Genomic DNA, 288,358 nt, shown 5'->3' with positions numbered 1-288,358 from the left:
GGGCCTCCCCAGTGTTCTCTGTGTGGGGCGGGGCCGGTGCTTGTCACCCTGAGGGGCTCCTGGGGCTACTCAGTGTTCTCTGTGTGGGGCGGGGCCGGTGCTTGTCACCCTGAGGGACTCCTGGGGCTCCCCAGTGTTCTCTGTGTGGGGCGGGGCCGGTGCTTGTCACCCTGAGGGGCTCCTGGGGCTCCCCAGTGTTCTCTGTGTGGGGCGGGGCTGGTGCTTGTCACCCTGAGGGACTCCTGGGCCTCCCCAGTGTTCTCTGTGTGGGGCGGGGCCGGTGCTTGTCACCCTGAGGGACTCCTGGGGCTCCCCAGTGTTCTCTGTGTGGGGCGGGGCTGGTGCTTGTCACCCTGAGGGACTCCTGGGCCTCCCCAGTGTTCTCTGTGTGGGGCGGGGCCGGTGCTTGTCACCCTGAGGGACTCCTGGGCCTCCCCAGTGTTCTCTGTGTGGGGCGGGGCCGGTGCTTGTCACCCTGAGGGACTCCTGGGGCTTCCCAGTGTTCTCTGTGTGGGGCGGGGCCGGTGCTTGTCACCCTGAGAGACTCCTGGGGCTCCCCAGTGTTCTCTGTGTGGGGCGGGGCTGGTGCTTGTCACCCTGAGGGGCTCCTGGGGCTCCCCAGTGTTCTCTGTGTGGGGCGGGGCTGGTGCTTGTCACCCTGAGGGACTCCTGGGCCTCCCCAGTGTTCTCTGTGTGGGGCGGGGCCGGTGCTTGTCACCCTGAGGGACTCCTGGGGCTCCCCAGTGTTCTCTGTGTGGGGCGGGGCTGGTGCTTGTCACCCTGAGGGACTCCTGGGGCTCCCCAGTGTTCTCTGTGTGGGGCGGGACCGGTGCTTGTCACCCTGAGGGACTCCTGGGCCTCCCCAGTGTTCTCTGTGTGGGGCGGGGCTGGTGCTTGTCACCCTGAGGGACTCCTGGGGCTCCCCAGTGTTCTCTGTGTGGGGCGGGGCTGGTGCTTGTCACCCTGAGGGACTCCTGGGGCTCCCCAGTGTTCTCTGTGTGGGGCGGGACCGGTGCTTGTCACCCTGAGGGACTCCTGGGGCTCCTCAATCATCTACCCATTTGCGTTTTTTTGCCACGAGGCATATTAGTTTCCAGTGATTGGTGTCACTCGTTTCGCGATTAGGCTTGGCGTTTCACTTTTACGGACTTCATGATTAACCCTTCACGGGTACGCCGGGGCGCATCCGATCCCACGATCGATGTCGCCTTTAAATCAATAACAACAACAACATCAACTCTTGTGGATGTTATAGGATGATGTGGTGGATTACACACAGAAATCACAATAGAGTGATGCATCTTATGAACAAATTCACAAGGGCCGTGACGAGGATTCGAACCTGCGTCTGAGAGCATCCCAGACGCTGCCTTTATCGACTGAGCTACGACATGGTATAATAATTGGAACCTGTCATTGCAACCACCATTAGTGCTCCGTTCAAGGAAACCTTAACGCCATAACAATGGCAGTTAGCTCTGCTTGCGTTGAAGAGGAATAGTTCTCAATACGCGCTTTTTCTTCATTTTTGCGTTGGAAAGTATTATCCTTAATTACCGTGTATGCTGCACCAGCCCTGCCATTAACAGGATTAGATGACCCATCGGTGTTGATTTGATCTAGTTCATCTCCGGCTTCTTTATAAATTTCCTCGAGATATTTGTGCCTTATTTCTTGTGGTTTCATGTTGGATTTTTTCGTGGCTATTTCATTGATGATAATCCTGCATGAGTCATCCTCCCAGTATAAATTTCATGATGATTGGTTTGTAGTCACTTCCAATGTGTACTTATACAATATATAATAATAATGATTACGTGTTATGCCAATATTATGAAAGTCTCTTATGTAAATAATACATAAATTTTCTTAGTTACAGAAAGTTATTTATAAATGTCTTCCCGATTAATAATTTAACCTTTATTTAAATAAAACTCTATTATCTTTCGTTTTCTTTAAGTTAGTTGCAGGAGACACAATCTTATAAGAGTAAACTATGTTAAATTTTTATCCATGAATTATAGCTAAAATTTATAGACAAGATATTAGTAATCCTTTAACTGTCTAAATAAGGCAATAAAAGAAGACAACGTTTGTGATAAATCTTTCTTGTATAAATTGACCTCAGTTTTAATTGTGAACTGTTCAGATCTAACACGTATTTACTCATATATTGAAATTAAAAATTATAGGTAAAATTTCAACACATTTTTAAACAAAATATACAAAACATTTAAAAAGACCTAAAAGAATTTAAGAATTTCTTAATAATTCTACTCAATAATTTTCTTTCAACCTAAAATTTTAAAATATTTACATAACATTTTACAACTCTAAAGATAATAAAGTTAAATTTTAATAATATATAAATTTGTAGTTATTATAACTATAGTTGGTGTTTTCTCGTTAAGTGTTATTTATTTTTGTAGTTTATCTACTAATTTATTTAGTCCCTTATATTTAGAAATATTTTGGTGATTTTATTATACACAGACATAAACGTTAATAAAATTCTGTGACGACAAGTTAAGTGTGTAAGGAGAGGTTATTGTGACACTGCACATTTAACATTTATTATTATTATTATTATTTTCTACCACAGACGTGGCCAGACATTTACAATGCTAACCAGCATATATACATTATCTTCTGTCCTCCATGGACAGGGTCAGAGATCTGTTAAACATATAGTTCAGGGATATATTGAACAATCAACTACAGGTGATTGTAGTGCTTTTAAAGTGCTAAGCTAACCTACAGACATAGATACACAAAGTTACGACTTCCCTACATTAAGTGGTCGATGTGTTCTTTACATAGTATCATTAATGTGCATTTACAAAGGTGAAATGTAATTCTAATCAGCTTCAGCTTCATTGCTGTATATACGAGAGAAGTTTGTTCAAATATATTACATGCACATCCGGTACATCGTCCACCTTCTTCTACAGAGCCGTCGGTATAGCACTGATACACATCGTTACCCATACCTTGAGTACTTTCAGTGATGCTTTTCAGTGTTAACTGTTTTAATAATGGAGAGTGCACACTATCTTTCTTGGGCGGATTTACAAAATCAACTGATAGATCTCACTTATCCCATGGAGTAATTGGTTAATTAATCACTAATTTAGTTGGTACATATTTAGTATTTTGATGGAGTTGGCTACCTTGTACAACCAAAATGCATAATCAGATTTCGCTCTTCTTTTATAGACCTCAGGTGAGTGTAGCATATTAGAAAGTTTAGTGTGAAACTTCATGTGTTGTCTAGATCTACTCAATGCCTTCACGCCGAAAACTGTGCTAATAGACAAAATTCACTCACTTATGGTGGGTAATTTTAACTCTGCTCTCATATTAACTATTCTCCTGGACTTTGGAGCCCCTAGGATGAGACGCATAGCTTCATTTTGCAAAGTTTCAAGAGACTTTAGCTCTTTGTCTGTATACAGTGTGAGATGTAGAGCATTGTAGTCAGTCACAGAACGTATACAAATAAATGATACATAAAACATTTTAGCAAGTCTCACGTTAATTCCATGATTGACACCAACAAGGACCCGCAAGGGCTTTAATCTCTCCCAAAGTCTCCTCTTGAGAGAATATAGGTACTTAGGGTCGTTAATAGGGACACCAAGGAATCTGTAAGACTCGCAGTTCTCAAGTGCTCGCCCATCTATATGATAATTGGGTGGTGGAATACCACACGGAATGAGGGCACGAGTTTTCTGTACAGAGATAAGGAGGCCACATTCCTCAGCTTTAGTAGCAAAAGCATCGAGCAGAACTTGCATTCTAGGCTCGGTGGCAGCCTGTAAACATTTATCATCAGCATAACAAATGACAGTGTCTATATTATTAGTTGGAAGATCTTTAATAAGTTTATGCATCAGAACGTTGAACAACAAGGGACTGAGGACCCCTCCTTGTGGAGTCCCCAGTTCAAAGTGTTTGCTCTCTGTGCTTTTAACACCATTAAACAAAACATATGCTGTCTCGATTAGACAAATAGCCCTTTAACCATTTCAGTAATTTTCCTTTTATTCTCAGCTCGGCAAGCTGTTCCAGTATGATTTCTCTGTTTGCTGTATCAAAAGCTGCTGCTAGGTCGATGAAGACTGTTTGAGGGGAAGCTTCAATATGAGCGAAGTACTCAGCAAAACAGTGTTGTGTACTGAGCCCAGGCATAAATCCAAACAGTTGGGGTGACAGGTGCCCCTGTATACGATACATGAGTCGGTTAAGAACAATACGTTCAAGCACTTTACAAACACACGATGTTAGAGATATGGGTCTATAATTATCTGAGTGTGGTTTGGGGATGGGAACAATGACACTCTTTGTCTAAGCATCAGGTAATACTCCTTCACGTAAACTCATTCTGTACAACACTAATAGTGGATTACCTGGTACGTGTGAGACTAATCTCAGTAGACTGTAAGTAATACCATCCTCTCCAGGAGCAGTTGATTTTCAAAACTTTATTGCATGATTTAATTCCCATTCAGTTACATCATTAAGGTCCGACACGTCGATAGCTGTACAGGCAAGATTGATGGTTCGTTGTCTGTTGGGGCGTGTGTCATCAAGTTTGTGCTGTATGTTAATTGGGAGTGAGTCATAGCTCGATGTTAGTGCCCATTGATCAAGGACGATGTTTGCTTGTTCTAGTGGGCTGTGGTGCAGCAGTTTGGTTGGGCTGCTTCTAGAGATTTTTCGTATCTTTTCCCAAACTTCAACAAGTGTTGTTTGCTCATTTATACTTTGTAGGAACTCTTCCCAATGTTTATTACGTATAACGTTGCTCATGTCTCTCACCTCTCTATTTGCAACTAGAAATGCATGTAAGTCACCTTGTGCTTTGGTTCGTTTGTACGTATCTCCAAGTTGCTTTACTCGTTCATGTTCTTTAACAAATACGGGGTCAAGGACCCACTTGGGTGGTGGTAGGTGTTGCCCACTTCTGCTAGGCTTACGACCTGTTCCCCAACACACCCATGTGTCGTAGTAGGTAGTAATCGTATCAACGAGATCTCTGTAGAAGGCTTGTACATTCGTTATTGTGCAATCGTGATACCATTTTGATATACAATTAATAAAGTGGTCATGCAAGCCATATGGAATATTCATTTTCCGTCTCTGATGTCTATTAGGTACATCACACTGTACCTCATAGGAAGCAGAAACTGCATAGTGATCACTAACCAAGTGGTTTACCAACGAACATTCTATCCTATCTTGCACAAGGTTTTTACCCATTACATAATCAAGTCTGCCTCCCAATAAATGAGTTTGGGTATCCGTAGTATACACGGTTAATCTGTTATCATAAACATATTTGATAAATTTGCATTCATTATCGTTGTTAGTACTGTCTCCCAGCGTAATAAGTCTAGCATTAAAATCTCCTATGTATATTGTCCCATGATTGTCAAGATCTGGGAGCAATGTTACATTGAGTTTCTGGCTTCTGGCATATACGTTGAGGAATGAAAAGTGGCCTGCTGTAGTTTGTACATGAAAGTGATGGTACTGTGTGTGTACATTGTGTGACGTGTGTTACCTATCGTTCGTTACGGCTCGTGACCCTACAGCAGCCAAGCTTTAATTACGTCTAGGGATACCACTGCTGCTCTCTAAAGCGGGTCACCAGTATAACCCCTTGATAAGTAATGAGCACATAATTAAAAATCTTCCTTTAGGACTGAAGAATAGATACAAAAACTTATATAGATATATTCAAGACAGTATAATATAAAAACACAGATGGTAAAGTTAACTTATACAACAACCAAAAAATATTGTCATCCCACTATAACATAATAAAATATGGCACAACATGAATGTTACAGACTTAACTCTAAAAAGGTGTGATCTCCCTTGGCCCATAGCAGCTACTGAACTCTCGCTCTGTCGCTACCCATAATCCTCTCCTCCTCTGCCTCATCCAGGATGAGGAATGGAAACTAAAGACTTTTTAATATTTAAAACTAATTGAACAACCACTTGTTCTCAAAACACATAAGAATGCAAATTACATATAATAGTTACTTGCAAAATAAATAAGTACAATGCCACCTGCTTAATTACAGAAAATAAATAATTATATAAACTAAATAAAAGTGACATCTGGAACTCCCAAAACTGAACAGGTCCAACTTCCCGAATCTAACAGGTATTAGATGTGTGCAAAGCAACCGCGCTCCTGTCTCCACTGACGCTGCCACACACGATAATTTACAAAAACACAATGTGTGTACATATACAGGCAATGATATAATGGAACAAAACAAGTTATTTTAAATTTATATACGTATTCAGCTAGGAGTACGTAACACTTCCACCTCCAAGAAAAAAAATGCAATAGATTGAAGATCAATGGCATTTTTTCAAAGTAAAATGTATGATACTTGAGATTTATGGTATTAATTACACCAAACATGTAAAAGTAATAAGAACACATTTCTGGACAAAAATGAAAACACTCCAAATATAGTCTTACAGGAAACTCAGAAATTTCAGTCTTATGACTATGTTCTACATATGTGTCACTGGAGTATGCAAATTTATCTCTCCAGGGTACTATCTCATTTATTTAACTTTGTTTCAGATCATATTTCACACTCCTATCTACATTATTATCATTAGCATAAATAGAATTGTCAATAAAGGTAGCTGCTTTCACACAGTTATCATGGCAATTTAGCTTTTCATTTGTTTCTACTATTTCTCTAAGATCAGTTCCGTATTTCCATGTGATCCCTTTTCCACACGGTGAAGTTTTCCAAGACAGACTCCATTTCCCATTACTCCCTTTTTCTGGAGCTGAACTGCTTAATTGAAGCTGACTGGATGTTGAGTAGATTTGGGACTTCTCCTGGGTATGCTCTGTCACAGACATCTGCTCTTCATCACTCTTGATCCTCTGTGGAACACATACTCTCGCCCAATGGATACTAAAATTAGAGAAATTAGCATTAAACCTCACAATTATGCATAAGACTTTCCCATTCATAGAACCTTCCGAAACACAACACAACAACTTAGCAAACCGTTGACCTTCAAGCCAAAAACTACAACCCAAGATAAGTGCAAAGACTACCTGATCGAACTGACTCAGATGAACCGTAAGGAACACAGAAATCAATTTCCTCATAACTCTGTCATAACGATCAGTGAAAGAAAACAGGCATATGCCTAGGCACCATATCTCAATCATAACTCTCAAGACAAGTTCACACCCCCTGATGGTGAACTTGAACACAACACACACTTTCATCAACCGTCTAGTCTGCCAAAATACTAAATAAAACATGCCGAAAACTTTACAACCCTCACCATCACTTCCCAAGTGATTTATGTCTGATGACAACCAATCAACCGAAAGGTTTAAGGGTCTTAACATCTTGAAGATGAACAGCAGATTACCTGGGAAACGCCCAAGGACAATCTGAAACCCTTCACAATGATTAACACTAGGAACGATAACCTTATCCCCCAACTTGAAATACACACCTGGAGCCTCAAACATCTGCTCCCCAGTATGATTTAATCCTTCACCCACAATATGACTCTGAAAATCAACTCCAATATGACTCTGAAAGTCAACACCACACTTGAGTGGAACATACACTTTCATCACTCGTGCATCAAAATTAACTGGATCTGAATATAGAGACACTGCTCTAGTATAACTCACCACTTCCTCAGAACTACTGGTTTCACAACCTACTTGAGTAAACTCTCTCTGCTCAACCACAAGGCTTGACAAAGATGTCCCACAGTCCATTACTTCACAAGAAAATGGCTCCTGCAGAATAAAAGTAGATTTCAACATCCTACACACACTCTGACTCAATGTACACAATGAGAAATACTTACTCCACATGGAATAAGAATCACAACTCCGCAACTTAGATCCAAATGCTACCTTACCACTCTCAATGATTTTACCAAAATTTCCTCCCATGACTTCTGGAGCTGCTTGGAGTACTGTCTGCTCACAATCAATAATATCACTACCAAGCTGGGTCACATCCTCACAGACAACTGAAGAGGGAGGCTCAATGGGTCTCCATCTACTCAACAGAAACTGATCCTCTGGCTGCTCTCCCACACTCTCCAAAACTGGATCTACAGTACAGACTGTCTCCGTGCTTCTCTCTGAAATCTTAGGGTCAGTTCTACTCAAAGCACTTAAATTAAGGGAATCTGAAACGAGCGGGCAAGTAACAGGTAGTTTGACCTCCTCCCCTATTATATCACCTTGACTAGGGTGAGGCGGGGCCTCTACAACAGACTTACTCTCGACAACTGATTCTAAACTTGGAGTGAGCGGGAATACTTCTGCCAACCCGACATCTTGTCCTAAACCATTCACTTGGCTGGAATACAATAGAGTCGTGGCTTTTAAGTTTCTCTCAACTCCTGGCACAACGTTCGTAGTGAGCGGGCAAGACAATGGTACATGGACATCCTTTCCCAATTTATTGGAATAAAGCAGAGTCATAGTATCAGGCTTACTCTCAACAACTAAATCGGCCACACAGGAATCTGGAACAACCACATCCCACTTCTCCACTGAAGGGGTACTGGTTACTGGAACAAATGCTTGAGTAACAACATCAGAACTGACAACTGGATTTATATTAGTACTGACATCAGCACAGGTAGAATGGACAAAACCATCTTCTACAACAGGTTGTTCATCCATGGAACTAATTTCAGCACAGGCAGAATAAACATGGTCTGCAACTGGCTGTTTACACAAACGGGGATCAATCTCACCCACAACATGATTTATGGCCACATCATTACCCAATATAACATCCACACCTGGGATGGGCAACTGTGTACTAACACCCACAGTGCATAAACTTGGTGTAATGGTGGATCTGAAATTAATGTCTATTAGAGGTACAGTTTTACATCCTGCAACACTCTGAAGAACAACAAACTTTCCTGTCTCTCTCTTTTTAACATCAGAAAGAATACTGGATGAAATTATGGTTTGGGAAGCACCTGTATCACGAAGAATAACCACTGGCTTCCACTTCCCATTAGTACACAAAACTTCACCTGAAGACATATATGGTGAATACTGTTTCACCCAATTGGGGTTTACAGTTACATGTTTATTAGTAAGTTTATTTTGCACACCTCTGCAATAAATGAGACCAGTTGGTCGTAACTCAGGGTGCAATATAAAACAGGAATTAATTCCATGGCATTTTCTCTTACAATGGGAACAAGACCTTACAGTGGACACACTGGTAGAACCAACTGTAGGTTTAGAAATAACCTTATTATTATTTGACATTCCTGACAATGAAGTAGCAGGATTAGGTTTTGTAAGAGAAGAGCTCATGGGAGTAACTGGAGCACTAGGACTGGATGGATTCTGATAAGGAGTTCGGTGAGCATTATAATTTACTCTACGACTAGACTTAGGTGAAGTGGCCGTAAACTGGGCCTTAGTCAACAACTCATGCTCATCCGCGAGCTTTGACAGCTCATAAATGTCTGTTACATTCTTTTGTTCTGCCATAAAAGTAGACAACTTGTCTGGGAGACATGACAATACTTCTTCCATTATAAGAAGATTCTTTAGAGCATCAAAGTCAGTGACTGAAAGTGACTTTAACCATCTGTTGCAAAAATTCGTCTTCTGACGAGTAAAATCTGCTATTGTCTGATCGCTTATCCTCCTTAGGTTCCTAAACTTTTGCCTGTGTGCCTCTGGATTTATTTGATATGCATTTAAGATGCTTTTCTTTACAAATTCGTAATCAAAACTATGAGCGTCAGGTAGGGATGTAAAAGCCTCCTGACTACGCCCCTTAAATTGAGACTGCATAATGGCTACCCACTGATCCCTTGGCCAGTTCATACTGATGGCAATTTTATTAAAATGTGCAAAGAAAACCTCAGGATCCTCCTCATTGAACTTGGGTAACTCTATATACTTATTCATCCTTATGGGATTATTATCACTATTTGTTGAAACATTACTAGTATTTCCATGCCCAGCTGCCATACGCTGTGTTTCAAGCCTGAAGTTAGTGTCAGCCATTTGTTGTTGAATCTCTAATTGCCTAGTTTGTTCCTCGGCTTGTTGCTTCTTTGTGGCTTCTAGTTGTGTTACGGACCCGGATTCAGCGTCCGAGCACGGAGCAGTGACGACCGCGCCATCTGTGGGTCAGCTCCCGAAACCCCCTCCAAACGGACGACGACACCTGGTGAGGACGACGTGTACTGGCTACGAAGGCCAGTTTCCAGTCCCGTTCAGCGCTCAACACCGCCGCCGCTGACCTCTGGTGAGGTGGTTCTCAGACACCAGCGCCATCTATGGAGTGGATATGTCGGGCGTTTGTGTCTGAGCCTGTAAGTGAGGTGTTTTAGTGTCCCTGTTATTGATGACGTGTCTGCTTACAGAGTCGACCTGGGACTGCTGTGATGGAAGTTGAGTCAGTCTACCCAAGGCAGCCGTCTCCATACCTTGTGCTTTGCTGCAGCAGCTGTGAAGTCGTCCCCCGGAAGAACACTGCGGTGTTACCCTGTCAGTGGAGTGGCAGTAGAAGGATTACCTGGGACTGACTGCTGGAGACGATTATCCACTGGGGTATTGAGGACAGGAGAGTGATTTGTGGTATCACACGAGGCTCCTGTCTAGGGCGTTACCCTAATATCGCCCGTGGAGTCGCCTGACCAGCCTTGCTGATCCGGAACCTGCCAGCAGACCTGCTGAACGTGTGGTTGACGGCCTCCACGGCGGTGCCCCCAGTGGACCTGTGTTTTGGCTGACCTGTGGCCAGGGTAGGCTCAGCATTCTCAGAGGATTCGTTGTGAGGCCACGAAAGCACCAAAGACTTAGCACCGAGAGCTTAATTCCAGAGTCTTCAGGAGAAGACGTTTGTGTACAGTGTTAATACCCCTCCCCCCGTGTAATCTTTTTATATATTATTTATTGGTGGTGGTCAATATATTATATTAAGTTTTTGCCTTTATTTCCCTTCCCCTTTAAGTTACTTGCGTCACGGATCACATCCCTTGAAAGCCACTACCGGCTTGGGGTCGGATACAACTTCCTCTAACAACATCAGAGTAAGAACCCCGTTGCGTCCCGAGAGGGCCGTAACAAGTTGCAACTGTGCCATAACCTCTAAACGTCTAGTCTCAAGCTCCCTTTGCTGAGCTTCAGCCTCTAATATTTGCTGTCTCTGTTGAGCTTCAATCTCTCTTTGACGAGCTTCAGCCTCTAATATTTTCTGTTCCTTTTGAGCTTCAAGCTCTAATTGGCGAGCTTCTAACTCAAGACGCTTTAACGTCATCTGATCACTCGACTCCTCTAGAACTTCTTCCTCTAACTCCCCATTCTCAACAAAATGTGTCACAATGACTTTCAATATTTGGGCTTTAACCATTCTATTGTTGGCGGTCAAATCCAACTGATTTGCCATGTGTATTAACTCAGTCTTTCTAAGGCTCTGAATCCCTTCAAAGTCTGGGTGAGCCACCAACGATGCAACTTTCTCCTCCATCGTTACTAACACTTGGCACTTGATTCACAACAATAATTAAACAATGGCACTGCACTACACTTCACTGTAAAATTGTCACCACACTGAAAATTCGCTTGGCCTCACTGCACAAACTATATATAGGATGACTTACCTCAAAATCGTGAAACGTTGTTACTTGACACACAGGAAGGCTTGCTTGGCACATGGAATAGTTCTTAAGAAAAACACAGACACTTAACACACTGGTACCTAGGAAGGCAAGGTTAGATTAGCACAGTTAAGTTTAAGTAGGAACAATATTTCCCGGCACAGGCCCCCATAACTCTATGTTACCTATCGTTCGTTACGGCTCGTGACCCTACAGCAGCCAAGCTTTAATTACGTCTAGGGATACCACTGCTGCTCTCTAAAGCGGGTCACCAGTATAACCCCTTGATAAGTAATGAGCACATAAATAAAAATCTTCCTTTAAGACTGAAGAATAGATACAAAAACTTATATAGATATATTCAAGACAGTATAATATAAAAACACAGATGGTAAAGTTAACTTATACAACAACCAAAAAATATTGTCATCCCACTATAACATAATAAAATATGGCACAACATGAATGTTACAGACTTAACTCTAAAAAGGTGTGATCTCCCTTGGCCCGTAGCAGCTACTGAACTCTCGCTCTGTCGCTACCCATAATCCTCTCCTCCTCTGCCTCATCCAGGATGAGGAATGGAAACTAAAGACTTTTTAATATTTAAAACTAATTGAACAACCACTTGTTCTCAAAACACATAAGAATGCAAATTACATATAATAGTTACTTGCAAAATAAATAAGTACAATGCCACCTGCTTAATTACAGAAAATAAATAATTATATAAACTAAATAAAAGTGACATCTGGAACTCCCAAAACTGAACAGGTCCAACTTCCCGAATCTAACAGGTATTAGATGTGTGCAAAGCAACCGCGCTCCTGTCTCCACTGACGCTGCCACACACGATAATTTACAAAAACACAATGTGTGTACATATACAGGCAATGATATAATGGAACAAAACAAGTTATTTTTAATTTATATACGTATTCAGCTAGGAGTACGTAACAACGTGCTCACAATAATGTGCGGTAAATCACTTCTGACGTATGTTAATAGGCCTGTGGCGTTACTGTTATTATAGGATGCATACCTTCTGATCTTTGGTGGGTTTTGTTTATCTTATTGGACGTGTAGGGCTCCTGTAAAGCAATTATATCTATGTTGTTACTGGTAACATATGCAATTAGGTCATTCAGTCTTTTGTTGATGCTACGAATGTTCCAACTGAGAAACCTAATGGTTCTTGTGTCAACAGCAGCCATCGTCTTGGTGTTGTTCCTCCCTGGGACTGGTGGTCCCATTGTTTTCCTCGTCCCACCTCCACAATGTGTCAATAAGTGACTCTACGACGTAAAGAGCCACACCAACCTGGCGTTTGGTATCGTCAGAAACATCTGGTGACATCATCAGTTTCTTGATCACTGAATAACTCGGGATGGTCCGCGAGTGAATGTTATCTGTAAGTCGTAGGGCATAATTACTGTCACTCAGAGTATTATATTTTTCATTCTCGTACCTGGCTTGAGCGAGTTCGTTTAGGTCAATAATCATTTTAAAATATGCTGATGCAGATCGACTTCCTTTTCCAGTTAATGTTTCTGTGTCACTATCACTGTTGTCATCCCTGAGTTGACTGACGACGTCGCTGCCACCGCCTCCGTTGTCGCTCTCATCTCTGCTGCCGCTGCCGCCGCCGGAGTCTTAGGGGGTGAGATGGTGGATGATAAAGTTCCACTTGGGGAGTGTTAAGGGGTGAGCTGGTGGATGATAATGTTCCACTTGGGGAGTGTTAGGGGGTTAAGTGGTGGATGGAAATTAATAAATTTCATAATGATTGGTTTGTGGTCACGGCTAATTACCATATATTCAATGTATAATTATAATGATTACGTGGTATGTCATTATTATGGATATCTCTTGTGTAAATAATACAGAAATCTTGTTTTTTAAACAAAGTGGTCACACTCCCCGTGGTGTAGTGGTTAAGACGCTCGCTTGGTGTTTCGCGAGCGTTCTGTTCAGGGTTCGTATCCTGGCGGGGGAGGGTTTACTGTGTGCAAATCCTAAACTGTAGCCTTTGTTTAACTCAACAGTAAAATGGGAACTTGGTTGTTAAACGATTCTTCGTGGGGGTCGTATTCGTGGGGGTCGTATTCCGGGGAACATAGGATTAAGGACTTGCCCTAAACGCTATGCATACTAGTGGCTGTGCAAGAATGTGTAACGGTTCTATTGTTACGTAAAGTATGGTGACAAATAAACACAGACACTAAGATACTATATATATATTTGGTCGAATATACAGAAGTACACAGGTGATACTTTGATGTGAGTTGAGCGCACTGAGCGTCGGTACAGTATCTCGCAAGTGTCTCCTCTAGACCACACTTGAAAGTAGACTAGTTAATGTTTGCTATTCTTGCTGCTTATATTGCTCGGGCAACACCTCACCATGTTGTCCGGGCAACGCCTCACCTCATTCATCTCCAAAGGTTGACAGGAATATTAACAATGCATTTGGAGCGAGTATATTATTGGGAGAATCTACTCGCTACAGAACTCCCCCTCCCAGGGGATGAAAGGAAAAATACTTGATCAAGGAACTTAGCTGGTCGGTGAATTGTACGCCCTGCTCGCGTTACATAACAATCAAAGTTAACTTCCTCCTCTTCGCTGATGTCATCTAACTGGGGTCGTAGGGTGGGAGGTCGCACAGGATCGTCCGTCGTCGTAGGATCAGGTTGTGGTGCAGCTGGTAACTGGGGTTGTAACATGGGAGGTCGTACAGGATCGTCCGTCGTCGTAGGATCAGGTTGTGGTGCAGCTGGTAACTGGGGTTGTAGGGTGGGAGGTCGTACAGGATCGTCCGTTGTCGTAGGTGGCGGTGCTGCTGGTAACTGTGGTCGAAAAGTGAACTGCGTAGTCGGCGGATGTGTCTCTGGATTTAGCAGTGTCGCAGACGTTGAGACGAAGCCTGGAGCAGAGCAGAGAGCTGAGTGAGGCCGGAGTCGTGGAGCTCTATGTGGGAGAGCGTGGCGGCTCGATTGAGAATTGTGAGTGTCTAAACTCGGGGAGCGAGAGCGCGGCGGCTCGATGCGGTCGTAGTCTGCTGTCTGCTCTGTGTCGAAGCTGTAGCGTCTTGGGTTGATTAGGACTGTACACGCCGAGTACTACATTGTTGACTGTGGAAATTGTAGTCTGGTACCAAAAGATGTAGGCAGTGTGTGGACAAGCTCGGTGTAGCAGGAGAGAAGAATGTGCATAATTGTTGCGTCCTTGGGTCGCTGGTGGAGCATTTAGATCCGGGGCGGATGGGCTCGGGCACCAGGACATTAGGAGGTAATGTAGGCACGTAGTTAGGACAACGAGGTAATCACTGCTAGAGCTGAATTGTCCTGGAGGCGACGAAGAGTCGGAAACGCAAGCTGTAAGTCCTGTACTGCGCAAAGTGTTTGAGTCGGCAGAGTATCAGAATGCAGTGAACGTGTAGATGAATCTGACGAAAGAGCAGCTTTCGTGGGCGCCCCTGTAGAACAAGCAGTGCCCTGGCAGCGACGGAGAGTCGGCAGGACAGGCTGTAGATCACACATTATGTAGTTACTGATGAAGCTGCCAGATGAGTGAGTAGTGATCGTGGAGCAGCAAGCCGTAGTAGATGAAAATGCAGAGACGATCGCGATGAAAATCATAGCTATGGCAAGGGTGTTGGCAACGTTCCATGACAGGTGGCTGCGGTCCACAGCAAGCAGCAGCAGTGGAGGTCCAGTGAGAGTCCATGTTGTATGCTGGAAACCTGGTAGATAAATCCATGACGAAGATCTAGTTTGTGACTAGGTGTTCTTTTTCACTCACTGGGTCACCAATGTAACGGTTCTGTACGGCCTCCCATGTTACAACCCCAGTTACCAGCTGCACCACAACCTGATCCTACGACGACGGACGATCCTGTGCGACCTCCCACCCTACGACCCCAGTTAGATGACATCAGCGAAGAGGAGGAAGTTAACTTTGATGGTTATGTAACGCGAGCAGGGCGTACAATTCACCTCATTCATCTCCAAAGGTTGACAGGAATATTAACACTATATTTGGAGCGAGTATATTATTGGGATAATCTACTCGCTACAAATGTAAGAACTCTTGTATAAAGAAAATAATATATAAACTTATTTATAAGTGTTCTACTATTTATGAATTTAACTTTTTTTAAAGAAAACAATTTTACATTTCGTTTTCTTTTCATGAGTTGTTGAGACAGTTTTAAAAGAGTAAACTACATTAAATTTCTATCCCGGAATTATATTTAAAATTTATAGATTATATATTATTAATTCTGTAACTGTCTAAATAAAAAATCAAAGACGACGCAAATTTTGTTGTAAATCTTTCTATTATAAATTGAACTGTATTTTAATTATGAACTGTTCAGATAGGACGAGAAATTACTATTATATATAAATTAAAAATATTAGGTAAATTTCCAATAAATTTTAAAAACAACAAAAAATATTTATAAAATTTAAAATGCATTAAAGTTTACTTTAGAATCTTTAAAATTATTTCCTATATTTGCAATTTTTTATAAACATATTTGCATAACAATTTGCTAGCCTAAAATTTTAAAAGAAAAATTTTAGTCAGTTTAAAGTTGGTAATCGACTTTCAGTTTTCGGGAGGAAAGAGTAAATTAGGTGTTTATATTTTTTGTAGTTAATCTACTAATTTGTGTCCATTAATTCTAGGATTTTTTCAGTAAATTCTATTGCAATTTATACAAAGAAAATAAACACATGAAACATTGTGAGGACAGGTTAAGTGTGCAGGAAGACTTTACATAAATTAAGGCACATTTATATATTATTATATTTATATATTCACAAGAAGGAACAATGGGTTATTGTCATTAAGTGGTACATGCTCACAGAGACACAAGCGTTGCCAGCGTGTTGGGATCGCTCCTCCGTCTGCAGCAAACCCCAGCAATTTTCTAGACAACAATTTAGGTCATATGTGCTTTAGTGTTCCCGAGAACAGCTTTACAGCAGGAAGCAGAGCATTGTATTGCCACCAGTCTGGCCTATTGTCAGGTGTGACCACACAATCATAACTGGGCCCCGATGTTCCTGCTTAGACAGTCTTCCTTGTGTGTACCTCCTACAGTATCCGGCGACACTCTAACATTTACGGACGGATTATGAATGTATCTCCCATTTTATTTAACATGTATATGTACATGTGTTAATGTTAGGGTGTTAATGTTCCACTTGGGGAGTGTTAGGGGGTGAGGTGGTGGATGTTAATGTTCCACTTGGGAGTGTTAGGGGGTGAGGTGGTGGATGTTAATGTTCCACTTGAGGAGTGTTAGGGGGTGAGGTGGTGGATGTTAATGTTCCACTTGGGGAGTGTTAGGGGGTGAGGTGGTGGATGTTAATGTTCCACTTGGGGAGTGTTAGGGGGTGAGGTGGTGGATGTTAATGTTCCACTTGGAGAGTGAGGACACGTGGTTCAACCTTGACGACGAGCGGACGTCTGGACACCTCCGCCTAGGAGCCGCCGGATCATGTTCTGTTTTCGCGTTTTGGATTTGCTACTGCCGTCTGGCATTCTTCTTCAACGGTCCGGTTGTATGAAGCCTGTCGCACATATCGCCTTGGGTCACAGGATGGTTAGTAAAAAATTTTTACGTGTTCTGGCTGGTTCTCCCGACGGGGTGACGGTGTTCGGCGCTGGCTTGGCCGAGAGGTGCCGAGGGTTGGTACAGGGTCTTGGTGGGCTCCTGGTGTGCTCTCAGTCGTGGTGGGCGGCCGGCTTCTGCTCTGCCGGGGGACACTGGATGACATTTGTGTTTTAGTTGGGGGCCGAGTTCTTGGTTTTGCTTCCCAGTGTTCTCTGTGTGGGGCGGGGCCGGTGCTTGTCACCCTGAGGGACTCCTGGGGCTCCCCAATCATCTGCCCGTTTGCGTTTCTTTGCCACGAGGCATATTAGTTTCCAGTGATTGGCGTCACTCGTTTCACGATTACGCTTGGAGTTTCACTTTTACGGACTTCATGATTAACCCTTCACGGGTACGCGGGGGCGCATCCGATCCCACGATCGATGTCGCCTTTAAATCAATAACAACAACAACATCAACTCTTGTGGATGTTATGGGGTGATGTGGTGGATTTGTAGCGAGTAGCAGGGCGTACAATTTACCGACCAGCTAAGTTCCTTGATCAAGTATTTTTCCTTTCATCCCCTGGGAGGGGGAGTTCTGTAGCGAGTAGATTATCCCAATAATATACTCGCTCCAAATGCATTGTTAATATTCCTGTCAACCTTTGGAGATGAATGAGGTGAGGCGTTGCCCGGGCAACACGGTGAGGTGTTGCCCGAGCATATAAGCAGCAGAATAGCAAACATTAACTAGTCTACTTTCAAGTGTGGTCTAGAGCAGACACTTGCGAGATACTGTACCGACGCTCAGTGCGCTCAACTCACACCAAAGTATCACCTGTGTACTTCTGTATATTCGACCAAATATATATATAGTATCTTAGTGTCTGTGTTTATTGTCACCATACTTTACGTAACAATAGAACCGTTACAGATTACACACAGAAATCACAATAGAGTGATGCATATTATGAACAAATCCACAATGGACGTGACGAGGATTCGAACCTGCGTCTGAGAGCATCCCAGACGCTGCCTTTATCGACTGAGCTACGACATGGTATAAGAATTGCAACCTGTCATTGCAACCACCATTAGTGCTCCGTTCAAGGAAACCTTAACGCCATAACAATGGCAGTTACTCTGCTTGTGTTGAAGAGGAATAGTTCTCAATACTCGCTTTTTCTTCATTTTTACGTTGGAAAGTATTATCCTTAATTACCGTGTATGCTGCACCAGCCCTGCCATTAACAGGATTAGATGACCCATCGGTGTAGATTTGATCTAGTTCATCTCCGGCTTCTTTATAAATTTCCTCGAGATATTTGTGCCTCATTTCTTGTGGTTTCATGTTGGATTTTTTCGTGGCTATTTCATTGATGATAATCCTGCATGAGTCATCCTCCCAGTATAAATTTCATGATGATTGGTTTGTGGTCACTACCAATGTGTACTTATACAATATATAATAATAATGATTACGTGTTATGCCAATATTATGAAAATCTCTTACGTAAATAATACATAAATTTTCTTTTTTACAGAAAGTTATTTATAAGTGTCCTCCCGTTTAATAATTTAACGTTTATTTAAAGAAAACTCTATTATCTTTCGTTTTCTATAAATTAGTTGTAGGAGACACAATTTTATATGAGTAAACTATGTTAAATTTTTATCCATGAATTATAGCTAAAACTTATAGACAAGATATTAGTAATCCTTTAACTGTCTAAATAAGGCAATAAAAGAAGACAACTTTTGTGATAAATCTTTCTTGTATAAATTGACCTCAGTTTTAATTGTGAACTGTTCAGATCTAACAAGTATTTACTCATATATAGAAATTAAAAATTATAGGTAAAATTTCGACACATTTTTAAACAAAATATACAATACATTTAAAAAGACCTAAAGAATTTAAGAACTTCTTAACAATTCTATTAAATGATTTTCTTTCCAACCTAAAGTTTTAAAAGATTTACATAAAATTTTACAACTCTAAAGATAATAAAGTAAAATTTTAAAAATATTTAAATTTGTAACAATTGTAACTCTATTTTGTTAATAATCTCGATAAGTGTTATTTATTTTTGTAGTTTATCTACTAATTTATTTAGTCCTTTATATTTAGAAATATTTTGGAAATTTTATTATACACAGACATAATCGTTAATAAAATTCTGTGACGACAAGTTAAGTGTGTAAGGAGAGGTTATTGTGACACTGCACATGAAACATTTATTATTATTATTATTATTATTATTTTCTACCACAGACGTGGCCAGACATTTACAATGCTAACCAGCATATATACATTTTCTTCTGTCCTCCATGGACAGGGTCAGAGATCTGTTAAACATATAGTACAGGGATATATTGAACAATCAACCACAGGTGATTGTAGTGCTTTTAAAGTGCTAAGCTAACCTACAGACATAGATACACAAAGTTACGACTTCCCTACATTAAGTGGTCGATGTGTTCTTTACATAGTATCATTAATGTGCATTTACAAAGGTGAAATGTAATTCTAATCAGCTTTAGCTTCATTGCTGTATATACGAGAGAAGGTTGTTCAAATATATTACATGCACATCCGGTACATCGTCCACCTTCTTCTACAGAGCCGTCGGTATAGCACTGATACACATCGTTACCCATACCTTGAGTACTTTCAGTGATGCTTTTCAGTGTTAACTGTTTTAATAATGTAGAGTGCACACTATCTTTCTTGGGCGGATTTACAAAATCAACTGATAGATCCCACTTATCCCATGGAGTAATTGGTTGATTAATCACTAATTTAGTTAGGTACATATATAATATTTTGATGGATTTGGCTACCTTATACAACCAAAATGCATAATCAGATTTCGCTCTTCTATATAACGGTTCTGGCTAAGGCCAGGGAACGTATGGTGGAGCTGAGGCAGACAGACTGTGAAACTTTTGTCCGTGGTCTCAATTCTCACACGCCACTAAGTCGGGCATGGAAGGATATCAACAAGATCAAAGGGAAAAATGCTGCAGAGATCTCGCACCCTAATCCTCTGCACAGAGCAAATGAGCTTGTTGATGCTTGGGCCACGACTTCCAGCTTTGAAAAATCTTCCTCTACCCTCACAGAATGAATTAAATAATAGATATACTGATAGAGCAAGGCTCCTTGACTTCATGCTTCATCAAGAGGATGACTGTGACATGCTTTTTACTGAATACGAACTAGACTCTGCTCTACATAAAGGCAAAGCTACATCACCCGGGGAGGATGGAGTTACTTACGGCATACTGCATATGTTTCTGCTAGTTCCAGGGAATCCCTTGCTTCAATTGTATAATATGAGCTATGTAACTGGGGAGCATCCTAAGTCATGGACCAACAGTGTTATTATTCCCATTCCTAAACCTCACCAGCAGAGTGCTTTTCGCCCAATCTCCCTCACTAGTTGTCTCTTTAAGTGTCTTGAGAGGATGGTTCTCAACCACCTCCTTTACAGCATTAGTAACATGTTGTCTCCCCAGATATATGGCTTTACGCATGGAAAGAGTGTACATCACTGTATTACCACATTCCTCACCCTGCATACTGATAGGTCATATACCACTTTCCTAAATCTTAAGTCAGCCGTTGACATTGCTAACCCACACGTCATTTTGAGCAAACTTGCTAAAATGAATGTTGGAGGATGGCTATTACGGTGGATAAGAGGCTATCTATCCAACAGGAAGTCATCTGTACTGTTCCAAGGGCATAGGAGTGTAACTAGAGATTTTGAACTTGGCACTCCACAGGGAGGTGTCCTCAGTCCTGCTCTGTTCAATGTGTTAATCAATGCATTTTTAAACTCAGTAACTAGGAGGCCCAGCGAACACATCATTAGCTATGCGGATGACATACTGATCCACATCAATGGGTATACCAACACCCAAAATGTTCTGAACTCTGTACTGCACACATGCCAGGAGCTAGGCTTGGTCATCTCAGTAGAGAAAACAAAGATCCTGAACCGACGCCCACCCAGACGGGGTGGGGCCGTTCGCAAAATGCAGTTGCATGATGGCTCTCTGCTCGACTATGTAACCAGATACAAATACCTTGGTCTTGAAGTTCCACTGTACCGCAATGTTGTAGCCAGACTGGGTCGCCAATGTAGCGAGAGGCTCCGTGCTCTCAAGGCTGTGGCAGGCTACCATCCAAGCTATGATGCAAATGTGAGAATTGTCAAAATGATGTATCTCTCATATATTAGGTCTCTGATTGATTATGCTGCACCCATGCTTGCTCTAGTGCCTGAGAGAATGCTTGGAGGGCTGGAAAAGATGCAAAACGAAGCCTTGAGGATAATCCTCGGATGCCCCCGAACAACTAAATTACTAAACATGAGGAAGGAACTGAATATTTCATGTGTAAGTGATCGTATCACTGACATTAATGCTTTAATTGGTATCAAGATGCTTAGGCTAACCCACCCTAACCCCTGTACTGAAGCCCTCCAACCCTTCTTCCTTGAAGGTCAGCATCCCTCCAAATGGGTTACCGTAACTGCCAATGTGCTCAGAATGTATAACTTTCATCACCCCTACCAAGAGAGACAACAACAACACTTTCCTGCCCCATGGGAGATCACTCCTTTCCAAATTACTGTCCCACCTTTCCCACCCAAGAAGCTGATTAAAGAACAGTCCTTGCTTCGACAAGAAGCAAAGTACAATGTCTTAAGCCAAATTGATGCTTTAGTCAGAGAGCGCTCACTTTCCCAGATTATTTAATTTGCCTATGTTTATTAATCAACTTTTTTCTTTGATTTCATTTATTACCTAGGTTGCCTAGCCTCGCCATACTCCCTTACTCCATTGTACCCCTGGCTTTGCCTGTGTCTCATTATGCAAATTATTACTTACAGTGTACCTGAGAGAACTTGTAAGCAATCTACCTCATTTTTCTTTTTTTGTTCAATTTGTTTTTGTTTTGTATAGTCCTGTTTATATATTTTTCCCCCTTTTATATCAAAATTTTATTTTGTAATTGCCATTCTTGCCTTGTTTTCCTACAACCAGCCTTCTTATGCAGACAAGTATAGACCCAGAACTAAACCTCTTATCCACTATCTATGACAATCATCACTTTAATGATCAAAATTGCAGATATTTTACAGCACATGATGTAAACAATGTATTAACAGATAATCACAATATCTCTGTAATCAACTTGAACGTTAGATCCCTAGGTAAACACTTCGATGATGTTAGTGCCTTGATTGAAACTATTGACAACAAATTCTCTTTTATTATACTTACAGAAACGTGGTTGAGAGAGGATACTACTCAACTCTTTAACATGCCTAACTACTCGGTAATTCACAACTGTCGTCAAATTCAGAGAGGTGGTGGCACTGCTCTTTACTACCACCAAGAACTAACATGCTTAAAAGTAATTAGAACTAGAGACTGCTGTGGGGAGTATATCTTAGCCAGTTTTAGAGTCAAGGGTGCTGAGTCTGTCCTGACTGTGGGTGCAGTCTATAGAATTCCTAACACTGATGTGTCCGAATTCAACTCAAACCTTAGAAATCTAATACTTGATAACAGACTGAACAAAAACCATCTAATTATCGCAGGGGACTTTAATATTGACCTCTGCGAGCCTGAACACCCTACTGCTGTTAGCTTCCTCAACTGTATGAATTCCTGCTTCCTCATACCCTTAATCACTAGACATAACATAAGAACATAAGAACAAAGGTAACTGCAGAAGGCCTATTGGCCCATACGAGGCAGCTCCTATTCTATAACCACCCAATCCCACTCATATACTTGTCCAACCCGTGCTTGAAACAATCGAGGGACCCCACCTCCACAATGTTACGCGGCAATTGGTTCCACAAATCAACAACCCTGTTACTGAACCAGTATTTACCCAAGTCTTTCCTAAATCTAAACTTATCCAATTTATATCCATTGTTTCGTGTTCTGTCCTGTGTTGATACTTTTAATACCCTATTAATATCCCCCCGGTTATGTCCATTCATCCACTTGTAAACCTCTATCATGTCACCCCTAACTCTTCGCCTTTCCAGTGAATGCAACTTAAGCTTTGTTAATCTTTCTTCATATGAAAGATTTCTAATTTGGGGAATTAACTTAGTCATCCTACGCTGGACACGTTCAAGTGAATTTATATCCATTCTATAATATGGCGACCAAAACTGAACTGCATAATCTAAATGGGGCCTAACTAGAGCAAGATATAGCTTGAGAACCACACCAGGTGTCTTGTTACTAACGCTGCGATTAATAAATCCAAGTGTCCGATTTGCCTTATTACGAACATTTATGCATTGATCCTTTTGTTTTAAATTCTTACTAATCATAACTCCCAGATCCCTTTCGCAATCCGACTTCGCAATCACAACACCATCTAGCTCGTATCTTGTAACTCTATCATCATTACCTAACCTCAGAACTTTACATTTATCAGCATTAAACTGCATCTGCCAATCCTTTGACCATTTCAAAACCCTATCTAGATCAACTTGAAGTGATAGTGAGTCCTCCTCCGAATTAATTTCCCTACCGATTTTCGTATCATCGGCAAATTTGCAAATGTTGCTACTCAAACCTGAATCTAAATCATTTATATATATTATAAACAACAGAGGTCCCAGGACAGAGCCTTGAGGCACTCCACTTACAACATTTTCCCACTCTGACTTGATTCCATTTATACTAACTCTCTGTTTCCTTTGGTATAGCCATGCCCTAATCCAGCTTAATATAGCACCCCCAATACCATGAGACTCTATTTTTTTAATCAGTCTTTCATGTGGCACTGTATCAAAAGCTTTGCTAAAGTCAAGGTATACAACATCGCAATCCTTACCACTATCAACTGCCTCAACAATGCTAGAATAAAAAGATAACAAATTTGTTAAACATGAACGGCCATTTATAAAACCATGTTGCGACTCAATTATTAATTTATGTTTTTCAAGATGAAGACGAATTTTATTTGCTATTATAGATTCGAGTAACTTTCCCACAATAGACGTTAGGCTAATTGGTCGATAGTTAGACGCAAGTGATCTATCTCCTTTCTTAAAAACTGGTATCATATTAGCAACTTTCCAAAACTCTGGCACTCTGCCTGACTCTATTGATTTATTAAATATGGTTGACAGTGGGTCACAAAGCTCCTCTTTGCATTCTTTAAGCACCCTAGCAAACACTTCATCCGGCCCTGGGGATTTGTTTGGTTTGAGTTTTACTATTTGTTTAAGAACATCCTCCCTGGTAACTGCTAAACTCGTCAACCTGTCCTCGTCCCCACCCACATAGACTTGTTCGGCTGAAGGCATATTGTTAAGTTCCTCTTTAGTAAATACAGATACAAAATATTTATTAAAAATACTACTCATCTCTTCATCACTATCTGTTATTTGACCTGTCTCAGTTTTTAATGGACCTATCCTTTCCCTAGTCTTAGTACGATATAACTGAAAAAACCCTTTAGGATTTGTCTTTGCTTGCCCTGCTATGCGAACTTCATAGTTTCTTTTTGCTTTCCTTATCTCTTTTTTAACATTTCTAACCAGTTGTACGAATTCCTGTTCTAAAGTGACCTCCCCATTTTTAATCCTTTTGTACCAAGCTCTCTTTTTACCTATAAGGTTCTTCAAATTCTTTGTTATCCACTTTGGGTCATTAGTATACGATCTATTCAATTTGTATGGTATACTACATTCCTGTGCTTTGTTTAGAATATTCTTAAATAAGTTATATATTGAATCCACATCGAAATCCCTAGACCTACTAGAATCACTGATAGCACTGCCAAAAAGGTAAGAACAGACGAACAAAAGCAACTGCAGAAGGCCTATTGGCCCATACGAGGCAGCTCCTATCTATAACCACCCAATCCCACTCATATACTTGTCCAACCCGCGCTTGAAACAATCGAGGGACACCACCTCCACCACGGTACGCGGCAATTGGTTCCACAAATCAACAACCCTGTTACTGAACCAGTATTTAACCAAGTCTTTCCTAAATCTAAACTTATCCAATTTATACCCATTGTTTCGTGTTCTGTCTTGTGTTGATATTTTTAATACCCTATTAATATCCCCCCTGTTATGTCCATTCAACCACTTGTAAACCTCTATCATGTCACCCCTAAGTCTTCGCCTTTCCAGTGAATGCAACTTAAGCTTTGTTAATCTTTCTTCATATGAAAGATTTCTAATTTGGGGAATTAACTTAGTCATCCTACGCTGGACACGTTCAAGTGAATTTATATCCATTCTATAGTACAGCGACCAAAACTGAACTGCATAATCTAAATGGGGCCTAACCAGAGCAAGATATAGCTTAAGAACCACACCAGGTGTCTTGTTACTAACGCTTCGATTAATAAATCCCAGTGTCCTATTCGCCTTATTACGAACATTCATGCATTGATCCTTTTGTTTTAAATTCTTACTAATCATAATGAGATAATCTTTTCCCTTAAAACCAAGATTAGTGCCCTTGAGGAGATACCAACTTTAATTTACAAAAAAGCCTCCAGATCTTTAGCCCCTGCTATTGCATTGCTCTTCAACAAGTCACTTGAACTCCAAGCCTTTCCAGATATCCTAAAAAAAAAGCGAGAGTAACCCCTGTCCACAAATGTGGTGATCTCACAGATGTTAACAATTACAGACCTATATCGATCCTGCCAAACTTGTCAAAAATATTTGAAAAACTAATCTGCAAGCACCTTTACTCTTATCTAGCCAAACACAATATACTTAGCTCTATATATATATACTATCTATAAAGACCCAAAAAAGCACTAACGATGCACTTATTAGTATGATTAACTTGATTCATGCAGCTCTTGATAAAAATGAGTTCCTTGTTGGGTTATTTGTGGACCTGCGTAAAGCTTTTGACACTATCAGGCACCAAAACCTTCTTCTTAAATTACATCATTATGGAATCAGAGGTCACTCCCTGCAATACCTCAAATCTTACCTTACTGACAGGCTCCAGTATGTTTCTGTGAATAATTCAATTTCTCCCACCCAACCCATCAACATTGGTGTTCCTCAGGGCAGCATACTTGGCCCTCTCCTCTTTCTCATCTACGTTAATGACCTTCCAAATGCCTTCCAACACCTCAAACCAATTCTATTTGCTGACGACACAACCTTCATTTACTCCAGTCCTGACCTCCTTGCTCTAAATGCCACAGTAAATACTGAGCTAAATAAAGTTCATCTTTGAACAAATCCACAAGGGCCGTGACGAGGATTCGAACCTGCATCTGGGATGCTCCCGGACGCAGGTTCGAATCCTCGTCACGGCCCTTGTGGATTTGTTCATTTGATGCATCACGTTATTGTGATCTCTATGTATGAAGTCCATCTTTGGATAACTGCCAACAAACTCACCCTTAACATAGACAAAACTTTCTATATTCTGTTTGGCAATAAATCCTCTAATCAAATAAATCTCAAAATAAACAATACCCAAATTTGTAACAAGTTAAATGGCAAATTCCTTGGCGTTCTCATTGACCACAAGCTGAATTTCCAGGGACACATTCTAAATATATCAAAAAAAGTTTCAAAAACTGTGGGCATTCTTTCTAAGATCAGATATTATGTACCCCGCCCTGACCTGGTGATGCTCTATTACTCCCTCATCTATCCATATCTCAACTATGGTATTTGTGCTTGGGGTTCTACTACCCAAAATCATTTACATCCTCTAATTACTCAACACAAAGCTGCTATTAGGACAATATCCAACTCTGGCCCCAGACATCACTCGGTACCCCCTACTCAAATCTCTGAATATGTTAGACATTAAGTCACTGCACATTCTCTCATGTGTATTATACATATATAAAACGCTGAACTGTAATGCCAATCCTGACCTCAAAAGCTTCATTGAAGGTTGTAACAGAACCCATGAGCACCACACCAGAAATAAATACAGTTTTGATATTCCAAGAGTACGACTTAATCAAACTAGAAATGCTCTACAAATCAAGTGTCCCAGAATGTGGAATGACCTTCCCAACCATGTTAAAGACTGTACCTCTCTCAACCAGTTTAAGATAAAAACTAAACACTACCTAATAAATTCCCTGTAACCTACCTTACCCCTCTATTGTCAACCCATATCTGTTATTTTTTTTTTAATCAACACTGTTTGTCAACCTATTGTATTAGTGCTGCTTTTTCAGCCATGTTCCCCCCTTTTTTATCTTTATTTTTATTTGTTCTCAACACATTTTATACTTTAAACTCAATTAGTATTAAGTTTTAGTCTTTAATGTTTTTCCTGCCCGAAACGCTTTGCGTAATAGTGGCTTTAGGCATTGTATGTACTAGCTCTATCTATAAATCCATCAACTTTGTATCTTACCTTGTATGTATGGACCTTACCTGAATAAAAATTTATTTATTTTATTTATTTATTTATTTATTTATTTATGTACAGAGTGTGTCACAGTAACCTCTCCCTGCACACTTAACCTGACCTCACAATGTTTCATGTGCAGTGTGTCACAATAACCTCTCCCTGCACACTTAACCTGTCCTCACAATGTTTCATGTGCAGTGTGTCACAGTAACCTATCTCTGCACACTTAACCTGTCCTCACAATGTTTCATGTGCAGTGTGTCACAATAACCTCTCCCTGCACACTTAACCTGTCCTCACAATGTTTCATGTACAGTGTGTGTCACAGTAACCTCTCCCTGCACACTTAACCAGTTCTTGCAATGTATCAATAACGTTTACTTTCTGTGTACTTATAACATTAATAATTACCGAAATAGCCTAATAGATAAAAATAATATTAGAAGGTTAACTTATTTTATTTTTAATTACTTAATGTATCTAGTTATAATGCTAATTCTTAAATTACTAGCTAGTGTAGTAAATGTTTTGTTTATTTTTTATCAAAATTTTAAATTTATTTTTTGTATTAAAATGATATATATAGTTTGGAAACTTTTTTACTAAATCAACTATAGTTTTTGATTTTTATTTAATTGTCGCTTCTCTTTTTCTTTACAGTTCGTAAATTAATTTAAATAGATAAATTTATACAAGAAAAATGGATCACAAAATTAGCGTCTTCTTTTATTGTCTTATTAAGACAGTTGCTGAATTAACAATATTTCGTCCATAAACTTTGGATATAATTCACAGATGAAAATTTAACATAGTTTTCTCTTATAAAATAGTGTCTCCTACAACTTAGCTAAAGAAAACGGAAGATACTATGGTTTTCTATAAATAACTTTAAAATATTAAACGGATAGACACTAATAATAAATAACTTTGTTTAAATAAGAAAATTAATGTATTATTTACATAAGCGATATTTATAATATTGGTATAACATGTAATCAATATAATTATTTACTGTATAAATGAACATTGGTAGTGACCACGAACCTCTCATTATGACATTTATAAATTTCAAAATTCAAATTCAAATGTTTGTAGCGAGTAGAGTATCTCAATAATATACTCGCTCCAACCGCATTAGCCTAACGAGAGAAGCAAAACTCTTCTTAGTACTAATTATGGAACTCAAACCTTTCCCGCCAACCTTTGAAGAACAGTGAGGTGTTGCCCAAGTTCAAGTATGTTTATTAAGATAAGAAAGAAATACATCTCAAAGGAATAGAGTAGTTTAGGCTATTTCTACCCCCCTTTACTTAAAGTCCCTCAAGGGGCGCACGAATTCAGTGAGTACAAATACACAAATCGCAATACAAGAATCCCATTTAGCATTGCATGTTAATATAAATAACCTATAAACATCGGTGTCCCACAGGGCAGCATACTTGGCCCTCTCCTCTTTCTCATCTACATTAATGACCTTCCAAATGCCTCTCATCACCTCAAACCAATCTTATTTGCTGATGACACAACTTTCATCTTCTCCAGTCTTGACCCTCTTGCTCTAAATGTCACTGTGAATACTGAACTAAATAAAGTCCATCTTTGGCTAACTGCCAACAAACTCACTCTTAACATTGACAAAACTTTCTATATTTTATTTGGTAATAAATCTTCAAATGAAATTAATTTAAGAATAAACAATATATAAATCTGTAGAAAAGTTGTTGGTAAATTCCTTGGTGTCCTCATCGATAACAAGTTGAATTTCCAGGGACACATTCTAAATACAGCAAAAAAAGTTTCTAAAACTGTTGGCGTTCTTTCTAAGATCAGATATTATGTACCCCACCATGCCCTGGTGACGCTCTATTACTCCCTCATCTATCCATATCTCAACTATGGTATTTGTGCTTGGGGTTCTACTACCCAAAATCATTTACGTCCTCTAATTACTCAACACAAAGCAGGCTTTTCGTCATAATGGCAAGTTCATTAAGTATTTCATAAGTTACTCCATCTTCCCCAGGGGCGGTAGATTTCCCAACTTTAATCGCCATTATTAGTTCTTCTCTGGTAATACCTGTGCAAGTGACATCACCACTGTTACCTGCTATAAGTATAAAATCCTTTCTTAGATCTTTCCAAGAATCTAATGACTCTCTCGTTACAGCGGGTAATGAACTAAGTTTGGCAGCTTCCGCCCATTTATTTACGAGCCCATTTGCAATTCCTTGCGGGTCTGGATGTGCAACAAAATTGTGCTTTTTACCCCTTATTTTATTTACGTCTTGCCAGATTTCCTTCAAGTTTCTGTTACTCCCAACTTTCTCTGCAAACTCCTGCCAATACTTGCTCCTAATTTCCTTTTTCTTCTCCCCACACAGCCTAGCAACTGCCAGTAAAGCATTCTTCCCTTCCTCAGTCCTACCATTCCTATTCCAATCCCTGTGAGCTCTCCTCATTGTTAATGTCCACCCCTTAAGCATCTTGTCATGTGTATAATTTTCTTTTCTGGGGGGATGCCTTTTTATACTAGATGGTTTCCGGTTCAATGTTGCATTAAATACATCTACCTCCTTAATTAAATCTTCATAAAATGCTTCTGCCGAAACCGGCTTATAAGTATCATACCAAGACTTAATATGGCCAACAAGACCCCTTAATTCTCCCTCATTAAACTCTAACCTTTCCCTCTGAAGGCAGTCATTTTTTTTATTTAGTTTAAGCTGTATTTGTAATGCAAAATGATCACTTAGCATTTCATCTACAGTAAGACAATTCCCCTCTATGCCCTCAGCATTTATCAAACAAGCATAATCTAATCTCCCTCCCCTCAAATGAGTAGGAGAGGGCTCGCCCAGCAGTTGAACATCTTCATATTCCTGCAAAAACTGGTACCATCTGCAACCATTCCTATTTGCTTTGCCCCTTGATCCTAAAGCTGGATGTCTGGCATTTGTGGCGGGAAAGTGTAGGAGTGTAGATGTTCGGCAGTCCTCCTAATGGCTGGTGTCAATGCCTGTCACATTTACAAAAAAAAAGAGACTGCTTGACTGTTGTCTGTGGTAGAGTAAGGGAAGACACACAAAACACATAGTATGAACAATGAAACTTTAATTAACTGGAAAGCAAATTTAAAAACAAAGACAATCCCTTGGTTATGTACAGTGCAAACAAACAAGTCATAAAAAATAAGAACAGGGATAAATTACTCTAGGAATAATAAAAAAGACAAAATGACATAAACAGGTGCTGAGAATATAGCGCTAGCTGGGAACCTCCACCAATAAACAGGACGTGTATCAGTTGGTTGTTCACAGCTTGAGAGCACAAGGATATTCTGACTTCAATGGCTGGTTCAAGCCCAGACATCGACTTAGGTAGAGGGCGCTGAGGTGCAGGTGTGCAGACGGCGGGTCACCAATCAGAAGCAGGCAGGCTGGAATGGTAGTTTGCTGGTTGACGACGGGCGAGCCGGCATGGAGGGAGTGAGAAATGGGGGTTTAGGGTACGTTTTGCCTCCTGGTCAAAACGTTTTGTGCTACTGGTAGACGTATCTTGAAGGTAGCATCTTATTCTTGTATATGTGTAAGTACCTTTATGTAGGGAAGAGCATGCTCAATCTCTCTTGAAAGAGATTATCGTCACACATTAAAATCCCCTACCACAAGTGTATCTTCAGAAAAGAAGGAATCTGGCAAGTATCTTAAATGAAGGGAGCTATCAGAGATGTATAGATTAATGAAATTTATCTCTCGGTCCTTTAATTGTATCCGCAAGCTAGTACTTTCAATACCTCTATATCTCTGAGGGATTCCAGTTATCTCAGCAGGTATGGTACTTTTGACATAACATGAGACCCCCCCCCCCCCCTAGTTCCTCCATCAGCATATAAGTGAAAGCCTCTATAGCCATTTAGCCTCAGAATGCTACCATCCCTATCCCCAGTTTCCTGGAGTGCTACTATGTCAATATCCTCTCTAAGAGTATAATAGTGTACATCCACCGCTCTAGTTTTTAATCCATTAATGTTCCAAGATAATATTCTCAATTTACTTTCATCCATGATTAATAATAAAACTACCTTTGCCCTGTCCGTCACATTCCATGAGATACGAGAGTACCTTAGAAACTTCCTTCCAACACCGTAACATTTTTTTCTTTCTCCTCACTTTCACAACTACTACTAACATCGAAGGTAATATTATTCATATCTATTTTCTTTGTTATTTCTGTATACCGTTTTACTTTAACCTTTGTTTCAACATTTGTCACAACAGGAGGTTGAACACCGCTAACACTACTAGAAAGTGTATTCTCCTGACTATCCTCTATCATCGTTATGTCATGCACATCATTACTTTCTTCTACGCACGTTTCACTTTCCATTTCACGTCCTGTTTTACTTTCAATTACACGTCCTGTTTCACCACCATCTTCCTCCTGTCTACCCTCCATAGCCAACTTTTCCAATGCCTCAATCCTCTTGTCTAGTTTTCTTAGATATTCCAAAATTTGATTACTAACCTCAGAGTTGACCATATTGTCCTGAACCTTGTCCCCCACAAGGTTTCAGTTTTTCCTCTGCATTACTTACTTTCCCTAGGCTCGCCTTAATTATCTCCGTTCCTTTCTCCCACACATTGTTCATAGGAGCTGTCGTTGGCTTCCAGCTGTTTCCTCCATGCTCCTGTTGCACGTTCTTTCCCCACTATATTCCCCCTTGGAAAGATGTGGAGGTGTCTCTGCATTATTCCCCATCAGTGTAAAACAAATGTATAACATTAGAAGCTATTGACAGTCATCTTCAAATTCTCAAACCGACTGAATCCTATGCCTTTACTGATGGCTCAGTGCAGTTAGGCACTGGTAGAACAGGTTGTGCATGTAATATATATAAAGGGGATGAAATGATCATGTCTACAACATCACGACGGGGGAGACATCTCCCGCCAACACCTCACAAGGCACAGTGTGGTCACAATGCGACCCAAACGTCTTAAGGTCAGAGCTACTCCACTTGACGGTCATGCTATCGGAAGAATCAATACTTTAAAGGTCCTGAATGACGTTTCTGGCCTCGAACCCGCTGATATTAGTCAGGAAGGTGAAGATATCGTGCTCTTCTTTTCATGTGAAGAGGAGCTAGAAAAACTCCTCACTAACGATGCCATTCTTCACAAAGAGCGCCACCTACATCCTCACTTCCCACGTCAGTTCCTGGCCGGAAGAACTGTCTTTACCAGCAAGACCAGCCAGTGGAGCGCTGAGCGACCTCAACATCATATCATAAACAATATCGAGGACGAAAATCCAAACCTGTCGGTATTCAACCTAGAGTTCTGCAACACCGACAAAACATCAATGAAGATTACGTTCACCACCATAGCTGCGGCCACCCAGGCTGCCACACAAGGATTCTACTGCTTCGGCCTAAAAATACAACCCCACCAAATAAAAAAGGAACGATACCATGAGATCCAGCAGTGCTTTAAGTGCTACGAGCTCTCCCACCCGACCAACAAGTGTCAGCACACTGTCCAGAGGTGCAGCCTGTGCGCACTGGACCATCACTACTCCATATGCAAGGCAACAGTCCATCGCTGCTTGCTCTGTGATGGCAATCACCCTGCAATTTCCTACCGCTGCCCCCGCAGACAGGAAAGCATCAAGGCCCAGGTTGAAGCCAAAAGAAACAACTCGTCTACCTCCTCGACCAGAGCCCCAAGCGTTCAACCCACCACCTTAGATCTCACTAGTCGACCAGAAAACTTTCCGGTCCTACCAACATGTGGCTCCTCCCAGCAGGCGACACAGCCTTCTCATTGGGGCCCCAAGGTCCCACAGACTCCTTCACAGCCCCCTGCATCACGTGCAGGCATCATCCCTGGTCTTATTAGACTTGCGGAAAGGCTTGCAGGACCAGACAACCAGCGCTTTGTCAGTGAACTAAACGCATTATACATAGACCATGGCCTGGCCCCCATCATAGCCACTAGCGTAAATCTCACTGCCTCCTCTACCACACCGGAGACTACCACCAGGACGACCATGCGGTCAACTTCAACACCGACTCCAGAACCGCCCATGACCCGGGCGACACAGAGGTAATTCCTTCTCCAGCTCCCAACACTCCTACCATCACTATCTCAGCAGCCGCGCTAGCAGACGTGCTGTCTACAGACGATAACAGCACCACCAGCGCTCCTGAAATACCTACAATCACCAATCAACGACACCTAAGCCTACCTAAGGCTGCGAGGCGAAAGACAAAAACGCCCACTACGGAGGTTACGGACTCCTCAGACGAGGAAATCATAGTAGGAGCTCAACCACCACATCACAAATACGACACCTACACGGTTCAAGACTTCCTCATGGAGGCCACGTCACCAAACTCCAACGACAGCACTGATCAGCCAAAGTCGCAGGCAAAGATAAAACGGAAAACCTAGAGGTCTACGCTAACCCCACCAGCTCCATAACTGGTATAGCCAGCCCTCCAGGCTGAAAACCATCATGAAGACCCCCATCCATCGCCAGATCTCAAGTATCAGCCACTGATACAGATAATGGCTCCAAAGAGCCTCCACTTACGGGCTCACCATAGCCCGTGCTACTGGAACTTATTGTTCTGAGTAGCGAATCTTAAACAACAACAACAACAGATCATGTCTAGTACACAGAGATTGGAACAACTGGGCAAGCACGACACAGACCGAGCTATTGGGCATTTATCTAGCCACTGAATACCTTAAGCTCAATGGTGGTAGAGTTATTTTCTGTGACTCTAAAAGTGCTCTGCAGTCCTTAAATAACCCATCACAATGTATGTCGGAAGTAGCTTGTAATATTAAATGGAATGTAATTTTTGCCAATGATAATAACTCTTGTATAAAATTTGTGTGGATCCCATCCCATGTTGGAGTTGGAAAACATGACTTTGTAGATCGATTGGCCAATGTGAAAGAAAACATTGATTATGACTTTGGACTATCTAATGCATTTATTAGAAACATACGAATTAAAGAAATTAATTCAGATTTAGAAGAACTAAGAAATGCCCAGAGACCTGAAATCTGCAGTATTAAAAGTTATGACAAGTTTTGTAATGATAGGTATTTGTATGGTCAGCACAGTAACCGGACCAGGCAATGTGATGTAGTCATTGCGCGAATTCGTCTTGGCTATAGACACATCTGGCAGGTTAGTGAGGCTGAGCCACTACCAGAATACTCAGATTGTAAAGTATGTGATAAACCTTCAATACATTCACTAGAACACTATATTGTTGAATGTGAAACCGTAAAGGACTTTAGACCTCCTGGCCTATTGTACCACCAACTGTGTAACTATTTTATTGACTCAGGTGTTCTGGATGACATCCTAACAATTTATCCAAAATTTGCTTGTCCATTTTAAAGAATGAAAAACAATTTTTATTTATATTACTTCTAAGCTGCATCAGTTATGAACCCATCTCTGCCCTTGTGTGGCAGTGCACAATAGAAAGTTGTTTTCACATATCCATATATTAAAACATTGATTGTAACCATGATATATATGTGCTTCAGCCTATAGTTTAGACCTATTGTCTTATGTATGACCCTCTGTCCTGCGTGACAGTGAATACCAGCATTATCCTCACTCTAATAAGACTTAATCGAAATCCTCAGATTAGGCAAAATTGTAATTAATTTTGTCAATAAAGTTGTTAATAATAATAATCTTTTCTTCCTTCGAGGATACATCTATCCTGCTTGTAGGACCCGTCCTAGTCTCTCTCAGATGAGGCTTCATGGGGCATAGAGAGGAACCAGCATTGTGGCTGCCTCGACAGTTGCAACAAAATGGGACGATTTTTTTCACTTTTTTCCATCTTGACTCTACACTCTCGCGAGTCGTGTTTCTTACCACAATACCGACACCTGGGGTCAAACTGGCATTTCCATGCCATATGTCCCCAACGTGAACACTTCATGCATAGTATGGGCTCCTCAATATATTTTGGAACTTTCCTGTAGCCTAATCCTTGCACAAAAATTCTTTCCGGCGCCTCACCCTTTACCAACGCAACAACCTGACTTTGTCACAACGAACACTGTTCCTCTTTGTCCATACAACATTATCATTGTTGATAAGAAGACAGTCACGATCCAAATAAGTTGGAAACCTAAAAACTATGATCCTTGTGTGGAACACAACCTGTCTTCTGGAGTAACCATTACAACATTCTCATAACAAACGGTCATGAGGCGTTCCGCTGCCTTATTTGTCCCAACTTTTATGTAGGGACAGAACTAATGGTTAATCTACTAACAAAAATTAGTAGATTAACTGCAAAAATAAACGTAATATACGAAAGATTGAATTATTTAGAAATATCTAAATTTTATCAACATAAAATTTTACTTTTAAATGTTTAACCTAATAGTTTGTTATGCAAATAATTTAAAAGTCTAAGCAGAATAGTTACGATATTTAAAAATTTGAAAGGAAATTAAAATTACGTTCAAGATCTTATATTAATTATATTTTTAGAAAGTATAGTAATTTAATTTATAACATTTAATTTACATAAATATAAGTGTAATTAGACGTCATATCTAAACAGTTCACAATTAATACACAGATCAATTTATACTAGAAAGATTTATCAGAAAAAATGGCATCTTCTTTAATTGTCTTATTTAAACAGTTTCAGAATTAACAATGTAATGTTTATAAGTTTTAGATATAATAAAGAGATAACAAATTTAACATAGTCAACTCTTATAAAATAGTTTATCAACAACTAAATTAAAGAAAACGGTTACTAATATGGTTTTCTTTAAAAAAGTAAATATATGAACGGGAGGACACTTTTAAATAACCTTTTTAAATGTAACAAAATTAATGTAATATTTAAAATGAGAACGTAGGGAGGTAAATGTAACAGCACAATTAAGTGTATATATGTACTATGCAGACAGTCAGTAAAGCACTTATTACATTTAGTATTAAAACGTACTGTCTATTCGGTGGAAGGGTTGCACGTTTCGGCCAGATCCTTAACCTAACATATAATTTTAAGAAGGTAATTTCAAGCAAAATTAAAAAAAAATGTTTACAGGTACATTATAAGTATAAAAATACATTGTAAGTTTAGTTTAGTTCATTTATTATGCACCCCACATCCGTCTTGTGGGTGGTAGTGGACAGGGTTACAGGGGCACATAATTTTAATCCCTCCCTTTCCACCCAAAAAGCAAATTAGAGATCAGTCCAAGCTTCGTCTTGAGGCAAAGCTCAACGCCTTAAGCCATATTGATGCTCTGTCCACAGAGCATTCCTTCTCTCTCAAATCATATACACTGATGGTTCCCTACACCGCACCACGGGTGCAGCTGAGTAGTGAATAAGGAGACAGATTGAGGTAAAAAAATTTCAGAAACGGTTGGGCACTTCCATGCCGACTTGACCCTGTCGGGCCAGATCGTCCATCCCTCTTGTTTTAGGTGGTTAGGTTAGGGCACAGTCAGCGCGCTCCTGGCTGGCTGGCGGTGGTGGGGTGGTAGTCCCCCCTGGGGTCCCGGGGGGACCACCACCCATGGTGTACCTGAGGAACTGGTGCCCTATCCTAACCTGTTTTTTTGCACGATTCGTCTCGAGCTTTTAAGATGAGTCTAGGGCCTCAAGGAGGGGGTCTCTACTTATGAGAGGTACCGATGATGAATGTTCAATAGTTGGAAACCAAAAAATACACTGGTGAAAGGCATATAAACGTTTTTGGAGTATTTTAATGGCATGAGCAAAAATGCACGATTTGTCCCGGGGGTGTTACGAGAGTACTACGGTATCAATTTGGGGGCCCTTACTTTTGAATGGATCAGAGGGTGAATGTTCAATAGATTCAAACCAAGAAACGCAGTTGAAAGCGAATATAGAAGTTTTTGGAGTACTTTAATGAGGCTATGACTGAATAGTATAGGGAGTCCTTGGGCACAGCTCCATTTTCTGTAATGGTCAGAGGTGGATAACCCCAGTGGGGGTCAAGCATACAAGGGGGGGTCAAGATTCCTTACAAAGACCATTTTGGATATATAGGTGTAGTAAGCCTTATCTTGAATTTGCATGATACTGTGGGGTACATTGACATGAAGGGCGAGTCATAGAACAGGATCTGCATGTGAGATGGGTCATATTGGGGTTTTAAAGAAGTTAAGATAGCTTTAAAGAGTCCTGTGTGCTTGATAGTGGGGAAATGTTCAGTCAATAATTCTCGTGTTTTGAATCTGAATGAGGGGTCCTAGTTTGCGTTCTAGTCGTAAAATGAGTTCCTTAGTATATTTGCTATGGAAAATGAGCTTTCAGTACTCTATATAATTTGAAATGAGGTCAAGAAAGACATGTTTATGTGCGGGAAGAGTCAGGTTGGAAACTGTTTATTTCAGTCGTCCCCCCTTGGCTTTGCTCCGTTTTCTGTAGCTAAAGTAAAGATTCCATTTTCTGTGGCATACAGTTGAATACTGGTGAAAAAGGCATACTTGAATTTGTATGGTTCTAACCTGTTTATAGATAAATTTTTCGGGCCTCAAATTAGATTTTAATATGAAAAATAGCATCAAATGTATGTCTATCTTCTGTAATAAACGTTACAAGCATTAACAATACCTGTGACATTTCATAGCATACGAAAAGAAGTTTAAATAGTGGGGCCTCAGCCATATTGTATATTTGCACTCACAAATCTATCACACCAACAGTGGAAAAAGCTTGAAGTTGCCCAAAACAATGCTATGAGAGCTGCACTGGGAGCCCCCATGTGGACCAGGCTTGAAACTCTTAGACTGGAGACGGGTTTGCCCTCTCTACAAGAAAGAATATCACAAAGGACAGCTACAATTATCAGTAAGATAATTATTTCTTCTGATCCAATCCCAGTACGACAGGCCTTGGTGGTTGGACTAGGCCAAAACAATGGAAACTCTTGGGTTGCAAGAGCAGGAAAAGTCCTAAACAGACTACATTTAAAAAACATGATTCTTGATAGAGAGGGTGATCATCCACACCCAAATTACACTTCTTCCGCGCCGTGGGAAGAGCCTACTTTCAAAATAGTAATAGAAAGTCTCCCAATGAAAAAGGCTGCCTATGATCCGACAATCCTAAGGCGCATAATAGAAGAGCAAATGTATAGCATAGCAGTAGCAGGAGCCACCCACATCTTCACAGACGGATCGGTGGACACAGAAAATGAGAGTGCTGGCGCTGCTCTTTGCACGACCAGCGTTCAGGCATATTGGAGACTGGGAGGACTAGTATCATCAACCCAAACTGAGCTGTTCGCCATACAACAGGCATTCGCATATGTGATTGCACAAAACACCCAAAATGCAATCATACACACAGACTCAAAAGCTGCACTTCAAATACTAGGACAAAAACAGTGGAAAGATAATGTGGAAATAATTACCACCATTTTGTATCAAGGAGCAGTCGCTAAAGGCAAAGGCCTCAACATAACTTTAAACTGGATCCCATCCCATATTGGAATCCCATTAAATGAAAAAGCTGATGAAATTGCTAAATTGGCAACTCGTCATCCAGTGATACATAAAACAATTCAACCCAGCCTAGAGAACATAAAAAACATCATCACCAAAAAACTCTCACATCTCAACAAAGCCTACCTACACCAGAGAATAGCTGAAGGTTCGCCATCTGCAACATGGTATCTTCAGGCAACCAAATTAGAAAGGTTAAATATCCCAAAAGGAATCCACAGGGAAATAGCAGTTAGGCTATATAGACTACGTCTAGGTTACAGATGCAACTGGGAGATTGGTGAACCCCGACAGAGAGAGTGCATCTTCTGCCAAACTGTCACAGAAAAGCCATTACTTCACTATCTTCTGGAATGTGAAGCAACCAATGACCTTAGAAGAGCTTTAAGAGTTCCTGAATCATGCAGTGGCCACCCTGAAGCCATCAACACAGCCACTCTCCTGGTCAACAAAGGTGTCCAGCAGCTGGACACCCTCATAAAGACTGTGAAGCAGTATCCTCCCCCACGATAACAGCTTGATGGTTAAATGCAACCTCAGAACACTGGGAAAAAAAAAAAAAAAAAAAAGAGAAAAAAAAAAAAATTAATAATTACGGGAGACATCTCCCGTCACGCAGGGTGCAGTTGCACCTCCACAAATCTCCAGTATCAGCTCTTGATACTGGTAATGGCTCAAAAGGGCCACCACTTACGGGCTATTCATGCCCGTGCCACCTTTTGGGTGGCTTAATCTTTATCAATCAATCAATCATTTAATACGTATTGGGGTATTCTGTATTAAATTTCATTTTTTAACATAATAGTTTTCAGCTATTGTGGTGGGGGCCCAATAACTTCGTATAGCGCAACGACTGGCGCTATCTGTACTTAGTCCCCCCTAAACTTAAAACAGTTGCACAATCTTACTTAAACACATTGCTAAACTCTTATACACACTACATTGCTAAACTCTTATACACAAACAAAAACTCAATTTTTTAACTTACACAAATAAACCCAGGGCTTTCACATTCGCGCAAAATACTTAGTCCCCCCTAAACTTAAAACAGTTGCACAATCTTACTTAAACACATTGCTAAACTCTTATACACAAACAAAAACTCATTTTTTTAACTTACACAAATAAACCCAGGGCTTTCACATTCGCGCAAAATACTTAGTCCCCCCTAAACTTAAAACAGTTGTACAATCTTACTTAAACACATTGCTAAACTCTTATACACAAACAAAAACTCAATTTTTAACTTACACAAATAAACCCAGGGCTTTCACATTCGCGCAAAATACTTAGTCCCCCCTAAACTTAAAACAGTTGCACAATCTTACTTAAACACATTGCTAAACTCTTATACACAAACAAAAACTAAATTTTTAACTTACACAAATAAACCCAGGGCTTTCACATTCGCGCAAAATACTTAGTCCCCCCTAAACTTGAACACTCACAATCTTACGGTGCTTTAATTTCCAAAGCCTTCCAAACCTGCACTGGGTCCTGCCCTGCTGACTGCGGCTGGATGGATTACAATTGAGCCAAAAACAGTTGGTCAGGGCGAGATACGGCCTCATTTTTAGAGACATTTACTATAGCAAAAGCTTGAACGTCGAGAACTGAATGCGGGCCTGCACGAGAGTTGTTCTTGGCACTCAAATGTTTAGAGATTAAAATACATAGAATCTGCAAGAGCCCACCCTAAGTCGCTCACGCGGCCAATAGACATGTTTTTCGCCCAAATGTATTTATTTAAAATAATACGTCAGATAGAAAGAGTTTCGCATTGCTATTATATTTACCTTATAAAGCCTCTTTATAAAAATGATATGCTACTGCGTATTATGATTGTTTGATAATAAATATTGCATAAATACTTACACGATTTCATAAATAAAAAAAACTTTTAATGAGCCATGGTTGGAAGGCTTTATCATTACCGTAATTACAAACTTTTAAAACTAACTAAAAATATATGTCTCATAGAGGAAGATTTATTCTTCAGGATATATATATTTATTAATTAAGAGTTTCATTCTGTATAAAAAATGAAAGTTGCCAATATTTTCAAAGCTCTGGCCACTAATTTTTTATAAAGGTTTTCCAAGGGAGTAAATCTTGCTTCCTCTCTTTCTCCCAAATGTTTCCTCATTTGCACAGGAGCAGAGCAACCTTCGTGCGGGCCCTGGTTCAGTTCCCCAACGTCCGAGCTAATGGACATTACAAATTTCACTAAATGATGCAGTATCTTAGCTGTCTCTCTAATTATAAAGGTGTTAATCTTTTTTTTTTAGCCTTTGAGTGCTAGGTCTCAAAAGGTTCTTTACCTCAGAAAGAGAGAGAGAGAGAGATTCTATTTTTGTCCATATTCGAGCGGAATGTTGAGCAACCTTCGTGCAGGACCCGGTTCAGTTCCCCAACGTCCGAGCTATTGCACATAGCAAATTTCTCTAAATGAGGCAGTATCTCGCCCCCACCCCCCGGATCAATGATTTTAGGGCAGTAAATAAGCAATTGCAATCTAATCCCCCCCCCCCCCCCCCCCCCAAAAAAAAAAAAATACTGTTCATGAAAATGTGAGCTTATTTATACTAATTTATGAATATAAAAAAACAACTCGACATTTGTACAATTTTTATTTACATAAATAAATTAGTCTCTATGCCTTTTTTGTCTTCTTAGGAAATAATCGGTCGAAGGACATGCGAAATGGTGCGTCTGCAAATGGGGCAGTTTCTCATAGATACAAGACAATTACTGCATGTTACCATATGTCTGCAGGGCAGCAGTACGACACTCAACGCATTGTTAAAGCACACCTTACACAAAATATCAGCAGCCCAAGACGTTGGCGTAGATGTGTTCATCACAGTTTCAACATGGGATGTCGCATCAAAGTCTGTGGCCTCTTCGCCAGTTTCAACATCCATTTCATTAGCGACTATAGTCGTCTCTTCCGCCTTTGTTTCAACAGGAGAAGGCAAAGCCCGCAAACCAAGATTAGTGCTCATGAACCCGCTCATTGATCCAACAACGTCGACATCCATTTCATTAGCTGTGGCGACTGTTTCCATGTCAGAGGGTGCGGATTGCCATTCCAGATTCGCAGGCTCTACCCTACCTTCCACATCCTCATGATGAATTCCCCTTAAACCCATTTCGGCTTTAGTGCTCTCTTGCATATACCACAACATTAATTCTATACATCTGGCCTCTGTAACAAACGGTAATAAATCTTTGGTGCTTTTGAGATATAGCCTTAAGGCAGGTCTCACACAGACATCAGGAAATCCAAAATGTTCAATTAATGCTGGGAAAAAACCCAAACCTTCCATCAGACCAGTTAAAAGATGTTCATCTATGGGTTTTATAGTTCGACGCTGCGAAGATTCTCTAGCATTCTTAATGAACTGTGCATCCTTTTTAATGTTGACAAAGGTGCACTCAGGATACCATTGCGCGTGCAGTGTCCAAGGGTCGTCAGCGGGTTCCCAATTACGAAAACCATTCCCACAGAAAAAGCAGCGCATGTGGTCACTTAGGCCTGTAAATTTAAGAAAAAAAATATTCCCATTCATTATTATTATTATAGCTCACATCCGGCAATGTTGTAATACAAACACACACACACGCGCACACACACACACACACACACACACACACACTTCCCGGGACCAAAGAGCCAGAGCTCCACCCCCGCAAGCACAATTGGGGGAGTAAACACACTTTTTTTTTCAGATATATACAAGAGTTGTTACATTCTTGTACGGCCTAGCATTTCGGGCAGGTCCCTAGAATACAATCCCCACCTCGAAGAATCGTTTTTTACAACCAAGTACCCATTTTACTGTTGAGTTAAACAGAGGCTACAGTTAAGGATTTGCGCCCAGTAAATCCTCCCCGGCCAGGAGGATACACACGCACACACTAAAAATAACAAAAACTCCAACAATATTTGTTTACCACAGAAGAAAAATCCTGATTCTGCCAATTCGTGAGATGTTTGCTTGACACAACCAGTCCAGCTGAGGTCGAATGTTTCCAAACGCTGTTTGTATGTTGCCAAGCCTGGATATCTAGGTTTAGCGTATGGAATTACCCCCAGAACCTGCAAATCATCTCCAGTCATTTTAGTTTCTTCCTCGCGGGGTGGGGTCTCTAAAAAAACAAAGATGCTCCATCACATATATGCATAAGACACAGGTTCTAAGTCAATTCTTTCAAAAACAAAAAAAAATAAAGAAAAATTATTTGAAAAGACTTACTGCGTTTATACTTATTTTTTTTTTTTTGTCCTCCCTCCACATCGCCAATACTAATTATTCACAGATAAACTAGTAAATTATATTTATACAATATACTCACGATCAGATGTTGCTATATTCTTTGGTTCGAATAGTGGTGAAAAGAAATCCAGCCCATATTCGAATGCCAGTTTGGTGATTTCCAAAGGAACGTTATTGTCCTTTTCGCCTCTTATGAAGGAACAATTTGGCGACACTTTCGCATGCCTACTACGGGGCGTATCGCCCTCAATCCAAGCATGCACAACTTTACAACAAAAGGCGCAGGAACAATGATCCGCAACTCTCAGATAATAAAATCCCTCATTCACCAGGTCTTGGGGGTTTAGCCACTCGACAGGCCAATTTATAAAGGTGTCTAAACGCATTTGGGCACATTTAAGACTGTCCCTGGAGTAAAACGTTTTAGTACGGGAAGGTTCCATTGTGTACTGGTGCGACACTGGCGAATGGAGGCAAGATCCTAGGCTATATATTGCCCGTCCTTTCCCTCCCCGAAATAAGTGTCAAAGATCGCTACATATGTGCTAGTTTCTTTTTTTTTTTTGGTTTGGCAATTCTAGCCACCGCTACTCTTTTTTTTATGGCATAATTATGAGGAAACAGGGAAAGGAAAAAATGACTCGCAAATGTGCTAAATCATGTTGCATAATGCAGTGAATTAAAAAAAAAAAGATGGCAGTTGGTAGTCTAGGAAAGGTGACCAAGTGCTTATTTTTTGTGATAATTATCGAGAAATGTCATTAACTACATAAGGTATCCCTAATGTCAATAAGTTATCACAAACCTTCCAATAATGATGTGGCCTCCATGACTTTATATATATTTCATTAAGGGAATATGGTCTGACTATGGTTTTTTCATGGGGGGGGGACATTAAAAAAAAAAAATTGTAACATGTCGCACTGTGTTTGACCTTTTCTGCTTCTGAAAAAAAAGGTTGCCAGTGTTTGGGTATTAAGCTGACGTATATTGATATTTTATGGCAAGATATTTTGAGATACATATTGCGCTATTTGAGGTGGTTTTTTTTATGCTAATTAAGTCAGTGAAAAAAAAATGTTCCTATGGGCTTCTTGTTGGTCGAGGCCCTTATAATAATAATATAAATATTTGCTCAGTACGTGGTAACTTTTACACGCACTAGCAGGGATGGAGATATAAGGGCGCAAAGCCCCCACGACGAATATTCGCAGGGTCGACACAGGGCGGTTGACTAGGCTTTATCCAAAACATAAGGGAAAGTAAAAAAAAAAAAGAAAAATGGAGACGTGGCTGGAAACGCACACCGGATATTTAACCGATGAAGAATTTTGCAATAATGAAACTTGCATTGTGTATCCTGTAAACTGCATATCTTGCGTCCCGTACGGGATGGCGAAGGACATATCAGTGAAATACAAACACGCAAGCGCCTATGGTGAACGCAGGCCTTTGTATAATCTCAAGAGATGTGTTCCCCATGATCGCCCAATTCCCGGTTCAATTCATGTCTCCAATCGTCGAGCTGAAAATCTCCCCTGCATTATTGCTGCTGCAGTGCAATATGGTATAGGGGCGCCTGTAGAGAACAATGAGATCGCCAAGTCGCATATAGAAAAATCCAAAGATCGTGATATGCTCGCCGGATTAAAAGAAGATACAACGCAAAATCGCCTCATCTATTTCAAAAAGGCTATAGAAGCCATAACGAGATTCATCAAGTCTTCTCCGGAAATCGCACGAGTTGTATTACCTGTGGGTATTGGTCGCACCTGTGTTCAAAGAGATGAAGTTTGGGAGGAAACATATCTTCCAATTATCGAAGATCTGTATAAAAACTTAAAACATTACGATGTTAATGTTATATTGGTGCGTAATGACCAGAGCTCCAAGGAAAAAAAAAATGTCCCTGGCAACTCTACGATGCGCAGTTGTCCCCCGCGCCGGCGTGAAAAGTGTATATAGACCCCCTTCCGAGTCACTACCTCACAAGCCAGCACTATGGAGCTCCCCTCCCTGATTGGCGACTTTGCCTCTTTGCCCATCTATAACAATCGTGATTGTCTGCTCTATGATTTGGATGCAACAAGCGTGCAGTTGAGCGAAATGGTGCACACTTTATGGGAACGATACCCCTATGCTCGATTGCATCGGAAAAACCTGCCGTACAAAAATCGTGCTGTTAGAACTGATAGAGATATCCCCGGCCTCATATTTGTTGGCGAAGCACCCGAATTCTGCAATAGGATGGATGACGACCCCTATGAAAGTTATGCTGTTTTACCGCACCTTATTGGATTAATCACCCAGTTTACCAACGGTCCAGCGACGCCATCTTCTTACAAAAAGCCCAGGTACGAAGCATGGAGTTTGGATGAGCATTTTTATGACGGCCTGAAAAATGATACCGAATACCAAAGATGGCGTTGGTTTGACAAAGCTCTGCGAAAAGCCATTGAACATATTCTTCAGAGAAGCCGAAGAGGACAAGTGGGAAGGATTATTTTCCCATATGGGTTGGGCAAGGCTTGCGGGCAGTATCTCACAAGTGGCGAACGCAACATATGGGAGACTAAATATTTCCCTGTGATGTGCAAATTAGCTCAGAAACTGCAAGAACGTGGTATAGACACTTTAATGATATGTCCTGTAAATAATGACACGCCAACTCGCTCTCCAACCCATGGCATCTTTAGACACAAGATTCCACGTATGGCCATTCCACCTGTTTCTACGAATGATAAAGACTCTGTTTCTACTGTCGGACCTGCCGCTGACGTGAGAGAAGACGGGTCAGCTGTCGTGGAAGATGATCCATCTACCGGCGCCATGTCTGTTACTGTGGGTGATGAAGTGCTCACTATTGTGGAAGACGACGACAATGAAGACAAAGAGAAAATGGAAATGGAAATGGAATATAATGAAGATGAGATTAGAAAAGCTGTAGAATCTATATTGTAATATTTCATACAAATTAAACCACAAAAAAAGAAATGTTAACCTGTATTTTTATTTACTTTACCTAATTTCTCTACACACACACACACACACACACACACACACACACACACACACACACACACACACACACACACACACACACACACACACACACACACACACACATTTATTTATTTATTGTTTCCTAATTTCTCTGTACAAAAAGAAAAACTATGAATTACATATTATAAAAGCCTCTAACAACTCTATGTGACAAGGTGTATATAAGACGAAGGTTATGTTAAAAAAACCTTTTTAATCGCTTCGAGATGTGTTCCAACTACATGCGAGCCAAATTACGGAGACTCAAAGATTCTATTATTGAAGTGGATTTCCCCAACGATGATATATTTAAACCCGGGGACTGTATTGTCTATGATCTTCCTGCCCTACACCAGTTTTCTAATGGTTACTCCCAACAGCTGTGGGAAAAATATCCTTATGGGGTGGTTGAAAAGAAAATATGTCCTGAAACGCTTTGTGCTGTAGTTACGGATCGTGACACTCCAGGAAATATAATCCTCTCCCCGCCACCAGAACCTAATGTGCAGCCTTATCTCTTAGCCCTCATATGTCAATATAGTGTAGGTGCGTCTATTGAAAATAATGACATTAACCAATTTCATATTAAGCACAGTAAAGATATTGATTTAGTAGCGGGATTGCGGAGAGATACAACTATCAACAGACGATGGTGTTTTAAAAAGGCCGTGAGTCGCATTATGAGCGAAGCCAAGAGTAATAATTCTATCAAACGGATAGTTATGCCATTTGGTATAGGCTGCAATTCTCGGGTGGGTTGGTCTAGAGCAGGTGAAGAAGAAGAAGAATGGCTGGCATCTTACTACCCTACACTGGCTCATTTGGCCCATGTAATGAAAAAATGCAAAAAAGAATTTGTGCTGGTGCATCCTAAACAAGATGGAGCAGGGAAAGGTCAAGTACCGCCACAAGTAGTGACAAGACCATCGAGTAAAGGGAGGAACCTTAGATCTTATTACACTAACGACAAATAATAAAAAAGTGCTTGTTTTTTTTTTGTATATGTACTCATAATAAAAATAAAAAATTGTATAAATGTCAAGTTTTTTTTTATCTGTTAAAGTAGTTTTTAAAAATAAGAGAGAGACCTCATCACTTATTCACCCCCATGACAAGTACTCTAGCAAATACTACCTGACATTTTTTTTTTTTAACATATTTCATCTTCAAGGGGAGTGTGCAATAATAATAATGATACATGATTTTTTTTTATTTAGGTAAAAAACACATATATATATATATATATATATATATATATATATATATATATATATATATATATATATATATATACAAACAAAATAATGTTCTGATTGAACAGAGTCTGGGTTGGGGGACAAAGTCTCGGGATTTGGGGATAACCCCCCCCCCCCCATCAGGCCACCTGCACATTGTTCCTGTAGTATGTCCCCTTTGCATCATTAGTTCCTAAGAGTTATCTTGTGGGTGGAGCTTTATCTAGATCTGCCTTAATGACGGGATGCAAATTTTCCCTCCAATAAACCTCATCCTCTGGCGCAATTTCCTCAGCTTCGGAGGTGGAACAATAATCCCCATAATCCCCAAAGAAAATTTCTCTAAATGCATTCTGCGCTCGAACTTTGTCATGATAAATAAACCAGTTTTCACGCTGTTTAAAATCAATCCCCGCAAACTGTTTTTCTATTTCACCTTGGGCTTGCACCCACTCGATAAAGTTGGGTATTCCATTATACGCCACATTAATCAAGCCTATTCCTATTTCGACAGGTAGTCTTATTTCTGTTTCGTCACAAAAACCGCCATATACGGTCTCAACGGCGTTAATTTTTTTTGTTTTCTGTCTTTGAACATGTGAGTCTTCTAAATCTGCGCCTTCATACTGCTTTTCAATTGCCGCCAAAGCCTTGACGCGTGCGATGAACTTGGGCAATTCCTCATACTCCACGACGCAATGACCTCGTGAAATAAATACCAGGGGCGATTCCCTGCATTGCATCTTCCTCTTTTCATCAACATCTACAGCCTGATGGCCGAGCTCTGATAAAAGATATAACAGAAAAAATTAATTGCATACGCCCATAGAGAGAGAGAAAAAAATCGTTGAACTTTATTGGATTTCTATAAGATTTAACTTTTAACTACTTGGAACGAATTATCAATGAGGCACAAACCATGACAAGTCCTGTAAAGTATTAGGGTTTATGCATACCATTTATAGTCTCCATCACAGCTTGGTCGTATGATCTCTCACTGAGAACCCCACACCCCCCAGCCAGATATAGGCCGAGACCTCCTGAACTTGCTGCCAGGGGTCGCCAGTTTATTTTTTTTTTGTTTTTTTATCTATAAGTTGGAATAAATAAGCTCGTATTTCCTTGAACGTTTTTTGACAAAATTCTTGATGTGGGAAACAAATACTCAAATGTGTGAGGGAATGAAAATGCGCGAAGAGGCCATAATGGTCCTAAGAACACACATTCTTTCCACAGTCACTGATAAGTCGCCGGCTGGATGGATTGCAATTGCTTATTTACTGCCCTAAAATCATTGATCCGGGGGGGTGGGGGCGAGATACTGCCTCATTTAGAGAAATTTGCTTTGTGCAATAGCTCGGACGTTGGGGAACTGAACCGGGTCCTGCACGAAGGTTGGTCAACATTCCGCTCGAATATGGACAAAAATAGAATCTCTCTCTCTCTCTCTCTCTCTCTCTTTCTTTCTGAGGTAAAGAACCTTTTTGAGACCTAGCACTCAAAGGTTAAAAAAAAAAGATTAACACCTTTATAATTAGAGAGACAGCTAAGATACTGCATCATTTAGTGAAATTTGTAATGTCCAATATCTCGGACGTTGGGGAACTGAACCAGGACCCGCACGAAGGTTGTTCAACATTCCGCTCGAATATGGACAAAAATAGAATCTCTCTCTCTCTTTCTTTCTGAGGTAAAGAACCTTTTTGAGACCTAGCACTCAAAGGTTAAAAAAAAAAGATTAACACCTTTATAATTAGAGAGACAGCTAAGATACTGCATCATTTAGTGAAATTTGTAATGTCCATTAGCTCGGACGTTGGGGAACTGAACCAGGGCCCGCACGAAGGTTGCTCTGCTCCTGTGCAAATGAGGAAACATTTGGGAGAAAGAGAGGAAGCAAGATTTACTCCCTTGAGGTAACAGAGGTAATTCCCTCTCCAGCTCCCAACACTCCTACCATCACTATCTCAGCAGCCGCGCTAGCAGACGTGCTGTCTACAGACGATAACAGCACCACCAGCGCTCCTGAAATACCTACAACCACCAATCAACGACACCTAAGCCTACCTAAGGCTGCGAGGGGAAAGACAAAAACGCCCACTACGGAGGTTACGGACTCCTCAGACGAGGAAATCATAGTAGGAGCTCCACCGCCGCGTCACAAATACGACACCTACACGGTTCAAGACTTCCTCATGGAGGCCACGTCACCAAACTCCAACGACAGCACTGCTCAGCCAAAGTCGCAGGCAAAGAAAAAACGGAAAACCTAGAGGTCTACACTAACCCCACCAGCTCCATAACTGGTATAGCCAGCCCTCCAGGCTGAAAACCATCATGAAGACCCATCCATCGCCAGATGTCTAGTATCAGCCACTGATACAGATAATGGCTCCAAAGAGCCTCCACTTACGGGCTCACCTTAGCCCGTGCTACTGGAACTTATTGTTCTGAGTAGCGAATCTTAAACAACAACAACAACAGATCATGTCTAGTACACAGAGATTGAACAACTGGGCAAGCACGACACTGACCGAGCAATTGGGCATTTATCTAGCAACTGAATACCTTAAGCTCAATGGTGGTAGAGTTATTTTCTGTGACTCTAAAAATGCTCTGCAGTCCTTAAATAACCCATCACAATGTATGTCGGAAGTAGCTTGTAATATTAAATGGAATGTAATTTTTGCCAATGATAATAACTCTTGTATAAAATTTGTGTGGATCCCATCCCATGTTGGAGTTGGAAAACATGACTTTGTAGATCGATTGGCCAATGTGAAAGAAAACATTGATTATGACTTTGGACTATCTAATGCATTTATTAGAAACATACGAATTAAAGAAATTAATTCATATTTAGAAGAACTAAGAAATGCCCAGAGACCTGAAATCTGCAGTATTAAAAGTTATGACAAGTTTTGTAATGATAGGTATTTGTATGGTCAGCACAGTAACCGGACCAGGCAATGTGATGTAGTCATTGCGCGAATTCGTCTTGGCTATAGACACATCTGGCAGGTTAGTGAGGCTGAGCCACTACCAGAATACTCAGATTGTAAAGTCTGTGATAAACCTTCAGTGCATTCACTAGAACACTATATTGTTGAATGTGAAACCGTAAAGGACTTTAGACCTCCTGGCCTATTGTACCACCAACTGTGTAACTATTTTATTGACTCGGGTGTTCTGGATGACATCCTAACAATTTATCCAAAATTTGCTTGTCCATTTTAAAGAATGAAAAACAATTTTTATTTATATTACTTCTAAGCTGCATCAGTTATGAACCCATCTCTGCCCTTGTGTGGCAGTGCACAATAGAAAGTTGTTTTCACATATCCATATATTAAAACATTGATTGTAACCATGATATATATGTGCTTCAGCCTATAGTTTAGACCTATTGACTTTTGTATGACCCTCTGTCCTGCGTGACAGTGAATACCAGCATTATCCTCACTCTAATAAGACTTAATCGAAATCCTCAGATTAGGCAAAATTGTAATTAATTTTGTCAATAAAGTTGTTAATAATAATAATCTTTTCTTCCTTCGAGGATACATCTATCCTGCTTGTAGGACCCGTCCTAGTCTCTCTCAGATGAGGCTTCATGGGGCATAGAGAGGAACCAACATTGTGGCTGCCTCGACAGTTGCAACAAAATGGGACGATTTTTTCACTTTTTTCCATCTTGACTCTACACTCTCGCGAGTCGTGTTTCTTACCACAATACCGACACCTGGGGTCAAACTGGCATTTCCATGCCATATGTCCCCAACGTGAACACTTCATGCATAGTATGGGCTCCTAAATATATTTTGCAACTTTCCTGTAGCCTAGTCCTTGCACAAAAATTCTTCCCGGCGCCTCACCCTTTACCAACGCAACAACCTGACTTAGTCACCACGAACACTGTTCCTCTTTGCCCATACAACATTATCATTGTTGAGAAGAAGACAGTCACGATCCAAATAAGTTGGAAACCTAAAAACTATGATCCTTGTGTGGAACACAACCTGTCTTCTGGAGTAACCATTACAACATTCTCTTAACAAACGGTCGTGAGGCGTTCCGCTGCCTTATTTGTCCCAACTTTTATGTAGGGACAGAACTAATGGTTAATCTACTAACTAAAATTAGTAGATTAACTGCAAAAATAAAAGAAATATAAGAAAGATTGAGTTATTTAGTAATGTCTAAATTTTATCAACATAAAATTTTACTTTTAAATGTTTAACCTAATAGTTTGTTATGCAAATATTTTAAAAGTCTAAGCAGAATAGTTACGATATTTAAAAATTTGAAAGGAAATTAAAATTACGTTCAAGATCTTATATTAATTATATTTTAGAAAGTATAGTAATTTAATTTATAACATTTAATTTACATAAATATAAGTGTAATTAGACGTCATATCTAAACAGTTCACAATTAATACACAGATCAATTTATACTAGAAAGATTTATCAGAAAAAATGGCATCTTCTTTAATTGTCTTATTTAAACAGTTTAAGAATTAACAATGTAATGTTTATAAGTTTTAGATATAATAAAGAGATAACAAATTTAACATAGTCAACTCTTATAAAATAGTTTATCAACAACTAAATTAAAGAAAACGGTTACTAATATGGTTTTCTTTAAAAAAGTAAATATATGAACGGGAGGACACTTTTAAATAACCTTTTTAAATGTAACAAAATTAATGTAATATTTAAAATGAGAACGTAGGGAGGTAAATGTAACAGCACAATTAAGTGTATATATGTACCATGCAGACAGTCAGTAAAGCACTTATTACATTTAGTATTAAAACGTACTGTCTATTCGGGGGAAGGGTTTGCACGTTTCGGCCAGATCCTTAGCCTAACATATAATTTTAAGAAGGTAATTTCAAGCAAAATTAAAAAAAAATGTTTACAGGTACATTATAAGTATAAAAATACATTGTAAGTTTAGTTTAGTTCATTTATTATGCACCCCACATCCGTCTTGTGGGCGGTAGTGGAAAGGGTTACAGAGGCACATAATTTTAATCCCTCCCTTTCCACCCAAAAAGCAAATTAGAGATCAGCCCAAGCTTCGTCTTGAGGCAAAGCTCAACGCCTTAAGCCATATTGATGCTCTGTCCACAGAGCATTCCTTCTCTCTCAAATCATATACACTGATGGTTCCCTACACCGCCCCACGGGTGCAGCTGGAAGTGCAATTGTCCTGACAATGGGCGATGGCTTGTACTTTGAGTGGGGAGTCCGTATAAACAATTGGGCCTCTACCCTTCAGACTGAACTATTTGCCTTGATCCTTGCACTGAAATGTGTACAAGTCTCCAAACTTGATACATTAATTGTAAGTGACTCTTTATCATCCTTAATTGTTCTCAACTCTTTAAGACGTAACTGTAACATGCTCGTGTCCGAAGCCGGACAAGTGGAACAACAATTGTTAATGATGGTGGCAGGGTCCATTTCGTGTGGACTCCGTCTCATGTTGGCCTCCGAATGCGTGATGGAGCTGATGAGTTGGCCAGGGAATCTGCCTTTAAGGGAGAAATTGGGTGTGGCCTTGGATTGTCAATGGGCAGTCTGAGAGCAGTAGTGCGCCGGGAGCTTCAACAAAATCTTGTAGATCTTAGACAAAGTGAAATCGACACAAGTAATGCCATCCATCATCATACTATCATGCAAGAGGAGCCAAACATCTATGGATCATCCAATACAATCAGCAGACTTCTAGATGTTACTACTGCTCGGCTTAGACTCGGTTACAAGTATCTCTGGGAATTCTCATTATCTGCCGATGTAGACCTGACCAAATGTAAACTGTGTCAACAAAATTATTCGCACACCCTCCGTCACTATGTGATGGAGTGTGAAAAGATACGTGAATTTAGAGACAATTCTATAACCAATGTTCCAACGATGTGTAAATATTTCATTCAAGATGATCTGCTACCAGAAATCTTAGCCAAATATCCCCAGTTTGCTAACTGTAGGTAGTAACTAAGTGATTGTAACCTATCCACCGCTGCCCACTGGATGGGGGGCGGTGTGCAGGACAAACATATCAATTGTGACACTATAGCTCTCCACATATGTCAGTTGCTTAATTTAGAAACTTTACTTGTGGTCGATCTCAAACCCATTGTTGATGTGATGACTTATACTGAATTTTGTAACTAGCTCATCAAGATTGTAAGTTGCTTAGTTAAATGAATTGTGGGGTTCAGTCCCTGAGCCCATTATGTGTCTCTGTAACCCTTTCCACTACCGCCCACAAGATGGGTATGATGTAACGGGGGGTGGGGGAAATAGCTCTATCTTGTCCATTATTCCACCCCCCAGTTAACTAACGAGGCCGGGGGAAACAGCTCTCTCTAGTCCGTTATCCCGTCCCCAGTTAGCTAACTATTCTAGAGCACTCCCAGAGGTCCTAAGGCGACCTCTCTCGTTCAACACCTTGTAACCTAGGTATTTGACTACCTAGGTGCTAAGACTACAAGGCGCCGTCACTTGATCAGTTACCCGAAACTCTAGAGAGAACTCTAGAATACAGAATCATTGCCACAAACGTATACGAGAAAACGAAAGGAAAGAAATGAATAGTGAAGTAATTAGTGAGGGTTTGGGGTGAGAGGCAGAGAGGTGGGAGGGGCGAGGATGGTCATTAGTTGAAAGTGAGAGTTGAGAGAGGGGTGGAGGGAGAGGTGTAGATAGGTAGAAGTAGAAGAGTAGATAGTAGAAGTAGAAGAGTAGATAGTAGAAGACGAAATGCTGCCACCATCCATTCATGATCATTACATACAAGACAAGGAATGGAACTTGCCTGTATCAAAATATTCTCAAAAGATGTTATTACCATGTATCAACTCCAAACATGTACTCATTAAATCATGAAACCAGTAATCACAGAGGCTTTCTCACCTCAACTCAAAACTCTAAGGAACACAGTGAAAGACCATTTAAATAATAAATTCAACAATTATATTTTTCATGATAAGTATCATAACTTAAGCAATCCAATTAAAATGTTAACGATTAATATTCAAAGTGAGTCATCATCCAAGAATTCGAGAACCCTACAACTTGACTGCCCCTGATCATCACACAACATATGTAAACACGACCAAGTCACCTTAATGTTCACTCACCGAGGACTGAGTCTAAGTTGAATAGAGAGGGGGGGGGGGTCTGTAGTTGACAGAGACTCCCGCCCTGCCGGCCGACAGCCTCCCTGGTAGGGCTGTCTTCTCTCTCTGCTGGCTCGTGTGCTGTTCTGTCTCGTTAATGCTTCATGCTCGATAGTTCTCCGAGTATTTATTGGGGAACCTAGTAGCTAACTCCGCCCACAAATAGATAGCCTCCGGCACTCTACCAAGCCACTCCTTAAACGTCGGCATGTTTGAAGGCTACCCGGCTCCAATTATACGCTTAGCGGAAGCAAGGTGAAATTCTCATGATCTGACCTCAGGTCACTTTGGGTCATTAACGCTTTGAGGTGTGAGATCTCAGGCAGACAACTGGCGCCTCTCAGATCCTTGTCTGTGACTCATGTACTCTATATATATTAAATAAACTAACCCAAACACTTTTACAGTGTTACAATGAGGTGCATAATAAATGAACTAAACTAACTAATATTTACATAAGCGATATTCATAATATTGGCGTAACAAGTAGTCACTATAATTATATACTGTATAAATGGAAATTGGTAGCAACCACAAACCTCTAATTATGAAATTTATACATTAACATCCACCACCTCTCCCTTAACACTCCCCAAGTGGAACATTAACATCCACCATCTCTCCCCTTAACACTCCCCAAGTGGAACATTAACATCCACCATCTCTCCCCTTAACACTCCCCAAGTGGAACATTAACATCCACCACCTCACCCCCTAACACTCCCCAAGTGGAACATTAACATCCACCACCTCACCCCCTAACACTCCCCAAGTGGAACATTAACATCCACCACCTCACCCCCTAACACTCCCCAAGTGGAACATTAACATCCACCACCTCACCCCCTAACACCCCCCAAGTGGAACATTAACCTCGACCATCTCTACCCCTAACTTCCTAAGTGGAACATTATTATCCACAAGCTCACCCCTCTAACACTCCTCCAAGTGGAACATTAACATCGACCATCTCTCCCCCTAACACTCCTCCAAGTGGAACATTAACATCCACCAGCTCACCCCCTAACATCCTGTAGCGAGTAAGCTTATACTCGCTCCATTATCTCTTCATCTTAATGGCATAACTAATTACACAAGCTATAATCTTATCCCTATTTACAGGTAACGGTTTTTCCACCCTCCAATCTTACTGTGAGGTGTAGTCACCGTATATAAGCCAGCGATTTGAGAATAGCAAACTCGGGAGACATCTCCCGTCACGCAGGGTGCAGTTGCACCTCCACAGATCTCCAGTATCAGCTCTTGATACTGATAATGACTCAAAAGGGCCACCACTTACGGGCTATTCATACCCGTGCCACCTTTTGAGTGGCTTAATCTTCATCAATCAATCGAATAGCAAACCACCAGTTCACCCAGTGAGCCAACTCCACGCTGACTTTGTCTCCAGTAGCACAGAGCATCACCTTCCCTCACCAGACCACTCCACAAGTGATCATTTGAATTTCATCATGGAATTCCAATTGAATCATAATCGATCCAGCAATGCTGCTCAGTGTAGGAAAAGACTATCGATACTAGATACAAGTTCTGAAAGTGACGGCGAGTGGCATCACGTGAATAAGGCAAACAGGACAAGCCACTCCCTGACGACCCATCGTCCATTAATCTCTCCAGCTTCTCCAGCTCTCCCAGCGCCTCAGACTAGATCTACACTGCCAATCTTCAAGGTGCAGCTCTCTGTGTTATTTGGACACGCGACAACAACAAACACAATCATTTGTGGAGATTTTAATGCCCATCATCGATTGGCACTGGGCTCGAACAAAACAAATGAAGCCGGCATACACATTACACATCTACTAGACCAGCTTCCAGAAATACAAATCCTAAACAAGAATCAGCTTACCCACATCCAAGGAGGCAGATTAGACCTAACCTTCGTTTCAGCCTCCCTAAGAGATGCAGCAACATGGTCAGTTGAGCCCACACTCACAAGCGACCACTATGGGGTCCAAATTGATCTTCAGTTAGACCTACCCACCCCACCTCCGCCTCCATCTGAAGCCTGGAACTTTGCTTTAGCAAACTGGGACCGATTTCAAAACCTCATTTCAGAGTGGCATAGAAACTATGATCTTCCCGAAGACATTAATCAGGCAGAACAAGAATTTGTCAAAGCGATTCAAAGTGCAGCCAACCACTCAATCCCACTGAAAAAACAGTCCACAGGACACCATAAAGACCATTGGTACTACTGCGAACGTGTCAAAGAACTCAACCATAGACTCAACAGAACAAGAAAGCTATACAAAAAGCAGCCAAGTGACCGCAACAGGATCTTACTTTGTGAGGTCAAGGAACATGTACATCGAGAGACCAGACAAATAAAAGAACAAAAGTGGCTGGAATGGTGTTCACACCTGAATGAACACACCTCTCTCGGAGAGATGTGGCAGCAAATTCACCGGGCCAAAGGGAATAAAACACCTAAAGCTCCACACCCCAAGGATCCTCAACAGGAAGCCGAAGTACTGGCAACCAGGTTTGCAGAGAGAGCAGCCAGCAATCAACTTCCACCAGATGTATTAGCAGTACAGACCGGACTAGAGGAAGAAAGGTGGCACAGAATCCTTACAGCATGTGAAGAAGTCTCTGACACTAATGCCCCCTTCACACTGGATGAGCTCAATCGGGCAAAGAAAAACTCCAAGGATACATCCCCTGGAGCCGACAAAATAACCTATAAAATGATTAGAAACCTCGGCCCAGAGGGAGACGCTGCATACCTAAGGTTAATTAATTTAGCCTGGACTTCTCAAACTAGACCTTCTGCTTGGAATAGAGCAGACATAGTGCCGATCCCAAAACCCAAAGATCCAGCTAATCCCAGGCCCATCTCTCTCCAAAGCTGTGCAGCCAAGACGGCTGACAGAATGGCACTCAACAGACTGGAGTGGAAAATGCCTAAACTGCACCATGATATGTATGCCTATAGAAGAGGGGTTGGCACAGTGGAATGTATTACAACTCTGTTAGCCCACTTGAATGACAGACCAGGAATGCTGATAATCCTGGACCTCGAAAAAGCCTTTGAACTGGCTAGCGCCCCAGCTATTCTCTGCTGCCTCATCGACAAAGAGGTCAGAGGCAACCTGCTCTCCTGGACCAAAAACTGTCTCATAAACAGAGAAGCAAGAGTAAAACTTCATGGCACAGTCTCTGAGTACAAAAGACATGAAAATGGTACACCGGAAGGAGGTATTCTCAGCCCTCTTCTCTTCAACTGTTTAATGGAAAGAATAATGAGGTTGAAACTCCCACATCACTGCAGCCTGCTAAACTACGCGGACGACTTTGTCATCATCATAAAAGGAAGGGATGCGGCGCGCCTTGCACCCAAATGCTTAGACTGCATCAGTAAAGAGGCAAAACAGATTGGGATCAAACTCAACCCCTCAAAGTCAAAGGCCATGCCCATAAAAATAGCGAAGCCCAACATCCAACTCACAGTACAGGGTCAACCAATTCAATGGGTGAACACCTATCAGTATCGAGGAATAATCCTGGACACACACATGAATTTTAATGCTGAGGTCACGTACTTGAGAGAGCGAACTGCGGCCCGGACGGCAATCCTCAGGTCGCTAACCTCCCTCTCTGGAGGAGCCAATCTGCAAGTCCTTCGCACATACTATGTACAGGCAGTCAGATCAGTGATCGACTATGTTGCACCTGCACTCACAAATCTATCACACCAACAGTGGAAAAAGCTTGAAGTTGCCCAAAACAATGCTATGAGAGCCACACTGGGAGCCCCCATGTGGACCAGGCTTGAAACTCTTAGACTGGAGACGGGTTTGCCCTCTCTATAAGAAAGAATATCACAAAGGACAGCTACAATTGTCAGTAAGATAATTATTTCTTCTGATCCAATCCCAGTACGGCAGGCCTTGGTGGTTGGACTAGGCCAAAACAATGGAAACTCTTGGGCTGCAAGAGCAGGAAAAGTCATAAACAGACTACATTTAAAAAGCATGATTCTTGATAGAGAGGGTGATCATCCACACCCAAATTACACTCCTTCCGCACCGTGGGAGGAGCCTACTTTCAAAATAGTAATAGAAAGTCTCCCAATGAAAAAGGCTGCCTATGATCCGACAATCCTAAGGCGCATAATAGAAGAGCAAATGTATAGCATAGCAGTAGCAGGAGCCACCCACATCTTCACAGACGGATCGGTGGACCCAGAAAATGAGAGTGTTGGCGCTGCTCTTTGCACGACCAGCGTACAGGCATATTGGAGACTGGGAGGACTAGTATCATCAACCCAAACTGAGCTGTTCGCCATACAACAGGCATTCGCATATGTGATTGCACAAAACATTCAAAATGCAATCATACACACTGACTCAAAAGCTGCACTTCAAATATTAGGACAAAAACAGTGGAAAGATAACGTGGAAATAATTACCACCATTTTGTATCTTGGAGCAGTCGCTAAAGGCAAAGGACTCAACATAACCTTAAACTGGATCCCATCCCATATTGGAATCCCATTAAATGAAAAAGCTGATGAAATTGCTAAATTGGCAACTCGTCATCCAGTGATACATAAAACAATTCAACCCAGCCTAGAGAACATAAAAAACATCATCACCAAAAAACTCTCACACCTCAACAAAGCCGACCTGCACCAGAGAATAGCTGAAGGTTCGCCATCTGCAACATGGTATCTTCAGGCAACCAAATTAGAAAGGTTAAATATCCCAAAAGGAATCCACAGGAAATAGCAGTTAGGTTATATAGACTACGTCTAGGTTACAGATGCAACTGGGAGATTGGTGAACCCCGACAGAGAGAGTGCATCTTCTGCCAAACTGTCACAGAAAAGCCATTACTTCACTATCTTCTGGAATGTGAAGCAACCAACGACCTTAGAAGAGCTTTAAGAGTTCCTGAATCATGCAGTGGCCACCCTGAAGCCATCAACACAGCCACTCTCCTGGTCAACAAAGGTGTCCAGCAGCTGGACACCCTCATAAAGACTGTGAAGCAGTATCCTCCCCCACGATAACAGCTTGATGGTTAAATACAACCTCAGAATACTGAAAAAAAATTGTACCACTTACGGGCTATTCATGCCCGTGCTACCTCTTGGGTGGCTTAATCTTTATCAATCAATCAATCAATAGAATAGCAAACCAGTACAATCTCCAGTCAACAATGTAGTACTCGGCGTAGGCAGTTCTAATCGACCCAAGGGGCTACAGCTTCGACACAGAGCAGACAGCAGACTAGGACCGCATCGAACCGCCACGTACGCTCTTGCTCCCCGAGTTCAGACACCCACAATTCCCAATTGAGCCGCCACGCTCTCCCACATAGAGCTCCGCGACTCCGGCCACACTCAGCTCGCTGCTCTGCTCCAAGCTCCGTCTCAGCGTCTACGACACTGCTGTACCCAGGACTACTAAATATATATGAAACACACTAAACACTGTGTATCTCCCTACACAGTATCACCTCACCCCCTAACACCCCCCAAGTGGAACATTAACATCCACCACCTCACCCCCTAACACCCCCCAAGTGGAACATTAACATCCACCACCTCACCCCCTAACACCCCCCAAGTGGAACATTAACATCCACCACCTCACCCCCTAACACCCCCCAAGTGGAACATTAACATCCACCAGCTCACCCCCTAACACTCCCCAAGTGGAACATTAACATCCACCACCTCACCCCCTAACACTCCCCAAGTGGAACATTAACATCCACCACCTCACCCCCTAACACCCCCCAAGTGGAACATTAACATCCACCACCTCACCCCCCTAACACTCCCCAAGTGGAACATTAACATCAACCACCTCACTCCCCTAACATTAGAAAACAGGATGAAACACAGGATAGCCGCCATAATAGGAAAACTTACTGGAACAACCGCCAGGCTGTCAATCAAAGACAGCATACAGAGATCCTTTCAGAAAAACCTACAGTATAGAACAAGCTCATGGATGGATAATGTGGTCAAGATTTTAGAGAAAATGGACCTGAAATGGACCATTAAAAACAAAGGGGAAGATAGACCATATCAACACTTTCGACAGCCTCCTCCATGGGAAAAATCGACTCTAAAGATAATCATTGAAAGATTACCAGTTAAAAACTCAGCATGTGACCCGCAGAGGCTCAAGGAAGTAATAGAGCAACAAATGGAAACTATCTCTAGACCTACAACGACTCACATCTTCACAGACGGATCAGTTGATCAAGAAAAAGGTTCTGCTGGGGCAGCAGTTTACACTACCAACCATGAAGCTTACTGGAGCATGAATAGTGGGTGCTCAACATTGCAAACAGAATTATATGCCCTGAAGGAGGCAATAAACTATACAATTGAGAATAATTTACATGATGTCATCATTCATACAGACTCTAAATCTTCGCTCCAGGCATTGTTATCCAGTCAGCACAGAGATAATATACAACTCCTCACAGAAATCCAACATATAGGACAAGAAGCCCATAATCGAGGGCTGTCAATCACCCTAAATTGGATACCATGTCACATTGGCATAGATGGTAATGAAAAGGCAGACTCACTAGCAAAACCTGCCACTGCTCTACCTGTTGTACAGGTTCAAATACCTCCAAGTTTCTCACAGATTAAGGAGCAAATCAAGAAGAAAATATTCTCAACTATCAAAAGTTGCCACAGAGCCAAAGTAGCGGAAGGAAGATCCACTGCGATATGGTACGAACAAGCCACTGGTTACTCCTCTTTCAAGCCTGGCAAAAAGATATCCAGAGACATTGCAGTAGCCATACACAGACTCGGACTCGGTTACAAGTGCTGCTGGGAGGTAATGAACCCAATAGTTAAAGAGTGTCACATCTGTGAAACTGAAGCAGAGGCGCCACTATTGCACTACTTACTGGAATGTGAAGCTACTGAAGCCCTGCGCGTCAAACTCAACATTAATCCAACGACAGCAGCTGCATTAGATGCACACAATTATTGGCTATGGTGAGCCCGTAATTGAGTTTGGTTATACATGATAACCTTGTTTGTGATATTTGGGTCTAAGTTTAAAATGGAGGAGAGGACTTCTCCTTTTTCCCTGCTTATTTATCGCTTCTGTTTTATTGCACTGGTTTTAATCTTGTTTTATTAACATTATCTTGGTGGCGGATGTAGATGCAGAATGTTCACTAGTGAGTCCCATTCTTCAACAGCTTTTCTAATCATTGTAGTCGCGGTGGAATGTGCATCTTATGCAGCTGCTGTCGTTGGATTAATGTTGAGTTTGATGCGCAGGGCTTCAGTAGCTTCACATTCCAGTAAGTAGTGCAATAGCGGCGCCTCTGCTTCTGTTCCACAGATGTGACACTCTTTAACTATTGGGTTCATTACCTCCCAGCAGCACTTGTAACCAAGTCTGAGTCTGTGAATGGCTACTGCAATGTCTCTGGATATCTGGGCTATTTGTCTAATCGAACAGCATATGTTTTGTTTAATGGTGTTAAAAGCAAAGAGCAAACACTTTGAACTGGGAACTCCACAAGGAGGGGTCCTCAGTCCCTTGTTCAACGTTCTGATGCATAAAGTTATTAAAGATCTTCCAACTAATAATGAAGACACTGTCATTTGTTATGCTGATGATATATGTTTACAGGCTGCCACCGAGCCTAGAATGCAAGTTCTGCTCGACGCTTTTGTTACTAGAGCTGAGGAATGTGGCCTCCTTATCTCTGTACAGAAAACTCGTGCCCTCATTCCATGTGGTATTCCACCAGCCAATTATCATATAGATGGGCGAGCACTTGAGAACTTACCTACCATAAGTGAGAGAATTTTGTCTATTAGCACAGTTTTCGGCGTGAAGGCATTGAGTAGATCTAGACAACACATGAAGTTTCACACTAAACTTTCTAATATGCTACACTCACCTGAGGTCTATAGAAGAAGAGCGAAATATAATTATGCATTTTGGTTGTACAAGGTAGCCAACTCCATCAAAATATTATATATGTACCTAACTAAATTAGTGATTAATCAACCAATTACTCCATGGGATAAGTGGGATCTATCAGTTGATTTTGTAAATGCGCCCAAGAAAGATAGTGTGCACTCTACATTATTAAAACAGTTAACACTGAAAAGCATCACTGAAAGTACTCAAGGTATGGGTAACGATGTGTATCAGTGCTATACCGACGGCTCTGTAGAAGAAGGTGGACGATGTACCGGATGTGCATGTAATATATTTGAACAAACTTCTCTCGTATATACAGCAATGAAGCTGAAGCTGATTAGAATTACATTTCACCTTTGTAAATGCACATAAATGATACTATGTAAAGAACACATCGACCACTTAATGTAGGGAAGTCGTAACTTTGTGTATCTATGTCTGTAGGTTAGCTTAGCACTTTAAAAGCACTACAATCACCTGTGGTTGATTGTTCAATATATCCCTGAACTATATGTTTAACAGATCTCTGACCCTGTCCATGGAGGACAGAAGATAATGTATATATGCTGGTTAGCATTGTAAATGTCTGGCCACGTCTGTGGTAGAAAATAATAATAATAATAATAAATGTTTCATGTGCAGTGTCACAATAACCTCTTCTTACACACTTAACTTGTCGTCACAGAATTTTATTAACGTTAATGTCTGTGTATAATAAAATTACCAAAATATTTCTAAATATAAATTACTAAATAACTTAGTAGATAAACTACAAAAATAAATAAAACTTCTTTCAACAGAAAGTTAGTCATTATTATGAAAGTTACAAATTTAAATATTATTAAAATTTAACTTTATTATCTTTAGAGTCGTAAAATGTTATGTAAATATTTTATAATTCTAGGTTTAAAAAAAATCATTTAATAGAATTCTTAAAAAGTTCTTAAATTCTTTTAGGCCTTTTTAAATGTTTTGTATATTTTGTTTGAAAATGTGTTGTTATTTTACCTATAATTTTTAATTTCTATATATATAAGTAAATACTTGTTAGATCTGAACAGTTCACAATTAAAACTGAGGTCAATTTATACAAGAAAGATTTATCACAAAAGTTGTCTTCTTTTATTGCCTTATTTAGACAGTTAAAGGATTACTAATATCTTGTCTATAAGTTTTAGCTATAATTCATGGTTAAAAATTTAACATAGTTTACTCTTATAAAATTGTGTCTCCTGCAACTAATTTAAAGAAAACGAAAGATAATAGAGTTTTATTTAAATAAAGGTTAAATTATTAAACGGGAAGACACTTATAAATAACTTTGTTTAAATAAGAAAATTTATGCATTATGTACATAAGAAGAAGACTTAAAAGATTTTCATAATATTGGCATAACACGTAATCATTATTATTATATATTGTATAAGTAGACATTGGAAGTGACTACAAACCAATCATCATGAAATTTATACTGGGAGGATGACTCATGCAGGATTATCATCAATGAAATAGCCACGAAAAAATCCAACATGAACCACAAGAAATGAGGCACAAATATCTCGAGGAAATTTATAAAGAAGCCGGAGATGAACTAGATCAAATCTACACTGATGGGTCATCTAATCCTGTTAATGGCAGGGCTGGTGCAGCATACACGGTAATTAAGGATAATACTTTCCAACGTAAAAATGAAGAAAAAGCGCGTATTGTGAACTATTCCTCTTCAACACAAGCAGAGCTAACTGCCATTGTTATGGCGTTAAGGTTTCCTTGAACGGAACACTAATGGTGGTTGCAATGACAGGTTGCAATTATTATACCATGTCGTAGCTCAGTCGATAAAGGCAGCGTCTGGGATGCTCTCAGACACAGGTTCGAATCCTCATCACAGCCCTTGTGGATTTGATCATAATATGCATCACTCTATTGTGATTTCTGTGTGTAATCCACCACATTACCCCATAACACCCACAAGAGTTGATGTGTTGTTGTTGTTGATTTAGAGGCGACATCGATCGTGGGATCGGATGCGCCCCGGCGTACCCGTGAAGGATTAATCACGAAGTTCGTAAAAGTGAAACTCCAAGCCTAATCGCGAAACGAGTGACACCAATCACTGGAAACTAATACGCCTCGTGGCAAAGAAACGCAAACGGGCAGATGATTGGGGAGCCCCAGGAGCCCCTCAGGGTGACAAGCACCGGCCCCGCCCCACACAGAGAACACTGGGGAGGCCCAGGAGTCCCTCAGGGTGACAAGCACCAGCCCCGCCCCACACAGAGAACACTGGGGAGCCCCAGGAGTCCCTCAGGGTGACAAGCACCGGCCCCGCCCCACACAGTGAACACTGGGGAGCCCCAGGAGTCCCTCAGGGTGACAAGCACCAGCCCCGCCCCACACAGTGAACACTGGGGAGGCCCAGGAGTCCCTCAGGGTGACAAGCACCGGCCCCGCCCCACACAGAGAACACTGGGGAGGCCCAGGAGTCCCTCAGGGTGACAAGCACCAGCCCCGCCCCACACAGAGAACACTGGGGAGCCCCAGGAGTCCCTCAGGGTGACAAGCACCGGCCCCGCCCCACACAGTGAACACTGGGGAGCCCCAGGAGTCCCTCAGGGTGACAAGCACCAGCCCCGCCCCACACAGAGAACACTGGGGAGGCCCAGGAGTCCCTCAGGGTGACAAGCACCGGCCCCGCCCCACACAGTGAACACTGGGGAGGCCCAGGAGTCCCTCAGGGTGACAAGCACCGGCCCCGCCCCACACAGAGAACACTGGGGAGCCCCAGGAGTCCCTCAGGGTGACAAGCACCGGCCCCGCCCCACACAGAGAACACTGGAGAGCCCCAGGAGTCCCTCAGGGTGACAAGCACTGGCCCCGCCCCACACAGAGAACACTGGGGAGCCCCAGGAGTCCCTCAGGGTGACAAGCACCGGCCCCGCCCCACACAGTGAACACTGGGAAGCCCCAGGAGTCCCTCAGGGTGACAAGCACCAGCCCCGCCCCACACAGAGAACACTGGGGAGCCCCAGGAGTCCCTCAGGGTGACAAGCACTGGCCCCGCCCCACACAGAGAACACTGGGGAGCCCCAGGAGTCCCTCAGGGTGACAAGCACCGGCCCCGCCCCACACAGAGAACACTGGGGAGCCCCAGGAGTCCCTCAGGGTGACAAGCACCGGCCCCGCCCCACACAGAGAACACTGGGGAGCCCCAGGAGTCCCTCAGGGTGACAAGCACCAGCCCCGCCCCACACAGAGAACACTGGGGAGGCCCAGGAGTCCCTCAGGGTGACAAGCACCGGCCCCGCCCAACACAGAGAACACTGGGGAGCCCCAGGAGTCCCTCAGGGTGACAAGCACCGGCCCCGCCCCACACAGAGAACACTGGGGAGGCCCAGGAGTCCCTCAGGGTGACAAGCACCGGCCCCGCCCCACACAGAGAACACTGGGGAGCCCCAGGAGTCCCTCAGAGTGACAAGCACCGGCCCCGCTCCACACAGAGAACACTGGGGAGGCCCAGGAGTCCCTCAGGGTGACAAGCACCGGCCCCGCCCCACACAGAGAACACTGGGGAGGCCCAGGAGTCCCTCAGGGTGACAAGCACCGGCCCCGCCCCACACAGAGAACACTGGGGAGGCCCAGGAGTCCCTCAGGGTGACAAGCACCGGCCCCGCCCCACACAGTGAACACTGGGGAGGCCCAGGAGTCCCTCAGGGTGACAAGCACCAGCCCCGCCCCACACAGAGAACACTGGGGAGCCCCAGGAGCCCCTCAGGGTGACAAGCACCGGCCCCGCCCCACACAGAGAACACTGGGGAGCCCCAGGAGTCCCTCAGGGTGACAAGCACCGGCCCCGCCCCACACAGAGAACACTGGGAAGCAAAACCAAAAACTCGGCCCCAAACTAAAACACAAATGTCATCCAGTGTCCCCCGGCAGAGCAGAAGCCGGCCGCCCACCACGACTGAGGGCACACCAGGAGCCCACCAAGACCCTGTACCAACCCTCGGCACCTCTCGACCAAGCCAGCCCCCGGACACCGTCACACCGTCGTGAGAGCCAGCCAGAACACGTAAAACAAAATCTACCAACAGTCCTGTGACCCAAGGCGATATGTGCCACAGGCTTCATACAACCGGACCGTTGAAGAAGAATGCCAGACGGCAGTAGCAAATCCAAAACGCGAAAACAGAACCTGATCCGGCGGCTCCCAGGCGGAGGAGGTGTCCAGACGTCCGCTCGTCGTCAAGGTTGAACCACGTGTCCTCACTCCCCAAGTGGAACATTAACACCCACCACCTCACCCCCTAACACTCCCCAAGTGGAACATTAACACCCACCACCTCACCCCCCTAACACTCCCCAAGTGGAACATTAACACCCACCACCTCACCCCCTAACACTCCCCAAGTGGAACATTAACATCCACCACCTCACCCCCTAACACTCCCCAAGTGGAACATTAACATCCACCACCTCACCCCCTAACACTCCCCAAGTGGAACATTAACATCCACCACCTCACCCCCTAACACCCCCCAAGTGGAACATTAACATCCACCACCTCACCCCCTAACACTCCCCAAGTGGAACATTAACATCCACCACCTCACCCCCTAACACCCCCCAAGTGGAACATTAACATCCACCACCTCACCCCCTAACACTCCCCAAGTGGAACATTAACATCCACCACCTCACCCCCCTAACACTCCCCAAGTGGAACATTAACATCCACCACCTCACCACATAACACCCCCCAAGTGGAACATTAACATCCACCACCTCACCCCCTAACACTCCCCAAGTGGAACATTAACATCCACCAGCTCACCCACTAACACTCCCCAAGTGGAACATTAACATCCACCACCTCACCCCCTAACACTCCCCAAGTGGAACATTAACATCCACCACCTCACCCCCTAACACCCCCCAAGTGGAACTTTAACATCCACCACCTCACCCCCTAACACTCCCCCAAGTGGATCATTAACATCCACCACCTCACCCCCTAACACTCCCCCAAGTGGAACATTAACATCCACCACCTCACCCCCTAACACTCCCCAAGTGGAACATTAACATCCACCACCTCACCCCCTAACACTCCCCCAAGTGGAACATTAACATCCACCACCTCACCCCCTAACACTCCCCAAGTGGAACATTAACACCCTAACATTAACACATGTACATATACATGTTAAATAAAATGGGAGATACATTCATAATCCGTCCCTAAATGTTAGAGTGTCGCCGGATACTGTAGGAGGTACACACAAGGAAGACTGTCTAAGCAGGAACATCGGGGCCCAGTTATGATTGTGTGGTCACACCTGACAATAGGCCAGACTGGTGGCAATACAATGCTCTGCTTCCTGCTGTAAAGCTGTTCTCGGGAACACTAAAGCACATATGACCTAAATTGTTGTCTAGAAAATTGCTGGGGTTTGCTGCAGACGGAGGAGCGATCCCAACACGCTGGCAACGCTTGTGTCTCAGTGAGCATGTACCACTTAATGCAATAACCCATTGTTCCTTCTTGTGAATATATAAATATATTATATATATATATATATATGTGCCTGAAATTATTAAGTCTCCCTGCACGCTCAACCTGTCCTCACAATGTTTCATGTGCAGTGTGTCACAATAACCTCTCCCTGCACACTTAACCTGTCCTCACAATGTTTCATGTGCAGAGTGTCACAATAATCTCTCTGTTACGGACTCGTCACCACCATCTGAGAGGAGCTTGGGAATTCCAGCGCCATCTACGAGTCTGTACCCAAACTCCCCGGGAATTGGACGCTACGTAGACAACGCCATCTATGGGTGGTGGCGTGACGGCTGCAAGTGGCTCAAGACTTCTGCCTTGGTCAACCAGAGAGGTCCTTCTAGGTGACCTCTGCTGAGGTGGCGACTCAAAACAAGCGCCATCTGTTGTGCTACGAAGCACAATGTCAACATCCCCAGTGCATAAGTGGTATGTCTTGATTTCACCAGTACCGTCTATACCTGATGACGTGTTTATCCACAGAGGCGACGTGGGGCAGCAGTGGTGCTGGAGACGGCAGTTGACCTTGATCAGCCTACGTTCTCCTGCCTTAGTTTAGTCAGCTGACTAAGTGATCCGCCGCCGATCTGCAGAAGAGTGTAGGAGGTACTGGGCCCTGCAGTCTGCTTGTGCAGTTGTATTGGAAGGGATCGGTGTATCCCGGGACTGGCTGAGGGGAGAAACTAATCTCTCTCATCTCATTTTTTTCTTGCAATGTGTTTGTTATCATTTTATTAATTCTGATAGAATTTACCTACTTAAAATTATCTGTTAGATTAAGGACCTGCCCGAAACGCTGCGCGTGCTAGTGGCTTTACAAGATTGTAAATACTATGCTATGTATTCTCACAAACCCAATGTACCTTCTTGTATATAAATAAATAAATAATTTTAAGTAGGTAAATTCTAGCAGAATTAATAAAATGATAAATACATTGCAAGAAAAAAATGAGATGAGAGATTAGTAAGTATATTAAAGCTCTGATTGATTACATTGGCAGCTTGATTGGTAATTTAAACAAGATTAATAGACACCATACAGCAGATTGACAGCACATATAAGACAGCAATGATCACAATGGTAAAGATGTTCGGATTGGGTACATAAAGATTGGGAGATTGGGTAGCAATAGATACAGTGCAATTTTAAAGCAAAAGGTAAACAAGTATGAAGATGAAATTAGGTACTTTTTAGTATTGTTTTTGAATGATGTAAAAGTTGGACAGCTTTTCAATTCAATAGGGAGTGAGTTCCATAAACTGGGTCCCTTTATTTGCATAAAGTGTTTACACAGATTAAGTTTGACTCTGGGGATATCAAAGACATATTTATTTCTGGTGTGGTGATAATGGGTCCTATTACATCTGTCCAGGGAGAGTTTCAGAGCAGGATTTGCATTTAAGAACAGGGTTTTGTAAATGTAGTTGACACAAGAGAATTTGTGGAGTGAGATTATGTTTAGCATGTTTAGGGAGTTAAACAAGGGGGCTGTGTGTTGTCTGAAAGCAGAATTAAAGAAAGCTCTAGAAAGAGAAAAACGAAAAAACTAGAGAAAGAAAAGAGAAAACTGTTAAATTTTTATCATTAAAATATATCCAAAGTTTATAAACGATATATTGTTAATTCTGTAACTGTCGAAATAAGAAAATCGAAAAGGACGCTAATTTTGTGATTAATCTTTCTAGTATACATTGATCTGTATTAATTATGAACTCTTTTTCTGGGCGCAATTCCTTAACTATAGCCTCTGTTTAACTCAACAGTAAAATGTGTACTTGGTTGTAACAAGGATTCTTCGCGGCAGGGGATCGTATTCCAGGGACTTGCCCGAAACGCTACGCGTACTAGTGGCTCTACAAGAATGTAACAACTCTTGTATATATCTCAAAAAAAAACTGTTCATAGCTTACTGGTTATTACTATCATGAATAAAATAAATTTTATAAGTAGAAATAACAACTTTTTAAATTCAATTTGTCTTTATTATACACCCCATACCCATCCCGTGGGCGGTGGTGTAAAGGATTAGAGGCACATAATCGGTTCAGGAACTGAACCCTCTAGTTCGTTTAGCTAAGCAAATAACAATTTTTGACGCTAGTTACAAAATTATCAATGCTATATATACATGTACACATTCTCATACATACATGTACATATATACGTATACATATATACATACACATACATATTTAATCACCTACACAAGTACACATATCAATAATCTTTTGTGTCACAAGTGATTCAACAAGAGGCTCACAACAGTCACTATACAAGGCACTTTACATCTATGGTGAGTCACAGTTACTAGTCTTGCTCCACACCCACCCAACTGGGCGGCAGCTTTACAGCCATGTGCTCTACACCCACCCAACTGGGCGGCAGCTTTACAGTCATGTGATCCACACCCACCCAACTGGGCGGCAGCTTTACAGGCATGTGCTCCACACCCACCCAACTGGGCGGCAGCTTTAGTCATGTGCTCCACACCCACCCAACTGGGCGGCAGCTTTACAGTCATGTGCTCCACACCCACCCAACTGGGCGGCAGCTTTACAGTCATGTGCTCCACACCCACCCAACTGGGCGGCAGCTTTACAGTCATGTGCTCCACACCCACCCAACTGGGCGGCAGCTTTACAGTCATGTGCATGCATTACCTACAGTAAGCAAATTTTGGATACTTCGCTAAGATTTCGGGCAGCACATCATTATGAATGAAGTACTTACACATTTCTTGGACACTATTGATGGTGTTATCTCTAAATTCCGCAATTTTTCACATTCCATTATATAATGACGCAAAGTATGCGAATAGTTCTGCTGACAGAGTTCACATTTAGTCAAATCTACATCAGCAGGTGTTACAAACTCCCAGAGGTACTTGTAGCCGAGCCTATGCCTAGCAGTGGTAACATCTAGAAGTCTGCTAACATTATTGGATGACCCATAGACGTGCGGTTCTTTCTGCATAATAGAATGATGATAGATGGAGGAACTGGTGTGAATTTCACTTTGCCTCAAGTCTCCGAAATTTAGTTGATGTTCCTGAGATATTGCTGCCCTCAGGCTGCTCAAAGGCAGTCGAGCAAAAGTCTTGGCCAACTCATCAGTTCTATCATGCATTCGGAGACCAATATGGGAAGGAATCCACAGGAGACAAACTCTGACTCCGTCATTGATTATTTCACAATGTGTCTAGCTTCAGAGATAAGCACGTCACAGTTATGCCTTAGGGAGCTGAGGGGAGTCAAGGATGACAAGGAGTCACTTACAATTAGCGTGTCAACTTTAGATTCATATACGCGCTCGAGTGCAAGGATTATGGCAACCAATTCTGTTTGAAGAGTGGAGGCCCAGTTACTGAGACGCGCTCCACACTCATGGGAGAAGGAACCATCTCTCCCTGTCACAACAACTGCACTTCCAGCTGCACCATGGGACTGATGCAAGGATCCATCAGTGTAAATAATCTGGGAAAGGGAGCGCTCTTTGACTAAAGCATCAATTTGGCCTAAGGCATTGTACTTTGCTTCTTGTCGAAGCAAGGCTTGTTCTTTAATCAGCTTCTTGGGTGGGAAAGGGGGACAGTAATTTGGAAAGGAGTGATCTCCCATGGGGCAGGAAAGTGTTGTTGTTGTCTCTCTTGGTGGAGGTGATGAATATTATACATTCTGAGCACATTGGCAGTTACGGTAATCCATTTGGAGGGATGCTGACCTTCAAGGAAGAAGAAGGAAGAAGGCTTGGAGGGCTTCAGTGCAGGGGTTAGGGTGGGTTAGCCTTAGCATCTTGATACCAATTAAAGCATTAATTTCAGTGATACGATCACTTACACATGAAATATTCAGTTCTTTCCCCATGTTTAGTAATTTAGTTGTACGGGGCATCCGAGGATTATCCTCAAGGCTTCGTTTTGCATCTTTTCCAGCCCTCCAAGCATTCTCTCAGGCACTAGAGCAAGCATGGGTGCAGCATAATCAATCAGTGACCTAATATATGAGAGATACATCATTTTGACAATTCTCACATTTGCACCATAGCTTGGATGGTAGCGTGCCCCAGCCTTGAGAGCACGGAGCCTCTCGCTACATTGACGACCCAGTCTGGCTACAACATTGTGGTACAGTGGAACTTCAAGACCAAGGTATTTGTATCTGGTTACATAGTCGAGCAGAGAGCCATCATCCAACTGCATTTTGCGAACGGCCCCACCCCGTCTGGGTGGACGTCGGTTCAGGATCTTTGTTTTCTCTACTGAGATGACCAAGCCTAGTTCCTGACATGTGTACAATACAGAGTTCAGAACATTTTGGGTGTTGGTATAACCATTGGTGTGGATCAGTATGTCATCCGCATAGCTAATGATGTGTTCGCTGGGCCTCCTAGTTACTGAGTTTACAAGTGCATTGATTAACACATTGAACAGAGTAGGACTGAGGACACCTCCCTGTGGAGTGCCAAGTTCAAAATCTCTCGTTACACTCCTATGCCCTTGGAACAGTACAGATGACTTCCTGTTGGATAGATAGCCTCTTATCCACCGTAATAGCCATCCTCCAACATTCATTTTAGCAAGTTCGCTCAGAATGACGTGTGGGTTAGCAATGTCAAAGACTGACTTAAGATCTAGGAAAGTGGTATATGACCTATCAGTATGCAGGGTGAGGAATGTGATAATACAGTGATGTACACTCTTTCCATGCGTAAAGCCATATATCTGGGGAGACAACATGTTACTAATTCTGTAAAGGAGGCGGTTGAGAACCATCCTCTCAAGACACTTACAGAGACAACTAGTGAGGGAGATTGGGCGAAAAGCACTCTGCTGGTTTGGTTTAGGAATGGGAATAATGAGACTGTTGGTCCATGACTTTGGAAGCTCCCCAGTTACATAGGTCATATTATACAATTGAAGCAAGGGATTCCCTGGCACTAGCAGAAGCATATGCAGTATGCCGTAAGTAACTCCATCCTCCCCGGGTGATGTAGCTTTGCCCTTATGTAGAGCAGAGTCTAGTTCGTGTTCAGTAAAAAACATGTCACAGTCATCCTCTTGATGAAGCATGAAGTCAAGGAGCCTTGATCTATCAGCATATATATTATTTAATTCATTCTGTGAGGGTAGAGGAAGACTGTCACAGCTGGAAGTTGTGGCCGAAGCGTCAACAAGCACCTTTGCTCTGTGCAGAGGATTAGGGTGCGCGATCTCTGCAGCATTTTTCCCTTTGATCTTGTTGATATCCTTCCATGCCCGACTTAGTGGCGTGTGAGAATTGAGACCACTGACAAAAGTTTCCCAGTCTTAATATTAGGGGGGATATTAACGAGAAGTAACGAAGGAGGAGACCAGCAGTAAAGGGACCTCGTCTTGGAGAGTTGTGAAAGACAGGGGCCTTAAGAAGACTTTGATAAAGCCGCCTTCAAACGCCATAGCAACTTCTAATTCATTTGACGTTTTGGAGGACGAGTGCTGTGGAGAGACTGTGGATCGCGCAAAAGGGAAAGCAACGAAGAGAAAGGAAGCGCAGGCCCCTCAGAAAGTAAAGGAAGTACCTAAGCAAACATTAGTTGTGGGAGATTCCCAGATAAGGTATTTGGATAGAACGTTTTGTGCTAGAGATAGGGGGAACAGGTTAAGGGTTTGCTATCCCGGAGCTGGCATTGGTGATATTATAAACAACATGAATGATATTATGGCTGGTAATGGGAACAATCCCATTATTTGCATTAGCGTGGGAGGAAATGATGTTGGTCGAGTTAGGAGTGAGGAACTGATTCAGAGGTATAAAACAGCCATAGAGTTAGTTAGGAGCAAGGGAGGAATCCCGATCATATGTGGCATTCTTCCAAGAAAGGGAGTGGGAAATGAATGGATATCGAGGGCACTTGGTGTCAATTGCCGGCTGGAAAGATATTGCAAATCAAATGCAATATCTTTCATAGACAACTGGGAACACTTCTATGGAAGAAATGAAATGTATGCTCGTGATGGGGTGCATCTATCGAGAGCTGGGGTTGTTGCTGTTGCGAACTCGTTAGAAGAAGTGGTTAGAGGTGTTTGTTTGGGTTTAAACTGTTAGTAGATAGAGGTATGGGAATTGATTGTGAGGAAGGAGGTAATAAAAGTATGTGTTTGTGGGAGAAAGGAATTGGCAAAACGATCAGGGAAAGAGAAGGTCCGCAAAATAACAATTCACTTAGGGTATATTACACTAACAGTAGAAGTCTAAGAAATAAAATTAACGAATTAAATGCTCTTGTCTGCACAGAAAAAATAGATATTATTGCACTTACCGAAACGTGGATGAATGTAGAAAATAGAGAACTATTAGCTGAATATCAAATATATGGATTTAAACTATTTCACACAGATAGATATATTAGACGAGGAGGTGGAGTAGCCATATATGTTAGGGACAATTTGAAATGTAGTCTCAAAGAGGGAATCAAAACAGAGCCACACACAGAAACTATTTGGATAGAATTAAACGAAAAAGCTAATAATATTATAATAGGAGTAATATATAGGCCACCAAATTTAGACAGAATGGAAGCAAAGCATCTATGGGATGAAATATCTAGAGCATCTAGAACTAACAGTATTTATGTCATGGGTGACTTTAATTTTAGCGGAATAAACTGGTTGAACAAAACAGGGAATAGTGAAGCAGAAGATTTTCTAGAATTAATTGACGATTGCTTTCTTACGCAACACATTAAGGAACCAACACGGGAAAATAATATTTTAGATTTAGTGTTAACTAACAGGGAAACGCAAATTAATGACATCGAAATAGGGAGTGAGCTAGGGAGCAGTGATCACAAAGAAATCAGATTTAGCATAGAATGGAATAGACCAGTAGGAGAAAATTCTGTTAAAGTGCCAGATTTTCGAAAAGCTGATTTTAATAGCCTAAGAAATTTTTTGGGTCAAATTGATTGGAAAGTCTTGGGTATGGGGTGTGGGCCGGTCTTGGAGCGAGACATGAACCCAGCGATAGGTGACTTAAATGGGGATTTCGATGTGGATTCAATATATAACTTATTTAAGAATATTCTAAACAAAGCACAGGAACGTAGTATACCATACAAATTGAATAGATCGAATACTAATGACCCAAAGTGGATAACAAAGAATTTGAAGAACCTTATAGGTAAAAAGAGAGCTTGGTACAAAAGGATTAAAAATGGGGAGGTCACTTTAGAACAGGAATTCGTACAACTGGTTAGAAATGTTAAAAAAGAGATAAGGAAAGCAAAAAGAAACTATGAAGTTCGCATAGCAGGGCAAGCAAAGACAAATCCTAAAGGGTTTTTTCAGTTATATCGTACTAAGACTAGGGAAAGGATAGGTCCATTAAAAACTGAGACAGGTCAAATAACAGATAGTGATGAAGAGATGAGTAGTATTTTTAATAAATATTTTGTATCTGTATTTACTAAAGAGGAACTTAACAATATGCCTTCAGCCGAACAAGTCTATGTGGGTGGGGACGAGGACAGGTTGACGAGTTTAACAGTTACCAGGGAGGATGTTCTTAAACAAATAGTAAAACTCAAACCAAACAAATCCCCAGGGCCGGATGAAGTGTTTGCCAGGGTGCTTAAAGAATGCAAAGAGGAGCTTTGTGACCCACTGTCAACCATATTTAATAAATCAATAGAGTCAGGCAGAGTGCCAGAGTTTTGGAAAGTTGCTAATGTGATACCAGTTTTTAAGAAAGGAGATAGATCACTTGCGTCTAACTATCGACCAATTAGCCTAACGTCTATTGTGGGAAAGTTACTCGAATCTATAATAGCAAATAAAATTCGTCTTCATCTTGAAAAACATAAATTAATAATTGAGTCGCAACATGGTTTTATAAATGGCCGTTCATGTTTAACAAATTTGTTATCTTTTTATTCTAGCATTGTTGAGGCAGTTGATAGTGGTAAGGATTGCGATGTTGTATACCTTGACTTTAGCAAAGCTTTTGATACAGTGCCACATGAAAGACTGATTAAAAAGATAGAGTCTCATGGTATTGGGGGTGCTATATTAAGCTGGATTAGGGCATGGCTATACCAAAGGAAACAGAGAGTTAGTATAAATGGAATCAAGTCAGAGTGGGAAAATGTTGTAAGTGGAGTGCCTCAAGGCTCTGTCCTGGGACCTCTGTTGTTTATAATATATATAAATGATTTAGATTCAGGTTTGAGTAGCAACATTTGCAAATTTGCCGATGATACGAAAATCGGTAGGGAAATTAATTCGGAGGAGGACTCACTATCACTTCAAGTTGATCTAGATAGGGTTTTGAAATGGTCAAAGGATTGGCAGATGCAGTTTAATGCTGATAAATGTAAAGTTCTGAGGTTAGGTAATGATGATAGAGTTACAAGATACGAGCTAGATGGTGTTGTGATTGCGAAGTCGGATTGCGAAAGGGATCTGGGAGTTATGATTAGTAAGAATTTAAAACAAAAGGATCAATGCATAAATGTTCGTAATAAGGCAAATCGGACACTTGGATTTATTAATCGCAGCGTTAGTAACAAGACACCTGGTGTGGTTCTCAAGCTATATCTTGCTCTAGTTAGGCCCCATTTAGATTATGCAGTTCAGTTTTGGTCGCCATATTATAGAATGGATATAAATTCACTTGAACGTGTCCAGCGTAGGATGACTAAGTTAATTCCCCAAATTAGAAATCTTTCATATGAAGAAAGATTAACAAAGCTTAAGTTGCATTCACTGGAAAGGCGAAGAGTTAGGGGTGACATGATAGAGGTTTACAAGTGGATGAATGGACATAACCGGGGGGATATTAATAGGGTATTAAAAGTATCAACACAGGACAGAACACGAAACAATGGGTATAAATTGGATAAGTTTAGATTTAGGAAAGACTTGGGTAAATACTGGTTCAGTAACAGGGTTGTTGATTTGTGGAACCAATTGCCGCGTAACATTGTGGAGGTGGGGTCCCTCGATTGTTTCAAGCACGGGTTGGACAAGTATATGAGTGGGATTGGGTGGTTATAGAATAGGAGCTGCCTCGTATGGGCCAATAGGCCTTCTGCAGTTACCTTTGTTCTTATGTTCTTCTTATGTTCTTATTAATAGGGTATTAAAAGTATCAACACAGGACAGAACACGAAACAATGGATATAAATTGGATAAGTTTAGATTTAGGAAAGACTTGGGTAAATACTGGTTCAGTAACGGGGTTGTTGATTTGTGGAACCAATTGCCGCGTAACATTGTGGAGGTGGGGTCCCTCGATTGTTTCAAGCACGGGTTGGACAAGTATATGAGTGGGATTGGGTGGTTATAGAATAGGAGCTGCCTCGTATGGGCCAATAGGCCTTCTGCAGTTACCTTTGTTCTTATGTTCTTATGTTCTTATGTCTGTCTGCCTCAGCTCCACCATACGTTCCCTGGCCTCAGCCAGAGCCGTTTGAAAGAGCCGAAGCATTTCAGCAGTGCGGGTCCTTCTACAAGCTAGTCCAATTATTCTGGCAGTGCGTTTTAGTGCATGCAATTTAGAATCATTATAATAAGCATAAGTGCTATGACCAATGTAATTTGGGTTACGTGGCCTGGACGATGGATCAAGTGATTCTATAAACTGCTCGATAGTACCTGTGAGCTCATTGTTAAAATCTTCAACTGATGAAGGCTCAGATGAACTGCACCAATCCTGACACATGAGCAACAAAATTGTCTCGTTGATCGATGGACACAGCCAGCCTCTTCCGCTTGAACACTCCACCGGGGAGGATAGAGCTGCCAATGCTTACAGTGGCTAATATGGGCAGATGATCAGACGCCATAACTAGCACTATTGACGAGGCGCACACGGTGTGGGAGACGTTGACACCCAGACATAGATCAAGAATACCTCCGTAGATATGCGTCGGTTCAAGGTCACCCACAATCTGTGCATCATCGTGACTACCTAATAGTGACAACAGTTGGTTTTTTATTTATTTATTTATATATATATATACAAGAAGGTACATTGGGTTTGTGAGAATACATTGGATAGTACAGTATTTACATTCTTGTAAAGCCACTAGTACGCGCAGCGTTTCGGGCAGGTCCTTAATCTAGCAGATAATTTTAAGTAGGGAATTTCTATCAGAATTGATAAATGATAAAGATACATTACAAGAGAAAAATGAGATGAGAGAGCTTAGTAAGTATATTAAAGCACATTGTTATATTAAAGCTCTGATTGATTACATTGACAGCTTGATTAGTAATTTAAACAAGATTAATAGACACCATACAGCAGATTGACAGCACATATAAGACAGCAATGATCACAATGGTAAAGATGTTCAGATTGGGTACATAAAGATTGGGAGACTGGGTAGCAATAGATACAGATAAACAAGATTAATAAACACCATACAACAGATTGGCAGCACATATAAGAAGACAGCAATGATCACAATGGTAAAGATGTTCAAATTGGGAACATAAAGATTGGGAGATTGGGTAGCAATAGATACAGTGCAATTTTAAGGCAAAAAGTGAAAAACTATGAAGATGAAATTAGGTACTTTTTAGTATTGATTTTGAATGATGTAAAAGTTGGACAGCTTTTCAATTCAATAGGGAGTGACTTCCATAAACTGGGTCCCTTTATTTGCATAGTGTTTACACAGATTAAGTTTGACTCTGGGGATATCAAAGATATATTTATTTCTGGTGTGGTGATAATGGGTCCTATTACATCTGTCCATGGAGAGTTTCAGAGCAGGATTTGCATTTAAGAACAGGGTTTTGTAAATGTAGTTGACACAAGAGAATTTGTGGAGTGAGATTATGTTTAGCATGTTTAGGGAGTTAAACAAGGGCTGTGTGTTGTCTGAAAGCAGAAATTGATATTATTCTGATAGCAGATTTTTGCTGGGTGATGATGGACTTGAGGTGGTTTGCAGTGGTTGAACCCCATGCACAAATACCATAGTTGAGATAGGGATAGATTAGTGCATAATATAGAGAGATGAGAGCAGAGTTAGGTACATAATATCTGATTTTGGAGAGTATACCAACTGTTTTAGAGACTTTCTTAGTTATGTGTTGTATGTGGGTACTGAAGTTGAGTCTCTTGTCTAGGAATATGCCAAGAAACTTTCCATCATTTTTATTGCTAATGCAATAAAACTTACATTATTTACATTAGCAACTAATTACATTAGTATGTGGTTGCTAATGGTAACGGCTAATGGTTGCCGTTACGATTACTGAACTGCGAATTACCAATATTCCTATGCCTAGCATTATAATCACCTATGATGATGGTAGGCTCAGTCTGAATACAAATGGTTTAACACTATGTAAATAATACATTAATTTTGTTATATATAAACAAAGTTATTTAAAAGTGTCCTCCCGTTTATTTATTTACTTACTTAAAGAAAACCATATTAGCAACCGTTTTCTTTAACTCATTTCTTGACAAACTATTTTAAAAGAGTTGACTGTGTTAATTTTTTTATATCTTTATTATATCTAAAACTTATAAATAATACATTGTTAATTTTGAAACTGTTTAAGTAAGACAATTAAAGAAGATGCATTTTTTTGTGGTAAATCTTTCTGGTATAAATTGATTTGTGTTTTAATTATGAACTGTTTAGATATGACGTATAATTACTAATATATATATAAATTAAATGTTATAGGAAAAAATTAGCATACTTTAAAAAAATATAATTAGTATAACGTCTTGAACCTAATTATAATTTCCTTTTAAATTTTCAAACGTCTTAAGTATTCTGGTTAGACTTTTAAAGTAATTGCATAGTAAACTATTAGGTTAAACATCTAAAAGTAAAATTTTATGTTGATAAAATTTAGGTACTTTACTTATATTAATAATTTATAATCAATAAAATGAGTATTCTTTATTTTTATAGTTAATCTACTAAATTCAATCTTATTTACTTCTAGAAATGCTCACAGTCATTTTTAATGTTACAAATACAAGGAAAATAAACTTTAATAAAATATTATAAGGACAGGTTAAGTGTGCAGCGAGAGGTTATAATAATAATAATTACTTTCTTTATTCGCATGAAGGTACAATGGGTTGATGACATTACATAAGATTGGTATTTTTACATTAATATAAAGGTCACTAACACGCATAGCGTGTCAAGCAGGTCCTTAATCTAACATGTTTATATATTTTGATTTATTTATATACAAGAAGGTACTTTGGGGTTACCAGAGAACATAGAAATAAAGTTGATTTTACATTCTTGTAAAGCCACTAGCATGCATAGCGTTTCGGGTCAAGTAAGATGAAAGATTACATAGTTGCTAGATTTTTATATCAACATATAACTACAACATGAGTTGACAGCGGTGATTACACTATTAAATATATATGTCTCACAGTAGATTTACATCTCAGGCTAGGAGGCAAGACTCACATCTCAGGCTAGGAGGATAGACTCACATCTCAGGATAGGAGGCTAGACTCATATCTCAGGCTAGAAGGATAGATTCACTTCTCAGGATAGGAGGATAGACTCACATCTCAGGCTAGAAGGATAGATTCACTTCTCAGGCTAGGAGGATAGACTCACATCTCAGGATAGGAGGCAAGACTCACATCTCAGGATAGGAGGCTAGACTCACATCTCAGGCTAAGAGGCTAGACTCACATCTTAGGCTAGGAGGATAGACTCACATCTCAGGCTAAGCGGCAAGACTCACATCTCAGGCTAGGAGGATAGACTCCCAGAACAGCACTATGAAATCCCTCACAGAACAGCCCTGTGTAATCCTTCACAGAACAGCACCATGTAATCCCTAACAGAATAGCACTATGTAATCCCTCACAGAACAGCACCGTGTAATCCCTCACAGAACAGCACTATGTAATCCCTCACAGTACAGCACTATGTAATCCCTCATAGAACAGCACCATGTAATCCCTCACAGAACAGCACCATGTAATCCCTCACAGAACAGCACCATGTAATCCCTCACATAACAGCACCATGTAATCCCTCACATAACAGCACCATGTAATCCCTCACATAACAGCACCATGTAATCCCTCACAGTACAGCACTATGTAATCCCTCACAGTACAGCACTATGTAATCCCTCACAGTACAGCACTATGTAATCCCTCATAGAACAGCACCATGTAATCCCTCACATAACAGCACCATGTAATCCCTCACATAACAGCACCATGTAATCCCTCACAGTACAGCACCATGTACATAAGAACATAAAAACAAGGCAACTGCAGAAGGCCTATTGGCCCATACGAGGCAGCTCCTATCTATAACCACCCAATCCCACTCATAAACATGTCCAACCTGCGCTTGAAACAATCGAGGGACCCCACCTCCACCACGTTACGCGGCAATTGGTTCCACAAATCAACAACCCTGTTACCGAACCAGTATTTACCCAAGTCTTTCCTAAATCTAAACTTATCCAATTTATACCCATTGTTTCGTGTTCTGTCTTGTCACAGTACACACTATGTAATCCCTCACAGTGCAGCACTATGTAATCTCTCACAGAACAGCATTATGTAATCCCTCATAGAACAGCACTATGTAATCCCTCATAGAACAGCACTATGTAATCCCTCATAGAATAGCCACAATGTAATCCCTCATAGTACGGCACTATGTAATCCCTCACAGTACAGCACTATGTAATCCCTCACAGAACAGCACTATGTAATCCCTCACAGAACAGTATTATGTAATCCCTTATAGAACAGCACTATGTAATCCCTCATAGAACAGCACTATGTAGTCCCTCATAGAACAGCCACAATGTAATCCCTCATATAACAGCACTATGTAATCCCTCACAGAACAGCCACAATGTAATCCCTCATAGAACAGCACTATGTAATCCCTTATAGAACAGCACTATGTAATCCCTCATGTAACAGCACTATGTAATCCATCACAAAACAGCCACAATGTAATCCCTCTTAGAACAGCCACAATGTAATCCCTCTTAGAACAGCACTATGTAATCCCTCACAGAAAAGCACTATGTAATCCCTCATAGAACAGCACTATGTAATCCCTCATAGAACAGCACTATGTAATCCCTGGCAGAACAGCACTATGTAATCCCCTACAGGACAGCATTATGTAATCCCTCACTGAACAGCATTATGTAATCCCTCACAGAACAGCACTATGTAATCCCTCACAGTAGAACACCATATAATTCCTCACAGTACAGCATCATGTAATCCCTCACAGTACAGCACCATGTAATCCCTCACATAACAGCACCATGTAATCCCTGGTAATACAGCACTATGTAATCCCTGATAGTACAGCACTATGTAATCCCTCAAAGAACAGCATTATGTAATCCCTCACAGAACAGCACTATGTAATCCCTCACAGTACAGCTCTATGTAATCCCTCACAATACAACACCATGTAATCCCTCACAGTACAGCACTCTGTAATCCCTCACAGTACAGCACCATGTAATTCCTCACAGTACAGCACCATGTAATCCCTCACAGTACAGCACTATGTAATCCCTCACAGAACAGCCCTATGTAATCCCTTACACTACAGCACCATGTAATCCCTCACAGTGCAGCACCATGTAATCCCTCACAGTACAGCACCATGTAATCCCTCACGCAACAGCATGTAATCCCTCACAGTACAGATCTATGTAATCCCTCATAGTACAGCACCATGTAATCCCTCACAGTAGAACACCATATAATCCCTCACAGTACAGCACCATGTAATCCCTCACAGTGCAGCACCATATAATCCCTCTCAGTACAGCATCATGTAATCCCTCACAGAACAGCACTATGTAATCCCTCACATAACAGCACAATGTAATCCCTCACAGTACAGCACCATGTAACACCACACAGAACAGCACCATGTAATCCCTCACAGTAGAACACCATATAATCCCTCTCAGTACAGCATCATGTAATCCCTCACATAACAGCACCATGTAATCCCTCACATAACAGCACCATATAATCCCTCTCATAACAGCACCATGTAATCCCTCACATATCAGCACCATATAATCCCTCACATATCAGCACCATATAATCCCTCTCATAACAGCACCATGTAATCCCTCACATAACAGCATCATGTAATCCCTTACAGTACAGCACCATGTAATCCCTCACATAACAGCACCATGTAATCCCTCATAGTACAGCACTATGTAATCCCTCACAGTACAGCACCATGTAATCCCTCACAGAACAGCACCATGTAATCCCTCACACAACAGCACTATGTAATCCCTCACATAATAGCACCATGTAATCCCTCACATAATAGCACCATGTAATCCCTCACACAACAGCACCATGTAATCCCTCACAGTACAGATCTATGTAATCCCTCACAATACAGCACCATGTAATCCCTCACAGTACAGCACCATGTAATCCCTCACAGTAGAGCACCATGTAATCCCTCACAGTAGAGCACCATGTAATCCCTCACAGTAGAGCACCATGTAATCCCCCACATAACAGCACCATGTAATCCCTCTCAGTACAGCACCATGTAATCCCTCACAGTACAGCACCATGTAATCCCCCCACATAATAGCACCATGTAATCCCTCTCAGTACAGCACCATGTAATCCCCCACAGTACAGCACCATGTAATCCCCCACAGAACAGCACCATGTAATCCCCCCACAGTACAGCACCATGTAATCCCCCACAGTACAGCACCATGTAATCCCCCACAGTACAGCACCATGTAATCCCCCACAGTACAGCACCATGTAATCCCCCACAGTACAGCACCATGTAATCCCCCACAGAACAGCACGCCAGCACACAGCTTTGTACCCATAAGATTGTTAATAAGAAATGGGTTCAGCACTACTCAAATCCTTCATGAAAACTTTAGTTTCTTAATTTTTCCTGAAAAAAGGATTCTTGGAATATATTGATGCAACTTTACTGTTTATAAGATGAGGTTTGTTGGGCTAGCTTTCTGAGAACGTTGGGTGCGTGTGTGTGCGTGTGTGCGTGCGTGTGTGCGTGTGTGTGTGCATGTGTGTGTGTGTGTGTGTGTGTGTGCGTGTCATGAACAGGATGTATAAACACATTTTCATGAAACAATCCGCTATGTTATCCTTGGCATGATAAGATCATCCTCCCCCCCCCCCCCCCCCCACACACACACACACACACACACACACACTCTCTCTCTCTCTCTCTCTCTCTCTCTCTCTCTCTCTCTCTCTCTCTCTCTCTCTCTCTCTCTCTCTACCGCCACCGCCAGCCATCGTGTGGAACACTGATAAACACTTCATACATGAGAGAAAACATTGCGGGCTATTCATGCCCGTGCCACCTCTTGGGTGGCTTCATCTTCATCAATCAATCGAGAATGATAATGAGAAATGATGAGGAGACAATGCGTTGGGATAAGGACCTGGGATAGAATGGAACAGGCAACCAGTCTTCAGACCAAGTCCATTCCATCCAGCGGTCGACCCCACAGACGCATTCATCAATTTTATCATGCGCTTCATTCAAAATAGGAATTTTCTCAAGTATAAATTAATATTATAATATATTAGCATATTGTGCATATATAGGCATAGGTTAAGTTAGGTGTTTAGGTTCTGTTGGCGATTATTTGTATTTGTAGTACGTGGGTGAAGCATTTACAGCGTTGTGGTTCGAACACCAGTCGTCAGTGAAGCACTTGTTCCGGAAGTGTTCGGACGTCAGCAGTTGTGAGTCAGCCTGTTCTCATAAACAAAGGCCAAAGACCATTCCATCCACCCGCCAAACCCCCCAGCTGTTTAGGAATGAAAAACGGTTTACACACGACTCACAACTGCTGACGTTATCTTGAGGTTATCTTGAGATGATTTCGGGGCTTTTAGTGTCCCCGCGGCCCGGTCCTCGACCAGGCCTCCACCCCCAGGAAGCAGCCCGTGACAGCTGACTAACACCCAGGTACCTATTTACTGCTAGGTAACAGGGGCATTCAGGATGAAAGAAACTTTGCCCATTTGTTTCTGCCTCGTGCGGGAATCGAACGCGCGCCACAGAATTACGAGTCCTGCGCGCTATCCACCAGGCTACGAGGCCCCTTCGTCCGAACACTTCCGGAACAAGTGGTTCACTGACGACTGGTGTTCGAATCACAACGCTGTAAATGCTTCACCCACGTACTACAAACACAAATAATCGCCAACAGAACCTAAACACCCTAACTTAACCTATGCCAATATATGCACAATATGCTAATATATTATAATATTAATTGATATTTAACGGCGCCTTTTACGGGCTCGCCATAGCCCGTGCTACATGGACATTTCGTTCTGAGTAGCTTAATCTAAAACAACAACAACATGATATTTGAGAAAATTCCTATTTTTCATTAATAATTGAATATTGAGGCATGAATAAGCGGCTGATTGTTTAGAGTGAATGTGATCTTGGGTCGTGAAAGGGAAGGATAGTGCTGGACAGTATTCATGAGGGTCTCCAGCTGCTGGACACCCTCCAGGACCAGAAGAGTGGTAGTGTTGATGGCTTCAGGGTGGTTACTGTAAGAGTCTGGGACTCTTAAAGCTCTTCTAAGGTGGTTGGTTGCTTCACGCTCCAGGAGAGAAGGGAAGGACAATTATCAGGGGTAAGCACCAAGCCATTACCACTATATAGCACAGGGTCAGGATAAGGATGTGGGATGGGACGGTTGGAAGGAATGGTGCCCAACCACTAGGACGGTCGGGGATTGAACGCCGACCTGCAAGAAGTGAGGCCGTCACCTCACCGACCGGTACAAGAAGCTGGAGGCGCCATAGATAAATTACTGGCTTAAGGATTAAGGTTTGTTATGATTCATGTATTGTATATACAACTGTTGACGGATTTCCGCCACTGGTTCGAGGCGCAGTGTGACATGACTGACATGTGTGACATGTGTGACATGTGTGACATGACTGACATGTGTGACATGACTGACATGTGTGACATGACTGACATGACTGACATGAGTGACATGTGTGACATGACTGACATGTGTGACATGACCGACATGTGTGACATGACTGACATGTGTGACATGACTGACATGTGTGACATGACTGACATGACTGACATGAGTGACATGACTGACATGTGTGACATGACTGACATGTGTGACATGACCGACATGTGTGACATGACCGACATGTGTGACATGACCGACATGACTGACATGTGTGACATGAGTGACATGACTGACATGTGTGACATGACTGACATGTGTGACATGAGTGACATGACTGACATGTGTGACATGACTGACATGAGTGACATGACTGACATGTGTGACATGACTGACATGTGTGGCATGACTGACTTGAGTGACATGACTGACATGAGTGACATGACTGACATGACTGACATGTGTGACATGACTGACATGTGTGGCATGACTGACATGTGTGACATGACTGACATGTGTGACATGACTGACATGAGTGACATGACTGACATGTGTGACATGACTGACATGTGTGACATGACTGACATGTGTGACATGACTGACATGACTGACATGAGTGACATGACTGACATGAGTGACATGTGTGACATGACTGACATGTGTGACATGACTGACATGACTGACATGACTGACATGACTGACATGAGTGACATGACTGACATGACTGACATGTGTGACATGACTGACATGTGTGACATGACTGACATGTGTGACATGACTGACATGACTGACATGACTGACATGTGTCCGTCTCTCCTAGACTGACATATTATTTTACTCGAGATAACTTTAAGTATTTATAGGAAGGCAAAAATGCCTTTATTAACGCCTTTAAAAAAAGGTCTTTATTAATGCCTTTAAAAATGTCTTTATTATTTATAGGAAGGAAAAGTCGAATATAAATTTTCATATTACAATTCCCGTCGTGGAGGGACAGGAAGCCTGGAGTTATAGGCTTATAAAGGTCTCCGTAGGCCTACTATACTGCCCCCCCCCCCCGCACCAGGGTGCAACCCACAACGGTGCCTAACACCCACGTACCCATTTTTCTCCTAGGTGAACAGAAGCATGAGATGAAAGCAAACACACCAAACCTTTTCTATCCAGCCCGAGCATTGAACCCGGATCCTTGGGTAGAGGACGTAGACAATTGCGCTACAGGCTGCATATGGCTTCAGACTGTAGCACAGGTGCAATAGAGTGCCCAATCACTACTGTTGCAACCATTACTGTGTAGGATACAACCATTGTGAGAGGTTTGCAGGCTTTATATATGGAGAAAAGCATGCTGGAGATGTCTACCACCGTAGGTCGTGCAGGCAAGCCTCTGTAACCCTTCCACGGCCGGATGGGTACAGATAAGGAAATGTGTCTCCAGAATCAACTAATTAAACTCTCTAAACTCTCTCTATATGTTATGGCTTCTGGGGCTCAGGGCAATGTTAGTTTGATAGTCGTGAATACACCGATGACGTCTCTGTTTACGAACCATGTGATTGGATTATCAAGGCTACATCAGGCTTTGCTAATTGGCTGGCTAACTGGCTTGTCAGTTCTGTGATATAGAAAAACGAATTTTGGGATTCAGTTCCTGTGCCCGTTAATGAAGTACAGCTGTAACTTTGTCTCACCACCGCTCACAGGATGGGTATGGGGTCCACTACCACTCACAGGATGGGTATGGGGTCCACTACCACTCACAGGATGGGTATGGGGTCCACTACCACTCACAGGATGGGTATGGGGTCCACTACCACTCACAGGATGGGTATGGGGTCCACTACCACTCACAGGATGGGTATGGGGTCCACTACCGCTCACAGGATGGGTATGGGGTCCACTACCACTCACAGGATGGGTATGGGGGCCACTACCACTCACAGGATGGGTATGGGGGCCACTACCACTCACAGGATGGGTATGGGGTCCACTACCACTCACAGGATGGGTATGGGGTCCACTACCACTCACAGGATGGGTATGGGGTCCACTACCACTCACAGGATGGGTATGGGGTCCACTACCACTCATAGGATGGGTATGGGGTCCACTACCACTCACAGGATGGGTATGGGGTCCACTACCACCCACAGGTTGGGTATGGGGGCCACTACCACTCACAGGATGGGTATGGGGTCCACTACCACTCACAGGATGGGTATGGGGTCCACTACCACTCACAGGATGGGTATGGGGTCCACTACCACCCAAAGGTTGGGTATGGGGGCCACTACCACTCACAGGATGGGTATGGGGTCCACTACCACTCACAGGATGGGTATGGGGTCCACTACCACTCACAGGATGGGTATGGGGTCCACTACCACCCACAGGATGGGTATGGGGTCCACTACCACTCACAGGATGGGTATGGGGTAAACTACCACCCACAGGATGGGTATGGGGTCCACTACCACTCACAGGATGGATATGGGGTCCACTACCACCCACAGGTTGGGTATGGGGGCCACTATCACTCACAGGTTGGGTATGGGGTCCACCACCACTCACAGGATGGGTATGGGGTCCACTACCACTCACAGGATGGGTATGGGGGCCACTACCACTCACAGGATGGGTATGGGGTCCACTACCACTCACAGGATGGGTATGGGGGCCACTACCACTCACAGGTTGGGTATGGGGTCCACCACCACTCACAGGATGGGTATGGGGGCCACTACCACCCACAGGATGGGTATGGGGTCCACTACCACTCACAGGATGGGTATGGGGGCCACTACCACTCACAGGATGGGTATGGGGGCCACTACCACCCACAGGATGGGTATGGGGTCCACTACCACTCACAGGATGGGTATGGGGGCCACTACCACTCACAGGATGGGTATGTGGTCCACTACCACTCACAGGATGGGTATGGGGTCCACTACCACTCACAGGATGGGTATGGGGTCCACTACCACTCACAGGATGGGTATGGGGTCCACTACCACTCTCAGGATGGGTATGGGGTCCACTACCACTCACAGGATGGGTATGGGGTCAACTACCACTCACAGGATGGGTATGGGGTCCACTACCACTCACAGGATGGGTATGGGGTCCACTACCACTCACAGGATGGGTATGGGGTCCACTACCACTCACAGGATGGGTATGGGGTAAACTACCACCCACAGGATGGGTATGGGGTCCACTACCACTCACAGGATGGATATGGGGTCCACTACCACTCACAGGATGGGTATGGGGTCCACTAACACTCACAGGATGGGTATGGGGTCCACTACCACTCACAGGATGGGTATGGGGTCCACTACCACTCACAGGATGGGTATGGGGTCCACTACCACTCACAGGATGGGTATGGGGTCCACTACCACTCACAGGATGGGTATGGGGCCCACTACCACTCACAGGATGGGTATGGGGTCCAATACCACTCACAGGATGGGTATGGGGCCCACTACCACTCACAGGATGGGTATGGGGTCCACTACCACCCACAGGATGGGTATGGGGTCCACTACCACTCACAGGATGGGTATGGGGGTCCACTACCACTCACAGGATGGGTATGGGGTTCACTACCACTCACAGGATGGGTATGGGGTCCACTACCACTCACAGGATGGGTATGGGGGCCGCTACCACTCACAGGATGGGTATGGGGGTCCACTACCACCCACAGGATGGGTATGGGGCCCACTACCACTCACAGGATGGGTATGGGGTCCACTACCACTCACAGGATGGGTATGGGGTCCACTACCACTCACAGGATGGGTATGGGGGCCGCTACCACTCACAGGATGGGTATGGGGGTCCACTACCACCCACAGGATGGGTATGGGGCCCACTACCACTCACAGGATGGGTATGGGGTCCACTACCACTCACAGGATGGGTATGGGGTCCACTACCACTCACAGGATGGGTATGGGGGTCCACTACCACTCACAGGATGGGTATGGGGCCACTACCACTCACAGGATGGGTATGGGGTCCACTACCACTCACAGGATGGGTATGGGGTCCACTACCACTCACAGGATGGGTATGGGGGTCCACTACCACTCACAGGATGGGTATGGGGCCACTACCACTCACAGGATGGGTATGGGGTCCACTACCACTCACAGGATGGGTATGGGGTCCACTACCACTCACAGGATGGGTATGGGGTCCACTACCACTCACAGGATGGGTATGGGGTCCACTACCACTCACAGGATGGGTATGGGGTCCACTACCACTCACAGGATGGGTATGGGGCCCACTACCACTCACAGGATGGGTATGGGGTCCACTACCACTCACAGGATGGGTATGGGGGTCCACTACCACCCACAGGATGGGTATGGGGGCCACTACCACCCACAGGATGGGTATGGGGTCCACTACCACTCACAGGATGGGTATGGGGGTCCACTACCACCCACAGGATGGGTATGGGGGTCCACTACCACCCACAGGATGGGTATGGGGGTCCACTACCACCCACAGGATGGGTATGGGGGTCCACTACCACCCACAGGATGGGTATGGGGGCCACTACCATCCACAGGATGGGTATGGGAATGTGGCATACCCACTCTCCTCACGGGTATGTGGCTCTGGTGCCATATGAAGGCTCATATTTCATGCTGTACCCTACTTGATTGTCCCGCCAGAATTATGTTACAGCAAACTGTAATGTAATGCTGGCCGTCTCTCTCTCTCTCTCTCTCTCTCTCTCTCTCTCTCTCTCTCTCTCTCTCTCTCTCTCTCTCTCTCTCTCTAGACCTACCTATGACATTCCCCTACCATACATGTGTCATCCTGAAAAGGTGGGGTGAGGCTAGACCCGAGTGTCTTATTTATTTATTTATTTATTTATTTATGCATATACAAGAATGTACATAAGGAATGTGAGGATACAAAAATGGTAATTACAGTCTTGTAAAGCCACTAGCACGCGCAGCGTTTCGGGCAGGTCCTTAATCTAAGAAAATTTTAAGGAGGTAAATACTTGCAAAATTTATAGATAAAAAAATGATAACAGATTACATGGAATGAATAAAAAAGAAGATGAGAGAAAATTATAGGTACAGTATATTAAAGCACATAGGTAGCTATGATTGATTGCAATGACAGCTTAAAATGGTAGTTGACAACAAATTGGTAGGCACAATACAGCAGAAACAATATAAGATTGATTGCAATGACAGCTTGAATGGTAGTTGACAAAAATTGGTAGTCACAATACAGCATATGGCTAGCACATAAAAGAAGACAGCAATGAACACAATGATAAGGTTGTTTGATATTACATAAAAATTAGGAGATTGGGTACCACTAGGTACAGAGCAAATTTAAAGCTCAGTGTAGGAAACTAAATAGATGAAGTTAGGTACTTTTTGGTTTTGCTTTTAAATAAGGCAAAAGTTTTACAGTTTTTCAATTCACTAGGGAGTGAGTTCCATAGACTAGGTCCCTTAATTTGCATAGAGTGTTTACACAGATTAAGTTTGACCCTGGGGATATCAAAGAGATAATGGGTCCTATTACATCTGTCCAGGGAGAGTTTCAGAGCATGGTTTGCATTTAAGAACAGGGTTTTGTAAATGTAGTTGACACAAGAGAATGTGTGGAGGGAGTTAATATTTAGCAAGTTTAGAGATTTAAACAAGGGAGCTGAGTGTTGTCTGAAAGCAGAGTTAGTTATTATTCTGATAGCAGATTTTTGCTGTGTGATGATGGGCTTAAGGTGGTTTGCAGTGGTAGACCCCCATGCACAGATACCATAATTAAGATAGGGGTAGATTAGTGCATAATATAGTGAGAGGAGAGCAGAGTTAGGAACATAATATCTGATTTTGGAGAGTATACCAACTGTCTTAGAGACTTTCTTAGTTATGTGTTGAATGTGGGTGCTGAAGTTGAGTCTCTTGTCTAGGAATAGGCCAAGAAACTTGCCATCATTTTTATTACTGATGTTAATGTTGTCTATCTGTAGCTGAATTGCATTTGATGATTTGCTTCCAAATAAGATGTAGTAAGTCTTTTCGATGTTTAATGTTAGTTTGTTCGTTGACATCCATAAGTGGACTTTTTTTAATTCATTATTCACAACATTATTTAGTGTATGTGGGTTGAGGTTTGAGTAGATAAGGGTAGTATCGTCAGCAAACAATATAGGTTTGAGAATATTAGAGACATTAGGCAGATCGTTTATATATATAAGAAATAGAAGAGGTCCTAAGATGCTGCCCTGTGGCACTCCAACGGTAATTGGTAGAGTGGAAGAAGTTGTATCATTGATGGTTACATATTGGTGTCTGTCACTAAGATAGGATCGGATGTAGTCAAGGGCAAGGCCTCGGATTCCATAATGCTGGAGTTTAAGTAAGAGGTAGTTGTGATTAACAGTATCAAAGGCTTTTCTTAGGTCAATGAAGAGTCCAATCGGAAACTCGTTTTTGTCAAGGGCTGAGTAGATAATGTCAAGGAGACTAATGATTGCATCATTGGTGCTCTTTTGGGACCGGAAGCCAAACTGGCAGGGGCTGAGTATGTCGAATTTTACGAGGTAGGAATAGAGCTGTTTGTAAATAATTTTTTCAAATATTTTTGATAGAATGGGTAGATTTGATATTGGTCTATAATTGTTTATGTCCGCCGGATTGCCTCCTTTATGGACTGGCGTTACTCTTGCTTTTTTGAGGATATCAGGGAAGGTGTGATACTCTATAGATTTGTTGAACAGTAGTGCTATGGGTGGGGCAAGGGCATGGGAGGCTCTCTTGTACACAATGGACGGAATTTCACTGGTGTTCCCTGCCTTGGTTTTTAGAGAATGTATGATGGACACAACATCTGTCGGGCTGATTGGTGAAAGGAGAAGAGAGTTTGGATAGCTGCCTGAGAGATATGTGTTAATATGTGTCTGAGTCTGTGGGATTTTACTGGCAAGATTAGCACCAACCGATGAAAAGAAACTATTAAATTCATTTGCCATTTCTAAGTCAGTTGACGGTATACCCCCATCCTTGTAGAGTTTTATTTGGTTATGTGAGTGTTGTTTAGTTCCTAGGATACTAGAGATAGTTTTCCAAGTCTTTTCATGTTGCCTTTTGCTTCATTGAATCTATTCACATAATATGCAAGTTTTGCCTTTCTTATGATACTGGTAAGCATTGATGAGTACCTTTTAGCTACTTCCTTTGAAACTAGGCCAATCCTAACTTTCTTTTCATATTCATGTTTCTTGTTGATTGAGTTGAGAATGCCATTTGTGAGCCATGGATTGTTTAATCTTTTGTCAGTTACTTGCTTGGTAAGAAGGGGACAATGAAGGTTGTAGAGGCTTAGAGTTTTGGAGAGGAAGAGGTTAGCTAATGAATTTATATCATGGGTATTATTGAATTCAGAATCCCAGTTAATATTGTAAAGTGCCTCTGTAAGATTGTCTAAAGCTGATTCACTGTGTAGCCTAAATGAAAGTTTCTTGCTTTTTGGTGGTGTTATGTCCATGTTCGCTATGAGAAAGGTAGGATAGTGGTCAGTTGTTCTGTCGTAGATTATACCAGATACAAGGGGAGCTGTTATGTTTGTCCATATGTAGTCCAAGGTAGTGGCTGATGTTTGAGTGACTCGGGTAGGTTTGGTGATTGTGGGGATTAGCATACAGGAGTTCATGCTGTTAAGGAAATAGTCAACTTGAGAGCAATTTTGTTGACCCAGGTCAATATTAAAGTCTCCTCCCAGAATGATGTGGTTTTTGTTGAGATTGTTGTTTATAATAAGATTCCTTAGGTTGTCTGAGAAAGAAGCTATGTTAGTATTAGGAAATCTATAGATGGCTCCAATAGTCAAAGAGGATTTAAGGGATTTAATTGTAAACTGAGCAAAAGTATATTCACAGTAGTCATCTCTGTCACTAATAACACTGTTGCAGATAAATGTATCTCGGTAATATATAGCTGTGCCACCACCTTTTTTATTAGGCCTACAGTTATGAATGGCTTTATAACCAGCTAAGTTGTAGAGTTGGGTATAGTCTTTATTTAGCCAAGTTTCTGTTAAAATAATGAACGATAGGTTAGTACCTAGTGCTGTGAGTAGTGCATTTAAATCGTCAAAATGTTTACCAAGTGATCAAACATTTTGGTTATAAACTGATAGATAGGTGCTATTTTGGAGTTTGTTTTTAGCCTGGTGTGCTGTGAAATACTTACAATAATGATGATCAATGTGCTGGTTGGTATAGATATGAGACAGAAGATTTTGATCAGGATCAATATCAGTGTGCATAGGGATGCAGAGGGATCACGATACAAGATACACGATAAAGCAAAACACAAGAATAAAAGCAGATACAATAAAATAGTAACAATTTAGAAGTAAAATAAAGATCCAATAGATAGCCAGGGAGGACACAGAAGTTACATTAAATAAAAAACAAAAAATCAGTAGAGACTGACAATATAAACGTAAAATAAAAAATAATAAGAAAAATTATAATCATAAAAAAAAATGATCTTGAAGATAATTAGCTTAGTAATGGTTAATTAACAGGGTAATAAAAAGCCCTAGGTTTAGTGACAAGGGGATTAACTAAGAACAAATAATTAAGAGTATAAAACAGGCAAAGATGACAAACAAAAAAAATAAAAAAAAAAATAAAAATAAACACCTTTGGAAAGGAAAGGCAGAGCTTAAGTACACTTTGGTAGTATGTGAGACTACAATTTATGTTCTGGTTATTCAGCTGATATCCCACAGTCATCCAGGAAAGAAGTGAGGTGTGCTTCAGTGGTTATGACATAAGTTTTTCCAGAGTCAGTCTTCCTAGCTATTATTTTACCATCGCGCACAAAACAATGTTTAATAGCAGTGGATCTTTTGCCAATTCCACGTAGTTTAAATAAGAGATTTTGTCTGAATCTGGTTAGACATTCGTTCACATAAACCTTGGATTTCATAGCGACTGCAGCAGTGATAAGGTCTGACTTGCGGGAGCAGCTATCTAACTTCACCCTTATCTTTCTGTTGTTTGTACCAGATGATTTGGCACCCACCCACTCTTACTTCAAGCCTTAGGCAAACAGACTGACAAACAGACATTATTTTTGACCAGAATTTACCTAAGAGCCGCTAATACTGTAGTAGCCCTTACAAGAACAGCAAGTTTTAAATCGAATTTTCACTCGGTCGGTTAGTTTCTGTGAGGCTTCTCCGTTGGTCATATTTTTAATAATAATAATGATAATAATAATAATATAATACATATATTATTATTATTATTATTATTATTATTATTATTATTATTATTATTATTAAAAGACGTCCCTCCATTTGTCCTTATAATTTTATTTCGAAATTCGGCAATGTTTAGGTATTTACGGGGGGGGGGGCGGGGCAGGTTCTGTTATAATCCTATGGCGAGAGGAAACATAACATGTTTTTTGTCCTAAAGTCACGTAATTGTGCTTGCTGGGGTTGAGCTTCGGCTCGTTGGTCCCGCCTCTCGTCCATCAATCAACTGGTGTACAGGCCATACAACTTGGCCGTACAGCTAAGCCATACAACTTGGCCGTACAGCTAAGCCATACAACTTGGCCGTACAGCTAAGCCATACAACTTGGCCGTACAGCTAAGCCATACAACTTGGCCGTACAGCTAAACCATACAACTTGGCCATACAGCTAAGCCATACAACTTGGCCATACAGCTAAACCATACAAATAGGACCATACAGCTAAGCCATACAACTTGGCCATACAGCTAAACCATACAAATAGGACCATACAGCTAAACCATACAAATAGGACCATACAGCTAAGCCATACAACTTGACCATACAACTTGGCCATACAGCTGAGCCATACAACTAGGGCCATACAGCTGAGCCATACAACTTGGTTATACAGCTAAGCCATACAGCTAAGCCATACAACTTGGCCATACAAGCAAGCCATACAACCAAGTCATACAACTAAGACATACAACTTGGCCATACAACTTGGCTATACAGCTAAGCCATACAGCTAAGCCATACAACTTGGCCATACAAGCAAGCCATACAACCAAGTCATACAACTAAGACATACAACTTGGCCATACAACTTGGCTACACAGCTAAGCCATACAGCTAAGCCATACAACTTGGCCATACAACCAAGCCATACAACCAAGCCATACAACCAAGCCATACAACTAAGCCATACAACTAAGCCATACAACTAAGTCATACAACTAAGTCATACAACTAAGTCATACAACTAAGTCATACAACTAAGCCATACAACTAAGCCATATAACTAAGTCATAAAACTAAGTCATAAAACTAAGCCATACAACTAAGCCATACAACTAAGCCATACAACTAAGCCATACAACTTGGCCATACAACTTGGCCATACAACTTGGCTATACAGCTAAGCCATACAGCTAAGCCATACAACCAAGCCATACAACCAAGCCATACAACCAAGCCATACAACTAAGCCATACAACTAAGCCATACAACTAAGCCATACAACTAAGCCATACAACTAAGCCATACAACTAAGCCATACTACGTCATACAACTAAGCCATACAACTGAGCCATACAACTGAGCCATATAACCAAGCCATAGAACTAAGCCATACAACTAAGCCATACAACTAAGCCATACAACTAAGTCATACAACTAAGTCATACAACTAGGCCATACAACCAAGCCATACAACCAAGCCATACAACCAAGCCATACAACCAAGCCATACAACCAAGCCATACAACCAAGCCATACAACCAAGCCATACAACTAGGCCATACAACCAAGCCATACAACCAAGCCATACAACCAAGCCATACAACCAAGCCATACAACCAAGTCATATAACCAAGCCATACAACAAAGCCATACAACCAAGCCATACAACCAAGCCATACAACCAAGCCATACAACCAAGCCATACAACCAAGCCATACAACAAAGCCATACAATCAAGCCATACAACCAAGCCATACAACCAAGCCATACAACCAAGCCATACAACCAGGCCATACAACTAAGCCATACAACTAAGCAATACAACCAAGCCATACAACTAAGCCATACAACTAAGCAATACAACCAAGCCATACAGCCAAGCCATACAACCAAGCCATACAACCAAGCCATACAGCCAAGTCATACAACTAAGCCATACAACCAAGCCATACATCTAGGCCATACTACCAAGCCATACAACTAAGATATGCAACTAGGCCATACAACCAAGCCATACAACTAAGCCATACAACCAGGCCATACAACTAAGCCATACAACTAAGCCATACAACTAGGCCATACAACTAGGCCATACAACCAAGCCATACAACTAGGCCATACAACCAAGCCATACAACTAAGGCATACAACTAAGCCATACAACCAAGCCATACAACTAGGCCATACAACCAAGCCATACAACTAGGCCATACAACTAAGGCCATACAATCAAGCCATACAACTAGGCCATACAACTAGGCCATACAACCAAGCCATACAACTAGGCCATACAACCAAGCCATACAACTAAGGCATACAACTAAGCCATACAACCAAGCCATACAACTAGGCCATACAACCAAGCCATACAACTAGGCCATACAACTAAGGCCATACAATCAAGCCATACAACCAAGCCATACAACTAGGCCATACAACCAAGCCATACAACTAGGCCATACAACTAAGGCCATACAACCAAGCCATACAACTAGGCCATACAACCAAGCCATACAACTAGGCCATACAACTAAGGCCATACAACCAAGCCATACAACCAAGCCATACAACCAAGCCATACAACCAAGCCATACAACCAAGCCATACAGCCAAACCATACAACTAAGGCATACAACTAGGCCATACAACCAAGCCATACAACCAAGCCATACAACCAAGCCATACAACTAGCCCATACAACTAAACCATACAACTAAGCCATACAACCAATCCATACAACTAAGCCATACAACCAAGCCATACAACTAAGCCATACAACCAAGCCATACAACCAAGCCATACAACTAGGCCATACAACCAAGCCATACAGCCAAGCCATACAGCCAAGCCATACAACTAAGCCATACAACCAAGCCATACAGCCAAGCCATTCAACCAAGCAATACAACCAAGCCATACAGCCAAGCCATACAACTAAGCCGTACAACTAGGCCATACAACTAAGCCATACAAATAGGCCATACAACCAAGCCATACAACCAAGCCATACAACTAAGCCATACAACCAAGCCATACAACCAAGCCATACAATCAAGCCATTCAAACAAGCCATTCAAATAAACCATTCAACCAAGCCATACAACCAAGCCATACAACTAGGCCATACAACCAAGCCATACAACCAAGCCATACAACTAGGCCATACAACCAAGTCATACAATCAAGCCATACAACTAAGCCATACAACTAAGCCATACAACTAAGCCATTCAATCAAGCCATACAACTAAGCCATACAACCAAGCCATACAACCAAGCTATACAACTAAGCCATACAACCAAGCCATACAACCAAGCCATACAATCAAGCCATTCAAACAAGCCATTCAAATAAACCATTCAACCAAGCCATACAACCAAGCCATACAACTAAGCCATACAACTAAGCCATACAACCAAGTCATACAACCAAGCCATACAACTAAGCCATACAACTAAGCCATACAACCAAGCCATACAACCATGCCATACAACCAAGCGATACAACCAAGCCATACAACTAAGCCATACAACTAAGCCATACAACATCACCATTGTATTCACTGCCATCATCTTATATCATAATTATGTTAAATACAAATTTTACTACAATGTACCTAGAAATATTCCTCAAATTATGCTACAATGAACTTATTGATAATCTTCAAATTTCACTATAATGTACTTACTAATGTTCTTCAAATATTCTTACAATGTACCTGTTATCTTTTCTAAATTTTGCTACAAATTACCTACTTAAAATTATCTGTTAGATTAAGGACCTGCGCAAAACGCTATGCGTACTAGCGGCTTTACAAGATTGTAAACACACCAATGCTTTGTACTCTCATACACCCATTGTACCTTCTTGTATATATATATATATATATATATATATATATATATATATATATATATATATATATATATATATATATATATATATATATATATATATATATATATATATATAAGTCATATGTCATGCCTGGCTTATTGTGCCCACATGTCATACCCCCACTTGTCATGCCCCGCTGATCCTACACTGTTTGTCATGCCCCGCTGATCCTACACTGTTTGTCATGCCCAGCTGATCCTACACTGTCATGTCCAGCTAATCCTACACTGTCATGCCCAGCTGATCCTACACTGTCATGCCCCGCTGACCCTACACTGTTTGTCATGTCCAGCTGATCCTACATTGTCATGTCCAGCTGATCCTACACTGTCATGCCCCGCTGATCCTACATTGTCATGTCCAGATGATCCTACATTGTCATGTCCAGATGATCCTACACTGTCATGCCCAGCTGATTCTACTTCTCCTGGCATGCCCAGCTGATCCTACTCCTGGCATGCCCAGCTGATCCAACACTGTCATGTCCAGCTGATCCTACACTGTCATGTCCAGCTGATCCTAACATTGTCATGCCCAGCTGATCCTACTTCTCCTGGCATGCCCAGCTGATCCTACTTCTCCTGGCATGCCCAGCTGATCCTACACTGTCATGTCCAGCTGATCCTAACATTGTCATGCCCAGCTGATCCTACTTCTCCTGGTATGTCCAGCTGATCCTACACTATCATGCCCAGCTGATCCTACGTTGTTTATCATGCCCAGCTGATCCAACACTGTCATGTCCAGCTGATCCTACTTCTTCTGGCATGCCCAGCTGACGGTACCCCGCGTGTCATGCCCAGGTGACGGTACCCCGCCTATCATGCCCCGCCCATGCCATCATGCCCCAGTAGGGTGCATCAACTAGCGTCATCAGCAGCAGCAGCATATGATTGACACCTGTATTTACTAGCAAGACGCGGGTCACCATGAAGACCAGCACGTCAGTATAGACGCCGGTACCCTCTCCTCCCTCTCCCGCGAGGGAGGATCGAACACCCCCTCGCGCCATAAGTGACGAGGGGGATCAGATCCTCTATAGTACGAGTACCGCCGCTGCGGCTATAGAAGCTTCTGGCGAGCGACGGATGGAGTTGGATCCTCCTGGGGCTTGGGACTTAGGGAGGTTATATGGGTGTATTGATTATCGCAGCGTAGTTGGTAGTGGTTACTGAGGTGTTGTGGTGTGGTGTCGCTCGCTCGCTCGCTCCTCCCCCGTTCGTATCCCCCGCAAACATGACCATAGTCACCAAGCCCAAGACGGAGAAGAAGGCGGAAAAGCCGCTCGAGAAGCCGCTGGTCGTCAACGAAGTGACGGTGAGGAGAAAGAGAGAGAGATTAAAGACGTATTATATAATGCCTGGTCCGGGAAGGCTGCCTCGCCCATGTTAACTTTGCCGTCTTAAAGTGCTCAATTACCTCCTTCGTGGCCGTCTTGAGGCATCAGCTGCCACTCTGGCGTGTTGCCTAGCACTCTGGCGTCTCAAGAAAATGTTAAGATCGTTTTCTTCTACTATACAGGAAGCGCAAAAGATGTTTGTGTGTTATAAGTCAGCTCTAGCAATGGGTGTCATTAACCGGAGCTGCTCTCAGTGGCCCTCGGCTGCTTGGAACACCCTGGGCTCTTGGTGGGTCCTGGAGGCTCTTGGTGGTTCCTGGAGACTCTTGTGTCTGGCTCTTGGTGGTTCCTGGAGGCTCTTGTGTCTGGCTCTTGATGGTTCCTGGAGGCTCTTGGTGGGTCCTGGAGACTCTTGTGTCTGGCTCTTGATGGTTCCTGGAGGCTCTTGTGTCTGGCTCTTGATGGTTCCTGGAGGCTCTTGTGTCTGGCTCTTGATGGTTCCTGGAGGCTCTTGTGTCTGGCTCTTGATGGTTCCTGGAGGCTCTTGTGTCTGGCTCTTGATGGTTCCTGGAGGCTCTTATGTCTGGCTCTTGATGGTTCCTGGAGACTCTTGTGTCTGGCTCTTGGTGGTTCCAGGAGGCTCTTGGTGGTTCCAGGAGGCTCTTGTGTCTGGCTCTTGGTGGTTCCTGGAGACTCTTGTGTCTGGCTCTTGATGGTTCCTGGAGGCTCTTGTGTCTGGCTCTTGGTGGTTCCTGGAGACTCTTGTGTCTGGCTCTTGATGGTTCCTGGAGGCTCTTGTGTCTGGCTCTTGGTGGTTCCTGGAGGCTCTTGTGTCTGGCCCTTGGTGGTTCCTGGAGGCTCTTGTGTCTGGCTCTTGATGGTTCCTGGAGGCTCTTATGTCTGGCTCTTGGTGGTTCCTGGAGGCTCTTGTGTCTGGCTCTTGGTTCCTGGAGGCTCTTATGTCTGGCTCTTGGTGGTTCCTGGAGGCTCTTGTGTCTGGCTCTTGATGGTTCCTGGAGGCTCTTGTGTCTGGCTCTTGGTGGTTCCTGGAGACTCTTGTGTCTGGCTCTTGGTGGTTCCTGGAGACTCTTGTGTCTGGCTCTTGGTGGTTCCTGGAGACTCTTGTGTCTGGCTCTTGGTGGTTCCTGGAGGCTCTTGTGTCTGGCTCTTGGTGGTTCCAGGAGGCTCTTATGTCTGGCTCTTGGTGGTTCCTGGAGACTCTTGTCTGGCTCTTGATGGTTCCTGGAGGCTCTTGTGTGTGGCTCTTGGTGGTTCCTGGAGACTCTTGTGTCTGGCTCTTGGTGGTTCCTGGAGGCTCTTGTGTCTGGCTCTTGGTGGTTCCTGGAGGCTTTTGTGTCTGGCTCTTGATGGTTCCTGGAGGCTCTTATGTCTGGCTCTTGGTGGTTCCTGGAGGCTCTTGTGTCTGGCTCTTGATGGTTCCAGGAGGCTCTTGTGTCTGGCTCTTGATGGTTCCTGGTGACTCTTATGTCTGGCTCTTGATGGTTCCTGGAGGCTCTTATGTCTGGCTCTTGGTGGTTCTAGGAGGCTCTTGTGTCTGGCTCTTGGTGGTTCCAGGAGGCTCTTGTGTCTGGCTCTTGGTGGTTCCAGGAGGCTCTTATGTCTGGCTCTTGATGGTTCCTGGTGACTCTTATGTCTGGCTCTTGATGGTTCCTGGAGGCTCTTATGTCTGGCTCTTGGTGGTTCTAGGAGGCTCTTGTGTCTGGCTCTTGGTGGTTCCAGGAGGCTCTTGTGTCTGGCTCTTGTGTCTGGCTCTTGGTGGTTCCAGGAGGCTCTTGTGTCTGGCTCTTGGTGGTTCTAGGAGGCTCTTGTGTCTGGCTCTTGGTGGTTCCAGGAGACTCTTGTGTCTGGCTCTTGGTGCTTCCAGGAGGCTCTTGTGTCTGGCTCTTGGTGGTTCTAGGAGGCTCTTGTGTCTGGCTCTTGGTGGTTCTAGGAGGCTCTTGTGTCTGGCTCTTGGTGGTTCCAGGAGGCTCTTGTGTCTGGCTCTTGGTGGTTCCAGGAGGCTCTTGTGTCTGGCTCTTGGTGGTTCCAGGAGGCTCTTGTGTCTGGCTCTTGGTGGTTCCAGGAGGCTCTTGTGTCTGGCTCTTGGTGGTTCCAGGAGGCTCTTGGTGGTTCCAAGAGGCTCTTGTGTCTGGCTCTTGGTGGTTCCAGGAGGCTCTTGGTGGTTCCAGGAGGCTCTTGTGTCTGGCTCTTGGTGGTTCCAGGAGGCTCTTATGTCTGGCTACTCTGGCACTGATAAATTCATCAAAAGCAAATTGCAGGTAATGGATAATATTCCGAGGTTGAAAATGGGAAAGATTCACAGAAAGAGAAAAGGAAATGTGTGAAACGAACTGCTAAAAAGTGTGTTTTTTGCAAAATGAAATTTTCAGACACCCAGACACATTAAGAATTCCAGAGAACATAGACGTGTTTAGAGACGAAGTGGAAAAATGCTCAAGGAGCTAAGTAAGATCCAAGCAGTTGGCCAAGATGGAGTTTCACCTTGAGTTCTGAGAGAATGCACACCTGAGCACGGCATTCCACTTAAACTGATTTTTCAGGCATCCCGGTCGGCCGAGCGGACAGCACACTGGACTTGTGATCCTGTGGTCCCGGGTTTGATCCCGGGTGCCAGCGAGAAACAATGGGCAGAGTTTCTTTCACCATATGCCCCTATTACCTAGCAGTAAAATAGGTACCTGGGTGTTAGTCAGCTGTCACGGGCTGCTTCCTGGGGGTGGAGGCCTGGTCGAGGACCAGGCCGCGGGGACACTAAAGCCCCGAAATCATATCAAGATAACCATCTCTCAAGAGATCCTTGTGTACAGGAGTCCTAGCAGATGTTGACCAGACCACAGACTAGAAGGTGAAGGGACGACGACGTGACCATTCTTAAGTCACCGTCGACTTGAGAATGGTCCAGGACGGACCGAAACGTCGTCGTCCCTTCACCTTCTAGTGTGTGGTCTGGTCAACATACTTCAGCCACGTTATTGTGACTCGTCGCCTGTCCTAGCAGACGTGTAAAAAAATGCTAACATTGTTCCAATCTATAAAAATGGCAGCAGGGAAGAGACCCCCCCCCCCCCTGTCAGTTATAGACCCTTATCATTCACAAGTGTAATACTGTAGTCAAAAAAATATTGGAAAAATTAATTAAAAATAAGTGGGTAGAACACCTGGAGAAAAAAAATTATATAATAATAATTTATTCCTAGGAAGGTACAATGTGTTGGTGAGATTACATAAGATTGGGATTTGTACAAAGCCACTGACACGCAAAGCGTTTCGGGCAGAAACAGTATTTTTTTCGATCTGGAAGATCTTGTATAATTAATTTACCGTTTATAATAGAGCACAGAGATTTTATAGGAAAGAGATGGTTGGATTGACTGCATTTATTTATTTGTTTATGTACAAGAAGGTATATTGGGTATGTGAGAATACGTGGCATAGTATTTACAATCTTGTAAAGCCACTAGTACGCGCAGCATTTCGGGCAGGTCCTTAATCTAACAGATAATTTTAAGTAGGTAAATTCTAGCAGAATTAATAAAATAAGATACATTGCAAGAAAAAAATGAGATGAGAGAGATTAGGAAGTATATTAAAGCACATTGGCATATTAAAGCTCTGATTGATTACATTGACAACTTTATTGGTAATTTAAACAAGATTAATAGACACCATACAGCAGATTGACAGCACATATAAGAAGACAGCAATGATCACAATGGTAAAGATGTTCGGATTGGGTACATAAAGATTGGGAGATTGGGTAGCAATAGATACAGTGCAATTTTAAAGCAACAAGCTAAAACTATGAAAATGAAATTATCTGGACCTTAAAAGGCTTTTGACAGAGTTCCACATAAGATGTTCTAGAAACTGGAACATATTGGAAGAGTGACAAGGAGGCTTCTAACTTGGATGAAAATTTTCTTACAGAAAAATGAGGGCAGTAATCTGAGGTAATGTATCGAACTGGAGAAATGTCACGAGTGAAGTACCACCGGGTACCGGTTCATGCACCGGAATATTCAGCGGTTGTATGGACCCCATATTTTGAGCCGCACATCAACAAACTGGAAAAGATGCAAAGACGTGCAACAAAAATGGCTCCCAGAACTGAAGGACAAGTGCAATGAGGAGAGGTTAATGTCACTAAAAATGCCAAATCTTGAAGATGAAAGAGGCGATATGATCACTACGTACAAAATAGTAACAAATAGATGTCCCCGTGGTGCAGTGATTAGACACTCGCCTGGCGTTCCGCGAGCGCTTTGTAATGGGTTAGTATCATGGCCGGGGAGGATTTACTGGGCGCAAATCCTTAACTGTAGCCTCATTTTAACTGAACAGTAAAATGTGTACTTGGTTGTAAAAACGATTCTTCGCGGCGGGGATCGTATTCCAGGGACCTGCCCAAAACGCTACGCGTACTAGTGGCCGTACAAGAATGTAACAACTCTTGTATATACCGGAGTATCTCAAAAAAAAATAATCAAATTGATATGGTAAAATTTCCAAGAACTAGAATTTCAAGAATTAAGTCAGTATTTAAGAGCAAGATTTAAACTAAAAAGCTACTAAAAAAATATAAAAATTCACTTTCGCAAACAGAAAATAACATGATGTTTAACAGTGATAAATTTCAGGTACTCAGGTACGGCAAAAATGAGGATCTGAAACATAATACAGGGTACAAAACACAATCGAATCTTCCCATAGTAGAAAAACAGCATGTAAAGGATTTAGGAATAATGATGTCCGACGATCTAACGTTTAGGGAGCATAACCAAGCAAATATCGCGTCAGCCAGAAAAATGATCGGATGGATTACGAGAACTTTCAAATCCAGGGATCCCATCACAATGGTTGTACTCTTCAAGTCACTTGTGTTGTCCCGTCTCGAGTACTGCTCAGTACTCACTTCTCCCTTCAGAGCAGGAGAGATTGCTGAAATAGAGGGAATACAGAGAACATATACGGCACGCATAGACGCGATAAAACACCTAAATTATTGGGATCATCTCAAAGCTCTCCAAATGTACTCTCTAGAAAGGAGACGAGAGAGATACCAAATAATATACACATGGAAAATACTGGAGGGTCAGGTCCCAAATCTACACAGTAAAATAACAACGTACTGGAGTGAACGATATGGAAGAAAATGCAAGATTGAACCTGTGAAGAGCAGAGGTGCCATAGGCACAATCAGAGAGCACTGTATAAACATCAGGGGTCCGCGGTTGTTCAACGTCCTCCCAGCGAGCATAAGAAATATTGCCGGAACAATCGTGGACATCTTCAAGAGAAAACTGGACAATTTTCTAAGAGAAGTTCCGGATCAGCCGGGCTGTGGTGGGTACGTGGCCCTGCGGGCCGCTCCAAGCAACAGCCTGGTGGACCAAACTCTCACAAGTCGAGCCTGGCCTCGGGCCGGGCTTGGGGAGTAGAAGAACTCCCAGAACCCCATCAACCAGGTATCAACCAGGTAGGTTAGGCGAGGTGGTGGTGGAGGTAAAAACCGTCAGTACAGTAGTTTCAAAGTGTTATGACAGTGCTGGGAAGATGGGATACTACAAGCGTAGCTTTCATCCTGTAACTACAATTAGGAAAGTAGGCGGTGTTGGCCTGGGTGTGGTGCCGGCCAGGGAACTTCGATGCTTAACCCTACAGAAGCATCTTGGGTCTGGCAAAACTAGTTAACAATGCCCTGCAGGACCACATTTGGCAAGTGTTCCCGCTGTGTCGGCTTAAGTTGGCCAAAAGACAATGGCCAATCAAACTTAACTAATCAAACTACTTAATCAAACTAGAAATGCTCTACAAATCAAGGGACCCAGAATGTGGAATGACCTTCCCAATCATGTTAAAGATTGGGAAGGTACCAAAGAAGTACAGTTAAAGACTGTACCTCTCTCAACCAGTTTAAGATAAAAACGAAGTACTACCTAATAAATTCCCTGTAACCTACCTTACCCCTCTATTGTCAACCCATGTCTGTTTCTTTAAACAACGCTGTTTGTCGACCTAATTGTATTTGTGCTGCTTTTTCAGCCATGTTCCCCCCTTTTTTATTTTATTTTTATTTGTTCTCAACACATTTTATACTTTAAACTCAATTATTATTATTAAGTTTTAGTCTTTAATGTTTTTCCTGCCCGAAACGCTTTGCGTATTTGTGGCTTTAGGCGTTGTATGTACTAGCTCTATCTATAAATCTATAAATTTTTGTAAAATCTCTTGTATGTATGTACCTTACCTGAATAAACATTTATTTATTTATTTATAATGACCATAGGGGCATAAAAGTATGTTTTTAACACAAGAAGCAATAAATGCAAGAAATGGGGCAGTTGACCCACTCTGAGCTGTACTTGTCTGGATCCAACCCCCCTCTCTCTGATACTGCACTGGTTGATACCTGCTTGATGGGGTTCTGGGAGTTGTTCTACTGGCCAAGGCCGGTCCGAGGCCAGGCTTGACTTGTGAGAGTTTGGTCCACCAGGCTGTTGCTTGGAGCGGCCCGCAGGCCCACATATACCTGGTTGATGGGGTTCTGGGAGTTGTTCTACTGCCCAAGCCCGGCCCGAGGCCAGGCTTGACTTGTGAGAGTTTGGTCCACCAGGCTGTTGCTTGGAGCGGCCCACAGGCCCACATATACCTGGTTGATGGGGTTCTGGGAGTTGTTCTACTGCCCAAGCCCGGCCCGAGGCCAGGCTTGACTTGTGAGAGTTTGGTCCACCAGGCTGTTGCTTGGAGCGGCCTGCAGGCCCACATATACCTGGTTGATGGGGTTCTGGGAGTTGTTCTACTGCCCAAGCCCGGCCCGAGGCCAGGCTTGACTTGTGAGAGTTTGGTCTACCAGGCTGTTGCTTGGAGCGGCCCGCAGGCCCACATACCCACTACAGCCTGGTTGGTCTGGCACTTCTTGCAAGAACTTGTCCAAGTGTCTCTTAAATACATCCACCTTTGTTCCGACAATATTTCTAATGCTTGCTGGGAAGGTGTTGAACAGCTGAGGACCCCAGATGTTCAGACTGTTCTCTGATTGTGCCTATAGCAACTCTACTCTTCACTGGTTCTGTTCTGCACTTCCTTCTATGCCTTTCATTCCTGCTGGTGGGGGAACACTGGTCAGGGAGGAAGGCTGCTGGTGGTGAAGGAACACTGGTCAGGGAGGAAGGCTGCTGGTGCAGGAACACTGGTCAGGGAGGAAGGCTGCTGGTGGTGCAGGAACACTGGTCAGGGAGGAAGGCTGCTGGTGGTGGTGCAGGAACACTGGTCAGGGAGGAAGGCTGCTGGTGGTGGGGGAACACTGGTCAGGGAGGAAGGCTGCTGGTGGTGCAGGAACACTGGTCAGGGAGGAAGGCTGCTGGTGGTGGAGGAACACTGGTCAGGGAGGAAGGCTGCTGGTGGTGCAGGAACACTGGTCAGGGAGGAAGGCTGCTGGTGGTGGTGCAGGAACACTGGTCAGGGAGGAAGGCTGGTGGTGGTGCAGGAACACTGGTCAGGGAGGAAGGCTGCTGGTGGTGCAGGAACACTGGTCAGGGAGGAAGGCTGCTGGTGGTGCAGGAACACTGGTCAGGGAGGAAGGCTGCTGGTGGTGGTGCAGGAACACTGGTCAGGGAGGAAGGCTGCTGGTGGTGGGGGAACACTGGTCAGGGAGGAAGCCTGCTGGTGGTGCAGGAACACTGGTCAGGAAGGAAGGCTGCTGGTGGTGCAGGAACACTGGTCAGGGAGGAAGGCTGCTGGTGGTGCAGGAACACTGGTCAGGGAGGAAGGCTGGTGGTGCAGGAACACTGGTCAGGGAGGAAGGCTGCTGGTGGTGCAGGAACACTGGTCAGGGAGGAAGGCTGCTGGTGGTGCAGGAACACTGGTCAGGGAGGAAGGCTGCTAGTGGTGCAGGAACACTGGTCAGGGAGGAAGGCTGCTGGTGGTGCAGGAACACTGGTCAGGGAGGAAGGCTGGTGGTGGTGGAGGAACACTGGTCAGGGAGGAAGGCTGCTGGTGGTGCAGGAACACTGGTCAGGGAGGAAGGCTGCTGGTGGTGCAGGAACACTGGTCAGGGAGGAAGGCTGCTGGTGGTGCAGGAACACTGGTCAGGGAGGAAGGCTGCTGGTGGTGCAGGAACACTGGTCAAGGAGGAAGGCTGCTGGTGGTGGGGGAACACTGGTCAGGGAGGAAGGCTGGTGGTGGTGCAGGAACACTGGTCAGGGAGGAAGGCTGGTGGTGCAGGAACACTGGTCAGGGAGGAAGGCTGGTGGTGGGGGAACACTGGTCAGGGAGGAAGGCTGGTGGTGGGGGAACACTGGTCAGGGAGGAAGGCTGCTGGTGGTGCAGGAACACTGGTCAGGGAGGAAGGCTGCTGGTGGTGCAGGAACACTGGTCAGGGAGGAAGGCTGCTGGTGGTGGGGGAACACTGGTCAGGGAGGAAGGCTGCTGGTGGTGGGGGAACACTGGTCAGGGAGGAAGGCTGCTGGTGCAGGAACACTGGTCAGGGAGGAAGGCTGGTGGTGGTGGGGGAACACTGGTCAGGGAGGAAGGCTGGTGGTGGTGGGGGAACACTGGTCAGGGAGGAAGGCTGCTGGTGGTGCAGGAACACTGGTCAGGGAGGAAGGCTGCTGGTGGTGCAGGAACACTGGTCAGGGAGGAAGCCTGCTGGTGGTGCAGGAACACTGGTCAGGGAGGAAGGCTGCTGGTGGTGGAGGAACACTGGTCAGGGAGGAAGGCTGCTGGTGGTGCAGGAACACTGGTCAGGGAGGAAGGCTGCTGGTGGTGCAGGAACACTGGTCAGGGAGGAAGGCTGCTGGTGGTGCAGGAACACTGGTCAGGGAGGAAGGCTGCTGGTGGTGCAGGAACACTGGTCAGGGAGGAAGGTTGCTGGTGGTGCAGGAACACTGGTCAGGGAGGAAGGCTGCTGGTGGTGCAGGAACACTGGTCAGGGAGGAAGGCTGCTGGTGGTGCAGGAACACTGGTCAGGGAGGAAGGCTGGTGGTGGTGCAGGAACACTGGTCAGGGAGGAAGGTTGCTGGTGGTGCAGGAACACTGGTCAGGGAGGAAGGCTGGTGGTGGTGCAGGAACACTGGTCAGGGAGGAAGGCTGCTGGTGGTGCAGGAACACTGGTCAGGGAGGAAGGCTGCTGGTGGTGGAGGAACACTGATCAGGGAGGAAGGTTGCTGGTGGTGGAGGAACACTGGTCAGGGAGGAAGGCTGCTGGTGGTGCAGGAACACTGGTCAGGGAGGAAGGCTGCTGGTGGTGGGGGAACACTGGTAAGGGAGGAAGGCTGCAGGTGGTGCAGGAACACTGGTCAGGAAGGAAGGCTGCTGGTGGTGCGGGAACACTGGTCAGGGAGGAAGGCTGCTGGTGGTGGGGGAACACTGGTCAGGGAGGAAGGCTGGTGGTGGTGCAGGAACACTGGTCAGGGAGGAAGGCTGGTGGTGCAGGAACACTGGTCAGGGAGGAAGGCTGCTGGTGCAGGAACACTGGTCAGGGAGGAAGGCTGCTGCTGGTGCAGGAACACTGGTCAGGGAGGAAGGCTGCTGGTGGTGGAGGAACACTGGTCAGGGAGGAAGGCTGCTGCTGGTGCAGGAACACTGGTCAGGGAGGAAGGCTGCTGGTGGTGGAGGAACACTGGTCAGGGAGGAAGGCTGCTGGTGGTGCAGGAACACTGGTTAGGGAGGAAGGCTGCTGGTGGTGCAGGAACACTGGTCAGGGAGGAAGGCTGCTGGTGGTGCAGGAACACTGGTCAGGGAGGAAGGCTGCTGGTGGTGGGGGAACACTGGTCAGGGAGGAAGGCTGGTGGTGGTGCAGGAACACTGGTCAGGGAGGAAGGCTGGTGGTGCAGGAACACTGGTCAGGGAGGAAGGCTGCTGGTGCAGGAACACTGGTCAGGGAGGAAGGCTGCTGCTGGTGCAGGAACACTGGTCAGGGAGGAAGGCTGCTGCTGGTGCAGGAACACTGGTCAGGGAGGAAGGCTGCTGCTGGTGCAGGAACACTGGTCAGGGAGGAAGGCTGCTGGTGGTGGAGGAACACTGGTCAGGGAGGAAGGCTGCTGCTGGTGCAGGAACACTGGTCAGGGAGGAAGGCTGCTGGTGGTGGAGGAACACTGGTCAGGGAGGAAGGCTGCTGGTGGTGCAGGAACACTGGTCAGGGAGGAAGGTTGCTGGTGGTGCAGGAACACTGGTCAGGGAGGAAGGTTGCTGGTGGTGCAGGAACACTGGTCAGGGAGGAAGGCTGCTGGTGGTGGAGGAACACTGGTCAGGGAGGAAGGCTGCTGGTGGTGCAGGAACACTGGTCAGGAAGGAAGGTTGGTGGTGCAGGAACACTGGTCAGGGAGGAAGGCTGCTGGTGCAGGAACACTGGTCAGGGATGAAGGCTGCTGGTGGGGGAACACTGGTCAGGGAGGAAGGCTGCTGGTGCAGGAACACTGGTCAGGGAGGAAGGCTGCTGGTGGGGGAACACTGGTCAGGAAGGAAGGCTGGTGGTGCAGGAACACTGGTCAGGAAGGAAGGCTGCTGGTGGGGGAACACTGGTCAGGGAGGAAGGCTGCTGGTGGGGGAACACTGGTCAGGGAGGAAGGCTGCTGGTGGTGCAGGAACACTGGTCAGGGAGGAAGGCTGCTGGTGGGGGAACACTGGTCAGGGAGGAAGGCTGCTGGTGGGGGAACACTGGTCAGGGAGGAAGGCTGCTGGTGGTGCAGGAACACTGGTCAGGGAGGAAGGCTGGTGGTGCAGGAACACTGGTCAGGGAGGAAGGCTGCTGGTGGTGCAGGAACACTGGTCAGGGAGGAAGGCTGCTGGTGGGGGAACACTGGTCAGGGAGGAAGGCTGCTGGTGCAGGAACACTGGTCAGGGAGGAAGGCTGGTGGTGGTGCAGGAACACTGGTCAGGGAGGAAGGTTGCTGGTGGTGCAGGAACACTGGTCAGGGAGGAAGGCTGGCTGCTGGTGGGGGAACACTGGTCAGGAAGGAAGGCTGCTGGTGGGGGAACACTGGTCAGGGAGGAAGGCTGCTGGTGGGGGAACACTGGTCAGGGAGGAAAGCTGCTGGTGGGGGAACACTGGTCAGGAAGGAAGGCTGCTGGTGGGGGAACACTGGTCAGGGAGGAAGGCTGCTGGTGGGGGAACACTGGTCAGGAAGGAAGGCTGGTGGTGGAGGAGGAACACTGGTTAAGCTTGCCGGTTGGTTATCTGGTCAACCAGGCTGTTGGACGTGGCTGCCTCGCATCCGTTCTGACGAGGGCGCCTGACAGCTGTGTGGACAGCGCTTCAGATTCGTGGTCCTGAGGTTCCGGGTTCGATCCCTGGTGGAGGCAGACAGAAATGGGCAAAAAGTTTGCACCCTGATGTACCTATTCGCCTAACAATAAATAGGCACCTGGGAGTTAGACAGCTGCTACGGGCTGCTTCCTGGGGGTGTGTAACAAAGAGGAGGCCTGTTCGAGGACCGGGCCGCAGGGATGCCAAGCCCCAAAATCATCTCAAGATAATGTAACCTCAAGATTGCCTCCTGCTTTGTCCAGATATGGAAGCATTGTTATTGGCTGTGTGTACACAAATGTACAGTATTTTCTGTATAGTCCTTGTGAGTTTGTCCCTCACAGATATAGTCCTTGTGAGTTTGTCCCTCACAGATATAGTCCTTGTGAGTTTGTCCCTCGCAGATATAGTCCTTGTGAGTTTGTCCCTCACAGATATAGTCCTTGTGAGTTTGTCCCTCACAGATATAGTCCTTGTGAGTTTGTCCCTCACAGATATAGTCCTTGTGAGTTTGTCCCTCACAGATATAGTCCTTGTGAGTTTGTCCCTCACAGATATAGTCCTTGTGAGTTTGTCCCTCACAGATATAGTCCTTGTGAGTTTGTCCCTCACAGATATAGTCCTTGTGAGTTTGTCCCTCACAGATATAGTCCTTGTGAGTTTGTCCCTCACAGATATAGTCCTTGTGAGTTTGTCCCTCACAGATATAGTCCTTGTGAGTTTGTCCCTCACAGATATAGTCCTTGTGAGTTTGTCCCTCACAGATATAGTCCTTGTGAGTTTGTCCCTCACAGATATAGTCCTTGTGAGTTTGTCCCTCACAGATATTGCCACTTCATCTTACCAGTTTTATCTGGAAAGTTTATAATCCCTAATTTTATATTCAACTGAAAGGTCACTTAAGTCTGTTTAGCCATATCTTTGCAGGAGCTACCGGATCAACCCCTTTTGTACACAAGAGTGCTCTTAAGATTGATTCATCATATTCCTCCTGCTCCTACAATTTGTGTATTAAGACACTAAGAAAATTGATGGGCCAGTGTACTGCTGTTGAATTTACCTGATGGCCACCATCTCGAGTGGCCTCCATGGGGACAGGAAGGGTGGTGGCTTATCAAAGGTCATCCCCATTTTTTTCTTATACTTTTTTTCCAACTTGATTTTGAACTATAGTGATGGCTTGGCAATTATGGTTCAGGCATGTAGGTGATTCCATGGGTTTATAACCCTATTGGTAAAAAAGCATCTCCTGTTTTCTGTCCTACATTGTGGCTAGATGAGCCTGAAGCTGTTGCCTTTGCATGTGTTACTCTGGCCTTTTAAATTAGTGGACTGGATTAATATAACTTGATCAGGATTTTAAAGATCTCCGAGATCAGCCACTTCACGTCTGGTTTGTAGTGTTAATCCTGTGACCTTCATCCGTTCCCAGCATGAGAGTAGACTTCTTGAGGTTATCTTGAGATGATTTCGGGGCTTTAGTGTCCCCGCGGCCCGGTCCTCGACCAGGCCTCCACCCCCAGGAAGCAGCCCGTGACAGCTGACTAACATCCAGGTACCTATTTTACTGGTAGGTAACAGGGGCATAGGGTGAAAGAAACTCTGCCCATTATTTCTCGCCGGCGCCTGGGATCGAACCCAGGACCACAGGATCACAAGTCCAGCGTGCTGTCCGCTCGGCCGACCGGCTCCCTCCCCTCCAACCTGTCCTGATCTTGCAACCCGACTTAGTTCTGGATTGATTTTTTATCAATCTGTTTTATACAGTACTTCAAAGCAATAATGTCCTCATGAAGATGAAGTTATCATGCTTAGATTTAGTAGTTCAAATGGGGCACACCAGATATTTGTACAGTTGAATGATCACTTTCTTTTCGCTGAAGTCAAAGGTCCATTTGACTATTCATCAGTTTGCTGCATGTTGGTATTGTTGACACGATAGGTGTGATGTGCATTGTTATGCTCTGAATGGCAGAATGATTTCTTGTAATTACGTTTGTATTCTGTCTCTACAATATCCCATTGCTGCCTTGTTGTTGTTTAAACAGACTGCAGAAGTTAAAAGTCCTTGTGACTGCTTCTGCCAGTATACCTGCCAAGATTGCTATCCTGACCTTGTCACTGTTGCCTCTGCTACCAGTGTCACTCCTACCATCACTACCACCACTACAACCCCTAGTCACCCATACCACCACAACAACCCCTATTCACTGCGGCTATCACCACCACAACCATAACCACTAGTCACTGCCACCATCACCACCATCAGCAGCCACTACCACCACCACCACCACTACCACCACCAACCACTGTTGCTATCACCACAACCAGCAGCAGTCCGCTTCACCAACCACTTCAACCATCATTAATACCACTACAACCATTAGCCTTCTGGCACCACCTAAACAGTTACCTGTACCACAACAATTATTTTCACCAGTGCCAAAATTACCTCCACTGTTGCCATTCTGAGCACAATTACCTCCATTAATGCCACAATAACCGTAATTATGATAACAGCACGTGTCGTCTATAATGACAGGAAGGTGCGTCACGTCTATAATGCGAGTGTTTTCTATAGTAGACAACCTGAATTGCAATCATTTTTATTTACACTATTTTGATGGTATATAATTGAAGGCAATGTGTGTCATTGGCTGAATAGTAATTGATTGCTTGTTGCTGCTTTCAGGGCACAGAATGTGGGGTAGACCACACTGTCCTGGACCCCAACAATGGTGACGTCGAGGCCTGGCTCTCTTCCAGTGCTCGCCGACGGGTCTCCACCGCTACCACCATCTGCGTGTTCATCACTGCTCTGATGGTCATGAGCATTGGCATCATCGGTGGTGTGTACCTCTACCGGGCATTCTCGAACCGTCAAGTAAGTATGATCATTTAATTTAGTTGTGTCCGAAGAGGCTTTTGAAGTTCTTTTTGAGTGTGTGTATTTGTATTCTGATGTAGATCTGACCGAATGTAAACGGTGTCGGCGAAATTATTTGCACACACACACACACCATCGCTGTGTGATTGAGTGCTAAAATATACATGACTTTAGAGACAGGTCTGCAAAATAAAATAAAGTAATATGGGGGGTCCACTACTTAATACAGAAAATAAGACAGGTCTGCAATTTTATTGCATCCTGAGGGGGCAATAAAATTGCACCCTCAGGATGCAATTCAAGAATTGTGTAAATATTTAATTAAAAAAGATCTTGTCTGAGAAATGTTAACAAAAATATGCCCAGTTTCCCAAGTGGAGTAATAAATGCAGATGATTGTAACCTTTCCACTGTTGCCTACTGGATGAGGGGCGGTATGCATGATAAGCATATCAAATTAGCTCAATGTTTATACAAGTTGCTTAGCTTAGAGACTGTGAGCGATCTTGCAACCTGTCCTCTCGAGTCGTCAAAATGGACAGAAAATGCTAGTACGAAATTGCCCGCATAGAAAACGTGAACTTTTTGCAAGTTGCTATTTATAGTACAGTATTGTACACATTATATTTTATCCATTGTGGATTTTGATATCAGTAAGTGGTGTATTATTTGAGAAGACAACGGGTCTTATACCCTTTCTTGATATAATAATTCACTAAAAACTGTATAACTAGCATATGAAGACTAACTTGCCATTTTTCAATTTTGAACCCCCAACTTGAATTTTGGGGTTCAGTTCCCGAACCTATTATGTGCCTTGTAAAGTTTTTCCATTACTGCTTGCAAAATGGGTATGGTATGGGCATAGGGTCCACTACCACCCACAGGATGGATATGGGGGGGTCCATTACTACCCACAGGGTGGGTATGGGGGGTCCACTACCACCCACAGGATGGATATGGGGGGGTCCATTACTACCCACAGGGTGGGTATGGGGGGTCCACTACCACCCACGGGGTGGGAATGGGGGGTCCACTACCACTCACGGGATGAGTATGGGGGGTCCACTACCACCCACAGGATGGGTATGGGAGCCACTACCACCCACAGGGTGGGTATGGGGGGGTCCACTACCACCCACGGGGTGGGTATGGGGGGTCCACTACCACCCACGGGGTGGGTATGGGGGGTCCACTACGACTCACAGGATGAGTATGGGGGGTCCACTACCACTCACAGGATGGGTATTGGAGGTCCACTACCACCCACAGGGTGGGTATGGGGGGCCACTACCACCCACAGGGTGGGTATGGGGGGCCACTACCACCCACAGGGTGGGTATGGGGGGCCACTACCACCCACAGGGTGGGTATGGGGGTCCACTACCACCCACAGGATGGGTATTGGAGGTCCACTACCACCCACAGGGTGGGTATGGGGGTCTACTACCACCCACAGGATGGGTATTGGAGGTCCACTACCACCCACAGGATGGGTATGGGGTCCACTACCACCCACAGGATGGGTATGGGGGCCACTACCACCCACAGGATGGGTATGGGGGCCACTACCACCCACAGGATGGGTATGGGGTCCACTACCACCCACAGGATGGGTATGGGGGCCACTACCACCCACAGGATGGGTATGGGGCCCACTACCACCCACAGGATGGGTATGGGGGCCACTACCACCCACAGGATGGGTATGGGGTCCACTACCACCCACAGGATGGGTATTGGAGGTCCACTACCACCCACAGGGTGGGTATGGGGGTCCACTACCACCCACAGGATGGGTATGGGGGTCCACTACCACCCATAGGATGGGTATGGGGTCCACTACCACCCACAGGATGGGTATTGGAGGTCCACTACCACCCACAGGGTGGGTATGGGGGGTCCACTACCACCCACAGGGTGGGTATGGGGGTCCACTACCACCCACAGGATGGGTATGGGGGTCCACTACCACCCACAGGATGGGTATGGGGGTCGACTACCACCTACAGGGTGGGTACGGGGCTCCACTACCACCCACAGGGTGGGTACGGGGCTCCACTACCACCCACAGGGTGGGTATGGGGGGTCCATTACCACCCACAGGATGGGTATGGGGGGTCCATTACCACCCACAGGATGGGTATGGGGGGGTCCACTACCACCCACAGGGTGGGTATGGGGGTCCACTACCACCCACAGGATGGGTATGGGGGTCCACTACCACCCACAGGGTGGGTATGGGGGTCCACTACCACCCACAGGGTGGGTATGGGGGTCCACTACCACCCACAGGGTGGGTATGGGGGTCCACTACCACCCACAGGGTGGGTATGGGGGTCCACTACCACCCACAGGGTGGGTATGGGGGTCCACTACCACCCACAGGGTGGGTATGGGGGTCCACTAACACCCACAGGGTGGGTATGGGGGTCCACTACCACCCACAGGGTGGGTATGGGGCTCCACTACCACCCACAGGGTGGGTATGGGGGGTCCATTACTACCCACAGGATGGGTATGGGGGGTCCACTACCACCCACAGGGTGGGTATGGGGGTCCACTACCACCCACAGGGTGGGTATGGGGGGTCCATTACTACCCACAGGATGGGTATGGGGGGTCCACTACCACCCACAGGGTGGGTATGGGGGTCCACTTTCACCCACAGGGTGGGTATGGGGGGGGGGTCCACTACCACCCACAGGATGGGTATAGGGGTCCAGGCTGTAACTACCTTGCTGCTTTCTATTAACATTAATTTTCTCAAGTTTTAAAATGTAATTGATTGAAATACAATTTTTTTTATATAACTAATTACCACTGTAGTAAAATACAGTACTAAGGGATTTTTGTAAGGTGTGTGGGGTGGCATTTATGGGAATATAAAGTGTGGTGGTTGCACATAAGAGGATGTTTGGGCTGGTGTGTTTGGGTTGTGTTGGCTACAGCATCACCGAGTGTCAGATGTCGGCACCCAGTCTGTCATGGGGCTTGAAGGTTGCCTGTGTTTGTTGTTGGCTCTGTTAATTCTCGTGTGTGTGTGTAATTACCTAAGTATAGTTACAGGATGAGAGCTACGCTTGTGGTGTCCCGTCTTCCCAGCACTCTGTCATATAACGCTTTGAAACTACTGACGGTCTTGGCCTCCACCACCTTCTCACCTAACTTGTTCCAACCGTCTACCACTCTGTTTGCGAAAGTGAATTTTCTTATATTTCTTCGGCATCTGTGTTTAGCTAGTTTATATCTGTGACCTCTTGTTCTTAAAGTTCCAGGTCTCAGGAAATTTACCCTATCGATTTTATCAATTCCTGTTACTATTTTGTATGTAGTGATCATATCACCTCTTTTTCTTCTGTCTTCTAGTTTTGGCATATTTAATGCCTCTAACCTCTCCTCGTAGCTCTTGCCCTTCAGTTCTGGGAGCCACTTAGTAGCATGTCTTTGCACCTTTTCCAGTTTGTTGATGTGCTTCTTAAGATATGGGCACCACATAACTGCTGCATATTCTAGCTTTGGCCTAACAAAAGTCGTGAACAATTTCTTTAGTATATCGCCATCCATGTATTTAAAAGCAATTCTGAAGTTAGAAAGCATAGCATAGGCTCCTCGCACAATATTCTTTGTGGTCCTCAGGTGATAGTTTTCTATCTAGAGCCACCCCTAGATCTCTTTCCTTATCAGAATTCTTTAAAGATTTCTCACATAATATATATAGGTTGTGTGAGGTCTATGTTCTCCTATTCCACATTCCATAACATGGCATTTATTAACATTAAATTCCATTTGCCAAGTGGTGCTCCATATACTCATTTTGTCCAGGTCTTCTTGAAGGGCATGACAATCATCTCTGTGTATATGTGTGTGTAAGTACTTCAAGTCAGTTTTTCTAATGGCTTTTAATATTTTGTGTTCATGTAAGATAAAATGAGCTTTCAGAACACATATTTTGGATTAGCGTCATCACTGTCTGCATGTGCAGTGTATAAATTTATGTAGTGTGTGTATGTGTGTGTCCATTATCTGACAGGAAAGAGCATTTCCGTTATCTGACATTTTCCTCTTTTGCATATGATGAAAAAATTCTTTGTCAGAATAAGAAACAGACAATTATGGGTGAATTCCATGGAAAATATTAGTGACTGGTTCCAAATCTGAACAGTGAGATTACACCACGTGAAACCAGTAGGCATGGCAGGATGTACAAAATAGCCCCATTAAAAAAGCAGAGGTGCAATAGGTACGCTAAGGGAGAACTCTTATCAACATAAAGGGCCCAAGACTTTTCAATAGTCCCCTGCTACACATAAGGGGCATAACTGACTGACCTCTCTGTTTAAAAAAAGAACTTGACAAACACCTCCAATGATTTCCTGTTCAACCAGGTTGTGATTCATACGTCAGGCTGCGAGTACAAAGCCTGGTTGACCAGACAACCAACTAGGAGACCTAGGAGGACTGGTCAGAGACCAGGCTGCAGGGCTGTTGATCCTTGGAACCTATACAAGGCAGTTAGACTACAGGTAAATGCAGGTATATAGTGTACCTACAATACTTGAACAAATGGTTACTTGAATTAACCCCAAACAAATGCAAAGTAATGACAATAAATTGAGAAGATCCCACAGAGATTATGGTCTGAAAGAGAGGCAGCTCCCAGGGGCAGTATAAGCTGAAAGAGAGGCAGCTCCCAGGGGCAGTATGAGCTGAAAGGGAGGCAGCTCCCAGGGGCAGTATGAGCTGAAAGGGAGGCAGCTCCCAGGGGCAGTATGAGCTGAAAGGGAGGCAGCTCCCAGGGGCAGTATGAGCTGAAAGGGAGGCAGCTCCCAGGGGCAGTATGAGCTGAAAGGGAGGCAGCTCCCAGGGGCAGTATGAGCTGAAAGGGAGGCAGCTCCCAGGGGCAGTATGAGCTGAAAGGGAGGCAGCTCCCAGGGGCAGTATGAGCTGAAAGGGAGGCAGCTCCCAGGGGCAGTATGAGCTGAAAGGGAGGCAGCTCCCAGGGGCAGTATGAGCTGAAAGGGAGGCAGCTCCCAGGGGCAGTATGAGCTGAAAGGGAGGCAGCTCCCAGGGGCAGTATGAGCTGAAAGGGAGGCAGCTCCCAGGGGCAGTATGAGCTGAAAGGGAGGCAGCTCCCAGGGGCAGTATGAGCTGAAAGGGAGGCAGCTCCCAGGGGCAGTATGAGCTGAAAGAGAGGCAGCTCCCAGGGGCAGTATGAGCTGAAAGGGAGGCAGCTCCCAGGGGCAGTATGAGCTGAAAGGGAGGCAGCTCCCAGGGGCAGTATGAGCTGAAAGGGAGGCAGCTCCTAGGGGCAGTATGAGCTGAAAGGGAGGCAGCTCCCAGGGGCAGTATGAGCTGAAAGGGAGACAGCTTTCAGAAACATTAAAAAAGAAAAGTATTTATGGCTTGACATCTATAATATAAGAATGTATGTCTGTCTGTGTTCAAAGATGGAGGCCATTGACTAGGGGATGAACATGACGCAAATTGGCAGAGGGAATGGTCTGGGATGTGGGACAGACATAGGTTGCTTGGTGTCGCCAGCATTCAAAAGGGAACAGTGTGACGGATCATATTAACCCCCCCCCCTCCCTCCCTCCCTCCCTCCCTCCCTCCCTCCCACCCTCCCACAAAAAGTTTTCATGGATGGATTGATGGATGGATAGGTAGATGGATAAATAGAAGTATAAACAGATAATCAGATGGGTAGATATATGGATAGATGGACAGATAGCTAGATGGATTGATGTGTGAAGAGCTGGATTGGCAGATGAATGGATAGATGGGTAAATAGGATGGATAGATATAGATGGGTGGATGAACAGATGGGGGAAATGCAGACTCTGGCAATGTTGGATGCCCCCGTCCTCTAGTACAGTGTGTGTAGAAGGCCAAACCTGTCGCCTGAGGAACACATCAACACAATAACATCTGCAACACACACCAAACCTGTCGCCTGAGGAACACATCAACACAATAACATCTGCAACACACACCAAACCTGTCGCCTGAGGAACACGTCAACACAATAACATCTGCAACACACACCAAACCTGTCACCTGAGGAACACATCAACACAATAACGTCTGCAACACACACCAAACCTGTCGCCTGAGGAACACACAAACACAATAACGTCTGCAGCACACACACACCAAACTGGCAAATATCAGAATGGCGTTCAGGAATGTAGACAAAGGCCGTCGTGATGCCATATATGTACAACCATCATAAGACAACTCCCGAGTGTATAGACCCACCATGGTGTACACACCAGGAAAAAGCATAAAATAAAAAATAAAGACAATGCACCTCCAAGACTTTACTTTAGTCAGAGCTTGAGAGGACTCGTTTACATTGAAAGGCTGGGCGAGCTGAAACTCACTACTTTGTAGGAAAGGCTAATCAGGAGGGATGTGATGAGAGCGTTCGAGAAAAATTAGGACGCGGGTCGAGGCTGGAGAGATAAATGAACCGGAGACGTGGCTAAGCCAGATAGATGCATAGAAAAGCCTTTTCAATGTTAGTTACAAGTAAATAGAAAGAAGAGCATCAAGAGATCGTTTAGGTGAATTTAACAAGAAACTTTAAAAAGAAATAAGACAATTGGAGAAACGAGTCATTATATTAACTAACCTAGAGATGGAAAAATGGAGCTAGAGAACAAACAGGTGGTTAACAAAAGATACCACAGGGGAAGAGGAGGGGGGAAAACCCTCCTAAAATTGGACAGTAGTAGTCTTGGCGATGAGGAGGGGGGGGGGGTTGATCTGATCCCAACCTGTCACTGGAACCACACATTGAACTACAGTCAGATGTGCACGTTTTGGCCAACATAACTGGCATACTACACGTCAAACCAATTCTGGAAAGGGCGCCACCAATGAGGAGTCCTTATTGTGCTACTTCAAATTTGTGTTAAGTTTAGATATATGCTGCCAGACTAGTACCAGATGCAAGAGAAATGGCTAAAGGAGTTAAACCAGTCACTGAAAGAGAGGAGATAGGGGGAGACATGATAACCACATGCAAAATTCTCAGGGAAATAGTCAGGGATAGACATGGGTAGCCTATTTAAAATGGGTGGTACATGAACACAGGGATGTAGATAGAAACAAAGTACCCACACGAGCCACATAGAATAATTGTCATGTAATTGACATAAAGTAATTGTCAGTGTCATAATAGCAAAATAAATGAAAAACACTGAAGTGGTGGAAGCATACTCCATACACAACTTCAAATAAAAATGTGGCAGCCCAGTAGTCTCTGGGAGCTATACACCAGTTATTTACGGGTTGAGAGAGAGTTCATTGCCTACAAGAATAACTAGGAGAGCACAATTGGTTGGGTACAGCAGTTGGGGGACTTCAGTTTAAAAGCAATAGACTTGCTTTTGTCGTTGGCATTCTTGCCCACGAGGCAAGAATGGAGGACATTTGGACAGGTTGATTTGTAAACCTAATGTTGGAGACATTGATGTATCAACACGTGAAGCAGGCCACAAGAATGAGGGAAGGGGATGTTCTGTCAGTACTGGATCTAATATTCACCAGGAAAGAAGAGGAGGTATTTGACATCCAGCATCTTCCTCCCTTGGGAAAGTGATCATGTCCTGTTGAAAATTAAATATGCTTTGCAATATAATCTAGAAGAGAATGGGGACATTGAAACATTTGATAAACTTGATTTCAAGAGAGGACACTATGGGGAAACTTAGAAAATTCTTTAATGAGTTTAACTGGACAGACCTGTTGCTAGGCAAGGAAGTAATTTGTAAGTTGTGTGTGGTCTATTTTCTCCAATTCCACATTCCATAAGATGTCATTTATTCACATTGAATTCGATTTGCATCTGCTTGACATTTACTTGATGGGGTTCTGGGAGTTCTTCTACTCCCCAAGCCTGGCCCAGGGCCAGGCTTGACTTGTGAGAGTTTGGTCCACCAGGCTGTTGCTTGGAGCTTCCTACAGGCCCACATACCCACCACAGCCCGGTTGGTCCGGCACTTTTTTTTTATAAAACAATCTAGTTTTCCCTTGAAGATGTCCATGGTTGTTCCGGCAATATTTCTTATAGTCGCTGGGAGGACGTTGAACAACCGCGGACCTCTGATGTTTATACGGTGTTCTGATTGTGCCCATGGCACCTCTGCTTTTCACTGGTTCTATTCTACATTTTCTTCCATATCGTTCACTCCAGTATGTTATTGTTTTACTGTTCAGATTTGGGACCTGGCCCTCCAGTATTTTCCACGTGTATATTATTTGGTATTTCTCTCGTCTCCTTTCAAGTGAGTGCATTTGGAGAGCTTTGAGACGATCCCAATAATTGAGATGCTTTATCTCATCTATGTGTGGTGTGTATGCTCTCTGTTGAAATAGAGGGAATACAATCTCTCCTGCTCTGAAGGTAGAAGTGAGTACTGAGCAGTACGCAAGATGGGACAGCACAAGTGATTTCAAAAGTACAACCATTGTGATGGGATCCCTGGATTTGAAAGTTCTCGTAATCCATCCTATAATTTTTCTGGCTGACACAATATTTGCTTGGTTATGTTCCCTAAATGTTAGGTCATTGGACATCATAACTGTATTCCCAAATCCTTGACATGGTTTTCCTACTATGGGCAGATTCGATTGTGTTTTGTACCCTGTATTATGTTTCAGATCCTCATTTTTGCCGTACCCGAGTACCTGGAATTTATCACTGTTAAACATCATGTTATTTTCTGCTGCCCAATTGAAAACTTTGTTAATATCTGCTTGTAGATTTTTCAATGTCTTCAGCAGAGGTAATTTTCATGCTGATTTTTGTCATCTGCAAAGGATGACATGAAGCTGTGACTTGTATTTTTGTTTATATCTGATATGAGAATAAAGAAAAGCAGTGGTGCAAGGACTGTACCTTGAGATACAGAGCTTTTAACTGCGCTTGGACTCGATTTTATTTGATTGATTGTTACTCTTTTTGGATTACGAGAACTTTCAAATCCAGGGATCCCATCACAATGGTTGCACTCTTCAAGTCACTTGTGCTGTCCCGTCTCGAGTACTGCTCAGTACTCGCTTCCCCCTTCAGAGTAGGAGGGATTGCTGAAATAGAGGGAATACAGAGAACATATACGGCACGCATAGACGAGATAAAACACCTAAATTATTGGGATCGTCTCAAAGCTCTCCAAATGTACTCTCTAGAAAGGAGACGAGAGAGATACCAAATCATATACACATGGAAAATACTGGAGGGTCGGGTCCCAAATCTATACAGTAAAATAACAACGTACTGGAGTGAACGATATGGAAGAAAATGCAAGATTGAACCAGTGTAGAGCAGAGGTGCCATAGGCACAATCAGAGAGCACTGTATAAACATCAGAGGTCCGCGGTTGTTCAACATCCTCCCAGCGACTATAAGAAATATTGCCGGAACAACCGTGGACATCTTCAAGAGAAAACTGGACGGTTTTCTAAGAGAAGTTCCGGATCAGCCAGGCTGTGGTGGGTATGTGACCCTGCGGGCCGCTCCAAGCAACAGCCTGGTGGACCAAACTCTCACAAGTCGAGCCTGGCCTCGGGTTGGGCTTGGGGAGTAGAAGAACTCCCAGAACCCCATCAAACAGGAATCAAACAGACCACCTCACTTGTTCCAACCGTCTACCACTCTGTTTACGATAGTGAATTTTCTTATGTTACTTCGGCATCTTTGTTTAGCTAGTTTAAATCTATGACCTCTTGTTCTTGAACTTCCAGGTCTCAGGAAATCTTACCTATCGATTTTATCAATTCCTATTACTATTTTGTATGTAGTGATCATATCGCCTCTTTTTTCTTCTGTCTTCTAGTTTTGGAATATTTAATACCTCTAACCTCTCCTTGTAGCTTTTGCCCTTCAGTTCTGGGAGCCACTTAGCAGCATGTCTTTGCACCTTTTCCAGTTTGTTGATGTGCTTCTTAAGATAGGGCACCACACAACCTCTGCATATTCTAGCTTTGGCCTAACAAAAGTCATGAAGAATTTCTTAAGTATTTTGCCATCCATGTATTTAAAAGCAATTCTGAAGTTAGAAAGTGTAGCATAGGCTCCTCTCATAACGTTCTTTATGTGGTCCTCAGGTGACAGTTTTCTATCTAGAACCACCCCTAGATCTTTCTTTATCAGAATTCTTTAAAGATTTCTCACATAATATATAGGTTGTGTGAGGTCTATGTTCTCCAATTCCACATTCCATAACATGGCATTTATTCACATTAAATTCCATCTGCCAAGTGGTGCTCCATATACTTATTTTTCCCAGGTCTTCTTGAAGGGCATGACAATCATCTAAGTTTCTTATCCTCCCTATTATCTTAGCATCATCAGCAAACATGTTGACCAGACCACACACTAGAAATTGAAGGGACGACGACGTTTCGGTCCGTCCTGGACCATTCTCAAGTCGAGAATGGTCCAGGACGGACCGAAACGTCGTTGTCCCTTCAATTTCTAGTGTGTGGTCTGGTCAACATACTTCAGCCACGTTATTGTGACTCATCGCCTGCATCAGCAAACATGTTCATATAATTCTATATACGAACTGGTAGATCATTTATGTAGACAGTGAACATCACCGGTGCAAGAACTGAACCCTGTGGTACTCCACTTGTGACATTTCTCCAGTCCGATACATTGCCTCTGATTAATGCCCTCATTTTTCTATCAGTCAAAGTTTTTCATCCATGTTAGAAGCTTACCAGTCATCCCTCCAATATTTTCCAATTTCCAGAACAACCTCTTATGTGGAACTCTGTCAAGTCTTTTTTAGGTCCAGATAGATGCAATCAACCCAACCATCTCTTTCCTGTAAAATCTCTGTGGCTCGATCAAAGAAACTGAGTAAATTCAATACACAGGATCTACCAGATCGAAAGCCATACTGTCTGTCTGATATTATATCATTTCTCTCCAGGTGTTCTACCCTTTTAGTTTTTATTATTTTTTCCAATATTTTCACTATTACACTTGTCAATGATACAGGTCTATAATTGAGGGGGTTTTCCCTGCTTCCACTTTTGTAGATTGGAACTATGTTAGCCTTTTTCCACACGTCTGCGACGTTTCTTGTACACAGGGATGCCTGAAAGATCAGGTGAAGTGGAATGCTAAAAAGCGTGGTACAAGATCTGACGAAGTTTATATGAGAGAGAATACAATGGGCTCGAACTCGCTTCCTTGGCATTACAAGAGATACACTATACGTACTCAACCAATAACAAGCTATCAGACCACGCCGTGTGTGTGTGTACTTGCCTAATTGTGCTTGCGGGGGTTGAGCTTTGGCCCTTTGGTCCTGCCTCTCAACCGTCAATCAAATGGTGTACAGATTCCTGAGCCTTCTGGGCTCTATTGTATCTACATTTAAAGCATTGTAGATTGAGCATTGAGCATTCCATGTGTGTGTGTGTGTGTGTGAGAGAGAGCAAGCAAGCAAGCAAGCAAGCAAGGGGAATGTGGTGGTGGTGGTGGGAGAGAACAAGGGATGCATGGAGTGGAGGGACAGTTATCATAGTGAGTGTGATGTTTGGTACATTAGATAAGCAGTGGCAATTCTAAAGGGTGACTTGCACAGTAGATGTAAAAAGTAGAATATTTCAACTACAGTAACCAAAAGTTGTATATATTGTGCTCTCAGAAGGAAACACATTACTGGAGCATAATTCAGTTTATTATTTTTAGACACTGCGAAATTTTTTATTTAAATAAAATATTTTATTTGATTATTTTTGTGAAAGATTATTTGAAAACACTGGGTTGCAGGTTTATATGCTCAAAGCATTCCTTTGAACATTCCATTGAGCATATTTTCTGATGCGAGAGAGAGAGAGAGAGGTCGGTATTTGTTCTTTACAGTTTATGCCTTCTTACTCCTGTCTCTCATCTCCCACCTCATTCTCTGCCCCCTTCTCCCTCCCTCACCCCCTTCCTCCCCTCTTTCTCCCCCCCCCCCCCCCCCCCCCCCCCGCGCTTCTCCCTCCCCTCTCTCTGTGCACAACACTAGCACTCAAATTTTTATTGTATTACAGTCTTGCAATCTTTTTTTCCTTGTACGTCCTGGTTTTGCCACAAGGATATGTTGGTGTGTGGGTCGGAAGCCAGCAAACTGTGGCAACTGTGGGGCGTGTGTGGTCACAGCTCCGCTTGTGTGGCCTCACAAACACGAGGGGGAATGCTCGGGGGTTTCCACGTGCTGATTCCTAGCATAAGGTTCATGAAGCACAGGGTATTGGTATCACTACAATTACTTGTATCTAGTGGCAATGAATTCCTTATGGATTTCTTATGTTTTTTTGTAATTGTTGGAAATAATTCTTAAGAGGGTTTTGCATCTTCTTAAATTAGTAATGAATAAGTTAAATAAAGCAATGATTAATTGTAAATATATTCATAATTGTTATTCAATGAATAGTTTTAATTGAATTAAACCCTCAGCATTAAACCTATTATTGAAAAATCTCTCTACTTGTGCAAAAATAAAAAAAACTCTTGGAAACGAGACAAGAATGCTGAGTATAGGGAAACATTTTAATTATTGATGGTAAGTATTTTCACAAACATAAAAAAAAAAGGGGTTCATAAGTAGTTTTGTGTATTTAGATAATAGCCATGTCAAACTAATTTGCTAGAATTTAGAATAATAAATTTTAGTAAATTTTTAGTAAAATTTTAGTAAAATTTTTAATAAAACTAATTTAGAATAATAAACCCCACATTGTTTGAGTTAGGAAAACACTTTTTGTCAAATGTTGATACTGTTCTTAAAAGATTTCCCCATTTTGCACCCGCAAGATAACGTAAGCTTTTAAGGGTTGATAAATGTTAATCTTCTTGTTTGAGGAGCTGTTCACTTGAGACAGTTAAGCAAGCCCCAGCTGTGTCTGGGTACAAGTGACAGGATGAACAACCCAGCGGGTTTTCTTCCTATTGGGGAGTGTTGTACATTCTGCTATGGCGGTATGTTCACTCACAGGATGGGTGACGCTGCCCAATACTGTCACTATGGCGGTATGTTCACTCACAGGATGGGTGGCGCTGCCCAATACTGTCACTATGGCGGTATGTTCACTCACAGGATGGGTGGCGCTGCCCAATACTGTCACTATGGCGGTATGTTCACTCACAGGATGAGTGGCGCTGCCCAATAAACTCGCCCCTCGGGGCAAAATTAAAAAAATTAACTAATTTGCTTGTACTTTTGTCGTCTCCAGGGGTCACGATTCCGTGGGTGGTGCGGCATTCCTTACGAGCGGGATTCCCTCCATCTCATGGGCAACCCAAAGCTTCCTCTTGGTGGCAACCCTGCTATTTACAAGGTAAATTGTGTGTGCTCATTTTCAAATGTCAATTTAACATTACAGTATTTGCAATATCTAGAGTAGCATTGTGAAGCTAAATTTATAATTTAATTTGCTGATGTTTGCGGTGGTTTACAATGAAATTTAATGTTTTTTTTTTTTTTATTTGCACAATTAAACTTGTGTATGATTTACGATGTAAATTTGTTTTGATAATTTTTGTCAGCATTATAATAGGCTCATGATCATTAATAAGTTGGTAGATGGTTCCTGCTCATTCAAGGTTGTGTTCCAGGGAAACCCATTATGATAAGGCTTAGCATGAACTGTGGGGGAAGGGAAAGCTTTAAGCCTGCTAACAGGAGTCAAAAGCTGTCTGCTCCTGTACCCACCTGTGTAAAACAAATACAAATATAATAGTTCCTGAATCTCCCAAATATTTAATGTAAGCTTCTCTTACATTTGCTGCATTTTCCGATTTGTTTGGACGACAGAATAAAGAACTAAGTGAAGGCTAGTTCCTCTGGATAACAGGGCTTAAGAAGACCACTGTACTGTCATGTAATTAGAAATGTAGTACAGTACTGTAGTACATATACAACATTGAGGAATAACCATAATATCAGACCCGTAATATTTAGGAAAACACACACACATCGTGCAGTCTTGATCAGGCGGTGTTGAAGCCATGATTAGGAATGATTGGGCTATTATCAGAGATGGCAAATCCTGTACTGTAAAAGAATGTCTCCAAGGAAATCTTTAATATGTTTTGAGAAGACACTTGCCAGCATCTCTGGAAGCAGAGCACAGGTGGTCGTGTAGGTTTGAGATACAGACAACAGTTGAGAGGTTGATCAAGGAAGTCTGGCCTCAGGCTTAGAGTACAATATTTGTTTAAATGACCCCAAGAAATGATGAAATGACCTGTTGACTACCTGTTGAAGATTCCAGGGATCAATGTCCCCATGGCCCAGTCACTGACCAGGCCTCCCTTGGTTGCTGGTCTGATCCACCAGACTATTTGACCCCTCAAATGGAGGTTTACAAAATAAAAATCTTTATTCATAATTTGGTATGGTATATTTGGTGCACCTGTATAAATATTATGTTTAGTGCATAACAATAAATAATGTATTGGAGATTGATGTATAATTCTAACTAAATATAAGGTTAATTTATGCAGTGGAGGACGTGGCAGCCATGTTGTCCTCCAGGAGTGATATGGTGTGGGCGTGAGCTGGTGGTGCGTGCTGGGTGCCTCGTGTTGTATGTTGCTGGAGCTTCACTCTTGTGTACTCCCCTAGATGTACTCACCTAGTTGTACTCTCCCAGTTGTACGTGCTTAGTTGTACTCGCCCAGTTGTAGTCTCCCAGTTGTGCTCGCCCAGTTGTACTCACCTAGTTGTACGCGCTTATTTGTACTCTCCCAGTTGTACGTGCTTAGTTGTACTCTGCCAGTTGTACTCTCCCAGTTGTACTCTGCCAGTTGTACTCTGCCAGTTGTGCTCGCCTAGTTGTACTCGCCTAGTTGTACTCGCCTAGTTGTACTCTTCCAGTTGTACTCTCCCAATTGTGCTCGCCTAGTTGTACTCGCCTAGTTGTACTCGCCTAGTTGTACGCGCTTATTTGTACTCTCCCAGTTGTACGTGCTTAGTTGTACTCTGCCAGTTGTACTCTCCCAGTTGTACTCTCCCAGTTGTACTCTGCCAGTTGTACTCTCCCAGTTGTACTCTGCCAGTTGTACTCTCCCAGTTGTACTCGCCTAGTTGTGCTAGCGGGAGTTGAGCTTTGGCTCTTTGGTTCCGCCTCTCAACTGTCAATCATCTGGTGTACAGGTTCCTGAGTTTATTGGGCTCTATCATATCTACACTTGAAACTTTGTATGGAGTCTGCCTCCACTACATCATTGCATTCCATCTATTAACTACTCTGACACTGAATAAATTCTTATTAATGTCTCTGTAGTTCATTTGGGTACTCAGTCTCCACCTGTGTCCCTTTGTTCGTGTTCTACCCATGCTAAATAGTTTCTTTGTCCACCCTGTCAATGCCCCCTGAGAATTTTGTAGGTGGTTATCATGCCTTCCCTTATTCTTCTGTCTTCCAGGGATGCAAGGTTTAGCTCCCTTAGCCTTTTCTCGTAACTCAGATCTCTCGGGTCTGGGACTAGTCTGGTGGCATACTTCTAAATCTTCTCTAACTTTGTCTTGTGTTAAACTAGTTATGGATTCCAGGCTGGAGCTGCATACTCCAGGATTGGTCTGACATAAGTGATATGAATGCTCCTGAATTATTCCTTACACAGGTTTCTAAAGGTAGTTCCTATGTTGGCCAATCTAGCATATACCACTAATTATATCCTTTGGATGTGGTCTTCTGGGTACAGGTTCAGTGTGATATCAACCCCCAGATCTTTCTCTCTATTTGACTCTTGCAGGATTTTGCCTTCCAGATGGTACTGTGTGTTCTGCCTCCTGCTCCCTTCGCCTAATTTCATTACTTTACACTTTCCCGAGTTGAACTTTAGTAGCCATTTTCAAGACCATTCCTCCCGTTTGTCCAGGTCGTCCTGTAGTCTGTCTGTCTACATCTGTCTTGATTCTTCTCATAATTTTTGCATCATCAGCAAACATTGAGAGGAATGAGTCTATACCCTCCGGAAGATTGTTTACATATATTAGAAACAGGATACTGTAGGTCCAAGTACAGAGCCCTGTGGGACTCTCCTGGTAACATCTCGCCACTCTGATGTCTCCCCCCTCCCCCCCCCTCACAGTTACTCACTGTTTCCTGTTGCTTAGATACTTTCTTATCCACTGAAGCACCTTACCTTTTACTCCTGCCTGTTGCTCCAACTTTTGTAACAGACTTTTATGGGGTACTGTGTCAAGACTTTTTGGCAGTCCAAAAAATACAATCTGCCCACCCTTCTTTCTTGCCTAATTTTTGTTGCTTGGTCATAGAATTCTATTGAGCTTGTGAGGCATAACTTCCCTGAACCCATTCTGGTGGTGTGTACAAAGCTATTGTCCTCCAGATGTTCTACGAGCCTTTTACTCACGATCTCCATCACCTTGCATGGTATACAAGTTAGGGAAACTGGCCTGTAGTTCAGTGCCTCTTGCCTTCACCCTTTTTGTATAGAGAGAAACTACATTAGCTGTCTTTCAGCTTTCCAGTAGGTCTCTTGTTTACAGTGACTTGTTATACACCATAAAGAATGGTGCACTTGGTGCATCTGCACTCTTTTAGTATCACAGTGAGATTCTGTCAGGCCCAACAGCCTTTGTCACATTCAGCTCCAACAGATTCTTTTTACTTCATCACTGGTGAGTTCAAATTTCTCCAAGGTTGCTTAGTTTGCCGCCGCCTCATTTAGGGTAAGGGCTTCTCCTTGTTCTATTGTGAAGACGACCTGGAGTCTCTTGTTCTTCTCACACCTCCTTGTTATTCTCTGTGTATCTTTTCTCCCCTTTTCTCAATTTTATCACTTGCTCCTTCACTGTTGTTTTCCTCCTGATGTGACTGAAGCAGTTTTGGTTGGGTCTTGGTTTTACTCGCTGTGTTATTTTCATACTTCCTCTCTGCTCCTCTCCTCACTCTGAGGTACTCATTCCTGGCCCTCTAGTATCTCTCCCTGCTCTCTGGTGGTCTGTTGTTCCAGTAGTTTCTTGTGTGTATGTTGGTTTTGTATGTTAATGCTTGTGTTTTGAATGTTTTTAATGTGTTATGCTGAATTATTATTTTATTTGTATTTTTTCTATTATAATTTTATGATTGTTGTTTGTGTATGCAGTGTGCATAGTATTGCATACATGTTTGTATGTACGTTATTGTCAGTCAAATGTTGTGTTCTTTTCATGATGTAACCATGTTGCTTGTAAATGTGTGTGTGTGTGTGTGTGTGTGTGTGCATTCCTTTTGCTTGCTTGTGTTTGAAGTTAAGCTCTAGATGTTATCTAGAGAAGTTGGCAAGTTGGTGAGTTGTCATATGGTGAGTGATACAGGTCGGTTCTGATGACTGGTGATGACAAAGATGTTAATATATGTGGATACTGAATCCAATCTATATAGTTTGTTCTGCCAGTGAACGATCTTTATTGGCTTAAAGTTTAGTTGGTTAATTTATCCTGCTCCTCTTCTCCAAGAATGCATGTATAACTTGGGTTAAATGCTTGGAAAAAAAAAAAAAAAATCTGCTCATGTAAATAACTTTTCTGTTGTAGATAATCGTATTTTCCTTCTATTAATAATACTGTTCTTTATTTTTAGTTTATGCCGCAAATTCTTCAATATAGAACAAATAATCAACAGGTCATAGTTCGTCCGTCATTTGATGTAATATCCTGGTGGTTGTGGTGTGGAGGGCAGCCATTTGACCCCGAGTGCAGAGTTGTCTGTTATTGAAATTAGGGGCATGGCGGTCTAGTCGGTGTCAGAATGGTGTGTCGGATTTCGCTAGCTTTGGCTCTGCTGCCATTTGCTTAGTGTGTGTGTGTGTGTGTGTGTGTGTGTGTGTGTGTGTGTGTGTGTGTGCTCACCTATTTGTTAACCTCTCTTCGTCTTTATGACCAAACAACCAATGCTATAGCCTTAGAAATGTGCTAAAGCTGCCCATCATAGTGAGGAGGGGAAGGGGTGTAGTGGATATTGGGGGGGGGGGCTGAGTGGAGAGAGTACTTACCTATCAATATTTACCTTTCAGTGACTACAGTGGCGTGAGGTCTAGCTCTCTATGCCCCACTTATTAGCCGTGTTGTACTTGTTGCTTTATAGTTTTAACTATTCCGACGTTCATATTCTTTGTCGAATCTGACCTTAAAGTTGTAGATAGAGGGGGGCTTCTGCAACTACTAGTATCAGTGCATTCCACCTATGGACTAGCCGTACAGGGTATGAGTGTGTCTCCTAACATTACTAAAAATTAAAAAAAATTGTGTTTCCAGCTTCCACTTAAGTGCTCTCGTTCGCCTTTGTTTAAATCGGCTGTTCTTGTTGCCTTTGTCCACTTTGTTTCCTTTATTCCCTTTTTTCTATTCCACTGTATTCTATTCCCTTTATTCCACTTTGTCTATTCCCTAGGCTAGCCTAGTCTAGCCTTGCCTTGCCTTGCCCTGCCCTACCCTGCCCTTGCCCTGCCCTTGCCCTGCCCTGCCCTGCCCTGCCCTTGCCCTTGCCCTTGCCCTGCCCTGCCCTGCCATGCCCTGCCCTGCCCAGCCCAGCCCAGCCCAGCCCTGCCTTGCCCTGCCCTGCCCTGCCCTGCTGTGCCTAGCCTTGCCCTGCCCTGCCTTGCCCTGCCTTGCCCTGCCCTGCCCTGCCCTGCCCTGCCCTGCCCTGCCCTGCCCTGCCCTGCCTTGCCCTGCCTTGCCTTGCCTTGCCTTGCCTTGCCCTGCCTTGCCCAGCCCTGCCTTGCCCTGCCCTGCCCTGCCCTGCCTTGCCTTGCCCTGCCTTGCCTTGCCTTGCCTTGCCTTGCCCTGCCTTGCCCTGCCTTGCCTTGCCCTGCCTTGCCTTGCCCTGCCTTGCCTTGCCCTGCCTTGCCTTGCCTTGCCTTGCCTTGCCTTGCCTTGCCTTGCCTTGCCCTGCCTTGCCTTGCCCTGCCTTGCCTTGCCTTGCCCTGCCCTGCCTTGCCCTGCCTTGCCTTGCCCTGCCTTGCCTTGCCCTGCCCTGCCTTGCCTTGCCTTGCCCTGCCTTGCCCTGCCCTGCCTTGCCTTGCCTTGCCCTGCCTTGCCTTGCCTTGCCCTGCCCTGCCTTAGGTAGATATCCTTTTTTTTATTATTATTATTATTGTTATTGTTATTATTATTATTTTCTACCACAGACATGGCCAGACATTTACAGTGCTAACTAGCATATACAGTATACATTTTCTTCTGTCCTCCATGGACAGGGTTAGAGCAGTGTTAAACATATAGTTCAAGGGTTTATTGAACACTCGACCACAAAGTGATTCGGTGCTTTTAAAATGCTAAGCTAACCTACATACGTAAATACATGGATACACAGATTTACGTATGCCCTACATAAAGTGTTTGATGTGTCTTTTACATAGTGTCATTAATGTACATTCACAAAGGTGAAATGTAATTCTGATCAGCTTCCATATATACTTTATACCCATACATATACATACACACACACACACATACATATATACACACACATGCATTCACATACATTTGTCTCATTTACTCTGACAGGGTGAGGTAGCTGATAAAGAAACTAGTGTGCAATTAAGCACTTAATCACTGAAGGTGATGAAGGTGCTTTTACAAGCTCAGGTTATATAGTTACCACATATATATACATTGTATGATTGATATATTACATGGTCAATCTTGGATACAAGTCCAATATATCATGAAGTGTTCCAGTACTCATATAGTAATTACACAGTTCAGCATACCTTAGCCCAGGAGGGCGAAAGTCAGTCAGTATGGGACATTCTACAATATAATGTTCAAGAGAGTGCATGTTTTCTCCAACCCGTTCTCGCAAATTCGTAAAGTCAATATTGACTTATTAACTACGTGCATAGGTGATCTAAACATAATAGATACCCTTAAAAAGATTCATAGAAAACACCGACCTTACCTAACCTTGTTAGTATCTTAAGATAAGCATCTTATTGCTTCGTAATTACAATTATTACTTAACCTATACCTATTATAGGTTAGGTAATAATTGTAATTACGTAGCAATAAGATGCTTATCTTAAGATACTAACAAGGTTAGGTAAGGTCGGTGTTTTCTATGAATCTTTTTAAGGGTATCTATTATGTTAAGTATGTCACCTATGCACATATTTAATAAGTCAATATTGACTTATTAAATTTGCGAGAATGGGTTGGTTTTCTCATGCATGCATCTCTGCATGTTTTTTGTGCATGTAGATATCCTTGTGTGCATTAAAAAAGAGAAAACATAAAACACTGCTTACCGATGTTTGGGGGAAAAATTGTACATTATAGTTTGATCGTAGTGAGGTGAAATGTTGACATGTTCTGAGGGATCATTTCCATGTTAACTACTTGTAATTGATTCCTCCTCAACACTAAGGTCTTCAAGGTCCTTAAAAGTCCTTGCAATTTTGCATGCCTGAGTGGTTTCTTGCATGGGCATCAGTCAGTGGTTGGTGATGCACAAAACATAGTGGCCATCTTTTTATTAAGGCCCAGGAAGGAAACTATAGGGGTTTCTGGCCTATTTCCCAATATGGAAAATAATTGCCAGTGGGACTTCTGAATATTACAGGGCACATGTGGCCTCCCGCAGGTGATTGGAACACAGGCACCTATTGCAAGGGTGATGGGAGCAGTTTAAGGGTTAAGAAGGTACAGATTGTAGGCTGGTGTTATATGTTGCAATATTCATCTAACATGGGCTGTGTGGATTACTTGAAAGTGTCATGATGTAGGTTTCTAAAAGGCATACTGAACTAATTGGTAATAGTAATGTCTTCTCTCAGACATAATAACATAGGATCAAAACCCACACTTGTGTATTTGTAAAATTCATGTAAGGAATTTACACCAAGTCTTTTGCACTTCCCGAGTGCTTTGTCAAAGTCTGTGTGTGTGGTTAAGACGAGACTTGCATCTCAACGTCTACTGAGGCTGCTGTCCTCGTGGAGAGGGTTACAAGGGATAGCATCCAGATGAACGCCTCTATTAATAACTCTAGTTCTCAGACTAGCAGGATTACAGGAAGAACACCTGACCATAATGCAGTAGAAGACATTACCGCAGGTACATAGAAGTCGGGACTAAGAGGTGACATGGTCAGAAGGTCGAGAAGGATAAGAGGATTGCACCTGGGGTACCAGCCTCATTAGACGACGAGATGTAAGTCTCGTCCCCAAACCAACACACTTAGACCTTGACAAAGCACTCAGAGTGCAAAAGACTTGTGTAAATTCCTTACATGAATTTCACAAATACACAAGTGTTGGTCTTTATTCTATGCTGTACTAATGTATGCCTGCTTCCCATTTGCTGCTGATGTTATTGTACTTTGTGTAACCCTCTGGTATTAGTGTTGGGATTATAGCCACTCCCAAATCATTTTCTTTCCGATTCCTGTAATTGCATTTCCCTTGTGATGTAAATGCCTCCTGGTCTCCTTTCTCCATTACCTACCTACATTACCCTACACGTGTTGGGTGCATATTGCATCAGTGTCCTATAAAATACTTATTGTGTTAAGTGTGTGATGGTGGTGGTTTATCATTCAGGGCGATGATGATGCTGAGTGGACTTCGGAAAGCCTGTTCAAGGAAGAGTTTGAGTTGGACTTGGACGAGGACAGCTACGAGGAGATTCGTGTTCCAGACTTTGGCATTGGTCGTCAGGGGCGCTTCATTCACGACTTCAAGTTTGTAAGTTTTGATGCATTTACAATAATCCTTTGGCATTTACAGTACTCTATTAGTATGATTATGGTGCACCCTGTTGTTGAGGCCAACCTGAACTCATTGATCATGATTAACTTAGTTTACTGTTGGAAATATTACTAAATTCTATCATTTTAATAATTCCTGTTGTCGGAGACAAGAAGACTGTATAGAGGCTTATGGACCAACTATTGACTTTTTCCAGCCAGAATGCAACATGCAATCGTCACCTAACTCTGGGTACCTATTTAAATGCTAGGTAATTACCTAAGTGCATTTACAGGATGAGAGCTACGCTCGTGGTGTCCTGTCTTCCCAGCAATCTTTATCACATAATGCTTTGAAACTACTGACGATTTTGGCCTCCATCACCTTATCGCTTGGCTTGTTCCAACTGTCTACCACTCTGTGAAAGTGAATTTTCTTATTTCTTCCACAGCTTTGTTTAGTTAGTTTAAATCTATGACCTCTTGTTCTTGAAGTTCCGGGTCTAAAGAATGCTTCCCTATCAATTTTATCGATTCCTGTTACTATATTGTACGTAGTGATCATATCGCCTCTTTTTCTTCTATCTTCTAGTTTTGGCATATTTAATGCCTCTAACCTCTCCTTGTAGGTCTTGTCCTTCAGGTCAAGGAGCCATTTAGTTGCATGTTTTTGCACCTTTTCCAGTTGATGTGCTTCATAAGACATGGGCACCATACAACTGCTGTATATTTCAACTTTCCAACTTTGGTCTCACAAAGGTTGTGAACAATTTCTTTAGTACTGTTTAGGACTGTTACCATAGACTCGAGTCAAAGCATTTCAGAGGCTGGTGGAATTATATTAGTTGTACTAATTTTGACTACCGGTGCTCCCTTAAACTACTTGACTGAGGTGTGGTTCTGTTGAGTAATCCATGACCAACTACTCCAATAGAGCGAGCTGTACACTAACACTGTTGCCCCCCACACGGCCTGCAGCCCATGTCCAGTTCAAACTGCCGCAACAATAAGAGATGTCGTGGTGTCTTGTCGGGACAAACCTTCCCAGGCTCGACTTGCTTCATGTAACATTTGTGGGAAGAGCTTCATGTAGGGTACTTCAGTTATGCAATCAAACCCTATTGCAGTATCTGTTGGCGATTATCTCGCAACATCTAAATGGATCGTGTGAACAGCCACCTCGAGCAAGGTTATACAAGCTACATGTTTTAAGTGAAGTGCGTAATTGAGAAGCGCATTGATGTCAGCGGGCATGATTGTGCCCGTGCTCTTTTCTTTCAACGGACGAGTAGTCCATCTTTTTGAGATGATACGTGTTGACCACAGTTATATTTCAACTACCAGTATATATTAGGTAAGTGTTTTGATTTGTATTCTATGTATATGAACTAAGACTTGAAGGGAAGGGGTGGGTATTCTTATCGTTAAATATACACGATATTGTTTGTGTGTGCATTTCTACCATGTTGTAGATAACCGAGAGACATTTTGCTTATATTTTTTGTACTGATGAGTGTTCATCCGTTCATTTTACCCGCACGTTTACAATATTTTACATGTAAATATAAGTTGTGTAATATTGAGGGTTGTTTGAGGTTGCTTACCATTACAGTGTATATAATATGATGATATTCATCAGAACACGACTGGCATCATTGATCTCACCTCTGGCCGCTGCTACGTCATGGCCCTGGACCACAGCCATGTTCTGCCTCCCCGTACTCTCCTGGATCTCATCAAGAAGATGTGGATGGGTACGTGTAAACTATAAAATCTTGTTCATGTTAAGGATATAATTATATTTTTGAGAGATTCTTTCTGTAAAGTTATATTAAGAGCATTTCATGGATTGTTGTTGTTTTTTTCTATTAAACTTGCCACTGTCTGTGTGTATATTACTTCTGTAAGGAATTGAATGGGACACATTCATGAAAACTTATACACCTGGCATGATTTATTAATTTACATAAAGTAATTCTAAGTGGCTATACATATTTTGGAACACTGCTTCAGTGTTGTGTATGTTGCATTTTTGGTTCATCAGACACCATCTATTCTCATGCATTGTGTAACGTGTCAATTACGCAGGCGAGGAGTCACAATAACGTGGCTAAAGTATGTTGACCAGACCACACACTAGAAGGTGAAGGGACGACGACGTTTTGGTCTGTCCTGGACCAAAACGTGTGTCAATTATGGCAGTATCTATCCTCGTGTAAAACCTGTATTGGGTAGAGAATTTGGTAGTCTGGTAGGTAGATTCTCAAGGTTCATGTTGTATTTTATTAACATAATTGTCTTCACTTAGTGAGCTATTAAACCATAACTAACTCATTTACATTATCTGATGGTTGGTTTTCTGGGAGGGCTCTGTGTGATGTCTCCCGGAGCTATCCACCTGGACACCCCCATGCCTTCGGCACCCACACCAGGCTTTCAAGTAATGGTTGCCTGCCGGAGACCAGTACCAGAGTCTGTCTCACTCAATAGAGTGAAGGGGAATCTAATAGAAGCCTAGGTCAACCCAGGCCAAAATCACAAAATGCTCCAACAGATGTAGAATGCCCTGAAGCAAGCATTTGCGTGGAAAATATTGGTAATTATGATACAAACTATGTACATACTCGTCCAGAAACAACAGGTGGTTAGTAGCCATTGGTCGCTGCCAGATGGCATCCCTGGCCACTTGGGCGTCCCAGCCAGCTGCCCCAGTTAGTCATGCATCCGGTGCAACCGTGTGTGTGACTAAAGGTATATTCTTCTAGTTGCTGCTGGCATTTTCCATGCCTTCAATAATGGTATCTTCCCCAAGAGGGTTCATGAATTTGCTCCCTTCAGTTTCTTCCTCTTTGAGGGTCCTTACCTCAGGTAGTGCTGGTGCTCTTACTCCTCTGGGGCACTATATGGGTTTGTTTATGGCTACTTGGCTTGAGTGATGGCTTTTGCATCCCTGCACATGTTCCCTGGTTAGAAGGTTCGCTTGAATATCAAGGTTTATTGCCCAGTGACTGGATCCAACTGAAATTGAAACAAGTTTGAGGTAAAATACACACAAAGGGATGAGGTAGCTCAAGCTATTCTCACCCCGTTCAGTACATCGTGTTAATACATAGATATACATCACAAGCAATAAACGTATTACCGAACATTCTGAGAGATAAACATAAATTTTCCTTGATCCAACTTGTTTCACCAGATTGGTGCTATTGTCCTCCGTGTGTGATGTTTCTGTCGGAAGTTTGGAGCATTCCGTGGAGTCTGGCTGGCTGTTTGTAGTTTTTTGAAGGTGTTCTGCAGGTTTGGTCCATGCTGATGAAGCACCTTGTCTCTATCATTCTGCTTCTTGTGCCGTTTTCATCTCTAGGGGCTGCAAAGTTTGTCACCATTGGACCGCTGTCATCGCTTGAGCCCCCATTGTGGTATGTGGCTTGCTTTATAGGACAGGGCTTCCTATTTTTCTTTTTTTAGCATTGCCTTCTGTGTGTTTTGGGGACCTTGTGTTGGTCGTCTGCAACATCCAGCAGTGAGCCTGATTCTTCCCATGGGCTTTCTGTAGTTTCTGGTGGAGAGGTCTCGAGAGTTGTGGAGGGTGGGGGGTGATGTATGTTCATGATTAAAGAGCCTGGTGGAGTTTTCCAATATTCTATTGCTGTTTGAGTTTGCTGTGGTCACCTTCCCTCTACCTGCCATTGCATTTTTGTCACAGGCTGGTTTAAGTTTTGTTTTTTTACCCGTCCAGGTTTTCTTTGTCTTTTCTTTGCTGCAGTGTGGGCAGACATGTTTCATTTCCTGTTGATGGGCTGGGATCTTGCTTGTGATAGACTTGGCCTCTTTTGAGTTTGGGTCTATGTTACCCTTAAACATTTCCAACTTTGTTGAGGTCTGGACTTCTTAGCATCAGTGACAGGTGTAGGCTCTTTTGCCAGCAGTAGTGAAGGTGGAGGCTGTTCCCAGGCTGCTTATCCATCTATTACAAGTCAGTCCCCGTGGTGTAGTGATTAAGACGCTCGCCTGGCGTTTTGCGAGCGTTCTGTCCTGGGTTTGTATCCTGGCCGGGGAGGATTTACTGGGCGCAAATCCTTAACTGTAGCCTCTGTTTAACTCAACAGTAAAATGGGTACTTGGTTGTTAAACGATTTTTTGCGGTGTTGTATTCCAGGGAACATAGGATTAAGGACTTGCCCGAAATGCTACACGTACTAGTGGCTGTATAAGAATGTAAGAACTCTTGTATATATAAATAAATAAAGAAAAAAAAGTAGTGGACTTCTTTGCGACTTGTTTGGCATGTCGGCAGGCTGTGGTTTACCACGTACAGGAGTAAGCTTGGCCACTTTTACCCCTCATGTCTGCTTTACCCCTTTCTCCTCTCCTGTTCCTGGATGAGGTGATTGCTTGCTTGCTATGGCTTCTCCTGGTTGAAGTAGGTGTTATGTGGTACGTAGTTTCTGGGCTTTGGCACTGCCTTTGACTTTGGGCTTTTGTTGTTTATACCTTTGATGGGGGAACCGTTGAACAACAACTGGCCGCCTCCTCCACAGGGTCATTGTGGGTTGGGTGATCGGGTGGTCGACCTGACAACTTCCCAGAAATCCAGCACTGAACATAATGATCACCTCTTTCCTGTGGGTCCTTCTAGTTCTTGTCTTTCTCTCTTCTTGTAGTATTTGTAGGGGGTGGGGGGGATATCCTCTGGGTGGTGCATGCTAGAGGCAGCCAGCTAAGACCCAGAATCACCAGATCCTACCATCTGGTGGTGAGCAGCAGTGTTGCTAGCTGCCTGTTGGTTGTGGACGAGTTACCATACCCGGTAGTTTGTACTAGGGTTGCTAATACTTTACACGCAACTCCTTAATTTTTGAGGGACTACACCTTGCTGATTGGTTGTGTTTTTGAGCCTGGGATGAGCTATATACATTCCCAGTCTCTCCTCGTCTCCATTGAGGGGGAAGAAATTTTGTTACTACTGCACCTCCAGTAGGCACTCGTGATTTGAAAGAGCCTGGTGGGGGTATCTAAGCCTTGAGGGGTATACAGGTGGGTAATTCGGGGAACCACCATAGCGATCTTGGCCCGATCCTGATAGTGGCTTTAGGCATTGTATGTACTAGCTCTATCTATAAAGCCAACAAACTTTGTAAAATCTCTTTATGTATGTACCTTACCTAAATAAAAATTATTATTATTATTATTATTATTATTATATTATTCGTTACGTTCAACTCTGGATTTTTTAACACTTTCCTGGATTTTCGACTTGGACTTACGGGCGGTTTCCCTAACCGCTTGTCGGATCACGACGTAAATTTACGGACAGTGTTATATTGGGTATTTACTACTCGATCGACTTGGGGTTTGTATGAATATGTTTGCCATTAAATTTTTGTTTTCTCTAATAGGCACTGTGCCTATTTGAGAAAACGGCAATGTATTGTAACTTAGAGGAGAGACTATTGAATTGGTGTCACAACGATGGTAATCGCGCACTCCACACACTCTTGTGTTGGCCGCGATCATGATTCTACATTTATATGCAATGTCTGTGTAGAGAATTTTATTCCGAACACTATACAAACAAAAAAAACGGAGTGAATCAAGTATAAACTTGATAAAACATGAGCAAAGTAAAAACTTTTTACGCTCACGTGTAAAAACACGCGTAAGATTCATGTAAGATTTTATTCGCCACAAATTTATTTGACGCTCTGTTGGCCAATTCTACCCATGTTCTTATAGAACGTTCTATTGCGAACACATTGCTATAAAAATGAAATACGTAGCTCGAGAAATAATGTCATGACAGTGAAATAAGTATAAACTTTCAAAGCGCTGCATCACAACAGTGTTGTCGCTGCTGAAATCACGGCTAACGCTTCGCCCAGTTCCACACTCGTATGGAACATAATTAGACATTGATAGGCATATGTCTGGGTGGGGAATTTTATTGCGAGTTCAGTGATATCAAAATAAGCGCTGTAGGATGACTGTGAAGCTGGTAACAAACGAAAGAGTATGAACATTTACTTCCTGTTTGGGTGTCACGGCGAGTCATCTTCGTGTTTATTTACTTCGTGGTGGGATACCAAATGCTTGGGTGACATTTTATGCATATGATCTTGTAGAGAATTTTATTGCCAACGCATTGATACCAAAATGAAAAACGTAGCTCGAGAATTGATGTTAGGAGCGTGAAAAGATTATAAACTTTTTTGTGTTTACGCTTGAGCTCCCAGAACGCCACGCGCACAACCCGCTTTTTTTTTCCAGCTAGTGCCGCGCGCACTAAAGTGTTAACTTCGTTACCATTCATTATTAGCATTTGTTCCCCTCTTGTGTAGTGTGGGAGGATCAGCCCGGGGAATAAGTTGAACAATATAGTGTGTGGTTATGGATATTTAAGAGTAAGATTATACATAAATTGTTAAAAGTAAGGTTATACATAGATATTTAAAAGTAAGGTTATGAATATTTAATATAAGATAGTTTAGCCCCTATTTATATTCATAAAAAATCACTTGCATTCGTTGCATCATTCACATTACGTAGCAACATTGATAAACAAACGCCAGTAGTCATGTACACCAGTGCCTCACTACTTCTTAAGATTCGCACCAGGGGGAGTGTTTGCTGTAAATTGCTGTATTTAGTACAATGTTAAATCCTTACAAACTACTTCTAGCCAACCTTGTTCCCCACCTTTGTTTATCAGTCAGTTCCCTGCTGCCTTGCATGTGTGACATATCTAGTCATCTTCCTGGCATTCTTCTCTTCCTATCCTCAGATTCACTTAAGAACTCTCTTAACCAGTCAGCAATCGTACATTTGTCATCTTCCTGGCATTCTTCTCTTCCTGTCCTCAGATTCACTTAAGAACTCTCTTAACCAGTCAGCAATCGTACATTTGTCATCTTCCTGGCATTCTTCTCTTCCTGTCCTCAGATTCACTTAAGAACTCTCTTAACCAGTCAGCAATCGTACATTTGTCATCTTCCTGGCATTCTTCTCTTCCTGTCCTCAGATTCACTTAAGAACTCTCTTAACCAGTCAGCAATCGTACATTTGTCATCTTCCTGGCATTCTTCTCTTCCTGTCCTCAGATTCACTTAAGAACTCTCTTAACCAGTCAGCAATCGTACATTTGTCATCTTCCTGGCATTCTTCTCTTCCTGTCCTCAGATTCACTTAAGAACTCTCTTAACGAGTCAGCAATCGTACATTTGTCATCTTCCTGGCATTCTTCTCTTCCTGTCCTCAGATTCACTTAAGAACTCTCTTAACCAGTCAGCAATCGTACATTTGTCATCTTCCTGGCATTCTTCTCTTCCTGTCCTCAGATTCACTTAAGAACTCTCTTAACCAGTCAGCAATCGTACATTTGTCATCTTCCTGGCATTCTTCTCTTCCTGTCCTCAGATTCACTTAAGAACTCTCTTAACGAGTCAGCAATCGTACATTTGTCATCTTCCTGGCATTCTTCTCTTCCTGTCCTCAGATTCACTTAAGAACTCTCTTAACCAGTCAGCAATCGTACATTTGTCATCTTCCTGGCATTCTTCTCTTCCTGTCCTCAGATTCACTTAAGAACTCTCTTAACCAGTCAGCAATCGTACATTTGTCATCTTCCTGGCATTCTTCTCTTCCTGTCCTCAGATTCACTTAAGAACTCTCTTAACGAGTCAGCAATCGTACATTTGTCATCTTCCTGGCATTCTTCTCTTCCTGTCCTCAGATTCACTTAAGAACTCTCTTAACCAGTCAGCAATCGTACATTTGTCATCTTCCTGGCATTCTTCTCTTCCTGTCCTCAGATTCACTTAAGAACTCTCTTAACCAGTCAGCAATCGTACATTTGTCATCTTCCTGGCATTCTTCTCTTCCTGTCCTCAGATTCACTTAAGAACTCTCTTAACCAGTCAGCAATCGTACATTTGTCATCTTCCTGGCATTCTTCTCTTCCTATCCTCAGATTCACTTAAGAACTCTCTTAACCAGTCAGCAATCGTACATTTGTTCAGCATGCCCAAACCACCTTGCTTCACTCCTAAATTTTTTACGTTAATAAAAATTTCAATTTCATCTCCATCATATTTTAATTCCCTACTTTATTCTCGTAACACCTTTCATGCTTCTCAGATTTTCCATTTTTCACGTTCTCACTACACCATCGTCTTGTATTCACACACACACACACACACAGCATACATTCATGTAGGTCCTTTGCTGCATCTATTCCTATTATGATTGTTGAAACTGAAGCTCTCAGCCCAAATCATAACTTTGGACAAGATCCTTTTATATCAATCATACATGCCAGGTATTTATTAACCCTCAAACTGCCCTGGGGTATTGTCTTTGTCATCCACAGGCACATAATAAAAAAAAATTGTCTTTTTATAAACTTGTCAATTTGTGTTCCCTGATCATGGGAAAAATAATAAAAAAAATCATAAGTGGCATATTTTGGCCGCAATAGGGCGGGGAAGTCTTGCAAAAAAGAGACGTTGAGAGACTGGAAGCGTCGGAGGCATTCTGCTTCGCCCCAGCTGTCAGGCGGGAGACGCCACAAAGATATAATTACCTAATTATTTCAGTGTGTCTGATTTTTTTCTTTGTTTTTTTGCTGTAATATTATTCAATAGTGTGTAGTGTGATATATTTATATAATGTGTAAATCATCGCTGTACTCAAAATTATGGTGTGCATATTATCGATTCAATTATGTTCATAAAACAATAAACAAATACTTTGTCGATTATTATACTGTATACACAAGTTATATATAAGCATCTGCATATTTTGTTCACCATAACGAACCACTAAGTTGATATTGAGTCAAAAAGCAGCGAGGTATGGACACCACATCTGCCAGCCAGTCACTCACCGCCACTCCCTCCCTCAAAAACTCCTCACTCGCCAACATCCTCCTCCCACCATACTGTTTTTGCTTTTCTTCACTATATACACACATTATATATAAGTATTTACATGTTCTGTTCACCATAACTGTTCATCTAAGCTGGTATAGTGCACAAAGAGCATAGTGGCTACCCTTACTCAGCATGACAAGTAATGCAGATGTCGCCATCTCCCTCACCAAAATGGCTTCTCCCAACACTCCTTTGTTATTACACTATATATACACGTTATATATATAAGTATCTACATTTGTGTTCACCATAAGGAACCACTAAGTTGATATGCTGTGTCAAAAAGCAGCAAGGAGTGACCACCACACCAGGCAGCTAGCCCCTGGCCGCCACTCCCTCCCTTACCTTACCTGACTCGCCAACATTCTCCTCCCACCATACTGTTTTTGCTTTTATTCACTATATACAGACGTTATATATAAGTACAGTATCTGCATGTTTTGTTCACCATAGCGAACTACTAAGCTGGTATAGTGAGTTCAGACAGTAAAAGGTGGTCACACAGTCAGCAGACAACTCTACTTCCCTCCCCACCAGGGGAGGGAGGGCTCTTTCCTCCCACTACAGTGCTAATTATCACCACACTTCTCCTATTATCAGAATCCTGGTTATTTTTATCATAGTCAGGGATCTACTGTAATACTATCATCGCTAAATAATAGCATGTACGCACACATATATTTTGACATTTTTAGGTGATGCTGTGGTCACAGGCTGAACAGCAGTGCTGTGAGCTCATGCTGCAGGCACCAACTTTGGTGGCTCACTCAGTACCAAGGCCTCCCCCCCCCCCCCCCTCACACCCGGGAATGTTGCCCATGATTTAATAAAAAAAAATGGCGTCTGTTTACAAGAGTCCTAAGGAAGATAAGGTGAACCCCACCGATCCGCGGGCCATTTAAATCTTGCGTAGTACTCCAACATGTCACATGATGTGATGCGCACTTTTGCGTATGTTACTCAACACGTCATATCACGTGTTGTGCGGTTTAAGGGTTGAACTGATTGACCACTTCCAGCACGTTGCCTTTCAAACGTATTCTGTTTTTTTTTTTGCCGTATGCTTTCTCCACGATACACTCCACACAGCTGTCCCTTTGTGAGGGGCTCTCGTACCTGAATCTTTGGTAGCATTTGTATGCCTTTTTTTCTTCTTGCATCCTTGTCTTTAGTAGACATTTGTTTTGGATGTCTCGTCATCCTCAGAAATAGCCCGTAAAAAGTTAAGGGCATCAATATTGAAGCCTCTAGTTATCCCTGTCTTAGTTTTGCCTCCTGTCATGTTCTCTGCTTTTAATGTCTGATCCATTCCTGAAGTAATTCTTCATTTTCATGGTGTCTTAGCCAGTGTAAAATAATGTTTTCCTTGTTTTTTAATTCAAACTATATTGCATAATTTATTCATAAATGTTGCTCTCACTGTTGACCGTGTTCCCAGGAAATACTGTAGAACCAGTTTTCCATTCATGGAGACTCGAGATGCCATCCCACACGATAAGTACTTCACTTCCATTTTATTTCATTGATTTTTGTACGTGTTGAAAATGTGTGTGCGACAGGAATACGGGCGAGTGAGAGTCGGTACGTGAGAACACGGTGGGGGGGGGGGGGACAAAAACGGTAAATATTAGAGAGCACATGAATCATGTGCTCTGATGAACCATGTGTCGTTTAGGGTAGTTGGCCTAAATCATTGATATTACTGTTTTAATAGACACATTGTCGTCTCGTTTCTGTTTACAGGCTACTACAATGTGGATACTCAGGTTGTCCGTGAAACTATGCGTGTGGTCTACCCACCCATTGAAGACTTGGAATCTTTTGGAACACACATTGCCAAGTATTGTGCCAACTTCTCCACCTATCGAATGGAACGCATTTACACCCCTGGTAAGTTAATTGTCTCAAATTACAAAGTATTGAGAAACGTGCTGGCAAAAATTGAGTACAGTATTTGTTGGTCGTGCCATCTTTGATGCCCGATGCCTTTGAGAATTTTTCCGCCTGATGTGCTATGGGCATTTGTCAATCACCAAAACCTGTTGTAACATGACCTATTATACCATGTATTTAAATTCTTTTTGATTAAGAATTATTATTAAAAGCCACCTCTGCAGTAGTTGTGGTAACATTTGCCTGTGCTTTTATTCCTTGTTCTCAAGTTTGACTCCCAGAGGCTGAGCATGGCTGCTTGAGTGACCGGTACCGTCAACAAGAAGGGATTCAATTTTGTCTTTTTATTACTTTTGATATTCTTATGGGGAAGGTTCTTGACCCCCTTAAGAGAGTAATTTGCCATCTTTACCTTATTAGTTATAAATATATAATAAATAAATAAATAAATAAATAAATGTTTATTCAGGTAAGGTACATACATACAAGAGATTTTACAAAATTTGATACTGTTGTAGATTTCTAGATAGAGCTAGTACATACAATGCCTAAAGCCACTATTACGCAAAGCGTTTCGAGCAGGAAAAATATTAAAGACTAAAACTTAATACTAATCGAGTTTAAAGTATAAAATGTGCTGTAGAAGCATGACAAAGATTATTTACTACTGTACAGTAAGTACTTCTAAATGTGAATCGTAAATTATCCTGTCAGAACTAATATCCCATCCTTCTACTTTCCCACACCAGAAAAAGTCTAGGTAATCCTCCTGGGCCCTCTTAATCTTTGTTTAGTCATTCAGTAAGATTGGCCTCTCCTTGTTGCCTACTGGTACAAGGTATATGGGTTTCCTTATATTTTAACTTGTTTACATTTGCAACTTCCACCAGTCCACATGCACTACGGTGCCTCTATATAGGTTGTACTTGTCCACCTTGTCTACTCACCTCAGTATCTTGAATGTAGTGATCATATCTGTACTACATCTCTCATCTTAGCTTCTGAGATTGAGTTATCTTAATTTGCCCTTGTAGCTTGGCCCGTTGATTCAGGCACCAGTCTGATTACAAATCTTTGTTGTTTTTGTCATTTAGTTTTTGTGAGGTGCAGTTTCCACACACACACACACACACACACACACACACACACACACACACACACACACACACACACACACACACAAAACAAAATACAAATCAACAAATTTGTACAAAATGAAATCTTTAGGGAACCAGATACAATAAGAATTCCAGAGAACAACATAGAACACATAGAGGTGTCTAGAGACGAAGTGGAAAAAATGCTCAAGGAGTTCGGTAAGAACAAAGCAGCTGGTCCAGATGGAGTTTCACCATGGGTTCTGAGAGAATGTGCATCTGAGCTCAGCATTCCACTTCACCTGATCTTTCAGGCATCCCTGTGTACAGGAATCGTAGCAGACGGGTGGAAACAGGCTAACATAGTTCCAATCTACAAAAGTGGCAGCAGGGAAGACCCCCTCAATTATAGACCTGTATCATTGACAAGTGTAATAGTGAAAGTATTGGAAAAACTAATCAAAACTAAATGGGTAGAACACCTAGAGAGAAATGATATAATATCAGACAGACAGTATGGTTTTCGATCTGGAAGATCCTGTGTATCGAATTTACTCAGTTTCTATGATCGAGCCACAGAGATATTACAGGAAAGAGATGGTTGGGTTGACTGCATCTATCTGGACCTAAAAAAGGCTTTCGACAGAGTTCCACATAAGAGGTTGTTCTGGAAACTGGAAAATATTGGAGGGGTGACAGGTAAGCTTCTATCATGGATGAAAAATTTTCTGACTGATAGAAAAATGAGGGCAGTAATCAGAGGCAATGTATCGGAATGGAGAAATGTCACAAGTGGAGTACCACAGGGTTCAGTTCTTGCACCAGTGATGTTTATTGTGTACATAAATGATCTACCAGTTGGTATACAGAATTATATGAACATGTTTGCTGATGATGCTAAGATAATAGGAAGGATAAGGAATTTAGATGACTGTCATGCCCTTCAAGAAGACCTGGACAAAATAAGTATATGGAGCACCACTTGGCAAATGGAATTTAATGTTAATAAATGTCATGTTATGGAATGTGGAATAGGAGAACATAGACCCCACACAACCTATATATTATGTGAGAAATCTTTAAAGAATTCTGATAAAGAAAGAGATCTAGGAGTGGTTCTAGATAGAAAACTATCACCTGAGAACCACATAAAGAATATTGTGCAAGGAGCCTATGCTATGCTTTCTAACTTCAGAATTGCATTTAAATACATGGATGGCGATATTCTAAAGAAATTGTTCATGACTTTTGTTAGGCCAAAGCTAGAATATGCAGCTGTTGTGTGGTGCCCATATCTTAAGAAGCACATCAACAAACTGGAAAAGGTGCAAAGACATGCTACTAAGTGGCTCCCAGAACTGAAGGGCAAGAGCTACGAGGAGAGGTTAGAAGCATTAAATATGCCAAAACTAGAAGACAGAAGAAAAAGAGGTGATATGATCACTACATACAAAATAGTAACAGGAATTGATAAAATCGACAGGGAAGACTTCCTGAGACCTGGAATTTCAAGAACAAGAGGTCATAGATTTAAACTAGCTAAACACAGATGCCGAAGAAATATAAGAAAATTCACCTTCGCAAATAGAGTGGTAGACGGTTGGAACAAATTAAGTGAGAAGGTGGTGGAGGCCAAGACCGTCAGTAGTTTCAAAGCGTTATATGACAAAGAGTGCTGGGAAGACGGGACACCACGAGCGTAGCTCTCATCCTGTAACTACACTTAGGTAATTACACTTAGGTAATTACACTGGTGGTGGTGTGTTTTAGTACAGCACCTTTTAGTTTGTTTTTTTTCCAACACACTCAATGATCAAATTCACTTTTGAAATTGCTTGTGAACCTGTTCCAATTAATAATTTACATTGCTGTATTGTGCCCAGAATTTTTGAAGGTAATGGGGGTCAATCCAATTAACCAAACGTGATGGTTAATCAAGAACCAGAATTTTCTTTACCTGGATAACTGAAGAATCAAAAAATGGGGATATGGGTATTGGGGAGGGGGGGGGGCTCCTCTGAACAGTACTTGCCTTTGTGTCGGGAGATTGGAAACGAGACCAAGTTCGGAATCTTGCGTCCGTACACTGACTCGTGGCAATAACCAGCATTGAATGTAATGAAATGCCCCTTTCTGAATGAGCCGGGGAGGGGGGGGGGGCGCTCTGAAGCTACATTGTTGATATGGCTTCCCAATGCTTAGCCACATCAGTCATTAGGCTTAATGGCAACTGGAGACCAGAGCCGGAACCTGGTACCTCTGGAAGAGGCACAGGGAGCAGGGGATTTATCACCCCTCACCAAGAAAGCAGACTAAACTCAAAAGTACCCAAACAGCTAGCAGTCACTGCAAAAGAATCTCCAAAATGGTTAATAATGAAACAGCGTGTATTGCCAAGCTGGTGTCCCATATCATTGTATATGATATGTGTATGAGTGGGTTTGGGTGGTCATAAATAGGAGCTGCCTCGTATGGGCCAATAGGCCTTCTGCAGTTACCTTTATTCTTATGTTGTTCTTACGTATCTCACATTCAGTCCATTGCTGATGCGCCACGAATCAACCCGCCTGGAAGTTGGGTGGGAGGAAGGGGGGGGGGCAAGAAGGCCACTGTGAATGACACAGAAAGGGGTGTTGCAGTACATTCATTGCTAGTTTTCTGGAGAAGCCACTTTGTGGCTCCCTAAAGAGAACAGGGTTCAGGGTGGCTAACAGATAAGGAACAAAGGGACTTACCAGAGAGGGAGAAGCAGCAGCTGCAAAACTCAAAGAAGAAACACTGGCATGGAAAACCAAGCCCAGGGCAACACATGTCTAAATGGGACTAGGAACATAGACCAAATACCTAGCCACCATGACCTTGTTAGATCTCCAAACCCCCCAAGCCTGGATATCAGCTCACATTATTAGCAAAAACTGTAGCCAAACCCACAAACTTACGAGCATCGTGAGCCAGAGTTTAGACCGTGCAGACTGGCTACCTTTTATGACACTGTGGATGACCTGGGACATGTGCGCCCTGGAAAATGGTCCTAAAGGGGACTGGATTGACAAACTGTGTGTGTCCACCAAAGCATAACAGGTGTTATGCAGGTAGTGATGAACTGCCACTACAGAACTTGACAAATAATGCACACCCGGCTGGATAAAGCAAGCATCGGTTACCAAGGGACCTCTCCGCAAGCCAACATTCTCATTCTTCGCCAGAAAAGGAGGAGACGGTTGCAGGCAAAGAAACTGGCCACCAGGACCTAAAGAACAGAACCCATGCCTGCTGAGGAGAGTATGACGTTCCCCAACCCAATAACCAGAGGCAGTAACCAATAAGAACAATGCCTTAACCCTTAAGCTGTGGTTGTCATCTGTTGACAATCCTAAGGGACTACATTTTATCATCAAAAGATGATTTAAACAATCATTGTCTGGGTTTTAGATGCATGATGCAAATATGGATATAATGGCTCTCTGTGGATGTAAATAAAGAAAAAAAAGTGATAAAACAATTGGTGAAATATGTGGGGATAAAACAGGAACCGTTAGCAAAGTCAAGCGCTAGGCATTGACAAGTACCAGATGCAGCTTTGCAGAGTGCCTCCACTCACTGAAATGATAAATATTCACTTATTTTCATTTTTTTTTTACGTTTTGCATATAAATTAATTTTTCTATAATAAAATCTTGCTTTTCGTGCATAGGCAAGTATGACCATTTTTCCATAGCCGCTGTCTAAGGGTTAAGAAAAACATTGGAAGGTGCATGTATGAACTGAGAGGAAGAAAGAAATGCCAACTCTCAATCTAGAGACGAAGATGATTCAGGAGGAACATAAGCTGGTCGGAGGTGAAAGAAAGCACATGACAAGTTGCAAAATGGCAACAAGGAACTATTGACGCCGAACGCAAATGAAACCGGCCCCTCCAAAGCTGCATGATAAGGGGCAACAGTATTAGACAAGAGGTGCAGATCCACAAACATTTAAGGTGAGGGAAGAAGCATAACTTGGTTGACTGGCAAGATAGGGAAGGTGAGAAGTTACTCTTCACACATCAGCAACAAGACTGAACGTGGGATGCCAGCTTAGCCATCGGCTGGCACTTTGGTGCGTGTGTCCTGGGGGTCATTTTTTCTTATTAATCATTATATTTTGTGTGTTGGCTGTTTTGGTGTTTTTTTTAATGAACCAAGCAGTTGTTTGGTGGTTTTTTTAGTCTTTGTGTGAGGGTGATTGTAATAATGGGCTTCTTCCTGCGCCTATCAAAAGGGGGCCAGGTTCGGGTAGACCAGTATGACTCCAATGACTGATGTATTGGGAAGCTTTAGTAGCAACATTAACTTCAAGGAATTGTCAGATCTTCCCCAGAATTAATAAGATATGGTCTTAACATATTGTTATACCCATTAGCACATTGTCTTTTGGAATACTGTACAATCTACAATATTCTAAGATTTTTTTTTCCATTATACTTGTAGCACCATTAACCGGTGCTATAATTTTTGGCATCAATGTCCATAGACTGGTAACTTTTCCATACAGCATTTACAAAAATAGTATGCATTTCTTAATGTTAACAATAATTTATGCAGTAATAACTGTGATTGCAATTCTGACAGAAGGGCGAGTATTGAAATGGTATCTTATATTTACAGACATGAAGAAGCGCAGTGTAAGTGAAGGCACAGAGATAGAATTTGTGGAGTTTGCCGGCAAAAAGATCGTCCAGTTAACAATTCGGGACGACGGGAGCAAGTCTCAAGATGAGGAGTGAGGCGTGCGTGAAGTAACCAGGTAGTACTGTACAACACCTCCCCCGAGTAAGCAGGCCAATCACACCGCTTTGCTCATATGTATTAGTGACGAGAGAATGAACGAGCAATAATCGAGTTTGGCGAAAGTGTGAGCATACAGTGCAGAGTTTGTGCTGAGGAGGCCTTGATACACTGGCTGGACTCCTTATGAATGTTACCGTACCTGTACGAGATTTGTAAGTTTCATGTAAATTTGTAATGACATTTGAAAGTTTTTAGTTCATGTGTTGGATAAGCAAATTACCAGAAGGCATTGTTGTTACTATTAAACCACTTAAACAACGATAAAACACCCAAGACAATAAATCTCTATCGAGCTGGAGGATGATACTTTGACTGGCCTTTTGACATGATGTATTTGACTTGCGTAGAAAATAATAAATAGGTAAACTGTCAAAACCTCCAGTATTTGTTAATGCATACTTCAATATATTCTTTTTCAAAGTTTGGATTTTAAAATTAATATACTAATATAGGCCATCTAGCAGAGGAACCTTTATGACAAAAGAGCAAGTCAAGTGTACAATTTAATTTCCTTTCATTGTAGACAAAATTTTGTATAAATATTTTAGGAGTATTGGAGTATACTTTGTATTGACTTGCTGGTCAATACTTGAGTAATGTCACTGTGGAGTTGACTTATAGCTATGAACTTAAATATTTTCAACACTGGAATATTGCGCAAGTCCCAAGATGTTTCGTTGTGGTTAAAGAGTATACAGGTTGTCTGCGGATGGTTGTGTCGTGTTAGAGGCTTTGTATGATTTTTATCTCGGGATTTTGAACTCGAATCTCAAAATCTTGAGGCAAGTTACCAATTTATGGATGATTTTTTTTTCTGGGTATTGGAAGATTTTTGTCATGACTGGTTGGAGATTTTTGAATCATTGGTGCATGTTGACAAAATATATTCCCACTGGGAATTCTTAAGTAGAATTACTTGATTACTGAACTTATTTTTGAACACTAGTTAAGGCAGAGTGCAGTGTACTACTGACTTACCTAATGTGGCGTGCAGAGAGCCTCCCGCCATTGTAATAATTATTCAGTGCCACTGGTGTGTCGTGTTCATTGGAAATGTGCGTTTTTTTTCTTGATTTAGATCCCATTTGTAGTTGTATTTATATTATAATTGTCAAACCACGTCACACGTCGGTGCAGTGAGGGGGAATATTTGTTTATATATTTATTATGGGTAAAATGCTATTAACAAAATTTTTGAAGATATTTGAGTATATGGAGAAATTATCAATAATTAGAAATAATATATACAGTAATTTGAAGAGAGTAAGAACTTTTGAAGGGAGTAAGAGCTGGTGTTTAACGTGACGGGAGTACACTGCATTGTAGCGTAATTCTCCAACTCAGGTGTATGATGTCGAGTTAGAGAGTTGATTAAATGATACTGTTTGTGTAATTCTGTGTAGTGCCATTCTTGTTGTATTTAATATAAATGTTTGTTTATTTTAAGAATTTGGGCTCTATATCAATGTTTTCCATGGCCACCCATACTCAGAGTATAATCACCTGGCCTGGACTGTTCTTTTTCAGTATATTAGCGGTTTGTGTGGGGAGTTAGTAACAGTATTAAATTGTTTAATTAGGTATGCTTAATATTTTTTGCCACCGTACTCTTATGTAGTATCAAGAAATACAAATGTGAAAGGTCCAGGTTAACTTTGGGTTGAAGTCTTACATTATTCAAGTTTAGTTTTTAGTTTTGCCAAAGATTGTTTGATGCATATCACAGAATAAAAGACAGTTCTTTCCTCGGGGAAACCCTAGATACGGTTGTGCTTCAGCTGAAGCGCACTTGCCGAAAACTTCACCTATGTTATTTATAGAAGTTACTGAATTATATACTGTAAGCAAGAGAAGCAGTTTTAAATAAATACTGACATGATGAAGTTAGTTTATTGCATATAAGAATGAAAAGAGCATCTCCTTCACGAGTCATCCGTTGTGAATTGTCATTTGGAAAGTTCCGTTTTATGGGAAAAATTGGACGTGGCCACAGGTGTGCGTAGACGTGGGTGATGTAGGTTGTGTACCTGCTCAACGGGTGTGTGAAGACGTGACGATGATCTACACGAGACTTATGAAATTTTTTAATTTTGATTTAGCCCCAAAGTTGGCTCATTGCTGAACGAGAAGATGGCTAACAGAGCTGTAAGGTCCTCGCTCGTGTTGAACATTGGCTTGTTGAGAATGTTAGTGTTATCTAATGCCATTATTAAAGTTACCTAAAGCCATTATTGCTGTAATGTAATTTTCATTATTTTTTGTAAACTTTTTAATTAAGAGTTATATTAAATATGAATTAGGAAAATGTTATATATATATAATATATGTGTGTGTGTATATATATATATATATATATATATATATATATATATATATATATATATATATATATATATATATATATATATATATATATATATATATATATATATATATATATATATATATATATATATATATAATAAATAAAATATTTCCCTTGCTCCAGAAATTTTGCATTATACTGTATATGCTATATATATATATATATATATATAAAAGTCAGATATAATATTTTACTGGTATGTATAGAGATACATAAACTCTCTTGAACTGTGTGTTCTATTTTCTCAGTTAATCACAACTGTTGTTTGTATAAAACAGCAGAGCATCAACCAGCTGGAGAGGTTGAAATAAAAAAAAAAGCTTTACATGTCTGTGCTTTTCTAAAGGAGATTTGCCAAATATCGAGATTTGTATAGTTAAGTTCGTGTCCTCTTGAGCTTTCAATTTACGGAGCATTTAAATTCGGTCATTTATAAGCTTGACTGGTAGCGGTATGGGAAGATATTTAAAAGTAAAAAAGATTGCATTAATTAGTTGATTTTGTGTGATGTTGACAGGTCTCCTCCCTGGCTTTCCCCTCCAGCAAATTTCATCCCAGGGTGTAGAACATGACTGCTCTATGGCTGCCCTCTTAACTTATTTTCCCCTATAAACTTTAGATAAAATTGATATGACCACTTACAGGAATCTTATATTGTAAAATGATTGTTATATCTAACTATTGCCTTATGTTCTAAGTGAGCCACATATCACCTAAGTAGCTGATCATTTGGTGTCGAATGTGACTTGAGAATATGAATTATAGGTCTTGGTCCCATTGACACCATTATACGTCTGTGCTGGCTCTTAATAGCAGAGACTTGTAAACTTGTGGATATTGTACAGTACAAACACTTTTGTCATTATGCACCACAGGAGCAACATATCACTGGAAGTGTTATTTCATGTCTCTGCCATCCTGCTTGACTCCGTTTCCTACAGTAAGGTGCTGCTATCTAGTGTCCACACACCACAAGAACTAAATCTATACTTAGGCTCAATTATTTCTAGTTCAATTTCAAATCTGGTGGCAATTAGAAGAGTGTGACTTAAGTTACCCAGCTACAGTGTTTCCATGATGTGACTCTACTCTAATCAAACTCTAATTAAGCTCTAATCAAGCAGGTAGTCTTGTAGTTCCAGGATCATTTACGTTGTCACCACGATTAGCTCGCCCAGTGTTTGCCTTTGTTGATTACTGTAAATGGAGCACAAATTAACAAGTGGTCATATATGTTAGAATATCAGTATTTACATGATTTTGTTTTATCACGATCTCGGATGTTTGATTACAAATGATTACAAATGATAACACGTGGAATATCAGTTTCTTCAGGGCAGCGGCAGTCAATACCTGTTGGATATTGGAGAATTTTTAGGATTAAAATTGGCACTAGGTAAATGTAGCATTCAGTCAGGTACTGAAAATTAGGTTGTATGTATGTGTATGTGTGTACATATATGTATGTATATATATATACACATACATATATGTACATATGTATGTACATATGTATGTATATATATATATATAATATATAATATAAAATGTACCTAGTGGCCAGAATGCAGTACTCGGCCTACTATGCAAGGCCCAATTTGTCTATTAAGCCAAGTTTTCCTGAATTTATGTATTTTTTTATTTTTTTCCTTATGAAATGATGAAGCTATCCATTTCATTTTGTATGAGTTCATTTGTTTAAATTTGAGTTAAAACTAACATAGATATATGATCGAACCTAACCAACCAAAACTAATATAACTATGTCAATAGTTCATGTTCTTAATATAATATAATAATATTAATTCAAATAAACTAATTGAAAACAACTTAATGAAATTTAAGAAAATCACTTGGCCTATTAGGCAAATTGGGCCTTGCATAATAGGCCGATAAGGGCGTTCTGGCTACTAGGTACGACATATATATATATAATATTAAATATATATAATCTCAAAAAATATATATATATACATAAAGTTCTCCAAATACCTTCTGTAATCTTAAGGTGCAAGTTTAGCTACAATACAAGGAAAAAGTCTATCAAGTATTTTGAATTTCTTAAATATTGGTGTTATGAGTTGTCTGGTGGATGGCAATATACTGTAGCATTATTCAGATATGTATTTTTTATATTCGGTAAAATAACTATTCAGAATGCTTGGTACATTTTGTACGGAATGAAAGCCTCGGACTCTACCCACTACCAGGAGTATGGAGGTTAAAACTCATTTCATGTGATATGTTCACTGCTATATACTGAATGAAATCTATTATATCCACATTTTATATAGGTAGTTAAAAAAAAAATTACAGTGTGTGTGTATTATTATATGTCCAAAGAGTTGAGGAGAAACTATTCCAGTTTTGAAATTACTTGAATGATGTGATCAAATTGTTGGATAAATCAGCCCTGTATAAAAATTATATTTATAATATACTCATATGGACACACAACAAAATAAAGTCATACATTGTCTTGGTTATTTTATATCCTCTTGCAAAGTTTGACAGCCATGGGATGTAGTCACGTATGGTCACACTTCCTTTACCGCTGTAGGTACTTGCTGGACTTTTCTTCAAACGGAAGGTCTTCATAGCTTGTCTCATGTTGGGAATTATATCAGCCAGATTAATAATTTAAGGTGACAAGTTAGTAATTACCAAATGATGGCACCAAGCCTGGAATTCTAGGAAGTAAGGTGTGTAGTCTCATAATACGACAAGGTGGTATTGTAAAAGGGAATACTACTATTTTTTTTTTTCTTTCCACTCAAGCCTCATACATGTACTGTGGTCTATACCTGCTTGACAGGGTTCTGGGAGTAGTTTTCCCCAAGCCTGGCCTGAGGCCAGGCTTGACTTAGAGCTTGGTCCACCAGGCTGTTGCTTGGAGTGGCCCGCAGACCCACATATCCACGACAGCCCAGTTGGTCCGGTACTTTTTGAAGAAAACTATCTAGGTTTCTCTTGATGTCCACGGTTGTTCCGGCAATATTTCTTATGCTCGCTGGGAGGATGTTGAACAACCGCGGACCTCTGATGTTTATAAGGTGTTCTCTGATTGTGCCTATGGCACCTCTGCTCTTCACTGGTTCTATTCTGCATTTCTTCCATATCATTCACTCCAGTATGTTGTTATTTTACTGTGTACATTTGGGACCTGGCCCTCCAGTATTTTACACCTGTATATTATTTGATATCTCTCGTCTCCTTTCTAGTGAGTACATTTGGAGAGGTTTGAGACGATCCCAATAATTTGGGTGCTTTATTGCATCTGTATTCGTAAATGTTCTCTGAATTCCCTCTTTCAGCAATCTCTCCTGCTCTGAAGGGGTGAGTGAGTACTGAGCAGTACTCGAGACAGGACAGCACAAGTGATTTGAAGAGTACAACCATTGTGATGGGATCCCTGGATTTGAAAGTTCTCGTAATTCATCCTATCATTTATCTGGCCGACGCAATATTTGCTTTTTTATGCTGCCTAAACATTAGGTCGTCTTACATCATTATTCCCATATACTCTACTTGCTGCTTTCGTACTATGGGCAAATCTGATTGTGTTTTGTACCCTGCATTACGTTTAAGGCCCTCATTTTTACTGTACCCGAGTACCTGGAATTTATCAGTGTTAATTAAACATCATGTTATTTTCTGCTGCCCAGTCAAAAACTTTATTAATATCTGCTTGTAGTTTTTCAATGTCTTCAGCAGAGTTAATTTTCATGCTGATTTTTATGTCATTTGCAAAGGATGATATAAAACTTGTATTTTTGTCTATATTTGATACTGTATGAGAATAATGAAAAGCAGTGGTGACTGTACCCTGAGGTACAGAGCTTTTAACTGCGCTTGAACTCTATTTTATATGGTTGACTGTTATTCTTTGTTTTCCGTTATTCCCATTGACCTCCGTTTGTGTGCTATCACGCCATGGTCACATTTATCGAATGCCTTTGCGAAGCCCGTGTATACCACATCTGCATTCTGTTTTTCTTCTAATGCCTCGGTGATTTTGTTGTAGTGGTCAAGTAGCTGTGAGAGGCATGATCTTCCCGCTCTAAATCCATGTTGGCCTGGGTTGTGGAGGTCATTGGTCTCCATGAAACTAGTGACCGAACTCCTGATCACTCTCAAATACTTTTATTATATGGGACTTTAGTGCAACTGGTCTAATTCTTTGACAATGCTTTGCTCCCTTCCTTATGTAGAGGGGCTATGTCTGCTGCTTTAAGCGCATCTGGTATCTCCCCATGTCCAAGCTCTTCCTACACACTATACCAAGTGCTCTTACTACTGGCACTTTGCATTTCTTTATAAATATTGAATTCCACGAGTCTGGACCCGGGGCTGAGTGCTTGGAGCTAAACATGTCCTTATACTGCTTTTTAGGATTTCACTCATTTGTCATCTTCAGTGTATGAACCTTCACTTGTACAAATAGGTCCAATACTGGCAGTGGTTTTTGCTTTTGGTTTTGCATATGTGAAGAAATATTTTGGGTTTTTCTTATTTTCTTGAATTGCTTTCTGTTCTAGTTGCCTTTCTTCAATCTGATATAAATGCTTCAGTCTCTGCTTGATTTCTTCAATCTCGGTTTAAATTATTCCTTTGTAGGGAGTCGTGTCTGCTTAAGCGTTTCCGTTATTTTTTTTCTTTTGTAGTGTCATCTGTGTTCTTTCTACATTGGACCTCTTTCTGGCTCTCCTCAAAGGCACATTTCACACAGACTTCACATGCTTCAGAAGTCAGTTTTTCTGTTCCTTGTGTAGGATTTTTATGACTGTACTTATAAGTTTCCCATGGAATGTTTGTTAGTTCCCTGTTTATTTTCTCCCAGTCTATACTTTTATTATTAATTTATTGAATTGAATTTAAATGAATAACCCCTATAGCTTGAATTTACTGAATAACCCCTCTTGCTTGATCGTTGTTTTAGGTCTATTCAGAGTATTGACGGTCGTTTGCACTTCAATGAGCTTGTGACCTGAGATTGTAATGTTCCAGATTATATCTTCATTGTTTGTGAAGACCAGATCTAGAGTATATTCGTTCCTAGTTGGTTCCAATATCTGCTGGTTGAGTGAAAATTTGTAGCAGAATCTAATAGTTCTCTAGTCTGTGGTTGGTTATGTCCTGATAGATTTCCTGGTATATTATTATTGTTTGCTATTCTCCATCTAGGCAGGTTGAAATCACCTAGGAAGATAATATCAGGTATTGGGTTTGTGAAATTATCAAGGTTATTCTCTATTTTGTTTATCTGCTCTGTGAATTCCTCAGCCGTTGCATCTTTTTTTTTTTTTTTTTTTTTGAGATATATACAAGAGTTGTTACATGGTTGTACAGCCACTAGTACGCGTAGCGTTTCGGGCAAGTCCTTAATCCTATGGTCCCTGGAATACGATCCCCTGCCGCGAAGAATCGTTTTTTCATCCAAGTACACATTTTACTGTTGCGTTAAACAGAGGCTACAGTTAAGGAATTGCGCCCAGTAAATCCTCCCCGGCCAGGATACGAACCCATGACATAGCGCTCGCGGAACGCCAGGCGAGTGTCTTACCACTACACCACGGAGACTGTATCTGGTGGTTTGTACATTAGAATAATAACTGTTTATTTTCTCTTTACTCCCAGTACCTCCTCTACCACCTCATTTGTATCGTTAAGGAGCTCCGAGCAAAAAGATTTTCCCTAATACAGCATATAGACCCAATCCTCCATGTGACCTATTTACTCTATCACATAATTTCTTCATATCCAAATCTCACTGTCCAAGAATTCCCCTGCATGGATTTCTGTGAAAGCTCCGAATATTGCAATGGGTTAAGACCTAGATCTGGAGTTTCCCAGGACATTGTTTTGATCCCTGTTCCACTTTAAAGGTTTTATGAAGCCTCAGTACATATCCTGATCAAGATATAATGAAACTTGTAGTACTCTTATTTTGAATGGACTGGCAAATAATTATAGTTTTATACTGTATGTAGAAGGCTTGTTGTTACTCACACTGGTGCTCACCGAATCACGCCAACAGTGAAGATAAGTATTCAACACCATGTGTATTGTTTATTAACTGGTTTTAGTACCTGGCCAAAGAGAATTCTCAACATGACATTGTGTAGACGCTTCAAGCCAGGTAAGCAGGAAATTCATTCATTCATTTATTACATTTATACATCATAAATTTGATGTACACACTTGTTTTGATGCCCAAATTAAAATTATCTTATTCAGCATGTTTAGCCACATGACTAAGATCAAAATACTTGGCCATGAAGCAGGGCCAAACAAATTCCGGAATGTAATCGAGATGGAAGAACTCATGCACGTTCGAGTGTGGTGCAGAGCTACCCCATTAAGGAGGGGGTAAAAGATAGTTGTCACAAGGAAAGATGGAGCTGTCCCAGTTCATGAGGTGATCACCACTCGGGGCTCAAAATTGCCATGGAAGTTTCTTTTGATAATTACTTGCCACAGAAGTGGGGGGTGGTGGGAGGGTCGGGCAGAATAGTCAATAACGAAGCCTGGTCTAGGCCCAACATAGCCAGAGCCACGGAGCCCGATCTTCCATCAGCAGACTCGGAGGACTGGTAGCCCACCTCCCAAGCCTGTGTTAGATAGGTCGGTTCAGTTTCCATATACTGTGGCATCATTTTCAAAAGTGTGGGTCTCTGAGCCAAGAGATGCCACCTACCAAGGCAGCCGAGTCCTGGCAAGTGCAGGAAGGAGCGAGTTGTTCCAAGCGGTCCCCACTCTTTTCATCAGGGTAGGGGGGTCCTCCTGCATCGTACATCCTTCCACACTAGTACAAAGACCCCTTTCTTCCTCCTCACCCCGGCCTGGACATCCAACCAACCTCCAAGGGCAATCTTTCCAGCAGGTGGTCCATCAATTCGAATGAGATCCCCACGTTAGTGAGAGCCTGCATGTACAATGCCCGGAGAGGGAGCTGAAATAACCCTCACCAACCACATGGCTTCACACGATGCACGAGTCCTAGTCGCCACATGAAGGCAACACTTGAGGGGAGATAAAGATCAGCAGTTTGCTTTCCCACAGTTCTATGAAGTCCACATGTCCCTCGCTCATATCCTGTAAACCTGATTCCTTTGACGTCGCTCATCTTGTCTTTCTGGCCTTGTATGGATTCTTGAATGATATAGACTTGTATTGTGTGATGGTGCCAAGCAGCTTGATGCATTACATTCTAATTTCACAGATATGTTTTATGGATTTTACTAGGCAAGACAAAGTCGCAACTGACCCCAGGCCGGGCTCGGGGAGCAGAACTCCGAGAACCCTCTCCAGGTATGTTCCACGTATTTGATTCAGCACGTCTAAACAGTATACCTGACATATACAGGATGAACACACGAGTCTTCTCTAGCGGTAATAATGGTGGTGGTTGTAAAAGGCTGGTAGTCTACAGTCTCAAGACTTCCCTGTAATGGCAGCAGTGTTTAGTATCTAGTTCAGTTTCCATACTACTAACCTGCTAATCCTCACTGGCTGGAAATAAAATCTAGTTTACAAATAGGTTGTAAGGCAAGATGTTTTCCCCCAACTCCACCGCTACTGCACATACAGTGGTCAACCTAACCATTAATAAGGGGCAGAGTCCACAACGCAAGTCTTTCATTGGTCTTTACAATCTTGGTGAATTTGCTTGTATTTAGTGAAGTTAGATTTTAACAACCTGAACCAATAGTACATGTAAATTATCTCCACAAACTTATATTCCATAAAATTCATTCATAATGTTGGATCCCAAGTTTTATTAATATATATATATATATATATACATATATAAAATGATTTAACAAGTACAATATTGTATGTGAATATCTCTACAAATCTGCACAGTTCTTATTACAATGTCTTCTACCACATGCATCTGAAATATACCAGCCCATCCTCCTGTTTGGATACAACTTATAGGAAGGATGAGGACCATAGTATATATACCGACGTACAACGCAGTTACAAAGTGAAAAAATAACTAGAAATCTAATAATAAAATAATACACAGAAATCTGTACTACTGAATTTGGACAAAGGGGAAAACAATTTGTCTAATGTTGCAAAGACAACATTAGAAAACTAGCCTAACCTTCCTAGGCCTAATATAGGATATCTAAGGCCTAACATAGTAGATATGTATGCTATACTAGGCCTAGGAATATTTGTGTTTTTCAGCTTCATTTTTGTTCGGACTCTATAAGTGAATAGTACAAAATTCTAATTACTTACTATGTCAATGTTTGTACTATGATGCACATAGTTACATAAAGTACCATGTAAACAGGAGGACGGGTTGATAATATTGGTCACTTGACGTAACTGTGGCAAGGCAACTCATACTGCCAACTTATCTTTGCCCAAGTTTATGAAAGGCTATAAAATTGAACAAGGTATTTGCAACCACAAGAGCATAATTAGAATTCCATTTGAAAATGAAAATATATATTGATCTCCTTGTTAAGTTGACAAAGGTCTTTTTCGACTAAAATTAGTCCTATTGAACGTGCAATATAGATAATCCACAAAACGATATTTTTAAAATTTACATCAAATATAATACATAGCATAAGTTAAAAAAGATTTAGGCCCTAAAGCAGCCAGCTTAGAAAAACCATGTACAGTATGGACAAAAATACTACACTATCACACAGGCTGGGGGCGCACAAGCTGTGGGCGCACAGGCTGTGGGGCACACAGGCTGGGCATACCGCCAAATGCACAATATTAAACTTTTTTTCTGCAATTTTTTTTTCTGCAAACATGTTTTATATAATTTGGCATCACAGCCCACTCCAACTTTGAACTATAAAGAAATGTTAACATTTCTTGTTATTACGCTTGACACCGTCGTCAACACGTATTCCTCCTCACTCTCGCACAATGTTTCTGGCTAGCAATGTACACTTCAAACCTCATTAGCCAATACACCTGAAAATTGTTATTTCCAAAGAAATGAAACTACATCTTCAACTTGCAAATCACTACTACCAACACATGGTGAAAGTTCTTCCTAAGGGTAAGAACATTAATACATTTGAACAAAAACTTATTGCATACCAAAAATAGTATCAATTTATATTTTCTACAGCAACACATCTTTCACATGTAAACACAGCCCGACAACACGAGCGTAGCGCTTGTCCTGTAACTAGGCTAATTACTACTATTCTTCCATACACTGCTTCATATGCATCACTGCCATTTCTCAAGTTATTAGAATATAACAACATTTCTGGTTTCTTTTGCTTGATAGTAAATAGCAAAAGATCAAATTTATTAATCACAGATACGTATACTACATCTTATACAAAATTGTGACCGATTTACTACCTAGTAGTCTTAGATTATGCTGAGATGCTACACCACCCTTCAAGGTACACCGAACTTGATAAACTATAAAACAGAATTTTAGAAACTTAGTTAATGCACGAAAGAAACAAGAAGGTGCTGTTGATATAAACAGATACCTCCAGTAAGATCAACATACGTATTGCAATTCAACAGGGACACGAACACAAACACCAGTAGATGCAATTAGAGTTCAACGACATCAAATTGAAAGTGGCTTTAGTGGCGAAAAAACCCAAGAGTTGTACTAGCTTGCATCCCTACGTGCCACAGTCAAACCCTGTGAAGATCCACTTGCGCTCCAGGCAGGCACCAACTCCTGTAGTAATCTGCTTATACACTGTTGGGTACCTGGATGGAATAGATATGTTCTGGTCAGACTTTTGCATTTCAAACCTTTCATTTATAGACTTGTAGAAAATAACACTTTCAAACCTCTACTCTGACTGAATATAGATTCAATATTAAACACGGCTTTATGGTTTTGCTTAAATAATTTGATGAGATTGTGATTCTTATATTTTATATAACTAACTACACTTAAGTATTGTGTACTACTGCAGAATGGGTCATACGAGAACTGTAGCTCGTAACTTACTGGTTGAGCATTGCCTCGATATCTGAAGGACGGATTTCCTTATCAAACTGTTGGATGAATGACCATATGTAATCAACACTCGCTCCCTTCGGATGGATATGTAGAAAGGTCGAAGTAAGACCTGTAAAGAGTTGGCAAAAATTCCAGCATTTTACTTGGCATCTAGTATGGCTTGCCATTCAAAAAATTAAATACATTTTGTACTGATATTTATCCATGTTTACAATGTCAACAGAAGACATTCAATTTCATATCTTACACTCCCAAATATATGGAAGATCTTTTGTGATATACATAACAATTCTTAAAAGTTGACATAAATAAAAGTGCAGAAGGTGTTAAGGAAGCATTCTGAATAATATACGAGCATGTACAGCAGACGCCTAACTGGCCACCCAACCCACCAATGAGCTGAGCCGTCTTATCGGTGAGAGGAGCCGTTGTAAGAGTGAGCAAGTCCTCCGTTTCGTCCTTGTTATCTTCCTCTCCCTCCCCATTTCCTCCAACCTGTTCTCTCAGCTTCTTCAACTTTCCCTGTAGCTCGGCCATTTTGGCATCATCTTGGCGCTTGCGGACCGCATTTTCAGAGAGCGTCTGAAAGGAACGATTGTTCAAATATATATTAGCATTGAAAAAGAGAGGTAACTTTGATGTTAGAGACATACGAGAGCTATGTAAGGCTAGAAAGTAAAGGGTCTGGGGGTGAATATCAGACCCTAAATGCAGTAGAGGATACAAGACACAATCAGATCTCATAAAAGAAAAACAACTTGTAAAAGATCTGGGAATAATGTTAGCCGATCATAAAGTTTAGCGAGTATAACAAACCAAACCCACCATCAGCCAGGATAATAATAGTGCATTATGACAACCTTCAAATGCAAGGGATTCATTCAATGTTCTTACTATTAAAATTACTTGTACAGTACTTTCCCACCTTGAGTACTGCTCAATACTCACTCACCCTTTCAAAGGCAAAATTTCCTGAAATGGAGGGAATTCAGAGAACAGATTTAATAAAGCACCTAAATTCAGATTGGGACCATTTCAAAGCTCTCAAAATGTACTGTCTAGAAAGGAAGGCGAGAGGGGTGCCACACAATACATACACGGCCTACCAGTATCTTCCAATTGCCAAATTTGCACAGCACAATGACAACATACTGGGGCAAATGATATGGTAGGACATACAGTATAGAACCTGTGAGGAGTAGAGGAGTCGTAAGCACAATCAGAGAGCACTGTATGCACTTCAGAAGTCCACGGCTACTTAATATCCTCACAGAAAGCACGAGAAATATTGCTGGAAGCAAAATGCAGACATGTTTAAGACAATATCAAACAAGTTCCTGCAGGAAGTTTTGGGCCAGCTCTGCTATAGTGGATAAGCAGGCTGCTCCAAGCAATAGCTTGCTTGAAAGGTTCATATCACGACTGACTCCGGACTGGGCTTGGAAAGTAAGAGCTCTTTCCAACCCAACTCCAGGTATAGGGGTAAGCATCAGGCCCTAGAGTGAGGGAGGGAATTATCAGGGGAAAGTGCCAAGCCATTAGGACTATGTTGCACTTGGAAGGGATAAAGATTTGTGATGGGACGGGGGGAAAGGAATGGTTGTCAACCACTTGGACGGTCAGGGATTGAACGCCGACCTGCATGAAGCGAGACCGTCGCTCTACCGTCTAGCCCAAGCGGTTGGGGAGCCCTAGGGCGAAGCATTAGGAACTAGGACAAATGCCAAGACCTAGAGAGAAACTTCAGAGGAGCAAACGATGAACATCACCATCTCTGGTGAAAATCAGGGGCCAGATTCACGAAAGCACTTATGCAACCACTTATAAACGTGTACAACTTTCCTCAATCTTCGACGGCTTTGGTTACATTTATTAAACAGTTTACAAGCATGAAAAGTTCCCATTCAACTGTTGTTATTGTTATAAACAGCCTCCTGGTGCTTCGGAACTCATTAACTGTTTAATAATTGGAAACAAAGCCGCCAAAGATTGAGAAAAGATGGACAGGTTCGTAAGTGCTTGCGTAAGTGCTTTCGTGAATCTGGCCCCTGGTCCTTAGGCGAAACATAGGGTCCTGTAGAGAAGTGGTACGTACAGTCAGTTCACAACTGAAAGGTTCCGGGGTTTAATTCCCAAAGCAGAAGTGAATGGACATGGTTTCTGGGAATGGACATGGTGTCACAGCCGGTACCTGTGTACGCACCACCAGAACTGACTACTAGGGTCATCGCTGGTACCTGTGTACGCACCACCAGAACTGAACACTAGGGTCATCGCTGGTACCTGTGTACGCACCACCAGAACTGACCACTAGGGTCATCGCTGGTACCTGTGTACGCACCACCAGAACTGACCACTAGGGTCATCGCTGGTACCTGTGTACGCACCACCAGAACTGACCACTAGGGTCATCGCTGGTACCTGTGTACGCACCACCAGAACTGACCACTAGGGTCATCGCTGGTACCTGTGTACGCACCACCAGAACTGAACACTAGGGTCATCGCTGGTACCTGTGTACGCACCACCAGAACTGACCACTAGGGTCATCGCTGGTACCTGTGTACGCACCACCAGAACTGACCACTAGGGTCATCGCTGGTACCTGTGTACACACCACCAGAACTGACTACTAGGGTCATCGCTGGTACCTGTGTACGCATCACCAGAACTGAACACTTGGGTCATTAAGCACTCAATACAGAAAAAGTTCTGCAATTTGCTGAAAACGAAATCAAGTATCTTGGATATGAGGATCAGATACAGAAACAGAAGCCTCACATTACGAGAATAAGACTTAGGCCACAATGCAAAAAAACTAAATGGTTAACTTGAGAATCACAATCGACTTGAGAATGGTCCAGGACGGACCGAAACGTCGTCGTCCCTTCAACTTTTAGTGTGGTCTGGTCAACATACTTCAGCCACGTTATTGTGACTCATCGCCTGTAAATGGTTAACGACACTGAAAATTACTCCAGCCCAATCAAAATACATTGACAACATTCATATCTAGTACCTGCTGCATTCCTTGCAACGTTTTCTTAAATGCTTCAATTTGGTCATCCCTCACTGACACTTCAGCCTTCAGATCTGCTTTGATGAGATCAACCTCAGTTTTTATATGCCTCCATCTGGCACCTTAAACTGTCATTTTCTTCCTGCAAAGAAAAGACAAATAGTGATGACATTATTTGTAGACAATTCTTGTTAAGACACCCAACCCGTGCATTCTGCAAAATAAAAAAGGAAATGACGACGTTTCAGTCCGTCCTGGACAAAAACGTAATCACTTTCTTTATTTTCACTTGTGTGGATTGGGGGTGTCTCTAATTTTCAGACACATTATTGTAACTTACAGTCTACATCATCATTACCACCTATCAACAAACACTCGGAAGAAAGTTTTGTCATGACAAAAATTGACAGTAAGATTAGACTAGGGTACAACTGCAATATCATGCTACCAATAGAAATCCTTGAAAGCAAAAGCAGATAGATACTTTTTTATCACAGCTGATCAGGAGAGGCATGCCTGTTCTCTATGGCAGCCATATCTCAAATAATAAAATTAAACATTGTAAAGAGATTTTTTAATTGTTATTAAAGTATTATTGGTGACTTGGAAATTGTGGAAAACATTACGGGGTATATCTCAAGAGTTGAGAAATGCACACTTCCCACGTGTTGTGTACTTTCCTCTCGTATCCGCACAGGCGAGACGCTCTGTTTGAGAGACTCAAGACCTTGCGTGATGAATAGTGCCCTGCCTGTCATGTGTACATTTTAACTTAATAAAATACAATTTTATTACATAGAGCGATACCAAATAAAAATGCAATGAAGAAACAAACACTGAAAATTTTTTGAGTAATAATAATTAATAAGAAAATGAAACAAAAATCCTATTTCCAAATCATCTGTCTCCAAAATATACTGACGTACAAGTTTTGCCCCATTCATACCTGGAGCATACCTGGAGCATACCTGGAGCATACCTGGAGAAGGGTTCGAGAGTTCTTCTACTTCCCGAGCCCGGCCTGGAGCTAGGCTCAGGTGTTGCATCATCCGCCAGGTGGCCAGACGTTGTGCGACTACCATCATTTTGGGTAGGCTTATTTATAATTGCACTCATTTTTGGTTTGCTTACCCACGAACTGATGTCCACCAAACTTGGCGAGTGTACAGAAAGCAATTATGGTGAGATTTTCTGAGTCGTGTAATTTTGTAGTACAGTATTACTCATAGGGATGAAGAATTAATAAAAGAATGTTTTTTATTGTGCTTTACTCCACCTACTTTACACTAACTCCACCTGCATCCAATGAGAATAACTTCCACCACCTGCCCCCCCCCCCACCCTGACACTAAACCCCAACCACTGACATCACTTACCCCTTGACTCCCACCCTCACCAATGACACCATCTGCCTTCCCCTGACACCATGTTATCATCCTTCAACCCCTTCTCCCTGGAAACAATGGGTAAGTCCAATAAAACACTGTACAACTGTTTACACTTTGGTGACACATAGTTGATGACGGCCACCTCCCTGACGCTCGGTCTCGGCAACCGCTTCAACGAACAATCCTTGCATAATCGAATATTTGTATGTTCCACTGAACATTTAGTACTGAATTCAATTTGTTTGGATCATCCAGGAATTTGAAAGAGAGGGGTTCGTTAGAGTGAGGATGCACCATACTTTAAATAATGTAGTGCTCAAAGACTATTGCTCCCTATGCCTCTCTGAGGGGACCAGGTTATCTTGAGGTTATCTTGAGATGATTTCAAGGCTTAGCATCCCGGTCCTAGGCCAGGCCTCCTTTTTTGTTACACTTCCCCATGAAGCAAGCATTCCATAGCAGCTGTCTAACTCCCAGGTACCTATTTACTGCTAGGTAACAGGAGCATCAGGGTGAAAGAAACTCTGCACATTTGTTTCCGCCTACACCGGGGATCGAACCCGGAACCTTAGGACAATGAATCCAGAGTGCTGTCCACTCAGCTGTCAGCTTCCCCCCCCCCCCCAAGTCAGGTTCTGGCTCGTAGTTCCCAGTAGGCATAAGAACTCCCGTGACTGATAACCGAAAAACTAATATAGCACATATTAGTTCAGAAAGCTTTAGGGACCCGACAGGGCTCTCCACTGAAAAGTTTCTAGCCATTAATACACAAAAGATATTTTCCAGTTATTTACAAAACAAAAAATTCTGTAGTTGTAATGATGAAATCCTAATGTATGTATGTGTGTGTGTGTGTGTGTGTGTGTGTGTGTGTGTGTCAAAATTTACACAATAAAGACATATTTCGAGACACTGCATACCTTGAGGTATTCATTCTGTCGCATCTTCTTCCTGGCAGGCTGTCCCGAATCTTCTTCATCCGAGACATCCATTTCTTCCGCATCTTCCTTATCCGATTCATCCAGCTGGATCTCCTTGATCTCCTGGAGCACCAATAAAACAAACACGTGTTAATCTCCGGCTAAATGAGCACAGCAGCATCCAGATCAAAGCCCGACTTCTCCGAGAGTCCCACCGGCAAATATTATGCCACTGTGGCATCTTTCTAATCTGACGAATCACAAAATTTGGTCAACAGATCTGAGCACCACCAAGCATATGTTAATTGAAACAGTGTTGGTCAAACTCTCAACACTATGATCGTAAATTAAATTTATGTTGGACAATTTGTGTGTATTGTACCTCTGTGAGGCGAGGATGGAGGGCTAGAAACTATGAGAGTTAAATTGACAAAACAAAAAACCAAGAGGAACAGATTAGACGAAGGAAAGGGGGCAAGTAGGCAGAGGACTGGGAATATATATTTATAGAATGAGTGAAATGGAAGGAATAGGAAGGAATAGGGAAGCGGAGGGGAAGAGGGAAGGGTAGAGGGAAGTGGAGGGGGGGAGAGGGAAGGGTAGGGGAAGTGGAGGGGGGGAGAGGGAAGGGTATAGGGAAGCGGAGGGGAAGAGGGAAGTGGAGGGGGGGAGAGGGAAGGGTAGAGGGAAGTGGAGGGGGGGAGAGGGAAGGGTAGGGGAAGTGGAGGGGGGGAGAGGGAAGGGTAGAGGGAAGTGGAGGGGGGGAGAGGGAAGGGTAGGGGAAGTGGAGGGGGGGAGAGGGAAGGGTAGAGGGAAGTGGAGGGTAAGAGGTAAGGGTAGGGGAAGTGATGGGGGAAGAGGGAAGGGTAGGGGGAAGTGGTGGAGGAAGAGGGAAGGGTAGGGGGGAAGTGGTGGGGGAAGAGGGAAGGGTAGGGGGAAGTGGAGGGGGGGAGGGAAGGGTAGGGGGAAGTGGAGGGGGAGAGGGAAGGGTAGGGGGAAGTGGAGGGGGAGAGGGAAGGGTAGGGGGAAGTGGAGGGGGGGAGAGGGAAGGGTAGGGGGAAGTGGAGGGGGAGAGGGAAGGGTAGGGAAAGTGTAGGGGGGGAGAGGGAAGTGTAGGGGGGGAGAGGGAAGGGTAGGGAGAAGTGGTGGGGGAGAGGGAAGGGTAGGGGGAAGTGGAGGGGGAGAGGGAAGGGTAGGGGAAGTGGTGGGGGAGAGGGAAGGGTAGGGGAAGTGGAGGGGGAGAGGGAAGGGTAGGGGAAGTGGAGGGGGAGAGGGTAGGGTAGGGGAAGCGGAGGGGAAGAGGGAAGGGTAGGGGAAGTGGAGGGGGAGAGGGAAGGGTAGGGGAAGTGGAGGGGGGAGAGGGAAGGGTAGGGGAAGTGGAGGGGGGAGAGGGAAGGGTAGGGGAAGTGGAGGGAAGGGTAGTGGAAGTGGAGGGGGGGAGAGGGTAGGGTAGGGGAAGTGGTGGGGGAAGAGGGAAGGGATTGTGGAAATACATGGTGATATAGGCATAATGTGTAGGGGAATATAGGTAAAGAGGTAGGGGAAGAAATGGAGAAAAAATGGGCAGGGAAACAACTAAGCCAGAGAGGGGAGATATATAACAACAAAAAAATTATTATACTATTTTCAAAATATATTTGCATAGATGCAAATGAAATACAGTAATTCAAAATCTATTACTGCACATTACACAGCTGCTGCAATAAAATCACAAGAATGCGATACATCAGAGAAAATAACTAGGTCAGATGATAGGATCGAACCCACGTTCCTGGACGTCCCCGGAACACGCACCACCACCTGAACCACTATCCAGACAGACATTTGTGTCCGAGGAGTCCACGAATGTGGCTCTAATCTCACCACATAGCCTCGATATATTCTCAGAAAATATGTAAATTACATTACAGCCCTTGAAAAATTCTGGATGTAGCACAAACTATGCAAGCGATGGTGAATTAATCGTACTGTGCATCCATAACAGGTGCGGCACGTCACAGAGAATAAATACACGAGCAGCTTGGGATACACGAGAGAAGTACGTCTTTGAGAATTGATCGGTAATTACGTGGAGGCAGAGGCCAAACTGAGACCCTGGATGCAGCTGCTGCCAGAATTCCATCCATGGATGCCCTCTTGAAATCTTACCTCTGGCAATAAGTTTAACTTACCTTAGTTGAATTCCTGTGTGGCATCAAGTCTTCACAAGGTGAGGGGAAGCTATGTGTCTATTTTGGGTTATCTACAAAAGCTAGAATTTAAAAATTGGGCAATGCCATGGTTGAGAATTCATCCAATACTCACAAGAAGAACTATCATAAAGCAGCAGTGAATAGGAATAAGAGCAACAATAGATTTGAATGCAATGCTGAGCTTTGCACCAGATTGGTCCTTTTACTGCCTGCCAAGTCACAGTCGCCATGGCGACCATGCTCTCCCAACCATTCTTTTTTATCTTACCAAGAGACTTCTCCAAAATGTTTAACCGAACTTGAGACATGCCTAGCCTGGGGTCTGCAGCATGCACGTGGTTCACTAAATATGGATCTTATGACCAATCTAGGCCCATGCGTATGGCACGGATGTATTAATGACTCTTCCCACCAGGAATGCATGCAACGTTTACCTGTCGGCATATACATAGTGACAACTAGATTGCACTTGCAAAGCTTGTGTCTGCTCATTCTGGATGGACTACAGTCTGAAATCTTTACGCACAATTTGTTGGAAGCACAACGTAAGTCAATCCAGAATAAGAAGTAACACAAGTTTTATCACTCTTGACGCAAAGCTTCAGTCAGGTAAGACACGGCCGCTGAGTTCCAGCTGATAAGAGACCAGTTTACATACGATATTTATAATCTCTAAATACTGACGACTATAAAACACACACACACTAAATATACACTCAAATTTATGGTAATGAAAAAAAGGTTATAAATACATAAACAGTAGAGCAGACATGTCAAACTGAGGGTCCCCGAGGGTCATATGGGCCACATTTGTGTTGTCATGAGGGCCACACACCACAACTGAGGGCCCCCGAGGGCCATATGGGTCACATTTGTGTTGTCATGAGGGCCACACACACCACAACTGAGGGTCCCCGAGGGTCATATGGGCCACATTTGTGTTGTCATGAGGGCCACACACCACAACTGAGGGCCCCCGAGGGTCATATGGGTCACATTTGTGTTGTCATGAGGGCCACACACACCACAACTGAGGGTCCCCGAGGGTCATATGGGTCACATTTGTGTTGTCATGAGGGCCACACACCACAACTGAGGGTCCCCGAGGGTCATATGGGCCACATTTGTGTTGTCATGAGGGCCACACACACCACAACCGAGGGCCACCGAGGGTCATATGGGCCACATTTGTGTTGTCATGAGGGCCACACACCACAACTGAGGGCCACCGAGGGTCATATGGGCCACATTTGTGTTGTCATGAGGGCCACACACCACAACTGAGGGCCCCCGAGGGTCATATGGGCCACATTTGTGTTGTCATGAGGGCCACACACCACAACTGACGGCCCCCGAGGGTCATATGGGCCACATTTGTGTTGTCATGAGGGCCACACACCACAACTGAGGGCCCCCCGAGGGCCATATGGGCCACATTTGTGTTGTCATGAGGGCCACACACCACAACTGAGGGCCCACGAGGGTCATATGGGCCACATTTGTGTTGTCATGAGGGCCACACACCACAACTGAGGGCCCCCGAGGGCCATATGGGTCACATTTGTGTTGTCATGAGGGCCACACACACCACAACTGAGGGCCCCCGAGGGTCATATGGGCCACATTTGTGTTGTCATGAGGGCCACACACCACAACTGAGGGCCACCGAAGGCCATATGGGCCACACACACCACAACTGAGGGCCCCCGAGGGCCATATGGGTCACGTGTGTTGTCATGAGGGCCACACACACCACAACTGAGGGCCCCCGAGGGCCATATGGGTCACATGTGTGTTGTCATGAGGGCCACACACACCACAACTGAGGGCCCCCGAGGGCCATATGGGCCACATTTGTGTTGTCATGAGGGCCACACACCACAACTGAGGGCCCCCGAGGGCCATATGGGCCACATTTGTGTTGTCATGAGGGCCCCACACACCACAACTGAGGGCCCCCGAGGGCCATATGGGCCACATTTGTGTTGTCATGAGGGCCACACACACCACAACTGAGGGCCCCCGAGGGCCATATGGGCCACATTTGTGTTGTCATGAGGGCCACACACACCACAACTGAGGGCCCCTGAGGGCCATATGGGCCACATTTGTGTTGTCATGAGGGCCACACCCAACAACTAACTCAAGTCATTTAATACAAATTATTGCAGAATATTTGTATTACTCAAACTTAGAAACATACAATGTGCATACAAATGGTTAAGCGGCCAGCCACATTCATGAATGGAAGGTAATGAAGTATTTTAACAAAAAGGAAAAAAAAAAAAAACGAAGTTTAGGCTTAACTCGCTTGCCTCACAGCTGCATTCGTGTTTCTTGTGTGTTTTTGAAATCCATTAAACGGTGATAGTTGAAATTATAAACACTACAATTTTGAGCATTAAATGACCAAGTTACAGTATCCTTTGTGCGAGCCGCACGTGTGCTTGGAAAGAGCCGCACGTGTCCTTGGAAAGAGCCGCATGTTTGACACGCGGCTCGCTGTTTGACATGCCTGCAGTAGGGGGATAGTGGGATAAATGTTTTGAACAAGTTCAAAAGTAAAAGATATCAAAGAGGCGGTAGAAATAAATTTGAAAGATAAAAAAAAAATAAAAAAAGTATTAAATAGAGGACAAAATAGAAGAGGACAAAAGGTGAAGAAGAAGAAATACTGTGCAAGAAGACAATGATAAGAACAACGGCCATGAAGAGAAAAAGAGGGGTATTGTATTCCTTTTATTGTACTGTATTTCCAACGTAGAAGGGGCTCCAGAACTCTAGTAGTTTACTATACTGAGGCCCAGGAAGGATGCGGCCGTTTGAGTTACACAGTTCACTATACTGTACAAAGCCCCAGGATAGATGTGGTCGCTTGTGTCACACAGTTCACTATACTGAGCCCCAGGATAGATATGGTCGCTTGAGTCACACAGTTCACTATACTGAGCCCCAGGATAGATATGGTCGCTTGAGTCACACTATACTGAGCCCCAGGATAGATGTGGTCGCTTGAGTCACACTATACTGAGCCCCAGGATAGATGTGGTCGCTTGAGTCACACTATACTGAGCCCCAGGATAGATGTGGTCGCTTGAGTCACACTATACTGAGCCCCAGGATAGATGTGGTCGCTTGAGTCACACTATACTGAGCCCCAGGATAGATGTGGTCGCTTGAGTCACACTATACTGAGCCCCAGGATAGATGTGGTCGCTTGAGTCTCACTATACTGAGCCCCAGGATAGATGTGGTCGCTTGAGTCACACAGTTCACTATACTGAGCCCCAGGATAGATGTGGTCGCTTGAGTCTCACTATACTGAGCCCCAGGATAGATGTGGTCGCTTGAGTCTCACTATACTGAGCCCCAGGATAGATGTGGTCGCTTGAGTCTCACTATACTGAGCCCCAGGATAGATGTGGTCGCTTGAGTCTCACTATACTGAGCCCCAGGATAGATGTGGTCGCTTGAGTCTCACTATACTGAGCCCCAGGATAGATGTGGTCACTTGAGTCACACAGTTCACTATACTGAGCCCCAGGATAGATGTGGTCGCTTGAGTCACACTATACTGAGCCCCAGGATAGATGTGGTCGCTTGAGTCACACTATACTGAGCCCCAGGACAGATGCGGCCACTTGGTGTAGCAGTCCATTACACCCAGAGCCAGGAGGGCTGCAGTAAACGTTAACAAACTGAGTAACGTGACAGCCTCAATGTTTATCCCAAACCTATTTACGTGCCCATTCAAAGTCAACTCTTCCAACTATTCTCCTTGTCCATCCAAATTTATGTTTTACAAGCCTCATAAAAGTACTGTATGAGTATCACTATCAAACCTCTGGGTAAAATGATATCAAATGATACAGTATTGTGAAGCCTAATACTGGGGACATCTGCCAGGTATAAATTAACAATTATGAATATAACACAGCTGTACTAGCTTTCAAGATACTGTACCTTTACTGTAATCTGGTAATAACCATAAATTGTTTAACCACTGCACTGCTCTGTATTAAAATATGACAACCCCATGGTGCCCGAAAATAAATTCCTTCTAAAGAATTATTTTATCTTATATTGTTAAAATGCAGTTTCTGATCACGGGAACAAAACAAAAAATACTGTATGTGACATACTTTAGCCGTGATGGAGCTGGGAAATTATGGGCGCTGAGCGATGGAGCGCTCGGAGTCACTAGGCCCCGCCACCCCGTGGGGCAGCAGTTGCCACGAATATAATGTTTCACAATTATTTTGACGTTTCTCATTCGTTTCTTCTCTGGTTTTTTGTTGTAATATAATTCAAAAGTGTGTAATTTGTGGAATTTATATAGTTCAATGTCTGGAACATCACTATGCTCAAAATTATGGGGCTCATATATGACATACTGTATTTATATTATATTCTACAATCTATCAACCAGTGTTTTTGCTGTTATGACACTATATACACACATATTGCATATACCTATCTACATATGTACTTACCTAGTTGTACTTGCAGTGGCTGAGCTTTGTCTTTTTGGTCCCGCCTCTCAACTGGTGAACAGATTCCTGAGCCTACTGGGCCCTATCATACTTACATATTAAACTGTGTATGGAGTCAGTCTCCACCACATCACTTCCTAGTGCATTCCATTTATTAACTACTCTGACACTGTAAAAAATTCTTTCTAGTGTCTCTGTGGCTCATTTGGGGTAATAAGTTCCCACTCGTGTCGCCTTGTTCGTGTTCCACCCGACTCGTGTTCACCATAACGAACCACTAAGTTGGTATGGTGAGCCCAGAAAACAAAGAGTGGGCTGCCACACCCAGCCAGCCCTCCCTCACGCCTTCAACACCTAACTCACCAAAATTACACAATACTGTTTGTGGTTTTATTACACTATATACACAAGTTATATGTAAGTATCTACATGTTTTACTCACCATAATTGCACAACTAAGCTGGTAACATGTCCAAACAACACAGTGGCAAGAAAACACTGCATGACAAGTCACACAGCAGCTGGGAGATGACACTCCCTCCCTCCTCACCACCATTACTCCTCCCATAATACTATGCACGTCTCTAATTCTCACCACAATCCTGCTATTATCAGAATCCTGGTGACTAAATCCTGTAAATGAATAATTCTCCACAATTTTAGTTTGTAAAGGAACATGAGGATTCGTCTGAAGATTCTTAGATGGACGAAATAATGTCAGTGTGCTGTTGCTAGTGCTGTGAACATCTTGAACAGCATTGATTCACTGATATCTGAACATTGTACACACTCTTTATCACAGTCAGGCTCTTCTGTAATACAATCATGGCTAAATAATATCAATTACATATATATTTTGACATTTTTAGGCGATGCTGTAGTCACAAGCTGAACAGCAGTGCTGCTAGTTCATGCTGCATGTGCCAGCCTTGGTTGCTCACTCAGCACTAAGGCTCTCACATCCAGGAATGTTGCCCACGATTTATTTTTAAAATGGCGGCTGTTTACGAGAGCCCTGATGAAGCCGATGTGAACCCCATGTAGCCACGGGAGTTTTGAATGCTACGCTATACCTACGAGAGGTTCAAGGACCATCCATCGAGAGCCTCAAGGCGTACTGCACAGTACAGTGGTTAAGCAATACCATACTATTCCCGAGCAAAATTGCAAACACAGTTCCACTCATCCAGTTCAAACCCATCCCACTCATTGCCATTCATGTCATGACGTGTTGAGGATCCAGAAGAGACCACAACGTTGTCACTGTCAAGTGTTTATGCCTGTGTTGGGTTATTTCTTCCAGCCCTGTTAGTTTATTATGACATTCTATGTGAATAAAAAACTCAATAACTGGATTTCACCAACAACTGAACGAACCCGTTATACGGGTCAACGATCCAGTTTTGTTTAAATCAGTCCTAGTCATACCTTTGGAGAAATAAAAGGCATCAGATAAACCAGTGAGAGAATGCTTGAGATAATAATCTTCCTCTATTCCTCCTCCTAACCTGGGCCTCAGTTCAAGCTACCATGAACTAAGATGCTGACACTATTCACTGGAAAACAGCGGACCTTATAACAATAATAATATTCAACCTTTAGTAAATATAACTATTTTTATAGAAAGGATGAGTCGTTTGTAATGAATTACCTGAAGAAGCTTTGCCAGTAGGTGATCTCATTTACAAAAAAACAGCCCCATGTTTTGCACTAGTTCATTACTGATTTCCATGAACGTGGAACAAAAGACACCACTCACAGGGAAGCGGTAACCTCATCCCATAACCCATTATGTGAACCAATGAAGCACAATTGAGAAAAGTAAGCAGTTTGAGTGTTAAGTGATGGGGGGTAAAACCTGTGAGTGGTGCGTGCATGGGGCGCAGCATACCTCAGCCTGCTTCTTCCACATATCAATGTTGCGCCTCTGGGCCTTGGTGAAGTGGTCCCAGACCTTCTGGTGACCGGCTGACAGGAAGACACGCTCGATCTGACCGACTGAGTGGCGGAAGAAACATGTGATGGTCAATAGGAGTAGCAGAGCCGGGCGTGTACCGTGCATCTCTGGGCGGCAGTGCCAAGTCTGAGCCCTCGTCTTGCTGCTTACACTTACTGCCTGTCCTGCTGACTGAACTAGGTCATGGGGGATGGGCCTCACTCCTACCATACAACAACATCCATATTGACGTATCTAGATGAGCGTGCTTTGCTATAAATAGCAATTAAAATGATGATGTTAGTTGGTGGAGTAGGGGCAAGGCCAAGACACACATACTACACCTGGGTGGGGTGTATTCTGAGCAGGCACTGTAGCAGTGGAGGGACACACAACAGATAAGGGTCCACTAGAGGACACATTTACCTGCGTCTCTCTACCTGCCCCGCTACACTGGCATAACTTTATTCAAACAATACCTTATCTTAATCAACCTCTAGTACTGAAATGTAAAAATTTCCTTCTTGTTAACTACGTACATACGTACATACATACATACATACATACATAAATGATTGCAATCAGCTGTATTCTCATCATTTTTTAACTCGACTTCGAGTTAATGCCACAAGTTCACTGGTTTTAACACACAATACATAGCAGCATTTCTCAACCTTTGTACCCTTGAAATGATTCCAGGCCGTACTTTAGATAAACATACATGAGATTTCATTGCCATCTGAAATGACACGATTTCTGTCGTTGCTCTTGACGCTGGTTTAACGAAAAAGTTAAAACACAAAAATGAGTCAAAAATACATTTGCATATGATTAGAATTAGTCTATACTGTATATGGTCATCTCTTGCAGAAGCCCTAAGTTACCTCGGGGTGCCACAGGGTCCCCCGGTTGTGTCTTGCAGAACCCCTAAGTTACCTCGGGGTGCCACAGGGTCCCCCGGTTGTGTCTTGCAGAACCCCTAAGTTACCTCGGGGTGCCACAGGGTCCCCCGGTTGTGTCTTGCAGAACCCCTAAGTTACCTCGGGGTGCCACAGGGTCCCCCGGTTGTGTCTTGCAGAAGCCCTAAGTTACCTCGGGGTGCCACAGGGTCCCCCGGTTGTGTCTTGCAGAACCCCTAAGTTACCTCGGGGGTGCCACAGGGTCCCCCGGTTGTGTCTTGCAGAACCCCTAAGTTACCTCGGGGTGCCACAGGGTCCCCCGGTTGTGTCTTGCTGAACCCCTAAGTTACCTCGGGGTGCCACAGGGTCCCCCGGTTGTGTCTTGCAGAACCCCTAAGTTACCTCGGGGTGCCACAGGGTCCCCCGGTTGTGTCTTGCAGAACCCCTAAGTTACCTCGGGGTGCCACAGGGTCCCCCGGTTGTGTCTTGCTGAACCCCCTAAGTTACCTCGGGGTGCCACAGGGTCCCCCGGTTGTGTCTTGCTGAACCCCTAAGTTACCTCGGGGTGCCACAGGGTCCCCCGGTTGTGTCTTGCAGAACCCCTAAGTTACCTCGGGGTGCCACAGGGTCCCCCGGTTGTGTCTTGCAGAACCCCTAAGTTACCTCGGGGTGCCACAGGGTCCCCCGGTTGTGTCTTGCAGAACCCCTAAGTTACCTCGGGGTGCCACAGGGTCCCCCGGTTGTGTCTTGCAGAACCCCTAAGTTACCTCGGGGTGCCACAGGGTCCCCCGGTTGTGTCTTGCAGAACCCCTAAGTTACCTCGGGGTGCCACAGGGTCCCCCGGTTGAGAAACGCTGCACTATACAGTTCTTTCAATAGCACTAGTATTCACAAAGTCCTACTGGCAAGCCAGGTGATAAGACATATCATTACCCCATTTCCCACTTTCATGTGGCAGGGAGGCATCAACCCAGAGAAAATAGTCGAATATGGCAAAAGAATGTTTTCGATATTAAAAGCATAAATAAATCTCTCGTCTATTCATTGCACTATTCACACAATCCATCAACATAGCTAACACGCACCACCACCCCACACAGGAGCAACCTACAACTTCACAAGGCTTAATTTAGTGTTTGTGTGACTTATAATACAAAGTACAAAGAAATAAGATGAATTCCCCCCCCCCCCCCGGTTCGAGCCAGTCGGCCGAGCGGACAGCACGCTGGACTTAGTGATCCTGTGGTCCCGGGTTCAATACCGGGCACCGGCGAGAAACAATGGGCAGAGTTTCTTTCACCCTATGGCCCTGTTACCTAGCAGTAAAATAGGTACCTGGGTGTTAGTCAGTTGTCACGGGCTGCTTGCTAGGGGTGGAGGCCTGGTCGAGGACCGGGCCGCGGGGATACTAAAGCCCCGAAATCATCTCAAGATAACCCCCCTATCCTCCTCCTCCTGTTCTTGTTCCATACCACACCCTGTTTGTTGCTCCCACAGACAACCTGTGTCCTCTCACTCACCCACCTTCTACCCGTTCTTCCTCTCTTCTTCCAACCCTCAAAGTTACTAAAGCACTTTCCTCACCAGGTAGGGTAAGGTAATTATCAGGAGAAAGGGCTAAGCCAGTATGACCAATTCAGCACTTGGAAGGAATATGACAACACGGAGCTGGGGTAGGACGAAAGGAAGGAACGATACGCTACTACTTCGACAGTTGGGAGGGGGGGGGGGGTTAAACGCTGAGCTGCACGAAGCATGTTCATATAACTCTACATTCCAGTATATGAGTATATATATGCTCTTGAATTCCAGGAGCGTATATGTGGACAATGTGTGTGTGAAATTTGACACTCGTGAAAACTCAAATTAAGCTATACCCTTGGTCCCCCCCCCCTCTCCAACATTCATACCTTGACCTCCCCATCACCCATGTATATGTAAACCACCAGGGTGACAACACAACCCTGGCACGCTTCTACACGTTACCAAGTCAGTCACTTGTTGCCTCGCTAACTCTACATATTATCGGTCGCTTGTTGTCTTATACGAGTGATACTTCCTACACTGTTGCAACCTTTTCACGCCATTGAACAGTCCTTGGACAACTTCATGCATGCACTTCGCTCCCCAAAGGTAATGCTAATTATCAGGAGTAAGTGCATTCCCGGTGTGCCTTTAGGATCTGGCAAACATATGAAGACAGTAAAGAATGTACCGCGTAAAGGTTTACCACGTACCTTGGAGGTGGGGTCCCTCGATTGTTTCAAACTTGGGTTGGACATGTATATGAGTAGGAATTGGGTGGTTGTAAATAGGAACTGCCTCGTATGGGCCAATAGGCCTTCTGCAGTTACCTTTGTTCTTATGTTCTTATACACAAAAATCACATTAACATGATGTATCAGTGAGAAAAGGAGGAGGAGCCTTGAGGAGGATTTGAACCTGCACAGTGGGTACTCCCAAACACACCTCTTAACACACTGGACCACAACATGCTAGAAGCAATGAACCTGGGATTCAACTGAATCTTCTTGGGGGGTTTTGAGACTTCCACTGAAACCAAGATTTGGATTTCACACATTACCCGCATGTTCTCTGGCTGCGGTATCAGAATCCTACCCACGTACAATTTAGACTCATTTTCACTTTCCCTCTCTAATCTCTCCTCCTCCTCCCTCCTCATTCTTCATCACCGATCAATTTCTCCATAACTTTCCCCTCTCTAATCTACACCTTCTTCCCCTCATTCTTCAACACCAATCAATTCCTCCGTAACTACTTCTATTCGGCCCACAAAAATTTAGTACGCTAGTATTTCTTTAATCACATATTTGTGACATTCTCCTTAATCTTTTTATCCAGTTGTGCAATCACAGTTCTTTTCCGATCTTCTGGCACAATACCACTGTTTCGTGTCCAACAGATTCTCCACAGTTACTCATTTTCAGCTTCCTCACGTAATAAATTCTCTTCATATTCACCTTGGAATGGCTTCAAAAACACTTCCACCGTTTATACGTTCCCTACACCTAATCTCTTCAACATACATTCAATATAATTCCCTACCAGACAAAACATACACAAATAGGCTTGTCAATGAACAAGATCAATTCTGTGATAGAAGTTGTGCATCAAAAATCACATTGAAACTGAAACACTTAGTTGAGAAACCATAAAAGGCGGCAGAAGTTGAGGACCGTGTGTTTTGCTTTTGTGTTTTTTTTTTTTTACGTGTTTGTATTTGAAATCTCATCTTGTGAAGTAGAAGGGGTGCTACTGTGGATAGACCATGAGCCATAGTGCTGCACAGTGTTTGGAAGATATAGTGAATGAATGAGTCCAATTATTAACAACATAACCAATCTTTTCCTGTTCTGCTTCCCTGTCTTCCCTAGGGCCATGCCTCCACACCAAAAGCAAGCAAGAAATTAGATAATAATAAAAGAAATATAATATTAATAATAATAATAATAATAATAGCGATATTGAATTATTTTTCTGAACACTTGACTATCACACTCACCAATGCTGCGGTCTATAATTTAGAGGATTTTCTGTTACTATTGTATATAATGGAACTATGAGAGCCATTTCCCATATTTTTGCTAGGTTACTTAATTACAAGGATGTCTGAAAAATGATTTGTAACTGAATGCTACACTCAATTGGGCATTTCCTCGAACCCAAACTAGATACCACACGGCCCTACTACCTCAACCATGTTTCTGAGTTGCTCTTCGACCACTTATTCTACCTCATAATTACCTACGCGTAGTTACAGCAAGAGAGCCGCACTCATGCTATCCCGTCTTCCCTACGTTCTTTGTCGCATCATGCTTTGAAACTACTCTCTGTTTACATGTGAGACTGTGTGCAAGTTTGTTTGTATTTGCAACCTCAATGTACTGGAAACTTTATAAATCCCAAAATGATATTACTACTGGAGCCAATGTAGTATTGTATTTCAAAGACTGTAATGACAGGGAGGAACACAAAGTTTGAAATGTTGGTACTATCTTGAGATCTTGAGATGATTTCGGGGCTTTAGTGTCCCCGCGGCCCGGTCCTCGACCAGGCCTCCACCCCCAGGAAGCAGCCCGTGACAGCTGACTAACACCCAGGTACTTATTTTACTGCTAGGTAACAGGGGCATAGGGTGAAAGAAACTTTGCCCATTGTTTCTCGCCGGCGCCTGGGATCGAACCCAGGACCACAGGATCACAAGTCCTGTGGTAGGACCTTACTAGTAGGAGACTCTTTCTCAGCTTTTAAGGTGTTTTATATTGACGCACAGATTTTTGAGATTCCATTGTACGGGTCTGACTACATGCCTATGTGTAAAAACATATATAGAACCATGCCTATTTGACAGACATTACATGCTTTTGACAGAAATAAATATTTAATCATTTCTATGTATAATTATTGACGTGTTTCTTAATTGTCAATAATATTTGATTATAAAAACTTAATAATAATACCAGTATATATTTATTACATATTAACACTTTAGTACTGCATTCCCATTATGCTAAAATGTGTCATCCATATTTCGACAGTAAATATTCCAATGATATCTCGAGATGATTTCGGGGCTTAACGTCCCCGCGGCCCGGTCCTCAACCAGGCCTCCTTTTTGTTACACACACCCCCAGGAAGCAGCCCGTAGCAGCTGTCTAACTCCCAGACACCTATTTACTGCTAGGTTAACAGGGGCATCAGGGTGAAAGAAACTCTGCCCATTTGTTTCTGCCTCCGCCGGGGATCGAACCTGGAACCTCAGGACTATGAACCCCAAGCGCTGTCCACTCAGCCGTCAGACCCCTAAAATGTTGCAATGTCTTATACAATCTCGGAATTTCAGTAATTACTCTGCCAATATATATTTTCTCTGCTTTGAAAATTATCTAACAAATTTATATGAATGTCATGTTCGTTTTCTTTTTTTACAGCTATACAGTATAGACTTTCGTGTGTACTTCTCTAAATCAAATACAAATAAAGTGTTTAACAAATAAATATGGCTGTGTAAAAAATGCTTATAAACATTCATATAATATTTTGTGCTATGATGTATAATCTATTATCCTTACACTTTCTTGTTGGCATCTAGAACATTTATTGCGAACATTTTGACACCAAAGGAATAGCCATCATCCCCCCCCTCCACTCTCCTAAGAAACTTAAGAGCAAAAAGAGAACAAACATTTTAGGCATTGTTGAGCAGGACCTTGAGAGGACAGACCTTCAGAGGTCCCTATTGTTTACAGTTGGGAACACGTTCAATGAGCGAACCGCTAAAGTGTTAAAATACATTTTGAATACTGTACTATTTTCCAAAACATTTAATGTGAGTGAATTCAATTACTAATTGAATAAATAAATTGTATAATGCAGTGTATTATATTCGCTTCAGAGGCAGCCCATTCATCGGTGTCCCTGATCTTAATAAGTGGAACTCACTCTCATTCACACCATCTTAACTAGCTTTTTCTCTAAGTTATGTCATAATAAGCGGCACTCACTCTGTCACACCCAAAACCCAGAACATGTGCATAAAAACATCCGCTATAAATGAGTAAAGTTCTATAAATGAGAAAGAATTATGGGTCACACATATCTTAGCCTTGTCTATGTTGCATACTAAAACTGCAACAATTTATCATCATTTTACAAAATTGACTTTGCAATGAGATCATTATCAACAATAAAGTATAAACAATTCTGTCTCTATAAAGGGATTCGACCCATTCACTTCAAGTGTGTATACCAACAGGATCTTTAGCAATGGTATGGAGGTACTTAATCCTGAAATTCACGATTAAAATATAAATATCTTTTCCATTACAAGAGCCAATGCTTTGATGATAATTTTGTAATAGACCTAATAATATACTGAACAACTATAATCAAACGAAATCCAGCTTTCCCATTACATATATTTGCAGTTTAAAGTGAAGCTCATGAACGCAAAGTTAACTGAAAGCCTCTCAAATGTGAGTATACGAAGTATTAGACATTACTCGTCACTTTACGAAGCCTCGGGGAGAGCAACTGCCCAAGTTGGGATGCAGAAGTGTTGTACCACTTCACAAATTAGCTGGACATCCTCAATCCAAGAGGTTGACATTCAAAAATCATTCTGTATAGTAATTTGGCAATCTTTATATATACCTTCAGTGTGTGTTAAGAGAGACAAAGGCAGCACACCGCAGAAGTGAAAGGGTTAAACCCACAATTAGCATTCTATTTATCGGCCCTTTCTTAATTTTTTCTGGCAATATACTTTATAATCTCTAACTCAATCAAATTGGACCAGAACAAAGATCAATACTGAACTAATGTATTACCCAGAGCAACCTGGCTTGTATATATTCAGAGTAAAACCTCATTTATCACCAACTCACAAGAAATGCAGTGCTATATTGTTAAGGTAATGACATTACTTACTTCTCTTATGATAATATTCAATAACAGTTAATCACATAACATGCAAGACACATTTCCTCACAAAGAACTGCGGCAATAAGATACATACAATACACAAGTTTAAATTAATGATAGATACAGGGAGACTGCAGTGTCCTAAATTCTACTGGATTTATTACCCCATGCTATATTTCTAACTTGATACAATGAATCAGGGGCCAGATTCACGATGCAGTTACGCAAGCACTTACGAACATGTACATCTTTCCTCAATCTTTGACGGCATTTGTTATATTTATTAACACTTTCTGCTGATGAGGACTCCTCCCGGCGTCCTGTTTCGCCTATCCCGCTTCCGCATGGTGGACATAAATTTATGTCCTCTTTTAAAATATTTGTATAAAATTCAATTCTAATCCGATTTACTTTGGGTTTGTTTCAAACTGCGCGCCATGAGGCTCTCTTTCTCACCACTAGGCTGCATGGTACGATAAGTTCATGAAAGGTGTGGACCACTTCGATCAAATGGTATTACCAAGTGGCACTGAGTGTCCCAAACGGGTTGCAGGTGGGTGACTTTAGCCGTTTATACTGGTAATGCTTCCCCCATATCATGTACTATATGCATATGTCAGTTTAGGGAATTTTATTTCGATCAATGTACAACCAAAAATAACTGTGTGCAACAAGTATAAACTTGACAAACATAACAAAAGTAAAAACATTTCGTGTGTGTTTGACGCTCACTGATATGTTCCAGCGTTGTTTTATATTTGGCGCTATTCTATCTTACGCTTTGTTGATCTTTTTTACCTACGGGCTCATAGAACATTCTATTGCGAACACATTGACACAAAAATGAATGACGTACATAGAAAAATAATGTCAGGAGAGTGAAATAAGTATAAACTTTCAAAGCGCCGTATCCCACATGTGTCGTCCCGTCACCGATACCGGGTAACAATTTCACCACTTCCCACACTCTTGTGGGTGGGCCGCAATCATTATTCTACAGTTTATATTCATATCACCGTGTTGGGAATTTCATTGCGAGTCCATTGATACCAAAATTAACGCTGTAGGACAAGTGTGGAGGTGAAAACAATCCCAAGAGTAAAAACATTTTGTTGCTGTTGGGCGCTCACGGCGAGTCATCTTCAGTAGTTATTTATTTGGTGCTGGTATCCCTATACGTTTCGTGACTTTTTTTACTCATGTTCTTCTAGAGAATTTTATTGTGAACACGTTGGTACCAAAATGAAATACGTAGCTCGAGAACTAAGGTCAGGAGAGTAAAAAGAGTACAGTATACACATTTTAGTTTTTACGCTTACGCGGCAAAAACGCCGCGCGCACATACCGCTTTTTTTTTTACCATCCAAGGTGGCGCGAAAGTGTTAAACAGTCTACAAGTATGAAAACTTGCCAATCAACTATTGTTATTGTTATAAACAGCCTCCTGATGCTTTGGAGCTCATTAACCGTTTAATAATTGTAAACAAAGCCACCAAAGACTGAGAAAAGATGTACAGGTTCAGAAGTGCTTGCGTAACTGCTTCGTGAATCTGGCCCCAGGTGTCCAGGCCTCTCAAAACCAGTAGGACTTGTGTAAGCAGTCACACTTTGTCGTAGGAGGGTTTCTACTGCCTTTCTACTTCAATAATTGACCAACAATTTAGACATAAATAACACAAGCCTGGCTTCATATGCCTATAACTAGCAATGTAGGTTTGATTATACGTACTGGATTTTCAAAAGCTATCAGATACAGTATAAAAGTGGCCATACATGTAATCCTATTTATTAAGCTCATTTACATCACAATAAGCCCAACAGTAGATTATTTATTACTTTCTTAAAGCTCACAAACCTACTTTTATGCTTAAAGCAAAACATACACCTTGCATAAACTGAAATATCGCTCAAAGTGAATGACAACATTAAATGGAAAATGATGTAGTGATAAAAGAGGTTATACCATGTGCTAAAACTCATCATGGTCCAAATGCTGGAACAGCATTGGAGTATATGACAGGTATACTCACTTTTTTGGAATCAGCTCCTTGCACGAAAGCTGGAAAAAGCTCACTTAAAATTATTGGTAAATATACTGTACAAACTGAAAGCGGCTCGTGCGAGGTTCCTTCCTCCACCTGGCACACACCTCCACTCACCATCCACCTGTCAAGATATGTCATGCCTGCCCACCTCTCTTGCACAAGCAGTAAATAGCGGCAAACTCATTATTCTTGACCAATTATGCCAATAGTCTTCAGACATGTGAGAGCCGTGTCGCCTCACATGTTCCCCTCTCTCCTTGCTGCTCTTTTTGCTTACTATACCTGTTGTTATTGGTCATCGACCGCTGCAAAGTTTTCATATCATCTCTCCGGTCTAGTTTCTACCTACATCAACTTTACCACAGCAATTTTGCCAGCTCTTTTCAAAGTCCTTTCCCTATGTGCCTAAAACATTTAGCTTCATATCCAACAGCACTTTAATAATGATAGCAAACTTCCCTGGAGTTATTTTTATGGATCTATGAAAGCAATTTAATTGCTTAGCAAAAAATATCCACTATCTGAACAATAGTTCTTTCTCTAATTTAACTATGGCATCAACCCAGGAAATTAAATTTGTTAATACAAAATTGCAAAACTAATGCAATGGTTGAATAGGATTTAGGAATATGTTACTATAACATACGTTCCGGCCAGCAGGGCCATAAATGGAGCCGTGATCAATGCCTATCATAAGAGATACTCACACTGCATAAAGACGCCTTGCATGCGTGCTCTTGTCTGTTCTCGGAACTTGGCCAACTCCTCTTCATACTGGCCCTTCTCGGTCATCAGTCGCCGTACGTGGGAGTTGGTCGATTGAATCATGCCATAGAAAGTGCCAGCATTGCGTTTGCTGCAGTCGCCTCGCTCCAACCAAGTGATGAGAATTTGAGCTGCCTTTGAAAAGCTTTCATCTCCTGAAAAAATATAAAAATACCCCCATTGAATGTAATTGAAATGGCTCTATCCTGGTGGCTGCCAGAAGCTAGCCAGAACCTGGTCCAAACAATAGAGGGTGCAGAGTCTGGGGAGCCTCATCAAGCCAAGCCAAGAAGAAAACCACCATACAGGTAGAGCACTCCATAACAAGCAACTGCATCAAAATTATACAAATAATATAATTAAAACAAATATAATACATATACCAGTAGGAACTCTGAAAATTAAATACACAGTCTTAACACTTTTGTGTTCACGTGACGTGTTTCAGTGCTACTGGCAATCCGACAGTAAACGTTCCATTGGCGCTAGACCGTGTCATCCGAGTGTTACTCACAAACAGTTATATATTCATTGCTGTCATGCAACAATCAGTTGCAAATACACTCGTTTTTGGCTTCTGTTCTCTCGGAAATTCATTTGCGAATATTTTGATACCACATTTATAGTTATAACCCAACAAATAAAAGAGAAAAGTAAAATGAGTGTAAATATTTGTCACATCCCAGAGTAGCCCATGAGCCAATCGGGGAGCCCAGACTATTTAGTCAGGAATAGCTTGGCAAGACTGGACCACCAAAGTGTTAAGCAAGTTACCAATGCTAGTAATATTCCCCTCAATCATGCACTGTAAAAGAATGGAAACCAAACCCCCTAAATATAAAAAAATAAACAAATAGGGAGGAGGCATTTTATTACATTAAATACTCAGTTGCAGGAAGCAGAAGAAGGAGAAGAGGAGAAGACAAGAGAAGCAGACGTATTTTGACAGGGTGATGGGTCCTGCTAAGAAGCAGGTCTTAGCAGGACCCACCAAAATAAGTCAGGTCATGATCCTGCAGGAGGAACTAAAGAATGTCTGCTCGCACTATAGCCTGGGACAGACAGGACATTGGTCTGGAAAGGGTCACAGGAGTTCTACTCCCTGATCCCAGCCTGAGGCCAGGCTCGACCCACTGGAAAACGTGCAAAAAAAAAATGAGGGAGTCCGAGAAACCTTCCAGCACCCAGGAACGCATACAGGGAGGAGGCAACTGAGGAATCAAGCTCAAACTACAACACAGGATACAGATAATCCTCTATATGAAGCAATAATCCCTAACAAAAAGAGATCAAGAAGGCTTGAAGGACACAGACCCTCTTCCTTGGGGGCCCCTCCCCACCATCACAGACACCAAAGACCTCATCATGAAAGAACTGGGATCCACATCAGACTTTAAAGTGGATGGACAAGCATCCTCTCCAAACCTGAATTCTCCCTGTGGGGAAGGGGTAGACCCCTCACAGGGAGAATTCATGCCCTGAGAAACCTCAGCATGGAAGGCAAATGATCACTGATGGAAAATACCAGTGCAACTGCCTCTGCAATTTGGCAAAGAAGGGGCAACCCCTGGAGATGGCCTCCACTTCACCAACCCAACAACAAACCTGGGCTCCAAAACCTTAACACACGTCAGAGCACAAACCAAGGAAGTGAGAGGAAGGGGAAACCTACTCGGCACACAGCACCGCTGGTCCAGAAAATGAGCAAAATGGGAAAGCAAACTTGGAGCAAGTTTACAAAACTAAACACTCCACTTCAACCACATAAAGAGTGGGGCATCCAAACCAGTCCAGCACCACAAACAAAACATGTGTACCTGCCTGTACCTGAGCATTGAGAAGGTGGCACAGCCAAAACACAGCTCCAATGATCTTGTGTCACAGGTCCTAGGATGAAAAACAATCATTCACCCAAGAGGCAGGATGGCAGAGGCTGAAAGAACAGCTAATGACATACATCAAAGATGGAACTTGCCAGCAGTGGCAAGGAAAAGACTTGCCTGGAACCAGCCACTGTACAGACCCTTAACCCCACTTGAACACAGCAATGACAGGCACAAGCAATGCGGTCAACCACTGACTTCCAGCCCACACCGTGCACCTCAAAAACATAACCCCCAGTTTGTCCCATTCCTTGGGCCTCGCAGAGGAGCAAACCCATACACAACCAAAGGGAGGTTCCTCGAGAAGAGGCAGACCCCCAAAAAGAGTATACACCCAAACCCAGCCGGGAAGTAACCCTGACCAGGTAGGGGACAACATCAGTGAACAACTAGGGGGAAGCAATTCTAGCCACATGCAGCTGAGGTAAACAGGTGACTTAAGGTCCACACAACAAGCGAGTCTTTGAAAAAACATGCTCGTGAAGCAATACAAACAATGAAACATACAAGACTTGAATCGACTTGAGAATGGTCCAGGACGGACCGAAACGTCGTCGTCCCTTCAATTTCTAGTGTGGTCTGGTCAACAATGAAACATACAAACAAGGGCACCTTCAGGACAGAAGCCAAAAGGATAGCCAACATACATACATTTACATATATGGAAAAACTGGGACCCAGAAGAGCAGTGGGAGGCACAAAAGAAGCTGTGATGAACAACACATCTGGCAGATGTCTCAAGTGTTGTTGCCAGCTGGGACTCGTGGTTGCTGGGGTTGCCATCTGGTGGTGGGGAGGTGTAACTTGTGGTGTTAACCAAGTCACAACTCTCCACCTAATTGTCAAGTTACCTCTATTATATTTGTATTGATTTCATTATTATACAAATACTGTTGTTGTTGTAATACAGTTAAGGAGAGCTCTACCTTTCTGGCAGCTTTTCCCGGCTTGGGTTGATCTAGTATCTCCCTGTGCTTTCTGGTCTTCAAAAGGTTTTTATGACTCACAAGGGTCTGGTATGGCATGACAAACTGGAAGCTAACCAGGTTTAGGAAGCCACCGATAAAACTTCCAAAAATAGAAAATTACACTAATTTTCTAGCAGCTGTCTGAGTTTTAATACTTTTAACTTAATATATTAATCTCATATAATTCTATCCTCTTGTTTACCTCATATGAAGCATGCACAATATCAGGTTATACATTAAGCATATGCATAAAATGCACATTCATTTATTATCCTGCACACCTTTACCTTTCAAGGGAGCATAAATTAACACTGTATATCATTAAAATGAGAACAAATAATCTTACTCTTAAATGAAACTTTTATGTAGTGACTGAATACAATATTTACCCTTCAACTGCTCAGCAATAAGAGTGGCTTCGTGCTCCGAGAAGTGGACCACTGGGGGCGGGGACGGAGGACGCAATCTTTCGGCTTCAATGCGCTCGCGATGGCGTTGTTCTCGCTGCAATTGTCTCTGTCTGCATTCCCATTCATACCTAGAATGATGAACTGTGTTATTTCCAGAGCAAAGGAAATTGAAATACACACACATAAGCCTTCAGCAAAGGAAATTGAAATACACACACATAAGCCTTCAAGTCTATGAGAATGTAACCGCGACACATTTTGGCCTGGATTGAACTCTCTTCTCTTGCCTTCCTAGTACTGTAATATATAAGAAGCTGCACGAGTGTTGGACACGCTCCCTGTGGCTCCGGTACCTGGACTGTCACGAGGATGAGGTTCTGAGAGTTATTCCACTCATTCCTTTCCCCCTCCCTGTCCCATCACAAATCCTTATTCTGACCACTTCCAAGTGAAAAATAATTGTAATGGCTTGGGGTTTTGCCCTGATAATTCCCTCCCCAAGCCTAGTCCTGAGCCATGTTTGACTTGCGAGAGTTTAGTCCAATAAGCTGTTGCTTAGGAGCAGCCCGCAGGCTCACATATCTACTACACTCCAGTTGGTCCGGCACTTCTTACAGAGACGTGTCCAGTTTTTCTCGAAAGACTTCCAATTTTGTTCCAGCAATATTTCTTATACTTACTGGGAGGATATTGAACAACCTGTGGACCACAATTGTTCATACAGCATTTGCTAAATATGCCTATGGCATCTTTGTTCTTTACTGGCTCTATTTTGCATTTCCTTTCACATTGTTCAGTTCAGTATGTTGTTATTTTACATATAAATTTGGGACCTGGCCCCCAGTATTTTCCCGGTATATGTATATTATCTGATATCTCTCATCTCCTTACTAGAGTATACTTTGAGAGCTTTGAGACAATCCAAAAATTTAGGTGCTTTATTGCGTCTATAAAGTCCAGCTTTTCACTGTGCCTGGACTTGGTTTGATTTAGTTGACTGTTACTCTTTGCATTCAGTTTGACAGAAAATTGAATATCCAAAACTCTACTTTACCTGCTATTCCTATTGACTATCACTTCATTGTCACATTTATCAAATGCTTTTGTAAAGTCTGTGTATACCACATCTGCATTTTGTTTTCTTCTAATGCCTCAGTGACTTTGTCATAGTAGCTGTGAAAGGCATGATCTTACCACTCTAAATCCATGTTGACCTGGGTTGTGGAGGTCATTGGTCTCCATAAAAATGAAGGTCTGATCACTTTCTCAAATTTTTTTATTATGTGGGACATTAGTGCGACTGGTCTATAGTTCTTGGTCAATGCTCCGTCCCTTGTGTAGGGGAGCTATATCTGCTGATTTAAGTGGTTTCTGGTATCTCCCTGGGCATCTCCCTGAGCATCCCCCCTAAGCCTCTCCCTAAGTATCTCCCTAAATATCCCCTTACACATCTCCCTAAATATCCCCTTATGCATCTCCCTAAGCATCCCCCTAAGTATCTCCCTAAGCATCCCCTTAAGCATCCCCCCTAAGCATCTCCCTAAGCATCCCCTTAAGCATCCCCCCTAAGCATCCCCCCTAAGCATCTCCCTAAGCATCTCCCTAAGCATCTCCCTAAGCATCTCCCTAAGCATCCCCCTAAGCATCCCCCTAAGCATCCCCCCTAAGCATCTCCCTAAGCATCTCCTCCCCTCTACAATGAGTGCTTGTGCTACTGCCACTTTGCATTTCTTTGTAAATATTGAATTCCACAAGTGTGGACTCGGGGTGTGGAGCCGCGAGTGTCATCCTCCCCAGCTTCCCGACCACTGCACAACACACTCGTACCTGGTGTAGCAACCCAATGTGAAAGGCCACAAAAGATAGAAACTCTCAAATATACTCACTGATCATCCCTGGCCTGGGCATAGTCAACGTGTAGTCGTCCAGTGTTTGCCGCTTCTGTGCTATTATTAATGCGCATTCTGTACCCTGCAATACAAAACCCCAAATACAGTACAGTATTTTGTAATGCATCAATGAGCAATCATTAACTCCTAGTTAATGATTGCTCATTACCTTCATGAGTGCTGGTACTTCAAGAACAAGAGGTCATGGATTTAAACTAACTAAACAATGGTGCCAAAGAAACACAGTATAAGGAAATTCACTTTCGCAAACAGAGTGGTAGACAGTTGGAACAAATTAGGCGAGAAGGTGGTGGAGGCTAAAACCGTCAGTAGTTTCAAAGTGTTATACGAGTGCTGGGAAGACGGGACACCACAAGCGTAGCTCTCATCCTGTAACTACACGTAGGTAATTACATAACAAATTTTACACCTTGAAAGCCTAATCAAAATTTCACTTCTATTCCCTTTGTTCGGTAATTTCAGTGTGCGTGTACAGTTAGGTGCATGGATAGGCACGAGCAGACGATCAGGAACAGTAAAGTGGCTGAAGATAAGAAAACCAAACCCCACACAACATAAGATGAAGAGAACGTCATCTCTCCATCTTCTGGTGTGTGGTTTGGTCATCATGGGCATAAGAGCTGTAATTTAATATGTAGCTATATTAGGATTAAGATACATCACGTTAAGAAGCAGCACATCTCCAGCTACTGTATCGCTGTATTTATACTCCTTCCTCGTGGATACACCGAGTAACACTGGTGACGGCAGGTGTAGGAGGGGCAAGAGTACGAGTGCTCTTGCCTTGGGTATAGGGCAAGTATGTGTGGGGTCAAAGCTCAAGGCAAGTTTATGTGAGAGAGGGTATCTGAAGCCACCCCCCCCCCAACTACACTGTGCATTTCAGAATGTATCCTGATACCCACCAATCCAAACACTGACAACATATGCACGCTACTTGACGAGCGTAGCCTAATAGTTTAGAAACAAAGGATGCAATAATATGGATCATAATATGCAGGGGTCGTGCTATACTGGTGAAATTCCCTTACAAATAGATGATATGCACATCTTAATGTCTGGAGACTAAGAATGCACAATGAAATTCTAGACGTAGCAATTTTTTGTCTAACACTTTTTGCGGTGTGGAGCCCCACACCGCATACCCAACAGTAAATGGTCTGGGTCCCAAGGGCCCTGCTTGGCAATGCATAAAATGTTTAAATGCACAGTGATGGATTGAGTAGTGTACATAGTGCAGGGTTGAGTACACAGTGATGTTTTAAGTTATCTTGAGGTTATCTTGAGATGATTTCGGGGCTTTAGTGTCCCCGCGGCCCGGTCCTCGACCAGGCCTCCATCCCCAGGAAGTAGCCCGTGACAGCTGACTAACACCCAGGTACCTATTTTACTGCTAGGTAACAGGGGCATAGGGTGAAAGAAACTCTGCCCATTATTTCTCGCCGGCGCCTGGGATCGAACCCAGGACCACAGGATCACAAGTCCAGCGTGCTGTCCGCTCGGCCGACCGACCATATTCTATCCGTGCTGTCCTGCTCGTCGCTGTCCGACCGACCGTATTCGACCGTGCTGTCTGCTCGGCCGTACAGTACAGAAGTACTGTACACATGCAGATGACAAGTCACAATAACTGTGGCCGAAGATACAACGACCACACTACACATCACAAAATAAAGAAACGTCAACATTTCTGTCCGTCCTGGACAGACAGACGGGCAATATAAAAAAACGAACAGATATCAAGTCGGGTAATGGAAAGAGTGAAAGAAACAAACAAATACATAAAGAGAGAAAGTGAGACACGTGCTCCTCACCTTGTAAGAGAAAGAAAAAGCAAAGAGTAAAATAAAGGAGGGTAAGAATAAGATTAAAGGAAAGATTGATCACGTTGGACCAACTTGACAACGACGGACTGAAGTGTCGTTTCGGCCCGTCCTTAGTTTGATGTTGGATTTGATCATAAATTTAAAGCCATACTTGAAAATGAATGGCTCTATACACTATGAATCAAGCTCTACAGGTCATGAATCAAGCTATATATGCCATGAACCAAGCTATATATGCCATGAACCAAGCTATATATGCCATGAACCAAGCTATATATGCCATGAACCAAGCTATATATGCCATGAACCAAGCTATATATGCCATGAACCAAGCTATATATGTCATGAACCAAGCTATATATGTCATGAACCAAGCTATATATGTCATGAACCAAGCTATATATGCCATGAACCAAGCTATATATGCCATGAACCAAGCTATATATGCCATGAACCAAGCTTTGTAAACCATGAATCATATCTCTTAGAATATAAAGGTAAATAACAAATAACTGAGACTTCACAGCCCACAGAGACAAATGGTGTAAACAAATATTGACTTAAAAAGCAAACATTTTTTAGAGAACATCAACTGCTTACCTGACAGAAAGATGGCGTTGTCAACAAACTCTTCGAGCTCATATCTTATGTGGCAGAAATTCTTTTTGCTCAGGCGTATCGTCGTGATCTCTCCGCAGCGCTCGAAGACGTCGCGGACAATCTCCTCTGCAACATATTGCTTCAGCTCACGCATACTGAATATTTCCACAGCACAGCGGTTAAAGATCTCACCAATGTAATAATGGTTCTCTTCTACAAATTCTCCTTTTTTACTCCCTACGTACGAGGCAGTCACTCAGGCAATGATACTCCAATCACCTTTAAACTGTGTGTATGTGTGTGTGCCTGTACCGTCAAGTGACCGTGCCATACAAAAGCTGTTAAAACACTACTTTGCTCAACCGCAATCCACTTGAAGATTCTAGGCGAGTCCATCCATAACCCTACCACTGCCAACCACCCTTATTCCCGACACACTCTAACTGTAACATGGGATGCGTGTCGGTAACCTAGCTACCAGTATGGTGAAAGTCTCTGACACGAGGTGTGACCTTGGCCCACATAGTAGCAGACGGGGAGGGTGGGGGGGGGCAGCACTGGCGGGAGGAAAGGGTGAAGTGGGTCGTGTTGAGTAAAGTGAATGCGGGAATTACCAGGGCCACATAAGGGGTCCCGTGGAGAAAGTTGTTACTGTTCACAATGAGGTTTGGTACAATAATTACTAGGCACGTCACTCCTCTACACAATAGCTAGGTTGTGAAATACAGTACTGTATACTAAATATTTTAAGTTAACAAAAATACTATATACTTTATATACTATACATAGAAAGAAGTCTAGTTATTAAACATCAAACCTAGAACAAATCTGTAATGGCTTTCTCAGTTAGCAAGTGACAACCTCTGATTGTCAGAAGACTGACTGAACATTCGCTGAAGAAAACAAAATACATCCACAAAACTTTGTTATGAAAAAGCTGAATTGTTCAAACCACTCGACTCTATAATTTCACTCAGCGACACAATAATTGTTAACAATAACTATGACACTCTTATCACGACTAAAACAAATAGGGAAAGAATAGCTGCTGCTAATTGTGTTTGATTGTGAGACTGTGTTTCATGGAATATCCACATTAGAGAGGTTATCTTGAGATGATTTCGGGGCTTTAGTGTCCCCGCGGCCCGGTCCTCGACCAGGCCTCCACCCCCAGGAAGCAGCCCGTGACAGCTGACTAAACACTCAGGTACCTATTTTACTGCTAGGTAACAGGGGCATAGGGTGAAAGAAACTCTGCCCATTGTTTCTCGCCGGCGCCTGGGATCGAACCCAGGACCACAGGATCACAAGTCCAGCGTGCTGTCCGCTCGGCCAACCGGCTCCCTAAGGGAGAGAGACGCAATCTTGGCAGACTTTCAAAATATTCCCCTCCGCCTACTTCTTATCTCCTGTTTCTCTGTCTATCTTTAACATTTTCATTAATCTATCCCCCAGTTTCCCTGCTACTCTTTCTTCTTTTCTCCCTGTCTCTTCATGTGCTTAGATTCTTGTCAATAAATCTTTTCACACACACACATTACTCTCTACCTCCCATTGTCTTTCCTCTCATTCACATCCATTCATAAAATGTACTTATTCTTGCACCACCTCATTCCTCCAAGCAATTCCCCTCATTTGTCTGCCAGTGTGTTCAACTCCATACCATTCATTTGTCTGCCAGTGTGTTCAACTCCATGCCATTCATTTGTCTGCCAGTGTGTTCAACTCCATGCCATTCATTTGTCTGCCAGTGTGTTCAACTCCATGCCATTCATTTGTCTGCCAGTGTGTTCAACTCCATGCCATTCATTTGTCTGCCAGTGTGTTCAACTCCATGCCATTCATTTGTCTGCCAGTGTGTTCAACTCCATGCCATTCATTTGTCTGCCAGTGTGTTCAACTCCATGCCATTCATTTGTCTGCCAGTGTGTTCAACTCCATGCCATTCATTTGTCTGCCAGTGTGTTCAACTCCATGCCATTCATTTGTCTGCCAGTGTGTTCAACTCCATGCCATTCATTTGTCTGCCAGTGTGTTCAACTCCATGCCATTCATTTGTCTGCCAGTGTGTTCAACTCCATGCCATTCATTTGTCTGCCAGTGTGTTCAACTCCATGCCATTCATTTGTCTGCCAGTGTGTTCAACTCCATGCCATTCATTTGTCTGCCAGTGTGTTCAACTCCATGCCATTCATTTGTCTGCCAGTGTGTTTAACTCCATGCCATTCATTTGTCTGCCAGTGTGTTCAACTCCATGCCATTCATTTGTCTGCCAGTGTATTCAACTCCATACCATTCATTTGTCTGCCAGTGTGTTCAACTCCATGAACTTTCCCTCATTTTTCTTCCTGTGTGTTCAACTCCATGCATTTCCTAGGCATTGTTAACCCAACATTTCTTGTTAACATCCCAAATGGCAATAAGGTTAATTTCTTGTTTACGTACTACAATACATGACATTAAGGTTCAACTGTTCACTGTCTCGTTCAGATCACCATCAATTCTTCTATTGTACTCGCCCGCCAATTCTAGCACTGTGCTCCAGACATTCCCCTCGATGCTCAATTAGGCATTATGTAATGCCAAATTGTGAGCACAGATAAATTTCCAGGTAATCCTCTCAATGCTCTTGTATCACCCATAAGTATACTTGTATCACCAATCACACTGTCAGCCAACCACTTTGGTATAGTTTTAGTATCATTTATCCTATATACATATACTGTATATATATATATATATATATATATATATATATATATATATATATATATATATATATATATATATATATATATATATATATATACACAGTACTGTATATTCATATCATTACATTTCACGTATGTATTAGTACAGTAATACATAATTTCCTTACACACAACTTTCAATCTACAGTCATTGTCATTTTTCCTAAGACATCATTACGCCATTCTTAGGACCTATTTCCACTAATCTCTCTCCTAGCACCCGAGACAAATATTTTGTAATTCTTAGGCATCAAACCAATCTCATTCTCTAAGAGACCCCCCTAAAAGACTTTCCCATTTTCATTCATATGTAATATTACTCACGCGTTTACATTTTCAAGCTTGAACTTGACACACAAACACCTTCAACTGCCATATGGGATGTTATTCACTACTCGATACCTCTCATGATTCATTAGTACACATACTTCTTCCCTCCTTATTCACTCATTCATGTATTCATTTCTGTTCTTACAACATTATTAGTCTTCATTCCACTCTTTTATAATAATTTCTTTTTCCTTTTGTCCCCAACCCTTTTTTTGAGCAGGAGGCCTGGTCGACGACCGGGCCGCGGGGACACTAAGCCCCGGAAGCACCTCAAGGTAGGTAACCCATTCTCTTTAAATGATAGTACTTAAAGCAGCTATTTGGTTGAACATACAAAAATGGGCCGCTGCAGCCCTTTTACTGTTCACGGTTTGTGCTATTCCTTTTGTAGAGGGCGTGAAAAAAAGTCCAATATCAAACTTAAACATTCTTAGGCCTAGTTTACCTTGTGGTTACCTTCCAATTACCTTGCGGTTACCTTGCGGTTACCTTGCGGTTACCTTCCAATTACCTTGCGGTTACCTTGCGGTTACCTTCCAATTACCTTGCGGTTACCTTGCGGTTACCTTGCGGTTACCTTCCAATTACCTTGCGGTTACCTTGTGATGATTTTGGTGTTCAACATCCCCTGCCCGGTCCCCAACCAGGAGCACATACATGTACTATATTAATTTCAAGGACTGCTTATTTAGGTCTTGAATAGGTTAGGTTATTACTAGTCACTTTCCCATCTCTTAGTTTGTCACTTGAGCCAGTTCAGTAATGCAAAACATGAAGTTTGGGGTTCCAGCACTATAGTTTTTTATGTTTGACCAAATAGTTGCAACAAGTACAATGATCATTAGAGGACGGGCTGTTGTTTCATTCATCAAACTTTATTTTTAAACTTTGCTACTTTCAACTACTTATGTTCCTAATTAATTTATCTCACATTCCACTCAGCCATGCAAAACTGCATTTGATTTCTGAGGCCTGGAAGAAACTTGGGAAAGATACATCTCCCAACCATATTCCGCTGCCTCTGTAAGACGGGATGTGTGCCAGACTACACCACACAGTAGTGACAGAGAAGCTTTACCACATCCCTATATCACATCTTTAACACAGGGAATGCATAGCAGACTGCACCAAGCAGTAGTGGACAATTTAGCTACACTGCTACATAACACATGTGATGCATGGCAGACTGCATCATGCAGTAGTGGACAATTCAGCTACACTGCTACATAACACATGTGATGCATGGCAGACTGCATCATGCAGTAGTGGACAATTCAGCTACACTGCTACATAATACATGTGATGCATGGCAGACTGCATCATGCAGTAGTGGACAATTCAGCTACACTGCTACATAATACATGTGATGCATGGCAGACTGCATCATGCAGTAGTGGACAGTACAGATACCACATCCCTATGTCACATCTACAACACAGGGAATGCATGGCAGACTGCACCATTTAGTTGCAGTTGAAGTTGTCACAAACTCTTTACTGAAGTCACACCAAACATAAAATCTCCATTAACAATAATGTTACTTTTATGAACATTCACCCGAGCTAAGCACAAGCATAAAAGGCATTTAAATTTGTTACAAGCTCGGTGGAAGAAAACTTAATGGTGTGGATTACCCGTCAGAAGTCAAGCCTGGCCTCGGGCTGGGCTTGGGGAGTAGAAGAACTCCCAGAACCTCATCAAGCAGGTATCAAGCAGGTACCCCACTGGGTAAACAAATTCTATTCCAATTTAAATACCGCTTAACACACACTACTGGTCATTTCAGGCAATGCCATTATTTCCCCTTAGCTATGATGCTCCATAGGCCTCAGACTTGTCTCCAGTAAACGTTTATAAAATTCAAAACTAGTAAACCAAAATAACTATCTTTTACATTATCTATGATGAGATAACTTGGGGCATGTTGATTTGAGGAGAATGCTGACTGAATATTCTGCAACAGCCACTTGCATAACTGCAAAGAGGCCAGCAACCACCAACAATATCTTAGTTTGTTAAACCCCAGAATGCAGCCTCTCAAGTCATGTAAAAAGTACGTCACAATAACATAGTTCACAATACACATAGGAATCACAATACTGTAGTGTGATGCATCAAATCAACAAATCCGCACCCATGCCTTCGAACCCTCATCACGGCCCTTTTAGATTTGTTCATGGTTCACAACAAATACCCAAACTTGCATATATGAAACGAAAGTGATTACACACACTTTCACGTTATTTATAGCCCCTGACATTTTAAAAAACCTTGTATTTATTTCAACTTTCACTGTATTTATGAAGTAATAGCTCGAAGAGATTCACTTGGTACAAATACTAGTCATAAATATTGTACAGTATCCAGTGGGGACCATTGGTATTGAGGGAGAGAAGGTAGCCTGCTTAGGCCAGGCTTGACTTGTGATACAACTTATACAATAAGCCTAAACTTATTACTACAATTACAACCCAATAATTAATAATAACTTTTCCAAGAAATATATAACTCGAGGCATTATTCAAAATTCATTACTTCCTCCTATACTTTTAATAAAATTTTATGGTCAAGTTGATCATGAACCTTAACAATTAAAATTTTAAATGCAATCCAAAAGTGATTGGTATTTCTTCTATCTTTAAATTCATTTAAACGCTGCGCACGCGGTAGGTTAGGTAAGGCTACGTTCAAAGTGTTTAAGTCAAAAATTAAGTTTGGTAAGAATATGTTTGATTACTTTCATTAACAATGATTTGGCGTAACCTGAAACTTTGCCAGATACAAAAACGAGATTAATTGGGCGTACAGAGGCACAGAGTCATAGAATCTGCGCAGAGTCTGTACATATATTTCAGAGAACAAATAATGACTACAACGAAGACATCAACATAATCCATATAAACAAAACACAAGCATGCTACCTGTAACGTTCTCTGGAAGACCACCGACAAAAATAGTTCTGCACCCTAGAGGTCGTTCTCGGGTGGTGGGTGGCGGGGCGAGGCGATTGGGCGGGACCAGCACACAGGTTTTACAGTGTAAAGGGTTCTTCATGGGTACTGTGAGGCCCTCGGGAGACATCATCCAGCCAAACATCCCCCATGTAATGCGGAAGTCACCACTCTGGAACATTAAATAATAAAGTTATGCTCAATATTTCATTTAAACTAACTATCAATACCAAACTTTAGTCTAACAAGTTGAGACATTGAATGAAGTCAATATGATAAAAGCAGTGAACTGTATACTGTATTAAAATCCAAGTGTAGCATGCCAGTAAAATACAGAAATAATAAAAATAAATCAGTAAATGTCTGTGTGCGTGACTGTGTGTATTGTAATGATAATATTGTGCCTATATAGCAGTGACTACAGAGATCATACGAATAAAAGAAATTGCAAAAGGACTATTGGCCCACATGAGTCAACTTTAATTTCTATCCACCCAAACTGTTTTACACACCTAATGTCTATCCTACCCTTGAAACAATCCAGCTAGCCCATGTCTCTAGTGTTACCTGGTAACTTGTTTTATAAATCTACAATCACAAACACCACAGTCAGCCACGTGTTTTATGAACGCCTGTTAGCCGAAAATGTCTGTTACCCGATTGGTTTTTTTTTTTCTTGGATAAAAAAGTTTGGATAACAGGTGCAGCAGGCAGTATAAATAAAAATGTGCAATAAAGATGAAACTAGTTTGCTCAGCAACCGTACACAGCACCACTTGAGCAGTGCTCTTACTCTAATGGATGGCTCAGCAGCTTTCAACTCTGCCATGGCATTAGGTACACTAAAGTATGTAGAGACAGTGAATCAAAGCTGACCAAAGCAAAACTGGCAGAGGAAACGACTACGACATGTCACAAGTGTCAGACACGACGGTCGGAAACTTGATCAGAAAAGAACAGCTGGGGGATTTGCAGCGAAAAGCAGCTTCAGCCTGAGAGTCAGCTGACCAAAACTGAAGTCTAGCACTGACCATGGGGCACAAACACATGGGTGAGAAGGGCCCCCTGGACCAAGCAGGCCACTTGAATGAGGCAAAAGGAATAGCCACCAAAGTCTAAGAACACTGAAGCATATCCTGGAAAACCGAAAAAATATGGAATCAGACGGAAAGCCATAAAGATACAGCCAAATTTACCAGACAAACCCCATAGGAATGAGGGACCCAGGCCAACCAAACTGTCAAGACAGGTAATTATCTTGGCAAAACAAACACACAGCAGGGAAGGGGTAAGCAGCCATGGATCATGAAATTCATTTTAAGCATCCCCAAGTGGGACTTGCTGCTCAGGGATGCTTAAAAGTGTTATACGACAAAGAGTACTGGGAAGACGGGACACCACGAACATAGCTCTCATCCTGTAACTACACTTAGGTAATTACTTATCTAGACTATCTGGAACCAGAAGAGTTAGCAACTCGTGAAGTTGTCGGGCACGTCTAACATCAAGCAAAGAACTGCTGATTGTTGATATATATATCGCTCCCATGATGCTCACCTAGTTGAGTACTATAGTGCTGCCATTGAGTGGTGGTTACCTGTTACCAGTAGGTCTATAACCTAGGTAATAAGTGCATCATTTGCCTCATCATTTGCTGCCTTCTTTGTTTACTTTCTGAGAACTATACAGTCTGTCTTGCTTCTCTTTCTTTCTGGGGGTTTGTTGTTATTATGGTGGGAGTGATCATGAATACCCAGCATCCTGCACCTCTGTTAGGGAGCCAGGTTTTGGTCCTTGGTTTCTGGTAGACCATTAACGACTGGTAAAGCTTCATGTGACATAGGTCTGGAACTATCTCAATGCAGCTAACTTCAAGGAACTAGTATACATCACCCCAGTATAACAGGCAGGTAAAATGTGAAAGTATACCACATCTTTCTCTAGTCCTATAAGCCAACACCACAACCTTCCCTCTCCCCCCATCCATCCCTTACCAATAAGGACACTATCCCGGTATAAGTAACAGTTTAGATCATGAGGAGATTAGTGTGTCCTTGCCTGACTGCCCAGTCAGGGAGGAGTATTAGAGATCAGAAATCATCACAGACACATAAGGGATACTCAGCTATTGTCATGTGGACTGCAACAGTGTACTGTATTGGTAAAGGTGTTGACCCCCCCATGATCTATTTGCTAAGCTCTACTTCTAAGGCACCAGATCTGATTAATTTCCACCATAAAATTACAAAAATTTATGTTTAGTGAAATTATACAAATGTGATATAGAGTATATAGTAAATCACTGGGACACAAGTGCACGTTTGTGGACGTATCGTATTGTGTCATCCAAAAAACACATGCGAGAGAATAAAGTGATTACAATACGCAATTTGTTCATAAACTTCAAACAAAAAATCATTTTTCCAGTTGTTCAAGATTTTATTGGTACTGTACTGTTCAGTATATGATTGTGTTTAGTAAGCGAGCTTTAATTCTTCATTAGAAGTTAAATATTTTTTTATTTTATATCAATTTTATACTGCACTGCATTGTATGTATGACACACCATCAATCAATACACTAGTATTTTGTTCACACAATAGATTACCCTAAATATTTTCCTTAACAATTTCTTAATCGTGCTTCTTTCATCCTAAACACCACCACTAATCCAGAAACAATTATTTCTCACTCACACAAGGCAGACCGAGTGTCTTAACTTGGAGGTTAAGACGCACACAATGTATCCCTCCTCGATCGACCATAAACAAAGAAGTGTAACGCACACTACACGACCTCCACACTAACTCAATCACACCGAATCAAGTCGATACAACTCTCACAGTGCCTGAATTTCACCGAGAAAAGTGATATATATATATAATGACTCCCATGTTGCCTGAATCATGATTAAAGCTCCTTCTCAGACAACATCTAAAGCAAGGACGTGTGTCTCAAGACTGGACGTACACACACACACACGTCTCCAATCTTCAAGAAGGGCAGAAGCACACCAGAAAACTACTGCCAAATCTCCATTATCTTATCTGTAACCTCATAGACAAATTTTAATGGGAACCAAATGTCAACCATATCCTGATGCAAGAGACATGTCAAAGCATCGCAACATGGATTCTGTGAAAAATAAATCTTGTCCAACAAACCTGCCAAGTTTTCTGGAGACTGTAATCAACTACACTAACCAATGAATTCTGGTCGATGTCCTGTACATCGGCTTCTCCAAGGGTCTCATCAAAATTCTTGCCCATAAAATCCAAGCACATGGAATCACTGGCAAAATACTGGAATGGATAAAATAAAGGCTGAAACACAGAAAGCAGAGAGTCTTCCTAAATAAGAGTAGAATCCAACTATAATAATGTTTTGAGTAAAGTGCCCATCACACTGACAAAAACATTTCGAACAACAACACCACCAACAGTCACACTGACAAATACACCCAGCAGCACATCACCAAATATGCAAATAATGCAAAGATTTATAGTGATTTAAAAACATAAGAGGATTACTTGTGCCCCACAAATGGTCAACAGCTATAACAACTACTCAATACACTATATATACCAAAATACAAACCCTAACATGTGGGTTACAACATTATTCACCTCAAGCTGCCATGTTGAGTATACCACCTTATGACCTATAAACAACAATTGTGGCATTTTTGGGGGCAAAATAGTTCACCAGTCAATGAAACCAGCACAGCAAGTATGAGCAGAAATTATAAAAGGCTGCCAAACTCTGGGAATAAATAAACATTTAAATGAACACTACATTTTTTTTATTTACATCCCCATTACCCTATTGTCTATACCCATAGCATGGGGAGGCAGTAGCCCAGAGAAGAAAAACAGGTGAACAGTCTAGTGAAAGAAGGTTACCAACTTAAAAAAAAAAAAAATCACTTGTCCATTTACTATACAAATCACAGTACAGAGCACCGAGGGACAAGCAAGTACCAGCACGCTCCAGCCGTTGTCCACAGCTGCATACGACCAGGTACACAATGCTCCTCTGTCATATGTAGCACGTGCACACACACAGTCACTCCCTCCTTATACACTGCTGGCATCCATTCTTGTCTCTCGCTACAACCTGTGTCCTCTTTACACTGACACTGCTTCCTCACTCACTCATCCTGTCCTCTTTACACTGACACACACACTGCTTCCTCACTCACTCATCCTGTCCTCTTTACACTGACACTGCTTCCTCACTCGCTCATCCTGCCCTCTTTACACACACTCACAGCTTCCTCACACACTCATCCTGCCCTCTTTACACACACACACAGCTTCCTCACACACTCATCCTGCCCTCTTTACACACACACTGCTTCCTCACACACTCATCCTGTCCTCTTTACACACACACACAGCTTCCTCACTCACTCATCCTGCCCTCTTTATACACACACACAGCTTCCTCACTCACTCATCCTGCCCTCTTTACACACACACACAGCTTCCTCACACACTCATCCTGCCCTCTTTACACACACACACAGCTTCCTCACACACTCATCCTGCCCTCTTTACACACACACTGCTTCCTCACACACTCATCCTGTCCTCTTTACACACACACACATAGCTTCCTCACTCACTCATCCTGCCCTCTTTATACACACACACAGCTTCCTCACTCACTCATCCTGCGCTCTTTACACACACACACAGCTTCCTCACACATTCATCCTGCCCTCTTTACACACACACACTGCTTCCTCACTACACTCATCCTGTCCTCTTTACACACTCACACTAGCTTCCTCACATCACTCATCCTGTCCCTCTTTACACACACTCACAGCTTCCTCACACACTCATCCTGTCCTCTTTACACACACACATGCTTCCTCACACACTCATCCTGTCCCTCTTTACACACTACGCACAGCTTCCTTACTCACTCATCCTGTCCCTCTTTACACACACACACAGCTTCCTCACATCACTCATCCTGTCCTCTTTACACACACTCACAAGCTTCCTCACATCACTCATCCTGTCCCTCTTTATACTACACACAGCTTCCTCACTCACTCATCCTGTCCTCTTTACACACACACACAGCTTCCTCACACACTCATCCTGTCCTCATCACACACACACAGCTTCCTCACTCACTCATCCTGTCCTCATCACACACACACAACTTCCTCACTCACTCATCCTGTCCTCTTTACACACACACACAGCTTCCTCACTCACTCATCCTGTCCTCATCACACACACACAACTTCCTCACACACTCATCCTGTCCTCTTTACACACACACACAACTTCCTCACACACTCATCCTGTCCTCATCACACACACACAGCTTCCTCACTCACTCATCCTGTCCTCATCACACACACACACAGCTTCCTCATCCTGTCCTCATCACACACACACAGCTTCCTCACACACTCATCCTGCCCTCTTTACACACACACACAGCTTCCTCACTCACTCATCCTGCCCTCTTTACACACACACACAGCTTCCTCACTCACTCATCCTGCCCTCTTTACACACACACACAGCTTCCTCACACACTCATCCTGCCCCCCCTTCTTCCATCATTCTCTACCTTTACATTCACTTCAATAAACACACTTCACCTGCCCGTCAACCCTCATCAATTAGTTCTACAAAATCCCCTCAGTGTACATTCATCAATCTTGGTATTTATGAACAATTTCACTCCATATTAGATAGAATGTTCTCAAGTGACAGAACAGTGAAAAATTACAATGAACTCAGAAAATGTGTCATGGAAGCACAATCTATACACAGCTTTAAATACAGATATTGCAGAGGGCAATACACTCTTCAACTATACTCGAGTTGACTAAGGATTGAGAGGTATAGCCACAGCGTGTATACCCTGCAACAACAACTTCCTGACATTTTCATTCCTGATTATCTATTCTCCTAATGCAAAATTTAAAAAACTTCTTAAATCGTATACTTGTGGCACTTAAATTCTTGGATTTTCACGTCAGTACCACACACCATCTTGCGTCTGTACAGAAAGGTCAACACAAGCATTCCTATTTGCAGTTCTCTGGCTGCACCTACTACCTGGAACATACCTGCTCCGGGTTTCGGGAGTTCTTCTACTCCCGAGCCCGGAGTTCTAATCTAATATTCGTTTTTCTAACTGGGCCTTTCACTGCATCAGCCACTTTCCTTCCTCAACACACAACTTCATTAGCACAATTTCCACTGTAATTACTCGCATGTAAATGACCTCGCAGTGAGAGTGAGCTAGTATATTTTGTTGTTTACAAATGATAATGAAGAGAGTAAGAACTGAAGAGGACTGTAGGGTACTGCAAGAAGACCTTGACAAATTTCAGCAGTGTATAGATAAATAGCTGCTGGAATTCAATCCAAATAAGTGCAATGAAAGTGGGTAAGGGTGACCAGAGAACTATATTTAACTATACCATAAAGGGAAAGCAATTACAAGTAACATTAAAAGGAAAATACCTGGGAGTAGATATAATCCCAATATTAACACTGGTAGTTAATGTGAACAGGATAACATCAGTAGCATATGGGAAGTTAGCAAACATAACAATGTCATTTAAGAACCTAAACAAGGAGGCTTTCAAGTCCATACACACACTTCCTATATGAGACCATTACTTGAGTATGCAGCGCCAGCATGGAACCCCACACACCTTGTGAAGCACAAACACAAACCTGAGAAAGTTTAGAGGTTTTACAACTAAATTAGTACCAGAATTAAGAGGCCTCAACTATGAGTACAAGTGAAGAGAACTCTCCCTCACAGCCTTAGATGAGAGAAGAAGAAATGGGATATGAAAACTACATACAAGATCTTTAGGCAGATAAATAAAATAGATAAAGGAAGCTTATTCAGCTGTCACGGGCTGCTTCCTGGGGGTAGAGGCCTGGTCGAGGACCGGGCCGCGGGGACACTAAAGCCCCGAAATCATCTCAAGATAACCTCAAGATTATTTAACTTAAAAAAAAAAGTACGGACAAGAGGACACTTGTTGGAAGCTAGACATGCAAACTAAGCTGAAGAGTCATAAGAAAAATTCTCATATTCCTGAATGGGTGGTAGGCAAGTGGAGTGCATTGAAGGATGAGGTTGTTGAAGCCAATTCCATCCACAAATTTAAAAATATGATGAAAAACTTTAATCTTAAGTGAGGTAATGAACAAGGCTAAAAGGTGTGGGGCACAAAGAGCTAGATCTCAGTTCCTACCCCCCCCCCCCTAACAAAGTCACTGATAAGTAAGCACCAGGAATTCAAACTGATCAAACACTTCCAACAGTTAACAAGTCACATATATTTCACACACAATTTTCCTCTACTTCTCCCACCATAAACTTATGTTTGTCCAGATCCACTTTTCTCCTCACAATCTCCTCTCTCAAACAATCTCCTCTCTCAAACAATCTCCTCTCTCAAACAATCTCCTCTCTCAAACAATCTCCTCTCTCAAACAATCTCCTCTCTCTCAAACAATCTCCTCTCTCTCACAAATAAACAATCTCTTCTCTCTCACAAATAAACAATTTCTTCTCTCACACAAATAAAATTTCCAACTACACTAGTCTACATAAATCTCAAGGCTAAAATCACTAACATCTGCATACACCAAATACGACATACAGTACATTAAATACACTCGACTTATACAATGGGTTTTGAAAATTATTCTTCTACAGCCAAGCCTGATGTCAACATTTTGTAGAGGAGTCCTGGGACCCAGATCCACAAAGCAGTTATGCATGTACAGTACTTACGAACGTGTACATCTTTCCTCAATCTTTGACAGCTTTGGTTACATTTATTAAACAGTTTACAAGCAGGAAAACTTCCCAATCCCATATTGTTATAAACAGCCTCCTGGTACTTCGGAGCTCATTAACTGTTTAATAATTGGAAACAAAGCCGCCAAAGATTGAGAAAAGATGGACTGGTTCGTAAGTGCTTGCGTAACTGCTTCGTGAATCTGCAAACTGATCTGTAAAACTGTTACTGGCAGTGGCCTGCAGGCCCACATATCCCTTCCAACCCAGCTGACCTGGCACTTTCTAGCAATCTGTCTAATGCTCACTTTTTTCTTTTTTTATGCTCACGTATTATTTTGTATACTGTAATACCATTTATATATCTATAAATAAATTTGCACTTTAACCCTCAATAGGGATAAGGTTACACATGATCACAGCCAAAGGGTTAATGAGATCATTAATATTTTGTGTTAATTTGCTGACTCTAGGCCTTCTAAGGTAATCAAGATATGGGAACACCCATTGTGTATGTTGTCATTTGTACTGAGAGGTTTTATTAGCATGTTTGTACAATTTTGTCTCATTTCAGAGTGTACGATTGTTTTGGGGTTACTGTGTCCAGTGTAGACTTTCCCTGATGAGCACGGGAACCCTTTTCTATAGAAAGCTGGACATAGCTCCGTGCACACCACCTGTAATATGTTGAAACCCCGATGGCATCTTCTCCATGCTGTCTATTATGAGCAGGAGGACTTCTGCAAGCCTACTGCAAGTTTACAACCCAGTTCATCCCTCGGGTTCCCCACCTGTGTTCCAGGTAAGCCTCTCATCTTCCACCATGGATGATTAGGTACCTTGCATACCACATTTTAGGCCACTGGACACTTCCTGCCAATTCAATCTTTTGTCTTTCTGCTGGACAGATGTAACACTTTTTGTCTTATTTGGGAGCTTCTGCTCTGAATCTTGCCTAAGGAAACAATGAGTGGGATAGCTGGGAAGCAAGGCTTTCAATGCATATGAAAAGCCCCATTTAGAACATAACATACTGTTGCGACCTTTCCCCCGCCCCTTGTGTTCCTCCTTACCCTGTGTGTGCACAGATTTCACTTGTCAGTAAAAGTGTGAGGAGACTTTAGTCATATGAAGTTCATAAAACTTCAGTCATATGAAGTACTACCATGGATCTTTTGCCAGAGTATAAATTTGCAAATTCTACGTGGTGCAGATTAGTGTGGAGGTATAGAGAACGAGTATCTTTTTTCGAGTATCTTTAACATTATTCCTATGTTGTTCTGTTGTTTTCCTGGAGACTCTTGCCTCCCCACCCCCATGAAAATGAGATACTATACCTAACCACAGAACAGCTGTGGCAACTGGATATGAGATAAGCATACATGTAAATCATAATTGTCAAGTTATCAAATTGAAATGCTACGGGAATAAAAGCTTCCAAATCCAATAAAGGTCGCAATGAAAGCACAAGAACGCGGCTGAGAGATTTAGGGAGGCAGGTTCAATTCCATTGCACAGCTTCAATAGTTATCCAAGAAAGAATGCTACTAAAGAACTTGAAACACAAAATTTTGAAGTTATCGAAATTAATATTAACACAATCTTAACACAACTCTAAGTAAATAATGTGCACATAAAAGCTCAACAGATTTCAAAACACCTAAATCCTAGAGCTCAACAGTTACGCAACAAAGAAGAGAGAGATCACAAACACACACACAGATTGTAAATGTCGGTACATAAGATGGTAAAGATTAACCCTGTGTATTTACGCAACAAAGAAGAGAGAGATCACAACCACACACACAGATTGTAAATGTCGGTACATAGATGGTAAAGATTAACCCTGTGTATTTACGCAACAAAGGAGAGAGAGATCACAAACACACACACAGATTGTAAATGTCGGTACATAAGATGGTAAAGATTAACCCTGTGTATCTAAATTATCGCCAAGTAATCATTAATTCATCTACAATGTAAACAAATTATAGAATGAATTGATGAAGCTAGATCAAAGTGATTGCAGATGAGGAGTCACAATAACGTGGCTGAAAAATGTTGACCAAACCACGCACTAGAAAGTGAAGGGACGACGACGTTTCGGTCCGTCTTAGACCATTCTCAAGTCGATTGTGTGCAGCTCAATACACAAAATCAACTTGATAATGGTCCAAGACGGACCGAAACATCGTTGTCTCTTCACTTTCTAGTGTGTGGTTTGCTCAACATCCAAGTGTTTATTTACGCTTGCTAATAGAGAACAAACAAAGTAAGATATAACTTACCATTGGTGGACCTTCGCCAGGTGGTCCCATTGGCCCCATTGGTCCCATGGGACCCATTGGCCCTCCCATTGGTCCCATAGGACCCATTGGCCCTCCCATTGGTCCCATAGGTCCTAATGGGCCCATGGGTCCTCCAGCAGGACCCCACATTGGTCCCCAATGGCCCCGGTCCTGGACCCATGGGCCCAAAGCCCGCCTGGTTGCCATCCATGGGTGGTACTTGTGCATTACCTAGACAGGAAATAAGTAAACACTAAAATGATCTTCAACAATAGATAAACTAAGTACCATAAATAATAATTTGAAAATGTTAAAACTAAATTTGCAAGTTTGTCAACATATGTAAGCGCTGTACTGTACACCGCTAATCCAACTTTGTGCAACACAGCAAGTCGAGTCACCAGGTCATCTCCCTACTAGTACAATACTGTACTGAATTGCAGGAACCAGTGACCCGGTAGAAAACCCCTATTTAATTCTCACCATCTTTCATGGAACTGTAGAAGCCTGCAACAAGTTAGGTGAGAAGAAGGCAGTGCATGCCAAAACCAACGGTAAGTCTCAAAGTGTCACATGTCAAAGTACTCGTAAAAGCGCCACATGTCAAAGTACTCGTAAAAGCGCCACATGACAAAGTACTCGTAAAAGCGCCACATGACAAAGTACTCGTAAAAGCGCCACATGACAAAGTACTCGTAAAAGCGCCACATGACAAAGTACTCGTAAAAGCGCCACATGACAAAGTACTCGTAAAAGCGCCACATGACAAAGTACTCGTAAAAGCGCCACATGACAAAGTACTCGTAAAAGCGTCACATGACAAAGTACTCGTAAAAGCGTCACATGACAAAGTACTCAGCAGAGGGCACACCACGGAGCACAGCTCTCATCCTACACTTTCTTCTTGTCACTTGGGTAATTACACTTAGGCGAATTATGCGTTGAATGGATATTTGTACAGAGGAAAGGTGAACATCACCTATAGAAAAGTAGGAGAGAAGATGAATCCCATCCCCCTTGCATCTACTGTACAGTACTGCTCATCTGCCACAAGGAATGTGGGGCCAATCGTGCCACATCCTTATGGCTACAGAGTTACGCCTAATGAATGTAGTGCAAAAATAATTACTGTATAGTGAGAGAGATCTGTCTCAGTATACATTAATGACAAGCTGGCAAAACATGAGACAAGGGTGACATGCTGTAGGAAACATGGGCAGAGAGAGATGAGACAAGGGTGACATGCAGTAGACAACATGGTCAGTGAGAGATGAGACAAGGGTGACATGCAGTAGACAACATGGGCAGAGAGAGATGAGACAAGGGTGACATGCAGTAGACAACATGGGCAGAGAGAGATGAGACAAGGGTGACATGCAGTAGACAACATGGGCAGAGAGAGATGAGACAAGGGTGACATGCAGTAGACAACATGGGCAGAGAGAGATGAGACAAGGGTGACATGCAGTAGACAACATGGGCAGTGAGAGATGAGACAAGGGTGACATGCAGTAGACAACATGGGCAGTGAGAGATGAGACAAGGGTGACATGCAGTAGACAACGTGGTCAGTGAGAGATGAGACAAGGGTGACATGCAGTAGACAACATGGGCAGAGATGAGACAAGGGTGACATGCAGTAGACAACATGGTCAGAGAGAGATGAGACAAGGGTGACATGCTGTAGGAAACATTTTTCCACCCGGAGATGGAAAAATGCACGAGCGCTTTGGGAATGGAGCGGAAGCATCATCCACCCCGACGCAAGCTGGAGCGGCTCCGCCAACGCCACATGATAACAAGTGGCAGTATCTGGCATAAGACGCCGGTCCTGTAAGAGTCAAGAAAGGACAAAACAACCGGAACAGATACTGACAAAACCCTACTAAGGGAAAGGAAATGGCAGAAAGACCGCCAGGAGACTTCATACTGTCGCTGAGAGGATGACAGCAGGTGGGACACCATCAATGAAACCACCCATATAAATGGCAATATACCCGCATCAAGAGAAAACAGATGCGAAGAGCGGAAGAGTAAGTCGAACCAGAGAGATACCTCACCGGCCCGACCTGCTGTAAGAGGCAGAGCCATGGAAAAACGCTTGGGTTCAGACACCGTGCAAGCAGCACCTGAAACCAAGGCTGGGCCGGCCACCATGGGGCCAGGAGAACCACTCTCCCATGAAAGGATTCAATCCGAGCCAGAACCTGAAGCAACAGCTGGACCTAGAAATAAAGGTACAGGAACCCCCACTTCGACCAGTCCTGCCGGAAAGCGTCTACCGCGAAGGCCTCGCAGTCAGGGAATGGAGCCGGGACCAAGCCGACATGAAGAGGTCCACCTCCGGATGGCCGAACGTCCGACAAAGTCAAAGGAAGGAGGCGGTGTCGACCATCCACTCCGTGGAAAGAGGAATGAAGAGACAGGCCATTCGCCAGGACGTTGGGCATCCCCCCCCCCCCCCGAATGTGAACAGCACAGAGAGCTAAACCCCGAGAACTCAACAGTAGAGCCCCCCACCCCCACTCCCCAGTTGAGACAATGAACCCCAGGGGGAACAGTATGATGGAGCAGGAACATAGAGCCCCAAGGCTACCGAATCTGCCGCAGCACTTGCCACACAGCCACACACTCCCGCACCATGCTGTGAGCCCAATGAAAGGACGGAGCTCAATGCCCTTGGCCAGCCAGGTGAACACTGGTCACAAACCCCAAGCCGAGAGGCGAGGCATCTGTGAACACATCACGTGATGGAAGGAGAAGGCGTCATGGCACCGAACCCCCCAAAAAACGAAGAATAAATTGAAGACGCATCAACCGACACAAGGACCCGAGTCCAAACCCAGCGAGAGCGAGAGTGGCGAAAGGGGCTGCCCCGAAGATAACAGAACAGCCTCCAAAGCCAAACCCTACCCAAGCAGAAAAGCCAGCAAGGCAAATTTCTGGCTCCTGCACAGCTCCTCGAGCAACCACCGAGTGACCCGGACCCCATTCAAAACAGCAGACTATGAGACTGCATCCAAAGAAAAGCCACAGGAGGGAGAAAAACGAACGCAGTCTGAGAATCCCACACTAAGTCCAGCTAAGTCTGAACCAGGGATGGAACCAGATGGGACTTTACCAATTCACCAGGAATGCAAACCCAGCAAACTAGGAAAAAAGCACATCCCTGGCTTGCAGACACGCAGACCAGCTGGATGCCCATACCAACCAGTCGTCGAGGTAGCCCAGAACCCGAATACCTAGCAGATGAAGATGGGTCACCACGACCTTTGTTAAACGCATGAAAACGAGGTGGCAGATTCTGACCAAATGGAAGGCAACGAAAGCGGTAAGCCTGATGCCTGACCACAAAACCAAACCAATCCCTAAACCCCAGATGAATAGGAACGTGCCAATATGTGTCCTTGAGGTCCAGAGAAAGCATCTAAGCACCCGGCTTGAGAAGAAGCCAGACCTGGGACAACATAGTCATTCAAACGGAGGGGCAAGGAATCAAATGGTTCAGATGGGACAAGTCCAGAATGAGTCAAAGATCTGCACAGTCCCAGTTCGGAACAGGAAACACGCGAGAGACCCACTTGAGGGATGAAGTCGTTTTTGACTACGCCCAAGTAAACCCACTCCAAGATGACCCTACAGAGATGGGGAAGAAGCCTGCCCAGCCTACACTGAACCCCCAACAGGAGGAGGAGGAGGAAGAGGAGGAAGAGGAGGAAGAGGGGGAAGGAGGAGGAGGAAGGAGGAGGAGGAAGGAGGAGGAGGAAGGAGGAGGAGGAGGAGGAGGAAGGAGGAGGAGGAGGAGGAAGGAGGAGGAGGAGGAGGAGGAGGAGGAAGGAGGAGGAGGAGGAGGAGGAGGAGGAAGGAGGAGGAGGAAGGAGGAGGAGGAGGAGGAGGAGGAGGGAGGAGGAGGAGGAGGAGGAAGGAGGAGGAGGAGGAAGGAGGAGGAGGAGGAAGGAGGAGGAAGGAGGAGGAGGAAGGAGGAGGAGGAGGAAGGAGGAGGAGGAGGAAGGAGGAGGAGGAGGAAGGAGGAGGAGGAGGAAGGAGGAGGAGGAGGAAGGAGGAGGAGGAGGAAGGAGGAGGGAGGAGGAGGAAGGAGGGAGGAGGAGGAAGGAGGGAGGAGGAGGAAGGAGGAGGAGGAGGAAGAGGAGGAGGAGGAAGACGAGGAGCCACCCAATGCCACGAAAAGCTGGAAGAGACGACACGAAAAGCCTACAAATCGTGAGACCAAGCATGGGCAAACAGAGCCAGCCTCCCTCCTATCACCCCGTAAAAGGGTCGACGTGACCTCCAAAAAGCCCTCTTCTACACAGAACGACCACCGCGCTGACCACAAGTAGAAAGCCCCGGAGGACACACTGGTTCCGAAACTGGTAACAAAGGCCCACTTCGACCTACCAAAACTCAAGCCCTGGCACGACCACCCCGGACAACATGGGGTTCAGTACAAGGTATTCCTGCCTCTCACCATTGCGGGACCCTTATGACATGGCCTTAGATGTCATGGAAGATGAGCAAAATGCCAATACACAGATTTTGCTGAAGCTTTCAACAAATGTGATCATGGTGTTATAGCACACAGAAGGAATTACTGGCAAAGTAGGGAAATGGATCTTTATCCTCCTAATTAACAAAACCCAGAGTGTAAGTCAACAAAGTAAAATTCAAATCGTCCACCATTAAAAGCTCGGTCCCCCCAAGATACAGTGCGTGTTCTGGTACTTCTTCTCATTCTCATATCAGATATATATACAAGGATACAAACTATAGTACTGATCATCCTTTGCAGTTGACACCACATTTTTCATTAGAGTAGACAATATAGAGGACGCAGCAAACCTCCAATTTAATGTTAATTAATCAGATTTTTGAATGGCCCACAGAAAATAGCATGATATTTAATAAGGTTAAGTTTAATAAGGTTAAGTTCCAGCTACTGCACTATGGGCAAAAACAAAAATATCAAAACAGAACCACATATAAAACGCAGTCAAATCACACTATTGAAAGAAAAAGCAATATAAAAGATTTCAGAGTAATCATGTTGGAAGACCTGACTTTTAAACGAACACATTACAGTAGCTGTCACAAGTGAAAGAAAAATCACAAGTTGAATAACAAGAACCTTTCAAACAAGAGATGTCAGAAAAACAACGATACTTTTGAACACACTAGTGCTCTCTAGGGTGGAATATTGCTGCACACTAACAGAACCATTCAAAGCTGGAGAAATTGCTGACCTGGAGAACATGCAAAGATCCTTCACAGGCAGTCAACTGGTAGAGAGCCAAAATAGGTCCAAAATTAAAGTGACACAAATTATCCACTGATTATATTATGTTAATAAGACCAACATCTAGTTACAAACCATTGCCAGGCGGCATATTGTCAACACTGTTGCGCCCACTTCCACCACCATCTTTCCGAGGCCGATCACGCCGACGGTCACGATCTCTGTCTCGATCTTGTCTTTCCCGATCCCGATCACGGTCTCTCTCACCATCCCTGGAGAAAATAACAATGAATGTTACTATTAAGTGTAAAAATCTGTACTTAATTATTCATATCTATGTCTACTTTATAAGAAATTTCTGTTTTGTGTAAGATGCAAGACACAGTTATGTCACAGCCAGCAGGATGGAATGCACAGGTAACCTAAGAATATCGGGCCCTGATGGCCGAGTGCACAGCGCTCGGGATTTGCAGTCCTGAGGTCCCGAGTTCGATCCCCCAGTGGAGGCGGAAACAAATGGGGGCAGAGTTTCTTTCACCCTAATGCCCCCCTGTTCACCTAGCAGTAAATAGGTACCTGCAAGTTAGACAGCTACTATGGGCTACTTCCTGGGGATGCGTAACAAAAAGGAGGACTGGTCGAGGACCGGGCCGCGGGGACACTAAGCTCCGAAATCATTTCAAGATATGGGGTATACCTGGAAAGGGTATAGCTGGGGTAGTCGGCGATATTGTCTAAATACTTTACAAGGAATGCAATCATTCATATTAAATATACAGGGCATCCTCCCAACTATGAACAGCTCACGTTACGAAAAGGTGTTCGTAAAGCTGTCGTTCAGAACGTGTAAATAGATTCCCAACATGTATAATGATTTAGTGAGGGATGCGTTCCTACACCACAAAAAAAAAATCATCACAAAACCAATATTTTTGCGATGTATAAAATCAAGCATATTATTTACCTTGAACGATGGAGTTATCGGGCTAGTCAAAATCAGCTGTTTTCAAGGAGTGAAGAGTTACTGGAGAAGACAGGAGGTGACGCATGGCCAGCGGAGGTTGGCTGTCCATCTTTAATATATCTGGCTGTTTGAGATGTGAGGGATGTGTGGGTAAACATTAGTGCCATGGTGTCACTAGATGGCATAGTGCCACAGTGTCACTAGATGCCATAGTGCCACAGTGTCACTAGATGCCATAGAGCCACAGTGTCACTAGATGCCATAGTGCCACAGTGTCACTAGATGCCATAGAGCCACAGTGTCACTAGATGCCATAGTGCCACAGTGTCACTAGATGTCATAGTGCCACAGTGTCACTAGGTGCCATAGTGCCAGTGTCACTAGATGCCATAGTGTCACTGTCACTAGATGCCATAGTGCCACAGTGTCACTAGATGCCATAGTGCCACAGTGTAACTAGATGCCATGTGTGGGTAAACATTAGTGCCACAGTGTCACTAGATGGCATAGTGCCACAGTGTCACTAGATGCCATAGTGCCACAGTGTCACTAGATGCCATAGTGCCACAGTGTCACTAGATGCCATAGTGCCACAGTGTCACTAGATGCCATAGTGCCACAGTGTCACTAGATGCCATAGGCCACAGTGTCACTAGATGGTGTAGTGCCACAGTGTCACTAATGCCCCAGTGTCAATAGATGCCATAGTGCCACAGTGTCACTAGATGGTGTAGTGCCAGTGTCACTAGATGGTGTAGTGCCACAGTGTCACTAGATGGCATAGTGCCACAGTGTCACTAGATGCCATAGTGCCACAGTGTCACTAGATGCCATAGTGCCACAGTGTCACTAGATGCCATAGTGCCACAGTGTCACTAGATGGTGTAGTGCCACAGTGTCACTAATGCCCCAGTGTCAATAGATGCCATAGTGCCACAGTGTCAATAGATGCCATAGTGCCACAGTGTCACTAGATGGTGTAGTGCCAGTGTCACTAGATGGTGTAGTGCCACAGTGTCACTAGATGGTGTAGTGCCAGTGTCACTAGATGCCATAGTGCCACAGTGTCACTTGATGCTGCAAAATTCGAAGGTATCGAGTCACTCCTTGAAAATCACTGAAGTGACTGTTAGCGAATATTATGGAGGCATTTCCTGAGCGGGAGACTGAGTTTTCTGAGTAATAAGTTCTCAAGTTACTCTGCACAACTATCTTCTATTTTCTAAGTAAAGTTACTGGTAGGGTGCAATGATATTAACATACTTTCTGAGATATTTAGTCATCTCGCAGAATCATCGTCTCACTCTTGAAATATTGAACGCATCTATCATTTTAAATGCCTCTGCCAATTTCTTGACTGTGAATTGTTTTGCTAGAGTTACCACCTCAGTCACCACCTCTGTACTGCTTCCTTTGCTGCCTTCAACTACATAAAATCTTTATTTCAGAGAGTCCTGTGAATAGGTGCCCAACCACTCTTCCACCTCAAAGTTCCTTTGCAAAGTCAACAATATTTTCAGTCAGCTCTTTCAACTGTTCCATAATACCCTGAAAATTATTCACAAATTGAAGACAAACCTTTTCCAAAAACCATTCATGTTGGTCTTTATAACTTCATCCCACGATTCTCCAATGTTCTTAAATGACTTGTAAATGTCATACCCTCTCCAGAACTCTTTGAGGCAAGAGCCTATTCCATCTACTGCACGAAGTGCCTGGCCCTCGTGCAGGTTCAAAACACGTAACAAGCTCGGAATGACGTTATCACTTTCTCTTCCAAGGGTCGCAGGAATGAGGTTGTATTTGGTAGTGAAAATACAATCATGGTATTTTTATTAAAATCATCAAGATATATGGTGTGCCCGATGCATTATCCGACACACTTAAGAATTTAAATAGATACAGTATACAGTATTTATGACAATATGACTTCACTTGAAACACAAGTGGTGTAAACTCCAGTCTTTAAATATGTAAATGTTACTCAAGCCTTGGTAGAACTCTTCAATACTGCTGACAGAGATAATTTTGACACATTCTTTAAAGCTCTGGGATTTTCTTAATGGTCCACAAGAAGAGGCTTTAGTTTACAATCACCAGCAAAATTTCCTCCAAACAACAGGGTTAAGAGTGGTCTTTTGCTGCTTTGAATCCAGGCAATGTTTGTTCTTCCTTGGATATGTATGTCAGGCATCACTTAATCAAGAGACCTCTCCAACCCTGTTTAGGTAAATATGCGAAACAGAATGCGAGACAGACTGGATCCTTCCCAATAGAAGTTTAACAGGGCCCTGAATTAGCCTGTAATGAAGGGGGGGGGGGGGTCCAGACTGGACACCATCAAAGTATGCTCCTTGGAATACAAACCAAATTCACACAACGGGACAAGTAATGGTTTTGGTGCTCACCGAGGGAGATCCAGGAAGTTGGGGCCAGATTCACGGAGCAGTTATGCAAGCACTTATGAACGTGTACTGTACATCTTTCTTCGATCTTTGACAGCTTTTGTTACATTTATTAAACAGTTAAGAAGCATGAAAACTTCCCAATCAACTGTTGTTATTGTTATAAACAGCCTCCTGGTGCTTCGGAGCTCATTGACCGTTTAATAATTGTAAACAAAGCCGCCAAAGAGTGTGAAAAGATGTACAGGTTCGTAAGTGCTTGCGTAACTGCTTCATGAATCTGGGCCCTGGTGTGTTGGCAGAGTGAGAGCTGTGTGAATCCAGTCTGTACCCCAGAGCCCTGTTTTGTTGGTGTCGGTCTCTCTCTCGACCCTCACAGGCCCACTTGTCTGTCTTGCTATCCTGTTTCACGCGTTTACCTAAACAGGGTTGGCGAGGTCTCTTGATTAAATGATAAGGGCCAGTTTCATCAGCATAAACTCTTGCCAAGCACTACAGTTTTTATCTTCAATAATTTGATCTAATCTTGGAATGAATTCGGCTGCTTACTTCTCATCTGCATTAACACCCGACCCACTCACTCTTATAAGAGTAGGACAAATTTACACAGCATATCTGTTAAGTCACCCATGAATTTCTTCAAATGCTTCATCACTAACAGTTGCACCTAATTTCTTCTTTAAATCATCAAAAACACTTCTTGCTTTCCCTTGTACAAGCACGAGACAAATTGGACTTCTAAGACAATTCTGCTCCTCAGTCCGCAGTGTTAACAGCTATATTTCCATATAATAAATTAATGTGATCTTCACATTACCGTCATCAATTTCAGTGGTGCAGAGCCCTTCAAATGTTGCAAACTTCATGTTTAGTTTTTAAGGTTAGTCCTCATTGTTGAGTGGTTCATGCTGTAGGTGTTTGCAATTTGGGTTGGATTTTCACCTTCAAAGAGCACTTGAATCTCTCCCCCTTCATCTGTAACCCAAACATCTCTCCCTTCATCTGTAACCCAAATATCCCTCCCTTCATCTGTAACCCAAATATTCCTCCCTTCATCTGTAACCTAAATATCCCTCCCTTCATCTGTAACCCAAATATCCCTCCCTTCATCTGTAACCCAAACATCCCTCCCTTCATCTGTAACCCAAACATCTCTCCCTTCATCTGTAACCCAAATATCCCTCCCTTCATCTGTAACCCAAATATCCCTCCCTTCATCTGTAACCCAAACATCTCTCCCTTCATCTGTAGCCCAAACATCTCTCCCTTCATCTGTAGCCCAAATATCCCTCCCTTCATCTGTAACCCAAACATCTCTCCCTTCATCTGTAACCCAAATATTCCTCCCTTCATCTGTAACCCAAATATCCCTCCCTTCATCTGTAACCCAAACATCCCTCCCTTCATCTGTAACCCAAACATCCCTCCCTTCATCTGTAACCCAAACATCTCTCCCTTCACCTGTAACCCAATGTGTTGCCACTACCTTGGCATGTACATTACCACTCTTCCTCTCGCTATCAACCATTGTTAACGGAATTTTCCTTAGTAAATAGCTCCAAGTCCACAGAATACATTGCATGTCTAGCCCAGGGCACTAGAATGCTACTGAGGCAGCTTGGGTCGCCCCGATTGGGCTGTGGAAGATGATTTTGTATCGCCTTATGCCACCACATGACCGTGTGGACATTTTAGTAGCACTGCTCATAAAACTGGAGATGGCAAGCGAATTCGGATAGTGAATTGTCGAACAAATGGGGACCCGAGAAACTGTTCGGGTGAACGAGTGTTCATGTAGTAGTAGGCATTCGTATAATGGGGAGTCCTGGTACATTAAAATACGAAAGGAACACCCCATATCGTAGAGAGAATTTTGCTGCAGTAAAAACTTGCCCTTGTGTACAATACATTAGTGTTTTTCTTCATATATTTATTGGTAACCCCTGACAAAAAAATAAAAAAAAATACAGTAATCCATAGTTTAGAAATAGCTTCAGAATTATTTACCATAAAGGGGAATATTCGCATGTTTTCTCACCTGTCACGTTCACGGTCCCTGTCTCTATCTCTGTCTCTGCCACGAGAGCGCTCACGGTCTCTGTCTCTGTCTCTCCCATGGTCTCTTTCTCGGTCACGGTCTCTCTCTCTGTCCCTCTCTCTTCGTTCCTCCACTATGATGGGTTCCTGGATATTATCCACAATTTCACCATTATCTGAAAGGAGTAATTACATATGTTAATATCAATGTGAATAATAAGAAACAAAAATTGTGTTATGATAAAGCCTTATTCCACGTGCTTCCTGATCCTCCTTGTCTTCCTCCACCTCTCTAAGAACTATCAGATTAACCTCACTTTCAGTCAGCATACAATAACCTGAGTCACTAGTATCTTTTTCAACCCAATCAATAACCCGTTTGTGTAAATCCTCACAGCCTCTCTGAAGATATCATGGATACTTCCATATATAAGCAAGTCCTAATAGATATTAAGATATATAAACAAGTCCTTCAAAGCAGATATAAAATCACAATTATGTGGTTGATAACCTTATTTCGTACTGTACTTTAACCTTTTAATGTTTCCTCTCGCTTTCTTGCCGCATATATTGACCTCTTCCAGTGGTTCGATAATGGTCCGGGACGGACCAAAACGTCATCACTTCCATTATTTTCAGATGTGTGTGTTGGGCGTCTTAAGTCTCTCAAAGCTCGAGTCGTCGTCTTAACTTGACTCCAAACTTTGAGTGTACAACCTTTTTTGTGGTGCTCATTCATGGCCTGGCTGAGGACGGTGGTACCAGATGATAGTACCATACAGGTTACTATACTGGGGTGTACCACCTGTTGTGGTGCTCATTCATGGCCTGGCTGAGGACGGTGGTACCAGATGATAGTACCATACAGGTTACTATACTGGGGTGTACCACCTGTTGTGGTGCTCATTCATGACCTGGCTGAGGACGGTGGTACCAGATGATAGTACCATACAGGTTACTATACTGGGGTGTACCACCTGTTGTGGTGCTCATTCATGACCTGGCTGAGGACGGTGGTACCAGATGATAGTACCATACAGGTTACTATACTGGGGTGTACCACCTGTTGTGGTGCTCATTCATGGCCTGGCTGAGGACGGTGGTACCAGATGATAGTACCATACAGGTTACTATACTGGGGTGTACCACCTGTTGTGGTGCTCATTCATGGCCTGGCTGAGGACGGTGGTACCGGATGATAGTAGTAGTAGAAGTAGGTATCCTCAATATTGACAGCTGACTAAACTGATAGTATAGTAAGCTGTATGACAGTGCCATACAGGTTACTATACTATCAGTTAAGCTGTCAATATTGAGGCGAGCAAGGGCATTATCCGGCAAAAGCAAAGACTAAACTTCACGTAGCCTCACTCCATGCTCCTCGAATTGATGTTCTCTAATTACTGTACAAAACACATCATGAAGCCAAGATAGTACATTAGCTATGGATTTTGTAAATTATAATACTTGAGTGGCAAATTGTTCAAACAATTTTGTAAAGGTCTTGGTGTTGCAGTGTTTCCAAACAGTGCCCATGTCTGCGTACGAGCCGTCTCCACACACGCACACCGTGGCTCTTAATCTGTCTTTATTACCCTTATAGCATACAACAGCTGACCATCTAGGAGCGAAATTTTTACCAGGCAAAGTCTTCTAATACAAGCTAGTTTCTTCGGTGTAGTATATATTTGAAAATCCACAGGACTTTGGCCATGTGGTGGCCTAGTCGTTTAGAACGTGTGTCTGGGACCACCCAGCACGTAGGTTTGAGTCCTCATTACGGCTCCTGTGGATTTTCACATTGATATATTACGTTACTGTGATTTCTCTGTGTATTGGATGAGTGGCGTCAGAGGTACAATTCCTAGATGACAGAAGCCAGAGTGCATGAGGAAATTATGTGAAACTCTGGTTCGGCTTCAGAGGAATCCTCGGGAATCCTCGTGGGATCAGCAGAACCCCAGGTTGCAATTCTTTTGACCATGTGGTGGCCTAGTCGTCTAGAGTATGTGTCTGGGCATACCCATAGGTTCGCATAGGTTCGAATCCTCATTACGGCTCCCGTTGACTTTCTTGTCGATATCACGTTACTGTGATTTCACTCATGTGTATATAATGTAATGGAGTTAACCTAGACCCGTGAACAAAATTATGCTATCATTTTTATCTGCTTACTATGCAATGAGGTTATCATCAAGTACTGTACTGTATATACTAGTGGCCTGCGGTTATCAATTCACAATTTGGTGTATCCCACTGGTGTTTGGATTCATTTCTGAATGACAGTAACACACAGAATAGCGGCAAATGAATGGGTTGCCAGGCATCTTTAGAGCAGTGCCAGAAATAGATTTCCATGCAATATAGGTGTACATATTATATATACATTGTAGGCCTATGCACAGTACTCACTGTTTTTGCCAATTATGTGAAAGTATGTAATTACAAACTAATTATATAAATATAGTTATTCCACACACTGTGTAAACTAGAGTGAAACAGTGAACATATAAACCATCTAACTTGAATATTACATCCCTCTCCATTACGTGGCATGTCGGTAAACTTATGTCACCACGAGTCTACGAATTCAACGACTCCCTCTCTCCCTATGTGCATGAAACATCTCCAAAACAAGGGGGTCAACTTGTCTGCCGAACATAAAACGTGAACCTTTACCACCGAGAGAGAAACAAGAGAAACGGCCGCCCTAACACTCCTTGTGCACCTATCTATCCTATCAGCAATCCTACAAGAGCCAAGAATAATAACTTACTGGCAGCCACAGGCATGGGTGGTTTGTTTTTGTTGGTGTTAAATTCCAAGGGTGCATCATTAGTCGCTGGGTTCACTGTTACTTGCATGGGTCCCATCATACCTGGCCCCATTCCTGGTCCCATAGGGCCTGGACCCATACCCATAGGGCCTGGACCCATCATCCCTGAAATAATGGAAACTGATGAATATCATTGAACTAGTTTTGATTCATTGAAAACGTATTCATTTCTAAATTTACTTTATTCCTAAATCACGTCAATAAAAAAAATAATGAAAGTACAGTATTTCCAGTTAACCAACTACCGTAAACCTATTTTTTTAACAGTCCCCGTGGCGCAGTGATAAAACACTCGCCCGGTGCTTCGCGAGCGCTTTGGCCTGTATATATCATATTCGTATCCTGGCCGAGGAGGATTGACCGGGCACCAATCCTTAACTGTAGCCTCTGTTCAACCAGCGGTGAATGGGTATCTGGTTGTTAAACGATTTAGCGGGTATTCCAGGGAACATTTTTCCCCCCCCCCCCAAAAAAAGGAAAGTAAGAGACTCGGTGTTTTTTTCAAGATGGGGATGGTTACTGGAGGTCTGAGGAAGTAAATGTAAGCCCCTTGTATGCTTGGGATTTTTTTATTCTTACGTTATTGTTACGATAATCTCCTGCTTAGCAGTAGATCCTGCCTGTTCTTTTACTGCCTACTCACCAACGTATCTGCATGCTCCAACATCAAGATTCAACATAAACAACAACATGTGCCCAAATGTATTGTCTAGACACAATGCCTCCTCCCCCCCTCCACCCTATAGTACCCAAGACGCCTGCACCTGCTGTCTCGCCAGTTGACCAGATGCCACCAGCTACCTACCTTTCTCGCTCCTTTAACTGCCAGCGTCTCTGTCTATATCTCCAGTATTTGCGCCAAATATGACGTCACGCCCTGAATATAAGGGCTTGCCAGCGTCCAGAGCGTCAAATTATCCTTCGAGTGCTCGTAGCTGTAGCATCTACTCTCGCCTCCGGGTGATGGTAGATGCACATAGCTATTTTGTGTAAAGTATTACCCGCACCTTTGTTATTAATGTAAATTTCACATGTACAGGGGTACCTCGGTTTAAGAGTTTAATCCATTCCTGGAGACGGCTCGCAACCCGAAAAACTCGTAACCCGAAGCTAATTTCCCCATAAGAAATAATGGGAAATGAATTAATCCGTTCCAGACTACCCCAAAAACCCCACTTCAAACTAAATTTTATACCTAATTCATCTAAATAAACCTACAAAACTATGTTCAAGTTATTACTTACCCTTGCTGATGAATGCTATAGGCGTATGGAAGATGGTGAGGAGGGGGAGGAGGAGAGATGTTACTGTTTGGAAGGGGAGTCCCCTTCCATTATCACATCAGGCAGTGAGGACCTTTCTGGTGTGCACTCCCTGGCACGTTTTGCCCGAGTACCACTAGGTCCTGGTTGTGGCTCACTGCTCGATGTTCTCACAACATATCTGTCCATGGAAGCTTGTTTTTCCCTTCTGCGCAAGATGTCTCTGTAGTGAGGCATCACATTGTCATTGAAAAGATTAAGGCAACGGCCTACTACAGCTTTCTCTGGGCAAGTCTTTTCAATAAAAGTTTGAATCTCTTCCCACATCTGACACACCTTAATTTCTGTAGAAGGGACATTCGCTACTGCCTCATCCTCCTTCACTGGAGGATCATCAGCTCGGTCGTCTTGCTGTTCCTTTTGAAGGGCTTGGAGTTCTCCGGTGGTCAGTTCTTCGTTGTGTTCTTCCACCAACTCCTCCACATCATCACCATCCAATTTCAAGCCCATTTGCCGGCCCAGAGTAACAATTTCCTCAACAATAGGCGCATCATTTACAGGCTCAAACCCCTCAAAGTCTAGTTCTCTCACACATTCGGGCCACAATTTTCTCCAGCCAGAGATCAGGGTTCTTTGAGTCACTTCTTGCCAGGCTTTGTCAATGAGTTTTAAAGCACTACAAATGTTAAAATGGTGTTTCCAGAACTCTTTGAGAGTGAGGTTTGTGGCTTCAGTCACTTCAAAACATTTCCGGAAAAGTGCCCTTTCATAAAGTTTCTTAAAATTCGCTATGATTTTCTGGTCCATAGGCTGAATTAGAGGAATGGTGTTAGGAGGAAGGAACTTTACTGTGAGAAATTTATTGTATCTGGGCAACAAATCATCTTCCAAGCCTGGAGGATGAGCAGGAGCATTGTCGAGGTGAAGCAGAGCCTTGAGTGGCAAATGTTTCTCCTGCAGATATTTTTCTATGGCAGGGCACACCACGTCATTCACCCACTCCATAAAAAAAATCCTAGTCACCCATGCCTTATTATTAGCCTTCCACATCAAATGGGTTTCCTGCACTTTATACTGTCTGAAAACCCTTGGATTTTCAGAATGATACACTAGCAAGGGTTTAATTTTCAAATCGCCACTCGCATTTGAACACAGCACAAGCGTAAACCTATCTTTCATAGGCTTGTGTCCGGGCAAGGATTTTTCCTCCTTGGTAATGTATGTCCTCTTAGGCAATCATTTCCAGAACAGTCCTGTTTCGTCACAATTAAACACCTGTTGCGGTAGGTAACCCTCAGCCTCTGTAAACTCCTTAAATTCTTCAATAAATTTCTCAGCGGCTGGTTTGTCTGAGCTGGCAGCCTCCTCATACCTCACAACACTCTGAATACCGCTTCTTTTTCTAAATTTCTCAAACCATCCCCTGCTTGCCTTAAAGTCTCTTTCTGCACTTGTTCCAGGGGTTTTCTTTACAAGGTCTTCGTGCAATACCCTGGCTTTCTCACAAATGATGGCCTCTGAAACACTATCACCCGCTAACTCCTTGTTGTGTATCCAAATTAATAACAACTTTTCCACTTCCTCAAGTATTTGTGGTCTTTGTTTCGTGATTGTTGATACTCCTTTTGCCACTTTGGCACTCATAATGTCATTTTTCTTAAGTATAGTGCATATCGTTGATGTGGATTTGTTGTACTGCCTACAAAGTTCAACAACACGTGCACCATTTTCATGCTTCCGAATGATCTCTTGTTTCTCCTCTATTGTCATCCTCACATGGGCTTTCTTGGCTTGATCCTTACCACTGACTTTCTTGGGACCCATTGCGATGTATATTATAACAAATTTTATGTTCAAATAGCAAAAACTCCAAAAATAAACAGTAAATCCTTGTGAAGAATTCAGGCGGGATAGTCACTGGGATAGTTTGCACTGGCAAACTGAGCGGCGATCGCCGACCCACCACCCGCTAGGTCGGCCTGTACGCGTATCAACAAACTCGTATCCTGAGGCAACCCTCGTAACCTGATGCAAATTTTCTGAGGAAATCCTGCTCGTAACCCGAAAAACTCATAACCAGGGACGCTCGTAAGCCGAGGTACAGTGCTTCCTCAGACTAACGAACCCCGCTCTATCGAATTCCCGGAAGAGCCGAACAAATTGAATTCGGTACCAAATGTTCAGTGGAACATACAAATGTTCGATTAAGTGAGGAATGTTCGTCCAAGCGGTCACCGAGGCCGAGCGTCAGAGCTGGCTGTCATCAACTATGATTCGCCAGAGTGTAAACAGTTATGTAGTGTTTTATTATCCCTACCCATTGTTTCTAGGGAGAAATGGTGATAAAAATGGTGATAAAATGGTGTCAGGGAGGCATTGGTGAGAGAGTTGTTGTCAGGAGGCAACACGTGCTCCCCAGCCCCCACCCTCCTTCCTCCACCTGACCACAGAGACCACTCACTCTCCTCTTGTCGTCAGATGCCAAGAGTCAATTTAATGATAATTATCGCATTATCTACACTGAAAATAGCCTTTTTATTAGAAAAATGTCATATTGGAGCAATAATAATGGTGAAAATTGTAATATATACAGTACATATTTTAAACAGTTTGAACACATTTCCTTTTCACAGAATTTTTAATACAATTGCGGTGTAGATAACAGCCGGCATTGTGTGGCCGGCCGGTCGCTCCCTGAGCCATTGGGGGGGGTGAGGGGTGGGAGGGGGGGGGGTTGTTTCCTGGATCCCTCCCTCCCTCCCTCTAACAGCCTACGTACTGTACTAATATCTATTTAGAATAAATTTTGAGGAGGCCAATAAAACAAGCACAGGTCGTGTGAACGTTGGGCCTTGGTGAGGTGGCTGGCATCATTTGTGGTGGTGTCAGGGGAGGCAGGCGGTGTCAGGGGAGGCAGGTGGTGTCAGGGGAGGCAGGCGGTGTCAGGGGAGGCAGGCGGTGTCAGGGGAGGCAGGCGGTGTCAGGGGAGGCAGGTGGTGTCAGGGGAGGCAGGCGGTGTCAGGGGAGGCAGGTGGTGTCAGGGGAGGCAGGTGGTGTCAGGGGAGGCAGGTGGTGTCAGGGGAGGCAGGTGGTGTCAGGGGAGGCAGGTGGTGTCAGGGGAGGCAGGCGGTGTCAGGGGAGGCAGGTGGTGGAAAGAGGCAGGCGGTGTCAGGGGAGGCAGGTGGTGGAAAGAGGCAGGTGGTGTCAGGGGAGGCAGGTGGGGTCAGGGGAGGCAGGCGGTGTCAGGGGAGGCAGGCGGTGTCAGGGGAGGCAGGCGGGGTCAGGGGAGGCAGGTTGGTCAGGGGAGGCAGGTGGGGTCAAGGGAGGCAGGTGGGGTCAGGGGAGGCAGGTGGGGTCAGGGGAGGCAGGTGGGGTCAGGGGAGGCAGGTGGGGTCAGGGTAGGCAGGTGGGGTCAGGGTAGGCAGGTGGGGTCAGGGTAGGCAGGTGGGGTCAGGGTAGGCAGGTGGGGTCAGGGGAGGCAGGTGGGGTCAGGGGAGGCAGGTGGGGTCAGGGGAGGCAGGTGGGGTCAGGGGAGGCAGGTGGTGTCAGGGGAGGCAGGTGGGGTCAGGGTAGGCAGGTGGGGTCAGGGGAGGCAGGTGGGGTCAGGGGAGGCAGGTGGTGGAAAGAGGCAGGTGGGGTCAGTGGTGGAAGGTGTTGTCAGGGGAGGTGGAAGTGGAGAGAGAAGGGTGGTGACCACGCATGGCTGCCAAACCTCTCATTCATACTCTATTATAAATCTCAATCTTAGCTGTAAAATATTTATGCCAAAATATGTTAATTTTCGTGTATTAATATACATTATTAATCATTAACACGTTTTATTGTTTCCTGAAGAAAACAATAGCTGACTTGGCATTGTGGTGTGTATGGCCGGGTACCTGGGGGGTGGGGGTGGGGGGGTCCTGGAGGTGTGAGAGGAGACCTGTCAACCCATCATTTTTTTTTGTCGGGCGAGTTGAGATGCTTCCAAGCCTGCTGCTTCAATACACGGTGTGGGTGGTGTGGGTGGTGTGGGTGGTGTGGTATGGTTTGGGTGGTGTGGTGTGGTTTGGGTGTGGGTGGGTTGGTGTGGGTGGTGTGGTTGGGTGTGGGGGGATGATGTGGGTGGTGTGGGGTGTGTGGGGGATGATGTGGGTGATGGTGTGGGGTGTGTGGGTGGTGGTGTGGGGAGTGTGGGTGGTGGGGGCGAATGGTGTTAGTGGTGTTGGGGAGGGTGTGGGGGTGTGGGGGATGGTGTGGGTGGTGTGGGGGATGGTGTGGGTGGTGTGGGGGATGGTGTGGATGGTGTGGGGGATGATGTGGGTGGTGTGGGTGGTGGTGTGTGGATGGTGTGGGGGATGATGTGGGTGGTGTGGGGTGTGTGGGGGATGGTGTGGGTGGTGGTGTGGGTGGTGGTGTGGGGAGTGTGGGTGGTGGGGGCGAATGGTGTTAGTGGTGTGGGGGATGGTGTGGGTGGTGTGGGGGAGGATGGTGTGGGTGGTGTGGGGGATGGTGTGGGTGGTGTGGGGGATGGTGTGGGTGGTGTGGGGGATGGTGTGGAGGGTGGTGTGGGGGATGGTGTGGGTGGTGTGGGGGATGGTGTGGGTGGTGTGGGGGATGGTGTGGGGGATGGTGTGGGTGGTGTGGAGGATGGTGTGGGTGGTGTGGAGGATGGTGTGGGTGGTGTGGAGGATGGTGTGGGTGGTGTGGAGGATGGTGTGGGTGGTGTGGAGGATGGTGTGGGTGGTGTGGAGGATGGTGTGGGTGGTGTGGAGGATGGTGTGGGTGGTGTGGGGGATGGTGTGGGTGGTGTGGGGGATGGTGTGGGTGGTGTGGGGGATGGTGTGGGTGGTGTGGGGGATGGTATGGGTGGTGTGGGGGATGGTGTGGGTGGTGTGGGGGATGGTATGGGTGGTGTGGGTGGTGTGGGGGATGGTGTGGGTGGTGTGGGGGATGGTGTGGGTGGTGTAGGGGATGGTGTGGGTGGTGTGGAGGATGGTGTGGGGATGGTGTGGGTGGTGTGGGGGATGGTATGGGTGGTGTGGGGGATGGTGTGGGTGGTGTGGAGGATGGTGTGGAGGATGGTGTGGGTGGTGTGGAGGATGGTGTGGGTGGTGTGGAGGATGATGTGGGTGGTGTGGAGGATGGTGAGGGTGGTGTGGAGGATGGTGTGGGTGGTGTGGAGGATGGTGTGGGTGGTGTGGAGGATGGTGTGGGTGGTGTGGAAGATGGTGTGAGTGGGGTGGGGGATGGTGATTCTCGCATCTCAGATTATTATTGACACCAAAAGAGCATGAAAGATATTATAATGAAGCACCACACAACAAAGAAACAAACTAATGTGTCCTGGCATATGTTTAAAAAAAAAAAAAATAAGAAGGTTGTTGGGGCCGGACGGATGGAACGAATTCCGCACTGGAACGAATCGGCTTCGCCCCATATAGTTCGTTCAAGTGAGGACACACTGTACCACTGTATTTCTCTCTTCATTGTGTTTAAGCCAAGTGGTTAAGGGGTTTGGTTTTCATTAATTGTTTCTTATCATTTTATTTAAAATTAAAGTAATTTTTTGTTATATAAAATGTTTGGAGTTTTTATTTTCTTTGGCTTTACCCTCAGCTCTCACACCATAGAGGTATCAAACAGTTTTTTACTTTGTTTTCTCTTTGTTTTTATTAATGTGCGATTGGCACAAGACCTGCCAGAAGTTACAAATGTGACTATTCCAGATTCTCGTCACAATATACAGTGGCACCTCGACTTACGATTGCCCCGACTTACGATAATTTCGAGTTACGATGTAAATTTCATCGAAAAATGCGACTCGACATACGATGGTGTTGTTGGCTAACGATATTTGTTGGTACACGTTCGGGTCGACCGAGCGCGTGGTTCCCGGTCACGCGGTCCGACCTGCCTCAGTTTACTACAGCTGCCCGCTTAGTGATGATTGCGCCTATAAGAAATTCCGAGCTTGTGGCGATTTTTTGCATTTTGAACATTAAAGTAATTATTATATATCACACCATTAGTCCCAGGAAAGTTTGAGGTAAGGCTCAACATATGAGATCCCATGTAAGAATGACCATAGAGCAGAAACAAGAGATCATTTGTAAATATGAAGATGGTGTGTGGGTTGTTGAACTGGCAAGGCAGTACATCAAATCTCAGTCAACGATATCCACCATACTGGCTAAGAAAAAGGACATTATGGGTGCTAAAGTGGCAAAAGGCATATCAATAATCATGAAACATAGAACACAAACACTTGAGGATGTTGAACAGTTATTATTAATTTGGATACACAACAGGGAGTTAGTGGGTGATAGCGTTTCGGAAATTTGCCATCATTTGTGAAAAGGCAAGAAAATTGCATGAAGACCTTTTAAAGAAAACCCCTGGAACAAGTGATGCAGAAAAGAGAGAGTTTAAGGCGAGCAGGGGATGGTTTGAGAAATTTAGAAAAAGAAGTGGAATTCATAGTGTTGTGAGGCATGGGGAGGCTGCCAGCTCAGACAAACCAGCGGCTGAAAGATTCATTGGCGAATTTAAAGATTTTGTGCAGAGTGAGGCATACCTACCACAACAAGTGTTTAATTGTGACGAGACAGGGCTATTCTGGAAAAAGATTGCCAAAGAAAACATACATTACCAAGGAGGAGAAGTCATTGCCTGGACACAAGCCTATGAAAGATCAGTTTACTCTTGTGTTGTGTGGTAATGCGAGTGGCAATTTGAAAATTAAACCCTGGCTTGTGTATCATTCCGAAAATCCAAGGGTTTTCAAAAAATATAACGTGCAGAAACACAAAATGTATGTGATGTGGAAGGCTAGTGCTAAGGCATGAGTGACTAGGCAATTTTTTACGGAGTGGGTGAATTTGGTGGTGTGCCCTGCCATCAAAAAATATTTGCAGGAGAACAGTTTGCCACTCAAGGCCCTGCTTCTCCTCGATAAAGCTCCTGCCCATCCTCCAGGCTTGGAGGATTCATTGGAGGAGGAATTTAGTTTTGTTACAATAGTTCCTTCCTCCCAACACCACTCCTCTACTTCAGCCTATGGACCAGAAAATCAATGCCAATTTCAAGAAACTTTATGAAAGGGCACTTTTCCGGAGATGTGTCGAAGTGACGGATGCCACAAACCTCGCCCTCAAAGAGTTCTGGAAAAACCATTTTAACATTTATAGTGCTCTAAAACTTGTTGACAAAGCTTGGCAAGAAGTGACTGTAAGAACCCTGATCTCTGGCTGGAGAAAACTGTGGCCTGAATGTGTTGCAGAACGAGACTTTGAGGGATTTGAGCCTGAACCTGAAGTACCTCTTGTTGGGGAAATTGTTTCTCTGGGCCGGCAATTGGATTTGGAGTTGGATGGTGCTGATGTGGAGGAGTTGGTGGAAGAACACAACGAAGAACTGACCACCGAAGAACTCCAAGCCCTTCAAAAGGAACAGCAAGAAGAGGCAGCTTAGGAAATTTCTTCAGGGGAGGATGTGCCAGTACAGAATGTCTCTTCCTCAACAATTAAGAAAATGTGTGCAGCATGGGAAGATTTGCAAACCTTTGCTGAAACGACTCGCCCAAATCAAGCTGCAGTAGGTCATTGCCTTAACCTATTCAATGACACTGTGATGCATCATTACAGACAAATGTTAAAACGAAGGGAAAAACAAATGTCTCGACAAATTTGTAGTGGACAAACAAGCAGTGAACCACAACCAGGTCCTAGTGGTGTTCAGGCAAAACGTAGGAGAGAGTGAGTACCCCAGAGAAAACATCACTGCCTGATGTGATAATGGAAGGGAACTCTCCTTCCAAACAGTAACAACTCTCCTCCTCCCCCCTCATCACCATCTTCCATACACCATCAAGAGCCCTCCATAAAGGTAAGAGAAACTTATGTACTGTATTGTAGTTAGAAAAAACATTGTATTCAGTATAAAATGTATTTGTATGTTAATATTTTGGAGGGTGGGGAACGGATTAATTAAATTCCCTTTATTTCTTATGGGAAAAATCGCTTCGACTTACTATATTTCGACTTACGATCCGTCTCTGGGAACGGAGTACCATTGTAAGTCGAGGCCCCACTGTATTCCAGATTCTTGTCACAATATACTAACCTCATCATTTCTCGGCAGGCGCAGCACAGTGGTTAAGCTTGGCCTGTTTAACTAAGCAGCATCTAGCTTCAGTGAGAAGCACTAATGCTTTTTAACTTTCATATATTTGTAAATAATACATGTAAATAGTTTGAGTCACGTGTGACAAATTCCCCCAAGTAAACCGGTGGTTCTTTTACCATAGACTTTCTACATCCCTAGACTGATTGATTGGAGTTGTGATTTACTTGAGGCCGTGTGCAGTACCTAATAATGAAAAGTGGGAGTCTATACAACAAACGAGTCTTACGTGGGAATGTAACAAGAGTTGGTCTCCCATTCACGAACAATTCGTGTGTCAATCTTCAGTGTGATTAGAGGCTCACTGAAAATATAATCGTGCTGTATACGGTATTCAGTATTTCATCAACTTCTTTGTTGTCATACATGCCAGTTCCATCTCACGTGTGCAATACTAGATGCCAATTTTGTTCTAGACTTTGCATAGAGGAAATATTTTGGACTGCTCTCAATTTCACTGATGGCCTTTTGCTCTGTCTCTCCTGGATTTTATATGCTACTTGCATCTTTAGTTCAATCACCATTTTATCCTTCTAATTCACAGGAGCATGGAGCATTCTCTTCCTGTTAAGATTTGTCACTGGCTGTGCTGGTCTATTGTGTAGGTTTCTCTGAACTTGAATTTAGTTATGATTTGAGCAACATGTACGGGTTACCAGTATGTTTCATAACAGGTCATCACTATTTGTGAAAATGAAGTCTAGGATGTTTTCTATTCCAGTTGGTTCAAGGCAAATCTCTCACAAATGCATTGAAGGTCATTTGTGATGGTTTATTTAGACTGCTTCCTGGAATTCTCTCTGATGTAACAGTATAGTATTTTACACTTTTTCAAGTTTAGGTACTGTAAATTAAAGTCACCAATCATGATGATGTTTGCGGCTGGGTTTGTCAGGTTTTCTCAATAAGTTTTTATTTTCGTTAGTTGGTCTTTAAACTGCCGAGAACTTGCATCCCATGACTTATACAGAGTTGACTTCATTCTCGACTCACAATCGGAGATTGCAGATTTTATTTCCAGGCATGACAGAAATGATTGAGCACATTTCCTTTCACTTAATGCTACTGTTGACCTAGCAGTAAATAGGTACCCCGGGAGTTGGGCAACTGTTGTGGGGTTACATCCAGGAGACGGTCAGTAATTCAACCTTGGGGGGATGGGGGGACCGCAATACAAGCCTAAAGAATATATATAGACCGACTTCTTGTCCCCGGCAAAATGAATTGATTTGTGGCATTTAGCAGCTCTGTAGAGATAAGTGTCTCTCTGATGTACAGGCTGACCCCCACCCTGTAGCCTGTGTTTCCTGTCATATCTGAAAAATTTTTACTCTTGTTGCACATTCATATTCAATCAATTCTTCCTGGTATTTACAAGCACCCCATGCATATTTATATCAACTTCCAAGTTCTGGTATGGTTCGTTTCTCTTGGCTGTACAGTACTTCACTCTATATTAGCTCTGCCAGTAGTTATGGATAGAGATTCTATTCTGTAGCTCAGTCTCATTTTTGCTTTGATTTTGATTTTCATCCAGATCTGTGCTTGTGCACTGTTTATTCCTACCCTCTACCAATACACTGTTGTTTAGCCATTCACCCGTGTTCACATACCCGAGTGCCATTTAACTTTTATTTGCAAGACCCGAAAATTTCTGACCTTTAATCAAAAATGAGGCAAAAAAAAAAAAAAGTGCGCGTTAATTCCACTTATGACTAACCTCCATTTGGATAGTCAGCAGGCATGACGGGGCCACCTGGTGGTGGAGGAGGAGGTCCAGGAGGGCCTGCGGTGCCTGGTGGCGGCGGAGGTGCCATCATCCCACCCATGGCCATATTTGGTGGTCCTTGGCTGGTTGAGGGAGCAGGGCTGGGCATATTTGTACACGGTGGAGGCCCAGGGGGCATGGGTGGCATCGGAGGTGGCCCATCTGTAGAGTAAATGAAAAGTTACTAACAAATTACAGAAATATCTACAATTTATTTTAACGTTTACATTTTTTTACCCGAAATTAGCTTTTGTCGTTTATATTCTTGAGTAAGCTAATGTGTCAAACTTGCTCACTGTGCTCCAGTTGCATTACTCTCCACCAGGCTTGCTTATTCACTACATGTTAACTTTACCAAAGACAATGCAATATTCATGAAGGTATTAACTAAGGATGATTATTGGTTACTGCAACAGAACCTAAACTAGCGATGGGTATCAAAAAAATAAATGGCTGCCAGAAATCAATCGCAGCCATTGTAAGAAAAATGAAGATGGAGCGAGGAGGGGAAAGGAGACTGGAAAAGCACTACAATATATGATGGAAACAGCAACACGAATCTGAAAAAAAAAAAAAAAAATTGTGCACGGAAACACCAGCGCTAAAATGTTCGTGCCTCCCTCGTTCACATCACAATTGACATGATGACGGTCCATGACGGACAGAGACATCGTCGTCTCTTCATCTTCTGGTGTGTGATTTGGTCATCCTATCTTCAGCCACATTATTGTGACGCGTCGTCTGCACTAGCACTAACACCTGCAGTGTACCAAAACCTGGCAACCATACGAATGGCTTTAAAAACTTAAAACGAGGATTTATCCATGATTAACTCCAGAGCCTACTTCAGACCAGTTGAAAAATATACAACAAAGCATGGAATCATTACTATGTAAAGCCCATAAAAAATAGAATAGCCAAGATTTACGACAAGATTAGTGCCTAGAATATAAAAGCTAAGTTGCTATAAAGTTCACTATACACCAAGTATCAAGTGACTAGTACCATCTTATGGGCTTATGCAGGCACAGCACTATTTGCTTGGCACAGGATTGCTGAAGTATTTTCAACTGTTTTTCACTAACCAATTTCACAGCCCCTTGTCTTTCTCAGTTGTATTGGACAAGCAGTTTGAAGCAGACACGAGTGCTACTTCCAGCCCGTCCTTCAAACAAAGACCCAAAAGTGATTCCATGCACCCGCCAAACCCCATCTGTTTATGAATGAAGAACGGTTTACACACGATTCGCAACTGATTTCGTTCAAACACTTCCGAAACAAGTGCTTCACTGATGAATTTTGTTCAAACCACAACACTGTAAATGCTTCACCCACGTACTACAAATAATCGCCAACAAAACCTAAACACCTAACCTAGCCTAACCTATGCCTATATATGCACAATATGCTAATATATTATAATATTAATTTATATTTGAGAAAATTCCCAATTTGAATGAACAGCATGTTAAAATTTATGAATGCATCTATGGGGGTCGACCGCTGGATGTAATGGACTCGAGTCGAAGACGGGTTGGCTACTTCTCATCCAAGAACAACGTGGTCACTTATGTTTCTCTTTGATTTTAATCTCCAGATGACTCCTGTCAAGTTAAGCTGCTGCTTTATCTGCGGCATTCTCCAGAGTTCTCATGTTCAGTTGTACTCCCTCCATGTCATGTGCCCGATCCACCAATCTCCTGCTCCACCCTCTACTGTACTTTGCTACCTCACTCAACCACCATGCTACTGTTCTCAATTACACAACATTCCTGTGTATTGCTCCACCTGCAGTCGTCGAGTAATGTCTTATTTATCTACGTGTGAATTTACACGTAGATAAATGAGCCCTACATAATCTCAGAAGTGCCAGGCCCAATTAACATAACTGCCATTGCTCTGTGGTGTATATGTATACTGCTCATTCACTCCATGGTGCACACACACAAATGCAAACTCAGGTGTGTGTGTGTGTGGATGTTTACAAGTTTCTACCCCTCCACTTCTCATATCCCCTAATTTCCACATGTAAAAATAAACTGATGGCAACTACTAGTGCCCACCCAGCCGTAACTCCTGGGAGATGTGTTGGTCCAAAACCACCTCAGCATTTTATGAAGTGGTTATGTGTATGCTGTAAATCTGTCTTAGAATATACACAAGACTGTCACTGCTCTGTTTGTGGATCTTCCACCAAGAACAAAGATTCTATCCAGTGTAAGAAGATTCCCTTAACATCTGCTATTCGTCATGCAATGTTGTTGATAAATTTTGTTGCACACAGGTGACATATCTCGGCTAACTTAACCCTTCAACTGTGCATATTAACCAGTGTTTCATCAGTGGTGCTCACCTCAACCAGGGGTCGCTCTAGGTCTAGCATAAGATTCAAAACAAGTAAAACAGCAGGTACACGGGGCTCATATCCGCTTCCTCAGGCCGCCAGTAAACAGACTCCATCTTGGGAAAAAATTATGGATACCTCTCCTGGGTGTGAGAGCCTCAGTACTATGACTGCAATCATGTAAAATGCACCCATGCATGCAGCAGCTCACAAGCCCTCCAGATTTTATGACACTGCCGACAACCTGAGAAATACAAGCCATGGAATAGGGAACCAAAGAAACAGGATCAACCAACAAGGCATTTGATGATCCTGACCCAAAATACAGAAAAGGGACTGACCAGCCCCAATGATGACCACATGAATCTACCTGCAACACCCACAAATTGTGCCAGATGCCCCCCCCCCCCTACCCCACAACAACGGTGTCAAAGGGGCAAACCTTGAAAGGACTTGCACTGGCCCTGAGTGGAACCAAACCTCTGTGAAACATAATAGCAACATTGAGTGGAGGAGGAAGCCTCCTCAGGAGGTGCAACAGCCCGGGAGCTTGACCCATCTGAGGACTTACCTTGACCTATATCTCGTGAGGTCCCCACCTGAACAGATCACCTTCAAACGGGAAAAGAACTCTTAGAAAACAACACCCGACCAGTAGGATAACATGAAAAAGCTGCCACCGAAACAACCTCTGTGACAACATTATTGGGAAAGAGGTGGCCACAAGGGTAAGAGACCAAGCTGGATCTATACAGGTAACAACACACACAGTAAATGGCCCTCACAAGACAACCAAGTCTAAGGATGACCTGACATTTAGCTTGAAACTTTGGGGCTAACCCGCGAACTGGCATGAGCAGAAGCACTACAAGCAGGTGTGAAGACACCAGCATCAGGAGCAGAACTGACTTCAAGAGCCAGCTGGGAGCCGGGGCTGGGCAGGCTGGTGGTGGTAATCGATACTAATGAGTTTTGAGCTCGAGTGAATCCTTTGTTCTGTGTAATTACACAAGTGTAAATACTGTACCTAAGTGAAGTTACAGGACGAGATAGATCTATGCTTGTGGTTTTTGTTCTTCCCTGTACTCTTTGTTATATGAATCTTTGATACTACTGATGGTTTTGGCCTCCACCACCGTCTCACTTGTCCTAATCGTCTCCCACTTTGTCTGCAAAAGTGAACGTTCTAATGTTTTTTTGGCAGCTTTGTTTCCTTAATTTGAACCTATATCCTCTAGTTCACAAAGTTGTCATTTACAAAAGTTCTTCTTTGTTAATTTTGTCGATTCCATTACTATTTTGTACAAAGTGATCATTTGCCTCTTTTTTCCTTTTATCTTCTAGTTTAGGTATATTTAACACCTCTAGCCTCTCCTCATAGCTCTTGTTTCTCAATTCTGGAAGTCATTTAGTTCCATGTCTTTGCACCTTTTCCAACTCACTGATGTGCATGCTTCTTGAGTTTTAGACACCATACAACTGCACCATACACCATACTCTAGTGTGTGGTTTGGTCAACACCATACAACCACTGCATATTCCAACATTACTCTCAAAAATGTTGTCAACAACTTTTTATATTTTATCCTAGCCAAAAGAAGCATAAATAAATTAGTATGGATACTGAACCAGCACATGGTCACAGCTCTGTAGAGTGGAACCTGAAGCAGCTTTACTTGAGTCATACTTGAGGGAATAAAAGGAGTATATCAATATGCTCCTTTTGATATGCTACTATGAACCAGTGACCACTGTATTACAGTATGTATTGTGTTTAATAACACTAAAACTGAGAATATGAAGGAAGTGCAATTACAGTATCAACAAAATCAAGTTTACTGATGAGAGAGGAGTATATGACAAAATACCACAAATGATATCCATCAAAATCCGAGTTCATCACCACAGAAACAGAACTGTGGGAAGCTCCTGGTGTGGATCAGCTCCAAATAGAAACCATTAAAACAAGCAGAGAGTAATGGAACTGGTTTGAGGATTTGGCAGAAAGCGGCAATGTGGAAGATGACTAGAAGAGCCGCGGTTAATCCACTGTGCTGTGATGGGCTGTTACTAGCTTGGCTGTGACAATGATTTGCTCAGCAAACCTTAAGGAACATTGTTTCGAGCTACAGGTAGCATTTGATTTCTTGTTGTTGGAAACAAAGTAAGAAACAACTCTAGTAACTATATGCACACAATAACTTACCTTTGCCAACCAATAACGGCGGAGGAGGAACATCTGCAAAAAATTGAGGTCGTTCGTAAGCCAGCTCGGCTACGTCTTTGAGAATGTGTTGCATACGGAGGCGAACACGGTAGCCTATGGTCTGGCTCGTGCCCTGCATTAGGGACAACGTATCTCGAAACAAATCACCATTCATGATTATCCTTCGTCTAGCTTGGCACAGTGAAGCACCTTATACCTCTTTATCTCTTGTTATAATTAGCACACAAGTTCCATTTAACAAATTCTCTATACCAACTCAAAATACTCGATCACTTCTTTTTCCAAGACCAAAACTTCTTAAAAGCCTCGTTCTTCCTCGGAGCCAAAACTCAAAACAAAACTGTCTCGGCCACTTCCGGACAAAAGAACCAATGACTCCAGGTCCTTTTTTTACACAGCTATGGTACGTCTGGCCCACCGTTGACTACTGAGTTAAGCACGAGTGAGGCGCGAGGGATGACAGGCAGAGCAGCACTCCCCCCCCCCCCCCCACCCCCACCCCCACCCAGCATGGCCTTGCGGGCAACACCCCACCACCATATCCTTCCTGTTTTACCCTGAATCATAACCTTCTCTATGACTAATGGAATTACTGTATTTCTATTTGCAAGTTGCCCAACCCATAACAATTCCTATCCAGGCGACAAGTGTTGTATAAAACACAATATATATAAATAGCATACTGTAATTCTCCAATGTATAATTTCCTTAGTTTATAATACAGTAGTTATATTGCACTATTCATTGGGACAAAACAAAATACATTTGTACATATTCTGTCAAACAAGTTCACCTCATCCTGCCATAAACAAGTTCACCCCATCCTGCCATAAACAGGTTCACCCCATCCTGCCATAAACAAGTTCACCCCATCCTGCCATAAACAGGTTCACCCCATCCTGCCATAAACAAGTTCACCCCATCCTGCCATAAACAAGTTCACCCCATCCTGCCATAAACAAGTTCACCCCATCCTGCCATAAACAAGTTCACCCCATCCTGTCATAAACAAGTTCACCCCATCCTGTCATAAACAAGTTCCCCCCATCCTGCCATAAACAAGTTCACCCCATCCTGTCATAAACAAACTCACCCCATCCTGCCATAAACAGGTTCACCCCATCCTGCCATAAACAAGTTCACCCCATCCTGCCATAAACAAGTTCACCCCATCCTGTCATAAACAAGTTCACCCCATCCTGCCATAAACAAACTCACCCCATCCTGCCATAAACAGGTTCACCCCATCCTGCCATAAACAAGTTCACCCCATCCTGCCATAAACAAGTTCACCCCATCCTGTCATAAACAAGTTCACCCCATCCTGCCATAAACAAGTTCACCCCATCCTGCCATAAACAAGTTCACCCCATCCTGTCATAAACAAGTTCACCCCATCCTGCCATAAACAAGTTCACCCCATCCTGCCATAAACAAGTTCACCCCATCCTGCCATAAACAGGTTCACCCCATCCTGCCATAAACAAGTTCACCCCATCCTGTCATAAACAAGTTCACCCCATCCTGTCATAAACAAGTTCACCCCATCCTGCCATAAACAAGTTCACCCCATCCTGCCATAAACAAGTTCACCCCATCCTGTCATAAACAAGTTCACCCCATCCTGCCATAAACAAGTTCACCCCATCCTGTCATAAACAAGTTCACCCCATCCTGTCATAAACAAGTTCACCCCATCCTGTCATAAACAAGTTCACCCTATCCTAAAGTAAACAAGTTCATCCCATCCTGTCATAAACAAGTTCACCCCATCCTGCCATAAACAAGTTCACCCCATCCTGCCATAAACAAGTTCACCCCATCCTGTCATAAACAAGTTCACCCCATCCTGCCATAAACAAGCTCACCCCATCCTGCCATAAACAAACTCACCCCATCCTGCCATAAACAAACTCACCCCCATCCTGTCTGGTTGATACCTGGTTGATACCTGGTTGATACCTGTCACAAGATTTCAGTACATTTTACCGAGGTAAAGGTAATAATAATCACGAGAAGACAGCCCATCCTCTGAATGGACAGTACATTTTAATATTAAACGTAATAAGTACATTCCTGACTATCGGCATAGTACATAAATACACTTAATCGCCAGCATCGCACCAAAATATTGTGAATACAGTATTAGAGTTTACCTGAAAAGCTGTATAGAAAACCACGACCACAGACGACCTTGGGAGCTACGCTGGTGGTGTCCCGTCTTCCCAGTACTTTTTGTCGTACAGTATAACATTTTGAAACTACTAACAGTTTTGGCCTCCACCACCTTCTCATTTAGCTTGTTCCAACCGTCTACCACTCTGCAGAAGAAAACTGTCTCATATTTTTTTGGCATCTTTGCTGCCTTAGCTTGAATCTGTGTCCTCTTATTCATGAACTTGCTGGTTTCAGGAGTTCCTCTTTGTCAATTTGGTAGATTCCTGTTAGTATTTTGTAAGTGGTGATCATATCACCTCTTTTTCTTTTATCTTCTAGTTTTGGCATGTTTAATGTCTCTTCTCTCCTCCTAACTCTTGGTTTTTAGTTCCAGAAGACATTTTGTTGCATCTTTTCCAGTTTATTTATGTGCTTCTTGAGATATGGGCAGCATACAACTACTGCATATTCCAACTGTCTGACAAAAGTCATGAACAGTTCCTCGAGTATTTCACCATCCATATACATCCGGTCGGCCGAGCAGGGGAGCCGGTCGGCCGAGCAGACAGCACGCTGGACTTGTGACCCTGTGGTCCTGGGTTCGATCCCAGGCGCCGGCGAGAAACAATGGGCAGAGTTTCTTTCACCCTATGCCCCTGTTACCTAGCAGTAAATAGGTACCTGGGTGTTAGTCAGCTGTCACGGGCTGCTTCCTGGGGGTGGAGGCCTGGTCGAGGACCGGGCCGCGGGGACACTAAAGCCCCGAAATCATCTCAAGATAACCTCAAGATACAGTACAGTAATTCAAAGCAAGTCTGAAGTTGGAAAGCGACGCATATGCTCCTCTCATAATGTTCTTTATGTATTCCTCTGGTGACAGCTTACTATCCAAAACCACCTCTAGGTCTCGTTCTTTATTAGAGTTCTGTAATTCCTTTCCACATACAGTAATTTGTAAGTTGTGTGTGGTCTATTTTCTCTGATCCCACATTCCATTTATTCACCCTGAATTCTATTTTTGTTATGCCTTACTAGCACCAATAATAAGTAAAAAAAAAATTTGTTTGGCTTGGATACAAAACCACATTACATGCCAGCAATCATAACATAACCTCCACAGATTATAACCTGCACAATCATAATGTAACCTTTCTTATTAACAAAATAATAAAGACTTTCTTTTAACAATTGCTAAACACCATTACCTCATTCCTAGCGCAAAACAGGCAACGGTGACTTAATTTGCAAAACAGAATAAGGAAAGATTGTACCAAAATATAGAACAAGGAAACAATGTACCCAACATTAACTACAGTACAAACTAGGCCAAGGTTACTAATAAATACTAGGCTCCAGTATACACCTAAACAAAATGCATAAAACGCTCAAAACCGCATTCAACGTATTCTCACCGTACCACACTATAAAATTCCGTGGGGTAGCTAATCACCTTAAGATCTGTAATACTGCACTAAATACACAAGGACATGCAGGCCCCCACACACACACACACACACACACACACACATACACACACACACGACGCCGCCACCGCCACAGGTGTGACCCACTGAACGCCTCATTACTGGGGCAATGTTAATGAGTCAGTGTTACAAGGTGAGAGAGGCACTCCCTCGGCTCTCTTCCTCTTCCTCCATATTTGCACATCCCAAAACCTGCTTTAATCAGGATTATATATAGAACATTGTTCTTCCACGATGTGATGCGTCACACGAGAAAATAGTCTGGCTAGTCAAAAGCCCAAACTCGACTTTTATTTTGAATGCTTTAAATCAGGTGTTTCACCATTTATAGTTGGGATAGTTTACACATTTACAGTAAACTATTTACCTAAGAGGAAGTCATATTAATAGCATAAAATGTAATGCCTATAATTATGTACCATATACTCAGGATTTAGGTTTAGAATCTCCATCTGCGGCACTCAATCGTTGCCTGAATATACAGGTATTTCAACTTAGTATAGCTGATCATATCATTCGTTTCTCTTAAACCCATATGATTGACTGTTTTGTGTATCATAGGATAACACCCAGTCCAGTGATACATCAGGAAGATAATACGTAAACACTTTATCAGACCATCACCCTCAGCCCCCCCCCCCCCCCCCCCCCGCCCAACTCCCCGCTCCAAATGGATGCGAACGTAACTCCGTCGGATTGAGCATCATTGGGTCTAGCAAATACCTGGATGGGTAACTGCGAGGAGAGCCCCCACACTCGGCAACGATCACCTCAATAAGCACAAAACATTTCCCGTTCCTGACTATTAGTATACCAGTGCTCTATATAGTACCTCTATATAGTAATAACAATACTACCGCACTGTACAATTATTCATAAAATATTTAAGAGATGAAGATATAAAACATCAAAATATTTACATATCGATACATAATTCTAAAATTAGTGATAAATGAACAATTCCTTAACGCCCCGTTACTACCCAGCGGTGTTTGCTCACCCAAGCACAGAAATGACCACACAATCGCCACGTTACTACCCAGCGGTGTTTGCTCACCCAAGCACAGAAATGACCACACAATCGCCACGTTACTACCCAGCGGTGTTTGCTCACCCAAGCACAGAAATGACCACACAATCGCCACGTTACTACCCAGCGGTGTTTGCTCACCCAAGCACAGAAATGACCACACAATCGCCACGTTACTACCCAGCGGTGTTTGCTCACCCAAGCACAGAAATGACCACACAATCGCCACGTTACTACCCAGCGGTGTTTGCTCACCCAAGCACAGAAATGACCACACAATCGCCACGTTACTACCCAGCGGTGTTTGCTCACCCAAGCACAGAAATGACCACACAATCGCCACGTTACTACCCAGCGGTGTTTGCTCACCCAAGCACAGAAATGACCACACAATCGCCACGTTACTACCCAGCGGTGTTTGCTCACCCAAGCACAGAAATGACCACACAATCGCCACGTTACTACCCAGCGGTGTTTGCTCACCCAAGCACAGAAATGACCACACAATCGCCACGTTACTACCCAGCGGTGTTTGCTCACCCAAGCACAGAAATGACCACACAATCGCCACGTTACTACCCAGCGGTGTTTGCTCACCCAAGCACAGAAATGACCACACAATCGCCACGTTACTACCCAGCGGTGTTTGCTCACCCAAGCACAGAAATGACCACACAATCGCCACGTTACTACCCAGCGGTGTTTGCTCACCCAAGCACAGAAATGACCACACAATCGCCACGTTACTACCCAGCGGTGTTTGCTCACCCAAGCACAGAAATGACCACACAATCGCCACGTTACTACCCAGCGGTGTTTGCTCACCCAAGCACAGAAATGACCACACAATCGCCACGTTACTACCCAGCGGTGTTTGCTCACCCAAGCACAGAAATGACCACACAATCGCCACGTTACTACCCAGCGGTGTTTGCTCACCCAAGCACAGAAATGACCACACAATCGCCACGTTACTACCCAGCGGTGTTTGCTCACCCAAGCACAGAAATGACCACAGAATCACTTGGTAGTTGTTTAAATAGTCGTTTAAATTACTGTACACACAGTAAATATCAAATGTACAGCTATTTACAAAAAACTAACAACACAGAGAATGGTTATTTAGTAAATGCTTCCGTAACAAAATAATAAATTCAGTTACCCTTCAATGTTTCTACACTCCAATGCTCTCGTAAACAAACGTACTGCCCACCTAACATATCCCCATTTAATATTATGACATCCCATTTAACATTATGACACATCCCATCCCATTTAACGACACATTATGCTCACCTGACACATCCCCATATTAATACATAAATTAAATGGATTAATTTCATTTCACGAGGTTAATAAACACTCAGGTACCAATAAAGTTAATAAATAATAACTCCGTTATGCAAATAAAACCTTACACAACCTCACAAGCACTCAAAAGCCCTTGTCAAAATTTCCTTTTGAATAGTGATCCTGTAAACTTTTTGGAATAATGAAGACGTAGTAGTGAAGGTGGGGGGGGGGGACATTATTAAAGCAGTGAAGGTGAGAGAGAGGAGCATTAATAAAACAGTGAAGGTGGGAGAGAGAACCATTAATAAAGCAGTGAAGGTGGGAGAGAGAACCATTAATAAAACAGTGAAGGTGGGAGAGAGAACCATTAATAAAACAGTGAAGGTGAGAGAGAGAACCATTAATAAAACAGTGAAGGTGGGAGAGAGAACCATTAATAAAACAGTGAAGGTGGGAGAGAGAACCATTAATAAAGCAGTGAAGGTGAGAGAGAGAGAACCATTAATAAAGCAGTGAAGGTGAGAGAGAGAACCATTAATAAAACAGTGAAGGTGGGAGAGAGAACCATTAATAAAGCAGTGAAGGTGAGAGAGAGGAGCATTAATAAAACAGTGAAGGTGGGAGAGAGAACCATTAATAAAGCAGTGAAGGTGAGAGAGAGAGAACCATTAATAAAGCAGTGAAGGTGAGAGAGAGGAGCATTAATAAAGCAGTGAAGGTGAGAGAGAGAACCATTAATAAAGCAGTGAAGGTGGGAGAGAGAACCATTAATAAAGCAGTGAAGGTGGGAGAGAGAACCATTAATAAAGCAGTGAAGGTGAGAGAGAGAACCATTAATAAAGCAGTGAAGGTGAGAGAGAGGAGCATTAATAAAACAGTGAAGGTGGGAGAGAGAACCATTAATAAAGCAGTGAAGGTGGGAGAGAGAACCATTAATAAAGCAGTGAAGGTGAGAGAGAGGAGCATTAATAAAACAGTGAAGGTGGGAGAGAGAACCATTAATAAAGCAGTGAAGGTGGGAGAGAGAACCATTAATAAAGCAGTGAAGGTGGGAGAGAGAACCATTAATAAAGCAGTGAAGGTGGGAGAGAGAACCATTAATAAAGCAGTGAAGGTGGGAGAGAGAACCATTAATAAAACAGTGAAGGTGGGAGAGAGAACCATTAATAAAACAGTGAAGGTGGGAGAGAGAACCATTAATAAAACAGTGAAGGTGGGAGAGAGAACATCATTAAAGCAGTAGCCTTCCAGAGGAGCAGGTGGAATGGAAAGGGTAGGAGGGAGGGGTGACATCAGCCCCCTCCCACCCACCACCCACATGTGCATATCCTGTTACTGTGTCAACACCCAACCACCTCGTACAGGTGTGGAGAGACACGAGCAACAAAGGCAGAGGAGAGAGACAGCGGGAGGGGGAGGTGACAGACAGGGGGGCACGAGGAGGGAATGGGGAAATGAGGGAGGGAGGGAGATGGAGATCAGACGTAAAGAGAGAGAGAGCAAGAAAGAGAATGAGAGTAAGAGAAAGAGAGAGTAAGAGAGAAAGAGAAAGAGAGAGAAAGAGAGAGTAAGAGAGAAAGAGAGAGTAAGAGAGAAAGAGAAAGAGAGAGTAAGAGAAAAACAGATATACAGAGAAAGAAAAAGACAGACAGACACAGACACACAGACAGAGACAGACACAGATAGAAACAGACACAAATAGACAGAGACAGACACAAATAGACAGAGACAAACACACAGATAGACAGAGACAAACACACACATAGACAGAGACAAACACACAGATAGACAGAGACAAACACACACATAGACAGAGACAAACACACAGATAGAGACAAACACACACATAGACAGAGACAAACACACAGATAGACAGAGACAAACACACACATAGACAGAGACAAACACACAAATAGACAGAGACAAACACACACATAGACAGAGACAAACACACAGATAGACAGAGACAAACACACAGATAGACAGAGACAAACACACAGATAGACAGAGACAAACACACAGATAGACAGAGACAAACACACAGATAGACAGAGACAAACACACAGATAGACAGAGACAGAGACAGACAGACACAGATAGACAAGAGACAGACACAGAGACAAGAGACAGACACAGATAGATACAGACAGACACAGATAGATACAGACAGACACAGATAGACAGACAGACACAGAAAGACAGAGACAGACACAGAAAGACAGAGACAGACACAGATAGACAGAGACAGACAGACAGACAGACTGAGACAGACAGAGACAAACTGAGACAGACAGAGACAGACAGAGACAGACAGAGACAGACAGAGACAGACAGAGACAGACAGAGACAGACACAGATAGACAGAGACAGACACAGATAGACAGAGACAGACACAGATAGACAGAGACAGACACAGATAGACAGAGACAGACACAGATAGACAGAGACAGACACAGATAGACAGAGACAGACACAGATAGACAGAGACAGACACAGATAGACATAGATAGACAGAGACAAACACAGAGACAGACACAGATAGACACAGATAATCATCCAAACAAAGCACCAAGCTGGGAAGACTATGTAGCACCACCAGTGTTGCAGGATATTCCAGTGATGCTGAACATTACTAAGGATAACAACACAAGAACAAAAGCCCACAAGGCAAGCGATATCATAGGTATCAGATTCACTAGGAATTCTATTGAATGACAAATGACCAAAGGGACATTTGGGAAGCAAGAGACATGACCGTCCTGAATATCGGGACATTCTACAAGGACCATGACTGTAAGAGGCACAATGCCGTTCAAACAGTAAGCAGGGTGTCATTCCGTTAAACCAGCAATGAGTTAACATACGACCACTACGTAACTTATCCAGAGCCATTTTACACTGACAAGGACAAAGGGGACAGGCTACCCTAAAGAATACGCAGCTTGTTACCTTTGACACAACGCTAACAACCCTGCCAACAGTCTCAGATCAATGAAAGACTGGGTAAAAATCCAAATGCGGAATGCCTATTTTTGGGAAATAGAACAAGTGCAGATAGTGCCCTTAGCGGCAGCCTCTGCACACTCATATTGGTAATATTAATACAGTATGGCTGGAAATCCAGCTAAACTCAACTGCCTTAAATCCACTATGCATAAGAAACAGTCAATATTTTATTTCATCTACCAAAGGATGCATATGATAAAAACGAAACCAGAGTCCTGAGAGCACTGCAAGCGTCAACCACAATGACAAGATGCAATGACATCAAAAAAAGCAGTTGACGAAGAGCACACAAAATTGCATACAATTCAGCTGTGAGGGTGCTAGCATCTCGGGCTAGGCAGCACATATAGGTTTGGTCGAGAAACACTATACAGTAGAGAGCGTTTCTGCCCGAGACGCTTTGCATAATAGTGGCTTTAGGCATTGTATGTACTAGCTCTATCTATTAACCCAACAAACTTTGTAAAATCTCTTTATGTATGTACCTTACGTAAATAAACATTTATTTATTTATTTATTAGAGTAGCCAACACTACTGGCAGACTTAGACCCATCAGTGAACAGGGAAATGGAATATGAGTGTGAGCAAAAATATTCCAGGAAAAGGAGTTTCAAAAATGGTAAATATATTTGACCACGTGGGTCAAAGTTTTGCAAAACTTCGCAAGTGGGACCCCTCCAAGGGGACAAGAATGGAATGATTAAAGGAAAGACATTGCAGTTAAAGGGAGGCGTGAAAGTGAGACACCCATATAGAAAAAGGAAGATAATGAAAAGGAACAGGGCCTACAAGAGGGGCAACAGCCAAAGTTTGGCAAAAGCGAGAATGGGGATGATGGCGAGACGCCTGACAGGGCATGGACAGCGTTTCGGATTTGTAGTCCAGAGGTTCTGGGTTTATTCCCCGGTGGAGGCGGAGACAAATGGGCAAAATGTTTCTTTCACCCTGATGCCCCTGTTACCTAGCAGTAAATAGGTACCTGGGAGTTAGACAGCTGCTACCGGCTGCTTCCTGGGGGCGAGTAACAAAAAGGAGGCCTGGTCGAAGACCGGGTCGCAGGGGACACTAAGCCCCGAAATCATCTCAAGATAACCTCAATAGATGCTGCAAGGTAGGAAAGTCATCCCAATGATCCTGTAGCAATCATCCCAACGATCCTGTAGCAATAAGGGAGCCGGTCGGCCGAGCGGACAGCACACTGGACTTGTGATCCTGTGGTCCCGGATTTGATCCCGGGCGCCGGCGAGAAACAATGGGCAGTTTCTTTCATCCTATGCCCCTGTTACCTAGCAGTAAAATAGGTACCTGGGTGTTAGTCAGCTGTCACGGGCTGCTTCCTGGGGGTGGAGGCCTGGTCGAGGACCGGGCCGCGGGGACACTAAAGCCCCAAAATCATCTCAAGATAACCTCAAGAATAATGGAGATGGAGATCTTCTAATTCGTTAATTTAATTGTATGTTTTAATAAACATTATTTGGCATTTGTACTCAAATATGTGAAAGTTGTAGGTCAATATGTGTTGAAATGATGTCAAGAAAAAATCCTCTCCCCCCCCCCCCACAAAAAAACAAAATATAGGGATAATTATAATAATTATAATGATTTAGGGGATATATTTAGGGTATACTTTATATAAGTGAAAGAACCCTAATCTGGTCCCTAATCATCAAAACAACATAGAGAGACAAAGAAAATAGTTTGAAATCTAAGAAAAAATCAGCCCGAAAAAATTGTCCCAAGTTCTGCGAATTGTGACCGATTTATTTGTTGACTAATTTCATTCTTTCTTCACATTGTTAAGGACAGGTAAGCAATCTCTAACATGTAAAGGTTACAACAAAATCATATAATAAACAAAGGAGAAAAACTAAAATAAAAAAAAAAAAAATAATAATTCCCCTAAAAAAAAATATTTTTGGGACATTGATGAAAGTAACATATAAATACATTGGACAATGTTAATATAAGATATAAAGATATATAATAAAATAGAGCATAATAATATAGTTACTCATTATTATTTGTGTCGTTATGTATACCTGGTTGATGGGGTTCTGGGAGTTCTTCTACTCCCCAAGCCCGGCCCGAGGCCAGGCTCCCCGGCCCGAGGCCAGGCTCCCCGGCCCGAGGCCAGGCTCCCCGGCCCGAGGCCAGGCTCCCCGGCCCGAGGCCAGGCTCCCCGGCCCGAGGCCAGGCTCCCCGGCCCGAGGCCAGGCTCCCCGGCCCGAGGCCAGGCTCCCCGGCCCGAGGCCAGGCTCCCCGGCCCGAGGCCAGGCTCCCCGGCCCGAGGCCAGGCTCCCCGGCCCGAGGCCAGGCTCCCCGGCCCGAGGCCAGGCTCCCCGGCCCGAGGCCAGGCTCCCCGGCCCGAGGCCAGGCTCCCCGGCCCGAGGCCAGGCTCCCCGGCCCGAGGCCAGGCTCCCCGGCCCGAGGCCAGGCTCCCCGGCCCGAGGCCAGGCTCCCCGGCCCGAGGCCAGGCTCCCCGGCCCGAGGCCAGGCTCCCCGGCCCGAGGCCAGGCTCCCCGGCCCGAGGCCAGGCTCCCCGGCCCGAGGCCAGGCTCCCCGGCCCGAGGCCAGGCTCCCCGGCCCGAGGCCAGGCTCCCCGGCCCGAGGCCAGGCTCCCCGGCCCGAGGCCAGGCTCCCCGGCCCGAGGCCAGGCTCCCCGGCCCGAGGCCAGGCTCCCCGGCCCGAGGCCAGGCTCCCCGGCCCGAGGCCAGGCTCCCCGGCCCGAGGCCAGGCTCCCCGGCCCGAGGCCAGGCTCCCCGGCCCGAGGCCAGGCTCCCCGGCCCGAGGCCAGGCTCCCCGGCCCGAGGCATTACTCAGCAATGATATAAAGGCAGCAACTGCGTATCCTCTTTGTGGACACTACTTACTACTGTTGTTGTTGTTCTTTGTGTGTCGGACAGGCGCTTGCATCCCTTTATTTTCGAGTTCTGTCTTGTGTTGATACTTTTATTAATACCCTATTAATATCTCCTTTATTACTGCATTATCCCTCAGTTCCAGTTAATTTATATTAATAGGGCCTGTTCTCCTTATCAACAAAACGTTCTTATTTTTTAAAAATGTCTAAAATCAATTTCTGAAAATATTTTGATGAACGTTTCACGACGCTGAAGCCAATAAGTTATAGATTTGTTTAACATTTTTAAGTAATTTTGACATAATTCGAATATTTTTCGAATTACGCCCCCTTATGCTGAGCAGTTTAGGGGTTAAACTTCTTAATTTCAGAATTGCTTTTAAATACATGAATAGAGAATTACTACAGAAATTGCTCACGACTTTTGTTAGGCCAAAGCTAGAATATGCAGCTGTTGTGTGGTGCCCATATCTTAAGAAGCACATCAACAAACTGGAAAAGGTGCAACAACATGCCACTAAGTGGCTCCCAGAACTGAAGGGCAAGACCTACGAGGAGAGGTTAGAGGCATTAAATATGCCAAAACTAGAAGATTTAAGAAAAAGAGGCGATATGATCACTACGTACAAAATAGTAACAGGAATCGATAAAATTGATAGGGAAGAATTCCCCAGACCCGGAACTACAAGAACAAGAGGTCATAGATTTAAACTAATGAAAATCAGATGCCCAAGAAATACAAGAAAATTTAATTTCGCAAACAGAGTGGTAGACGGTTGGAACAAGTTAGGGGAGAAGGTGGTGGAGGCCAAGACCGTCAGTAGTTTCAAAGCGTTATATGACAAAGAGTGCTGGGAAGACGGGACACCTGGCGCGTAGCTCTCATCCTGTAACTACACTTAGGTAATTACCAATTACACCTTTACTAAGAACCCCCCACAATCCTCCTAGGCACAAACCCCAAGGCATCCATAATCCCCCACAACACACCCCACCACAACTACAACAACACACCCACAACCCCCTCCCCCCCCACACACCGGGATGGAATGCATTAGGCAGTGATGTGGTGGAGGCTGACTCCATACACAGTTTCAAGTATAGATATGATAGAACCCAATAGGCTCAGGAACCTGTACACCTGTTGATTGACAGTTGAGAGGCGGGACCAAAGAGCCAGAGCTCAACCTCCGCCAGAACAATTAGCTCAGTACAACCCCCCACCCAACACACCCACAACCCCCCTAACATAACCCCCCCTTCTACAACACACCCACAACCCCCCTATAACCCACCCACAACCCCCCTACAACCCCCTACAACCCCCCTACAACCCCCTACAACCCCCCTACAACCCCCCTATAACCCCCTACAAACCCCCTACAACCCCCCTACAACCCCCTACAAACCCCCTACAACCCCCCTACAACCCCCTACAAACCCCCTACAACCCCCCTATAACCCCCTACAACCCCCTACAACCTCTCCACAACCCCCCTATAACCCCCTACAGCCCAGAGGAGGCAGGAGACCCGGGTGGAGCAGCAATAGCTGCCATGTCAGTGTTCCTCACCCCGGCAGACGACACTCCTCACCTCACCACGCCCTCAACACGCCCACAACCCGCCCTCACACACCGCCCCCGCCCCTCACGCCCACTATACGGGCTACTTACTCATCATGCCGCCCATGTACCCATACGGAGCTGACATTATTTGAAGAATATTGATGAATTTTCAGGGAGCTGAAAGTAAGATATGGCTGCTCCCTCTGCTTGGTGAAGATCTTGGTTCACTCCGGAACGCCCGGCCAGCGTCCTCCATATATTTCTTCCTCACGTCCTCTAATTCACTTATTGTGACTTGTTTCGTCTTCTAAAACACGTCATGGCTGAAAATATTGAGCTGTTTAATATAAATACTAACTATTGTACAGTAAAATGATGTGTGTGTATTATATTGTTTTAGGGAAAATCTTTTCCTAACCGCTCAGCTTGTTATAGAAAACGGGCATGTTTGTGTTTAAAAGAAAATGATTAAATTTAATTCTTTTGAAATCGTTTTATTAAATATACATTGGTCAAAATGCTTTTTGATTTATTCTGGTATACCATTATCGAGATCACGAAGCTTGCTTGAGAAATTATCTACTCGCTGGTAAGGTCAAAGAGAGGCTACCATGGGATGTATGGTCACCCACTCAGCCACTTGCCAGACCAAGCCATGTTTAACCTACTGGATACCAACTACAGGGAGAGAGCCACATTTGATCACACAATTTACCGCAATTTACCAGAGAATTTACATTTCTCGCGGCCTCGACGGGAACAGTAAGCCGACTGCTTGTCAAAGGTCGCCCGTTATTTCTGAGGATTTGGAATTGGTATTGAATTGCCATAATGCAATACAGGTATTGAATTGCCGTAATACAATACAGGTATTGAATTGCCATAATACAATATAGGTATTGCATTGCCATAATACAATACAGGTATTGATATTGCCGTAATACAATACAGGTATTGAATTGCCGTAATAACGGCTTCAGTGGGTAGGCAATTCCATGATGTTTAAGATTTTACTCTGTAACCCCCCCTTATATACCTTTGACAAATGGGGGGGACCTTAGACAAGCCGCCAGCTTCCTGTCCTCGTCGAGGCCACTAGTATTAATGACCCTCAGGTAAATACAGGTAATTATAGAATATGGGTAGCAGCAGCATGTCCCTAATTTCATCTTCATAGTATCCCACCTTTTGCTATCAACCCCACACTGTATCTTTGAGATTAAGAGATTTATATATATATATACACAAGTTCTTACATTCTTGTAAGAACATTCCAAGAACAAGAGCAAGAACTTATATTCTTGGTATCTTATAATAATTCGATAATGGGGGGACAGGCAGTCAGTGTATATATATTTTATTAATTTATTATTGATTTATTTATATACAAGAAGGTACATTGGGGGTTCACAGAGAACATAGAAATTAAATTGATTTTACATTCTTGTAAAGCCACCAGCACGCGCAGCGTTTCGGACAAGTCCTTAAGCTAACAGATAATTTTTTGATAATTGACAGTAAAATTGACAAAAAAAATTACAGGTACTTTACAGCTTTACTTACAGTTTCTGTTTGTGGTAGAAAACAATAATAATAAAAAAAAAAAACTTTGGATTTACCTCACCTCTTCAACCTCAAGAATGTAGCACTCGGTGTGTACAGTTCTAATCGTCTCCAAGGCGCTACAGCTTCGACACAGAGCAGACAGCAGACTATAGGTACAGATAACTTTAAGTAGATTAATTATAGTAAGATTGACAATCCTAAAGTCGTTCATCCTAACTTTTTTACTCCGCAATACGGCCCGCCAAATTGTTTAACAACGGTACCCATTCACTACTGGGTGAACAGAGACTACAGTTAAGGATTGGCGCCCAGTCAATCCTCCCCGGCAAGGATACGCACCCAGGCCAAACCGCTCGCGAAACGCCGGGCGAATGCTTTACCAGTACGCCACGGGGACCTAATTCCGGCTAGGTGAACAGGGATATTAGGCTATGCGATATGTGCCCAACTATTCGGGATTCGAACCCGGAATTCCGATTGTGAGTTAATAACTCACTATTATATATTCTATTATTGCTCTCATCTAGAGTATGTACCCCTTTCCTGGAGAGCCTGTCCCTGCCCCCCCCATCATTCGTCAGACCCCAGAGAGGAGCAGAAGGTGTCGCCCTCTGCAATATGTCTTTACGGGCTATTCATGCCCATGCCACCTCTAGAGTGGCTTAATCTTCATCTATCAGTCAATCCATCAGACTGTTGGAGAAATTGGAGAGACGAGCAAGAAGGTTCATCTCTAGTGTTGACCAAGTCTGGTGGGAACGGCCAGGGGCCAGATTCACGAAGCAGTTACGCAAGCACTTACGAACGTGTACATCTTTCCTCAATCTTTGACGGCTTTGGTTACATTTATTAAACAGTTTACAAGCAGGAAAACTTGCCAATCAACTGTTGTTATTGTTATAAACAGCCTCCTGGTGCTTCCGAGCTCATTAACTGTTTAATAATTGTAAACAAAGCCGCCAAAGATTCAGAAAAGATGTTCAGGTTCGTAAGTGATTGTGTAACTTCTTCATGAATCTGGCCCCTGAACATCAGAGCCTGCAACACCGTTGTAGCAAGTACAAACAATATACTCACTCCAGTCTCTCATTATCTTAATGACATAACTAACTAGCACTAACTACACAAGCTATAATCCTATCCCTATTGACAGGTAACATGCTGTCCTTCCTGCTTGGCGGAGGCTCAGGTGCAGTCACTGAATGTAAACAAATTGTGAATAGTGGACAGCACACGGGAGACATCTCCCGTCACGCAGGGTGCAGTCGCACCTCCACAGATCTCCAGTATCAGCTCTTGATACTGGTAATGGCTCAAAAGGGCCACCACTTACGAGCTATTCATGCCCGTGCCACCTTTTGGGTGGCTTCATCTTCATCTTAACACATTCACAAGGGAGACATCTCCCGTCATGCAGGGTGCATTCGCACCTCCACAGATCTCCAGTATCAGCTCTTGATACTGGTAATGGCTTAAAATCGCCACCACTTACGGGCTATTCATGCCCGTGCCACCTTTTGGGTGGTTTAATCTTCATCATCATCATCAGTGGACAGTACAATCTCCAGTGATTCAGATAACTGCAGTACAGACACTTTGGTAAAGACACATCTAACACTTTATGTAGGGCATACGTAAATCTGTGTATCTATGTATTTACGTATGTAGGTTAGCTTAGCATTTTAAACGCACCGAATCACCTTCTGTGGTTGAGTGTTCAATAAACCCTTGAACTATATGTTTAACACATCTCTAACCCTGTCCATGGAGGACAGAAGAAAATGTATATATGCTGGTTAGCATTGTAAATGTGTGGCCACGTTTGTGGTAGAAAACAATAATAATAAAAAAAAAAAACTTTGGATTTACCTCACCTCTTCAACCTCAAGAATGTAGCACTCGGTGTGTACAGTTCTAATCGTCTCCAAGGCGCTACAGCTTCGACACAGAGCAGACAGCAGACTATAGGACCCCATCCAGCTACAACACTCTCGCTCCTCATCGAGTTTAGACACTCACGATTCCCCATCGAGCCGTGACGCTCTCCCATATCCACGACTCCGGCTACACTCAGCTCTGCTCCAAGCTTCGTCTGAACGTCTACGACACTGCTGTATCCAGGACTACTAAATAAATATGAAACTCACTAAACACTGTGTATCTAATCTACCCAACAACGTAACATAATCGTACGTTACACCGCCGTGACGTTGGTGGTCTTACAAGGCCTGTTTGGCCTTCTTCCAAGAATAGAACAAGAATGTTCGCTTTGTTTTGTACAAGGCTAACATTCTCAAAGTTCCGCACCTGGCCCAACTCCGTGGACAACCAGTAGTTGCCATTCGTAGCACTAGGCTCTCAACATTCAACAGTCTCATGCTGGAAGTGCCATTCTCAAGCACATCACTCCATCAGCGATCATTCACTCCGAGGCTGACTCGCATCTGGAATTTGTTCATTCAACAGGTTGACACACGGGAGATCAGGTCAACTGATCACATAAAGGCTCTGGCACACAGCTGGCTACAGGCTCATCTTGTTCCTTATATGATTGTTACCTAATGTTGTTAATGAATAAAGACTATTCCTACTGACGCATATAACAGACTCATGAAATACATGGGTCAGTGGGCCCCTTACCCATCCTGTGAGTGGTAGTGGACCCATACCCATCCTGTGAGTGGTAGTGGACCCCCAAACCCATTCTGTGAGTGGTAGTGGACCACATACCCATCCTGTGAGTGATAGTGGACCCCATTCCCATCCTGTGAGTGGTAGTGGACCCCATACCCATCCTGTGACTGGTAGCGAGCCCCAAACATCCTCCATGACTGATCCTACGAGGTCGGTCGGCCATAAATCAACGCCCTAGATTGATACGACGCCCGGATCGTCTGTGGTCACAGGGACGAGATTGATTTTCTTCCATTTTCCGGTTGGTTCTTCCGGCGGGGGGAAGGCGTTCTGAGACGCCAGGACACGTTCGGAGACGCCAGGACACGTCCGGAGACGCCAGGACACGTCATGAAACGCCAGGACACGTCCGGAGACGCCAGGACACGTCCGGAGACGCCAGGACACGTCCGGAGACGCCAGGACACGTCCGGAGACGCCAGGACACGTCCTGAGACGCCAGGACACGTCCTAAAACGTCAGGACACGTCCGGAGACGCCAGGAGACGTCCGGAGACGCCAGGACACGTCCGGAGACGCCAGGACACGTCCTGAGACGCAAGGACATGTCCGGAGACGCCAGGACACGTCCGGACACACTAGGACACGTCCGAAGACGCCAGGACACGTCCGGAGACGCCAGGACACGTCCGGAGACGCCAGGACACGTCCGGAGACGTCAGGACACGTCCGGACACACTAGGACACGTCCGGAGACACCAGGACACGTTCGCAGACGCCAGAACACATCCGGAGACGCCAGGACACGTCCGGACACGCCAAAACACGTCCAGAATTAGTGCCCTCGTCGGTCATAAATCAGTACCACTGGAAGTGAGCTGGAACACCGTATCACTGTGAAAGCGCCGTGGCTGCTCATAACTCACCAAGCGTACAGGAGTGTTGATCAGGTAGTATACTCACATTAAACACGTCGTAAATATTGCCTGAAGACAATTATGAGCTGAAGGTAAGTTTGATAAATGTTTGTAAAGAAACATGGAATAGTGGCGGTGAGGTGTTCCAGCGGACACATTGTTTTAAGCTTATACTAAGGAGGATGTTACTGCTACTTCTGTTACTGTTGCTACTGTTACTAGTATTAATAGTAGCATTAAAGTTGCTACCATGAATTCATCTGATAGCAAAATATATGTGACAAAAAGTTCCCATGTAATGTTTCGTGACGTCAGGCAGATATGAGCGCATACATGATTGGCTGATCTCCAAATAATTCTTCATGATGTCCAACAAATATCAGCCAATTATCAGCTCATTGGCTGATAATCCAGAATTTGGTTACAATCTTGGCTTCCTGTTTGTTTACCACGACCATAGACCAGATAACGTGGCTGACATACACATGGATGTATGTGGATGACATACACATGGATGTATGTGGCTGACATACACATGGATGTACGTGGATGACATACACATGGATGTATGTGGATGACATACACATGGATGTTTGTGGCTGACATACACATGGATGTATGTGGATGACATACACATGGATGTACGTGGATGACATACACATGGATGTATGTGGATGACATACACATGGATGTACGTGGATGACATACACATGGATGTATGTGGCTGACATACACATGGATGTATGTGGCTGACATACACATGGATGTATGTGGATGACATACACATGGATGTATGTGGATGACATACACATGGATGTATGTGGCTGACATACACATGGATGTATGTGGATGACATACACATGGATGTACGTGGATGACATACACATGGATGTATGTGGATGACATACACATGGATGTACGTGGATGACATACACATGGATGTATGTGGATGACATACACATGGATGTATGTGGATGACATACACATGGATGTATATGGATGACATACACATGGATGTATGTGGCTGACATACACATGGATGTATATGGATGACATACACATGGATGTACGTGGATGACATACACATGGATGTACGTGGATGACATACACATGGATGTATATGGATGACATACACATGGATGTACGTGGATGACATACACATGGATGTATGTGGATGACATACACATGGATGTATGTGGATGACATACACATGGATGTATATGGATGACATACACATGGATGTATGTGGCTGACATACACATGGATGTATATGGATGACATACACATGGATGTACGTGGATGACATACACATGGATGTATGTGGATGACATACACATGGATGTACGTGGATGACATACACATGGATGTATGTGGATGACATACACATGGATGTATGTGGATGACATACACATGGATGTATGTGGATGACATACACATGGATGTATATGGATGACATACACATGGATGTATGTGGCTGACATACACATGGATGTATATGGATGACATACACATGGATGTACGTGGATGACATACACATGGATGTACGTGGATGACATACACATGGATGTATATGGATGACATACACATGGATGTACGTGGATGACATACACATGGATGTATGTGGATGACATACACATGGATGTATGTGGATGACATACACATGGATGTATATGGATGACATACACATGGATGTATGTGGCTGACATACACATGGATGTATATGGATGACATACACATGGATGTACGTGGATGACATACACATGGATGTACGTGGATGACATACACATGGATGTATGTGGATGACATACACATGGATGTATGTGGATGACATACACATGGATGTACGTGGATGACATACACATGGATGTACGTGGATGACATACACATGGATGTATATGGATGACATACACATGGATGTATGTGGATGACATACACATGGATGTATATGGATGACATACACATGGATGTACGTGGATGACATACACATGGATGTACGTGGATGACATACACATGGATGTATGTGGATGACATACACATGGATGTATATGGATGACATACACATGGATGTATGTGGATGACATACACATGGATGTACGTGGATGACATACACATGGATGTATGTGGATGACATACACATGGATGTATATGGATGACATACACATGGATGTACGTGGATGACATACACATGGATGTACGTGGATGACATACACATGGATGTATGTGGATGACATACACATGGATGTATATGGATGACATACACATGGATGTATATGGATGACATACACATGGATGTATGTGGATGACATACACATGGATGTATATGGATGACATACACATGGATGTACGTGGATGACATACACATGGATGTACGTGGATGACATACACATGGATGTATGTGGATGACATACACATGGATGTATATGGATGACATACACGTGGATGTATGTGGATGACATACACATGGATGTACGTGGATGACATACACATGGATGTATGTGGATGACATACACATGGATGTACGTGGATGACATACACATGGATGTACGTGGATGACATACATGTAACGGGGGGTGGGGGGAAATAGCTCTATCTTGTCCATTATTCCACCCCCCAGTTAACTAACGAGGCCGGGGGAAACAGCTCTCTCTAGTCCGTTATCCCGTCCCCAGTTAGCCAACTATTCTAGAGCACCTCCAGAGTTCCTAAGGCAACCTCTCTCGTTCAACACCTTGTAACCTAGGTATTTGACTACCTAGGTACTAAGACTACAAGGCGTCGTAACTGGATCAGCTACCCGAAACTCTAGAGAGAACTCTAGAATACAGAATCATTGCCACAAACGTATAAGAGAAAACGAAAGGAAAGAAATGAATAGTGAAGTAATTAGTGAGGGCTTGGGGGTGAGAGGGAGAGAGGTGGGAGGAGCGAGGAGGGTCATTAGTTGAAAGTGAGAGTTTAGAGAGGGGGTGGAGGGAGAGGTGTAGATAGGTAGAAGTAGAAGAGTAGATAGTAGAAGTAGAAGAGTAGATAGTAGAAGACGAAATGCTGCCACCATCCATTCATGATCATTACATACAAGACAAGGAATGGAACTTGCCTGTATCACAAAATTCTCAAAGGATGTTATCATGAGGTCATTATTAGTATGTTCCCTCTGTACCATGTACTCAGTCTAAACCATGAAAACAGTAACCACAGAGGCTTTCTCACCTCAACTCAAAGCTCTAGGGAACAAAGTTAAACACAATTTAAATAATAAATTCATAATTATATTTCACATGAAGTATCATAATTTAGCAATTCAATTAAAATGTTAAAGAGAGTCATCATCCAAGAATTCGAGAACCCTACAACTTGACTGCCCCTGATCACCACACAACATATGTAAACACGACCAAGTCACCTTAATGTTCACTCACCGAGGACTGAGTCTAAGTTGAATAGAGAGGGGGGGGGGGGTTTGTAGTTGACGGAGACTCCCGCCCTGCCGGCCGACAGCCTCCCGTCTGCTCTGCTCTCCTGACTGCCGTTCTGTCTGTTCTGTCTGTTAATGCTTCATGCTGGATAGCTCTCCGAGTTTATATTGGGGAACCTAGTAGCTAACTCCGCCCACAAGTAGATAGCCTCCGGCACTACCAAGCCACTCCTTAAACGTCGGCATGTTTGAAGGCTACCCGGCTCCAATTATACGCTTAGCGGAAGCAAGGTGAAATTATCATGATCTGACCTCAGGTCACTTGGGGTCATTAACGGTTAGAGGTGTGAGATCTCAGGCAGACAACTGGCGCCTCTCAGATCCTTGTCTGTGACTCGTGTACTCTATATATATTTTAAATAAACTAACCCAAACACTTTTACAGTGTTACATCTCCCCTTCTCCCCGAAATAAAGTTTTTGCAACACTGCTAAAGCAAGCTAGCTGTGTGCGACAACTTTATTAACGAAAAAAAAAAATACATCCTAGCTAAACAAATATACATCATCCTACTCTAAAAAAATGAAATATGTAGACAGACGTCCATTGTCTCTGGCTGGGCGACGTCACTGCTTGGTCTTGTAGATAATCCTGTACCACATTTCTTCAACACAACTGCCTCCGTCGCTTCTCCGTCGTTAACGCACAACAACCCTTGGTCAACCCGAAAGCCGTTACTACTTGAACTGCGCACAGGACCGTGGAATTCGGTTGTCCCAGCTGATCTGTAATTGGCCCTACGTCAGTCACCATGAGAGACGTATATTGGGGTTCTTCACAGCTATAGGGACTACAAGTTTCGAGACCTTCATATAGTTGCCAACAGTAGAAATCCCATCCTACTCTTCTTCCTCCCTGTTGCTCCAGCACGCCTCCTTCAGAGAGCTACTTCTGACAGCCACATCAAGTCTGCATGACACAGGAAGAATCACTCAACAGAGCTACCTGCTTGCAGGAGGGGCGGCCAGTCAAGGCAAACGATCCTGTCTTGCAATTACGCTCCATGCAATGATGCTGACACCAGCAAGGGACACTAGGTATCATGTCTCACTCAGCTTGTCTTATCTTCTCTTCTTTCTTCTCTCTATTTCTTCTCTCTTCTTTCTTCTTTCTTCTTTCTTCTTTCTTCTCTCTTCTTTCTTCTCTCTTCCTCCTCCCATGGGTCTTAGACAAGCGACCTGGGGTCCATTGGGGGTCTGTCCGTCCTGGGGTCCATCCTGGGTAGACCGATGTTGGTGGGACAGACTGGAGTCGTTGTTGCTCCTCTTCCATCATTACTGGGTCGTCTGGGGTCGTCTGCAGAACGACCTGGGGTCCACTGGGTAGACCAATGTTGACTGACCGAGAGGGCTGCATCTTGGGGTCCCCTGGGGTGGTGATGGTGGTGGAGCCGTGACCTCCAGGTAGTGGGCTGGTCGTGGTGGTGGTGATTAACGCCCGTGAGTGTGGTACACAGCAGCCGTCTCCCTCTTTTGTATGTGCGTCTCTCCTCTCTTCTGGCTCCCACCTGTGGATGAACATAAAGGCGACAATACCCGTGTTCCATGCTGTTGTGTGACCCTGTAGTTTGTATAGGGTTTACACAGTCCAGTTATACCGCTCTCCTCCTGGCAACAACTACACTTAAATTTTTTAAAAATAATCCAATTAACTCTGAATGATACTGACTTGGTGGAACATAAGACAGTAACAGAGGAAAGTTAGAGAAGAGAGAATAAGGTCATCACTACTTTTAACTTGTCACAAAAAAAATCAAAACTAATAGACAAAACACTAGCCTAAACTTAACTATACCTTTCCTAATCTTAAGTACATAATTAACCGTTACTCCCACCCTTAACCTACAGCCACCTACGTGACCCAGAGTGTCTCCCTAGCATCTCCGCCGGTCAACAACTCAAAACTGTTGCCACCCCTGTGACCAGACTATCTAACGTCGAGCGTCCCCAACGTGAAGTCTACTGACATACTAAGCCTCCCTCTAGCATGCTGTACAATACCAGTACACCTCGGGTTATTGCGTTCAAATGGAGTAAAACAGTCGATCGCAATAATCTGAGCAGAACCACACTTAAACTACACCTGCCACTCCCCACTGACCTGGAGACCAGCGGTGGCTGGGTGTCCCCCTGGGACATGGGAGGTCACCTGTCACACTCAGCTGACCTCCACTACCCACCAACCGCTAAGTTCCCAAATCACCAAATCTTATCACTAACATAAATCACCACACACGCAAGTTCTGGTGAACATTCCCTGAACTACACAAAACTCACAAAATCACTAAACACAACACCAGAGAATCACAATCTCCCAACCTGAAAACTCGCAAAATCGCGAAAGTAAAACACCTGTCAAGATCTCCCTGATAGCGCCTGAGCGGCAAAAGACACGTGGGACTGAACAATGTTAAAAGAACACCAATACCTTAAACATTGTTCAACACCGCTGCCACCATTGTAACGGGGGGTGGGGGGAAATAGCTCTATCTTGTCCATTATTCCACCCCCCAGTTAACTAACGAGGCCGGGGGAAACAGCTCTCTCTAGTCCGTTATCCCGTCCCCAGTTAGCCAACTATTCTAGAGCACCTCCAGAGTTCCTAAGGCAACCTCTCTCGTTCAACACCTTGTAACCTAGGTATTTGACTACCTAGGTACTAAGACTACAAGGCGTCGTAACTGGATCAGCTACCCGAAACTCTAGAGAGAACTCTAGAATACAGAATCATTGCCACAAACGTATAAGAGAAAACGAAAGGAAAGAAATGAATAGTGAAGTAATTAGTGAGGGCTTGGGGGTGAGAGGGAGAGAGGTGGGAGGAGCGAGGAGGGTCATTAGTTGAAAGTGAGAGTTTAGAGAGGGGGTGGAGGGAGAGGTGTAGATAGGTAGAAGTAGAAGAGTAGATAGTAGAAGTAGAAGAGTAGATAGTAGAAGACGAAATGCTGCCACCATCCATTCATGATCATTACATACAAGACAAGGAATGGAACTTGCCTGTATCACAAAATTCTCAAAGGATGTTATCATGAGGTCATTATTAGTATGTTCCCTCTGTACCATGTACTCAGTCTAAACCATGAAAACAGTAACCACAGAGGCTTTCTCACCTCAACTCAAAGCTCTAGGGAACAAAGTTAAACACAATTTAAATAATAAATTCATAATTATATTTCACATGAAGTATCATAATTTAGCAATTCAATTAAAATGTTAAAGAGAGTCATCATCCAAGAATTCGAGAACCCTACAACTTGACTGCCCCTGATCACCACACAACATATGTAAACACGACCAAGTCACCTTAATGTTCACTCACCGAGGACTGAGTCTAAGTTGAATAGAGAGGGGGGGGGGTTTGTAGTTGACGGAGACTCCCGCCCTGCCGGCCGACAGCCTCCCGTCTGCTCTGCTCTCCTGACTGCCGTTCTGTCTGTTCTGTCTGTTAATGCTTCATGCTGGATAGCTCTCCGAGTTTATATTGGGGAACCTAGTAGCTAACTCCGCCCACAAGTAGATAGCCTCCGGCACTACCAAGCCACTCCTTAAACGTCGGCATGTTTGAAGGCTACCCGGCTCCAATTATACGCTTAGCGGAAGCAAGGTGAAATTATCATGATCTGACCTCAGGTCACTTGGGGTCATTAACGGTTAGAGGTGTGAGATCTCAGGCAGACAACTGGCGCCTCTCAGATCCTTGTCTGTGACTCGTGTACTCTATATATATTTTAAATAAACTAACCCAAACACTTTTACAGTGTTACATACACATGGATGTATGTGGATGACATACACATGGATGTATGTGGATGACATACACATGGATGTATGTGGATGACATACACATGGATGTATGTGGATGACATACACATGGATGTATGTGGATGACATACACATGGATGTATGTGGATGACATACACATGGATGTATGTGGATGACATACACATGGATGTATGTGGATGACATACACATGGATGTATGTGGATGACATACACATGGATGTACGTGGATGACATACACATGGATGTACGTGGATGACATACACATGGATGTATGTGGATGACATACACATGGATGTATGTGGATGACATACACATGGATGTATGTGGATGACATACACATGGATGTATATGGATGACATACACATGGATGTACGTGGATGACATACACATGGATGTACGTGGATGACATACACATGGATGTATGTGGATGACATACACATGGATGTACGTGGATGACATACACATGGATGTACGTGGATGACATACACATGGATGTATGTGGATGACATACACATGGATGTATGTGGATGACATACACATGGATGTATGTGGATGACATACACATGGATGTACGTGGATGACATACACATGGATGTACGTGGATGACATACACATGGATGTACGTGGATGACATACACATGGATGTATGTGGATGACATACACATGGATGTATATGGATGACATACACATGGATGTACGTGGATGACATACACATGGATGTACGTGGATGACATACACATGGATGTATGTGGATGACATACTACTAATATCAACCATCTTCTCTCGGAGCATCATTTTATGTCTTAAGAATATTTGTCACTCACTGGAGACATTTCCCATCAGAGATTATTACATAAATAAATACCTGTGATTGTCTTTTGTTTCTTGTTAGATGAGGGGACCCGGCTGTGCCCGGGTCTCTCTCCCTTGCCTTCTATCCCAATCTCCTCCCCCCACCCTCTGCAAATATCTAATCGTCATGGAGGAAGTGTCGTGGAGCATCTAGGTATAACCAGTCATGGAGCATCCAGGTATAACCAGTCATAGAGGAAGTGTAGTGGAGCATCTAGGTATAACCAGTCATAGAGGAAGTGTAGTGGAGCATCCAGGTATAACCAGTCATGGAGGAAGTGTAGTGGAGCATCCAGGTATAACCAGTCATGGAGGAAGTGTAGTGGAGCATCTAGGTATAACCAGTCATAGAGGAAGTGTCGTGGAGCATCCAGGTATAACCAGTCATAGAGGAAGTGTCGTGGAGTATCCAGGTATAACCAGTCATAGAGGAAGTGTAGTGGAGCATCCAGGTATAACCAGTCATAGAGGAAGTGTAGTGGAGCATCTAGGTATAACCAGTCATAGAGGAAGTGTAGTGGAGCATCTAGGTATAACCAGTCATGGTGGAAGTGTCGTGGAGTATCCAGGTATAACCAGTCATGGAGGAAGTGTAGTGGAGCATCCAGGTATAACCAGTCATAGAGGAAGTGTAGTGGAGCATCCAGGTATAACCAGTCATAGAGGAAGTGTAGTGGAGCATCCAGGTATAACCAGTCATAGAGGAAGTGTCGTAGAGCATCCAGGTATAACCAGTCATAGAGGAAGTGTCGTAGAGCATCCAGGTATAACCAGTCATAGAGGAAGTGTCGTGGAGCATCCAGGTATAACCAGTCATAGAGGAAGTGTAGTGGAGCATCCAGGTATAACCAGTCATAGAGGAAGTGTCGTGGAGCATCCAGGTATAACCAGTCATAGAGGAAGTGTAGTGGAGCATCCAGGTATAACCAGTCATGGTGGAAGTGTCGTGGAGTATCCAGGTATAACCAGTCATAGAGGAAGTGTAGTGGAGCATCCAGGTATAACCAGTCATAGAGGAAGTGTAGTGGAGCATCCAGGTATAACCAGTCATAGAGGAAGTGTAGTGGAGCATCCAGGTATAACCAGTCATGGAGGAAGTGTCGTGGAGCATCCAGGTATAACCAGTCATAGAGGAAGTGTAGTGGAGCATCCAGGTATAACCAGTCATGGTGGAAGTGTCGTGGAGTATCCAGGTATAACCAGTCATAGAGGAAGTGTAGTGGAGCATCCAGGTATAACCAGTCATAGAGGAAGTGTAGTGGAGCATCCAGGTATAACCAGTCATAGAGGAAGTGTAGTGGAGCATCCAGGTATAACCAGTCATGGAGGAAGTGTAGTGGAGCATCTAGGTATAACCAGTCATGGTGGAAGTGTCGTGGAGTATCCAGGTATAACCAGTCATGGAGGAAGTGTCGTGGAGCATCCAGGTATAACCAGTCATGGAGGAAGTGTAGTGGAGCATCCAGGTAACATTTACACTTATGTATATTCGAGAAGGTGGAATATTTACCCGAGACGTTAAAAGGTCCGACCTTTGAGAGAGGGATTTTGAAGAGCACTGCGGCTCGCTGACAGTGTAAGGTCCCCTAAGGCTTCCTTCTCCCTGGCAAAGTTACTGAAGGTCAAAGGTCAGCCCAGTTAAGGTGATAGTCTACTACATGTACGACGGAACCTATTTGGGAGGTTGATATTTGTTCTGTGTAGGCTAAGATGAGCGGCCAGAGACGGAGTGTATATTGTGCTGCCCGAAACGCTTTGCGTAATAGTGGCTTTAGGCATTGTATGTACTAGCTCTTATCTATAAAGCCAACAAACTTTGTAAAATCTCTTTATGTATGTACCTTTGCCTAAATAAAAATTATTATTATTATTATTATTATTATTATTTATATTATTGACATGTATATTTATTCTAGGTAAGAGGCTATTGTCAACAAGTTAGGATTTGTGTAGTAATTAATATTGCTATGTTATGGGAGCTTAGTGCAGATCTCATTTTAGTTAATGATAATTTTGCCTTATTAAATTTAATAATTTGATAAGAATGAATTGCTAAGGCTAGGCTAGTTAATTTGCTTGGTCACTTAGTTATTATTGAGTTGATTGTTAAGTTAATGCGTTACTTTTATTATTAAGAAGAGCAATGACTAATTAGTAGTAATTGTTCAATAGCGCATTAGAGCGAAGGAATCCCGGATAATCAATATACAGTGGTAGCCTCGTATAAGAGTTTTGCTATTGGGAAACAATATTGATTACATTTATTTTCTTATACTATGCATTTAAAGCTTTATTTAATTTGGACAAATTACACACATATTGTTTAACGTGTCCTCTCTCTGCCTACTGAAGACCAGATACTCTCGGGGAATCATGAAAGTATATTAAGAGTTTGTTTACATTTATTAAACAGTTTACAAGCATATAAACTTGCCAATCAACTGTTGTTATTGTTATAAACAGCCTCCTGGTGCTTCGGAGCTCATTAACTGTTTAATAATTGTAAACAAAGCTGCCAAAGACTGAGAAAAGATGTACAGGGGCCAGATGCACGAAAGTTTAAGTCCCCGTGGTGTAGTGGTAAGACACTCGCCTGGCGTTCCGCGAGCGCTATGTCATGGGTTCGTATCCTGGCCGGGGAGGATTTACTGGGCGCAAATCCTTAACTGTAGCCTCTGTTTAACGCAACAGTAAAATGGGTATTTGGTTGTAACAACGATTCTTCGCGGCAGGGGATCGTATTCCAGGGACCATAGGATTAAGGACTTGCCCGAAACGCTACGCGTACTAGTGGCTGTACAACAATGTAACAACTCTTGTATATATCTCAAAAAAAAAAAAAAACACTTACAAACCTGTACATCTTTTCTCAATCTCTGGCGGCTTTGTTTCCAATTATTAAACAGTTAATGAGCTCCGAAGCACCAGGAGGCTGTTTATAACAATAACAACAGTTGAATGGGAAGTTTTAATGCTTGTAAACTGTTTAATAAATGTAACCAAAGCCGTCAAAGATTGAGGAAAGATGTACATGTTCGTAAGTAATTGCATAAATACATTCGTGAATCTGGCCCCAGGTTCGTAAGTGCTTGTGTAACTGCTTCGTGAATGTGGCCGGAGTCCTCACTTGCGCCAAACCCCACCACAGAGCCAAACGAGGTTCCACCAACCCTGTTCCTCCTTCTAGGCTACAGAACCTCCATGAAGAATATCAATGGAGGACCAGGTATATGTCGACGAGTTCATCTCTTGCTTGTGCTAAGGGTCACTACGGGAGGTTCACGCAGTATAACTACCACTAAGTTCAAGTATGTTTATTGAGACAAGAAAGAAATACATCTCAAAGGGATAGAGTAGCTTAGGCTATTTCTACCCCCCCCCCTAACTACCAATAGGTCTAGAACCTGCTACCTGGAGACTGATCAACCACACTCCTTATCTTAACAACCAGAATAGGTGACTGTGAGAGACCATGGGGAAAGTACTGTTGTTTATTGGCGAGTTAACCCTGAAATACTGGAGAGCTGTTATCGTGAGCAGGTTAAACAAATTGCTGTGCTTTATAAAACGGACTTGACATCCTTGAAACTGACCGAGATGACAGAGAAGATCTTGGCAGAAGTGAAGACCAAGCGATAGGTTGGTGAGGCTATTGTCTTGGCAGCACAGGTTGCTGAGGCTATTGTCTTGGCAGCACAGGTTGCTGAGGCTATTGTCTTGGCAGCACAGGTTGCTGAAGCTATTGTCTTGGCAGCACAGGTTGCTGAAGCTATTGTCTTGGCAGCACAGGTTGCTGAAGCTATTGTCTTGGCAGCACAGGTTGCTGAGGCTATTGTCTTGGCAACACAGGTTGCTGAGGCTATTGTCTTGGCAACACAGGTTGCTGAGGCTATTGTCTTGGCAGCACAGGTTGCTGAGGCTATTGTCTTGGCAACACAGGTTGCTGAGGCTATTGTCTTGGCAGCACAGGTTGCTGAGGCTATTGTCTTGGCAGCACAGGTTGGTGAGGCTATTGTCTTGGCAGCACAGGTTGCTGAGGCTATTGTCTTGGCAGCACAGGTTGCTGAGGCTATTGTCTTGGCAGCACAGGTTGCTGAGGCTATTGTCTTGGCAGCACAGGTTGCTGAGGCTATTGTCTTGGCAGCACAGGTTGCAAGAGACTATTGTCTTGGCAGCACAGGTTGCAAGAGACTATTGTCTTGGCAGCACAGGTTGCAAGAGACTATTGTCTTGGCAGCACAGGTTGCAAGAGACTATTGTCTTGGCAGCACAGGTTGCAAGAGACTATTGTCTTGGCAGCACAGGTTGCTGAGGCTATTGTCTTGGCAGCACAGGTTGCTGAGGCTATTGTCTTGGCAGCACAGGTTGCTGAGGCTATTGTCTTGGCAGCACAGGTTGCTGAGGCTATTGTCTTGGCAGCATAGGTTGCTGAGGCTATTGTCTTGTCAGCACAGGTTGCTGAGGCTATTGTCTTGGCAGCATAGGTTGCTGAGGCTATTGTCTTGGCAACACAGGTTGCAAGAGACTATTGTCTTGGCAGCACAGGTTGCTGAGGCTATTGTCTTGGCAGCACAGGTTGCAAGAGACTATTGTCTTGGCAGCACAGGTTGCTGAGGCTATTGTCTTGGCAGCACAGGTTGCTGAGGCTATTGTCTTGGCAACACAGGTTGCAAGAGACTATTGTCTTGGCAGCACAGGTTGCTGAGGCTATTGTCTTGGCAGCACAGGTTGCTGAGGCTATTGTCTTGGCAGCACAGGTTGCTGAGGCTATTGTCTTGGCAGCACAGGTTGCAGGAGGCTCCAGTGACCAGAGGGGACCGGGCCGTTGGGTTCTGGACGTAACCACTTCAGTAAAAGCCTTGAAAGGTACAAGTTCAATAAAGAATTGCAATCCAGCGAGAGGAGAAAGAGTTACAGTTACAACCACGGCGCGGGGGAAAAAAAGCCAATTCCAACTGGAAAAGTTAAAATTGGAACCACAGATGAAAAGTGACTTAGAACGAGAGAAAATAAAAAGTAATCCAGAGAAACACAAGAGAATGGACGAGGCTGCGAGATATTCAGGATCAGACGATAGATCTTGATGTTGAGAACGATAAAATAAAGGGAGAAATAGGTAGAGATAGAAAGATAGAGAGAGAATCAAGCAATTGGAGATAAAAGCGACAAGGAAATCGCAGGGGAGAATTGACAAATGAATTACAGATGGCCCACATGACCAGCCTATCCTCCTAAAACGATAACACTTTATATAACAATGCTGACAAAAGCCACCATTATAAAACTTGAGATATGTGGTCAGCTGGAAAGGAGAAAGAGTGAGAGTATGGCAGGATTGTAAGAGAGGGATTAGAGGGAAGAAAATGAGATATTGAGCTTTATCTAGAAATCCAATATTCTGCTTGCAACTCATTTGGTATGTATGCACTTCTCCCTAGATAAAATGATCTTCTCGATCTTATATGTTAGAGAGTGTTGTGTAGCCTAGCGAGAATAGTCACGAAGCAGTTACGCAAGTACTTACGAACATGTACATCTTTCCTCAGTCTTTGACGGCTTTGGTTACATTTATTAAACAGTTTACAAGCATGAAAACTTGCCAATCAACTGTTGTTATTGTTATACACAGCCTCCTGGTGCTTCGGAGCTCATTAACTGTTTAATAGTTACAAACAAAGCCGCCAAAAATTGAGAAAAAATGGACAGGTTCGTAAGTGCTTGCGTAACTGCTTCGTGAATCTGGTCCAAGGATAACAGTCAAAATGTTAAGACTATACTGCTATGTCGTGTCTTTATCCACACACTTGACATCATCTTGAGACGAATTACCAGATATGTGTAGCAGAGAGGTATTCCAGCTGTGACAACATGTCCTCTACTGGCTTTATCATTTGCTCTACACAACTGTTCAGTTTGACGTATTATTTCATAAAGGTGAGCCATGGCTCTCTTAGCTCCTATTTGCAGTCTTTTAATCAATCAAAGTTCTCTTCGAATAAGAGGGTTTAGGCTTTTAGTTGACGGACCAAGATTATATTCCCTATTTTATTAATTTACTGCGAGATTAACAAAGGTATCGGACTTTAGAAGTATGTAGTATATCAGAGTCGAGGCCCTCCACAGGATGCCAACCACAACAGGCATTTACTGCTAGGCGAAGAGAAGTATCAGGTGAAAGATGCCCAAATGTGTCACACTGCCCGGGAGTCAGACCCGGGACCTCCCGACTGTGAGCGGAGAGGACAATGCAGAGAGTAAGAGCCCACCTGACAGCTCAAGGCTGTGTTTATACTAAATTAGGAATATTTATTACTAATGTTTGTATTGAAAGGCGCTTATCATAACTTTTTATTAAAACATTAACTATACAACTTATAAATGATTTCCTGAACGTCACAGAGGAATTTGTTATTTCTATAAAACATTATCAATAAAATCTACGGTCAGTTTGATTGTATTTCGATATTTAAGCCTAACAATTGTGTTTCCGTACGACAATGACACATAACTTCCACCTGAGATGACATTTGGTTCATGTTCTACACCTTTGATCTACACTCACTATAGTAAAAATATATATATTGTATATTATTATCTCATATGAACATCAGAATACATGAATTAAACACATATACTGTATACATACACACACACACACACACACACACACACATATATATATATATATATATATATATATATATATATATATATATATATATATATATATATATATATATATATATATATATATATATATATATATATATATATATATGACAATGTCAGACCACGGAGGAAAAATGAAACAGAAACTTTTTTTGAAACCTTGAAACCTTTTGAAAGCCTTGAAACTTTTTAATATAGATGTAATGTTTAGCTACGAAAACACTGTTGGTAAGCTATTAGTTAGGAACAGCCCTCGTAGTGATAATTGCGTCATTTATAAAATACCTTGTAAGGAATGTAATAAGTTCTATGTCGGGCAAACATCTAAAGATTTAAAATGTAGAATATCGCAACATAAATACTCTGTAAGACATGGCCAATTGTCTAATGCTTTGTTTGTGCATTTGTCAGAAAAGCTCACAAAATTGATTGGGAGAGTGCTTCTTCAATAACAAATTGTAAAAGCACCTATAACAGAAACATAATTGAATCTGCTTTGATACAGATCACCAAAGAAAGTAATTTGAATATTAGCAGTGGTCTATATAACTTAGATCCATTTCTAATAGATCAGCTAAAGGGCGATTTAAGTAGAATCATTGAAAAACATTTGTCTCACTAATTTATTGTATATATTTACTTCTTTATGTTATAATTACCTATATATTATGCTTGTATGTCTGCTGTATCAGATGGGCCATTGGGCTACATCGGATGTGCCAATTGGGTGCATCTGATGGGCCAATGGGCCGTCTGCGTTGTCCAAGTATTGTACCTCACCTTACTTCACCACTCCTTCCTGCCTATTTATACCCATCACTCGATCTGTAAAATGACCTTCTGAAGATGTATTTAATATACGAAAGTACTTAAGGAAATTTCCTGTTTCATTTTTCCTCCGTGGTCTGACATTGTCACATTCTTAATCACGTGTTTATTTTCGTGATATACACACACACACATATATATATATATATATATATATATATATATATATATATATATATATATATATATATATATATATGTGTGTGTGCAGTGGACCTATTAGGCTACTGCCTCTGATAATGTTGACAATTTCATTTCGCCACTCACAGGAAATCAGCCAAATCCTGTAAGTACAATGAACTGGATCACCACTACAATTTTGTCCCCATTGCTTCTGAGACACTCGGCGCCTGGGGTAAGAGTGCCACCAGTTTTTTGGAGAAACTGGGTTCTAGGCTAATTGAAACAACAAGGGATCCTAGAGCTGCCAGCTTCCCTTTCCAGCGCCTCAGCGTGGCGATACAGAGGGGAAATGCGCACTGCATCCAGGGTTCCTGCCCGCCATCTGAGGAGCTGGAGGAACTCGACAACCTATGATAACCATCTTTGTAACCCATATGTAACTCCTTTTTTGTAACAAAGTTCAAATAAAGTAAATATATATGTGTGCATACAAAAGAATGGGGGTGGTAGGAGAAGATAATATTAGTGTTCAGTGAGAAACCACAAGGTCTCCTCTGAATACTTTTTATTTTCTTCTCCGAGGCTATGGGTCCCCACATTGGCACCAGAGGTGGTACCCTCTCTATATATATATATATATATATATATATATATATATATATATATATATATATATATATATATATATATATATATATATATATATGTCGTACCTAGTAGCCAGAACTCACTTCTCAGCCTACTATGCATGGCCCGATTTGCCTAATAAGCCTAGTTTTCATGAATTAATGTTTTTTAGACAACCTAACCTACCTAACCTAACCTAACCTAACGTTTTCGGCTACCTAACCTAACCTAACCTATAAAGATAGGTTAGGTAGGGTTGGTTAGGTTCGGTCATATATCTACGTTAATTTTAACTCCAATAAAAAAAAATTGACCTCATACATAATGAAATGGGTAGCTTTATCATTTCATAAGAAAAAAATTAGAGAAAATATATTAATTCAGTAAAACTTGGCTTATTAGGCAAATCGGGCCTCGCATAGTAGGCTGAGAAGTGAGTTCTGGCTACTAGGTACGACATATATATATATATATATATATATATATATATATATATATATATATATATATATATATATATATATATATATATATTATTAAATATGACCGAAAAAGTAAGATTAATAATTCTAACACGAATTTTCTCAATCTTTCGTACATTTCTTTTCACTGTTGGAGGTAAATCAAAAATCAATTCTCCAAAATTCATTTTTATTTCTAGTCTGACGCGACACGAGCGCGTTTCGTAAAACTTATTACATTTTCAAAGACTTTAGTTCACAAATACACAACTGAATAGAACTTACGCATCTCCGATTTTATATCTACATTTGAGTGAGGTGGAAGGGGTGATGTGGCATTAATAGGGTATTAATTTCATCAACTCAAGACAGAACAAGAGGTGGTATTAATAGGGTATTAATTTCATCAACACAAGACAGAACACGAAACAATGGGTATTGAATAGAAGTGTTTGTAGAAAGCCTATTGGTCCATATTTCTTGATGCTTCTATATTGGAGCGGAGTCTAGAGGTGGGTAGAATATAGTTGTGCAATAATTGGCTGTTGATTGCTGGTGTTGACTTCTTGATGTGTAGTGCCTCGCAAACGTCAAGCCGCCTGCTATCGCTGTATCTATCGATGATTTCTGTGTTGTTTACTAGGATTTCTCTGGCTATGGTTTGGTTGTGGGAAGAGATTATATGTTCCTTAATGGAGCCCTGTTGCTTATGCATCGTTAAACGCCTAGAAAGAGATGTTGTTGTCTTGCCTATATACTGTTTTTTTTGGAGCTTACAGTCCCCAAGAGGGCATATAAAGGCATAGACGACGTTAGTCTCTTTTAAAGCGTTCTGTTTTGTGTCTGGAGAGTTTCTCATGAGTAGGCTTACCTACTCATGAGAAACTCTCCAGACACAAAACAGAACGCTTTAAAAGAGACCAACGTCGTCTATGCCTTCAAATGCCCTCTTGGGGACTGTAAGCTCCAAAAAACCCAGTATATAGGCAAGACAACAACATCTCTTTCTAGGCGTTTAACGATGCATAAGCAACAGGGCTCCATTAAGGAACATATAATCTCTTCCCACAACCAAACCATAGCTAGAGAAATCCTAGTAAACAACACAGAAATCATCGATAGATACAGCGATAGCAGGCGGCTAGACGTTTGCGAGGCACTACACATCAAGCAGTCAACACCAGCAATCAACAGCCAATTATTGCACAACTATATTCTACCCACCTCTAGACTCCGCTCCAATATAGAAGCATCAAGAAATATGGACCAATAGGCTTTCTACAAACACTTCTATTCAATACCCATTGTTTCGTGTTCTGTCTTGTGTTGATGAAATTAATACCCTATTAATACCACCTCTTGTTCTGTCTTGAGTTGATGAAATTAATACCCTATTAATGCCACCTCTTGTTCTGTCTTGTGTTAATGCCACATCACCCCTTCCACCTCACTCAAATGTAGATATAAAATCGGAGATGCGTAAGTTCTATTCAGTTGTGTATTTGTGAACTAAAGTCTTTGAAAATGTAATAAGTTTTACGAAACGCGCTCGTGTCGCGTCAGACTAGAAATAAAAATGAATTTTGGAGAATTGATTTTTGATTTACCGCCAACAGTGAAAAGAAATGTACGAAAGAATGAGAAAATTCGTGTTAGAATTATTAATCTTACTTTTTCGGTCATATTTAATAATATATGTCTACAGGAAAGACTGCTACCAAAATATACTAATATATATATATATATATATATATATATATATATATATATATATATATATATATATATATATATATATATATATATATATATATATTTAAATACACAATAAAGGAAAAAAAAAAAAAAAGGGAAGGGGGTGGTAGGAGAAAAGCACACAGAAACTGTATTGGAGGGGACCTACATTCCCTCCAATGCGTTATGTGTGGTTTCCTCCGAGGCTATGGGTCCCCCTTCTTCCAGCCAGAGGTGGTACTCCCTTCCCGTGTATATATATATATATATATATATATATATATATATATATATATATATATATATATATATATATATATATATATATATAAAAAGAATCTTACTTTGCTTTTCGGGGAACATGAAAATTGAATCACAAGAAGGTGTCCAACAAGGTGACCCCCTTGCTCCTTTTCTTTTCTGCCTAGTTATCAAGGAAGTCACCGATAACCTGTCCAGTGAGCTCAACATTTGTTTTTTGGACGATGGTACTCTAGCCGGCCCCCCAGCCTCACTCTTGGACGACATAAGAATAATCCAGGAGCAAGGAGCAAGCCTAGGCCTCATTCTGAACCCTTCCAAGTGCGAAATAACCTCCACCAACCAGCACATAATAGAGCAAATAAAGGTTGTTTTGCCTGACATTCATACAACCAACCCTGAGGACAGCACACTCCTAGGTGCTCCTCTTGGAAGGAATGCCATCGACGGGGTCCTTGGTAAGAAGATCACTGACCTGAAGAGGATGAACGAGAGGATTGAAGACATCGATGCTCATGATGCACTTTACCTCATCACCAGAGGCTTGTCCCTCCCCAGGCTGAACTACTTTCTAAGATGTTCGCCATCTTTCAACAATATTAAATTAGAAGAGTACGACAGCTTGCTGAATTCAATGCTAGAAAAAGCCCTCAATCTTTCTCTCTGCGACTCACAGTGGAAACAGGCCTCCCTTCCTGTCAGACTCGGGGGCCTTGGCGTGCGCACAGCAACACAAATTGCTGTACCAGCGTTTCTGTCCTCTTCAGTGGGGTCTGACAACTTGGTGAAGGAAATCCTACCTGAGCACCTAGTTCAACAGGCTGGGGTACATGATCCCAGTTTCACAGACTGCACCACCAAATGGGTCTCTCTCCCAGGACCAGCACCCCAACCACTGCATTTTGAAGCCCATAAGCAATCCAGCTGGGATAGCCCCATTGCCGACCAAGAAGCAGAACGCCACATGACACTGCCCGACTTAGAGCTGTAGCAGCTCCCCATGCAGGGGACTTCCTATTAGCAGCCCCAATGTCAGCAACCGGCACCCGTCTCACACCGCAGGCCCTCCAAATTGCCGTGGCTCTCCGCCTCGCTGCCCCAATCCACACCGAATACAGGTGTATTTGTGGCGAGGCAGAGGCCGACACGTACGGACGGCATGGCCTTCTCTGCCAAAGGACAGGAGGATGGCATGCAAGACACGGCGAGGTTAACGACATTATCAAGAGAAGCCTTACCACAGCCGGTTGTCCAGCAGAGAGAGAGCCCCGTTACCTAATGCCCCGCAACTCTGATGAGCCTGTCGGTCGCCCAGACGGGATCACGGTGAACTCCTGGAAGAATGGTAGACAGTTGGTGTGGAACTACACTTGCGTTTCAAGTTTAGCCAACACCTATGTTAACTTCAGTGCTGCACAAGCAGGAAGAGCTGCCAAATCACCGGGAAGCAGCTGAGTCACGTAAATACGGAGACCTTGATCACCACTACAATTTTGTCCCCATTGCCTCAGAGACACTTGGTGCTTGGGGTAAAAGTGCTGCAAGTTTTTTGAAGGAGTTGGGGTCCAAGCTAATTGAAACAACTAGAGACCCTAGAGCCGTCAGTTTTCTCTTTCAGCGCCTTAGTGTGGCGATCCAGAGAGGAAATGCTCACTGCATCCATGGTTCCTGCCCGCCATCTGAGGAGCTGGTGGAGCTGTACAACTTGTGACAAGTAGCCTTGTACCCTGCATGTAACCAATGTTGTAACCCTTTTTGTGTAATGAAATTTTAAAATAAAGTTATATAATATATATATATATATATATATATATATATATATATATATATATATATATATATATATATATATATATATATATATATATGCAATTGACGATCACAAAACACTGATCATTTTATGCGGAAAATCCACAGAGAAATATGAAATGAGGTGAACGTTTCGGCTTTGTTAAAGCCTTTGTCAACACCAGACTGACTGACTGAGTCAGTCTGGTGTTGACAAAGGTTTTAACAAAGCCGAAACGTTCACCTCATTTCATATTTCTCTGTGGATTTTCCGCATATATATATATATATATATAACTGAAAACTCACACCCCAGAAGTGACTCGAACCCATACTCCCAGAAGCAACGCAACTGGTATGTACAAGACGCCTTAATCCACTTGACCATCACGACCGGACATAATGAGGTGATAGCCGAGGCTATTTGAACCACCCCACCGCCGGCACTCGGATAGTTATCTTGGGCATAGCATTTTACCAAATCACCTCATTCTTAGGGGCACACGTGAGGAACACAAATGCGAACAAGCCAGAATGGTCCCCTGGACAATATGCAACTGAAAACTCACACCCCAGAAGTGACTCGAACCCATACTCCCAGAAGCAACGCAACTGGTATGTACAAGACGCCTTAATCCACTTGACCATCACGACCGGACATAATGAGGTGATAGCCGAGGCTATTTGAACCACCCCACCGCCGGCACTCGGATAGTTATCTTGGGCATAGCATTTTACCAAAACACCTCATTCTTAGGGGCACACGTGAGGAACACAAATGCGAACAAGCCAGAATGGTCCCCTGGACAATATGCAACTGAAAACTCACACCCCAGAAGTGACTCGAACCCATACTCCCAGAAGCAACGCAACTGGTATGTACAAGACGCCTTAATCCACTTGACCATCACGACCGGACATAATGAGGTGATAGCCGAGGCTATTTGAACCACCCCACCGCCGGCACTCGGATAGTTATCTTGGGCATAGCATTTTACCAAATCACCTCATTCTTAGGGGCACACGTGAGGAACACAAATGCGAACAAGCCAGAATGGTCCCCTGGACAATATCCCCTGGCACTCGGATAACTATCCGAGTGCCGGCGGTGGGGTGGTTCAAATAGCCTCGGCTATCACCTCATTATGTCCGGTCGTGATGGTCAAGTGGATTAAGGCGTCTTGTACATACCAGTTGCGTTGCTTCTGGGAGTATGGGTTCGAGTCACTTCTGGGGTGTGAGTTTTCAGTTGCATATTGTCCAGGGGACCATTCTGGCTTGTTCGCATTTGTGTTCCTCACGTGTGCCCCTAAGAATGAGGTGATTTGGTAAAATGCTATGCCCAAGATAACTATCCGAGTGCCGGCGGTGGGGTGTTTCAAATAGCCTCGGCTATCACCTCATTATGTCCGGTCGTGATGGTCAAGTGGATTAAGGCGTCTTGTACATACCAGTTGCGTTGCTTCTGGGAGTATGGGTTCGAGTCACTTCTGGGGTGTGAGTTTTCAGTTGCATATTGTCCAGGGGACCATTCTGGCTTGTTCGCATATATATATATATATATATATATATATATATATATATATATATATATATATATATATATATATATATCTTTGTTGCTCTGCATTGTATCATGTTAAATAACTTTTCAATAAAAATATAAAGAGCGAATGGTCACTGGAAGTGAAAAATGACTCTCATTAATGTGTGGTTATAATTATGGCGTAAATATTTGGTTTGTGAAACAATAAACAATATTTATGTCCGGAAACCTTGTTTTTTGAGTAATACAAATTGTATATAAATATTATAGTTCTATAATGCCGCCCAGCGAGCAGCGTCCATCTGTTATGTCCCACTTGTTTATTGTGTTTGTTTTGTTTCTTGCTCTTAGTAGGATTTAAGCATTGTGTAGGATTCAGTACTACATGGGTTAGGTGTATCCTGTTTTGAGCAGATGCTCTTTTGTTTATAAGCATTGTAAATAGTAAGTCATGTAACATATACATATACATGTAAATAGTAAGTAAGTAACATATACATATACATGTAAATAGTAAGTAAGTAACATAGTAAATAGTAACATATACCGGTGATCTTAAAATGATGTACACAGCCTATGTACGTCATATCTTAAGAAGCACATCAATAAACTGGAAAAGGTGCAAAGACATGCTACTAAGTGGCTCCCAGAACTGAAGGGCAAGAGCTACGAGGAGAGGTTAGAGGCATTAAATATGCCAAAACTGGAAGACAGAAGAAAAAGAGGTGATATGATCACTACATACAAAATAGTAACAGGAATTGATAAAATCGATAGGGAAAATTTCCTGAGACCTGGAACTTTAAGAACAAGAGGTCATAGATATAAAGTAGCTAAACACAGATGCCGAAGAAATATAAGAAAATTCACTTTCGCAAACAGAGTGGTAGACGGTTGGAACAAGTTAGGGGAGAAGGTGGTAGAGGCCAAGACCGTCAGTAGTTTCAAAGCGTTATATGACAAAGAGTGCTGGGAAGACGGGACACCACGAGCGTAGCTCTCATCCTGTAACTACACTTAGGTAATTACAGCCTATGTGCGCTCCGTCATAGACTATGCCACACAACAGGAATCATTACAGGATTTATATGTGGAATTGAAGGCGCTGGCTAACCTCTGCAACTTTGGAGCACAGGTTGACGGCCGGGTGAGGGACCAGTTGTTCATGGTAGTGGAAAATGAGATATTTTTCCCTAACCTGGTGGCGGAAAATGTGGATTTACAGTCGATGACTTCATGGAGAGTGCTAGAGAAGATTTTGAACCTGGAAAGGGCTTTTGGAAGCAAGACTTCTACTACCCAAGAAATTATGGTCGTTCAGGACCAGACCAGATGTAAACACTGTGGGAACAATCACAGTAGTGGCAACTGAATGTTTAGGGACTACATATGCAACTTTTGTGACAAGGAAGAGCACTTGAGGAACGTGTGTAGAGAATACTTGAACATAAATAGCAAGGCTTTGGAGAGGATAGGACCGGGGCATGCAGGGAGAAGAGGTAGTGGTACTGTGGTCAAGGCAGTAGAGGAAGGTAACCCGTCTGAAGAAACTGCAGGTGAGGAAAGTAGATATAGCAGAAAGCTGATAAGACTATAAGTCACAAGTGGTGAATTTTGTAACTAATGGGAAGTTAGTTCCCTTGGAACTGGTCACTGGTGCTGCAGTGTCAACATTGTCTAGAGATTGGGCAGATACCTTGCAATTGAATGTAAAACCAGGTAGAAAATCATTAAGTGCATACAATAATGTATTGATTGAGATCTATGGCAAGGTGTCAGCTAAAGTAGGCTATAATAGGAAAGAAATTGTTAAGGACTTTTATGTAGTGGTTTCACATAATCCTAATCTATGTGGTAAGGATCTCATGGAAAAGGTGGGCATGTTCTTGGTGGGCCTCGACGAATTGTCGATAGTCAAAAAATTAAAAGTGCCGAAGATATGTTAGAAAAATATTGAGTGGAGGCAGGTAAGCCAATTAATAACATGGTGGCAAAAATTCACCTGAAAAGTGGGGCTTGACCTAAATTCTTCAGTGCAAGAACAGTTCCGTTCCATTAGAAGCAACTGGTAGAATCAGCCCTGGAAAGGCATGTGGCGGAAGGCATCTTAGAGCCAATTACACATAGTGAGTGGGCAGCCCCCAATTATACCAGTGTTGAAGGCTACTGGAAATCCTTGACAATCTGTGAAGATTTTAAAGAACTAAATGGTCGCATACATTGCGAAAAATATCCATTGCCCAAAATAGACGAATTGTTGTCAGTGGTCTGCAAGTGGGCAATTTTGTCTAAGATTGACCTGAAAGATGACTACTTGCAAATTCCTGTAGAGGAGGAGAGCCAGAAATTGTTAGTGATTAATACCCACAAGGGGTTATTTAAGTATAAAAGACTTCCTTTTGGAATCTCCTCGTCTCCAACAATTTTTCAGAGATTCATGTCCCAGTTGTTAGTTAACATTGAAGGTGTGGCTAGCTTTTTAGATGACATTATTGTATGTGGGGAGAATGAGGAAGTGCATGATGCTAGATTAGAACAAGTTTTGAATCTTTTGCAAAAGCACAATGTGAAGATTAATAAGGAAAAAACAACGTTGAAGACCAAGGCCATAGAATATCTGTGGTACCATATTTCAGGTAAGGGCTTTACTCCTTCTCACAAAAATGTAGCGGCTATAATAGATGCCCCAGTCCCAACATCAGTTGGGGCTGGGGCAGTCTTCTGTTGGGATGGTTACATATTTTTGTAAGTTTGTGAAGAACCTTTCAACAAAATTAGCACCCTTGTATGAATTGTTGAAAAAAGGGGCTAGATTTAAGTGAGCAGCAAGAGAGGAGGATGCCTTTAGGAATATTAAGCAGGAATTGATAACTTCTCAAGTGCTCACTAATTTTACTGGTAAAAATCCCTTTTTTAAACTAGAGGTAGATGCTTCCCCAGTAGGAGTGGGTTGTGTATTATTACAGGAAGTAGATGGTCAGGATAAAGTAGTATATTTTGCTAGCAAGAATTATCTCCTGCGGAACAGAATTATTCCCAATTAGACAAAGAAGCCTTAGCTTTGGTATATGGTATAAAAAAAACGAGGTATTTTCTGCTGGAGAGGAAATTTCTTGCTAGAACAGACCTGCTAGGATTGTTTGGCAGAGGTAAACAGATTCCAGTTAATGCCAATGTTACTCTCGCAGCTTGACTATGATTTATAGTTAAACCAAGGCAAGGATAATGTAGTAGCTGATGCATTAAGTAGATTGCCTGTGACAGAAGAATTAAATTCCAGTATTCCAGTGGAGTATGTTAACCTGGTGGAATCTATGTCTTTTGGGGATATTTCCTTCCAGACTATTAGGATGGCAACTGGTAGAGATCCTAAATTAAGTCTGTTGTTGAAAATGTCAAATATGGTTGGAATGATAATTTGCTACTGTCAGAGTACGCTGCAGTAAAGGCTGACCTTAGTATTCACCAGGATGTACTCTTGTATAGGAATAGAGTGGTGGTGCCTGGGGAACTGAGATGTAAGATTTTGGAACAGCTGCATGTAGGCCATAATGGCATAAATGCTATGAAAGCAAAGTTGGGTTTGGTGGCTAAAAATGGATTAGGATATTGCTGAAGTAACTAAGAATTGTCACATTTGCTTAAGAATGATCAGAAACCCCCCAGGCTCCAGTACTTTCCTGGCCATGCACTGGGAACCCCAGGCCCCAGTACTATCCAGGCCATGTACTGGGAAACCCCCAGGCCCCAGTACTGTCCTGGCCATGCACTGGGAACCCCAGGCCCCAGTACTGTCCTGGCCATGCACTGGGAAACCCCAGACTCCAGTACTGTCCTGGCCATGTACTGGGAACCCCAGGCCCCAGTACTATCCAGACCATTTACTGGGAAACCCCCAGGCCCCAGTACTGTCCTGGCCATGTACTGGGAACCCCAGGCCCCAGTACTATCCAGACCATTTACTGGGAAACCCCTGGTCTAGACCTCATATAGATTATGCTGGACCTATGGATAACAAATATTACCTGCTGGTGGTGGATTCCTACACAAAATTTCTGGATGTTCATGTGTGTAATTCCACCACATCCTCTGTAACTTGTGAATTACTAAGGAAAACATGTTGTAATTTTGGATTTTCAGACATAATGGGGTCAGATAATGCTCCTTATTTTGCTTCTGTGGAAATGGAGGATATATTTTTTAGAACAAATGGTATTAAACATGTAACACCTTCTCCCTATAATCCTTCTTCAAATGGTCTAGCAGAGAGAGCAGTGAGATCCTTGAAAGAAGGGTTAAAGCGGTTTACGGAAGGTACTATTAATACAAGGCTTTGTACATTTTTATATAATCAAAGAGAAACTGTTCAGTCTACCACTGGTAAATCTCCTTCTGAATTACTGTTTAATAGACACTTTAAAGTGCACATGGAAGCAGTCAAGACAGATCCCGATAAAGAGAAATCAGTAACTAGCTTGGCCAGTCAGTTGGCTCAGGGAGAGGAAGTGTCGTTAATGAGGGGGATGCCGTATATGTGAGGAATTTTGGAATTGGTAAGCCTTGAGTAGAAGGCAAAAATAGGGAAGTCTTTGGACGCAGGAATTTCACCGTGCAAGTGCAGAGTTTTGGGAACAATAATTGTAAAAGGCATGCAGATCAGCTCATGCCAAGGTTCACAGGGGAATGTTGAAGACGCTTCAGGTGGGGGTGGGGGCAACT

General features: G+C 43.0%; 5 protein-coding genes and 1 long non-coding RNA gene across 6 annotated transcripts; 4 read left to right on the top strand and 2 right to left on the bottom strand.

Annotated features, from left to right (window-relative positions):
- Positions 1–41,849: 41,849 nt before the first annotated feature.
- Positions 41,850–43,509, bottom strand: LOC123757276 (baculoviral IAP repeat-containing protein 8-like). The gene is made up of 2 exons (XM_069301837.1): positions 43,194–43,509; positions 41,850–42,774 (listed from the first exon to the last, which is right to left on the bottom strand). The coding sequence occupies exons 1-2, from the start codon at positions 43,357–43,359 to the stop codon at positions 41,909–41,911; spliced, it is 1,032 nt and encodes a 343-aa protein (XP_069157938.1). The 5' UTR covers positions 43,360–43,509; the 3' UTR covers positions 41,850–41,908.
- Positions 43,510–68,950: 25,441 nt separating this feature from the next.
- LOC138350513 (uncharacterized) lies at positions 68,951–70,468 on the top strand. Its single transcript, XR_011222143.1, has 2 exons — positions 68,951–69,100; positions 70,259–70,468. It is a non-coding gene; the product is annotated as an uncharacterized lncRNA (long non-coding RNA).
- Positions 70,469–86,433: 15,965 nt separating this feature from the next.
- Positions 86,434–87,285, top strand: LOC138350570 (cysteine-rich, acidic integral membrane protein-like). Its single transcript, XM_069301587.1, has one exon. It carries the CDS (start codon positions 86,434–86,436, stop codon positions 87,283–87,285), a length of 852 nt encoding a protein of 283 aa, XP_069157688.1.
- A 13,486-nt stretch (positions 87,286–100,771) lies between these two features.
- Positions 100,772–155,804, top strand: LOC123770454 (integral membrane protein 2C). Its single transcript, XM_045762301.2, has 7 exons — positions 100,772–100,941; positions 114,922–115,113; positions 128,362–128,466; positions 136,682–136,825; positions 138,467–138,581; positions 147,498–147,644; positions 153,391–155,804. The coding sequence occupies exons 1-7, from the start codon at positions 100,861–100,863 to the stop codon at positions 153,507–153,509; spliced, it is 903 nt and encodes a 300-aa protein (XP_045618257.1). The 5' UTR covers positions 100,772–100,860; the 3' UTR covers positions 153,510–155,804.
- An 8,901-nt stretch (positions 155,805–164,705) lies between these two features.
- On the bottom strand, positions 164,706–243,232 carry LOC123770576 (ecto-NOX disulfide-thiol exchanger 2). Its single transcript, XM_069301836.1, is given in 20 exon segments — positions 164,706–165,661; positions 165,909–166,029; positions 166,313–166,502; positions 168,940–169,035; positions 169,037–169,081; positions 171,248–171,370; positions 179,824–179,930; positions 189,964–190,176; positions 193,262–193,410; positions 195,169–195,253; positions 197,619–197,744; positions 203,620–203,821; positions 206,853–206,951; positions 213,741–213,899; positions 213,901–213,971; positions 219,109–219,245; positions 224,381–224,555; positions 227,156–227,320; positions 238,361–238,570; positions 242,959–243,232. Coding segments are annotated over 20 exon segments (2,739 nt in total). The 5' UTR covers positions 243,134–243,232; the 3' UTR covers positions 164,706–165,570.
- Positions 243,233–272,803: 29,571 nt separating this feature from the next.
- On the top strand, positions 272,804–274,686 carry LOC138350569 (uncharacterized). The gene is made up of 3 exons (XM_069301586.1): positions 272,804–272,828; positions 273,267–273,906; positions 274,269–274,686. Exons 1-3 carry the CDS (start codon positions 272,804–272,806, stop codon positions 274,684–274,686), a joined length of 1,083 nt encoding a protein of 360 aa, XP_069157687.1.
- The last annotated feature ends 13,672 nt before the right edge of the window (positions 274,687–288,358 follow it).

Source organism: Procambarus clarkii, chromosome 46 (assembly GCF_040958095.1).
Source record: "Procambarus clarkii isolate CNS0578487 chromosome 46, FALCON_Pclarkii_2.0, whole genome shotgun sequence".
Lineage (NCBI taxonomy): Eukaryota > Metazoa > Arthropoda > Malacostraca > Decapoda > Cambaridae > Procambarus > Procambarus clarkii.
Note: the sequence above shows the minus strand (reverse complement) of the source record. Positions and strands in the feature narration are given on the sequence as shown.

What these genes read in the sequence shown, in the direction of transcription:
- LOC123770454 (XM_045762301.2), top strand. Translation starts at nt 100,861, where the DNA reads ATGACCATAGTCACCAAGCCCAAGACGGAGAAGAAGGCGGAAAAGCCG. An exon ending in TGGTCGTCAACGAAGTGACG is followed by an intron (nt 100,942 to 114,921) that starts GTGAGGAGAAAG and finishes TGCTGCTTTCAG; the next exon opens with GGCACAGAATGTGGGGTAGA. An exon ending in GGGCATTCTCGAACCGTCAA is followed by an intron (nt 115,114 to 128,361) that starts GTAAGTATGATC and finishes TGTCGTCTCCAG; the next exon opens with GGGTCACGATTCCGTGGGTG.
- LOC138350570 (XM_069301587.1), top strand. Translation starts at nt 86,434, where the DNA reads ATGACTGACATGTGTGACATGTGTGACATGTGTGACATGACTGACATG.
- LOC123757276 (XM_069301837.1), bottom strand. Translation starts at nt 43,359, where the DNA reads ATGACTGGAGATGATTTGCAGGTTCTGGGGGTAATTCCATACGCTAAA. An exon ending in ATCAGGATTTTTCTTCTGTG is followed by an intron (nt 42,775 to 43,193) that starts GTAAACAAATAT and finishes TTAAATTTACAG; the next exon opens with GCCTAAGTGACCACATGCGC.
- LOC138350569 (XM_069301586.1), top strand. Translation starts at nt 272,804, where the DNA reads ATGAAGAATATCAATGGAGGACCAG. An exon ending in GAATATCAATGGAGGACCAG is followed by an intron (nt 272,829 to 273,266) that starts GTATATGTCGAC and finishes TTGTCTTGGCAG; the next exon opens with CACAGGTTGCTGAGGCTATT. An exon ending in CTATTGTCTTGGCAGCACAG is followed by an intron (nt 273,907 to 274,268) that starts GTTGCTGAGGCT and finishes TTGGCAACACAG; the next exon opens with GTTGCAAGAGACTATTGTCT.